The following is a 288358-nucleotide window of genomic DNA, read 5'->3' on the forward strand; positions in this document are numbered from 1 at the left end:
CAAGCAATCCAAAATTGGCCGGTACCCTTAACCCTCAAAGGGGTCCAGAGGTTCTTAGGGTTCGCCAACTATTACCGAAAGTTTATACGAGACTTTTCCACCATTGTGGCGCCTATTACTGCTTTCACTAAGAAGGGTGCTAACCCGTCCAAGTGGTCTGAAGAAGCCATGCAAGCATTTCATCTTTTAAAACAAAGGTTCATCTCTGCGCCTGTTCTGAAACAGCCTGACATCGACTCTCCTTTCATCTTAGAGGTGGATGCCTCCTCCGTTGAAGTAGGAGCGGTGTTATCTCAGAGGGCTAAAGATGGCCATTTACACCCTTGCAGTTTCTTCTCCCGGAAGTTCTCCCCAGCTGAGCGCAACTATGCCATTGGCGACCAGGAGTTGCTAGCCATCAAGCTCGCTCTAGAAGAGTGGAGGTATCTGTTGGAGGGAGCTTCTCATTCAATCACCATACTTACAGACCACAAGAACCTTTTATACCTGAAGGGCGCACAATGTCTCAACCCTCGTCAGGCCAGATGGGCACTTTTCTTTTCCAGGTTCGACTTTAAACTCCAGTTCTGTCCGGGCTCTCAGAATCGCAAGGCCGATGCCCTTTCCCGCTCATGGGAGCAAGAAAATGAGTCAGAGTCTTCAGACAAGCATCCTATTATAAATCCGTTGGCATTCTCCACGGTAGGGATGGACTCTACGCCCCCATCAGGGAAAAGTTTTGTGAAGCCGATGCTAAGGAAGAAGCTCATGCATTGGGCCCATGCTTCCCGTTTTGCCGGACATACAGGTATCCAAAAAACCCTGGAGTTTATCTCTAGGTCCTATTGGTGGCCAACTCTGAAAAAGGACGTCTTGGAGTTTATTGCATCTTGCCCAAAGTGTGCCCAACATAAAGTATCCCGCCAGTCGCCTGCGGGGCAACTGGTTCCACTATCCGTTCCCCGTCGACCATGGACCCACTTGTCGATGGATTTCATTACAGACTTACCCATGTGCAACAAGTTCAATACCATCTGGGTGGTAGTTGACCGGTTCACCAAGATGGCACACTTCATTCCTCTCACCGGTCTTCCGTCAGCTTCCAAGTTGGCTCAAGTATTCATACAAGAGATCTTCCGACTCCACGGTCTTCCTGAAGAAATTATCTCAGATCGAGGAGTTCAATTCACAGCCAAATTCTGGCGAAGTTTATGTCAAGTCCTCCAAGTCAAGCTAAAGTTTTTCACGGCTTACCATCCTCAGACCAATGGTCAAACCGAGAGGGTGAATCAGGACTTGGAGGCCTTCCTCCGCATCTATGTGTCCTCCTCTCAAGATGACTGGGTTCAATTACTTCCCTGGGCCGAGTTCTGTCATAACAACCAGTATCATTCTTCATCTGCTTCAACACCATTCTTCACTAACTTTGGATTCCACCCTAAAGTCCCTGAGTTCCAACCGCTTCCAGCAACTTCTGTTCCCGCAGTGGATATCACCTTGCATCAGTTTGCCAATATCTGGAAGAGCGTACGATCAGCTCTGCTCAAGGCATCGTTCAGGTACAAGAAGTTTGCGGATAAGAAGCGTCGAGCAGTTCCTGCTCTCAAGGTGGGTGATCGGGTATGGTTATCCACGAAGAATTTGAGGTTAAGAGTTCCCAGTATGAAGTTTGCACCTCGCTATATCGGTCCTTTCAAGATTGAACAAGTCATCAATCCTGTTGCTTACAGACTCCAGTTGCCTCCCTTCTTAAAAATACCCAGGACATTCCATGTTTCCCTGTTGAAACCGCTGATCTTGAATCGGTTTCATTCCTCACTTCCTCCAACTCCGAAAGTCCAAACTCAACGAGGCGTTGAGTATGAAGTGGCCAAGATCCTGGACTCACGTCACCGTTACGGTCAACTACAATATCTTATTGACTGGAAGGGTTATGGTCCTGAGGAACGTTCATGGACCAATGCTTCTGATGTCCATGCTCCTGCCTTGGTCCGGAGATTCCATTCCAAGTTTCCTCAAAAGCCAAAGAAGTGTCCTGGGGCCACTCCTAAAGGGGGGGGTGCTGTCACGATCCGGGTATCTGGACGCCATTTCTTACCCATCAGATGCCTCCTAAGGCTGGCTCAGCGCTCCAGGACCGGATCCCATCTGTTATCCTGATGTGTACATTCCTGTATCCTCTCCTGTCACTCTGGGACGCTGTCACAGTAAACGCCATATTACACCTGGCATGGCGTCTCCCGCGGCCTCCGCCGCCGTCCCTGAACTTCTGCATGCAGAGTGTCTGAGTGGCGATTACGTCAGCCGCGGCCTCCGCTGTGTCCGCGTGGTTGGATGTGCATCTGTCAGCCTGGCGCCTCCTGTCTCCGGTGGCCGGCGCCGCCATTACAGTTTTCATTACCACATGGATTACAAACCAAACTTCCCTCCAAGTGTCTGCATGGGCGCAGCCATCTTGGATTCTGTCAGCTGATCATTTCCACCAATCTGTTCTCAGTATTGATAATCTGCATAATTGCCTAGCCAATCCCTTCCTTGCTGCAGGTATAAATACACTGTGCCTGAGCAAGGAAGGCGTCAGTGCTTTGGTTGTCAAACCTAGTTCCTGTTTGTCTCTCTCCTGTGATTGTCTTCCAGGTTCCAGCTCCTGTCTCAAGACTTCCACCATAGAGACCCGCACCAGCATTCCACCTGCGGTGTAGCCTGACTCTCCAATCCATTGTGGATTCATCTGTTTCCAGCTACAACATTACCTGCTTCCAGCTCAGCTTCCAGCAGAGTACAGCTTCCCTTAAAGGGCCGGTGTCCTTTCTACACTTTACCACTCTCCACCGGTATTATTATTTCTCCGCTCTCAAGTTCTACATTTCAGTTCATATTTCATCGCTCCCAAGTTCATTTATTATTTAACTGGTTCCAGCCAGTATCCACTCCGTGCTAACAACAGTCTGGTTCCAGCCAGTATCCACAGCAGCTGTTTTATCTTCAGCAACCCAGCTTTTCCTGGAACACCAGCTGGCACAATCCTGGGTTATCTCCATTGCTACAGTCGGGCCTGGTAAGGACTTTCCATCTAGAAGATCATAAGAACTATCTCACACTACCAGTGCCCTGTGGCTCCTGCCATCCTGTAGTACCCAGGAACTGTATTTATTCTTTGCTGACTTTTACGTTTTCTTTTACTGCTGCTGTGTTGCGGAGTTGTCATAATAAACATCATTGACTTTTATCTAAGTTGTCGTGGTCACGCCTTCGGGCAGTTATTATTCATGTTACTTACATGTCCAGGGGTCTGATACAACCTCTCAGGTTCCGGTACATCTCAGCCCCTACAACTGAGGCTGCCTCCCGTCAGCTCAGGCCCTCAGTTGTGACAACCCCTTTTAAAAAGTCTTCAGGGGATGCAACTGGGGACCCAGAGCAAGTGCCGGTAATTTTTCCTAAAACTAACGATTTTAGTAAAAAAACATACGTGCTCTGGGGGTGCATGAAAAAAGATGTGATGATTTCTATATTTCTATAGAAATCACTATGTCCCATTTTCTGTGTTTTTTTTTTTAAATTGCCCAACCGCAATTGAATTCCCCCCATTGTGACTAAACAATGAAATAATGTTATGAAGTGTTGGTAGTAGGAGTAGAAGAGTAAATTCCATGTACTGTACATAAATGTGGCTATAGTGAAAAAGTATATTGTTTCAAAAGTACTAAATGTTCTGTAATAAAAAAACATATATATAGATAAGGCATAGGTACCCAGCTCTGAATGTAAAGGTTAGTTGATATAGAGGCTTATTCAGGCACGGTCGCAAAGCATCTATTGTATGATGTTTTCTTACTGCGAATGCATCTGAGCCCCAGACGCACATGCAGCGAGGGAATTACAATGGCGTCACACTGGGGTATTAGTTGCAGAGCGAGTGACAGGAAGATGGCGTTTGGTGGTGGGAATGAGGAGTGGTCAGGAAAACACAGGCGTTTCATGGCCATTCTGACAGCGTTTTCTGGGCGTGCATAAATTAGCAGCTGCGATCTTACTTGCTACAGGAGAACCCTCAGTGTCCCGGGAGAGCAGCTCAGCCTGTGTGTCTACAGAGGCACTCCGACTCTGCGATATGACCTGATTTGCGATGATGGCACCGATGTATCAGCAATTTTACTCTTCTGCCTATATTAGCACATAATCGTAATTGCAAACGGTAAAAAATAGCAATGGCAACAGCAAGGGGTTCACTACGACATGCCGGCGGCCGGGCTCCCGGCGACCAGCTTACCGGCGCCGGGAGCCCGACCACCGGCTTACCGACAGTGTGGCGAGCGCAAAATGAGCCCCTTGCGGGCTCGCTGCGCTCGTCACGCTACGCGCGCCACACTATTTTATTCTCCCTCCAGGGGGGTCGTGGACCCCCACGAGGGAGAATAAGTGTCGGTATGCCGGCTGTCGGGCTCCCGGCGCCGGTATACTGAGCGCCGGGAGCCCGACCGCCGGCATACTGAAGACCACCCACAGCAAGAACAACCGCACCTGTATGAGCCTCATACAGAGGTAGCCATGCTCATCTTACCTGCGGCGCTGCCACATGGGCACACGTCCTGCACCAAGCCGCGTGTGCGACTTAGTACATTGAGCTGCGACTAGGTACACATATGCACGCAGAGGCGTCATAGTCGCGGGCACACTAGCCATGCCAGCTTTGCGGCATATAAGACGCTTGGCGGTAAAGCTGATCATGGCTACATCTGTAGTGCAGCTGAGAAAACTCTGCTGGATCGGAAATTGTTATCTGGATGCTCTGTGTGACGAGGCGGAGCGGTTTATAGAGGTAATAAACGGTTGTCAGCAACAACAAATGCCTCGCATAACTAATCTGCTAATTTAAAAAAAAATATGTCCAAATAATATGGCCTGTAGCCAAGAGGTGACAGCGTAAAAACATAAGTTCAGGGAAAAACATGAATCCAAAATTGTGGTTAAACAGGTCTGTAAAGTTCTGCAAATGTATGTCCAGCTTTGCTGTAAAAAAGAAAAAGAGAAAAACTTAGCGGGTAATTCAGACCTGATCGCTAGGCTGCGTTTTCTCATACCCTGCGATCAGGTCCAAACTGCGCATGCGTATGCACCGCAATGCGCAGGCGCGTCGGACGACCGCACCGGGCATCGGTACATAGCGACAGGATGGTGCACCCATTCAGACTGAACAAAATATCACTGTGGTGGTGTCTAAAAAATCACCTTTTACTTATAGAACTAGATGAACATATGGCATTATTTAACCTCATCATCTCCGAACATCACTGATTATATTTTCTCACTTACTGTATATTACATTGTATAAAAGTTTTGCTAAGAATGACCCTTCACCTCAGGTTGCTCTGTCAGGTGGCTTCTTTATTCCTCACAAACGTTGTCACATCACATTTGTTCAACAAACACAGCTTCCCTGACCACTAGCTAAGCCCAAACTGGCCCTCTCTGTCATCCGGCCACTGTCTGGCGTCAGAAGCCCTGCCCACTGGTTCCCACAACCGATTATACCTTCACACAACTTATTAGCCACGCCCACATAGTGCAGCTGTGCGTATTACCTTTACTGTAGCAAAGAGCAGGATTCTTAACCCTACCTGCTGCTTATCCTAGCGAGTGTGTCCTGTTCTGAGCATCACAACGTGGCAAAGAACCCCCTTTGCACCCTAGCATCGACAGTTCCAGTGATACGGCCCTTGCGAGAAGTGCAAACTTCCGGGACAGGGCATCTCCATTCTTGTACAGGATCCTAGGCCTACTGTATGTTCCACCATAAACCGAAAAGGTTGTAATGCCTGGAACCACATGGGAACCTTGGCATTCACCTCTTGGTTTCTCTGCTTCCATGGTAATAGAGTATATAGTCCGTGATTAAGGAGAACTCTCTCCACATCAAATATGACCGAAGTGCCTCTATGGCCCACTTTATAGCCAGGCACTCCTTCTCTACTGTAGCTTACTGTTGTTTCCTTGGCAAAAAAAAATATATGGAAACATACTGTAGAATTTTACGGCAGATAAGAACCACCAATCAGCCCAAATCTCATGTACACGTAAACACATTAGGGACTCCACCAAAATGTCTCTGAGTTACCCACATTTGAAACATGTTTGCTTAGCCAGATTCGGGGTCACCTCCTTTCCCATAGGGTTTTCTCAGCCAGGGTCCGGCGTTTCCCTGAAAACCCCAGGTTTTGTCTTGGCATAGGCGTTTTAGCACAAAGCTAGGAGGCATGGCTTATGGAAACGCTAAGCCTGGCCTGGTATCAATGACATGAGCCAGTATCTCAGTATTTACGATCAAGTATACCAACGCCTCCTTCTCATCGAGGTCCAATATCAATCTGCTGTGCCTCACCGGTCAAGTGTGGCATCAGCTTTACCACCCAAGCTTCCGGTGGCCATTTTGCCCTATTCGCCATTCTCTCACAGGTGGAAAGATGGAAAGATAGGCTTCTATGTCATCGTCAGCTCCTTAGGACCCGGTTGCTGTTGCTGTCATTGTTGCAGCAACCATTGATGAATGGATTTATGTCTGTCAGTAAAATATCTAAGTAATATAATTAGTGGTTTTCTAAAGAAGTCTTTATACTTCATACGTGCACCTGCATGTGTCATGTCACATTCCTTTTTGTTTTGCCCAAATATGTAATAATACCTGTGCATTCTAATTCTAACAGGTAAAGTTAGCTTGTTAACAATACAATTCATAGAATTTTTTAGCTTGAATTCTTCTGAATTTGGAGAATTCATAAAGGTTGTCTTTACTGTAATTGCATATTTACACGAAACAACATCCACACTTATGGAAACCTGATGTATTAAAAATAAAAATATTGATTTTGGACTTAATTGAAGGTAGTAAGCTGGGGACTTACATGTTCTTAAAGACTCCTATTTTTTCTTAAAAACAAATTGGGTTTCAGAGGGAGAATGTCCTTAAGTATGGGATCTAATATAAGGACATGCCATTGTTTAGATAAGCTGAAGGCTGCATAAGCCTGAAGCCATATAAGAGTCCAATGTTTTGTGATTGGTTGGTGGTGACTAAGCAGTTGCTAGGCAGATCAGTGTGTTCTTGGGTATTTTTCCTATAGGATTATAGGGCTGTCCATCAAGAGAGTAGGGGTTGGTCTTGGAATAATATAAAAGCCATGGTCATATGACTCAGACTTCCTCTTGCCATTTTGGAATGCTAAGGAAGGCTGAGTACAGATTGCACTTGTTCTGATTTTATGGTTTAAGTAATTCCTTTTGCGTATCCTTGTGGCCCGGTTTGCACCCCCCCCCCTCCCCCTCCCTTGCTCTCCCTGCGTGTCTTCCTGCAGGTGGACAGGGCCCTTGAGTCCCTGTCCCCCTCGCTCCTCTGCCCTCATGCCTGCTTGTCCTCTCCCCCGCCCTCCTCGTTTGGCTGCAGCCACGGGCTTCCGGCTCGGTCGTCCCCGGTGCGGGGCCACCCCTGTCCCTTTCCCGTCATCCGACCGTGCGCAGCGGGTTCGTGTCGCTTCGGCCCCCTGCTGCTCCGTCGTGCGGGGTGGTGTGGCGCCCCTACAGCGGCGGGCTCTAGCGTTGTGCGGCCGCGGTCGCGCACTGCAACCCCGGCGGCTGTTTGGCGCCTGGCGGCTCTCCTCCGGTACCATCGCCCTGCGTACATTCCCAGCTCCCTCCCCGTTTTCCGGCCTGAGTGCCCACGTGGTGCCCGCCGTTCGGCCGGCGGGCGGTCGGGCGGGGGTGGGGGATGGGGCAGCTGCGTTTTTTCAGCACGCCGGGTATTATGGCCGGGGAGAGTAAGGGGCTGCGGCGGCTCCAGCATTACATGTTTTTCTGATGCACTAGGTGCATCTGGGTACATGCCACCAGGCTGGGAAGTTGGTTGCAAGGTCCCTCAGCGGGGGTGGCTGGGTTATCGGGGCCCGGGCGCCTGGTTTTGAGTACGGGTTTACTGTATGGGGTGCCGTTACGCGGTTGGCCCCCTTTAGCTTAGGATGCCTGCCACTGGGCTCACGGCGGGGGTCCCGCCCGCGTGCCCCCCCCCCCCCTTCCAACACGGGCCTGTTTGGTCCTGCGCCCCCGCCCCCCACCTCTCCCCCGTGTCGCGGCTTGCCAGTTCCCCCGTAGTTCCAGGCTGCGGTGGTGCGGAGGGTGCCGGCGCAGTCGCCGGTAGTGGCGTCTGTCCACCTGCCTAGCCCTGTCCCTTGTTGCTCCAGCGGCTGGGTTTGCCGGGGGGCGGTTCCGGTAGTTGTTACCCGGAGCTCGTCCCTGCCCCATTCCGCAGGCCGTTACCACATCTATCGCGCCGCGCCATCCAGGTCCGCGGGCTCCTACTCCTGCGAATTATTACCCCATTGGCTCAGCTTTTACCCCCGGGGGTCAGCCCACGTGGCCGGTCACCTGCCCTCGGGGCGACCCCTCTTCCTCCCCCCCCCCCCTTCCTGTGTGCCTCCTGTTTCGTCATCAAGGCGCTGGCGCTTCCGGTGCTTGTTGTCCCCTCTATGTTTGTCTGCGCAGGTGTCTGCGGGTCTGGAGGAGTCGGGCGTCCGCACGAAGGAACCGGAGGCCGAGGAGGGATGCAATGGCAGCGGAAGACGCACCGCCAAGACCGGTGGCGGTGGCGACAGCTGATGGCGTTCCAAGACCTTCAGACATCGGTGAGCATGCTGTTGTTTCTCTTTATCGTTACAGTATTCCTTAAACTCTGTAGTGTCCTCTGGCTATCCTTGGCGCCCACGTTGGTGGGCTAGGCCCATTGCGCGGCGTGGGAGGTTAGGCATCTCGGAACGGGACGGAGGCGACGGCTTCGGTCCTCTCCGCCGCCCCCTCTTTTTTCCCTCTGAGGTTCGCGGTAAGGGCAGGCGGGGGCTTTGTGTTTTTGCGGATGGTTGCACCGGGAGCGACCTGCCTACAATCCTACCTGGGCGCAGTAGTTGGGTTAGCGTTTTAAATCCGAGGTTTACGCGCGGGTTGATTATGAGGTGAAGACCATCGGGCCCGGGGGTTAACGTCAATTTCTTGGGGTTGTGTTTAGGGGTCACCCGACAGGCCGGACCTCACAGTGGGGTCCCAGATTGCGGGGCCCTCGCGGTTGGTGTTCTGTTTAACGCGCCTCGGTAGGGAGGGGGGTTCTGCTTATGGCAAGGGCTAGTACATCATAGGTCCACTCCCGTGTCCGGCACTCCTGCAAATTTGCTAAGCCGGTCTCCCTTCCAATGAAGGTGCCCCGGCCGCGAGCGGTGTTGTAAGTCCGCGCACGCTTTACGGCTTCAGGTCCGGCGGAGGGTGGTCGCCAAATCGGTTTGGGGCGCGTGCGGGCCCTATGCCGTTTTTTCCCTCTTCCCGGGTTGTGCTTCTTCCCTGTGGGGTTGTTGCTAGGGACCCCGGGCTAGTGCCGCCTAGCCTACATTTATCGTATCTTCAGGGGGTTTTTCTTTTATGCTCCATTTTCTAGACCACGTGCGGGGTGAGTGTTAGTCTTTTAGGGACTCTGCGTGTTGATCCGTGAATATGGGCCGGGTACCTCCCCCTTTTGTTTAAATTATACGTGGGTCTGGTATGTGCCGCTTCTCCGGCGTCCCTATCACTTCCAATTTTTAGGGTCTCGATTAGGGGCCTGGTTTCTCTGCTGACAGGTTAGTATCCCTGAATTTTTCGGTCTCATGGTTTTTTCTGAGATATCCGGCACTTCATGGCGCTGGCGCGACGGTCCGGATCCGGTCCCCCTTTTGGTTTCTCGCTACAGAAAATAGTTTCTCTTTAGGGGTATGGAAAGCAATGTGGTTTACAGCCGTCCTTCGGTAGGGGGCCAGGTTTTTGCCAGGGTCATGGGGGATCCTGTTGCCCCGGTACGTGGCTGCGGCCCTATCGGTTGCCTGAGGTTCTGGGGGTTGGCGCTGGGCACAATTGCGGCTTGCTGTCGCCTCCTTGCTGACAAGGTACCGACACTGTGGTGTTTTGTTAGCGACGGCTGGGGTTAACGGGAAGTCGGTTTAAGCGGGTGCAGTTGTTGGCTCCTCCCCTTTGGCGAGCAGGTTGATCCCCATGGGTGGCATAGTTTTTTCAGGAATCCTAAGGACCCCTGCAGGGTCGACCAGGTAGCGTACCGCGATTCCCCTTCCCGCGGGATCAGAGATATTTGGGGGGGATTTGGTCTTCATTACTATAGTTTTTACGTGGAGGTTGTTGCGGCCTCCTCCCCCTTGTTCCCTATGGTCCCCCCAGGCTTTGCGGCTGTTGCGACAACTGCGTGGCTGATGGCGGTGCAGTTTTACCATCCCGCTCCGGAGTCGCAATGGGTTGGCGGATGTTTTGTCTCTTTGCAATGTGATGAGTGCCGCGAGTGGGCTCCGGGGTGGCGTCATAAGGTTTTCTCATGCCTGTCTTCTGGCGGGTGGATTGTCCAGGTGGGTTGGCTACTCGGACAGGTCATGCGCTGGCTCCTTCCTCGTTGGGGGCATCTGCTGCATCCCGGGGTTCTTTCAGTAGGTTGGGTACAGCGGGTGGGTCCCTGGTAGACGGTTTGCTGGAGGGGGGTCCTAGGCGGCCATGTATCCTGCCTTTGGGGCATTTCCTTCCGTTCTAGACTGCGCAGGCCGGTGGACCCCTCATGGTCTTTCGTTAGCACTTTGGGGTGGGGGCTAGGGTGCGCCCCGCGCCTGCGGACATACGTAGGCCTGCTGCGTGGAAAATGTTGGCAGAGTTGCTGGGTGTGCTGCCTCCTGTCGCCAAGTTGGTGTGGGAGGTGGCCCCGGTTTAGATTAGCCTTTGCTTTGGCTTTCTTCTGGTTTTGCGGGTGAACGAAGGGTGGCGAGCAGCAGGCAGTCAGGATGCCGGGACCTTTAGCTGTAACGCGGGTTGCAGGGTGGTCGGTTGCGCGGCAAGACGGTTTGATCCAAATCGGATCAAGCAGCGGAAGGTCGCTGGTTGTCCTTGGAGGCCCAGGAGGTTGTGGGTGTCGGCCCGCTGCGCCTGGCGCAGGAATATGGATGGGCCTCCGAGGGGGCGACCAGTTGCTGATACAGGCGCTCGATGGTTACATCGCTAAGGTACAGTGTTGCTGCTGAGTTTGGGTTCGGTACCCATTCCTTGCGGAATAGGGCCGCTGGCCATGCGGCAACCACAGGGTCCGCCACGGCGGCTGTTCAGGTGCTGGCCCGTTGGCGGTATACTGCTCAGGTCCTATTCCTTGCGGTCTGGGGTGGCTACCTTGCGGCAGCCTCAGGGTCATCCTCGGCAAATCTTGAAGAACAGAGCTTTTTGGGGTGTGCTTATTATAGGGCCTATCCCCGGCGGACTGGGGAGGCTGACCATGCGGCAGCCACAGGGTTCTAAGGTATCACTAAGGTACAGGGTTGCTGCTGTGTTTGGGTTCAGTACCCATTCCTTGCGGAATGGGACCGCTGGCCATGCGGCAGCCACAGGGTCCGCCACGGCGGCTGTTCAGGTGCTGGCCCGTTGGCAGTATACTGCTTGGATCCTATTCCTTAAGGATGAGGGAGGCTGCAATTTGGCAGCAACAGGGGCCTCCACAGCAGCTATTCAGGAGCTGAGCCATTGGGGGTATACGCTTAGGTCCTATTACTTGCGGTGTTGGGGTGCTGCCTTGCGGTAGCCTCAGGGTCATCCTCGGCAAACGTTGAGGAGCAGAGCTTTTGGGTGCGTTTTCATTATAAGGCCTATCCCCAGCAAACTGGAGGCTGACCATGCGGCAGCACAGGGTTCTCCACGGCAGCGGTTTCAGGAGCAGGGTCGCTGGGGGATGCTTGTCGCAGGTCCCATTTCCTGGCCGATTGGGGTGACTGCTATGCGGCGGCCGCGGGGTCCCCCTCGGCAGCGGTTCCAGTGCTGGGATGTTTGGAGGTATACTTTTTAGGTCCTGTTCCTTGCAGAGGGGGGAGTCTGCCAGGCGGCAACCACAGGGTCCTCCCCGACGGTTGTTCAGGAGCTAGGGAGTTGGAGGTTTACTCCTTATAGGTCCGGTTCCGTGGATTGGGGTGGCTGCTGGGCGGCAGTCACAGGGTCTCCAGTGGCAGCGGTACAGGACCTGGGGCATTGGGGGTGTTACTTCTTAGGCCTATTCCTTGCGGATGGGTGTGGCGTCCATGCGGCAGCCACGGGGTCCACCGCGGCAGCTATTCAGGAGGGTGTCTGCTGGAGGTATATTGTTTTTAGATCCATTCCTTGTGGAGGGGGGGGGGGTGACTGCCGTGCGGCAGACATAGGGTCCCCCTCGGCAACTATTCAAGGGGGTGGTTCATTGGGGATATACTTCTTAGGTCCTATTCCATATGGATGGGGGTGGCTACCATGCGGAAGCCACAGGTTCCTCCGTGGCGGCGATGCAGGACGTGGTCCTTTAGACGTATACTTTTAGGTCCTATTCCTTGCGGATGGGTTTGGCTACCGTGCGGCAGCCATAGGGTCCTCCACGGCAGCTTTTCAGGAGGTGCTCCGTGGAGGGAGGCTTACTATAAGCCTTCTGCATGTGGATAATGTTTAGTGGTGCCTGTTGTGCTAACCCAAAAACTTGTTTACCCGTCGGTTTTTGAACAAGTAGTGTTCAGGAATCGAGGGTGTGAAGTGAATTTTTAAATTTTCCTCCGAGGGGACCTAATTACAATTGGCTCATCAAAGGTCCACGGGAGGTTTTTTGAGTTTTCTCCTTCACTTGGGTTAGTTCTGCTATCTGTCACTTGGTTTTCTATGTGATGTCTGTCAGTGATGATTTCAGGGTGTTTTTCTGTTGCAGCCGTCAAAGGTTGAATGGGAAGGGCTGGTTTGGCCACTCTTACAATTTTGGGCGGCAGGGCATTACTTGGCGCATAGGACAGCTGATGTTTTGGGTTACGGCTTTTAGGTGGTCAGGCATCCTCTGCTGGTACTGCGTCAGCCGCAGTTTCGATAAGGGGGGAAGGCGTTTCGTCTTCTCCGGCTGAAATTTTGCAGGTGTTGTCTTACATGGGGTTCTGGTCCTTTTAGTTAGCTTTCTCCTTTCCTGGTTTCTATTGGTTTGGATGGCGGGGCGGTTTGTTAAACCTCTGTGGCGGGAAGTCGCTACCAACCAGCGGTCAGATGGGCATAAGTGGTCATTGTGGGGCACCCTCTTTTAGAAGGACGGCTGGTGTGTCCTTATCTTGCGGTTGGACATTTAGACGTTCCCCTGCGGGAACCGAACGTTTGCCAGAGAAAAGAGGGGTGAGGCCTGCACAATGCGGGTTATGCAGGGAGGAGGCGGGGTTTGGTGTACTCCCCTCCTTGGTGGTTGGATTTCATCCAAGGGACTGGAGCTGGTGTCTGGTAGCGACTGGTCCTGTTGCCATCCTCCAATATAAAATCAATTCAATTACAATTATAGTTTAAAGAACAGGTCAGCGATCAATAAATATCGTCTGGCCTTTAACTACAGCTAACCGTGTCCGTGTCGTTATTTTAGTGTGTCGTTATTTTAGTGATAAGCTAGCTTAAAGAAGTGTTTATGTCAATCGCAATAAAATTATGGACGCCTTAGATAAGCTGAAGGCTGCATAAGCCTGAAGCCATATAAGAGTCCAATGTTTTGTGATTGGTTGGTGGTGACTAAGCAGTTGCTAGGCAGATCAGTGTGTTCTTGGGTATTTTTCCTATAGGATTATAGGGCTGTCCATCAAGAGGGTAGGGGTTGGTCTTGGAATAATATAAAAGCCATGGTCATATGACTCAGACTTCCTCTTGCCATTTTGGAATGCCCTCCCGCCCGCCCTGACCATAATCTTATGTTCTTTTAATTTTCCTACATCTTGTTTTTCTCTGTGGGCTATTGACAGCCAGACTGGCGGGAAGTCGCTACCAACCAGCGGTCAGATGGGCATAAGTGGTCATTGTGGGGCACCCTCTTTTAGAAGGACGGCTGGTGTGTCCTTATCTTGCGGTTGGACATTTAGACGTTCCCCTGCGGGAACCGAACGTTTGCCAGAGAAAAGAGTGGTAAGTCCTGCACAATGCGGGTTATGCAGGGAGGAGGCGGGGTTTGGTGTACTCCCCTCCTTGGTGGTTGGATTTCATCCAAGGGACTGGAGCTGGTGTCTGGTAGCGACTGGTCCTTTGCCATCCTCCAATATAAAATCAATTCAATTACAATTATAGTTTAAAGAACAGGTCAGCGATCAATAAATATCGTCTGACCTTTAACTACAGCTAACCGTGTCCGTGTCGTTATTTTAGTGTGTCGTTATTTTAGTGATAAGCTAGCTTAAAGAAGTGTTTATGTCAATCGCAATAAAATTATGGACGCCTTATTAAAACAGCCTTGATATGTTTACCTTGTCAGTTATATCTGATAATTAAAATAATGAAGCTGTCACACATATCGGAGTGTCAGACCCACTTATAATGTCCGGCAGTGCTATCACATGATTGTCCACGCGTTCCCTGGCCATTTACTGCATTCCTGAGCACTCTATCACTGTATACAAACAATCTGGCTGCATGGACGTGGATTCTGTCAGGTGATCAATCCAATCCAATCTCTCAAGCTGTGCTCACATGATCAGTTCAGCCAATAGGCATTGTGAACCTTCTGTTTAAACCAGCTCCTGAGTCCAGTTCTTTGCCAGAACAGCTCACAACCTTTTTTATGATAGTACCCTGGCTCCAGGCATTAGTTGCTCCCAGCATATTTCCGGTGTTATCTGCAAGAATCCTACACTCTCCTAGTGCCTGTTTTACCAATGAAAAATTGTATTCTCTTAGTACAGTACATACGTCATCTACAATAATCCTGAATTTTCCTAGTACTGTACCTGTGTTATCTGCAAGAAACCTGCATTCCCCTAGTGACTGTGTTACCTACATGAATCATGTAATCTCCTAGTTTGGTGTTATCTATAAGGACTCCAGGTTATATAAATCAGTATTCCAGTCTTGTACTCTGATCCAATTCCTGGCCTAAGTCACCTTCCCTGTTCTCTGAGCTACTCCAGTCCTGTTCTGTTCTAGATGAGCAGAAGTTTCAGAAATGCATCCAGTTTCAGATTCAGTCCAGCTTCTACTAGACCCAAGTTGAATCGGCAAAAACAGATATCCATGACAGAAGTCTTTCATCTTTGTCCTGTCTTTATAACTCAGTAATTGATTTCAGTCTACTTTTCTGGTTTTGTGATTAAGCTCAGTGGGTAGCATATTTCTTAGAACCTATCACAATTCTCATATAATCGTCACTCGCAAACAGAAGGTTTATTACCATTTAATTTTCTCTGCATAATTGTAAGGTATGTTGTCTTTCTAACCTTTTTTAAAGCTGATTTTATAATGAAGTTTGGCTTTTGCTATCTACCTTTTTAATAAAGGTTTTGTAGGTAATATTAAGACAATCATTTGAATTTAAAACCAGATCTAGAAATTCTATTTCTTGGTTGTTAATTGTATGTGTGAACTTATGATAAAACTATTATTAGTAATGTATTCAACTGTCCCTAATTATAAGTGTGTCACCAATACATCTTTTGAAGAATACTATATTATCCTAAACACTGGCATGTCTTTAAATTAGACCCCAAACTTAAGGACATTTTATCTCTGAAACCCAATGTTATTTTTCCGAATCTTCATTTCTACGAATCGAGGCCTTTTGCAGCCGAGTTGAAGGTAATTCTGACCACATTCATAAATATGAATCCTTGGTAAATTACCGTGTTCTATTAAATAACAACCGTATTTGACCGATGGTCTATTCATTCGTATTTGTGTAGACTGCCATGAAAAAAAATACGAATGCCCCAAACACTGCAGAGTTTAATGTTTAGTAAATAACCGAGATGCCACTTAAAAAAAAAAAAAAAATTTGAATGGATTCGAATGAATTTGGGATCGTAGTAAATATACCCCCATTGTGAACATTCTATTTAAACCAGCTCCTGAGTCCAGTTCTTTGCTAGAACAGCTGGCAAAACTTAAGGACATTCTACCTCTGAAACCCAATATTATTTCTACGAATCTTCATTTCTACGAATCTAGGCCTTTTTGAAACCCAAAGTTATTTTTAGAAAAAAATTAGATGTTGTACAAGTATGTTAGCCCCCCCAGTTTACTACCTTTAATTAAGTCCAAAACCAAATCTTTTTATTTTAATAATTACATTTTCCATATGTGTAGGAGTGTAAATATACACGTAATGTAAAGACAACCTTAAAGAATTCAACAAATTCAAAAGAAAACAAGATAAAAAGTTATATGAACTTATGAAGTGTATATCAATCAACAAACATTATTTACCGGCAGGAGCATGTATAAAGTATAAAGAATAACATAAACAATCATAACATATATAAATATTTTTTTGACACGCATACTGTAAATCCAACCCAAAACACTTTCATTTCAAAGCTATTAAACTAGTGAAACTCGGTGAAAGTGGAGGTGCTGTAAAAAGGCTTTTATCCTAGAAAGAGATGTACTGGATTTTGACTCTTAATATTCTGTTGCCTAAGGGTCTTAATGATCACTTTGAGATTAAACCCTCTCTCAATCTTGTTTTGTCTAGTGATGTTTTTTTTTTATATCGTTTTTTGTTTATTATTATTCATTATTTGTTTATTTATTTATTTATTATTTTTTCATTTATTTTTCTTCATCAGGTCAGTTTTTTCCTTTAAATATATATTATTTTAAATATTTTTGTATACATTCTTTTCATATTAAAAAAAAAAATATTTGTACAATGTTATGTTTTGATGCATTCCCGGTCTTCTTATGTATTTATTTATGTATTATGTATTAGTATTTATGTAGCTGACAGAGTATTTAATACAAGCACATTTTTTACTGTTCCGTGATTCAAATACAGTATTACCATTCTAAACTGGCAGATTACTTATACATTTAAGACTTCATTACGGCCGCCATGTGTGCTCCATATGTATTATATTTCTATCCATCCTAATATCACAGCAGGGCGTTTGAAAAAAATGACACTCATTTTATGCCCATAATATGCCTGCCACGTGTGCACAATTTATATCACTTTGTGATTTTACCAGTATGGCTGTGGTGCTTAGGCGCCATGTATTTCCACCTGTAATGTGGCCTCCACGTGCATGCGCCATTTGGCTGTTTTTTGTATCTTTAGCAATATAGCTGCCACACATGCGCCAACTACAGGGGCTTGTTTTACCAGCCCCCCTGCACCACATGTATAACTGTTACTGTGGATTAAAGGTCCTGTTTTAGCCGATGGCATGAGCGCCACTGTACCACCAATGTTCAATATTGTTTTTTCCTATTATTAACAAATGTATACAAACAGACATTCCTGTGTATCCTATTCATATAGTTTTGCGACACATTTTAATGGAGGAAGTTGCATGAAAAGACGCTCGGCGCTACCAAGTCACACCGCGGCATGCCGTGACTGACTACAAGGGCTGTGCAATGTGCAAGGAATAAAAGAAAACCAGGCACTTTCAAAACATATGTAAGTATTCAATCAGAGTTGCTGCTCCTTTTCCGTTAGGGTTGCAAAGCCCAAAAAAGAATGATAGTAAGGGGGGGGGGGGGGGGGGCGGTATATGTGTTTATTGTCTAACTATGGACCATATTCAGTATTAGTAGCAGATTTTGCTAAAATGCAGAATATGCTACTGCTGACGATCGCATGCTGGGGACCACCCAGCACAGGGCAAGTCTGCCCAGCATAGCCTTGTAAATTACTGCCCCTTTAAAAAAGAGTCAGAGTTCCGCCGGCATCCCACACGGCTGACCGAACTTGGAGTTTATTACATCCACAACCATTGGATTGCATGTGCTTGTAATAAGAGCCTGTTTGTTACTGGGGTCTACTGTATGTACTAAGTCTTGGAGAGAGATAAAGTTGAGAAAGATAACGTGCCAGCCAATCGCTCCTAACTGCCATGTTACACACTGTGGGATCTATGTACTAAGCCTTGGAGAGAGATAAAGTTGAGAAAGAAAGTACCAGCCAATCTGCTCCTAACTGCCGTGTCACAGGCTGTGTTTGCAAAAATGACAGTTAGGAGCTGATCGGCTGATACTTTATCCCTCTCCAGGGCTAAGTGTATCTGCCGCTATGTCTTTACCTGTGACCGGTGTATCTAACCTGCACTGTCTTTGTGAGGTCACTCCTGTATTATGTGCTATGTATAAATTGGGGAGGCAATCATTTTGCCAGCTGACGCGATCCCAGCGGTCAGGATGCCAACGCCGGAACCCTGACAGCCGACAATGCCGACAGCCCGCCCGTCGGTAAATAGTATGTAACCCATAAACTGAACTGTACAGTCCTTGGAAAACATTGCATTGTCAGAAGCGTATGCTGATTCTAGTAATGGGCGCAGTTTATTGGTGCCACTTTTAAATGACTTTTTTTTTTTGCAAATAAATCTTTTGTGCTTTGGAACCTCATCAACATGAGCGGATAGCCTTTTATCTACCTCTAATCATCTCCTCTGCACAGGACTAAAACCATTCGTCGTCTGCATTCAGTGTCCAAGGTACAATGTTATTTTTCTAGTATTTACAATGATTCGTAACACATACAGTGCTGGAAGTGGAAAAGCCAATATCTCCTGCAAGTACAACACCACCAGTCTCTGCCTCAGGTCACGAAACGTTCCCACATCCAGAACATGTAAGGTGTTTGTATTAGCTGACGGGCGTGATCAGGTAGAGTGGCCAAGTGCAGCATATTACACAGCGAATGCTGATTAGTTACATCCCTCATATCCGCACGAGGATCGTTCCTGGATCTCCACTATCTGCTGCCCTAACCAATGTTTCCCTTGCTCCGCAATCATGGCATCTCGCCACGGTACAGGCCCCTACGCCATACTGTCATTACTAATTCATAAGTGGAAACTAATTGTAGTTGAAACTAGAGATGTGCAGTTTAGTGCGAACACTTAAAAAGTGCACCCCCATGCACATTATGAAAACCAAACAAGCGGAAAAAAGGGGTGTGACCCCACTGAAATGACCATGGTCTTCCAGGAAAGACCACCTTACACCCCAGGTTTGCACCCTGAACCCCCAGACATTGGACAACACAGGAAGAAAAAAAATTCCTGATTCATGCTCCTTACATTATTTGTCATTTTTCCTCCTTATAGTAATGCCCCACATTATACACCACACCATAATGCCCCTTACACATTATGCCACACACCATAATGCCCCTTACACATTATGCCACACACCATAATGCCCCTTACACATTATGCCACACACCATAATGCCCCTTACTCATTATGCTACACACCATAATGCCCCTTACACTTTATGCCACACACCATAATGCCCCTTACGCTTTATGCCACACACCATAATGACCCTTTCACATTATGCCACACACCATAATTACCCGTACACATTATGCCACACACCATAATACCCCTCACACATTATGACACACACTATAATGCCCCTTACACATCATGCCACACACCGTAATGCCCCTTACACACCATGCCACACACCATATCGCCCCTTACACATTATGCCACACACCATAATGACACTTAAACATTATGCCACACACCATAATGCCCTTTATGACATCAAGTTCCCCTAACACCTTAGTATGGACCACACAATAGTGCCCTTTACACCATATTAATTGTGCCCAACTCATTGGTCAGGGGTTAAATGCAGCATGCCAGCATCTTGTTTGCGCACCCACCACCCCGCTAGTCAAGGGTCCCAGCACTTCTGGGGGAGCCCTTTTCACGCATGCATTCATTTCTCCTAGGAAATGTCCTTTCCAGAACTATTTTTTAACATTTTCTTGTAGTGGAACAAAGACAACTTAAACAACTTTAAAATACACATAGCCAAATAAAAGTTATCTTGTCACATGCAAGAATAGCATCAGCTTCTGTACTACTTACACACTGGGACAGGACTCAGGAGGACTGTGTGTGTGTCTCTATCTCTAGACACAAATGTTTAGTTGCATAAAAGTTTACACAGGTCTCAGACACCCAGGCGGCTCTCTCCACCCTCCTATCTCTCCTCTGGTCAGAAAGCTCCATAGGTAGCTCATGAAACATGATATTCCTGTGTCTCTGCCTGCACTGCATACTGTCATACATGCATTCTGGCTCTTGCATTAACAGGGCAAGCTAGTGAGATCAGTGTGCTTTGGCCGGGGGGCCCCTGACACAGGGGGGCCCGGGGTACAGTATGCCTTGCATCCCCCCCCCCCCCCTTAATCTGGCTATGATTCCCAGATCTTCTGTAATTCATCTGGGGGTGGAGCTTTTAGTCATGCGGCTCCGCCTCTATGGAACTCACTTCCCCGCACAGTGCGAGAGGCCTCAACTCTAGAATCCTTCAAAAGTAGACTCAAGACTTTCCTGCTAACTCAGCATTTCCATAATGTCCCTCTAGTACCTACATGTGTCTGTATTTTATGAAAATGTACTTCATTATTTTCTGTACTATATTATGCTATGTATCTGTTAAGCACCTTGAGTCCTATTGGAGAAAGAGCGCTATATAAATAAAAAATATTATTAATTATTATTATTATTATTATTATTATTTTATCCTAGAAAGAGATGTACTTTATTTCTACTGTTAATACTCTGTTGCCTAAGGGTCTTAAAGATCACTGTGAGATTAAACCCTTTCTCTATCTTGTTTTAGTTTGTCTAGTTGTTGTTTTTTTTTTCTTTACTGTGGCGCTCATGCCACCGGCTAAAACAGGACGTTAAATCCACTGTAACAGTTATTAGTCATATAAATTTGGTGCAGGGGGGCTGGTAAAACAAGCCCCTGTAGTTGGCGCATGTATGGTAGCTATATTGCTAAAGATACAAAAACCAGCCAAATGGCGCATGCACGTGGAGGCCACATTACAGGTGGAAATACATGGCGCCTAAGCACCACCGCCATATTGATAAAATCACAAAGTGATATAAACAACGCACATGTGGCAGGCATATTATGGGCATAAAAGTTTTTTCTTTATTATTCATTATTTCTTTAGTTTATTATATTTTCATTTATTTTTTTATTCATCAGGTCAGTTTCTTCCTCTAAATATATATTATTTAAAATATTTTTGTATACATTATTTTCATATTTTTTTAAACATTTTTGTACAATGTTATGTTTTGATGTATTCCAGGTTTTCTTGAACGTTATGTATGTATTTATGTATTAGTATTTATGTAGCTGACAGAGTATTTCATGCTAGCTGCATTTGCTACCGTTCCATGATTCAAATACAGGATTACCATTCTAAGATGGCAGATTACTGACACATTTAAGACTTCATTACGGCTGCCATGTGTGCGCCATATGTATTGTATTTCTATCCATCCTAATATTGCATTGGGGCGTGTGAAAAAATTACACTGATTTTATGCCCATAATATGCCTGCCACATGTGCGTTGTTTATATCACTTTGTGATTTTATCAATATGGCGGTGGTGCTTAGGCGCCATGTATTTCCACCTGTAATGTGGCCTCCACGTGCATGCGCCATTTGGCTGGTTTTTGTATCTTTAGCAATATAGCTACCATACATGCGCCAACTACAGGGGCTTGTTTTACCAGCCCCCCTGCACCAAATTTATATGACTAATAACTGTTACAGTGGATTTAACGTCCTGTTTTAGCCGGTGGCATGAGCGCCACAGTACCACCAATGTTGAATATTGTTTTTTCCTATTATTAACAAATGTATACAAACAGACATTCCTGTGCATCCTAATTCCTATTCATATAGTTTTGCGAATAAGACACATTTTAATGGAGGAAGTTGCATGAAAAGACGGTCGGCGCTACCAAGTCACACCACGGCATGCCGTGACTGACTACAAGGGCTGTGCAAGGAAAAAAAGAAGACCAGGCGCTTTCAAAACATGTAAGTATTCAATCAGTTGCTGCTCCTTTTCCACTAGGGTTGTGAAGCCCAAAAAAGAATGATAGTAAAAGGGAGGACCGGTATATGTGTCTATTGTCTAACTACGGACCATGGGGGTCATTCCGAGTTGATCGCTAGCTGAAAATGTTCGCTGCGCAGCGATGATGCAAAAAAACTGCACTTCTGCGCTTGCGGCGCAGTGCGCACGTGCAACGTACTTTCACAACGGCCAATGTAGTTTCACAGAAGGTCTAGCGAAGCTTTTCAGTCGCACTGCTGACCACAGAGTGATTGACATGAAGAGGGCATTTCTGGGTGTCAACTGACCGTTTTCAGGGAGTGTTCGAAAAAAACGCAGGCGTGCCAGGAAAAATGCAGGCGTGGCTGAGCGAACGCAGGTCGTGTTTGTGACGTCAAAACAGGAACAGAACAGTCTGAAGTCTTCGCAAGCGCTGAGTACTGTAGGTCTGGAGCTGCTCTACACCGGCACAATTTTTTTTGTAGCCGCTCTGCGATCCTTTCGTTCACACTTCTGCTAAGCTAAAATACACCCCCAGTGGGATGCGGCTTAGCGTTTGCACGGCTGCTAAAAACTGCTAGCGAGCGATCAACTCGGAATGATCCCCCATATTCAGTATTAGTAGCAGATTTTGCTAAAATCACATGCTGGGGACCACCCAGCATAGGGCATAGCCTTGTAAATAGCTGCCCCTTTAAAAAAAACGTCAGAGTTCCGCTGGCATCCCACACGGCTGACCGGACTTGGAATTATTACATCCACGACCATTGGATTGCATGTGCTTGTAATAAGAGCCTGTTTCTTACTGTGGGGTCTACTGTACGTACTAAGTCTTGGAGCGAGATAAAGTAGATGAAGACAAAGTTTCTGATTTATCAACACGTTTTATCAAACGCAATGAGTTTTAACTGGTGCTCCAGCCAATCAGCTCCTGTCATGTGTTTGAAAAATGACAGACGAGAGCAGATTGACTGGAGCATGCATTGCGCATGATAAAACTCATTGATAAGCCAGCCCCAAACTACCATGTTACATGCTGTGGGGTCTATGTACTAAGCCTTGGAGAGAGATAAAGTTGAGAAAGATAAAGTACCAGCAAATCAGCTCCTAACTGCCATGTCACAGGCTGTGTTTGCAAAAATGACAGTAAGGAGCTGATTGGTTGGTACTTTATCCCTCTCCAGGGCTAAGTGTATCTGCCGCTATGTCTTTACCTGTGACCGGTGTATCTAAACTGCACTGTCTTTGTGAGGTCACTCCTGTATTATGTGCTATGTATAAATTGGGATGAAATCATTTTGCCATCTGACGCGATCCCAGCAGTCAGGATATCAATGCCGGAAAGCCGACAGCCGATAATGCCGACAGCCCGCCCGCCGGTAAATAGTATGTAACCCATAAACTGAACTTGGAGAACATTGCATTGTCATTAGAAGTGTATGCTGATGCTAGTAATGGGCATAGATTAGTGGTGCCACTTTTAAATTACTTTTTTTTTGCAAATAAATCTTTTGTGCTTTGGAACCTCATCAACATGAGCGGATAGCCTTTTATCTACCTCTAATCATCTCCTCTGCACAGGACTGAAACCATTCGTCGTCTGCATTCAGTGTCCAAGGTACAATGTTATTTTTCTAGTATTTACAATGATTCGTAACACATACAGTGCTGGAAGTGGAAAAGCCAATATCTCCTGCAAGTACAACAACACCAGTCTCTGCCTCAGGTCACGAAACGTTCCCACATCCAGAACATGTAAGGTGTTTGTATTAGCTGACGGGCGTCATCAGGTAGAGTGGCCCAAGTGCAGCATAGTACACAGTGCATCCTGATTAGTTACATCCCTCATATCCGCACGAGGATCGTTCCTGGATCTCCACTGTCTGCTGACCTAACCAGCTTTTCCCTTGCTCCGCAATCATGGCATCTCGCCACGGTACAGGCCCCGCCCTACGCCATACTTCCATTACTAATTAATAAGTGGAAACTAATTGAAGTTGAAACTAGAGATGTGCAGTTTAGTGCGAACACTTAAAACGTGCCCCCCCCCATGCACATTATGAAAACCAAACAAGCGTAAAAAAGGGGTGTGGCCCCACTGCAATGGCCATGGTCTTGCAGGAAAGACCACCTTACACCCCAGGTTTGCACCCTGAACTCCCAGACATTGGCCAACACAGGGAAAAAAAATCCTGATTCATGCTCCTTACATTATTTTACATTTTACCTCCTTATAGTAATGCCCCACATTATACACCACACCATAATGCCCCTTACACATTATGCCACACACCATAATGCCCCTTACACATTATGCCACACACCAAAATGCCCCTTACTCATTATGCCACACACCAAAATGCCCTTTACACATTATGCCACACACCATAATGCCCCTTACACATTATGCCACACACCACAATGTCTCTTACACATTAAACAACACACCGTAATGCCCCTCATACATTATGTCACACACCAAAATGCCCCTTACTCATTATGCCACACACCAAAATGCCATTTACTCATTATGCCACACACCATAATGCCACACACCGTAATGTCCCTTACACATTAAACCACACACCGTAATGCCCCTCACACATTATACCACACACCGTAATGCCCCTCACACATTATACCACACACCATAATGCCCTTTACACATTATGCCACACACCATAATGCCCTTTATACATTATGCCACACACCATAATGCACCTTACACATTATTCCACACACCATAATTCCCCTTACACATTATGCCACACACCATAATGCCCCTTACACATTATGCCACACACCATAATGCCACACACCGTAATGTCCCTTACACATTAAACCACACACCGTAATGCCCCTCACACATTATACCACACACCATAATGCCCCTCACACATTATACCACACACCATAATGCCCTTTACACATTATGCCACACACCATAATGCCCTTTACACATTATGCCACACCATAATGCCCCTCACACATTATGTCACACACCATAATGCCCTTTATACATTATGCCACACACCATAATGCACCTTATACATTATTCCACACACCAAAATGCCCCTTACACATTATGCCACACACCATAATGCCCCTTACACATTATGCCACACACCATAATGCCACACACCGTAATGTCCCTTACACATTAAACCACACACCGTAATGCCCCTCACACATTATACCACACACTATAATGCCCCTCACACATTATACCACACACCATAATGCCCTTTACACATTATGCCACACACCATAATGTCCTTTATGACATTAAGTGCCCCTTACACCTTATTATGGACCACACAATAGTGCCCTTTACACCATATTAATTGTGCCCCACTCGTTGTCAGGGGATAAATGCAGCATGCCTGCATCTTGTTTGCGCACCCACCACCCCGCTTGTCAGGGGTCCCAGCACTTCAGGGTTGCCCTTTTCACGCATGCATTCCTTTCTCCTAGTAAATGTCCTTTCCAAAATGGCCGCCGCCTACTCTAGCATCCTTTACAACTGTCTTCTCTCAGTCAACGGACATTCTGGGAGGGACATATTCACAGTATTCTATGGGGCCAGCCAGACCGCATAGAATAATAAAGTGTAATAAAGTTTAGAGGCTTTTTCAGAAATCTGGAGTCTATGGCCCTCATCCCGAGTTGTTCGCTCACTAGCTACTTTTAGCAGCCGTGCAAACACATAGTCGCCGCCCACAGAGGAGTGTATTTTAGCATAGCAGGAGTGCGAACGCTTGTGCAGCAGAGCGACTGCAAACACATTTTGTGCAAAACAAGAACAGCCCTGTAGTTACTTACTCTGTGCATTGATTGCTGCGATGAGTGACGCGGTAATGACATTAAATACCTGCCCTGCAAACGCCTGACCAGGCCTGCGTTTTTCCAAACACTCCCAGAAATGGTCAGCTGACACCCAGAAACTCCCACTTCCTGTCAATCTTCTTACGTTCGGCACAGCGACTGAAAGCGTCGCTAGATCCTGTGCAAAAGCACGTCGGCCGTAGTACCCGTACGATGTGCGTGCGCATTGCGGTGCAATGCAGATTAGCCCCGTTTTCCCATGATCGCTGTGCTGCGAAAATCCGTAGCGAGCGATCAACTCGGAATGACCCCCTATGTACCCATTCCACCAAACTGAAAAAAATATTTTTCACACTTGCAGGAGTATAAATGTCCTTAGAAAAGACAGCTCCACTGGAATTCCTGTCACCATCTGTCTGAATCCGCATCAACTGTAAATTACCGCACATCTTTGTCACTCTTTCTAGAACTTGCAAAAGACAGGGAAGACCAATAAAATCTTACTAGCCGTCCTCATTGCTTTGTTACAGTACATTGCTTACCTGCCTTTAAGTCACATTAATATTACCGCACAAGCACCGCTGGAGGCAGAGGGGGTCATTCCGAGTTGATCGCTAGCTGCTTTCGTACGCAGCGCAGCGATCAGGCAAAAAAATGGCACTTCTGCGCATGCGTAGCAATGCACACGCGCGTCGTACTATTACAACGAACTATGTATTTTCACACAAGGTCTAGCAAAGCTTTTCAGTCGCACTGCTGGCCGCAGAGAGATTGACAGGAAGTGGGTGTTTCTGGGTGTCAACTGACCGTTTTCAGGGAGTGTTTGAAAAAACGCTGGCGTGCCAGGAAAAACGCAGGCGTGGCTGGGTGAATGCAGGGCGTGTTTGTGATGTCAAATCAGGAACTGAACAGTCTGAAGTGATCGCAAGCGCTGAGTAGGTCTGATGCTACTCTGAAACTGCACAAAAATAGTTTGTAGCCTCTCTGCGATCCTTTCGTTCGCACTTCTGCTAAGCTAAAATACACTCCAAGTGTGCGGCGGCATAGCGTTTGCACGGCTGCTAAAAACTGCTAGCGAGCGAACAACTCGGAATGACCCCCAGAGTCCCTTGAAGGAATTCCTTAAGATGGTAATTGGTACCGGGGTCCTGAATCCTTACTAAGGTGTTGATGTTCAAATACCTATAGCTGACTGCATGCTGCCCACTTTGTGCCTGGACCATACCGGACTCCAATTCAACCTTTGCAGTACCATTGTTGGTGAACGGATTCGCTTCTTGGCACCATTACCATCTTAAGGAATTCCTTCAAGGGACTCAGCCTCCAGCGGTGCTTGTGCGGTAATGTTAACATTGGACTGTGCCGTCAGCCCTTATTACAGATTCCTGCACCTATCTGCAGTCCAGTAACTTGATAAAGGGACGGACACTTAAAATCGAGCAGCTTATGTCGGTGTTATTACTGATTTTTTAACCTTTAATACATGAATTGTTTTTATTACATTTTGTACTCTTCATCCCATCCATCTGTTTTTTAGACTATTACTATTAATATTAGCGCTGCTTTTTGTGTTGTATGTTATTTGTGGTTTACAGGACTGACTGATCCTGATTATATAGCAGCAGCATTAGAACAGCGACCCAATTGCGCCCGATCCTAACCCTGGTTACCTTTTTCTTGTTTCCTCCATGGCGGCTGGAGAGTGATGATATGATCACTGTGTTGCACACACCCATTGCTAGACTCTCTCCGCTGCGCCAGGCAGTGTGGTTGGCATGGAGGGAGAGGCGCGAGTGTGAATGAATACTGTTATAAGCTTTTATTTATAGCAGCGGCCTGTTATAATATTGCAGAAGGTACAATCACAACGTTATAACGTGTTAATGCTGTGACAAGTATTACAGTCTATGATGTACTGACATTTGCCCCCCGCACACCCATACAGGTCACTCTCTGTAATACTCCAGTATCATATTATCCTTTACTCTCTGTCACACAGGCTCACCGCGGACACATAGCGTGGCGCCCCCCATCTACAGGAATGGTCACTCCTGTGATATAGGATGCAGCGTCTGAAGCCAAAAAAGCGATCATTCGGGCCACTTCATCCACAGTTCCGGGTCGCCCCAGGGCGTGTGTGTTTTGGGTGTTCTTCAGATACTGAGAGGGTGAGAAGAAAGATCACAGTGAAGCGACGGATGTAAATTCAGATTGCTAGGACATTTCATATATTATCAGTTAATATTAATCATTGAGGGGTTAATTCCTAGATCTACCACCGAGGGTAGGACTGGCCCACAAGTGTACAGGGGAAATCGCCAGTGCGCCCCACTGCCTGACGGCCTCACTCCCTCCTCTAGGGGTCAGTAACTTGGTGGAGCAGTATTATGAATGAACGCAAGTGCTTGCTTTGTTTCTGTGGAAACTACATGAAGATAGGCCCCCTGACAATTAAAGTGGGTGGGCCTGACACATACATGTCTCCGTCTATATAAAGAGGCCCTCCTTTACTGTTCATGTCCTCTCTAATGGCTAATTCCATCTATTGCGACTGGCTACACCATTCCCTGGTGGGCCCATGACGACCCAGTCCAAAACTGCTACCACATAATGGCCCTCATTCCGAGTTGTTCGCTCGTTAGCTGCTTTTAGCAGCATTGCACACGCTAAGCCGCCGCCCTCTGGGAGTGAATCTTAGCTTAGCAGAATAGCGAACGAAAGATTAGCAAAATAGTGAAAAGAAAATTCTTAGCAGTTTCTGAGTAGCTCGAGACTTACTCCTACACTGCGATCAGTTCAGTCCTTTTCGTTCCTGGTTTGACGTCACAAACACACCCAGCGTTCGCCCAGCCACTCCCCCGTTTCTCCAGCCACTCCCACGTTTTTCCCCGAAACGTCAGCGTTTATCCAAACACTCCCATAAAACGTCCAGTTTCTGCCCAGAAACACCTACTTCCTGTTAATCACATTACGATCAGCAGAACGATGAAAAAACCTCGTAATGCCGTGAGTAAAATACCAAACTTTTTAGCAAATTTACTTGGCGCAGCCACAGTGCGAACATTGTGCATGCGCAGTTTGCGGAAAATCGCACCGAAGCGAAGTAAAATAACGAGCGAACAACTCGGAATGAGGGCCAATATCTCCATCTACAGGTACACCAAGAGATACTGTACCTCAGATTCAGTCTGCGCGGTTTATCTCAATGTAACATTAAGGAGGCCGATTCAATGTAACGCAAATTTCCATAAAATTGCTTAAAGACGGTTAAAGACCCAGAGGCACAACGTTTTCCTATTCAATTAGAAATCTGCCTTAATGTGACACGGGTCTCAATCAGAGTTGACACAGATTGTTGTTTGCATCTCCAGGTTAGGTAAAAAGTAAAAATGATGGAACACGGTTCCCTGGGTCTCTCCTAGCAACGAATAATGACGAGGTTTTTATATACAGTAGTAAATATGGTCAATACACACGTCATTTTTCAGGTGACATGTATGTTGGGTGTTGTATTGATGGAAAACGGGTTAATAATCTAGGACATACATATGTATTACTGCAAAAAGGGATTTTTGAGCTTGCAGATGGGAGTTGCAGGTGTTTTTTTTTTTTTTTTTGCCATACCTGTATATATATATATATATATATATATACACACACTTAAAAATCACTATAGAGACACTCTACTGTACCACAAAACACTCTAAACACATTTTATTTGCAGAACCACTTTGCTGGCTTTAATTATTGCAAGCGTTTTGAAATGTTGCAAAAACCAACACCATGTAACCACTTCCAGTACATGACATATAGCCACCAGCAGCCTCCTACACTGTCCTGCTGATTTCTGACTTTTAGGGATAATTACCCCACGCACATTACATAGGTCGCACACTGCAGAATTAACTTGCAAGATCTTCATCTTGCAGTTCCCAGCTGAATTGGATGCTGGTCATTTGCCGTTACTAGCAAAGGCGCAGATTCCGTGGGTACTCCCGTGCCCGAGCACCCACGGAACCAGCCGTTGCCACAGTAGTTATCGCTAGCCGCCGCCCGCAGCCCCCGCAGTGAATTGAGACACGCTGGGGGCAGCGGAAGCGCTTCCGTACAGTGCACAGGGCAGAGCGAGAGCTGGGCTGGGCCTAGGTACTTTTCAAGGGGTGTGGCCTAATCACAGGAGGTGTGGTCATTTACCCTTAGAAAAAAAATACTGAAATAAATAGTATTTTAAGTACCTCCATGGCCACACTGCACCCCAGAACACAGCAGAGTGTGCTGGGATGAGGAGAAGAGCTGCTGCTGCCCGGTAAGGGGGAGGAGGCCCTCACTGGGCCCCTCCATCAGAGCTGGGCCCGGGTAATTTGTACCCCCCCCCCCTCTCGGCACCACTAACAGTGCAGTGTGAGAAACCCCACCAATAATGGCCGCCACCAAGATGGAGACAGACGCTAGAGATCACATTTGACCTGTAGCGCCTGTCTCCCCGGCGGCGGACATTTTAAGGTATTATTTTACACTGCAGTGTACGGAAGCGTTTCCACAGCCCCCAGTGCGCCTCAATCCACTGCTGGGGCTGCACAGGCTAGCAGTATATTTAGTGATGCCAGAAGCCACCCTCCCATACTTTGCTGGACCGCTGGCAACGCGCAGGAAATCACTGGTAACACAAAGGAGACCCCTTGCAATGCATAGAAGACCCCTGGCAAGACGCATGACATACCTGGCAACGTGCATGAAACCCTTGGCAATAAGCATGAGACCCCTGACAACAGGCAGGTAATTTAAAAGTAATTAGAAGCCTTACTGTGTGGCATCATTTGTAAGAGGCATTATTGTGTGTGGGGCATAAAATGGTGTCAGGGTCATAACTGTGTGTGGCATAATATGTAATTGATGTTACAGTGTGTGGCATAATGCATAAAGGGGCATTATGGTGTGTGGCATAATGTGTCATGGGCATTACGGTGTGGCATAATGTGTAATGGGCATTACGGTGTGTGGCATAATGTGTAATGGGCATTATGGTGTGTGGCATAATGTGTAATGGGCATTACGGTGTGTGGCATAATGTGTAATGGGCATTAGTCACTGCTGCGGCCGCCCGTTCATTCCCGCTGCCGCCTCCCGCCGAGCATCCACCAACAAAAACACAAATCGGCACCTATGGCTACTATTGTGCATACAGCAGTGCACTGCCTACGCACGCACGGTCTATAGGATTGCATGGGTGCATACGCTCCTGCGAATGGGTCTCACGCAGGTGTGGCTAGTCACAGTCGCTATGCGGCCACAAGTATGGGAAGGTGGCGGCAGCCGCCTCTGTACACTGCTAAAGATTAAGATTTATCAGTAGACAACTTATTACAGGATTAGGTGGTATGCAAAACTTAGTAATCCAATAAAGGGATGGCCATACCGGTGTATAAATAATTTACTATACCTGCGCATATTGCTCCTCATTCAGACCGGCTCGTCTGTGGATGTCGGTTATAATCACCCCCGGACTGCGAGATACAGACAGAATCACAACATGACAGGTAAGTAGGCCGGAGATATAACATAAGTACTGTATATATTGTCTGGACAAATACTATAATACAGCAGCCATATGCGGTTATGTGCCGGCGCTCAGGAGACCGCCAGGTACAATACAGACACTGGGATTCCGACCCTTGAATATCCTGCCAGTCGGCATGCCGACCAACAGGGACTATTCCCACTCGTGGGTGTCCACCACACTCATAGAGTGGGAACAGAACCTGTGGCAAGCGCAGTGAGCCCGCAAGGGGTTTCATTGCACTCCCCCATCCCCCACCCTCGGCCATCTAACTGCCGGGATCCCGGCGTCGGTATTGTGAGAGTCGGTCTCCTGACAATCAGCTATGTGACCACATGTGATAACTGACTGTATCAGGGTTTATGTATGGGGTATGAATATATATGCAGTCATTTATGGTCCGCTTTTTTTTTTTTTTTTTTTTTTATTTAATTAAGAGCTCACAAATAAATCAGTTTTGATTTAATGATGTAAATAGTAATAAGGAAAAGGGAAATTATCCTGTAGGGAATGATCCTGCCAGTTGCAGAGGTGACAGGGTACAGGGAAGGGCACTGCGCCATTCCACCCTTTGCTGGTAACAGAGGAGAATGTGGCAACGCTTGCTGGTTACAGATTTCTGTCACTCCCCCACGTTGGTTCAGGATACCCCCTCTTCCTTCCATAGGGCTAGAACCCTAACCTTACAGTGCTGGGGGGGGGCACTTTGCAGAGGAGAGGAACCCTTTCTTTTTCCTGATGTTGTCTAGTTAATATAATGAGCCTCAATCAGACCATCCTGGGGTCTGCTCCCTTTGATTCGGGGACACCCCATATTTCAGGACCCCACAGCATTTTGTCAGTCAACACAACATCTCTGAGGTTTTAATATAAATTTTTATAACCACGCTGGGAAATACCTATGTCTTCAAAGATTGGTGCGTTAGGCTTTTCAACTGCGCATGCGTCTAAGCTGCTAAAAAGTTGCACGTCACAAGATTCCCGCAGCATGCACCCGCAGAGACACAGTTGTGATAGAGACGCATGGGAAACAAAGCATCTTGGAAACGTGCTGGACATTCCTGTGCAGTGACTATTCAGACACGCATAGACGGCACATTTTATGGGTGTATTATATGAACGTCGCAGACGTATTGCAGAACTGGTTACGATCCCCTCCACCTTATCGCTCACACTGGACGCCATACTCTGACGGAGAGTCTGCACATAGCATGGGGCAGTTGTAAGTTTACACAGTGTGATCGATGGTTGTGCTTGAAGATGCATCAAGAGGTGTTTCCGCATCTGAAGTTGCACAAAGTGTCTGGGCTCTGGCACAAGCACAACCGTAGACTGGTGAAGGGATTATTCTATCATTAGCACAAAGTTGCAGATGGGACTATGACAAAGGACACGAGCAGTTGCAGCTGCGGCGTGTGGCTCCGAATCATTTCTGTCCCCTCCTGTTAATAGCACTCACTGAGTAGACTGACAGAGTTCCCTGCGACTGCTCATGTGCAAATATACAAAGTGCGTTTCTGGCTGACACATGGCAGTCCTGACTGCGGAGCGTGTCCCCGATCCCCGGTCACTCTCCCCCATTCCTGCACACTGACCCTGAGCACTGAATGAAATGGCACCTGGAATCACCAGGGAGGGACTTAAAACCAAAAGCCGACGGTTCGGTACTTAAATCTGAGTTCCGACGCACGGGAAGCTCCAAATCAGAACTTGGTTCGATGCGGATCCCCTAAATTTGGGTGAGTTTGGACTTTTAAAAAAACAAATCGATCATCCCTATCTGAATCTAATTGAGCGTATACACATGACACTCTGGAACAATGCCGGAGAAAGCGCTTTCCCCCACAATCACCCAGGCGACAGTGACTTGGTTATGGAAAATGGTGCTATATCCCTACTGTACATTCCCTAGCATGGACTGACTGAATGACCACTGTCTATAGGCCACACCGGCTGCACAAAAGTCATTTATATATAAGTATTGCCGTTTCTGGGAGTGCAGCATGTACGGGCGTGGAGGTGGGGGGGTTGGTGCAGAGGCCTTTCCTGCATTCACCATAATCTAAGAGCAGGGTATTGGTTATGAACCAGGGCTTCACTGTCCAGGTGCAGACCCCCAGAGATGGTCAGAAGGGTGTAACATGGGTCCACAGACTGGATCACCATACCCTCTATATTATACTAGGGAACCCACTTCCTATATTGCGACTTTCTAGGAATAAATCAATGCAACCAACGTTCTTAATGTTACTGACCAGACAGCGTTGACGCGGACCTGCTTACTCGCCAGCTCTAAGAAGAAACAAAGACACATTGTGTAAGTGGAGTGTAGCACGTCACCATCATGGACCTATAGTACACTGAGGCCGACATACCGAGAGCTGCACATCTGGTCAGCTGGTCCACCGCAGACTTGGACATGCAATAGGCCAGGACCCCGGGGAACTGAAAGACAAAGATAGAACCTTACATCTAGGACAGTGGTTCCCATCCGCAGTCTTCAAGTACCCCCAACAGTTCATGTTTTCCAGGTCTCCTCACAGGACTGCAAGTGAAATAATTTGCTCCACCTGTGGGTCTTTTAAAATGTGTCAGTGAGTAATGACTACACCTGTTCCACTGCTAGGTGACCTGGAAAACATGAACTGTTGGGGTTACTTGAGGACCGAGGATGGAAACCACTGATCTAGGAGAAGAACATCAGATGGAAGGAGACATCAGGATAAGAGATCGCTACAGCTAGGAGATGCCGCTGTGATTGCAGAGCGGAGAACAGAGCGACCTACTGAGTAGCAGCTGCAATGCAGAGAACGTGATAAATGCAAACAATGCACAGAAAATAAAATTCAACCTTGACCCTCATTGTACTAATATGTACTAATTAAGAAAACCCACATTGGATTAACGAATTGTCCGCAATATACGGTTTCCATATCTGATGTCTGTATTTTTATTATGTCAGCCATTTGTTATTCACTGTGATTGTGGAATACTTTTATATAAATAAATGTAAAAAAATATTTTAAGTGAATTGTGGTCAAATCCTGGAAGATATCATTGGGTCTAGCTCCCTTAGACAGTTATATATATATATATATATATATATACACACACATATATATATACACACACACACACACACACACACACACACACACAGTGTGCATATATATATATATATATATATATATACACACACACACATATACATATAGATAGATAGATAGATAGATAGATAGATAGATAGATAGATAGATAGATAGATAGATAGATAGATAGATAGATAGATAGATATGATAGATAGATATGATATGGTATGGGTATTTCCACGTCTGCAACGTAATTGCTCATGGTGATCCTTTAGATCCCTCACAAAGGTTTTTATTGAAGCTCATGAGTTAAAAAATGTGGGTGTAAAAATGTTCCGCTAAGACGAGGACGTGCTGCGGGGCTGGGAAGAGGGATGATGGTGCCTGCTCTATCCGTAGAGTGTTTGTTTAGGCTGCACCTCTAATTACTGCATGGTTGTACAATTCTGTAAACAGGAGACCATTAACGAAATCATTATAATTGCTATATAAATAAAGAACGAGACAGTGTCTCCTTTCATTCTGCGCTACGTGTACTCTAAGATATATAATATATTATAATTGTCAAATAACTTGTCGCTCTCAAACTGAGGTAGAACTGCAAGCCCCAGCATGACCTTCACTGGTTGAGCATTGGGAAGAAGAGATGTCGCTCTCTGCCCTGTGAGGGCCTCAGTCAGAGGCAGACGTATTATTGGATGCCTAGGCGTCTTTTTGTCATGTGTTTCCTTTTTCAGGGCAAATTGCACTTGAGGCTCCCAATGAAAGGCAACTGCGGCGGGGGGGGCGCAGATATATTAAGCCTGGATAAGTGATTAAGCAGTGATAAGTGCAAGGTGATAACACACCAGCCAATCAGCTCCTAACTGTCAATTTACATATTGGAGCTGACTGGCTGGTGCGTTATCACCTTGCACTTATCACTGGTTTATCACTTCTCCAGGCTTATTACATCTGCCACAGGTTTTGAAGCGGTTGTACAGACGCACAGTGCAGTAAAGTCGTGTTCCGGGTGTTCTGATGCGCGGCATACAGGTGCTTGTGCATCTTTACAGAGAGACATGATTGCTGCAATGCATCTTAGTCAGATCCCCTATGCGGCAATAGGAGAATGCCAGGGTCCTACAGGCGCTGACGTTTCATATACGCCTGTGTCAGTCGCTGTCCTGGTACAGAAGGAGGGTTCCCATATGAGTGACTGCTCCGTGCCTCGCTGCTCATATCATAAGGCGGAATCTGACGCTTTATGCCAATTCATTTGCAGCAAAATTACTAATCTAGTTTCCCTTTGTATGCACCAACAATATGAATATGATGTAATATTATAAGTCATCATTGTAAAGACTTCCTTGAAAATAATTAGGATACAGGGCCTGGTTCAGCATGGATCGCAAAAGCAAAATCTCTCTCTAATGGGCAAAACCATGTGTGCTGCAGTTGGGGCAGATGTAACATGTGCAGAGAGAGTTAGATTTGGGTGGGTTATATTGTTTCTGTGCAGGGTAAATACTGGCTGCTTTATTTTTACACTGCAATTTAGATTTCAGTTTGAACACACCCCACCCAAATCTACTCTCTCTGCACATGTTACATCTGCCCCACCAGCAGTGCACATGGTTTTGCCCAACTGCTAACAAATCTGCTGCTGTGATCAGGTCTGAAAGAGGCTCATTGTGCCTCCCCTGTACAAAACCCTTTGTTATTATTACCTTTCTTTTGTTACCTGAATGACGCTGTGTGGAGTCTCAATAATATTTATTCCAGGTTATCCATAGCAGAGGAAATGTTCCCCACTAGCGTCTACTCAGCTGCTAACCGTAAAGGAGCATACACACTTGCTGAGCAAGTGAACGGCGTCGCTCATTTTCACCCTTCCTAAGCGACGTTGTTTACTTTCTCGGCAAGTGTGCCGGTGGCGGCGACGAGTGATCGACGGTCCCGCTGGTCGTTAATGTCCCTCGCTGTCGGCCGTGCATGCAGCTCAATTTGGACGGTCGGCTGAGAGCTGCCTGCACGGCCTGGCGTAATGTCACTGAGCTATATGGTCATCATATCGCTCAGTGTGTACGCACTGCCGCCGACCGCCCGGCCCGGGAGGGGAAACACTAGGAAACATCGCTCAGAGAGCACATCGCCTAGTGTGTACCCACCGTAAGTTTCTAGAATGTTCTAGATAAATGATAGTTAAAAGCTGATTGGGTGCTATGGGCAACTTATCCACGTGTCCACTTCTCCACTCCTTAGAGGTATCGAAACATCTCCCCCTTCATAGTTATACCCCTTAAAGTACCTAGGCTTGCTGTACTGTCCCCTTACTCTGAGTTACACAGGTTCTCTGTACTCCAGGAGTGTCCCGGTTTAACGGGATATTATGTCAAGCCTACTCTTACCCAACAGTGAGGTGAGATGACCCGGCACTGGGTCACTTCAAATATAGAAAAAAGACATGGCGCAACGGGGTGGGCGCACAGTGAGCAAGCGGTAGTCAGCAGAGTGAGGTAACCCGGCATCTGCAGGGTCCAGGAACCTCCCGAGATAAAACAATGGGTTAAAAAGATCTATCACAACTTTGGTACGCATTGCTTAAATGTGCTCACTGTATTACGGACACTGGGCCTAATTCAGACCTGATCGCACGCTAGCTACTTTTTGCAGCGCTGCGATCAGATATTCGCCGCCTACAGGGGAGTGTATTGTAGCTGTGCAAGTGTGCGATCACCTGTGCAGCCGAGCGGTACAAAAAAGTTTTGTGCAGTTTCTGAGTAGCTCTGACCTTACTGAGCCGCTGCGATCACTTCAGCCTGTCCGGTCCCGGAATTGACGTCAGACACCCGCCCTGCAAACGCTTGGACACGCCTGCGTTTTTCCAGACACTCCCAGAAAACGGTCAGTTGCCACCCACAAACGCCCTCTTCCTGTCACTCTCCTTGCGATCAGCCGTGCAAAAGGATTCTTCGTAAAACCCATCGCACAGCAGTGATCTGCTTTGTACCCGTGCGACGCGCCTGCGCACTCCGCTGCATGCGCAGTTCTGAGCTGATCGCAGCGCAGCGAATAAACCTAGCGTGCGATCAGGTCTGAATAACTCCCACTGAAAAGAGGACGAAACCACTGGTGAGGAGGCAGATGATTGGCCGGTGTCAGTAATGGGGATGTCTAGAGAGACTGCAGCCTCCTCTGCTCTTCTCCATTCTGGAATGGACCAAACAGAGCCAGCATGTTACTGGAGAGGAAAGTATCATTGTACCCCATTTATATCTTTCCAGCATGTGACTAAAATGTGTTTACTGTATTTCCCCGAAGCAATTTCAACAGCTCGTTACGGAGATGAAATTTACTCACAGATCTCTGCCCGGCAACGCTGGACACATTCACGATGCTCCCTCTGGTCTGGATGAGATGAGGCACGGCCAGGTGAGTGAGGTGGAACAGGGCCCTGGAAGGCAACAGACTGATGAGGCACTTCACAGGCAGCGATAGATAGATAGATAGATAGATAGATAGATAGATAGATAGATAGATAGATAGATAGATAGATAGATAGATAGATAGATAGATAATGAGACAGAGAAGGAAAAGTTTCACGCTTACAAAATGATACATACACTAATAGGAGGTATTTGGCACAATATATTTATAAAAAAAATTACGGTATGTGTATATGGAAATATAATAAATAAGACCAATAAAATAATACACATACTGTATGCTTAAAACAACCTGATGACATGACAGAAGAAAGCATATAAACAGGGTCGGACTGGCCCACAGGGGTACCAGGGAAACCACCGGTAGGCCCCACTGCCTGAGGGCCCACTCCTTCCTCTAGGGATCAGGTTCCAGACTGTGCACTTGTATTATAGATGGTAGATATGTTGCATTACACTGCACTAGACTATTGTGTATTTCAAGCCTGTGTGGAGGCTGGCCACACCCCCTTTGTAGACTAGCCACACCCCTAAGTATGGGCCCCTATAACTGCATCCCCCCGGTGGGCCCTTCATGCCCCAGTCTGACACTGCATATAAAGATGTCATATTTATGTGCGAGCAAATAGAAAAACGCAATACAGCATATATAGGTCACACAGGAAGAATCCGGCAGCCTCAGTGTTTGGGACTGCTGGAACATACAGAATAACAGAGGTCTCTTCCACAAGGTCTCTATACAGTTCTCCAGCTTCTTCTCCATCACTGGCATCAGTATATGATTCACAGACACTCTCACCCTATCTGCCAGAAGAGAATGGCACCCCGACTCCCTGCTTCCGCACAAGCACCAGATACAGTGCAGATAACCGATTATTTTGTGCATAGTAGAGGGTGCTAAAATAGCAGATAGTAATATAGACGCCCCATATTTTAGATCATCCTCTTGCGGGGGAAGTTATGACAAGTTATGTGAATGTGACTTATACATTTTAAGAGCAAGTTATGGGAGGTCCCCGGATTACTTTGCCAATCAACCAATCAGCAGGGCCTCAGATGACCTCACCAAACGTGTGATACTCTGCTAATAAAAAGTATGGACACCTATTGCTGTTGGTTGAACGGAGGGATCCCTGTCGAATGGGAGTTCTAACCTGTAGACTCTACATTTCCTTACCGTCCCCTCTGGACAGAATTAGCTGCGTGTTAAGGCTGTACATTTAATCCTAATTTTATGTTCAATTTGCTTAAATATATATATATATATATATATATATATATCCACAGATTGTCCTGCACTCTCATCAATTCAAAGTTATTAGTATGCGGGTGCTCCTAATGACCGTATATGGCCACTAATATACCGCAACAACCACCGAAATGGAAGGTGCACTCTCGCCAAAATCAGTCTCTGGAATCATCGATTGTGTCAACTTTGTTTAATCAGGTTCAAGGGTGATGCCGATAACATTCGACGTTTCAGTCCATGTGTGGACCTTTATCAAGATAGGCACTTCACAACATCTAAATTATAAACAATTAAAAACAATAAAAATCAATGGGCCTAATTCCAAGTTGATCGCAAGCAGGATTTTTGTTAGCAATTGGGCAAAACCATGTGCACTGCATGGGAGGCAGATGTAACATGTGCAGAGAGAGTTAGATTTGGGTGGGGTGTGTTCAATCTGCAATCTAATTTGCAGTGTAAAAATAAAGCAGCCAGTATTTACCCTGCACAGAAACAAAATAACCCACCCAAATCTAACTCTCTCTGCACATGTTATATCTGCCCCCCTGCAGTGCACATGGTTTTGCCCAATTGCTATCAAAAAACCTGCTGCGATCAACTTGGAATTACACCCTATATCACATAATTAACCAAATCACCTACTCCAACACCACCAGTGCCTCCCAGGCCCTTGTGACAGACGGTAATGGCTAAGAAATACAAAAGTGAAATGCTATAACATTGATTATACATAAGGTCCACCTGCTAGTGTAATCAGGGAAACATCCACCTCACCGCTCACCTCAGAGAAAGATAATTATACCAATAATGGCAGTACGCCTAATTAATTACCTGTATATAACACTACATCAAAAAAGTGGCCCGGTTAGATACTCCAAAAATGTATTTATTTAAGGGATTAGAACAGGAAGTGCCAATTAAGGTTGCACACAGGCACTAAAAAAACTAGTAAAACAACTAAGAAGGGTAATCTCAAACTCTAAATGTCACATGGGGCTGTATAGACAGAGGCGCATAAGTATGGACTAAAAGAGAAGCGCTACGATCGTGTATGAGGTGAGTAATGGAAACAAAGTAAAAAATACCTTAAGGGGAATTAAAGTAAGCGAAGTCCACTACAAATAAATGTGGAGATGTAATAATGACACTGGTTAGTGCCATATAATCCCGCTATACCGGAAATGACGTCATACCTCAATAGGCGCACAAGAGGTGAATAAAGCTGTCAATCATAAAGGGAATCCCAATAGGAGAAAGATTTATACTGTAAACAAATTGTAAAAAAGAACATTACCTAGGAGGGCAGTATAACCAAAAACCACTCCAGCCTAGTTAATAATTAATCAAAATGCTCAGGTCAACTGCCATAAAAATAAATGCAAATAACAATGTAAATGTTAATACAGGACATTTAGTGCTAATAGAACAACAGTGAATCTGATATATAGGCTGGAGGGGTGATTGGCCAGTTGCCCTCCTTACGTTCTGTCAAGGACCTGGGTTGACTCCGGGATTACAAACAAAACATATATACAAACAAAAATCAAACATAAAGTACTAGGTCTATATAAGAAATTTGAGAATACAGTAATGCCATACATTAAACCTTAAAGTCAGTAAAGAATACTAGCATTTGTACATTAAGGCTATTCGATACAGGTGTATCGAATATAGGGTACCATCCAAAAACAGTGGAAAGTACCATCACACACAGTTGTAAAGAGAATGTACACCTGTCCAAGACACTAATGAATGCCCTTATAAAAAGATATTAAGAGGATTGGCCTCATTGAGGCCCCTAGGGCTACCGTATTAAGTTTATGTATCCAGAAACTTTCCCTTTGCTTAAGGAGTAATGTACGGTCTCCACCAGCTTGGGGTGGAGGAACCCAATCAATGAGCTGGCATTTCAGAGCAGCTACTTGATGTCTTGCCGACACAAAGTGTCGTGCCACCGGTTTGTCTGAAAGGCCAGAAAGTAAAGCCGTGTGGATGGACGACCGGTGGTTGGCCATCCGATCACAGAATGGACGTGTTGTCAGTCCGACGTAACAGAGTCCACATGGACATTTTAAAAGATAAATGACATAATCCAAACGACAATGACGATGAAACTTGATGGGGATTTTTCTCCCTGTGTGAGGGTGATATAGAACAGGGCCAGTTATCATTGATCTGCATGTAGTGCATCCCCCACAAGAAAAGCTCCCAGGTTTAGCCTGCATCAGATGAATATTAGACTTTGTCTGTCCGGGGAATAAAGTTGGCCTCATCAGAAGTTGTTTAAGATTAGCTCCCCGTTTGTACGCCACCATTGGGGCTGGTACCCTAGTAAAGGGCAAGTTATTGTCAGATGCTAGTATTGGCCAATGTTTCCGAAGCGCCTTTCTAGTTACATCAGAGGAACCATCAAATTGGGTAGAAAAAAATCATCAGTTTCTCACGCGTAGTACTTTTGGCCTGCTGTCCATTAAAGATACTATTTGCTTTATGTAGACACCGGGCGAGTACCTGTTTAGAGTACCCTCGTTCCAAAAAACGGGTGGTTATTACAGAACATTGTTGGTCTCTGAGTGTTGAGGTGGAATTAATCCTCATTGCTCTCAGATACTGGTAAACCTTCTTTGAGTGCCGGAGGATGGTGACTACTCGCATGTAAAGTCAAGTTGCGATCTGTCAACTTACGAAACAGGGTGGTGTCTAAACGGTTTCCCGTTTTAATGATACTTACATCCAGAAAATTAATGGTAGTAGCTGACACAGAGTAGGTAAATCTAATGAGACTATCCAGTGAGTTGAGCTGATCCACCATATCGGTAAATTCAAGTTCAGTACCCTCCCAAAGCAGAAAAATGTCATCTATGAATTGTTTAAAAAAAAGAAAATTTTATGCCCGTATCTGGGCAACAAGTATGTATTCTCGTAATGTGTCATAAACAGGTTATATATATATATATATATATATATATATATATATAGGCATCACCGGGGGAGGTTTGATTTAGGCACTAAGGGGGAGGGTTAGGCAGCAGGGAAGGAGAGGTTAAGTTCAGGCCCCACCTGGGCAATGTTAGGCTGCAGTAATTTAGGGTTCGGGGGTAGGGGAGAGGGGGTAACATACTAAACTCGCTCCTGTCGGGATTTCAAACATTGCGATGCCTTCATAGGTATTGTGACCTCTGGCGTCTAATCCGTCAGTCAATCATACTACACCCGCTGAAACAGTAGGCATACAACGATACTGTGTGGATGTCTGTATTGCTGAGCCCATGCAATTGGGGGATATTAATAATACATTATTATAGATTGCCGAAGCAGAGAGTGTTATCCCAGACTTCATGGATGCGGATATGGCTAAGCCATGTGCGCTTCGTATATACAGGTGTGTTGGGCCCGTGACTCCCCATTTCTTTATTATTTACGGTAGACACAGGTGGTGGCAGTCGAATGTGTTAAATTACTGCGCCCTGATTACTGCGCCCTGCAGTGCCCATCCGAAAAAGTCAGAGATAACGTGAGGTCACCCCCCTCTAACCTCCACCTCTTTCATATTTAATGATCTCCCCCCCCACCAATTATATCTTTAATGATCTTATCTTTCCCTCACCCTTTATAAAGTACATTTAATTATTTAACGCCCTGATACCTTTACCGCTGACTGACGTATGCTGACTGGCAGGGGGCTGCGTTCAGCTCAGTCCTCCCAGAGGGTGTGGTATGCGTGACCGGCAGTCAGGAGAACGCCGAGCAGCATACCTCCGCTGGGATCCCGGCAGCGTAATGCCAGCAGGGGGGGGGGGGGGGCACTCACGGGCTCGGTGGCGACAGAGTTCTATTCCCACTCTGAGTGTAGTGGACACCCACAAGTGGAAATAGTCCATGTTGGTTGGCATGCTGACCCTTGGGATTGTGAGGGGGCAGGATGAAGGGGGAGGTCATGTGACAGTCGGTCTCCTGATCCTCTTGGGGGATTGGACGACATGACATCTCATCCGCCCGTGTCAGTTACACAGCGCCATCTACTGGCCACCACAGGTGGAGGAGTGGTGCGAGCAAGTGGGTACAGAGAAACAGGTGGAGGCATAGGGGACGATTCTACTTCTCTCCAGGCCCCACTACTGCTGCTGGCGAACAAACCTGGAAGCAAGCAGAATTGTTATTGGATAGCATCGCCGGAGCTGGATCAGAGCAGCTGCTGCTGGGAGGGGCCCCCTGAAAGAGGGGGGGCCTGGGGGTACTCCCCATTAATCCGGCATTTGGGGAGTAATTGAACAAAATGCATACTATACACCAAACAAATTCTATAATCAAATAGGAGGGAGTTCCTGATGAAGGTGTTGATTGTTCCACACTGAAACGCGTTGAGTCACCACCTGGGTCAACAAAGCCCATTTTGGAAACCACATATTGGACGCTCTGGGGAGGTGATTCAGATCTGATTGTAGATGTGCTAAATTAAGCACACCTATGATCATCTTCCCTGACATGCGGAGGGACGCCCAGCACAGGCCTAGTCAGCCTCGCATGTCAGGGTCGACCCCCCACCCCCACCACCATGCACAAGTACAAAAGCATCGCACGACGGCGATGCTTTTGTACTTTAGGAGTAACTCCCAGCCAGCGCAGCACCTGCTCATAGCTGCCTGGGCCACAGCAGCTGCATCTTACGTCACGCAGCCGCCGCGGCCCACCCACCCCCCCAACGGTCCAGCCATGCCTGTGTTGCCCAGCCCGGAGGCAATCGCAATGCTAAGACAGCCGTCGGCTGTCTGGCATGCGCCGGTGCACTGCAGCGCCGGCGCAGTTCAGACCCGATTGCTTCTGTGCGAAAACGCACAGCAGCAATCGGGTCTGAATGACCCCCTGGATCCAGACCAGCTTTAAAACTTGGTAGAAAAACATCAGAATCCCAGGATACACCATTTTGCCTGCTCATATGAGGAGCTCTCAAAAGCGGGAACATACGGACCGCAGACACCTGACTGGGTGATATCATCCCCAATTGCTGGGCGATATACCGGACCTATACACATTGCTAATTCTCTATCTCCATCTAATCTTCTATCATACATCAGAATATGTGTGAAGCACTAAGGGCCTAATCCAGACCTGATCACTCCTCTGTGAATTTGCTTATGTTTGCGATCAGATAGTCACCGCCAGCCAAAGTGAAAATCCGCCCCGTGCAAGTCTGCGTACACTGTGCGAAAATCTGTGCAAACGCCGGTCAGCTGCAAATCCATTCACAACTCACTCACCATCCAATGATTTTCCAGTCTGTGCGCAGCCCAGGACTTACTCCTACAGTGCGATAGAATCAGGGTGATCGGGGCCGGAGCTGACGTCACACACCCGCCCTGAAAACACTTGGGAACGCCTGCGTTGTTCCTGACACTCCCAGAAATGTCCAGTTACCCCCCCCCCCCTAAATGCTATCAATCAGCCTGCGTTCACCTAGCGATCAAAAAATTCACTGGATTCTTTTGCAGTTTGGCCTCGCGCCTGCGCATTGCGATCCGTACACATGCACAGTCGGTCGATAATCGGCCGCCTTGCGATCAGGTGTGAATTATCCCCTAAGTTTGTTTTGCCTAAGACTCAGACCGGTCTCTTCTAATATCAGAGCTTGCCAATAATATATTATACATCTGTGTCCTTTATATACCTGCCAATGAATACAGCAACTATAATGCATGCATTGACCCCTAAACCAGTATCTCTGTGTCTTTTACCCAAGACGTCCTCTGATGGCGGCTTGTGAGGGAAAACACAGATTCTTCTGTGAAGCTGCAATATAAGCAGTTACCAGCAGTGGGGAGGTAAATACAGGATATGCATTGCTAGTGCTACACATTGAGACCTGATGGATATTTCTACGTTGACCTCTCAGAACGTTGAAACAAAGTATTATTTCTACACTACGTGTTCTGTACAAAGGGGGTAATTCCAAGTTGATCGCAGCAGGATTTTTGATAGCAATTGGGCAAAACCATGTGCACTGCAGGGGAGGCAGATATAACATGTGCAGAGAGAGTTAGATTTGGGTGGGGTGTGTTCAATCTGCAATCTAATTTGCAGTGTAAAAATAAAGCAGCCAGTATTTACCCTGCACAGAAACAAAATAACCCACCCAAATCTTACTCTCTCTACACGTTATATCTGCCTCCCCTGCAGTGCACATGGTTTTGCCCAATTGCTATCAAAAATCCTGCTGCGATCAACTTGGAATTACCCCCAAAGTTAAGAATTAACGATTTGGATTTCTTAACATAAGACTTTGGGGTTTAACAGTATGGAGAATATACTAAAAATAAATAATACTAACAAGGTTTTCTTATACTGTTTTTTGCCTTATGCATGAGAATTAAATGTTTTAATATTATATTAAAGATATTCTGCTATGAGCCAATATTTTATACTAGTTTAGTTATATGTCTATATACACTGGCCCGTGTGTTATTGTAACTTTTTATATATATTGAATTCATAAATTCCGACAACCAGCACATTTTTATAAAAGGCGTCACAAGGGGGCAAACATACAATTTCCATATAACAGGAGATAAATCAGAGGTATTCAGCAGCTCAGTCCTCCATAATGGAAAAGACAAAGGATCGTGATAAACTTCGTAACGTAGAAAACAGGGGTGAATGCCAGACACAAGTTCATTGCTGAAAACCATTACACATGGTCTCCGGCTGTAGGGAAAGCTATGAAACGTGCGAGCCTCGGGCACTGTCAGGGCCACTCAGCATGCCTGAGATACTGCAGATTCCTGTCTGATGTCAGACATGGGGACAGAGTTACCTGGCGGCTGTGTACATGACAACCCCCATAGATCAGCCAGGGGAAACCACATCACTTATATATTAGTTCAGTTCAACTCAATTATCACACTGCACAGCGACCCGTGTCGCCCCGGCAATATACCAGGCTGGTACCAATGCGGTGTGGAAGGGCTATTACTAAGGTATGTCAGCCGCAGCATCTTACAATGGGGGTGATTCCGAGTTGTTCGCTCGCTAGCTGCTTTTAGCAGCATTGCACACGCTAAGCCGCCGCCCTCTGGGAGTGTATCTTAGCTTAGCAGAATTGCGAATGAAAGATTAGCAGAATTGCCAATAGAAATTTCTTAGCAGTTTCTGAGTAGCTCGAGACTTACTCCTACACTGCGATCAGCTCAGCCCGTTTAGTTCCTGGTTTGACGTCACAAACACACCCAGCGTTCGCCCAGCCACTCCCCCGTTTCTCCAGACACTCCCGCGTTTTTCCCTGACACGCCTGCATTTTTCCGCACACTCCCAGGAAACGGCCAGTTTCCGCCCAGAAACACCCACTTCCTGTCAATCACACTCCGATCACTTCAACGATGAAAATTCTTCGTTCTGCCGTGAGTAAATTTACTAAGTTTTGAGCTAAAATACTTAGCGCATGCGCACTGCGTACCATGCGCATTTTTGCATTAATCGCTCCGTTGCGAAAATCGGCAACGAGCGAACAACTCGGAATGACCCCTAATATTCAGATTAAGGAGATACAATGTACAAATAGGAGAAATATTAAAAAGGTAGAAGAATAAAACAAAGTAATGGTGAATTAAAATAAATAGGTGGTGGTGGGTGGTGGGGGAGTGAAGTTTAAGATCCCCGGAGAGAGTGCGCAGAGAGTCAGCGATAGCCAGCGGCCCGCGTTACTTGGGTTCACATTTTTATTCAAATGTATTTTGTTTCATGATGATGCAAGCTTCTAGTATAGGGGGTCATTCTTACCAGTTCGCTCGCTGACATACGGAGCGGACTAGTCCTGTGCTGGGCGTTCCCCCGCATGTCAGGGAACATGATCGTAGCTGTGCTAAATTTAGCACAGCTACGATCAACTCGGAATAACCCCCATAGATCCTTTTATATAATCTCTGCATCAGCGGTTTTCAGACGCATCTGCCCTCTAGAAATCACAGCCAGATTCCAGCGGCAATCACCCTAATAAGCACCTTTTTGATAAATTTTTTGGAGAAAAAAAAATCGGAAATGAAGTAAATTGTGCCGGTCACCCAGTTACTTGCAGCTGCGCTCCGATTGTCTACATGTGTTATGACTGGCAGACACCAGCTCTGTATTTGCCTATCACTTTGACCATAAATAATTTAGTTTGAAGCCTAGGCCACCAACCCGAGTCACCCCTGGAAGAGCCTCACGTCACCCCAGGGAGCCTAGGCACACAGTGTGAGAAGAACTGCTTTAGTAACATTGTCGCTGTTATGATGTCATCCCTTATAAGTTAATGAGGATATCGGAGATACCTGCTGTGATTCCGTCTTATTAGTAGGATACATTACTCAATTACAATAGCGGATCTTGCTATGGGCACACAGAATTTTTGCCCGGGGCCCCACCTTCTGGAGGGTGCCACCGCCATCCAGAGGGTGCCCCCGCATGGCAAGATCCGCTACTGTTGGTCAGTGCCCCCTGGTCCCCCCCACTGCGAAGAAAACTAGACGCTACCCGTCTAGTTTCCCTTCATGGAGAGGACCTTTGCTGTGAGTGATGATGTCATCGCGCACCGCACGGCATTGTGGGACCGGCACATAGAAGCTAGGGGTCATAACTGACCTCTAGTGTCTATGCTGTGCTATGGGAGAGACGTCATGACGTCTCTCCCATAGATCCGAGGAGCGGCGCCAGCGGAGGTCAGCAGCGGTCGGGAATCAGGAGCGGGGATGGCGAGTATTCATTTATTTTTTTTGTAAGCGGCACTTCTCAACTGGGGGTACAACTCTCCTGGGGGCACAACTCTACAGGGGGCACAAATGGAGGCACAACTCTACAGGGGGCATAACTGACCATGCCCCTGTATGAAGCCACGCCCCTATTTTCGCCCGGTGCGCCACAAGGGGTAGAACTGGCACTGCTTAATTACTTAAGCCAGTGACTAGAGCTTTCGGTGGATATTCTGCATAAATACGCCCCTGTATGTGTCCAATTCTTACACTTGTAAAACGGGTTCAGCTGTTCTGTGGTAGAATCAGATTTACAGCGGATTCTATAACGTGTGTGGTCTGTGTGACAGGAAGCTACAGTATACAGATACAGTATAGGTGCTAGATTGTCTGAGAGGAACCCAGCTTACTGCCTGATGTATCTCCCGTAGCAACGTGCTTGGTATGTTATACTGCGGAGGCAGCTTTATCACGTGACATGCCAGAAGTGGAACGTTACATTGTTGTATACAGGGACGGTTTTAGGTGCGGGCTAGCAAGGCCTCTGCCAGGGGGCCCTGTGGCAGCCCTTGCCATCTGATTTGCCTGCGGCCCCCTGCTGCCAAGCACAGCGCTGTCCCGGCCCTGAGACTCCGTGTATTCAGACATCGGCATACACAGCAGGGGAGCGGGAGGGTACCACTGCACTGACCAGCGGGCGCACGGAGAATGGCTGCCAGGCTCCATACCACTACAAAGCACATGGAGAAACGCCGCCCGGCTATATACCAACTATTGGGGCAGATGTATTAAGTATGGAGAAGTGATAAAGCAGTGATAAGTGGAAGGTGATAACGCACCAGCCAATCTGTCATTTTTCAAACCTGTAATGATTGGCTCCTGCGTTATCACCTTCCACGGGTTCAGTAGACTTCCTGATGGATGCGCTGCCGGCGGTCATTATACCGACAACGCCGGTATCCCGTCCATCAGAATCCAAACAGTCCCGTCTAAAGTAGCCCAACCCTCCTCTGCCCTCTACCTTAACCCTTACTTACAGTTGCCTAAACCTAACCCTCCCCAAGGGAGCCTAACCCTCCCTTCCCCGCTGCCTAAACCTAACCCTTTCCAAGGGTGCCTAACCCTCCCTTCCCCGCTGCCTAAACCTAACCCTCCCCAAGGGTGCCTAACCCTCCCTTCCCCACTGCCTAAACCTAACCCTCCCCAAGGGTGCCTAACCCTCCCTTCCCCGCTGCCTAAACCTAACCCTCCCCAAGGGTGCCTAACCCTCCCTTCCCCGCTGCCTAAACCTAACCCTCCCCATGGGTGCCTAACCCTCCCTTCCCCGCTGCCTAAACCTAACCCTCCCCAAGGGTGCCTAACCCTCCCTTCCCCGCTGCCTAAACCTAACCCTTCCCAAGGATGCCTAACCCTCCCTTCCCCGCTGCCTAAACCTAACCCTCCCCAAGGGTGCCTAACCCTCCCTTCCCCGCTGCCTAAACCTAACCCTCCCCAAGGGTGCCTAACCCTCCCTTCCCCGCTGCCTAAACCTAACCCTCCCCAAGGGTGGCTAACCCTCCCTTCCCCGCTGCCTAAACCTAACCCTTCCCAAGGATGCCTAACCCTCCCTTCCCCGCTGCCTAAACCTAACCCTCCCCAAGGGTGCCTAACCCTCCCTTCCCCGCTGCCTAAACCTAACCCTTCCCAAGGATGCCTAACCCTCCCTTCCCCGCTGCCTAAACCTAACCCTCCCCAAGGGTGCCTAACCCTCCCTTCCCCGCTGCCTAAACCTAACCCTCCCCAAGGGTGCCTAACCCTCCCTTCCGCGCTGCCTAAACCTAACCCTCCCCAAGGGTGCCTAACCCTCCCTTCCCCGCTGCCTAAGCCTAACCCTCCCCAAGGGTGCCTAAACCTCCCTTCCCCGCTGCCTAAACCTAACCCTCCCCAAGGGTGCCTAACCCTCCCTTCCCCGCTGCCTAAACCTAACCCTCCCAAGGGTGCCTAACCCTCCCTTCCCCACTGCCTAAACCTAACCCTCCCCAAGGGTGCCTAACCCTCCCTTCCCCACTGCCTAAACCTAACCCTCCCCAAGGATGCCTAACCCTCCCTTCCCCGCTGCCTAAACCTAACCCTCCCCAAGGGTGCCTAATCCTCCCTTCCCCGCTGCCTAAACCCAACCCTCCCCAAGGGTGCCTAACCCTCCCTTCCCCGCTACCTAAACCTAACCCTCCCCAAGGGTGCCTAACCCTCCCTTCCCCGCTGCCTAAACCTAACCCTCCCCAAGGGTGCCTAACCCTCCCTTCCCCGCTGCCTAAACCTAACCCTCCCCAAGGGTGCCTAACCCTCCCTTCCCCGCTGCCTAAACCTAACCCTCCCCAAGGGTGCCTAACCCTCCCTTCCCCACTGCCTAAACCTAACCCTCCCCAAGGGTGTCTAACCCTCCCTTCCCCGCTGCTGTATTCAGTACCTGCTGCTAGATGACACAGATTAGGGAGTGAGAGGAGAGGGATACAGGTTCTGCCTACTGCTGCCTGTAGATGACACAGATTGAGGTGTGAGAGGTGAGGGATACAGGTTCTGCCTAATGCTGTCGCTAGAGGGCACAGATTAGGGAGTGAGAGGAGAGGGATACAGGTTCTGCCTACTTCTGCCGCTAGATGACACAGATTAGGGAGTGAGAGGGAAGGGATACAGGTTCTGCCTACTGCTGCCGCTAGATGACACAGATTAGGGAGTGAGAGGGGAGGGATACAGGTTCTGCCTACTGCTGCCGCTAGATGACACAGATTAGGGAGTGAGAGGAGAGGGATACAGGTTCTGCCTAATGCTGTCGCTAGAGGGCACAGATTAGGGAGTGAGAGGAGAGGGATACAGGTTCTGCCTACTTCTGCCGCTAGATGACACAGATTAGGGAGTGAGAGGAGAGGGATACAGGTTCTGCCTACTGCTGCCGCTAGATGACACCGATTAGGGAGTGAGAGGGGAGGGATACAGGTTCTGCCTACTGCTGCCGCTAGATGACACAGATTAGGGAGTGAGAGGGGAGGGATACAGGTTCTGCCTACTGCTGCCGCTAGATGACACAGATTAGGGAGTGAGAGGAGAGGGATACAGGTTCTGCCTAATGCTGTCGCTAGAGGGCACAGATTAGGGAGTGAGAGGAGAGGGATACAGGTTCTGCCTACTTCTGCCGCTAGATGACACAGATTAGGGAGTGAGAGGAGAGGGATACAGGTTCTGCCTACTGCTGCCGCTAGATGACACCGATTAGGGAGTGAGAGGGGAGGGATACAGGTTCTGCCTACTGCTGCCGCTAGATGACACAGATTAGGGAGTGAGAGGGGAGGGATACAGGTTCTGCCTTATGCTGCCGCTAGATGACACAAATTAGGGAGTGAGAGGGGAGGGATACAGGTTCTGCCTACTGCTGCCGCTAGATGACACAGATTAGGGAGTGAGAGGGGAGGGAAACAGGTTCTGCCTAATGCTTGCGCTAGATGACACCGATTAGGGAGTGAGAGGGGGGGGGCTACAGGTTCTGCCTACTTCTGCCACTAGAGGACACAGATTAGGGAGTGAGAGGGGAGGGATACAGGTTCTGCCTAATGCTTCCGCTAGATGACACAGATTAGGGAGTGAGAGGGGAGGGAAACAGGTTCTGCCTAATGCTGCCGCTAGATGACACAGATTAGGGAGTGAGAGGGGAGGGATACAGGCTCTGCCTACTGCCGACGCTAGATGACACAGATTAGGGAGTGAGAGGGGAGGGAAACAGGTTCTGCCTACTGATGCTGCTGCTAGATGACACAGATTAGGGAGTGAGAGGGGAGGGACACAGGTTCTGCCTAATGCTGGCACTAGAGGACACAGATTAGGGAGTGAGAGGGGAGGGATACAGGCTCTGCCTACTGCCGACGCTAGATGACACAGATTAGGGAGTGAGAGGGGAGGGATACAGGTTCTGCCTACTGATGCTGCTAGATGACACAGATTAGGGAGTGAGAGGGGAGGGATACAGGTTCTGCCTAATGCTGGCACTAGAGGACACAGATTAGGGAGTGAGAGGGGAGGGATACAGGCTCTGCCTACTGCTGCCGCTAGAAGACACAGATTAGGGAGTGAGAAGGGAGGGATACAGTTTCTGCCTACTGCTGCCACTAGATGACACAGATTAGGGAGTGAGAGGAGAGGGATACAGGTTCTGTCTACTGCTGCCACTAGATGACACAGATTAGGGAGTGAGAGGGGAGGGATACAGGTTCTGTCTACTGCTGCCACTAGATGACACAGATTAGGGAGTGAGAGGGGAGGGATACAGGTTCTGCCTACTGCTGCCGCTAGAGGACACAGATTAGGGAGTGAGAGGGGAGGGATACAGGTTCTGCCTAATGCTGGCACTAGAGGACACAGATTAGGGAGTGAGAGGGGAGGGATACAGGCTCTGCCTACTGCTGCCGCTAGAGGACACAGATTAGGGAGTGAGAGGGGAGGGATACAGGTTCTGCCTAGTGCTGCCGCTAGAGGACACAGATTAGGGAGTGAGAGGGGAGGGATACAGGTTCTGCCTACTGCTGCCGCTAGAGGACACAGATTAGGGAGTGAGAGGAGAGGGATACAGGCTCTGCCTACTGCTGCCGCTAGAGGACACAGATTAGGGAGTGAGAGGGGAGGGATACAGGTTCTGCCTAGTGCTGCCGCTAGATGACACAGATTAGGGAGTGAGAGGAGAGGGATACAGGTTCTGCCTACTGCTGCTGCTAGATGACACAGATTAGGGAGTGAGAGGAGAGGGATACAGGTTCTGCCTACTGCTGCCGCTAGATGACACAGATTAGGGAGTGAGAGGGGAGGGATACAGGTTCTGCCTACTGCTGCCGCTAGATGACACAGATTAGGGAGTGAGAGGGGAGGGATACAGGTTCTGCCTACTGCTGCCACTAGATGACACAGATTAGGGAGTGAGAGGGGAGGGATACAGGTTCTGCCTAATGCTGCCGCTAGATGACACAGATTAGGGAGTGAGAGGGGAGGGATACAGGTTCTGCCTAATGCTGGCGCAAGATGACACAGATTAGGGAGTGAGAGGGGAGGGATACAGGTTCTGCCTAATGCTGGCGCAAGATGACACAGATTAGGGAGTGAGAGGGGAGGGATACAGGTTCTGCCTAATGATTCCGCTAGATGACACCGATTAGGGAGTGAGAGGGGAGGGATACAGGTTCTGCCTACTGATGCTGCTAGATGACACAGATTAGGGAGTGAGAAGGGAGGGATACAGGTTCTGCCTAATGATTCCGCTAGATGACACAGATTAGGGAGTGAGAGGGGAGGGACACAGGTTCTGCCTACTGATGCTGCTAGATGACACAGATTAGGGAGTGAGAAGGGAGGGATACAGGTTCTGCCTAATGATTCCGCTAGATGACACAGATTAGGGAGTGAGAGGGGTGGAATACAGGTTCTGCCTACTGATGCCGCTAGATGACACCGATTAGGGAGTGAGAGGGGAGGGACACAGGTTCTGCCTAATGCTGGCGCTAGATGACACAGATTAGGGAGTGAGAGGGGAGGGATACAGGTTCTGCCTAATGCTGGCGCAAGATGACACAGATTAGGGAGTGAGAGGGGAGGGATACAGGTTCTGCCTAATGATTCCGCTAGATGACACCGATTAGGGAGTGAGAGGAGAGGGACACAGGTTCTGCCTACTGCTGCCGCTAGATGACACAGATTAGGGAGTGAGAGGGGAGGAATACAGGTTCTGCCTACTGATGCTGCTAGATGACACAGATTAGGGAGTGAGAAGGGAGGGATACAGGTTCTGCCTAATGATTCCGCTAGATGACACAGATTAGGGAGTGAGAGGGGAGGGACACAGGTTCTGCCTACTGATGCTGCTAGATGACACAGATTAGGGAGTGAGAAGGGAGGGATACAGGTTCTGCCTAATGATTCCGCTAGATGACACAGATTAGGGAGTGAGAGGGGTGGAATACAGGTTCTGCCTACTGATGCCGCTAGATGACACCGATTAGGGAGTGAGAGGGGAGGGATACAGGTTCTGCCTACTGCTGCCGCTAGATGACACCGATTAGGGAGTGAGAGGGGAGGGATACAGGTTCTGCCTAATGCTGCCGCTAGATGACACCGATTAGGGAGTGAGAGGGGAGGGATACAGGTTCTGCCTAATGCTGCCGCTAGATGACACAGATTAGGGAGTGAGAGGGGAGGGAAACAGGTTCTGCCTAGTGCTGCCGCTAGATGACACAGATTAGGGAGTGAGAGGGGAGGGATACAGGTTCTGCCTACTGCTGCCGCTAGATGACACAGATTAGGGAGTGAGAGGGGAGGGATACAGGTTCTGCCTAATGCTTCCGCTAGATGACACAGATTAGGGAGTGAGAGGGGAGGGAAACAGGTTCTGCCTAATGCTGGCACTAGAGGACACAGATTAGGGAGTGAGAGGGGAGGGATACAGGCTCTGCCTACTGCCGACGCTAGATGACACAGATTAGGGAGTGAGAGGGGAGGGAAACAGGTTCTGCCTACTGATGCTGCTAGATGACACAGATTAGGGAGTGAGAGGGGAGGGACACAGGTTCTGCCTAATGCTGGCACTAGAGGACACAGATTAGGGAGTGAGAGGGGAGGGATACAGGTTCTGCCTACTGCCGACGCTAGATGACACAGATTAGGGAGTGAGAGGGGAGGGATACAGGTTCTGCCTACTGATGCTGCTAGATGACACAGATTAGGGAGTGAGAGGGGAGGGATACAGGTTCTGCCTAATGCTGCCGCTAGATGACACAGATTAGGGAGTGAGAGGGGAGGGATACAGGCTCTGCCTACTGCTGCCGCTAGAAGACACAGATTAGGGAGTGAGAAGGGAGGGATACAGTTTCTGCCTACTGCTGCCACTAGATGACACAGATTAGGGAGTGAGAGGAGAGGGATACAGGTTCTGCATACTGCTGCCGCTAGAGGACACAGATTAGGGAGTGAGAGGGGAGGGATACAGGTTCTGCCTAGTGCTGCCGCTAGATGACACAGATTAGGGAGTGAGAGGAGAGGGATACAGGTTCTGCCTACTGCTGCCGCTAGATGACACAGATTAGGGAGTGAGAGGGGAGGGATACAGGTTCTGCCTACTGCTGCCGCTAGAGGACACAGATTAGGGAGTGAGAGGGGAGGGATACAGGTTCTGCCTACTGCTGCCGCTAGATGACACAGATTAGGGAGTGAGAGGGGAGGGATACAGGTTCTGCCTAATGCTGCCGCTAGATGACACAGATTAGGGAGTGAGAGGGGAGGGATACAGGTTCTGCCTAATGCTGGCGCAAGATGACACAGATTAGGGAGTGAGAGGGGAGGGATACAGGTTCTGCCTAATGCTGGCGCAAGATGACACCGATTAGGGAGTGAGAGGGGAGGGACACAGGTTCTGCCTAATGCTGCCGCTAGATGACACAAATTGGGGAGTGAGAGGGGAGGGAAACAGGTTCTGCCTAATGCTGGCGCTAGATGACACAGATTAGGGAGTGAGAGGGGAGGGATACAGGTTCTGCCTACTGATGCTGCTAGATGACACAGATTAGGGAGTGAGAAGGGAGGGATACAGGTTCTGCCTAATGATTCCGCTAGATGACACAGATTAGGGAGTGAGAGGGGAGGGACACAGGTTCTGCCTACTGATGCTGCTAGATGACACAGATTAGGGAGTGAGAGGGGAGGAATACAGGTTCTGCCTAATGATTCCGCTAGATGACACCGATTAGGGAGTGAGAGGGGAGGGACACAGGTTCTGCCTACTGCTGCCGCTAGATGACACAGATTAGGGAGTGAGAGGGGAGGAATACAGGTTCTGCCTACTGATGCTGCTAGATGACACAGATTAGGGAGTGAGAAGGGAGGGATACAGGTTCTGCCTAATGATTCCGCTAGATGACACAGATTAGGGAGTGAGAGGGGAGGGACACAGGTTCTGCCTACTGATGCTGCTAGATGACACAGATTAGGGAGTGAGAAGGGAGGGATACAGGTTCTGCCTAATGATTCCGCTAGATGACACAGATTAGGGAGTGAGAGGGGTGGAATACAGGTTCTGCCTACTGATGCCGCTAGATGACACCGATTAGGGAGTGAGAGGGGAGGGATACAGGTTCTGCCTACTGCTGCCGCTAGATGACACCGATTAGGGAGTGAGAGGGGAGGGATACAGGTTCTGCCTAATGCTGCCGCTAGATGACACAGATTAGGGAGTGAGAGGGGAGGGAAACAGGTTCTGCCTAGTGCTGCCGCTAGATGACACAGATTAGGGAGTGAGAGGAGAGGGATACAGGTTCTGCCTAATGCTGTCGCTAGAGGGCACAGATTAGGGAGTGAGAGGAGAGGGATACAGGTTCTGCCTACTTCTGCCGCTAGATGACACAGATTAGGGAGTGAGAGGAGAGGGATACAGGTTCTGCCTACTGCTGCCGCTAGATGACACCGATTAGGGAGTGAGAGGGGAGGGATACAGGTTCTGCCTACTGCTGCCGCTAGATGACACAGATTAGGGATTGAGAGTGGAGGGATACAGGTTCTGCCTACTGCTGCCGCTAGATGACACAGATTAGGGAGTGAGAGGGGAGGGATACAGGTTCTGCCTTATGCTGCCGCTAGATGACACAGATTAGGGAGTGAGAGGGGAGGGAAACAGGTTCTGCCTAATGCTTGCGCTAGATGACACCGATTAGGGAGTGAGAGGGGGGGGGCTACAGGTTCTGCCTACTGCTGCCGCTAGATGACACAGATTAGGGAGTGAGAGGGGAGGGAAACAGGTTCTGCCTAATGCTTCCGCTAGATGACACAGATTAGGGAGTGAGAGGGGAGGGAAACAGGTTCTGCCTACTGATGCTGCTAGATGACACCGATTAGGGAGTGAGAGGGGAGGGACACAGGTTCTGCCTACTGATGCTGCTAGATGACACAGATTAGGGAGTGAGAGGGGAGGGACACAGGTTCTGCCTAATGCTGGCACTAGAGGACACAGATTAGGGAGTGAGAGGGGAGGGATACAGGCTCTGCCTACTGCCGACGCTAGATGACACAGATTAGGGAGTGAGAGGGGAGGGAAACAGGTTCTGCCTACTGATGCTGCTAGATGACACAGATTAGGGAGTGAGAGGGGAGGGACACAGGTTCTGCCTAATGCTGGCACTAGAGGACACAGATTAGGGAGTGAGAGGGGAGGGATACAGGCTCTGCCTACTGCCGACGCTAGATGACACAGATTAGGGAGTGAGAGGGGAGGGATACAGGTTCTGCCTACTGCTGCCGCTAGATGACACAGATTAGGGAGTGAGAGGGGAGGGATACAGGTTCTGCCTACTGCTGGTGCTAGATGACACAGATTAGGGAGTGAGAGGTGAGGGACACAGGTTCTGCCTACTGCTGCCGCTAGAAGACACAGATTAGGGAGTGAGAAGGGAGGGATACAGTTTCTGCCTACTGATGCTGCTAGATGACACCGATTAGGGAGTGAGAGGGGAGGGACACAGGTTCTGCCTACTGATGCTGCTAGATGACACAGATTAGGGAGTGAGAGGGGAGGGACACAGGTTCTGCCTAATGCTGGCACTAGAGGACACAGATTAGGGAGTGAGAGGGGAGGGATACAGGCTCTGCCTACTGCCGACGCTAGATGACACAGATTAGGGAGTGAGAGGGGAGGGAAACAGGTTCTGCCTAATGCTTCCGCTAGATGACACAGATTAGGGAGTGAGAGGGGAGGGAAACAGGTTCTGCCTACTGATGCTGCTAGATGACACCGATTAGGGAGTGAGAGGGGAGGGACACAGGTTCTGCCTACTGATGCTGCTAGATGACACAGATTAGGGAGTGAGAGGGGAGGGACACAGGTTCTGCCTAATGCTGGCACTAGAGGACACAGATTAGGGAGTGAGAGGGGAGGGATACAGGCTCTGCCTACTGCCGACGCTAGATGACACAGATTAGGGAGTGAGAGGGGAGGGAAACAGGTTCTGCCTACTGATGCTGCTAGATGACACAGATTAGGGAGTGAGAGGGGAGGGACACAGGTTCTGCCTAATGCTGGCACTAGAGGACACAGATTAGGGAGTGAGAGGGGAGGGATACAGGCTCTGCCTACTGCCGACGCTAGATGACACAGATTAGGGAGTGAGAGGGGAGGGATACAGGTTCTGCCTACTGCTGCCGCTAGATGACACAGATTAGGGAGTGAGAGGGGAGGGATACAGGTTCTGCCTACTGCTGGTGCTAGATGACACAGATTAGGGAGTGAGAGGTGAGGGACACAGGTTCTGCCTACTGCTGCCGCTAGAAGACACAGATTAGGGAGTGAGAAGGGAGGGATACAGTTTCTGCCTACTGCTGCCGCTAGATGACACAGATTAGGGAGTGAGAGGAGAGGGATACAGGTTCTGCATACTGCTGCCGCTAGAGGACACAGATTAGGGAGTGAGAGGGGAGGGATACAGTTTCTGCCTACTGCTGCCGCTAGAGGACACAGATTAGGGAGTGAGAGGGGAGGGATACAGGTTCTGCCTAGTGCTGCCGCTAGATGACACAGATTAGGGAGTGAGAGGAGAGGGATACAGGTTCTGCATACTGCTGCCGCTAGAGGACACAGATTAGGGAGTGAGAGGGGAGGGATACAGGTTCTGCCTACTGCTGCCGCTAGATGACACAGATTAGGGAGTGAGAGGGGAGGGATACAGGTTCTGCCTAATGCTGCCGCTAGATGACACAGATTAGGGAGTGAGAGGGGAGGGATACAGGTTCTGCCTAATGCTGGCGCAAGATGACACAGATTAGGGAGTGAGAGGGGAGGGATACAGGTTCTGCCTAATGCTGGCGCAAGATGACACAGATTAGGGAGTGAGAGGGGAGGGACACAGGTTCTGCCTAATGCTGCCGCTAGATGACACAAATTGGGGAGTGAGAGGAGAGGGATACAGTTTCTGCCTAATGCTGGCGCAAGATGACACAGATTAGGGAGTGAGAGGGGAGGGATACAGGTTCTGCCTAATGCTGGCGCAAGATGACACAGATTAGGGAGTGAGAGGGGAGGGATACAGGTTCTGCCTAATGATTCCGCTAGAGGACACAGATTAGGGAGTGAGAGGGGAGGGAAACAGGTTCTGCCTAATGCTGGCGCTAGATGACACAGATTAGGGAGTGAGAGGGGAGGGATACAGGTTCTGCCTAATGCTGGCGCAAGATGACACAGATTAGGGAGTGAGAGGGGAGGGATACAGGTTCTGCCTAATGATTCCGCTAGATGACACCGATTAGGGAGTGAGAGGGGAGGGACACAGGTTCTGCCTACTGCTGCCGCTAGATGACACCGATTAGGGAGTGAGAGGGGAGGGACACAGGTTCTGCCTAATGCTGGCACTAGAGGACACAGATTAGGGAGTGAGAGGGGAGGAATACAGGTTCTGCCTACTGATGCTGCTAGATGACACAGATTAGGGAGTGAGAAGGGAGGGATACAGGTTCTGCCTAATGATTCCGCTAGATGACACAGATTAGGGAGTGAGAGGGGAGGGACACAGGTTCTGCCTACTGATGCTGCTAGATGACACAGATTAGGGAGTGAGAAGGGAGGGATACAGGTTCTGCCTAATGATTCCGCTAGATGACACAGATTAGGGAGTGAGAGGGGTGGAATACAGGTTCTGCCTACTGATGCCGCTAGATGACACCGATTAGGGAGTGAGAGGGGAGGGATACAGGTTCTGCCTACTGCTGCCGCTAGATGACACCGATTAGGGAGTGAGAGGGGAGGGATACAGGTTCTGCCTAATGCTGCCGCTAGATGACACAGATTAGGGAGTGAGAGGGGAGGGAAACAGGTTCTGCCTAGTGCTGCCGCTAGATGACACAGATTAGGGAGTGAGAGGGGGGGGGGCTACAGGTTCTGCCTACTGCTGCCGCTAGAGGACACAGATTAGGGAGTGAGAGGGGAGGGACACAGGTTCTGCCTAGTGCTGCCGCTAGATGACACAGATTAGGGAGTGAGAGGGGGGGGGGCTACAGGTTCTGCCTACTGCTGCCGCTAGATGACACAGATTAGGGAGTGAGAGGGGAGGGATACAGGTTCTGCCTAATGCTGCCGCTAGATGACACAGATTAGGGAGTGAGAGGGGAGGGATACAGGTTCTGCCTACTGCTGCCGCTAGATGACACAAATTAGGGAGTGAGAGGGGAGGGAAACAGGTTCTGCCTACTGCTGCCGCTAGAGGACACAGATTAGGGAGTGAGAGGGGAGGGACACAGGTTCTGCCTACTGCTGCCGCTAGATGACACAAATTAGGGAGTGAGAGGGGAGGGAAACAGGTTCTGCCTACTGCTGCCGCTAGAGGACACAGATTAGGGAGTGAGAGGAGAGGGATACAGGTTCTGCCTAGTGCTGCCGCTAGAGGACACAGATTAGGGAGTGAGAGGAGAGGGATACAGGTTCTGCCTACTGCTGCCGCTAGATGACACAGATTAGGGAGTGAGAGGGGAAGGATACAGTTTCTGCCTACTGCTGCCGCTAGATGACACAGATTAGGGAGTGAGAGGGGAGGGAAACAGGTTCTGCCTACTGCTGCCGCTAGAGGACACAGATTAGGGAGTGAGAGGAGAGGGATACAGGTTCTGCCTAGTGCTGCCGCTAGAGGACACAGATTAGGGAGTGAGAGGAGAGGGATACAGGTTCTGCCTACTGCTGCCACTAGATGACACAGATTAGGGAGTGAGAGGGGAGGGATACAGGTTCTGCCTACTGCTGCCGCTAGAGGACACAGATTAGGGAGTGAGAGGGGAGGGAAACAGGTTCTGCCTAGTGCTGCCGCTAGATGACACAGATTAGGGAGTGAGAGGGGAGGGATACAGGTTCTGCCTAATGCTGCCGCTAGATGACACAGATTAGGGAGTGAGAGGGGAGGGATACAGGTTCTGCCTACTGCTGCCGCTAGATGACACCGATTAGGGAGTGAGAGGGGAGGGATACAGGTTCTGCCTACTGCTGCCGCTAGATGACACAGATTAGGGAGTGAGAGGGGAGGGATACAGGTTCTGCCTAATGCTGCCGCTAGAGGACACAGATTAGGGAGTGAGAGGGGAGGGAAACAGGTTCTGCCTAGTGCTGCCACTAGATGACACAGATTAGGGAGTGAGAGGGGAGGGATACAGGTTCTGCCTACTGCTGCCGCTAGATGACACAGATTAGGGAGTGAGAGGGGAGGGATACAGGTTCTGCCTAATGCTGCCGCTAGATGACACAGATTGGGGAGTGAGAGGGGAGGGAAACAGGTTCTGCCTACTGCTGGCGCTAGATGACACAAATTGGGGAGTGAGAGGGGGGGGGCTACAGGTTCTGCCTACTGCTGCCGCTAGAGGACACAGATTAGGGAGTGAGAGGGGAGGGAAACAGGTTCTGCCTAATGCTGGCGCTAGATGACACAGATTAGGGAGTGAGAGGGGAGGGATACAGGTTCTGCCTACTGCTGCCACTAGATGACACAGATTAGGGAGTGAGAGGGGAGGGATACAGGTTCTGCCTAATGCTGGCGCTAGATGACACAGATTAGGGAGTGAGAGGGGAGGGATACAGGTTCTGCCTAATGATTCCGCTAGATGACACCGATTAGGGAGTGAGAGGGGAGGGACACAGGTTCTGCCTAATGATTCCGCTAGATGACACAGATTAGGGAGTGAGAGGGGAGGGATACAGTTTCTGCCTACTGCTGCCGCTAGATGACACAGATTAGGGAGTGAGAGGGGGGGGGCTACAGGTTCTGCCTAATGCTGCCGCTAGATGACACAGATTAGGGAGTGAGAGGGGAGGGATACAGGTTCTGCCTAATGCTGCCGCTAGATGACACAAATTGGGGAGTGAGAGGGGAGGGAAACAGGTTCTGCCTAATGCTGGCGCTAGATGACACAGATTAGGGAGTGAGAGGGGAGGGATACAGGTTCTGCCTAATGCTGGCGCTAGATGACACAGATTAGGGAGTGAGAGGGGAGGGATACAGGTTCTGCCTAATGATTCCGCTAGATGACACCGATTAGGGAGTGAGAGGGGAGGGACACAGGTTCTGCCTACTGCTGCCGCTAGATGACACCGATTAGGGAGTGAGAGGGGAGGGACACAGGTTCTGCCTAATGCTGGCACTAGAGGACACAGATTAGGGAGTGAGAGGGGAGGAATACAGGTTCTGCCTAATGCTTCCGCTAGATGACACCGATTAGGGAGTGAGAGGGGAGGGACACAGGTTCTGCCTACTGATGCTGCTAGATGACACAGATTAGGGAGTGAGAAGGGAGGGATACAGGTTCTGCCTAATGATTCCGCTAGATGACACAGATTAGGGAGTGAGAGGGGTGGAATACAGGTTCTGCCTACTGATGCCGCTAGATGACACCGATTAGGGAGTGAGAGGGGAGGGACACAGGTTCTGCCTAATGCTGCCGCTAGATGACACAAATTGGGGAGTGAGAGGGGAGGGAAACAGGTTCTGCCTAATGCTGGCGCTAGATGACACAGATTAGGGAGTGAGAGGGGAGGGATACAGGTTCTGCCTAATGCTGCCGCTAGATGACACAAATTGGGGAGTGAGAGGGGAGGGAAACAGGTTCTGCCTAATGCTGGCGCTAGATGACACAGATTAGGGAGTGAGAGGGGAGGGATACAGGTTCTGCCTAATGCTGGCGCTAGATGACACAGATTAGGGAGTGAGAGGGGAGGGATACAGGTTCTGCCTAATGCTGCCGCTAGATGACACAAATTGGGGAGTGAGAGGGGAGGGAAACAGGTTCTGCCTAATGCTGGCGCTAGATGACACAGATTAGGGAGTGAGAGGGGAGGGATACAGGTTCTGCCTAATGCTGGCGCTAGATGACACAGATTAGGGAGTGAGAGGGGAGGGATACAGGTTCTGCCTAATGATTCCGCTAGATGACACCGATTAGGGAGTGAGAGGGGAGGGACACAGGTTCTGCCTACTGCTGCCGCTAGATGACACCGATTAGGGAGTGAGAGGGGAGGGACACAGGTTCTGCCTAATGCTGGCACTAGAGGACACAGATTAGGGAGTGAGAGGGGAGGAATACAGGTTCTGCCTAATGCTTCCGCTAGATGACACCGATTAGGGAGTGAGAGGGGAGGGACACAGGTTCTGCCTACTGATGCTGCTAGATGACACAGATTAGGGAGTGAGAAGGGAGGGATACAGGTTCTGCCTAATGATTCCGCTAGATGACACAGATTAGGGAGTGAGAGGGGTGGAATACAGGTTCTGCCTACTGATGCCGCTAGATGACACCGATTAGGGAGTGAGAGGGGAGGGACACAGGTTCTGCCTACTGCTGCCGCTAGATGACACAGATTAGGGAGTGAGAGGGGAGGGAAACAGGTTCTGCCTAGTGCTGCCGCTAGAGGACACAGATTAGGGAGTGAGAGGGGAGGGATACAGGTTCTGCCTAATGCTGCCGCTAGATGACACAGATTAGGGAGTGAGAGGGGAGGGAAACAGGTTCTGCCTAGTGCTGCCGCTAGATGACACAGATTAGGGAGTGAGAGGGGGGGGGCTACAGGTTCTGCCTACTGCTGCCGCTAGAGGACACAGATTAGGGAGTGAGAGGGGAGGGATACAGGTTCTGCCTAATGCTGCCGCTAGATGACACAGATTAGGGAGTGAGAGGGGAGGGATACAGGTTCTGCCTAATGCTGCCGCTAGATGACACAGATTAGGGAGTGAGAGGGGAGGGAAACAGGTTCTGCCTAATGCTGCCGCTAGATGACACAGATTAGGGAGTGAGAGGGGAGGGATACAGGTTCTGCCTAATGCTGCCGCTAGATGACACAGATTAGGGAGTGAGAGGGGAGGGAAACAGGTTCTGCCTAATGCTGCCGCTAGATGACACAGATTAGGGAGTGAGAGGGGAGGGATACAGGTTCTGCCTACTGCTGCCGCTAGATGACACAGATTAGGGAGTGAGAGGGGAGGGATACAGGTTCTGCCTACTGCTGCCGCTAGATGACACAGATTAGGGAGTGAGAGGGGAGGGATAAAGGTTCTGCCTACTGCTGCCGCTAGATGACACAGATTAGGGAGTGAGAAGGGAGGGATACAGGTTCTGCCTAATGCTGGCGCTAGATGACACAGATTAGGGAGTGAGAGGGGAGGGAAACAGGTTCTGCCTACTGCTGCTGCTAGATGACACAGATTAGGGAGTGAGAGGGGAGGGATACAGGTTCTGCCTAATGCTGCCGCTAGATGACACAAATTGGGGAGTGAGAGGGGAGGGACACAGGTTCTGCCTAATGCTGCCGCTAGATGACACAGATTAGGGAGTGAGAGGGGAGGGATACAGGTTCTGCCTAATGCTGCCGCTAGATGACACAGATTAGGGAGTGAGAGGGGAGGGATACAGGTTCTGCCTAATGATTCCGCTAGATGACACCGATTAGGGAGTGAGAGGGGAGGGAAACAGGTTCTGCCTACTGCTGCCGCTAGATGACACAGATTAGGGAGTGAGAGGAGAGGGATACAGGTTCTGCCTACTGCTGCCGCTAGATGACACAGATTAGGGAGTGAGAGGGGAGGAATACAGGTTCTGCCTAATGCTTCCGCTAGATGACACCGATTAGGGAGTGAGAGGGGAGGGAAACAGGTTCTGCCTAGTGCTGCCGCTAGATGACACAGATTAGGGAGTGAGAGGGGGGGGGCTACAGGTTCTGCCTAATGCTTCCGCTAGATGACACCGATTAGGGAGTGAGAGGGGAGGGAAACAGGTTCTGCCTAATGCTGCCGCTAGATGACACAAATTGGGGAGTGAGAGGGGAGGGACACAGGTTCTGCCTAATGCTGCCGCTAGATGACACAGATTAGGGAGTGAGAGGGGAGGGATACAGGTTCTGCCTAATGCTGCCGCTAGATGACACAGATTAGGGAGTGAGAGGGGAGGGATACAGGTTCTGCCTAATGATTCCGCTAGATGACACCGATTAGGGAGTGAGAGGGGAGGGACACAGGTTCTGCCTACTGCTGCCGCTAGATGACACCGATTAGGGAGTGAGAGGGGAGGGATACAGGTTCTGCCTACTGCTGCCGCTAGATGACACAGATTAGGGAGTGAGAGGAGAGGGATACAGGTTCTGCCTACTGCTGCCGCTAGATGACACAGATTAGGGAGTGAGAGGGGAGGAATACAGGTTCTGCCTAATGCTTCCGCTAGATGACACCGATTAGGGAGTGAGAGGGGAGGGAAACAGGTTCTGCCTAGTGCTGCCGCTAGATGACACAGATTAGGGAGTGAGAGGGGGGGGCTACAGGTTCTGCCTACTGCTGCCGCTAGATGACACAAATTGGGGAGTGAGAGGGGAGGGATACAGGTTCTGCCTAATGCTGGCACTAGAGGACACAGATTAGGGAGTGAGAGGGGAGGGACACAGGTTCTGCCTAATGCTGGCACTAGAGGACACAGATTAGGGAGTGAGAGGGGAGGAATACAGGTTCTGCCTACTGCTGCCGCTAGAGGACACAGATTAGGGAGTGAGAGGAGAGGGATACAGGTTCTGCATACTGATGCTGCTAGATGACACAGATTAGGGAGTGAGAAGGGAGGGATACAGGTTCTGCCTAATGATTCCGCTAGATGACACAGATTAGGGAGTGAGAGGGGTGGAATACAGGTTCTGCCTACTGCTGCCGCTAGATGACACAGATTAGGGAGTGAGAGGGGAGGGACACAGGTTCTGCCTAATGATTCCGCTAGATGACACAGATTAGGGAGTGAGAGGGGAGGGATACAGTTTCTGCCTACTGCTGCCGCTAGAGGACACAGATTAGGGAGTGAGAGGGGAGGGATACAGGTTCTGCCTACTGCTGCCGCTAGATGACACAGATTAGGGAGTGAGAGGGGAGGGAAACAGGTTCTGCCTAGTGCTGCCGCTAGATGACACAGATTAGGGAGTGAGAGGGGGGGGGGCTACAGGTTCTGCCTACTGCTGCCGCTAGAGGACACAGATTAGGGAGTGAGAGGGGAGGGATACAGGTTCTGCCTAATGCTGCCGCTAGATGACACAAATTGGGGAGTGAGAGGGGAGGGAAACAGGTTCTGCCTAATGCTGGCGCTAGATGACACAGATTAGGGAGTGAGAGGGGAGGGAAACAGGTTCTGCCTAGTGCTGCCGCTAGATGACACAGATTAGGGAGTGAGAGGGGGGGGGCTACAGGTTCTGCCTAATGATTCCGCTAGATGACACCGATTAGGGAGTGAGAGGGGAGGGACACAGGTTCTGCCTACTGCTGCCGCTAGATGACACAGATTAGGGAGTGAGAGGGGAGGGATACAGGTTCTGCCTAATGCTGGCGCTAGATGACACAGATTAGGGAGTGAGAGGGGAGGGACACAGGTTCTGCCTAATGCTTCCGCTAGATGACACAGATTAGGGAGTGAGAGGGGAGGGAAACAGGTTCTGCCTAGTGCTGCCGCTAGATGACACAGATTAGGGAGTGAGAGGGGGGGGGCTACAGGTTCTGCCTACTGCTGCCGCTAGAGGACACAGATTAGGGAGTGAGAGGGGAGGGATACAGGTTCTGCCTACTGATGCCGCTAGATGACACCGATTAGGGAGTGAGAGGGGAGGGACACAGGTTCTGCCTACTGCTGCTGCTAGATGACACAGATTAGGGAGTGAGAGGGGAGGGAAACAGGTTCTGCCTACTGCTGCCGCTAGATGACACAGATTAGGGAGTGAGAGGGGAGGGAAACAGGTTCTGCCTACTGCTGCCGCTAGATGACACAGATTAGGGAGTGAGAGGGGAGGGAAACAGGTTCTGCCTACTGCTGCCGCTAGATGACACAGATTAGGGAGTGAGAGGGGAGGGAAACAGGTTCTGCCTAGTGCTGCCGCTAGAGGACACAGATTAGGGAGTGAGAGGGGAGGGATACAGGTTCTGCCTAATGCTGCCGCTAGATGACACAAATTGGGGAGTGAGAGGGGAGGGAAACAGGTTCTGCCTAATGCTGGCGCTAGATGACACAGATTAGGGAGTGAGAGGGGAGGGATACAGGTTCTGCCTAATGATTCCGCTAGATGACACAGATTAGGGAGTGAGAGGGGAGGGATACAGGTTCTGCCTACTGATGCTGCTAGATGACACAGATTAGGGAGTGAGAGGGGAGGGACACAGGTTCTGCCTAATGCTGGCACTAGATGACACAGATTAGGGAGTGAGAGGGGAGGGATACAGGTTCTGCCTAATGCTTCCGCTAGATGACACAGATTAGGGAGTGAGAGGGGAGGAATACAGGTTCTGCCTAATGCTTCCGCTAGATGACACAGATTAGGGAGTGAGAGGGGAGGGACACAGGTTCTGCCTAATGATTCCGCTAGATGACACAGATTAGGGAGTGAGAGGGGTGGAATACAGGTTCTGCCTACTGATGCTGCTAGATGACACAGATTAGGGAGTGAGAGGGGAGGATACAGGTTCTGCCTACTGATGCCGCTAGATGACACCGATTAGGGAGTGAGAGGGGAGGGACACAGGTTCTGCCTAATGCTGGCACTAGATGACACAGATTAGGGAGTGAGAGGGGAGGAATACAGGTTCTGCCTAATGCTTCCGCTAGATGACACAGATTAGGGAGTGAGAGGGGAGGGACACAGGTTCTGCCTAATGATTCCGCTAGATGACACAGATTAGGGAGTGAGAGGGGTGGAATACAGGTTCTGCCTACTGATGCCGCTAGATGACACCGATTAGGGAGTGAGAGGGGAGGGACACAGGTTCTGCCTAATGCTGGCACTAGAGGACACAGATTAGGGAGTGAGAGGGGAGGGATACAGATTCTGCCTACTGCTGCCGCTAAATGACACAGATTAAGGAGTGAGAGGGTTAGGGATACAGGTTCTGCCAAATGCTGCCAATAGATGACAAAGATGATGGATTCTGAACCAAGGGATACAAGTTCTGCCTAATGGTGGCGCTAGATGACACAGATTAAGGAGTGAGAGGAGGGATACAGGGTCTGCCTACTGCTGCCGCTAAATGACAGATTAGGGAGTGAGAGGGGAGGGATACAGGTTCTGCCTACTGATGCTGCTAGATGACACAGATTAGGGAGTGAGAGGGGAGGGATACAGTTTCTGCCTACTGCTGCCGCTAGATGACACAGATTAGGGAGTGAGAGGAGAGGGATACAGGTTCTGCCTACTGCTGCCGCTAGATGACACAGATTAGGGAGAGAGATGAGAGGGATACAGGTTCTGCCTACTGCTGGTGCTAGATGACACAGATTAGGGAGTGAGAGGGGAGGGATACAGTTTCTGCCTACTGCTGCCGCTAGATGACACAGATTAGGGAGTGAGAGGAGAGGGATACAGGTTCTGCCTACTGCTGGTGCTAGATGACACAGATTAGGGAGTGAGAGGGGAGGGATACAGTTTCTGCCTACTGCTGCCGCTAGATGACACAGATTAGGGAGAGAGATGAGAGGGATACAGGTTCTGCCTACTGCTGGTGCTAGATGACACAGATTAGGGAGAGAGATGAGAGGGATACAGGTTCTGCTTATTGCTGCCACTAGATGACACAGATTAGGAAGTGAGAGGGGAGGGATACGGGTTCTGCCTAATGCTGCCACTAGATGACACAGATTAGGGAGAGAGATGAGAGGGATACAGGTTCTGCCTACTGCTGCCGCTAGATGACAAAAATGATGGATTGTGAGGAGAGCTATACAAGTTCTGCCTAATGCTGCCACTAAATAAAATATTTTAGGGAGTGTGAGAGGGGAGGGATACAGGTTCTGCCTACTGCTGCCGCTAGATGACACAGATTAAGGAGTGAGAGGGGATGAATACAAGTTCTGCCTACTGCTGCCGCTAAATGACACAGATTAGGGAGTGATAGGAGAGGGATACAGGTTCTGCCAAATGCTGCCGATAGATGACAAAGATGATGGATTCTGAGCCACGGTATACAAGTTCTGCCTAACGCTGGTGCTAGATGACACAGATTAAGGAGTGAGAGGGGAGGGATACGGGTTCTGCCTAATGCTGCCGCTAGATGACACAGATTAGGGAGTGAGAGGAGAGGGATACAGGTTCTGCCTAATGCTGCCGCTAGATGACACAGATTAGGGAGTGAGAGGAGAGGGATACAGGTTCTGCCTAATACTGCCGCTAGATGACACAGATTAGGGAGTGAGAGGAAAGGGATACAGGTTCTGCCTACTGCTGCCGCTAGATGACACAGATTAGGGAGTGAGAGGAGAGGGATACAGGTTCTGCCTAATACTGTAGCTTGATCTCATCTGTTACCTCGTCTGTCTGGGGTTTGTAGAACTGTATATGTAGTTACAATGTACATATTAGCCTTATGTAAATAGGAAAGTAGACAATCTATCAAGTTTGTTACAGCTTAATACATTTGAATACACTGTAACTATACTGAACCCCTGACAGAGAAGCAAACAGATGATATGTAGCAGAAGCACTTGAGTGAATTTATATATTTTGCTTAATAATAATTTTGTGGCTCCAAATAAGGGAAAAAATACTTGTAAAGAATTTACTAACAAAAATAAAAAAGTATACATTTAAACCAAATAATCAATACAAGTGGATTCCCACTGCCACATAGAAAACGTAGTGCTTTCATTTATACCAACGAGATTTTGCAATAAATTAATACAAGAAGTTTATTGTGGTCTCGTTTGCTCAGGCGTAGTGATATATATTTGCATGGGAAAAACTACAGAGGGTACAAGGGGTATAGTATCATTGCTGTTGGGGTCCAGAGGTTTAGGGTGGCCTGGACCTAGGGTATAAAGTTGCACACCAATTTCCCAGAATTGCCTGCTAAGCAATTAGGTCTCATCCATTACCCAGCCTGATTGTGTGACAATAAATTGGTGGGCAATGTAACATAACACAATATGAAATAGAGGGCATTGTAATGTGTCAAAATAGAATCTGCTCATTGTAACGTGTAGGACACTACGATGTTACATAATAAGAACTGGGGCACTTTAATGTGGCATAATTTGAAATGGAGGCACTGTAATGTGGCACAGTATGAACCGGGCAATGTAAATTGTGGATACGATGTGGCATAATGTGTACTGGCAGACCTACAATGTGGCATCATGTAAACTAGGGAACTACGATGGTTCATAAAATAAATTAGGGCACTATTATGGGGCATAATATTAATTGGGGCACTACTATGGTTAAAAAAATGAACTAGAGCATTATTACAGTATGGGTCATATTATATAATAAAAGGCTAACGCTGCTCCTAACCTCTGTGGGGGGAATTCAAGTGATTTGCACGCCGGCAGCCACGAGATGGTGCCCGACGAAGCAATTGAATTGTTGCTCCATTCGGGAGCGCACCGCCACCTGTGCTGACATTGCTGTCATGTTGTTCTGTCATTTTGTTGGGCTGGTAACTAGTAATATTAATAAGTGCTGCAGAGAGGTGTTTCATTAAGCATTGGGAACGGGGCCCCTTCAATATGTTGTTATGGGGCCCACAGGTTATGCCCCTGTGTCTTTGGTTAGTTAAATATGGGTTGGTGGGCAGATGGTATTAATGGTTTAAGTTGCTTTTCCCATCCTGCCTTAGTGTCAATCATTATTGCATCTCTTCCATCTTGAAATTGTATCTGCTGGGTCTTGGAACCTCCAAGCCCCATGTGCACCTAATTATAGTAAACGCTTGGACTTCATCTTATCATTGATGTGACCATGCTCAAGCAGGATGGACCAAGCCCTCTTGCCACAATTTGGACAGTGACAATCTATCACCTTCCCCCCACTTTAGTACGAAGTCATCAACATACCCTCACCTGACATTGACATTCATCACACGGTCAAAGTCCTGCAGAGATGTGTTCTCCACAGACCCCATAGACAAGATCCCACCACTATTCACCAGCACGTCCAGCTGTCCAAAGTGGGCCACAGTCTGCTCAACGATTCTCGGCACAACCGTCTCATCGGTCAGGTCTCCGGGAACCAGGAAGGGCTACGGGACAGACATTGCAGGTATAAGTATATTTCTATATGATATCAGGTAACAGATCGGTGGGCACGGGGGGTGCACTTACTGCGGAAGGCTAGAAACAGATATTGCAGGCACATAAGCAGGAATAGTTAGAGACAGACAGGCCATAGAGATATAGCTTCTGTCAGATAAGACTTCAGGCAATGTCTCAACTACAACAAGTCCCAAGATTGCTACAGTGGGCTGCTGGAAATGGTAACGTGCCCTGTACAGGAGCAGAGCTATATGGGGCCAGCAGGTGGCAGTGCCCTGTACAGGAGCAGAACTATATGGGGCAGGAGGTGGCAGTGTCCTGTACAGGAGCAGAGCTATACAGGGCAGGAGGTGGCAGTGCCCTGTATAGGAGCAGAGCTATATGGGGCCAGCAGGTGGCAGTGCCCTGTACAGGAGCAGAACTATATGGGGCAGGAGGTGGCAGTGTCCTGTACAGGAGCAGAGCTATATGGGGCTAGGAGGTGGCAGTGCCCTGTACAGGAGCAGAACTATATGGGGCTAGGAGGTGGAGGTGCCATGTACAGCAGCAGAGCTATATGGGACAGGAGGTGGCAGTGCCCTGTACAGGAGCAGAGCTATATGGGACAGGAGGTGGCAGTGCCCTGTACAGGAGCAGAGCTATACGGGGCAGGAGGTGGCAGTGCCCTGTACATGAGCGAGCTGTATGGGGCTATGAGATGGCAGTGCCCTGTACAGGAACAACGCCATATGGGGCTAGGGGGTTGCAGTGCCCCGTACAGGAGCAGAACTATATGGAGCCAGGAGGTTGCAGTGCCCCATAAAGGAGCAGAGCCATAAGGGGCTAGGAGGTGGCAGTGCCCTGTACAGGAACAGAGCCATATGGGGCTAGGAGGTGGCAGTGGCATGTACAGGAGCAGAACTATATGGAGCCAGGAGGTTGCAGTGCCCCATAAAGGAGCAGAGCCATACGGGGCTAGGAGGTGGCAGTGCACTGTACAGGAGCAGAGCCATATGGGGCTAGGAGGTGGCAGCGCCCTGTACAGGAGCAGAACTATATGGGGCTAGGAGGTGGCAGCGCCCTGTACAGGAGCAGAACTATATGGGGCTAGGAGGTGGCAGCGCCCTGTACAGGAGCAGAACTATATGGGGCTAGGAGGTGGCAGTGCCCTGTACAGGAGCAGAGCTATATGGTGCTAGGAGGTGTCAGTGCCCTGTACAGGAGCAGAGATATATGGGGCTAGAAGGGGGCAGTGCCCTGTACAGGAGCAGAGCTATATGGGGCTAGGAGGTGTCAGTGCCCTGTACAGGAGCAGAGCTATATGGGGCTAGGAGGTGGCAGTGCAATGTACAGGAGCAGAGATATATGGGGCTAGAAGGGGGCAGTGCCCTGTACAGGAGCAGAGTTATATGGGGCTAGGAGGTCGCAGTGCCCTGTACAGGAGCAGAGCTATATGGGGCTAGGAGGTGGCAGTGCCCTGTACAGGAGCAGAGCTATATGGGGCTATGAGGGGGCAGTGCCCTGTACAGGAGCAGAGCTATATGGGGCTAGGAGGTGGTAGTGCCATGTACAGGAGCAGAGCTATATGGAGCTAGGAGGTGGTAGTGCCATGTACAGGAGCAGAGCTATATGGGGCTAGGAGGTGGTAGTGCCATGTACAGGAGCAGAGCTATATGGAGCTAGGAGGTGGCAGTGCCATGTACAGTAGCAGAGCTATATGGGGCTAGGAGGTGGCAGTGCCCTGTAGAGGAGCAGAGCTATATGGAGCTAGGAGGTGGCAGTGCCCTGTACAGGAGCAGAGCTATATGGGGCTAGGAGGTGGTAGTGCCATGTACAGGAGAAGAGCTATATGGAGCTAGGAGGTGGCAGTGCCATGTACAGTAGCAGAGTTATATGGGGCTAGGAGGTGGCAGTGCCATGTACCGGAGCAGAGGTTTATGGGGCCACATACATAGTGAGGCGGATAGCCAGCAGCAAGCGTCACCTTGTGATCACACAGCTCCTCGCAGCCGTGAGCCGTCTCCTGTAGTTTCTCCTCATTTCTACCATTCAGGGCCAACCGGGCCCCTAGGCGGGCAAAGAGCAGCGCAGTGCCAGCGCCAATCCCTGAGCTGGCTCCCGTCACCAGGCACACCTTCCCCCGCAGGGACACCACCTAGAGTGGAAGAGAGAAACGGTGACTGACTGTGCTACAAAGCAGCTTCTGTACCAATGGCCTTCTGTGAGGAGGGGAATGGAGGCAGGAGAAAGCCACAGACTGACGGTATCCGGACTTCAGGTCGACAACAAAAAGGTCGACACAACTTAGGTTGACATGGACAAAAGGTCGACATGGACAAAAGGTCGACAGGAACAAGGTCGACATGGAAAATGGTCGACATGAGTTTTTCACGATTTTTTTCTTTTTTGGAACCTTTTCGTACTTAACGATCCACGTGGACTACGATTGGAATGGTAATCTGTGCCAAGCGAAGCGGTAGCGGAGCGAAGGCACCATGCCCGAAGCATGGCGAGCGAAGCGAGGGGACGCGGTGCACTAATTGGGGTTCCCGGTCACTCTACGAAGAAAACGACATCAAAAAAACATAAAAAAACTCATGTCGACCTTTTTCCATGTCGACCTTGTTCCTGTCGACCTTTTGTCCATGGCGGCCTTTTGTCCATGTCGACCTTTTGTCCATGTCGACATAAGGTGTGTCGACCAATTGGCGTCGACCTAAGGTGCGTCGACCTTTTTACTGTCGACCCTGAGTCCCAAACCCCAGACTGACAGGTATATTCAATTTGGGCCGAAGCTGGTGGGTGATAAATCTCGCCGGCAGGGGCTATTTAATTGGCCCCGATAAGCCGGCGTGTGTTGCGGCTTACCAGGGGTTTTGCTTCACCTGCATCCAGCAAGCGAATAAAATGCCTGATTGCCCCGTTTTCTCCTGAAAACACACAGGTTTCACTGTACCTGTGTGTTTACAGGTGTAAAAGGACTTGTTACCGACCGCAGCACCCGAAGAAACATCGGGGGTTTATACTCCAGATGTCTCTTCTGGCCAAATTGAATATCCCGGTGAAAGTTATATAGAGGGAGGAGCAGGGTCCCCAGCAGCACAGAGTATATCAGGAGATGAGGGATGTGTCAGTGAGGACAGGGCTGCATGTGACAGGGGCAGTTACATGATGTGAGGAGGAGAATGGAGGCAGCAGGAAGCCACAGACTGAGAGTTATATAGTGGGAGGAGCAGGGTCCCCAGCAGCACAGAGTATATCAGGAGATGAGTGATGTGTCAGTGAGGACAGGGCTGCATGTGACAGGAGCAGTGACATGATGTGAGGAGGGTAATGGAGGCAGCAGGAAGCCACAGACTGAGAGTTATATAGTGGGAGGAGCAGGGTCCCCAGCAGCACAGAGTATATCAGGACATGAGTGATGTGTCAGTGAGGACAGAGTTGCATGTGACAGGGGCAGTGACATGATGTGAGGAGGGGAATGGAGGTAGCAGGAAGCCACAGACTGAGAGTTATATAGTGGGAGGAGCAGGGTGCCTATCAGCACAGAGTATAGTATATGAGGAGCATAGGCGTGCACAGCACATTTTATTAAGGGGTGCACCATCGGAGGGGTGTGTCTAGCACCGCCTTATGGGCGTGTCTAGCACCATCTATTGGCAGTCAACGCAATATAAAATATCCACCCTTGTACCAATCCTAATAAAGCAGATACATTGTCAGGTGTTGTGGTGTGCACCAAACAAACACCCCTGATGGCACTTACTGCAATTACAGTGTTCCTCCTCAGCCTGGTCTGGCTCCCCCTCTCTTTCCCCTGCAAGCTGACGCAGCTTACTTACAAGTTAGTCACTCACTGACACTGACAGTCGCAGACTAGTACTGCTGCTGCTGGAAAAACGAGTGACGTGTCAATGCTGCTGCTGACCGCCTGCCAGTATTGAATTTGTCTTCCTAGGAGGAATGCTGGCTGCATGCTGATCCTCATCAGTGGCTGGCGTTGGAATAGCATAGAAGGAGAGAGGTGGGCATGTGGCGGGTGTGGCAGGTGGTCGTGCGAGCATGTTTTTGTACATGGAGTTTCAAAGCCGGTGGCAGTGATACCCTTGATTAACCCAGGTGTCCGGTCAGTAATACAATCCTGACATGGTGCAGCGCAGAGGGGACAGTAACCAGCCTGCTCGGCGATCACTACATCAGGCATGTGAGATTGGGGTGCCAGACATTAGGGGGTGCCTGTGCGCACCAGGAACCCCCCCTGCGCACACCTATGATCAGGAGATGAGTGATGCGTCAGTGAGGACAGAGCTTCATGTGACAGGGGCAGTGACATGATGTGAGGAGGGGAATGGAGGCAGCAGGAAGCCACAGACTGAGAGTTATATAGTGGGAGGAGCAGGGTCCCCAGCAGCACAGAGTATATCAGGAGATGAATGATGTGTCAGTGAGGACAGGGCTGCATGTGACAGGTGCAGTGACATGATGTGAGGAGGGGAATGGAGGCAGCAGGAAGTCACAGACTGAGAGTTATATAGTGGGAGGAGCAGGGTCCCCAGCAGCACAGAGTATATCAGGAGATGAGTGATGTGTCAGTGAGGACAGGGCTGCATGTGACAGGGGCAGTGACATGATCTGAGGAGGGGAATGGAGGCAGCAGGAAGTCACAGACTGAGAGTTATATAGTGGGAGGAGCAGGGTCCCCAGCAGCACAGAGTATATCAGGAGATGAGTGATGCGTCAGTGAGGACAGAGCTTCATGTGACAGGGGCAGTGACATTATGTGAGGAGGGGAATGGAGGCAGCAGGAAGCCACAGACTGAGAGTTATATAGTGGGAGGAGCAGGGTCCCCAGCAGCACAGAGTATATCAGGAGATGAGTGATGTGTCAGTGAGGACAGGGCTGCATGTGACAGGGGCAGTGACATGATGTGAGGAGGGCAATGGAGGCAGCAGGAAGCCACAGACTGAGAGTTATATAGTGGGAGGAGCAGGGTCCCCAGCAGCACAGAGTATATCAGGAGATGAGTGATGTGTCAGTGAGGACAGGGCTGCATGTGACAGGAGCAGTGACATGATGTGAGGAGGGGAATGGAGGCAGCAGGAAGCCACAGAGAGTTATATAGTGAGAGGAGCCGGGTCCCCAGCAGCACAGAGTATATCAGGAGATGAGTGATGTGTCAGTGAGGACAGGGCTGCATGGGAAAGGAGCAGTGACATGATGTGAGGAGGGGAATGGAGGCAGCAGGAAGCCACAGAGAGTTATATAGTGAGAGGAGCCGGGTCCCCAGCAGCACAGAGTATATCAGGAGATGAGTGATGTGTCAGTGAGGACAGGGCTGCATGGGAAAGGAGCAGTGACATGGTGTGAGGGGGGAATGGAGGCAGCAGGAAGTCACAGACTGAGAGTTATATAGTGGGAGGAGCAGGGTCCCCAGCAGCACAGAGTATATCAGGAGATGAGTGATGTGTCAGTGAGGACAGGGCTGCATGTGACAGGGGTAGTGACATGATGTGAGGGGGGGAATGGAGGCATCAGGAAGTCACAGACTGAGAGTTATATAGTGAGAGGAGCAGTGTTCCCAGCAGCACAGAGTATATCAGGAGATGAGTGATGTGTCAGTGAGGACAGGGCTGCATGTGACAGGGGCAGTAACATGATGTGAGGAGGGGAATGGAGGCAGCAGGAAGTCACAGACTGAGAGTTATATAGTGGGAGGAGCAGGGTCCCCAGCAGCACAGAGTATATCAGGAGATAAGTGATGCGTCAGTGAGGACAGAGCTTCATGTGACAGGGGCAGTGACATTATGTGAGGAGGGGAATGGAGGCAGCAGGAAGCCACAGACTGAGTTATATAGTGGAAGGAGCAGGGCCCCAGCAGCACAGAGTATATCAGGAGATGAGTGATGTGTCATTGAGGACAGGGCTCCATGTGACAGGGGCAGTGACATGATGTGAGGAGGGGGATGGAGGCAGCAGGAAGCCACAGTCTGAGTGAATGGGGGCAGCAGGACGTCACAGGGAGTGGAAAGAGCAAGCTCCTACAGAAGCACAGAGTACCAAATACAGAATATCAGGAGATGTGTGATGCGTTAGTGCAGAAGTTCCCAAACCTTTTTTGAATCACAGCGCCCTAAAGTATCAGAATTTATTTCATGGCGCCCCCAGGCCAAATATTTCTTATTGAGAAAAATAGAAAGAAATTTGAAATTAAGTAAATTGTGCTTATATGTCATCCTTTCCATTGTGTGGTGAGGGACAGGATTTACTTCTGTTTCTTCACTTATTGTATGATTGGCAGCCACCAGCTCTGGATTTGTCTATTGCATTGACAATAAATAGTTTGAATTGGTCCTGTACCACCAACCCAGGGCCCCCCTGCCAGTGTCCGGAGGTAGCCCAGGGAGCCACGGCACACAGCGTGAGAACCACTGCATTAGTGAATAAAGGGAACACACACTCACGTAACTAAGCACTGCTTTAATTCACACAATTATAATTGCACACCTGCACACACATACACAGTTAAACCCTGCACACTAATTTACACAACTACATTTTGCACACTCACTAACACAATTAAATTTATTAAATATTGCAGTAAGAAAATGTAAACACTGCAATGTGACATAATTAAGCACACACAGAAACTGCACACTCACTGACACACGCAGACACACACACACTGCACGCTCACAGACACACACACACACTGCACGCTCACAGACACACAGAAACTGCACACTCATACCCCTTTTACACTCGCAGAAAAATCCCGGGATATTGCACGTGAACACGCATCATCCCGGGATTCTTCTCAGTGTAAATGGGTACAGGGACAATTTCCCGGGACGAGCATCCCGGGATTTCATCCCAGGTCAAAAGCAGGGTTGAACCCGGGACCGTCCCGGGAAGCTGGGTAGTGTGAAAGGGTCCGTCCCGGGATTCACTATCCCGGGACTGTTAAAAGGACTTGGATTGGAGCTTTCTTGGGCTCAGAAAAGCTGATGTCATCTTTTCTGAGCCCAAGGCCATTTCTAATGACATACTAATGCATTTGCAGGGATATCCCGGGATCAGTGTAAATGGGGCTGTTCCGGGTCGATCCCAGGTCTTAGTGCAGTGTGAAAGGGGTCAGTCCCGGGAATGCATCCCGGGAGTGACCCGGGAGTGCGAGTGTAAAAGGGATATCACTGACACACACAGACACACACACTGCACGCTCACAGTTTCCTCACTTGCTCCGGATCTCCAGCAGCTGCTGCCATGTCAGACCACAGTCTCAGAGAGAGAGAGAGGGAGGTTCTTTTTTTTACTTTATTAACAATGAGCAGAGACTCTGCTTGTGCAACACTTCCACCTGCTGGTGCGTTGCACGCTTCCTCCAGCCCTGCCTGTGTGCACTATGGACTGTAGGCCTCAGAGACCACACACGTTACACATGACAGAGCACGCCTGTGCAGACACAGAACATTTACTGTACTGTACATTAATAGCATCTATACTTCAATGCCTATTTCCCTATAGAGCAGAGGTTCTCAAACTCGGTCCTCAGGACCCCACACGGTGCATGTTTTGCAGGTCTCCTCACAGAATCGTAAGTGAAATAATTAGCTCCACCTGTGGACCTTTTAAAATGTGTCCGTGAGTAATTAATACACCTGTGCACCTGCTGAGTTACCTGCAAAACATGCACTGTGTGGGGTACTGAGGACCGAGTTTGAGAATCTCTGCTATAGAGTATAAGTTGCGAGCAGGGCCTTCCTACCTCTATGTCTGTCTGTTTTAACCAAGTTTTGTTCGATAACTGTTGGTCTAATTGTAAAGTGCAACGGAATATGCTGCGCTATATAAGCAACTGCTAATAATAATAGTAAAAAAATTAATTTAGAACAAAATGCCAGTACTTGCCAATTGTCCCTAATTTCCAGAAACTGCCCCTGGTTTATACATGGAAATATCCCATGCTGACAGTGCTAAATAATTGCACAATACAATCCTAAGAATGGCGAATACACTGCGATCAGATAGTCGCCACCTACAGTACAGGGGAGTGTATTTTAGTTGTGCAAGTGTGCATATGCAGCAAAAAAAACTTTGTGCAGTTTCTGAGTTGCCCAGGACTTACTCAGCCGCTGCGATCACTTCAGCCTGTCTGGTCCCGGAATTGACGTCAGACATCCGCCTTGCGAACACTTTGACACGCCTGAGTTTCCCCAACCACTCCCTGAAAACTGTAATTTGCCACCCACAAACGCCTTCTTCCTGTCAATCTCCTTGCGATTGCTTGTGCAAATGGTTTCTTCGTTAAATCCATCGCACGGCAACGATCCGCTTTGTACCCGTGCAACGCACCTGCACATTGCTTTGCATACGCATGCGCAGTTCAGATCCGATCGCAGTGCTGCAAAAAAAGCTAGCGTGCGATCGGGTCTGAATTAGGCCCTGTGCCTCCTACCTCTGCTGTGTGCCTCAGTCTGGGCACTTGGCTCACCCTGTATCGCGTGGATGAAGGCGGGGGAGGTCTGTAGTTATATAAATAAGTGCAGTGTGTGCAAATCAATCGCTGCGTGTGCGCAGTGCGGCTTTAGCGCATGCGCAGCGGATAGCAATGGCTATAATTGACTCAGGCCCAGTGTTAGCAGAAATTCTATCTGCAAAGTTAAAGAAATAGCAGCTTATTTATCAATATTTATTCTACTACAATTATATGAAAACAGGTATGAAAGGGACGGGGATCATCTGATGTTTCCTTGGAACCATTGGTTCATACGGTCATATAGGGCCCGATTCAGACCTGATCACTATTGTACGAATTCGCAAGGGGGGCGATTATTGATTAGCTGCGCATGCGTACAGATCACAGAGCACATGAGCGAGGCCAAACTGCGAAAGAATCCATCAAATTATTTGATCGCTAGGCGTACACAAGCTGATTGACAGAAAGCGGACGTTTGTGGGTGGTAACTGACCAGAGTGTCAGGAAAAACACAGGCATGCCCAAGCGTTCCCAGGACGGGTGTGTGACGTCAGCTCCGGCCCCGATCAGCCTGTTTGTACCGCACTGTAGGAGTAAGTCCTGGGCTGCGCATACACTGCACAGACTGGAAAAATCATTCCATGGTGAGTGAGTTGTGAACAGATTTGCACGTGACCGGCGTATGTAAAGATTCTCACACTGTGTACGCAGAATTGCACAGGGCGGGTTTTCACTCTGTCTGGGCAACTATCCGATCGCAAACCTTTGCAAATTCATAGAGGAGCGATCAGGTCTGGATTAGGCTCAGGACCGCTGGAGTGGTAAGTTATGATTTTTTAAAAATGCATTCCAATAAATGTTTGGATAGGAGCCCAAATTCATTGCTTTGTCTAGGGCTTGCAATGCTGGTAATTCCCAGGGCAAAGCTGGAATAATGTTGGCTGCAGGGTGGGGAACTTGCTATCAGCAGCAGCTGGAGGTGAAGGGGGAGCAGCCCGTGACATGGTGCAGAGGAAGCTGCAGGCACAGGAAGCAGCCGAGGCCCCGTACATACTTGCCTACCCTCCCGGAATGGCCGGGAGGCTCCCGAAAATCGGGTGGCCCTCCCGGCCCCCGGAAAGATGGGCAAGCATTCCGCTTAACCTGCAGCCCCTTTACGACCCTCCTCGGCCGCCCACAGCAGAGAACAAGTGGGCGGTCCGATGACGCGATTTGCGCTGAATCACGTCATCGTAGCTCCGCCCCCCGCTATACAGCGCCTCTTTTCTCGGCACTGCACAGCGGGGGCGAAGCCATGATCACGCGACCCTGATGCCACGCCTCCGGACTGTCCACTTCCCTGGTGGCCACGCCCCCTGCCAACCACGCCCCCATGCACCTACAACGCTGCCTCCTCCCGGAGGAGGGGGCAGCAAAGTAGGTAAGTATGGCTCCATAGCATCTGCACCCACCGGGTATCCCTAAGCTCAGGTAATATGGGTTTCTGCCTATATTAGCATATAATCGTCATTGCATACAGCAAATGATAGTAATGGCAGCAGTAAGAACAACCGCACCTGAATGAGGCTCATTATCAAGAACAAGGGAACAGTAGCTGCTCCAGCGCATCATCACCTGATAAAAGAGGCCATCATCCAAAAAGACCTCCTGCAGTAAAAGACAATGTAAGACGTATAGAAAAGCAGATTTGAACATTTCCTGTGTTTTCACCTTATTATTCAGTTTAGGTTCCGCTCCCCCATAGAGCGACACTGGCTGTGTCTGTGTTTCCTGTCTATCTACAGAAGACCAGAGAGAGATGAACAAGATGAGCAGCTTACCAGCATCTACGATCAGATGTCAGAGGGGCTCGTACTGACCAAAACGTGTCATATTTACCGACGGACCTTCAGCAGACGGTGCCTCTGCCATTTACTTATGGCAATCGTGGGACTGAAAATGTGGGGAATACGCACAGTGGGGTAAATTTACTAAGATGGGAGTTTCTATTTAAGATGGGATGTTGCCCATAGCAACCAATCACATTCCAGGTATTATCATCTAGGAGGTGCTAGATAAATGACAAGTAGAATCTGATTGGTTGCTAAGGGCAACATCCCATCTTAAATAGAACTCCCATCTTAGTAAATGTACCCCAGTAAATTCAGATGGGTACCAGCCTTATTGGGCGGAAGATATTGCTAGCCGAGGTAGTGAGGAAATGACAAGCTCATTAAAGTTAATCGGTGAAGATATAGATGGAGCCACGGTCATCTTGGCTTCTCTGCTGCAACTAGGAATACCATTGTTTATTAGCATAGGGGGTAATTCCAAGTTGATCGCAGCAGGAAATTTTTTAGCAGTTGGGTAAAACCATGTGCACTGCAGGGGAGGCAGATGTAACATGTGCAGAGAGAGTTAGATTTGGGTGGGGTATTTTATTTCTGTGCAGGGTAAATACTGGCTGCTTTATTTTTACACTGCAATTTAGATTGCAGATTGAACTCACCACACCCAAATCTAACTCTCTCTGCACATGTTATATCTGCCTCCCCTGCAGTGCACATGGTTTTGCCCAACTGCTAAAAAATTTCCTGCTGCAATCAATTTGGAATTAACCCCATAAATCTTTCATCTATTGTTCTCAGCTGCAATACAATACAGAGAGAACAATACATCAGGGAATTAAGTCATTACATCAGGGGATTATGTCTGACTGCCCTGGCTCAATGAATCCTATTAAAGGCAAAGATAAAGATGGCTCCATCTGTAGTGCAGGGATCAAAGCAAAGAGAAGAGAAAATGTCATGCTTGTTCATTTGCATTTAATGTTAAAGTCTTTTTACCGATCCCTATTACAAAGTATAGTAGTTACACTACCTAACAAACCTGGCCCTTTTTTCATTTAATTTGCCTACAGTATGTGGAACAAGGTGTTATGTACAAGAGAAACCATGAAACGCTAAACTTAATGAAATAATAATAATTAAAAAAAAACATGCGGATTTTCGCAGTGCAGCGATCAGGTAAAAAAACGGCAAAACTGCGCATGTGCACACATGTTGTACGGGTACAAAGAGCATCGCTGCTGTGCAATGGATCTAGCGAACAATCCATTCACACAGCCGAACGCAAGGAGATTTACAGAAAGAGGGCGTTTATGGGTGTCAACTGACCGTTTTCTGGGAGTGGTAGGGAAAAAGCAGGCGTGTCCGGGCGTTTGCAGGGCGGGTGTCTGACGCCAATTCCGGCACAAAAAAGACTGAAGTGATCGCAGCGGCTGCGTAAGTCCAGAGCTACTCAGAAACTGCACAAAATGTTTTTCCAGAGCTCTGCTGCACAGGCGTTCGCACTCTTGCAAAGATAAAATACACTCCCCCGTGGGCGGCGACACAGCGTTTGCACGGCTGCTAAAAGTAGCTAGCGAGCGATCAACTCAGAATGACCCCCATAGTGTAATGGTGCCCATACACTTGTGCAATTGAGCGGGATGCGATATCGGGCTTCGATTTCCCTTGAAGCTCCCCGTACGATAAATTGCATCAAAAGTGCTTTTTTGGGGGGGGCATTCCATGCGCATACAATCATGCGATTTATCGCATGCCCCTTGCGACCAGAAATCGGGTGGAGGGGAGTGTCCAGGAAGTGAGCTAAATACCTCACAGATCGCACATCGCAGTGCGACAAATAGAATGTGGTAAAAACAGCATGCGATCGCAAGTGCGATCCGATCAATATTAAGTGCAGCACACAATATCTTGAGATACGAGTTTCGACCAGCGTGTCCGCGCATCGCATCGGGGGACACATTCGATGTGCTTACAATTCTGCGATTTATCGCACCGATGCGGTCGAGATCGAAGGGTTGTACCAGATATCTCACAAGTCCACCGGGAGAGCAGGGAGCTGGCAGTTGGTGGTGATGGAGGGGGTGCTCTCAGCTCCTGCCGGCCTTGTGCGACAGGCGCCCCCTTATCTAATGATGGTTAATATCGGTGAGATGGATCTCAGTCCGGCAACATCTATTATCAAAGTATTCCACCCATACGTGTTATTAGTCACATGCTAGACGTCATTGTAATAGTTTAAGAAAGTAACGTCAGTCGCGCTGAGGACTGCGAGCGATCACATGGGACCCATTACGTATATGCACGGAATGTGTCCTCCGCATCTGCCTTTCCCCAACCATCGGATCTGTACAACGAATTTACATTTAAATTCAAATTTGTTAGGATGGGAATCGGTGGGTTAATCATCGATGGTACCATTAGTGATTAACCTTGATGGTATGAAACCATTGGAAGGGGAACCATTGATGGTTTCATTCATCGATGGTCATTCCTACTCTGTTACTCATCGTTCAGCGGGCTAATCAGGGATTGGGGCTGGACTTCATGGGTTACATCAGGGGGCAGGAAAATGCTTCATACTCTGGTGCCAAGGAGAAAAAATAAAAACTTTGTGGGGCTTTGTGCCATCTGTAACAGTGAACCATTGGATCTCTGTCATCGATGGCAAAACATCTTCCGCTGTTATCTAACAATCGATGGTTGATGACCATCCTTAGATATTTGGGGCAAACTGTACAAATCTGGGGCCTGATTCATGTCCTGACGCTCCTGAGGGGCATGCCGCAAAGTACCGAAGTGTGGAACTTTACCCATGTGCCCGATCCATACTGCGCATGTGTAATACGGCTCTGCGATGTCAGTTGCAGTACAGCATCAGATTCAGAGGCGTAACTGTGGGAGGCAACGGAGGCGGCTGCCGCCAGGCTCCTGCTCTGTAAGGGGGCACCTCTCCCCTCCGTTCCATGTGTTCAGCAACACCATTCACTTAAGTTAATTGATATCAGCCACTATCTCTTCCTCCCTGCACCTTACAAGTAAAGGCCCATACACACTTGCCGATAAAATGAGCGACGTGGCTCATTTTCCTCCTCCCTGAGCGACGTCGCTCATTTTATCGGCAAGTGTGTATGCCGCCAGCGACGACCGATGCACGCCACCGTGGGTCGGCAACGGTCGTCGCTGTCGGCAGTGCATGCATGCAGAATCTGGACTGTTGTCCGGGACCTGCATGCACAGCTGGCGGAGGCATGACATCACTGAACGATATGAGCGGTCATATCGCTCAGTGTGTACAGTCGGCCGCCGACCGGCCGGCTCGGGATGGGAAACATTAGATGACTGTGCTCACAAAGCGACATCGTCTAATGTGTACGGACCTTTAGTCACACCCTCTTTATTATAGATACACATTTTATAAGTATCATTCCCAGGATAAGAACCCACGATTTGCTCCTATATAGAAAGCATGAGAATATTAACTATATGAAGTAACTTCAAATACAGTAGTTAGAATTCTCACACTTACTATACAGGAGCAAATAGCTCCATCAGGTTCCTGTTTCCAGTGTAATAGGTTGTGGGTTCATATAGTTAGAATTCTCATACTTCCTATGCAGGAGCAAATAGCTTTATCAGTAAGGTGCCTGACTTCAGTGTAACATGTCATGGGCGCTAATCCTGGGTATGAATGCTAAGAAAGGTGTTATTTAAAATAAGTGACAAATGAAATATATATACTGTATATAACTATTATTTTTATATCCAGAACATTCCATACACACACACACACACACACACACACACACACACACACACACACACACTTTATCTATATATATTCTATCTATCTATCTATCTATCTATCCATCCATCCATCCATCCATAGCGAGGTGGGGCACCAATATTTATCTTGCCTCCGGGCATCTGGAACGAACTTACGCCACTGATCAGATTGTCATTGTTTGACAATCTGATGCCGTTTGAGGACACGGAGGCAGGCTTGGACAAGCCCACAGGGGTAACCACCGATGGGCCCTACCACCTGGGGCCCCACCTCCTGCTCTAAGGATCAGGTTCCAGACTGTGCACTTGAATTATACATTATACATATGTTACCTTATACAGGACTATGGTGTATTCTCTACAGTGCATTGCTGTTATTACTCTGTTATTAATCTGGTACATTATCATACATGCAGCAGCTGCATTTACTGTATATATTTATGAAGGGGCCCAGACGTTGCACTCTCTAATGGTTAGTCAAACCAATGAGGTGGCAGGCCACACCCCCTCTGCAGACTGGCCACACCCCTAACATGGGCCCCTACCACTGCATTCCCCCTGTGGGCCCTACATGCCCCAGTCCGACACTGCTCGGAGGCATGTCACCGCTGTTGTTGGGGAGACTCTATGTTGTAGCTGCGGGGACCGGCCGATGGTGTTGCAGATGATACGATTCTGCGTCCTCGGAGGCAGCTGGGAACAGTAATGCACACAATAGGCGTGACGCCCCCTGCTGCATTACCATATCAGTGCTATCGCCGCTGCTTCCGTGTAATCTGAAGCGATATCTCCTCCGTCCACATCTGTATCGGTTCCCTGAGAGTCTGCAGTTACAGCACGTCAGGCAGCTTGTGCCAGACACACCCATGTGAGCATTTCTATCCCTGCGTTCTTTCACTTTCACTCTGACTGATCTCTGCACACAGTCCAGGGGCCAAGAGCACACAGAACAGACAGCAGGGCCGAGCAAGCGGGGCTATCGGGTGGGCAGGAAGGGGTTAACGTGGGAGATCTGTAGATAGGAATCCAAATAGTTTCTGGACTCTGAGAGAATCTGAAAGTGAAAGAGAGAGAGAGAGAGAGACTGCGACAAGTGACAGCAGAATAGAGAAGAAAGGGGAGACAGACCTGCCAGAGAGACTCTGCCGGACAGGCGGGACAGTGGGTAAGTGATGTATATAATGTATATATTATTACGCAGTAAATGTGTTTCTATGTCTCTATCTCCTGTACCCTGTATTGCTGCACATTCACTTATTACAGAGATAAATCCTTCATTAGCTACTGTATGTGTATTATCATACAAGGTGTAATCAGCCCCAGGACGCGGGATGGAGCAGCCAGTTTGGTCACAAGGGGGTCATTCAGTCCCGACCGCTAATGCTACCCGCAGCACAATTTGACAAAATCGGTAAACTGCGCGCTGCGCGGCACAACTTGCGGTCGCATCCCCAATGGACTGTCGTGGGGCAGGCCGAATGGGGGCGGGCCGGGAACCATTTTCAGGGTTACTGCGTGACGTCACATGCAGCCGCTCTGATTAAAAAAATGGCGGCCAACCGCCTGACAGTGGCCAGGGGTCAACCTAAGTTCCGATGTGTCCGCAAACTAATTACAGACGCATTGGGAAGCGGCCTCACACATGCTGTGCGTCCCTGACCTGTGCTGGGCGGCCTTCAGCATGTGCGGAAATGGACGCAGATCTGGCTGCGTATGAAGCAATCCTGCCTCCATCTCTGGATAAGGCGCACAGTGCTCAGTAGGCAGCGTAGTCACATCAGTGTCTTGAGCAATTTGTGTTTTGCACTGCGCATGCGCGATGATCTGGTTCAGCCCGTGCGTTATTCTGTGTGTATGCCCGACGCCAGAGCTGTATCTGGAAATGTTCCTGGGCGGTGAGCGAGAGGTGGCTACTGAGACACACAGAGATGACCTCTGCTGCGGGAGTGACGCGGGCGTGTCGCTGAACTGGTGGAGAACTCAGACGCTTAATCACTTACATTGTGGGCAGGGCCGGTTCTTGCCCATTTGGCGCCCCGGGCGGGAAATAGGGATGTGGCTTCATACAGGGGGCGTGGACAGTCACGCCCCATGTACAGTAGAGTAGCGCCACTGAAAAAGAAAAAAAATAATAATAATACTTACTATCCCCGCTCCCGACCGATGCAGACCTCCGCCGACGCCGCTCCTCTCCTCGGATCTGGCATAGACAGACACTAGAGGTCAATTATGACCTCTAGCGTCTGTCAGTCCCACAATGCTGTGCGGTGCGCGATGACGTCATCGCGCACCGCACAGCAAAGGTCCTCTCCACGAAGGGAAACTAGACGCGTAGCGTCTAGTTCCCTTCACAGCGGGGAACCAGTGGGACCAGCAGGGGTCACAGCAGTAGCGGATCTTGCCATGGTGCAGCGCCCTCCGGAAGGCGGCGCTCGGGCAAAAGTCCTGCAAGATTCGCTACTGATTGTGGGCCGTAGTCAGATGGCGGATCTGCACCTAGCTTGGGGCAGGTGAAAGTGTCAATGATTGGTGATACCGATGGGTTGCACATCTGAAGGCACTCGCAGTGGGCGTCCCGGCCCTCGCACAGTCAGACGTGACTGCAGCATGACTCAGTCTCAGGCCAGTGTCTTATAGGCAGAGCGCTAATTATACTGATAAAAACCCGGCACCTTAATCTGAAGAAAATCTCCTATATCTCCCACCCACCCAACTTCTTCCTAGAGCATTTGCTACTCCGCTGTGTGAGCTGCAGAGCTTGCAATTCATTATGTTTCCCAGCTAAAATGATGTATTGTGTTATTCTGCTGTTCCTGCAGATCAGAGACTCCGGCATCTGAGCGATACAGAATAACCAGAGTAACATGGAGTATTCAGTGAATAAGATCGTTACAGGTATGTTCAGCCACCTCATTTCTGTCCTCACACCTGTCATTTTCCCAATATATATATATATTCATTTCCATCACTGTATTGTGTCATGTCATTCCATCACGGTGTGAATCCGGCACTACTGTGCAAGCATTGCCGATTGCTGCCAACCAAACTTCCCAATAGAGGAACGAGACATACAGTATCAGTAACCTATTTATCAACCTGTTTCTTTCATGAGATCAAGTGAAAGTGGAAGATTTAAGAATAGCCTAGCGTAGGTGATATTAGAGAAATACCCCCATAAAGGATGACTAATGCTGCAGAACACAGTCCCCATTATTCTCCACGACTTCTGTGGTCTGGCCCAGTTTACCAGACGTCAGCCACTTTGGGGGTCATTCCGAGTTGATCGCTTGCTAGCTATTTTTTGCAGCGCTGCGAACTGATAGTCGCCGCCTATAGGGGAGTGTATTTTTGCTGTGCAATCGCATGTGCAGCCGAGCGGTACAAAAAAGTTTAGTGCAGTTTCTGAGTTGCCCAGAACTTACTCAGCCGCTGCGATGACTTCAGCCTGTCCGGAGATTGACAGGAAGAAGGCGTTTGTGGGTGGCAACTGACCGTTTTCTGGGAGTGTTTGGAAAAACGCAGGCGTGTCCAAGCGTTTGCAGGGAGGGTTCCTGACGTCAATTCCGGTCCCGGACAGGCTGAAGTGATCGCAGCGGCTGAGTAAGTCCTGGGCTACTCAGAAACTGAACACAGTTTATTTGTACCGCTCGGCTGCACATGCGATCGCACACTTGCACAGCTAAAATACACTCCCCTGTAGGCGGAGACTATCTGATCGCAGCGCTGCAAAAAAACCCTAGCGAGCGATCAGGTCTGAATTACCCCCGTAGTGAAAAGTAACAAAACTTCAGACATAGTCCCCTCTAAATGAGGAGGATGTTCAGACCACATCCTCCTTCCCTCCCGTACTCGCATCTTGCATACACAACATGGCTGTGCAGCATCCTGGCCGTACAGAGACGGCGATATCACTAAGATGAGACAGCCTGATCGCTTACAGGAATTATCTGCAGACAATGATGAATAGGGACCATAAGAACAGCAGCCAAAGCGAACGATTGATATTTACCTTTTTACATTTCTTTTGCAGCAAAACTTGGTCCCGTTCCTGTCCCTTATGTAAGTACCTGTGAGATTTCCTCATTTTCCCTGCGCACAAGCGGCAACCGTACCCGTTCGCCAAGGCTTTAGCCTGTTATAATGCGGGTGATACTAGTTGTCACTGTGCTTTTGATTTATTTTTATTTTAGAGTGTATTAGCGACTTTTTACCTAAGAGCTGACATTTCTGTCATAAATAAATCGTTTTTTCACTTTTCATTATGTCATGGCGCGTGTTGCATCACTGCAGGGGCAGAGGCGTCATGATCTGCACCACTCTGTATAAACTGCATCCCCCCCCCCCCCCAGGATATGATCTACGCCCCCCGTCCCTGGTCTCCTGGCAGAGCCGACCTTAGGCATAGGTAAACTAGGCAAATGCCTAGGGCATTTGGTATGCTTAGGGGCACCAGCAGCTTCTGCTGATTAAAATGATATGTGACATGCCTATATTCTGTGGGTGACTGCGGCTGTATCTGCATACGAAATGCTACGTTGCTTGTATTCCTGGAAATCACTGTAATGTAGCATTTCGTATGCAGATACAGCCGCAGTCACACACAGAATATAGGCATGCTGCATATCATTTTAATCAGCAGAAGCTGCTTGTGCATCCTAGCCACATAGTAATGCAAATAAGATGCATTTTCATAAAGAAAAGGCGCCCAACGTTAGCAGAGCTGCCAGCTGACTCGTGCCAGGCATGTCCTGCAGAACTAGCGGCGGTGCTAGGGGACACCAGCCAAAACCTTGCCTAGGACATCATATTGGTTAGGGCCGGCTGTCTCCTGGTATATACTGTAGTTGTGTCAGTGACCCTATAGCAGGGTAATTGGGAAGATCCCGGAAACATTTTTCATTGTGAGATTGTAGTCATATCCTGAAGATATCGGGTCATAGGTGGACCACGGAGTATTAGAGTACTGGTATAGGGGGCATCTAGGATTATTATAATACATGATGATGACGATTACTGTATATGGGAGAGGTATCTGTAATTATACTGAGTGTAGGACATTATAACCATCCCTTTTGTTCTTTATATGACAGCTGATCCTTGTATTTATTATCCCATCCTGGACCTTTTTCTCAAGTGATGAGAGATCCTTGATATTTTCTGTAAGTATTGTCCATGGTGTCTGGGGGTAAGTGGCAACCTACAAGACAAAGTCCTTACATGATCTGATGTACGGGATACACAGTCAGAGGCGGAGGTGAGGTGTGCAGAGCTCCCTTGAGCAGTCCCCCGCCATACGCGCTACCAGTGGCGCCATCTTTCCATGAAGTTGTCGCGTAGATGACGCACACTCAGAAGATGGTATACCTCTGTCTCCTTCTCTGGTGCCAACTTCCCAAAGATATTGCAGAGAGATGGCACCGCCACCAGCAGCTATGGAGGGGGACCGCTGAATGGCATAGAGGTGCAGGATGTGCGGCGCGAGTCCCCCTTCACTCATAGCCCTGTGCGCACCCTGCACCCATTACAGATATGCCACTGAATTCATGGGTCTATTTACTAAGCCTTGGACAGAGATAAAGTACCAGTCAACCAGCTCCTAGCTGTCATTTTTTAAACCCAGCTTGTAACATGGCAGCTAGGAGCCGGTTGGCTGGTACTTCGTACTCCGGGGGTCATTCCGAGTTGATCGCTCGCTAGCAGTTTTTAGCAGCCGTGCAAACGCTATGCCGCCGCCCACTGGGAGTGTATTTTAGCTTAGCAGAAGTGCGAACGAAAGGATCGCAGAGCGGCTACAAAGTTTTTTTGTGTAGTTTCAGAGTAGTTCAAAACCTACTCAGCGCTTGCGATCACTTCAGACTGTTCAGTTCCGGATTTGACGTCACAAACACACCCTGCGTTCTTCCAGCCACGCCTGCATTTTTCCTGGCACACCTGCGTTTTTCCTGGCACGCTAGCGTTTTTCCGAACACTCCAAGAAAACGGTCAGTTGACACCCAGAAACTCCCACTTCCTGTCAATCACTCTGCGGCCACCAATGCGACTGAAATGCTTCACTAGACCCTGTGTGAAACTACATTGTTCGTTGTGAAAGTACGTTGCGCCGCATACGCATGCGCAGAAGTGCCACTTTTTTGCCTGATCGCTGCGCAGCGACCGAAAACAGCTAGTGATCAACTCGGAATGACCACCACTGTTCTGTTGTGCCCGTGCACCTTTGCCACATAGTGCCCTCTTTGGGGTATATTTACTAAGATGGGAGTTCTATTTAAGATGGGATGTTGCCCATAGCAACCAATCAGATTCCAGGTATTATCTTCTAGAAGGTGCTAGATAAATGAGAATTAGAATCTGATTGGTTGCTATGGGCAACATCCCATCTTAAATAGAACTCCTATCTTAGTATCCTTTGTATGAAAAAACAAAAATGCGGCGGGCACTTTTCGTGTTTTGCATTTTGGTTTTGCTTCTAATTCCCTGCTTGTGTTTTGGTTTTGGATCTGGATGATATATATATATATATATATATATATATAGTGTAAACAATGTATCAGTAAGTATACAACATGTGGACTCTCTCTTCCATTGTAGATGTTTATAATAGCCACCACTATCCTGAAGGGATCGCTCTTCTTGTACTGGACTCAGGACAAAGTTGTAAGTAGTACCTGTTGTGGAACTCACCTGGGCGAGATCCCCCATCCTATTCCTCCGCGTGATACCTTCTGATAAATACCCCATTACCCTCCTCCTTCAGCATTTGCCCTATAATTTGCCCATAGTAGAACTATATAACGATTATTGCATAGCCACTCTCATACCCCAATGCACCAGTCTTCCCAGCCCATATTGCCCGCTGTGTCCTTTGCACGCCAGGGTGGGTGTCAGACAGAGTGCAGTGCCGCTCCCTCAGATGTAATAACGCAGCTTGTTTTCCTGGTTCCAGAGCCTTCTTCTGCTGTGGATAGTTCTCCGGCCTGGTGTATATATACTGCAAGCAGCCATACTGCATTACAGCCTCCAAGCCTCCGTCATACCCGCGGTAAGTATTAGCCGTGCCAGCCAGTTGCCCTTTCTGTACCCCTCACGTGTATTATCCCACACAATGGCCGCGTCCTCTCCTGTGTTTCATTCTGTAGGTCATTGTTCTCCTTCCATCTACTGAGACGGTCATCCTCATCGTCAGGTTCCATCGAGACGACCTGGGTGTGGGTGATGAGAAGTACAAGTACAGCGTGAGTATCCTCTAGGCAGATATAACGTACAGTATGACTGCTCTGTGATTAATAATCAGATCTGCTAGACAGGGGTGTGTTATTGCTCAGCTCTCTGTATTAGGTTATTTACTACTATAGAACATTACTTAGTGAATTATATTGTATATAATGGAACATGGTCTGATGAGCCTGCAGGGTCACTACTGCAATCGCTGTCTGACAGACGTAATGTGATATAAACAGTGACACCTGCAGACTGCCAAGTGCGAAACGCGTTGATAATGTGTTACCCGTATATCATACGGCATCGTTCACATTCAGAACCATTGTTTTACTCAGTCGCAAAGCTCTATAGATGTCTGTGTTTCAGATATTACTAGATGATGTGACCGGTTTCATATGAGCAAAGGTTTGCTGGGTGGAACGTTTTACCCCTTTTCACCCCAATAGGAGTGGAATCTGGGGAAAAAAACAGCTTAGTTGGTGGCTACAAATAACTGTCACAGTTTCCAGACCACCCAGCAGGTCACATGTTCCAGGTCACCTGGCAGGTGTACGGGGAGAGTTCACCAGCTGTCACATTTTCCAGAGCACAATGGTGATGCTTTGTAAATGTCAGGCTGACGTTTTACCACATAACTCTGAAACAAAGCAACAAATTACAACATTGATATTTATATGCAAATCTGCAGACCAAGAACTTTTTTTTTTTTTTTATTTAATGTGCCCTGATCAGACATCATAGAAACATGTCACTCATAAAAGTCGTCCTTCTGCTTTAAATATATAGATAACTATCCTAAAACGTGTATATTGAACGTTCTATTTCTATTATTGCTATTACGCTGTGTTTGATGTTAAACGTTGATCCGTAGTCTTTTTATCAGGACTCGTAGTTTAACCATGTTTTATTTGCCCTCAGAAGCCGGCGCCACGTAGCACTGTGCCCGTCAGAAGCAGACAGGTTGTAGTGATATTCTCCCGGAGCTCGGAGGAGAATTATAGATGGCTGTCTGCGTTGCTGAGGGACGCTGCCAAGGTCGTTCATTTTCAGATCACAAACCGCAACTATGGGGGTTTCACCCAGCAGGTCTCTCAGTGCAGCTTCGCCATACTGTACCACACGAAGACGCATGGGAGGGTCAATATCACCAACGTGACTGACTCGCTGTATGACGAAGAGCTGGACTACCTGCACAAGCACCTGGGTGAGAAGCTCTCTTTAGGCCTATGTACAGCTAATTGCTTATTTATACCCCTGGAGGAGACTATTTATTAAGCGAGACCCTCATACATCTCTAGCAATGTGCACACGGTAGGAGGAACCTGCTTATGTAAGAAGAATCTAGTGCAGGATTATCAGAAATAACCCACGCACTGCATTTAGGGCCTAAATCAGACCTGATCGCAGCAGCAAATTTGTTAGCAGTTGGACAAAACCATGTGCAGTGCAGGGGGGACAGATGTAACGTGTGCAGAGAGAGTTAGATTTGGGTGGGGTGTGTTCAAACTGAAATCTAAATTGCAGTGTAAAAATAAAGCAGCCAGTATTTACCCTGCACAGAAACAAAACAACCCACCCAAATCTAACTCTCTCTGCACATGTTACATCTGCCCCCTGCAGTGCACATGGGCCCTCATTCCGAGTTGATCGCTCGCAAGGCGATTTTAGCAGAGTTGCACACGCTAAGCCGCCGCCTACTGGGAGTGTATCTTAGCTTCTTAAAATTGCGAACGATGTATTCGCAATATTGCGATTACAAACTACTAAGCAGTTTCAGAGTAGCTCCACACTTACTCGGCATCTGCGATCAGTTCAGTGCTTGTCGTTCCTGGTTTGACGTCACAAACACACCCAGCGTTCGCCCAGACACTCCCCCGTTTCTCCGGCCACTCCTGCGTTTTTTCCGGAAATGGTAGCGTTTTCATCCACACGCCCATAAAACGTCGTGTTTCCGCCCAGTAACACCCATTTCCTGTCAATCACACTACGATCGCCGGAGCGAAGAAAAAGCCGTGAGTAAAAATCCTATCTTCATAGCAAAATTACTTGGCGCAGTCGCATTGCGAACATTGCGCATGCGTACTAAGCAGAAAAACGCTGCGATGCGAAGAAATTTACCGAGCGAACAACTCGGAATGAGGGCCATGGTTTTGCCCAACTGCTAACAAATTTGCTGCTGCGATCAGGTCTGAATTACCCCCTTAGTATTTATTAACAGGCAGAACTGATAGGAGAGCTGGTTGTTACATAGAAACATAGAATTTGTCGGCAGATAAGAACCAGTTGGCCCCTTTGTTTATCCTTTAGGTAATCTCAACCCTTTGTTCACTAACCCTCGCAGCACACACCCACACGTTTGCAGCAGAATGTATGCTGGGTGTGTATAGATGGAAGTGTGGTTACATTACATCCTGTGCCGGAGCTGTGCGATTTGGTCTACACATCATTATGCTGCACTGTAACAAAGCAAGATCCGACAATAGTGCTCCAGCCAATCAGCTCCTGTCATGTGTTTGAAAAATGACAGTTGGGAGCTGATTGGCTGGAGCACCATGTATCATACGCCACAAGTTTTAAATAGCTACAACTGATTGATAAACGGGCCCTGATGTACTGTATGTAAATACCCGTTCTGCTGCTGCTGAGTAGTGAAGCCTCCAAGGGCCTAATTCAGACCTGATCACAGCAGCAAATTTGTTAGCTAATGGGCAAAACCACGGGGGTAATTCCAAGTTGAATGCAGCAGGAATTCTGTTAGCAATTGGGCAAAACCATGGTGGTCATTCCGAGTTGTTCGCTCGCAAGCTGCTTTTAGCAGCTTTGCACACGCTAAGCCGCCGCCTACTGGGAGTGAATCTTAGCATAGTAAAATTGCGAACGAAAGATTAGCAAAATTGCGAATAGACACCTCTTAGCAGTTTCTGAGTAGCTCGAGACTTACTCGGCATCTGCGATCAGTTCAGTGCTTGTCGTTCCTGGTTTGACGTCACAAACACACCCAGCGTTCGCCCAGACACTCCCCCGTTTCTTCAGCCACTCCCGCGTTTTTCCCAGGAACGGCAGCGTTTTTTCGCACACACCCATAAAACGGCCAGTTTCCGCCCATAAACACCCACTTCCTGTCAATCACATTACGATCACCAGAACGAAGAAAAAACCTTGTAATGCCGTGAGTAAAATACCTAACTGCATAGCAAATTTACTTGGCGCAGTCGCACTGCGGACATTACACATGCGCATTAGCGACTAATCGCTCCGTTGCGAAAGAAAAATAACGAGCGAACAACTCGGAATGATCACCCATGTGCACTGCAGGGCAGGCAGATATAACATGAGCAGAGAGAGTTAGATTTGGGTGGGGTGTGTTCAATCTGCAATCTAATTTGCAGTGTAAAAATAAAGCAGCTAGTATTTACCCTGCACAGAAACAAAATAACCCACCCAAATCTAACTCTCTCTGCACATGTTACATCTGCCCCCCCCTGCAGTGCACATGGTTTTGCCCAACTGCTAAAAAATGTCCTGCTGTGATCAACTTGGAACTACCCCCCATGTGCACCGCAGGTGTGGTGGATGTAACATGTGCAGAGAGAGTTAGATTTGGATGGGGTGTGTTCGAACTGAAATCTAAATTGCAATGTAAAAATAAAGCAGCCAGTATTTACCCTGCACAGAAACAAAATATCCCACCCAAATCTAACTCTCTCTGCACATGTTACATCTGCCCCCCTGCAGTGCACATGGTTTTGCCCATTAGGCAACAAATTTGCTGCTGCGATCAGGTCCGACTTACCCCCATACATGGCCACCTATAGATAAAACACTTTGCAGCCCAGGTTTGCAGACGGCACAACGCTACTGATGAGAGGACGTATTGGCATCCGCAGCCGAGCGGCGCCTGTAAATACGCCCTGGACTGAGAACATAACGTCATACAGTAATGCATGCGCCTCGTAACATAACTTACTGTACACAATAGTGTTTTATTCTCTACATTTTCCAGTCATACATTATATGATACTTTCCATGTAACCGTGTTCCCCTCTTGCTCATACTGGTGTTGGTGCACTGGGATTATACATACTGTATGTGGTGATGTTGGGCTGGACGTATCATATATCACAGTTACATTGCGATACATTCTGCCCCTATTCACATGTTACCGCTGTTCTTTATAGCCCGTGTGTATGATTACTTGCCAGGACAGATCTTCCTATGTACAGCTGTCCCGGCGAAGTACTGACTACTGGGTTCATGACCTGGAAGTCCTGTTGTGAGTGCGCAGCCCTCAGACAGCACATGCGCAAGTCACGGGAGTACGGAGACGGATTCTTCTATAAACATCTTTAGATAGTGTTGCCTATTGGGCACAAGCTCCGGAAAGTTACACTAGCATGGCAACTCCATATAATTCTATGGCGACTGAGGTATCGGCGGTCCGCAGCTGGATATCTGCGTTATCTGCTGGGGACCTTATGGATATCCATATGTATTGCAGTACTGAGGGTACTGTTAGAAGAGCTGACACTTCACACACTGCAATAGCTCCCAAAAACAACAATAGTTACAGATGTGTCCTCTTGGCGTGCTAGATCGCGTGAGAATCTTCTAGCGTCAGGCGTTTTGGTTTTTTTTTTGCTTCTTTTTTTGCCAAAAATGCATCTTAGTTGCAACGTGATGTAACTAGGACGCACCAGGAGACTGTGCTGATTAATGTGACACATGACACATGTGTGTGACTGAGTCTCTGAATCTGTACACGATGTGCTAAAATGCAGCAGCCGCAGTTTTTTTTCACGCCAAATTCTGTTCCGCTCCGTATACAGCCTCAGTCACACACAGTATACAGGTGTTATATATCACATTACTCAGCGCAGTCTCTGCATGCATCCTAGTCACATCATGTTGCGATTAAGATGCATTTTTGTTAAGAAAAGACGCCCGACATTAGCAGATCTGCACTTGACCTGGTGGCTCACCCACGCCAGGTGTCTCTCGCTGCATGGCGTGTTGAGGCTGGATGTATGAGGACACATCTGTACTTGTTTCATCCTTCACTTCATCATGGGCACATAGAGAATATCCCGTGTACTGTACAGTATCGCTAAGTCCTGAGTGTTTGCTCCGCAGGTCAGAAAAATGTCGCAGTCGTGGCAGATGATCTGGACGACAGCAGCTCTCTGACAAAGAACAACATCCTGAAGAACCAAACCTCCATCCGGGACAAGACCTGTGACCTCTTTCTGTTCACCCCGCAAGACAAAGTGGACCCACAATTCATAAGGAATAAGATAAAGCCCCTAATTGACATGCTTGGGAAAGGTACGGTACGCCTGGAGGTGGAGTAGCGAGGTGGTGGGGCTACGGCACTTGTACAGCTGACTGCAGGAGGGGATGGCACATGATGCTGGCATTACCCCCCATGGGCGTGCATGGTGGTCTGCCCAGCACGGTGCCCGATTACACAGCCTAACAGGGGGAACGTCCAGACGTCACACTCTCCTATTGCTTCATTAATAAAGCGACATTTCCGTATTCTACTAACACTGCTTCAGTCTCATTTATAGCTTAGAGCAATCATCATGGGGACAGGGTTTATTGTGTGTGTGTGTGTGTGTGTGTGTGTGTGTGTGTGTGTGTGTGTGTGTGTAGCATTTATTACACTGGGGGACATGCATCAAGCCTTGGAGAGAGATACAGTGGGGAAGTTGCACATTTATCTAGCACCGTTTATGAAATGACAGTTAGGAACTGATTGGTTTGTAATAGGCACTTTATCTCTCTCCAAAGCTTGATACATCTCCCCCAGTATGTGCGGAAGAACAAAACGGGTGACATCAAAACTCTATAACGACACCCAAAGACAGAGCGCTCCCGTGTAGAAATGTTTGTGTGTCCTTCTGCACAACAAGGAACCCAGCTAACATGCGCCCGTGTATCTCATACCCATAAACTGACCAGAAGGAGATCGCATTGGTGCCCTGGTGCGCCAACTGCTAGGTACGCCCTCATTCAGCAGAACGCCTCTCCTTTGTGGAAGCGTGCTGCGCGCCACCTTCTCACTCCATAAACCCCTTCCCATTGGTGGACATCTAGGTGTGCAGTGTCCCAGAGCTGGCCAATCACTGAATAGCGAACGTCTGCGCAGTGCACGTTACCTCCACAGTGTTCCCCATGTAGCTGCGCACACAAAGCAACTTTATGACCAGTGCTTCGTGAATTAACATCCACACCATGTTGTTACCAACACTAGATTATCACTCTGTGACTAATTACCAAGCACAAAACAAATGTATATAAACGTATTCTCACTTGTTGCACTCCGAGGGACACATATTACTGATCCCCAATGATTACTAGGGAAACAGTTGTGTTCCTGCTCCAATGCCTCACCCAGATAGGCGGGACAGTTACTCTTATGGTTCCCACACTTATGCCCTTATTTATTAATGAGTGATACATTTCACTGTGAGTGATAAATTGCACCAGCCAATCCGCTCCTAACTGCCATTTTTCAAAATCAGCCTGTGACATGACAGTTAGGAGCGGATTGGCTGGTGCAATTTATCACTCACAGTGAAATGTATCACTAATTGATAAATAAGGGCATTAGTTTTGTCTGTTCTCGGAATTGTGTCCTATTATTTGGATATACAGCACATAGGAGTGCTCCTGTTGACCCCAATTTAACTCGTAGAGAAAAAGGAGGATGCTGAGTTTCGTTGTGCGTCATATACAGACTCAGTCGTACACAGATATACAAGTGTCATATATGACATTAATCAGCGCAGTCTCCTGGTGCTTTGTGCCTAAGACGCCTGACGCTGGCGGAGTTCCCCTGGAACCTGTCAGCTCGGTCCGGCCTGGCATCTCCCGCTGCATGGCGTATTGAGGCAGGATGTGTGAGGACGCATCTGTATAGCGAAATACTGAAAGGAGAGAAAGTGAATTTATAAAGAGGTGAATCTGAAACAAAATTAAATGAATAGTTCACGTATGACACTTTGGGGGTGATTCAAGTTTGTACGGAAAAGCCTCCGCAATTGTGATTTATCAGTATTAAATTTGTATCTATTTTCTTTTATTTACCTTGTAACCAGGGGCGGATTGGGAACTAAAAGTGGCCCTGGAAAAATTTCTAGAAGTGGCCCCATGTGGGCGTCACCAAATCAATGGTAGGTGGAACCAGTAGCGGATCTTGCCACGGGCAAGCAGGACTTTTGCCAGGGGTGCCGCCTTCCGGAGGGTGTTGGCACCATCCGGAGGGCGCCGCACCATGGCAAGATCCGCTACTGCTGTGCCCCTCGCTGCCCGCTGTGTCCCCCGGCTGTGTCCCCCTGTGAAGGGAACTAGACACAACGATTCTAGTTTTCCTTCGTGGAGAGGACCTTTGCTGTGCGGTGCGCGATGACGTCATCGCGCACCGCTCAGCATTTCAGCGGCGCTACTCTACTGTACAGGGGGCGTGACTGACCACGCCCCCTGTACAAAGCCACGCCCCTATTTCCCGCCCGGGTCACAAATAGGGCTGGAACCTGCCCTGGGTGGAACCAACACTAAAGTAGGCGGGATCAGTACACAGGACCATAAATATGGGTTGCGAGCAGTGCCATCACGAAAGGGCCCTGGGGGCAGCACTGCTACTGTGCCTTAGAATTTAAACTTTTTTTTCATGTGCCTCCAGACCTGCACCTGTAAGTGTACCTATTATACCTGTAAGTGTATGTATTATACAATCTAAGATCCTATGCAGGAAATTCAAATTGTGTCCTCATTTGTGATTTGCTTTAAGTAAACTAGAAGAATCCCATTAAGTTTATACTAAAATACTCTTCTAATGGCCATATATTAGTACGACTCGCATTAGATGCGTGTTGTCCGACGACCTCCTCCGCCAGCTCCCTGACGTACGATAGATCGGAAGTTGCTTATGCACCTTACGATCTGTCGTATGATCCGCAATTGACCCCCACCCAGATCGACTGATCATATGTGCAGCATACATGATCAGTTGATGCGATGTGTGACCCACGAGGACACGCATCGCATCGTAATCGCACCCAAAATATGCAATGGGTCGATCCACGCGTCAATATTGTGTATTCGTACCTAGTGTATGGCCAGCATTCTTCTGCACCGATGACCTGTAATTCACTGTGCTGTAATGAATAGGATATCTTATCCTGTAACGCATATGTTGCAGCCTCAGGGTAACCACATAACCAAAATATTGACAGGGCGCACCAAAGGTGCGTGGCAAAAAAAATGGGGTTGTGGTCACAGAATAGTTCCAATTCACAATACACCGCACAGCAGCTTCTGTTATTCACATTACACCGTACAGCGGCATCACATTACACCACCCAGCAGCATCCGTTACTCACATTACAATGCCCAGCGACGTCTATTACTCATATTACAGTGCACAGTGGCGTCACATTACAGTGCACAGTGGCAGCACATTATAGCGCACAGCGGTGTTACATTACAGCACACAGCGGTGTCACATTACACGTACAGCGGCATCACATTACACCGCCCAGCAGCATCCGTTACTCACATTACAATGCCCAGCGACGTCCATTACTCATATTGCAGTGCACAGTGGCGTCACATTACAGTGCACAGTGGCGTCACATTACAGTGCACAGTAGCGTCACATTACAGCACACAGCGGTGTCACATTACAGCACACTGCGACGTCCATTACTCACATTACAGCACACAGCGGCATCACATTACAGCACACAGCGGCATCACATTACAGCACACAGCGGCATCACATTACAGCACACTGTGATGTCTGTTACTCACATTACAATGCCCAGCGACGTCCTTTACTCATATTACAGTGCACAGTGGCATCACATTATAGCGCACAGCGGTGTCACATTACAGTGCACAGTGGCGTCACATTACAGCACACTGCGACGTCCATAACTCATATTACAGCGCACAGCGGCATCACATTACAGCACACAGCGGCATCACATTACAGCACACAGCGGCATCACATTACAGCACACAGCGATGTCCGTTGTTCACATTACAGAACACAGTGCATCACATTAAAGCGCACAGCGACAACCGTTACTCACATTACAGCGCAAAGCTGCGTCACATTACAGCACACAGCGGTGTCATATTACAGCGCACAGTGGCGTCACATTACAGCGTACAGCGACAACCGTTACTCACATTACAGCGCACAGTGGCATCACATTACAGTGCACAGTGGCGTCACATTACAGCACACTGCAACGTCCGCTAATCACATTACGGCACACAGCGGCATCACATTACAGCGCACAGCAGCATCACATTACAGCACACAGCGGCATCACATTACAGCACGCAGCGGCATCACATTACAGCACACTGTGACGTCTGTTACTCACATTACAGCACGCAGCGGCATCACATTACAACACCCAGTGACGTCTGTTACTCACATTACAGCGCACAGCGGCATCACATTACAGCACACAGCGATGTCCGTTGTTCACATTACAGAACACAGCTCATCACATTAAAGCGCACAGCGACAAACTTTACTCACATTACAGCGCACAGCGGGTGTCACATTAAAGCGCACAGCGACAAATGTTACTCACATTACAGCGCACAGCGACAAATGTTACTCACATTACAGCGCACAGCAGGCTTCACATTACAGCGCACAGCAACAACTGTTACTCACATTACAGAGCACAGCGGCATCACATTACAGCGCACAGCAGGCTTCACATTACAGTGCACAGCAACAACTGTTACTCACATTACAGAGCACAGCGGCATCACATTACAGTGCAAAGCGACAACCGTCACATTACAGCACACAGCGGTGTCATATTACAGCGCACAGTGGCGTCACATTACAGCGCACAGCGACAACCATTACTCACATTACAGTGCACAGTGGCGTCACATTACAGCACACAGCGGTGTCACATTACAGCACACAACGGTGTCATATTAAAGCACACAGCAGCGTCACGTTACAGTGCACAGCGACAACCGTTACTCACATTACAGCACACAACGGTGTCATATTAAAGCACACAGCAGCGTCACGTTACAGTGCACAGCGACAACCGTTACTCACATTACAGCACACAGCGGTGTCATATTACAGCACACAGCAGCGTCACGTTACAGTGCACAGTAGCATCACATTACAGCGCACAGTGTCGGCACATTACAGCGCACAGTGGCGTCACATTACAGCGCACAGCAGCACCACATTACAGCGCACAGTGTCGGCACATTACAGCGCACAGTGACAACCGTTACTCACATTACAGCACACAGCGGTGACACGTTACAGCGCATATCGACATACGTTACTCATATTATACTGCAGGTTGGGGAGGGGGTGCCACGAGTGGGGGGTGCTGCGGGTGGGGGAGGGAACAGATGGGGGGAGTGTGTGTGAGAAGGTGTCAGGAGTGTAGCAGAGAGAGCAGGAGAGGAGAAAGACTCACCCTGTGTGCACTGCTGTGACTGAGGCTGCTGGGAACTGTTACTGGTGACTGGAGGAGTTCTGTCACGTGAGATGACAGACTATCCAGTGACAGAGCTCCTCCAAGCTGCGGGCGGCCTCTGATTCTGGTTCTGGCAGCTGCCAGATATAGTGCTGAGGGATGCGCTATGCGGGGGGCGGAGCCACGTGCGCCAATCAGCCCCGCAGTACGGTCGCCCTCCCGGGATCCTTCCCGGTAACCTCATAGTCCAATCCGTCCCTGCTTGTAACAATATAGATGTCTACTATGGTCGCTCGCGTGTTATTTTTATATGGTTACAATGTGAAAGTTATTCCCCATATAATAACATGGGGGTCATTCCAAGTTGTTCGCTCGTTATTTTTTTCTCGCAACGGAGCGATTAGTCGCTAATGCGCATGCGCAATGTCCGAAGTGCGACTGCGCCAAGTAAATTTGCTATGCAGTTAGGTATTTTACTCACGGCATTATGAGGTTTTTTCTTCGTTCTGGTGATTGTAATGTGATTGACAGGAAGTGGGTGTTTCTGGGTGGAAACTGGCCGTTTTACGGTTGTGTGTGAAAAAACGCTACCGTTTCTGGGAAAAACGCGGGAGTGGCTGGAGAAACGGAGGAGTGTCTGGACGAACGCTGGGTGTGTTTGTGACGTCAAACCAGGAAAGACAAGCACTGAACTGATCGCACTGGAAGAGTAAGTCTGAAGCTACTCAGAAACTGCAAAGAAATTTCTATTCGCAAATTTGAGAACCTTTCGTTCACAATTTTACTATGCTAAGATTTACTCCCAGTAGTCGGCGGCTTAGCGTGTGCAATGCTGCTAAAAGCAGCTTGCGAGCAAACAACTCGGAATGAGGGCCAACGAGCGAACAACTCGGAATGAGGGCCATAGTGTGGTTTCATGTTCTATTTGTAGCCAGTTACTCTCCGTGGATTCGGATTTGTATACAAACCTGATGGTTTAAGTAGAAATCCGATGGTTTGTGGTCTGTGACTGTGATATCGCTCCCAGCCCCCTGTTAGCATTTGGTGGGTGGCGGAACATGGGCTGTGATTATGTGCATTTTAAAAACGGGAGGAAGGTGTCATGCCCCATTTGTAGGCATGCCGGGCCCTGCGTTGTTAGATGCACACTTCCTAGACCCGGATGTCCGGATCTTATATGTGGAATAAACCGTATAATATTCTTAATATTGTAACCATATTTATTTATTAGCAGTTTCTTATATAGCGCAGCATATTCCGTTGCGCTTTACAATTAGAACAACAGTAATAGAACAAAACTGGGCAAAACATACAGACATCGAGGTAGGAAGGCCCTGCTCGCAAGCTTACACTCTATAGGAAAATAGGCATTGATACACAAGGCTAGATGCTACCTATTACATAATGGTCCACCAGATTGCTAGGTTCTTAATGGGTTGTATGATATGATCACCCCACATTGTTGGCCAAGGGTCAAGGAGGGTGAAAATAACAAGTGAGAGCTTGTTTTAGCAACCCCTAAAATGCAAGGAGAGAACAGCCTGAAAACAGCCCAAGGTGCAGAGGTTACACAGTAACAGGCTTCCTGTACTGAGAATACTGTGCAAGTAACTTTCTCCCCCTTCCCGGCTCTCAGCCCCCCGTCACACGGCTGGTCTCTGCGTTGATATCCCACTGAGCAGGGCCGGATTAAGCCTTGGGGGTGCTTGGGGCACTTAACACAGGGGACCCCTGGTGGAAGGTGGGGTGTGTGTATTAAACTGTGCATACCGCTTAACATGACCCATTTCAGGAGGGACAAAATGCTCTCTACATGGACTTCCCACTTAATGTATGATGACATCACCTGTGTTGACCTATGTTATTGATAATAAAGGTTCAGCACAGGTAATTGCAATCATAACTTAAGAAGAAAGTCCAGGTAGAGAGCATGTTGTCCCTCCTGGAATGGATCATGGTGGGAGGAATGGATTGTCCATATTAAATGTAAATCAATAGTGTATATTAGTTTTAACTAATAGTTTAATAATACCTGGGTAATGTTTATATCTCTACCTAACTGAAAGACAACTATTATATAAACTTTTATTGTGGTGGAACAAAGGAAACTTAACATTAAAATACACATAGAAAAATAAAATAATTTATAGTGTCACATGTAGAAAAGTAGCAGCCTCTGTACTACTTACACACTGGGACAGGACTCAGGAGGACTCTGTGTGTGTCTATCTCTAGACCCCAATGGTTTAGTTGCATAACAGTTTACACAAGACACAGACACCCCAGGAGGGAAGAGGAGAAGCTGGGATCCCTGTGTCAGTTACATCTCTCTCCACCTTCCTATCTCTCCTCTGGTCAGAAAGCTCTGTCGGTAGCTCATGAAACATGATATAACTGTGTCTCTGACTTCACTGCATACTGTCCTGCTCTCATTCTGGCTGCTGGTTCTGCTGCTGCTTAAGAGGGAAAGCTAGTGATGTCAGTGTGCTCTGGCCGGGGGGCCCCCTGACAAAGGTGGGCCCAGGATACAGTATTCCCTGCACCCCCCCCCCCCCCCCCCCCCCCTAAATCTGGCTATGCCTTTCCATCTTTTCTGTCATCCTTAGAGATTACGGATGTTGGATCAGGAACGGTTGCACCTAACGTATATTAAAGTAAACTGAATATCGTGAGAATGTGTATGATACAAGTTAATGTCAAATAACGAGTCTTGTTTTTTTCTCCCGTCAGGGTCGTGTAGCTATTGTCTAGCTGATCTAGTGAGTATACACTGTATGTGATTAAATATAAAGTAATAAGGAATCTGCCTGGTTCAGAATAATAAGAAACAGACATGGTAATAAGTGGGAGAAATGTTTTCAGCAGCTGATATACTCAGCGATAAGCTGTACAGTTAGCCGGCTATAGTCGCCAACACGGATGGTGTAGTGGTTAGCATTGCTGCCTCACAGCAATGAGGTCATGGGTTCTATTCCCACCATGGCCCTAACTGTGCTGAGTTTGTATATTCTCCCCGTGCTTGCGTGGGTTTTCTCCGGGTACTCCAGTTTCCTCCCACAATCCAAAAATATACTGGTAGGTTTATTGGCTCCTGACAAAAAACATAACGCTAGCGTGTAAGTGTGTGTGTAGATGAGAAGACTAGATGGGCCAAGTGGTTATTATGTGCCGTCACATCCTGTGTTTCTAAACCGCACACTTAGATTGTTGCTACATTGCAATCCAGAAAGTTACTATCCAGGAGACACCGCTGTGCTCTCACGTGTATTACCTTGTCCAGGCACTGGATACAGAGTAAGATGTTCTGTCAGTAGGTCAGTGGTAAGGATGGAGAAATGGAGGGTGTATCAGACCGCAGTTCTGGCGATAAGTATAGGTGTAGCCTATGTGGAGTGTGGTCACACTAGGTGCACAGCAGACATGAAAGTGACTGTTAGGCCGCACAGAGAGTCCTTCACCAGGTGGCCAGTGTATTGGTAACAGCAGGTACACAGGTAACAGCAGTAATGGAGGGGTTAATAGCGGTATCCGGCGGTGGCTATAACAGCGGCATATGGACTCACCTGTGGGAGCTAAGTACTGTGTGTCTGCGGGGTGCACGTGCTCAGTAGCTGGCTAAGATGTCATCAGGTTGGAGGTCGCACCTCCCAATACCTCTGGGTCCTAATGCCCCACTTGTATGCAGTGTAGCAGACAGTGCTGGAGAGCAATAGGGGTTGCTCCCTTTCATAAATTGACCACTTGATGCATTAATGCAGGGACTGTGGCTGCTGTTTGCAATATATATCACTTTACATTACTCGTCGGCCAGGCAGTGACGCTCTACAGATAAATCAACCCAACATTTCTTGGGCACAACTAGAATTGGAACATGCCACAATTGAAGGTTCATAGAAAGCCATTAAAGCAATAAACACACATAATATAACGTACAAGCAAATGTCTGTCTAAATTTGTTTTGCCGTCACCGACCATCACGCATCTCGCTGCAGAGCATCTGCCCTTGTGTCATGTGACAAATTTATCATATAGAGAAACAGTTTAGATGAGCGCAATAGGGGCTCAGTATCACCGTCCAGCCTCCCAATGTCTAGTACATACATTCTAGGAATATGTCAGTGTTCCGGTGTATTGTCTAATATTACTCTTTTTCTTTGCAGGTTGTGGCCCTTCTCATACTAGCGCCTTGGTTTTATTTTGCTGTCACCGTTTATAACGTGAGTAGATAAAGTAACCAGAGAGAGAGACGGAGCCGGCTCCCAGCACCCACACAGTTACATAAGAAAAGGAACAAATATATGTCATAATGATTGTTTTTTTCTTTTTTCCATTTTATTTTTTCAGTATTAAATAAGGATGATTTAGGTACCATTTAAATAAAACCTCTTTTATTTCTCCTTCACACAAACTGAATGGAAGGAGATAATTCAAAGACTGGTGTGTAATACACAGACACATTTGGTAATGCGCAGACAAAGAACACACTGTTTGTATATAATGACACACGTGCAATACACATACATACATACATACATACATACAGTACATACCATACCCTCCAACTGTACCTTTGTTTATGGTCTGTACCTGCCAAATAGGGCCTTGTACCAATTTTTTACACTCCAGATTTACATTGAAAGTAAAGTAAAGGGGGCGTGGCCATGCCGCGTTTACCCGTGGCCACGCCTCCTTTCCTAATTTGTACCTGTTTTTATGTGTAAAGTGTTGGAGGGTATGACATACTGTACATATCATACCACAACGCAGAGGAACACACAGGAATGTTATCAGTGTAACCGTTACACACAATACTGTTGTCATCATAATCACTTGCACGGCAGAAATGGATTTAGGGGTCTGGCTGCCCCTAGACAAAACATTATTAGCTGCCCCCCCCCCCCTGCCCCTCCCCCCAATAAATAATAATAATAATAATAATTTGTTTGTGCCTTTTCACCCTCTCCATAGTATAGAATATAATGCACCTCCTTATAGTATCGAATATTATATGTGCCTCCCCTCCAGGGCCGGTTCTTGGCCTTGTGGCGCCCCGGGCAAAGTATAGGGGCGTGGTTTCAAATGGGGGCGTGGTCAGTTACGCACCCATTAGTGCCCCCTGTAGCGCCGCTGAAAGAAAAAATAAAATAAATAAAAGTATACTTACTATCCCCGTCCCTGATCCAGACCGCTGCAGACCTCCTCCGCCGGCGCCGCTCTTCTCCTCTCCTCTCCTCGATCTATGGGAGAGACAACAGCATAGACACTAGAGGTCAATTATGACCCCTAGTGTCTGTGCCACTATGCTGTGCGATGCGCGATGACGTCATCGCGCACCGCACAGCAAAGGTCCACTCCATGAAGGGAAACTAGACGCTACGCGGATCTTGCCATGGTGCGGCGCCCTCCGGAAATAGTCCTGCTTGCCCGTGGCAAGATCCGCCACTGCTCCCCTCCTTATAGTATAGAGCATGGGTCTCCAACCAGCAGCCCTCCAGCTGCTGTGGAGCTGCTGTGGAACTACATATCCCAGCATGCCGTGCCACAGTCTTGCTATTTAGGGGACACTTCTCGCGCGGCAAAGCCCAGCCTGCACCAAAAGGGGCATGGTTTAAGAAAATGGGCGTGGCTTTATGGGTATGCTGTGATCGTGAGCCACGTCTCCAATTTTCGTAGCTGTGGGGGCATGGCCATCCCCCAGTCCCTCTGTCTCGTGTGAATAAACGCTGTGCGCATACGCACAGCGTCTATTCACCGCTGCTCTGCAAAGCAGGGCAGCGAGTGCAGGAGCCTCCCAACTGCCCCCCACCACCACCACCACCACCACCACGTGACACTACTGCTGTGGGTGGGACAGCTGGACAGTCCCAAATGAATGGGACTGTCCCACGAAAATCGGGACAGTTGGGAGGTATGCTTAAACTGAGGCAGAGCATACTGGGCATCCGGTCTGACCCCTGAGCAGGACCAATGACGGAGGGGAGATCTTCTCTTCCATCTCTGGGAGCAGCGGGTAGCTGGACTTTACCTGCAGCCCAGCTTTCCAGGGCAGGAGGTTCTCCGGCATAGAGAATGAGGGCCCACTATGGGCACAGGAACCCCACACTGCTTTTAGATCCCAGTCACCCTTTCCAGATACACTTCTCTCTGCATCATGTGGGGCAGGGGGGGGGGGGGGGGACCTGCCGTGCCGCTCCCAGCAGGTTCCGCCCCTAGGCACATTCCTAGCGGGAAATACAGCGCTGTCGTACAGGGAACCGAAATCACAACTGTGACCAGTCACATCCCTGTAGTCTGGTTTACACAGTAATGGCCCCCCTGGGGGAGGCGGAGTACAGTGTAGGGAGCGCAGATCTCTCTGTGACACATTCATGAAAACACATTAGGTGGGATGTATTAAAATATATCGCCGCCCCTCGCCGCCCACTGTAGCAATGCTAATCTCATATGTGCTTACATATACAATCAGCATTGTGGAGAACAGCTCTTCTGACGAGAGCTGTCCTCCGCCATCCCCAGCGTCTCCTTGACTTCCGGGATTCGGCCCTGGGAGTCAGTCTGCGCATGCACAGGGTGACGGGGGGCAGGGTGAGGCATGCTGGGAGGGATCTGATCGGATCCCTCACGCAGTGCTGCAGAGAGACGCCACTAGGCTTCAAAGGGGTATCGCCAGCAAAAGCTGGCGGACCACGTCGCGGCGCTGACCTGCCGGCCGGGGGATAGTACAGTAGGAAAAGACAGTAAATGGAAGTTTACCGCATTTTCCGTTTAGTACATCCCGCCCATTGCAAATTATTTATTTACTCACAGGGGCAGAGAGAGAGAGAAACACGATGAAGCAAATAATACAATAGGTTTACGTTGTAACAAAGTGTAACTAATGAGTATTCCCTTCTCCATCTCTGTGCAGGCGGGTTATCTTATCTCCACAAACTGCAGCGGATCAGCCCTCCTGTACTACGCCCTGTTTCCCCTACATCCTGTGAGTATGAGACCTGTATGTGGGAGTGACTCTGGCCTGGCTGTGGATGAGGACAGTCGGGGCAGATTCTACAGCCAACCCCCCTATTGCATGTGTAATATACCTGATGACCCCTCATTGTATTATCTGACAATCCCCTCACCCCTGTAATTAGTGATTGCCCCACACAGATATTTCATTATAAACCACAGGAACATCTCCCAGAGGTCAGGACACACCGCTGAACGCTTCATTTACTTATCTAACAGGTCACACCCCTGCCTAATCACCACTACTATAAACCACCCCTGCCTAATCACTGTTATAACCCACCCCTGCTTAATTACCACTATTATAATCCCCCAGCCTAATCACTGCTATTATAACCCAACCCCTGTCTTATCCCATCTGTTATAACCCACCCCTGCCTAATCACCACTATTATAATCCCCCCTGCCTAATCACAGTTATTATAATCCGCTCTGCCTAATCACCACTATAATAATCCACCCCTGCCTAATCGCCACTATTGTAATCCACCCCTGCCTAATCACCACTATTATAACTCACCCCTGCCTAATTGCCAGTATTATAATCCATCCCTGCCTAATCACCACTATTATAACTCACCCTTGCCTAATTGCCACTATTATAATCCACCCCTGCCTAATCACCACTATTATAATCCACAGAGGCCTAATTACTGCTGTTATAATTCACCCCTGCCTAATCACTGTTATAATCCACCCCTGCCTAAATACTGCCGTTATAATTCAACCCTGCCTTATCACCACTATTATAATCCCCCATGCCTAATCACCAGTATTATAACCCACCCTGCCTAATCACCACTATAGTAATCCCCCCTGCCCAATCACCATTATTATAACCCAACCCCTGCCTAATCACCACTATTATAAACACACCCCTGTATAATCACAGCTATTATTACCCACCCCTGCCTAATCACCACTATTATAACACACCCCTCCCTAATCACAGCTATTATTACCCACCCTGCCTAATCACCACTATTATAACCCACCCCTGCCTAATCATAGCTATTATAACATACCCCTCCCTAATAACAGCTATTATAACCCACCCCTGCCTAATTACAGCTATTGTAATCCACCCTGCCTAATCACCACTATTATAACCCACCCCTGCCTAATCATAGCTATTATAACATACCCCTCCCTAATAACAGCTATTATAACCCACCCCTGCCTAATTACAGCTATTGTAATCCACCCCTGCCTAATCACCACTATTACAACCCACCCCTCTTCCTAATCACCACTATTACAACCCACCCCTGCCTAATCACCACTATTACAACCCACCCCTGCCTAATCACCACTATTACAACCCACCCCTGCCTAATCACCACTATTATAATCCATCCTGCCTAATCATCACTATTATAACCCAACCCCTACTTTATCCCCTCTGTTATAACTCACCCCTGCCTAATTGCCAGTATTATAATCCACCCCTCCCTAATCTTCAGTATTATAATCCACAGTGGCCTAATTAGTGCTGTTATAATCCACCCCTGCCTAATCACTGTTATAATCTGCCCCTGCCTAATCACCACTATTATAACCCACCCCTGCCTAATCACAGCTAATATAACCCACTCTGCCTAATCACCTCTATTATAACCCCCCCCCTGCCTAATCACAGCCATTACACACCCCTGCTTAATCACAGCTATTGTAATACACCCCTGCCTAATCACCACTATTATAATACACCCCTGCCTAATCACCACTATTATAATCCACCCCTGCCTAATCACCACTATTACAATCCACCCCTGCGTAACATGTTGGACGGCTGTGATTGGTTACACACTCTGAGGGATACACAGTAACAAGTTGTACGGCTGTGATTGGTTACACACTCTGAGCGAACACATTTTCTTTTCTTTTTTTCACACTTGGTCTCATTTTGACTCCCAGCCCGGCTCTGTCCTTCCATCTACGCACCCCATATGTCGGCAGAAAGCCCAAACCCAATTATGGGGTAAAAAGAAGGTAGGTAGTCACCTAAGTGTGACAAGTATATGGGTTTGTACAGAACGGAAATGCCTCAGTAGGTTAATGTATGTCCTGTGTAATGTCAGGTATAAGCCTACATACCACAGAGATAGGTGTCTGATAGTGACTCAGTAACCAGTGCTCGGAGCAATACAGTAACAGGATTACATCTCTCAGTCACAGAGGTCAGTATTTGCCGACACTGTAAAACATCTCAGCGATCAGACTGATAATGACATTATAAATGTGTATGAATCAGATTTGTCTCCTTACAGATTATTGTTCCTACACATTATACTCTATATTGTGTATTTATTCCATTTACATTGGTTTCACTTAAATTTTGAAGACAAATGCAGAATAATACACTAATTATAGGACTTTTCCTAGTTTGTGCAGGATGTACTGGAGAGCGAAACTTTCCAGAGCGTACAGTATACGCGACAGGCGACGCCACCTATAGCTGCCTACTGAAGCCTATGAGTTTCTTTCTGTATAAATTCCTGGTAGGGATCTGATATAATTCCTCTCAGTGTCCCCCGCAGATTGCACATACGCTAGCGCAGGAAGTGGTCTGGCATAACTTCCTGCAGCTGCTTTTTGACATTTTGGTAGCGACCCTGATGAGTTTTGTCTTTGTCCTGTTGTCCACTATGGCAGGACATCCTGATTTTGGCATTGTCCTTGTTGTGCCGCATTTTCTCTGTTATAGTCTTACAGTGAGCCTAGTTCGTGTTTGCTTATGCAAGTGCGATTTTCTAGCCTTCGGAACGGCTGATGTTAGCAAATGCTGCTGCTGCCCGGAAATGAAAAGAGACGCAAGCTCGATCGCAACTGCGTACACATTAGCAGACTACACGCAAAAATGAGGAACATCGAGGCAAAGGGACGGTCTGTGGCTATGCAGAATGAACACTGCAGTAGCGGCTCAGGCACCATGTTTTTGCAAGTACGATGTCAATCACTTTGCAATGAAATCCTCAATGTGAGCGGGATCATAGCGGCACCTTCACACATACACGTTGCAAACGCAGCACATGCGCAGTTTACCGATGATGGCTCCATTGCATGAAAATCGCCCGTTGCATACAAACATGGATTAGGCCCAGTGGTCCTTGGTGCATGCAGTGATGTTATGATCATTTTATACCTCCGAAAAATGATCATTTGCTTTGTGAACTCCTTGCAGGAAGTGGTTATCCCAGTAACATACCAGGAAATCCTTCTGGAAGAGCTGGTCTTTACTATGGGTCAGTGCAGTGGTTCCCCAACGTGGTCCTCAAGGTACCCCAACGGCGCAGGTTTTAGGGATATCCCTGCTTGTGCATAGATGGTATAATCACTAGAGATGAGCGGGTTCGGTTTCTTTGAATCCGAACCCGCACGAACTTCACTTTTTTTTTCACGGGTCCGAGCGACTCGGATCTTCCCGCCTTGCTCGGTTAACCCGAGCGCGCCCGAACGTCATCATGACGCTGTCGGATTCTCGCGAGACTCGGATTCTATATAAGGAGCCGCGCGTCGCCGCCATTTTCACACGTGCATTGAGATTGATAGGGAGAGGACGTGGCTGGCGTCCTCTCCATTAGAATAGATTAGAAGAGAGAGAGAGAGAGAGAGATTGTGCAGACAGAGTTTACCACAGTGACCAGTGCAGTTGTTGTTAAGTTAACTTTTATTTAATATATCCGTTCTCTGCTATATCCGTTCTCTGCCTGAAAAAAACGATACACAGCAGTCACACAGTGTGACTCAGTCTGTGTGCACTCAGCTCAGCCCAGTGTGCTGCACATCAATGTATAAAAGCTTATAATAATTGTGGGGGAGACTGGGGAGCACTGCAGGTTGTTATAGCAGGAGCCAGGAGTACATAATATTATATTAATTTAAAATTAAACAGTGCACACTTTTGCTGCAGGAGTGCCACTGCCAGTGTGACTAGTGGTGACCAGTGCCTGACCACCAGTATAGTAGTATATTGTTGTATACTATCTCTTTATCAACCAGTCTATATTAGCAGCAGACACAGTACAGTGCGGTAGTTCACGGCTGTGGCTACCTCTGTGTCGGCAGTCGGCACTCGGCAGGCAGTCCGTCCATCCATAATTGTATAATTATATACCACCTAACCGTGGTATTTTTTTTTCTTTCTTTATACCGTCGTCATAGTCATACTAGTTGTTACGAGTATACTACTATCTCTTTATCAACCAGTGTACAGTGCGGTAGTTCACGGCTGTGGCTACCTCTGTGTCGGCAGTCGGCAGGCAGTCCGTCCATCCATAATTGTATTATTATAATATATACCACCTAACCGTGGTTTTTTTTTCATTCTTTATACCGTCATAGTGTCATACTAGTTGTTACGAGTATACTACTATCTCTTTATCAACCAGTGTACAGTGCGGTAGTTCACGGCTGTGGCTACCTCTGTGTCGGCAGTCGGCAGGCAGTCCGTCCATCCATAATTGTATTATAATATATACCACCTAACCGTGGTTTTTTTTTCATTCTTTATACCGTCATAGTGTCATACTAGTTGTTACGAGTATACTACTATCTCTTTATCAACCAGTGTACAGTGCGGTAGTTCACGGCTGTGGATACCTCTGTGTCGGCAGTCGGCAGGCAGTCCGTCCATCCATAATTGTATTATAATATATACCACCTAACCGTGGTTTTTTTTTCATTCTTTATACCGTCATAGTCAGTCATACTAGTTGTTACGAGTATACTACTATCTCTTTATCAACCAGTGTACAGTGCGGTAGTTCACGGCTGTGGCTACCTCTGTGTCGGCACTCGGCAGGCAGTCCGTCCATCCATAATTGTATTATAATATATACCACCTAACCGTGGTTTTTTTTTCATTCTTTATACCGTCATAGTGTCATACTAGTTGTTACGAGTATACTACTATCTCTTTATCAACCAGTGTACAGTGCGGTAGTTCACGGCTGTGGCTACCTCTGTGTCGGCAGTCGGCAGGCAGTCCGTCCATCCATAATTGTATTATAATATATACCACCTAACCGTGGTTTTTTTTTCATTCTTTATACCGTCATAGTGTCATACTAGTTGTTACGAGTATACTACTATCTCTTTATCAACCAGTGTACAGTGCGGTAGTTCACGGCTGTGGCTACCTCTGTGTCGGCAGTCGGCAGGCAGTCCGTCCATCCATAATTGTATTATAATATATACCACCTAACCGTGGTTTTTTTTTTCATTCTTTATACCGTCATAGTCAGTCATACTAGTTGTTACGAGTATACTACTATCTCTTTATCAACCAGTGTACAGTGCGGTAGTTCACGGCTGTGGCTACCTCTGTGTCGGAACTCGGCAGGCAGTCCGTCCATCCATAATTGTATTACAATATATACCACCTAACCGTGGTTTTTTTTTCATTCTTTATACCGTCATAGTCAGTCATACTAGTTGTTACGAGTATACTACTATCTCTTTATCAACCAGTGTACAGTGCGGTAGTTCACGGCTGTGGCTACCTCTGTGTCGGCAGTCGGCAGGCAGTCCGTCCATCCATAATTGTATTATAATATATACCACCTAACCGTGGTTTTTTTTTCATTCTTTATACCGTCATAGTGTCATACTAGTTGTTACGAGTATACTACTATCTCTTTATCAACCAGTGTACAGTGCGGTAGTTCACGGCTGTGGCTACCTCTGTGTCGGCAGTCGGCAGGCAGTCCGTCCATCCATAATTGTATTATAATATATACCACCTAACCGTGGTTTTTTTTTCATTCTTTATACCGTCATAGTCAGTCATACTAGTTGTTACGAGTATACTACTATCTCTTTATCAACCAGTGTACAGTGCGGTAGTTCACGGCTGTGGCTACCTCTGTGTCGGAACTCGGCAGGCAGTCCGTCCATCCATAATTGTATTACAATATATACCACCTAACCGTGGTTTTTTTTTAATTCTTTATACCGTCATAGTCAGTCATACTAGTTGTTACGAGTATACTACTATCTCTTTATCAACCAGTGTACAGTGCGGTAGTTCACGGCTGTGGCTACCTCTGTGTCGGAACTCGGCAGGCAGTCCGTCCATCCATAATTGTATTACAATATATACCACCTAACCGTGGTTTTTTTTTCATTCTTTATACCGTCATAGTCAGTCATACTAGTTGTTACGAGTATACTACTATCTCTTTATCAACCAGTGTACAGTGCGGTAGTTCACGGCTGTGGCTACCTCTGTGTCGGAACTCGGCAGGCAGTCCGTCCATCCATAATTGTATTATTATAATATATACCACCTAACCGTGGTTTTTTTTTCATTCTTTATACCGTCATAGTGTCATACTAGTTGTTACGAGTATACTACTATCTCTTTATCAACCAGTGTACAGTGCGGTAGTTCACGGCTGTGGCTACCTCTGTGTCGGCAGTCGGCAGGCAGTCCGTCCATCCATAATTGTATTATAATATATACCACCTAACCGTGGTTTTTTTTTCATTCTTTATACCGTCATAGTCAGTCATACTAGTTGTTACGAGTATACTACTATCTCTTTATCAACCAGTGTACAGTGCGGTAGTTCACGGCTGTGGCTACCTCTGTGTCGGAACTCGGCAGGCAGTCCGTCCATCCATAATTGTATTACAATATATACCACCTAACCGTGGTTTTTTTTTCATTCTTTATACCGTCATAGTCAGTCATACTAGTTGTTACGAGTATACTACTATCTCTTTATCAACCAGTGTACAGTGCGGTAGTTCACGGCTGTGGCTACCTCTGTGTCGGCACTCGGCAGGCAGTCCGTCCATCCATAATTGTATTACAATATATACCACCTAACCGTGGTTTTTTTATACCACCTAACCGTGGCAGTCCGTCCATAATTGTATACTAGTATCCAATCCATCCATCTCCATTGTTTACCTGAGGTGCCTTTTAGTTCTGCCTATAAAATATGGAGAACAAAAAAGTTGAGGTTCCAAAATTAGGGAAAGATCAAGATCCACTTCCACCTCGTGCTGAAGCTGCTGCCACTAGTCATGGCCGAGACGATGAAATGCCAGCAACGTCGTCTGCCAAGGCCGATGCCCAATGTCATAGTACAGAGCATGTCAAATCCAAAACACCAAATATCAGAAAAAAAAGGACTCCAAAACCTAAAATAAAATTGTCGGAGGAGAAGCGTAAACTTGCCAATATGCCATTTACCACACGGAGTGGCAAGGAACGGCTGAGGCCCTGGCCTATGTTCATGGCTAGTGGTTCAGCTTCACATGAGGATGGAAGCACTCAGCCTCTCGCTAGAAAAATGAAACGACTCAAGCTGGCAAAAGCACAGCAAAGAACTGTGCGTTCTTCGAAATCCCAAATCCACAAGGAGAGTCCAATTGTGTCGGTTGCGATGCCTGACCTTCCCAACACTGGATGTGAAGAGCATGCGCCTTCCACCATTTGCACGCCCCCTGCAAGTGCTGGAAGGAGCACCCGCAGTCCAGTTCCTGATAGTGAGATTGAAGATGTCAGTGTTGAAGTCCACCAGGATGCGGAGGATATGGGTGTTGCTGGCGCTGGGGAGGAAATTGACCAGGAGGATTCTGATGGTGAGGTGGTTTGTTTAAGTCAGGCACCCGGGGAGACACCTGTTGTCCGTGGGAGGAATATGGCCGTTGACATGCCAGGTGAAAATACCAAAAAAATCAGCTCTTCGGTGTGGAGGTATTTCACCAGAAATGCGGACAACAGGTGTCAAGCCGTGTGTTCCCTTTGTCAAGCTGTAATAAGTAGGGGTAAGGACGTTAACCACCTCGGAACATCCTCCCTTATACGTCACCTGCAGCGCATTCATAATAAGTCAGTGACAAGTTCAAAAACTTTGGGTGACAGCGGAAGCACTCCACTGACCAGTAAATCCCTTCCTCTTGTAACCAAGCTCACGCAAACCACCCCACCAACTCCCTCAGTGTCAATTTCCTCCTTCCCCAGGAATGCCAATAGTCCTGCAGGCCATGTCACTGGCAATTCTGACGATTCCTCTCCTGCCTGGGATTCCTCCGATGCATCCTTGCGTGTAACGCCTACTGCTGCTGGCGCTGCTGTTGTTGCTGCTGGGAGTCGATGGTCATCCCAGAGGGGAAGTCGTAAGACCACTTTTACTACTTCCACCAAGCAATTGACTGTCCAACAGTCATTTGCGAGGAAGATTAAATATCACAGCAGTCATCCTACTGCAAAGCGGATAACTGAGGCCTTGACATCCTGGGTGGTGAGAAACGTGGTTCCGGTATCCATCATTACTGCAGAGCCAACTAGAGACTTGTTGGAGGTACTGTGTCCCCGGTACCAAATACCATCTAGGTTCCATTTCTCTAGGGTTGCGATACCGAAAATGTACACAGACCTCAGAAAAAGAGTCACCAGTGTCCTAAAAAATGCAGCTGTACCCAATGTCCACTTAACCACGGACATGTGGACAAGTGGAGCAGGGCAGGGTCAGGACTATATGACTGTGACAGCCCACTGGGTAGATGTATGGACTCCCGCCGCAAGAACAGCAGCGGCGGCACCAGTAGCAGCATCTCGCAAACGCCAACTCGTTCCTAGGCAGGCTACGCTTTGTATCACCGGTTTCCAGAATACGCACACAGCTGAAAACCTCTTACGGCAACTGAGGAAGATCATTGCGGAATGGCTTACCCCAATTGGACTCTCCTGTGGATTTGTGGCATCGGACAACGCCAGCAATATTGTGCGTGCATTACATCTGGGCAAATTCCAGCACGTCCCATGTTTTGCACATACCTTGAATTTGGTGGTGCAGAATTTTTTAAAAAACGACAGGGGCGTGCAAGAGATGCTGGCGGTGGCCAGAAAAATTGCGGGACACTTTCGGCGTACAGGCAGCACGTACAGAAGACTGGAGCACCACCAAAAACGCCTGAACCTGCCCTGCCATCATCTGAAGCAGGAGGTGGTAACGAGGTGGAATTCAACCCTCTATATGCTTCAGAGGTTGGAGGAGCAGCAAAAGGCCATTCAAGCCTATACAACTGACCACGATATAGGAGGTGGAATGCACCTGTCTCAAGCGCAGTGGAGAATGATTTCAACGTTGTGCAAGGTTCTGCAACCTTTTGAACTTGCCACACGTGAAGTCAGTTCAGACACTGCCAGCCTGAGTCAGGTCATTCCCCTCATCAGGCTTTTGCAGAAGAAGCTGGAGACATTGAAGGAGGAGCTAAGACAGAGCGATTCCGCTAGGCATGTGGGACTTGTGGATGGAGCCCTTAATTCGCTTAACAAGGATTCACGGGTGGTCAATCTGTTGAAATCAGAGCACTACATTTTGGCCACCGTGCTCGATCCTAGATTTAAAACCTACCTTGGATCTCTCTTTCCGGCGCACACAAGTCTGCTGGGTTTCAAAGACCTGCTGGTGAGAAAATTGTCAAGTCAAGCGGAACGCGACCTGTCAACATCTCCTCCTTCACATTCTCCCGCAACTGGGGGTGCGAGGAAAAGGCTCAGAATTCCGAGCCCACCCGCTGGCGGTGATGCAGGGCAGTCTGGAGCGACTGCTGATGCTGACATCTGGTCCGGACTGAAGGACCTGACAACCATTACGGACATGTCGTCTACTGTCACTGCATATGATTCTATCACCATTGATAGAATGGTGGAGGATTATATGAGTGACCGCATCCAAGTAGGCACGTCACACAGTCCGTACTTATACTGGCAGGAAAAAGAGGCAATTTGGAGGCCCTTGCACAAACTGGCTTTATTCTACCTAAGTTGCCCTCCCACAAGTGTGTACTCCGAAAGAGTGTTTAGTGCCGCCGCTCACCTTGTCAGCAATCGGCGTACGAGGTTACATCCAGAAAATGTGGAGAAGATGATGTTCATTAAAATGAATTATAATCAATTCCTCCGCGGAGACATTGAACAGCAGCAATTGCCTCCACAAAGTACACAGGGAGCTGACATGGTGGATTCCAGTGGGGACGAATTGATAATCTGTGAGGAGGGGGATGTACACGGTGATATATCGGAGGATGATGATGAGGTGGACATCTTGCCTCTGTAGAGCCAGTTTGTGCAAGGAGAGATTAATTGCTTCTTTTTTGGTGGGGGTCCAAACCAACCCGTCATTTCAGTCACAGTCGTGTGGCAGACCCTGTCACTGAAATGATGGGTTGGTTAAAGTGTGCATGTCCTGTTTTGTTTATACAACATAAGGGTGGGTGGGAAGGGCCCAAGGACAATTCCATCTTGCACCTCTTTTTTCTTTTATTTTTCTTTGCGTCATGTGCTGTTTGGGGAGGGTTTTTTGGAAGGGACATCCTGCGTGACACTGCAGTGCCACTCCTAGATGGGCCCGGTGTTTGTGTCGGCCACTAGGGTCGCTTATCTTTCTCACACAGTCAGCTACCTCATTGCGCCTCTTTTTTTCTTTGCGTCATGTGCTGTTTGGGGAGGGTTTTTTGGAAGGGACATCCTGCGTGACACTGCAGTGCCACTCCTAGATGGGCCCGGTGTTTGTGTCGGCCACTAGGGTCGCTTATCTTTCTCACACAGTCAGCTACCTCATTGCGCCTCTTTTTTTCTTTGCGTCATGTGCTGTTTGGGGAGGGTTTTTTGGAAGGGACATCCTGCGTGACACTGCAGTGCCACTCCTAGATGGGCCAGGTGTTTGTGTCGGCCACTAGGGTCGCTAATCTTACTCACACAGCTACCTCATTGCGCCTCTTTTTTTCTTTGCGTCATGTGCTGTTTGGGGAGGGTTTTTTGGAAGGGACATCCTGCGTGACACTGCAGTGCCACTCCTAGATGGGCCCGGTGTTTGTGTCGGCCACTAGGGTCGCTGAGCTTAGTCATCCAGCGACCTCGGTGCAAATTTTAGGACTAAAAATAATATTGTGAGGTGTAAGGTGTTCAGAATAGACTGAAAATGAGTGTTAATTATGGTTATTGAGGTTAATAATACTATGGGATCAAAATGACCCCCAAATTCAATGTTTTAAGCTGTTTTTTAGGGTTTTTTGAAAAAACCACCCGAATCCAAAACACACCCGAATCCGACAAAAAAAATTCGGTGAGGTTTTGCCAAAACGCGGTCGAACCCAAAACACGTCCGCGGAACCGAACCCAAAACCAAAACACAAAACCCGAAAAATTTCAGGCGCTCATCTCTAATAATCACTAACTGAGGTAAAATTAAGTCACCTGTGCCTAAGCATGGATAGCCTGGACTGTTGAGGTGCCATGAGGACCGCGCCTGGGAACCGCATTAACGTTAATTGCTGCAAGGTGTGTGCTAATTGCCGATTAACTTGATTATGAGAGCGAGTGCACATTTATGGAAAGGTATTTTAGGCTTTGGGGTATATTTACAAAGATTCGTGTTTTTGCCGTTTTTAAGGGTGTTTGATCTCGAATGGTATCGGGTGCATTTTACTGCAACTTTTTGAATCCTGATACGGTTATTTACTAAGCTGCCGAGTTTTCCAAATTCGTATTTTCCGATGTCGATGTGATTCGTAATGTCAGGCAGTGTTTTACGGGAGTGATGAGTAAAACACTGCCTGACAAAACACAAGGAATCCCGACCGGATCTGTGAGATCCGTGCAGGGCTTCATTGTGTACCTTAAAAAGGTGTTTAAAGTGTTTTTAAATCTGAAAAAAAAATTGCGTGGGGTCACCCCTCCTAAGCATTACCAGCCTCGGGCTCTTTGAGCCGGTCCTGGTTGAAAAAATATGGGGAAAAAAATGACAGGGGTTCCCCCATATTTGATCAACCAGCACCGGGCTCTGCGCCTGGGCCTGGTGCCAAAAATACGGGGGACAAAAAGCGCAGGGGTCCCCTGTATTTTTGGAACCAGCACCGGGCTCCACTAGTCAGAGAGATAATGTCACAGCCGGGGGACACTTTTATCTTGGTCCCTGCGGCCCTGGCATTAAATCACTAACTAGTCACCTCTGGCCGGGTTACCCTGGAGGAGTGGGAACCTCTAACATCAAGGGGTCCCTCCCTCCAGCCACCCAAGGGCCAGGGGTGAAGCCCAAGGCTGTCCCCCCCATCCAAGGGTGGCGGATGGGGGGCTGATAGCCTTGTGAAAAAAATTGAATATTGTTTTTTGTAGCAGTACTACAAGTCCCAGCAAGCCTTCCCCGCAAGCTGGTACTTGGAGAACCACAAGTACCAGCATGTGGGGGAAAAATGGATTCGCTGGTACCTGTAGTACTAATACAAAAAAAATACCCAACAAAAAACAGGACACACACACCGTGACAGTAAAACTTTATTACATACATGCACACCTACATACACACATACTTACCTATGTTCACACGAGGCTCGGTCCACTTCTCCATGTAGAATCCTCGGGGTACCTGAGAAAAAAATTATACTCACATAATCCAGTGTAGCTTGTGTCCTGTTTGTAATCCACGTTCTTGGCAAAAAAACAAACTGAAAAACCCGATCCACGCACTGAAAGGGGTCCCATGTTTACACATGGGACCCCTTTCCCCGACTGGCGGGACCCCACGTGACTCTTGTCAAAGAGGGTCCCTTCAGCCAATCAGGGAGTGCTGCGTCATGGCACTCTCCTGATTGGCTGTGCGCTCCTGAGCTGACAGTCAGGCTGCGCACTGAAGATACTATGCGCTACATTGTATCCAATGGTGGGAACTTTGCGGTCAGCGGTTGAGGTTACTCGCGGTCAACCGCTGACTGCAAAGTTCCCACCATTGGATACAATGGAGCGCCTATGCGCTACATTGTATCTTAGTGCGCAGCCTGACTGTCAGCTCAGGAGCGCACAGCCAATCAGGAGAGTGCCATGACGTGGCGCTCCCTGATTGGCTGAAGGGACCCTCTTTGACAGGAGTCACGGGGAGTCCCGCCAGTCAGGGAAAGGGGTCCCATGTGTAAAACATGGGACCCCTTTCAGTGCGTGGATCGGATTTTTCGGTTTGTTTTTTTGCCAAGTACGTGGATTACAAACAGGACACAAGCTACACTGGATTATGTGAGTATAATTTTTTTCACAGGTACCCCGAGGATTCTACATGGAGAAGTGGACTGAGCCTCGTGTGGACATAGGTAAGTATGTGTGTATGTAGGTGTGCATGTATGTAATAAAGTTTTACTGTCACGGTGTGTGTGTCCTGTTTTTTGTTGGGTATTTTTTTTGTATTAGTACTACAGGTACCAGCGAACCCGTTTCCCCCCCACATGCTGGTACTTGTGGTTCTCCAAGTACCAGCTTGCGGGGGAGGCTTGCTGGGACTTGTAGTACTGCTACAAAAAACAATATTCTATTTTTTTCACAAGGCTCTTAGCCCCCCATTCGCCGCTCTTGGATGGGGGGACAGCCTCGGGCTTCACCCCTGGCCCTTGGGTGGCTGGAGGGGGGGACCCCTTGATTTAAGGGGTCCCCACTCCTCCAGGGTACCCCGGCCAGGGGTGACTAGTTAGTGATTTAATGCCAGGGCCGCAGGGACCTATATAAAAGTGTCCCCTGGCTGTGGCATTATCTCACTGACTAGTGGAGCCCGGTGCTGGTTCCAAAAATACGGGGGACCCTTATGCTTTTTGTCCCCCGTATTTTTGGCACCAGGACCAGGCGCAGAGCCCGGTGTTGGTTGTTCAAATATGAGGGAACCCCTGTAAATTTTTTCTGCATATTTTTTCAACCAGGACCGGCTCAAAGAGCCCGAGGCTGGTTATGCTTAGGAGGGGGGACCCCACGCAATTTTTTTTCCAGTTTTTACAATAAACAGACCCTTTCCCATAGATAACCATGCACAGATCTCACTGATCCGTGCATGGTTATCCAAACTCGCCTGGAAAAAGCAGGTCTATTTTTTTGCTGCTTTTATTAACGAATCGCAAAAAAATACACCCGCACTTGAGCATTCAGAGACTAACACCCAAATACGAATGAATAGTGAATACCCGTGTATGAAATAACAGCCGCGTTTGACCGATGGTCTATTCATTCGTATTTCTCGACTTTGCCATTCAAACCATTACGAATAGCCCAAACACTGCCAAGATTTGTGCTTAGTGAATTCCCAGATTGGGACTTTGAAAAAAAACACAAATCGGACAAAATTGAAATATTAGTAAATACTGGCCTTTGTCTTTACTACTTTTTTTTTTTAAATGATTGTTTTCTATCTGAATTTTCCTTTGGTACTTTCAAGGCTACAATAACTGTGGAAAAGGTCAGACTTGATTTTGGTTTCAAACTTTCACATATGTAATATAAAAAAGGGTCTGTAAATATTTTAGTCATATCACAATCAGCAACGCAAGGAGACAGATCTGCTGCAAGCCTGTACGTCTGCCAGGGAATTGGACCATTCTCCACCCGCTGAGATCCGTAGTAAAGCGATTAGCGAACAAATTATTTACATATGTATTTTTAGAAAGTTGCTCTGGGGAGAAGGGGGTGGTGGGGGGGGGGGTTATGCAGAAGGTTGGGGGATGTCCTAGCAGCTGTTTTGAATGTTTGCAGTCTCTCTGGGTGTCAGCTGCACAAGACCATATTCCGGCTTTATCAGGGACCATCCTTCCCCAAGTTCAAACAGGGCCAGAGGAGGAATTACCACAAGGCAACCAGAGCAGCTGCTTAGGGCCCTGTTGGTCTTAGGGGGCCCTGCTGGTCTCAGGGGGCCCGCCGATGTGGCTGTATAAAGGGCATTTCTGGCAGACCACAAGCTTCACCGAAATTGTCCGAGAGCTGGTCTTGCTGAATACTCCCGGCAGGCTGTCAGTAAGTAGACAGCTGTTGGGTGCCGGCTCCAGCACACGCCTGTGTCTCCAGTCCTGCAGTATTGTGTGTGTGACTAGTCATGACACACGCAGAGCCGGCCTTAGGCATAGGCAAACTAGGAAAATGCCTAGGGCATTTGGTATGCTTAGGGGCACCAGCAGCTTCTGCTGATTACAATGATATGCGGCATGCCTATATTCTGTGTGTGACTGCGTCTGTATCTGCATACGAAATGCTATGTTACAGTGTATTCCTGGAAATCACTGTAATGTATGCAGATGCAGCCGCAGTTGCACACAGAATATAGGCATGCTGCATATCATTTTAATCAGCAGAAGCTGCTTGTGCATCCTAGCCACATAGTAATGCAAATAAGTTGCATTTTCATAAACAAAAGGCGCCCGACGTTAGCAGAGCTACCAGCTGACTCATGCCAGGCATCTCCGGCAGAACCAGCGGTGGTGCTAGGGGGCACCAGTCAAAATCTTGCCTAGGGCATCATATTGGTTGGGGCCGGCTCTGGACACACGTGTGTATGACGTCAGATCCGTAGAGAGAGGAGTCGGGATGTGCACAGAAAAAAACACGAGTCCAGTGTCCAGTGCACATTATTACAGGATTATTTTACATTTTATATAACATCCACCTACTTCACATTCCAATCAGTCATGAGTGGGGATGATGGGAAAAAGGAGGTGTGTGTGTGTGTGTGTGTGTGTGTGTGTGGGGGGGGGGGGGTAGAAAGTGAGGATTGTTTGAGGAAGGGGGGCCCCAAATCTGTGTCTTGCATAGGGCCCCATGAGGGCAGCTTTGAAAGTATCCTGTGGATGTACAGGAACATGTCAACCATGGACCATATTTTCAGGATATCATAAGGATCGTCTCCGTCCCCACCCTCCCATGGTACCTGCTCGTTGTCAGGGGTTCTGCTCATTGTCAGGGGATTCCCCCCACCCCAAACCTGGCCATCACGGGTCTGCGGTTTGCACCTGTCCCCTTCATGCTATTGAAAATGTCCCTCCCAAAATGGCTGCTGCCTCCTCTAGCATCCTTAACAACTGTCTCCTCTTAGGCAACGGCCATTTTGGGAATGATATCTCTCCCACAGTGCTGCACCTCAGGCTGGTGGCTCCTCCCTGCTGCACTGTCAGCGGCGTGGCGGCCCGGGACAGTTGTCCCCACAGTACCCCCAGCACCCACAAGCCACCTTTGCCTCCAAGCCACTATATGGTCTGCGGGGACTGTTGCTCTCCAGATGAATCTCTTTACAGCTGCAGTACCGCCTAGCTGCCTGGGAGGACCCAGCAAAAGGGGTGAGCATCTGTGTATAGGATAACTTTTACTTTGCTCCTTCCACGTGTGCCCTCTTGCCAACCAGCTTGGGGAGAAGCAGAGCCATAATTATGAGTATGGGAGCAGTGCCGTCACCCAGGACGGAGGGCCCTGCAGCACAGCACCAGCACTTGGCTTGCAGGGCTCCTGGAATGGCACTAAACAACCTGTAGTGATGCTGCAGAGCCTGCTGGAGCATCAAGTGGTTGGAGGGTAGAGCCGGCACAGAGCGGCACAGATTCCTTTCCCAGCACTGGGGAGATGATCTGCACCTTTCTGACCTAACCCGACCAGAACCGCGAATCCAGTTGGTGTTGTTCCTAGATTTCTCGCCCTATCACATAGAATAAACCACAAAGGGTGATTTGGGGCCTCTGTTACTTTGTAAGCGATAAACTAAAGTGAAAATCATTTCTCCTCAGAGCGCCTACACTTTGGGTATAGCAGTCGTCCTCGTACTATTGGCGGCTGAGCTGGTTACAGTTGTCTGGATACCTTCGGTCTGTGACATGGTGAGTGTGTGTGTGTCCTAGCCGTGTGTCCTCCATGACCTCCTGCTTCCCATGTAACCGTGTCTCCTCCTCTCTGTATAAGGTGTTACTCATCCTGCAGTCAGTCGCCACCGGAATCCTTGTGATCGCACAGGCTTTATATTAGCCTGGAATCTCTGCAGTAAGTACATGTGTAATATTCTGCACATATTCAGCATCTTCCTATTATCTGTCCACAAATCATTAATAAGAAGCAATAGCAACATATTATACCGCTCCTTATACTGGCCTGATTCAGAGATGTACACAAACCGAATGGATTACATACATCTCTAGTGTCTGACGGTCTGCGCTGACGGTCACAATGCCAACTAAGCTGCAGCATATCAATAATGGGGAGCGGGGAAGACTGGCATTTCAGAAAATGGATAATCATGTTGCGGCTGACAGGGGGCCGCGAGCGACATCGCAAGACCCCGCTTTCCACATGTGCAGACCCCCACCCATCGTCTGTGTATACTAATATCAATTAATCCCCCTTGTGCATTGTTACTACAGGATTTCACAAATACCCATTGTTCTAATGAATCGTGCGCGTGTATCCGCATCTACAGATCAGTGGTGTAGGTACTAGTGGGAACTGGAAGTACAGTACAGTTGTACAATAGAAACAACGCTAAACATACTGTACATGTATGTAACATTATATAAACATATGATACATGAAACATGCTATAGTTGCATAGACTCTTTTACATGTTTTTCTGAAATTCAGTGACTGGAGTCAGATTCCTGCCAGACAATAAATATTCATGAGAATCCCTGAAAGTGTTAAGCTGGGTACACACTGGCGCGATGTCGGCTCCGATTCCAGCCGGTTCGGACCAACATATTGAACTGATAGCTCTGCGTGTACTGGCAATTTGTGGGAGCCTGCAGTCGCTAGTGACGTCTCTAGGTTGTTGTGCTGCACACCAAACCCAGCGATAACGCCAGCGACCGTGGCATGTGTAATGACGGAAGGAGGAGTATGTCGCTCCGACCTTCATTTCATCGATCATTGTGTACCCAGGTTCCAATATGTCGGCCCGTCGGACAGCAGTTATTAGTTAGATGTCTGCACCCTGCACAGGGGAGTGTTACCACCTTGCACTCTGTACTGATTGTAAAGTAAATGAGTCTGTTACTATAGTGTACTGCACATTGCATAACCTACACTATAATTATCACTGCAGTACAAGAGCTGTCAATCAGTAAGTTACCATAAGTTACTTCTCCAGGTAGGTTAAATGCTATGCCACAGAGATCTATTGTTTAAACATTTGCATTTTTAACTGTGAATAATTAGGGCCATTTAGAATTAGAGGTTTAGCATCTAATGGAGCAAATTTGCCCCCCGGACAAAATCAAGGTGCACTGCACGGGGAAGGGTGCGGGATTTAAAATATGTGACCAGATTTAGAGTTGGGAGGGGGAGGGGGGGGGTGATCTTATGTTCCAAATCAGCCAGTAATTTCCCTACATGCAAAACAATAAAATGTATAATGTATCTGCATCATTTACATTGCAACATGGATAATATATATATATATATATATATATATATATATATATATATATATATATATATATATTTTTTTTTTTATTATTTTTTTTTTTTTAATTATTTTTTTTTTTTTACTGTGATCCTAGCCCTTAATGGCCTAAAAAGCAAACACTGTATAACCTTTTTCTTCTCCAGAAAAACATCTTCAGGAAACTATTATAAAACCTGGTCTTCTCCTCCAACATCCCAAAGTCCTGCTCCTGTATCACCATGTGTATTCTGTATTGCTGGATGACTGACGGAGCCCTTTCTGCTAGATGGAATTGTCTGTTATGTACGTGTCCTCTCAGACCTTACTGTTACCACCGTGGCCTCCTCCTCAGCGTCATCCATTGATACTCTGTGACCATTCCTCAGCCTTATCTCCTGATACCTTGTGACCATTCGTCTTCCTTATCCTCATCTCCTGATACCCTGTGACCATTCCTCTTCCTCGTCCTCATCTCATGATACCCTGTGACCATTCCTCTTCCTCATCCTCATCTCCTGATACCCTGTGACCATTCCTCTTCCTCATCTTCATCTCCTGATACCCTGTGACCATTCCTCTTCCTCATCTTCATCTCCTGATACCCCGTGACCATCCCTCTTCCTTATCCTCCTCTTCTGATACCCTGTGTCCATTCGTCTTCCTCATCCTCATCTCCTGATACCCTGTGACCATTCCTCTTCCTCATCCTCATCTCCTGATACCCTGTGACCATTCCTCTTCCTCATCTTCATCTCCTGATACCCTGTGACCATTCCTCTTCCTCATCTTCATCTCCTGATACCCTGTGACCATTCCTCTTCCTCATCTTCATCTCTTGATACCCTGTGACCATTCCTCGTCCTTGTCCTCATCTCATGATACCCTGTGACCATTCCTCTTCCTCATCCTCATCTCCTGATACCCTGTGACCATTCCTCTTCCTCATCTTCATCTCCTGATACCCTGTGACCATTCCTCTTCCTCATCTTCATCTCCTGATACCCCGTGACCATCCCTCTTCCTTATCCTCCTCTTCTGATACCCTGTGTCCATTCGTCTTCCTCATCCTCATCTCCTGATACCCTGTGACCATTCCTCTTCCTCATCCTCATCTCCTGATACCCTGTGACCATTCCTCTTCCTCATCTTCATCTCCCGATACCCTGTGACCATTCCTCTTCCTCATCTTCATCTCCCGATACCCTGTGACCATTCCTCTTCCTCATCTTCATCTCCTGATACCCTGTGACCATTCCTCTTCCTCATATTCATCTCCTGATACCCTGTAGCCATCCCTCTTCCTTATCCTCCTCTTCTGATACCCTGTGACCATTCGTCTTCCTCGTCCTCATCTCCTGATACCCTGTGACCATTCCTCATCTTCATCTCCTGATACCCTGTGACCATCCCTCTTCCTTATCCTCCTCTTCTGATACCCCGTGACCATTCATCTTCCTCCTCCTCATCTCCTGATACCCTATGACCATTCCTCTTCCTCATCTTCATCTCCTGATACCCTGTGACCATTTCTCTTCCTTATCCTCCTCTTCTGATACCCTGTGACCATTCCTCTTCCTTATCCTCCTCTTCTGATACCCTGTGACCATTCCTCTTCCTCATCCTCATCTTCTGATACCCTGTGACCATTCCTCTTCCTCATCCTCATCTTCTGATACCCTGTGACCATTCCTCTTCCTCATCTTCTGAAACCCTGTGACCATTCCTCTTCCTCATCCTCATCTTCTGATACCCTGTGACCATTCCTCTTCCTCATCTTCATCTTCTGATACCCTGTGACCATTCTTCTTCCTTATCCTCCTCTTCTGATACCCTGTGACCATTCCTCTTTCTCGTCCTCATCTCCTGATTCCTCTTCCTCATCTTCATCTCCTGATACCCTGTGACCATTCCTCTTCCTCATCCTCATCTTCTGATACCCTGTGACCATTCCTCTTCCTCATCCTCATCTTCTGATACCCTGTGACCATTCCTCTTCCTCATCTTCATCTTCTGATACCCTGTGACCATTCCTCTTTCTCATCCTCATCTTCTGATACCCTGTGACCATTCCTCGTCCTCATCTCCTGATACCCTGTGACCATTCCTCTTCCTCATCCTCATCTTCTGATACCCTGTGACCATTCCTCTTCCTCATCTTCTGAAACCCTGTGACCATTCCTCTTCCTCATCCTCATCTTCTGATACCCTGTGACCATTCCTCTTCCTCATCTTCATCTTCTGATACCCTGTGACCATTCTTCTTCCTCCTCCTCATCTTCTGATACCCTGTGACCATTCCTCTTTCTCGTCCTCATCTCCTGATACCTTGTGACCATTCCTCTTCCTCATCTTCATCTCCTGATACCCTGTGACCATTCCTCTTCCTCATCCTCATCTTCTGATACCCTGTGAACATTCCTCTTCCTCATCTTCATCTTCTGATACCCTGTGACCATTCCTCTTCCTCATCCTCATCTTCTGATACTCTGTGACCATTCCTCTTCCTCATCCTCATCTTCTGATACCCTGTGACCATTCCTCTTCCTCGGCATCATGTCCTGATATCTGCTTTGATAGTTTTCCTTTATTTTGCTGGTTGTAACTTATATTTTATTTACTGATTTGATATCTTGGATAACATGGTTCATTCTTCAGTCTGTTGCCCTCAATAAAATGTCTCTTTTACAATGTTGTATGAAATACAATGATATATGCACCCAGGTCCAGATACTGGGGGAGATGTACTAAGCCTGAAAAGTGATACATTTCACGGTGATAAACTGCCAGCAAATCAATTCCTAACTACCATGTCACTGTCTGTGTTTGAAAAATGACAGTTAGGAGCTGATTGGCTGGTACTTTATCACTGTGATATTTATCACTTTTCAAGGCTTAGTACATCTGGCCCACTGTAGCCGGCTTCCCAAAGCATTTGCCTGGAGATAAAGGAAATATTTTTTTCTGCATGAATCTCTGAAGTGAGTGGTAAGATGCCAGAGCCTGACGTGGAGATAATTTCACTCACAGGTGTGGTCGGGATTTACGTTCTAGATAAATCACAGCCACCAATAATAGCGCATAGCTGCACAGATGTTATGTAAGAGGGGAACAGGGATTGCAAAAGCACATCCAGCAGAACTTTGACCCAGGGAGCCTGTTCTGCGCCTTCCACTGGATAGATTTAGAAGAAAACTGAATCGAGTTGTAACATTGGATCCCAGCGAGACCTTCTGTTGGTGTATCCTGGCCAGAACTGTGACCCAGGGAGCCTGTTCTGGGACTTCCACTGGATGGATTTGGATGAAAACTTCAATGATCTGTAGTAACTGACAGAAATGACCAGAATTCATTGAACAAAAATAACTAATAGAAATGGAGGTGGGAAGACCAAAAATGCTGCCTACCCAAAAGCATTGGGATAGAGCAACACTGATAACAGAAGGAAAACTTTAAACCCATCTTGCAATAGAAAAGTGATTATAAAACTGAACAGAAATACATGCTGGGGATCAGGACTACTGGGCAGCCACCTCATTGGGGTTTTGGAAGAGCTACAGTACCAAGCTACTAATTATTTTTAATATGTTGACACTTACATCCAACTAATTGGTAACTTAATAACTGGAAAATGTAAAACCAGGCAACGCCAGGTACTTCAGCTAGTATATAAATATGTATCACCTTGACAAAGGGGCGTTAGCGCCCCGAAACGTTGGTCACCTTTGTGCTGCTGTTTTCATGGATTAAATAATCTATTTTTGCACTTGAAATTTTTGGAATCAGTCTCTGAGTGCCGCTGCATGCTTCCACTGTTTACTTATATATATATATATATATATATATATATATATATATTGTTTATTTTTATTTTTTTTTAATTCGAAGTGTGGTACTCAAACAGACTTTTCATTAGCTATTATTCAGCCCATCCTCATGCAGCACATACAACGCCTGAGGAAACGTTGCAGAGCTAATGGCTGAGGTTTGAATCATTTAAGCGTCCATAGAGTGCAACACCTCGATTGTATGCATTGATTTTAGTGAGCACAGCGTCATACTGTCATAGGAGGGAAAGTGCATGCCTGTTCATTGTGTGTGTATATATATATATATATATATACACACTACTGCTAGCAAAAAGTCTCTTGAGTGCCGCCGTGATTCCTGTTTATATATTATATATATTTGTAACAACAGTTCCCATTCATGCTGACCATGCTGTGTTGATGTCTGCTGTCACTATGCTGTAACTCCTTGACAAAGGTCCTGGTGTGGACCGAAACGTCGGAATTGGACTTTACAACTGGAGCTGTGAGATTACCTTTATTAAATTTTCTTTGCTGAATAATTGATATTAAAGTCTGGAGAGTGCTATCTGTTCCACTAGGTGGATAACCTTGTACTGTACTATGGGTCCCACCTCTAAGTGGGTTGGACTCTGATTGGCACCCCAGCTGTTGGCAGAGTTTATGTGAGAGTGCAGGGAACTGTATGTATATTTAGATACAACCCAGGATAAACACCTGAGCTGTTTTCTTCTCCTGCACCCACCCCGCATTGCATTATTTATACAGGCACTGTTGTTGATTTGGGATTCATCAATATATTGGGTATGTACTGATGTATAGCATAACTGCACGGGTATCTGAGCAGGTGAGTATTTTCTAGCCAATCATATTTACTGTCATACCGCACTGGGCAAGCCCGAACCCACCCGAACTTGGAAGCTAATCAGTGCTGTGCCTGGTCAGTACACGCTTGGGTGACCACGTGGAATACTAGGTACAGTAAGTATATCGTTACAATACGTGGTTGAGAAATACCTCTATTTGGCATGGCGCAAAGCCAGTTGGGATTCCTCGATGATAACCTGCTTGCACATGCTGAACACGGTATAATATCCCTCACGGACGATGATGCGGATAAGGTCTTATTTGACCAACTAGATTTTGACACTTTGCCTGCAGAAACACCTACAGACCTATACCACCAACTTCTTAGACTCAAAAGGAGGGAAATAGACCTTACCCTACATGGTCAGTTCCTGTCCGAATACTATCGGAAAAAGCACATACCACGGGGATTTAGAATTAACAATATCCCGACATTAGGCAGGAACAACCCCACATTCTGCAGCCGCTGGTGTGGGGTTCTGAATAAATGCTCCCTCGACCTTATGCTCTTGGTAGTGGAGGAAGTGGGCATAGAACTAAATAAAGTTAAGGTCCAAATTGATACCTTCAGCAGTGCACATCTTGGCACCATCAAGAAGGATAAAACCACCAATTTATTTGAAAAATTACAAACACAGATAGACACCTATAAGAGAGAAATCACTGCATTTAAACATAGTAAACTAGTAACGGTCACAGCAGATTACCAAAATCACACTGTCTATCGGTTGTTGATCGGTGATTCTAGACCAAATAGACCACAACGGCCCTTTAGAGCCCGCCGCCAAGGACGTAGACAATTCTACACCAACGAAACAGGATCTTCTGCCTCCGACACAGATCTGTCTGACGGTAGACCAACTCCCAGGTCTTTTTTAGTGCATACAACAAACCCCAACCTCCCCCCAGTGGCAAACCAAGGAGACCGCACCCAAGGAAGGGCCGATACATGGCGCAGGTGCAGAGACAAACCCAGGACCTAGTATTTAATTTATCAAGTAAGACACTGGATGAGGCAACCATACGCCTTCTCTCGAGAGGCCTTTCTTTTGTACCTACAGCACCCCATCGGCGGTTTGATACCGTAGTCGATATATATAAGTTCGGTAGGAAGCTCAGGTTACGTGAGCATTTCCCTATAGAAATCAACAAAGAAAACACGCAATTTCGGAAACCCTCCACATTTGACCCAGTATCTTCCAACCCTAGCATTAAAACATTTACTCGCTCCTGGAACACGATATACATGTACAATCTCCAACTAAGCGTTTTGATAACCTGCCCATGGCAGAATGCAAAGCCCTGTCAGCACTTAAGCAAGACACTAGCCTGGTGGTTAGGCCTGCGGACAAAGGGGGCGCAGTAGTAGTACAGGATTGGGTCGACTACAATAGCGAAATAATGAGGCAGCTAGATGATGAGTCCACCTACACTAGTTTGCAGCACAATCCAATACCTGAGATCAAATTGGAAATTGATCGCATATTAGAACAGGGCTACAAAACACATCAGATCGACAAAAACACACTGGAATTTCTCACTGTTGAACACCCTGTTTGCCCCATAATATACACTCTTCCCAAAATCCACAAAACCCTGTCACATCCACCAGGGAGGCCCATCATCTCAGCTAGGAAATCTCTGCTACAACCGCTTGCCATCTTTGTCGATACGTACCTGCAACCCATAGTACAGCAGGGAGATAGTTATGTGCGAGACACATCTGACTTTCTGCAGAAGCTGAAGACTTTTCCATACGAGCTTGATGATATATTGCTGGCTACCATGGATGTGTGTTCCCTGTACACCATCATACCACATGAACAAGGTCTACAAGCACTAGCAAATGCCTGGCAACAACACCCACCGACAGGTCCGGCAATTGAATTTCTCCTGGAATTGGCTACCGCAGGTCTTAAACATAATCATTTTCTTTACCAAGGAAAATACTATCTACAACGTGAAGGGACCGCGATGGGCTCTAATTTGGCGCCGGCATACGCCAATATATACATGACTAAATATGAACAAGAGCAGATCTTCCCGAGATTTGGATCCCGGATCCTCTTTTACAGAAGATTTATAGATGACATTTTCCTACTCTGGAAGGGGTCAGTAGACTCATTCAACGGCATGGTCAGTTGGCTCAACGGCATAGACAGCCCGGTAAGATTTACCCATCAAGTGGATCCCGCCAGTATCAATTTTCTTGATATTACCATCACATTGGAGGAGGGTCGCATCAATACAAGCTTGTATAGAAAACCTACGGACCGCAATACCTTGCTACTTGCAACCAGCCAACACCCACCAGCTCTCAAGGACAATCTCCCAATCTCTCAGTTCTTGAGAGTGATGCGCAATAATACCAATAGGGATACCATGGAGACACAAATATCGGAGATGACATCACGCTTCCTAGAGCGAGGGTATGATAAGAAAACAGTGACAAATTGTCTGAAGAAAGCTAGGAAGAAATTTGTCATGTCTACATCCCCGACTGAAGCCACCTCAGCATCAGAACGTATGGTTTTTACGACTACTTATGATCAGCTATCAAATAAAATCAGAGGAGCCGTCCGCAAGAATTGGCTCATCCTAACCTCAGACGACCATCTCAAACTGAAAAGGACACCACCCCTCATCATGGCCTACCGCAGGGCGGCCAACCTAAAACAATTATTGCTAAGGCCTATGGCTGGACAAGAACTTCCCACAACCACTACATGGCTACATGAGAAAAGACCTGGGTGCTTCAAATGCACCGGGTGCACCACATGTAGGGGGATGCTAACAGGACCGACTTTTCCCCATCCTCACTCGGGGAAAGCAATACCCATCAAATACAGATTGCATTGTAATATGGACCATTTGATTTACATCCTCACATGCCCCTGTGGACTGTACTATGTGGGAATGATGACTAGAAGGTTCCGGGATAGGATGGCGAATCATAGAACGTCAATACACCAGGCGATTAACACCGGGACAGCGACCTTACCAGTAGCCAGACATTTTTTAAGTCTAAGACACCAAGTATCTGATCTGAGGACAAAACTGATAGACTGGATACCCCCGTTACTAAGAGGCGGTGACCGTGCTCTTCTGCTCAGAAAACGTGAAAGCCTGTGGATACACAGATTGGACACTATTGCCCCGAAAGGAATGAATGAGAACAATCCCCTGTCTGAAATAAATTTATGATCCCCCAGGTGTTATCAACTAGCTGCGCCCGTATTTGCAGTTATAATTATGATTTATTAGTTAAGATTATAATTCTATAATTCTGTATTGGATTTTGATTTTAAGTACAAGTCTTATGTGGTCAGAATGGTGTGAAGAAAACACCGTTCAGACATTGGAATATGGAATGAAGAGTATTTGCATACAGTATAATAATCTAATGCTTAGGCATTTATTAATTTTTGTTTATGTTTTGCCATGTTCACTATGTTTGCAGAACCCAATATGATGACCTCTCCGGCCTCCAATATACCCAATAATGAACAAAACTGGCAGGGGTAAGCCACCTACAGCCTGAAAACTCATTAATAATAGTATTAATTGCGGCTCTCTAGCCCCGGACGTCCCCATAATATGCTCTAATACCTGCTCCAATAGATACCCTTTGTTGTCTAAAAACTGAGCCAATTTGATACATGTATAACAGACACCAGTGCGGTCAGTAGCGGCTTCTCCGCTACTATGGAAACTAAAGCTCGAGTAATAACCGGAAGTGACGTGTGCGTTCCAACACGCACTTCCGGTTTGCGTTCCATATCGCGCCCGCTACTCGGAGATGCACACCTCCTGGATAGCATGAGGTGTTGTAAATGGCCCTGTAGAAGCCTGTGCATATATGGCAAACAGTGGTGCGGCCATTAGCGGCTTCCCCGCTACTATGGCAACTATAGCTCGCACAAAAACCGGAAGTGACGCGTGTGTCCCAATACGCACTTCCGGTTTGCGTTCTACGGCGCGCCCGCTGTTCAGGCCGGACTACATGGATAATACACACCTCCTGGATAGCAGGAAGTGATGTAAATGGCCCTGCACTGCGTTCCAGCTGACTCCCAGGAAATGGAGAGGTTTGACTAGCACTTAAGGGTGGGGTATATAATGGGGGCCGGTGAGGCTATCCCTTTGTAACATCAGTTCCCATTCATGCTGACCATGCTGTGCTGATGTCTGCTGTCACTATGCTGTAACTCCTTGACAAAGGTCCTGGTGTGGACCGAAACGTCGGAATTGGACTTTACAACTGGAGCTGTGAGATTACCTTTATTAAATTTTCTTTGCTGAATAATTGATATTAAAGTCTGGAGAGTGCTATCTGTTCCACTAGGTGGATAAACTTGTACTGTACTATGGGTCCCACCTCTAAGTGGGTTGGACTCTGATTGGCACCCCAGCTGTTGGCAGAGTTTATGTGAGAGTGCAGGGATCTGTATATATATATATATATATATATACCACAACAACCACCTAGGTGGAAGGTGCACTCACGCCCAGAAATTAGTCTCTGAAGTCACTTGTAAATTCAGTATATTTTTATTCGGGTTCACTGTTGATGCCGTATTTCATCGACGTTTCGGTCCTTATGCGGACCTTTATCAAGATTGGCACTTAAATCACCTATACAATCAGAAACAGTTACAATTAATATGTATAAGAACCCAGATTTATTCAACACCAACACCACCAGTGCCTCCCAGGCCCTGAAGACTGTCACAAAAACCAGAAAACGTATTAAAAAGCTGTTTTTTTATATATGTAAAAAAGAGATACTTGGAAATAATCCACGTGTGATGAAAGAGACACCTCCACCATTAGGACTATCTGTTTAGATAGGCAAATGATTACCTGGACGGCAAGCCAGATCACTCAGATGTGTGGAATGGCCTTCAAAGTTGGCAACATGCCTGATCACATAATGAAGTTAAAAAGCCTATAACGTAGGGGAAGCTGCAAGGCGTAGTCACCTATTAGATAAATAACAGAGTAACTACACCATAAGAAAATACACTAACAACGTCATTTTGGAAAAGATCATACCTAGTTACATGTAGAAATAGCTCATGGCAGCTTGTGGGCTCTGTACATGTGTCAGACACTCAGTCTGTAAGGAGGCACAACAGGAAAAAATAATCACCAACCGTAATCATGTGTCAGAAGGGAGCTGCAGGAGAACCATACTCACTGCTCAAGTGTCCAGAGCCAAATGGAAGCTGCATAAAGTTCAGCCTCAGCTGAGCACTATTTAAGGATCAACCACAGGAAGTGCCAATTAGGGAGATTAGTATAAACCCAGTCTCTCATTAACTGATCACCTCTCAGATAACTAACTCAGACCAACTGGGAAAAAAGTTACAGGGTTCACAGGACAGGCAGTGGCTATCGCTAACGCACGGCTACTTAAATGAGTGTATTTTAACGATTTGGAAGGGCAACTGCCGGAGACGCGTCTTTTGCGTTCCACCGACCGGAACACCATGCGTTCCATTCCGCGGAAGTGGCGCTGGCCGGAAGTCTCTGCGTTCCACTCGCGGAAAGAACCGTAATTAGGCTTATCCACTGGCTAATGTTTAAAGGAGGTGTACAACCTAGAGGGGGGTGTTCTCAGAGAATGAACACTCCCCCAGGTGGAATCATCAATGTACAGGTTCACTCATAGCTCACAGGGACTCGGAGGTATACCGGAGGTCTCCTCACGTATAATCCTGGATTAACCTATGTGTAGCCTGTCAATCACCACAGAAGAAAAAGAGTGCAAATGTAAATAATGATCCATAATATGAAATGTCAAAAAATGTCAAAAATGACATAAGAGGGCACCAGATCAAATGACCACAACTCACCCTACGCATACAAACTAACATATATCTGATCAACAAAGGCAAATTGAATACTGATGTGAGTGTAATATCTTTATAGTAATACATTGGTATAATGTAGTAAAAGATTTTAAATAATAAAAGGGAATAGTGGGTGGTGTGGTCATTGAAATTGGTGGACCCTCGTGACTAGTATAGGACCTGGGAAGGCTCCGGGAAACAACAGAAAAATATATATAAAAAACATAAGCAAGGACGTATAAATAACTGTCCTTACTTTCTTAATCTATATACATAAAAAGAACATACAAAAATGAAAAAAATAAAACATAGAACATAGAACATATAAAACATATAAAACACAAATCGAAACCCAGCCTGTATGTGCTGATTGTATCACAGTGCCCTATGTCCCTGAAACATACAAAGTGTGTTCCAAGGTATCCAATCAACTATGGCAAAATAAAATTCTAAAGAAAAATATTAAGGGGGTTGGCCTCATTGAGGCCCTTTGGTGACACTGTATTGAGTTTGTGTATCCAAAAGCTTTCCTTCTGTTTAAGTAACAAGGTGCGATCGCCTCCACTAACAGGTGGCGGCACCCAGTCAATCAGCTGACACTTCAGGGCAGATACTTGATGTTTAACTGACAAAAAGTGCCGTGCTACCGGTTTGTCAGAAAAGCCCACATTGAGGGCCGTGTGTATGGATGACCGATGGTTTGCCATCCTGTCGCGAAAGGGACGCGCGGTTAGTCCGACATAACATAACCCACATGGGCACTTTAGAAGGTAGACGACATGATCCAGTCGACAGTGGAGATGATATCTGATAAAGATTTTTTTCCCTGTGTGTGGGTGATACAAAAAAGGACCAGTGATCATAGATCTGCACGTTGTGCATCCCCCGCAGGAAAAACTGCCAGGTTTGGCTTGCATAAGCTGGATTTGAGATGTGTTCTGTTCAGGGAAAATCGTGGGTCTCATTAGTAATTGCTTTAGGTTGGCCCCTCGTTTGTCTGCAACCATAGGAGCAGGTGTTTTAAGAAAAGGCAAACTGTTGTCGGTGGCTATTATTGGCCAATGTTTCCGTAGGGCCTTTCTGGTTGCACTTGTGGAACCATCATACTGAGTGGAACAAATCATCCGATTGTTACGAATGGGGTTTTTAACCTGTTGTCCATGAAAAATGCTGTTCGCTTTATTGAGACAGCGAGTAAGTACACTGCTAGTGTACCCTCGCTCCAGAAAGCGAGAGGTGATCTCGTTACATTGTTGATCTTTGAGTGCTGCGTTGGAATTGATCCTCATGGCTCTGAGGTACTGGGATATGGGCAATCCTTCTTTGAGGGCTGGGGGATGATGGCTGCTAGCATGCAAGGTCAGATTGCGGTCAGTGGGTTTACGGTACAACGAGGTGTCCAGTCGGTCACCATTTCTGGTGATACTGACATCCAGGAAAGTGATGTTAGTGGCCGATACTGTGTATGTGAACTTGATAGGATTATCCAAAGCATTCAATTGGTTCACCATGTCAAGAAACTCAGACTCGGTGCCCTCCCACAGCAAGAAGACGTCATCAATGTACCGTTTAAAGAAGGCAATCTTGTGCCCATACCTAGGTAACAGGTACGTATGTTCATAGTGCGCCATGAACAGATTAGCGTAGGCGGGGGCCAAATTCGACCCCATCGCGGTTCCGGCGATTTGAAGAAAATAATCATTTTTATACATAAAGTGGTTGCACGTAAGAACCAATGAGGTCAGTTCCAACACAAACTCAGTGGGGTAATCTTTGCAGGGGCTGTTGGAAAGAAATTGACGTATAACATCCAAACCTAAGTGGTGTGGTATAACGGTATAAAGGGACCCCACATCCATAGTGGCCAGAAGAGTGCCTTCACTAAGATGGGTAAATGTCCGTAGATGTGTGAGGAAATCCCCAGTGTCCTTTAAATAGCTATCAGTTTTTAATACCAAAGGCTGTAGGATACTGTCAATAAAGACAGCAATTGGCTGTAACAGAGAGCCTTCCGCGGCAATAATGGGTCTGCCGGGAGGGTGAACTAATGTCTTATGAATTTTGGGCAGAGTGTATAGGATGGGACACCTGGGTGAATTGATGGTCAAATATTTTAATGTGTCTTCACTTATGTAGCCCTGCTCAAAACCTAACTTCAGAAATTGATCGATTTTAGATTTAATTTTAGGAACCGGATTGGTGGTTAATTTCTGATAGGTCATGTCATCTGCTAATTGTCGGTTGATCTCCATGTCATAGTCAGTCCAATCTTGGACGACTATTGCTCCTCCCTTATCCGCCGGGCGGATGACTATATGGGGAGAATCCTTTAAAGTTTTTAATGCTTTCCTCTCGGCTATGGACAGGTTATCAAACATCCTTTTGGGGGGTGAGCTCTCAGAGTCTCTTTGGACTAACCGTAAATAAGTTTTGATGCTGGGATTGGAGGATGGAGGATCGAATGTCGATTTGGGTCTGAATTGAGGTATCTCTTTGTTAGTGGATTTGTTAGCAAAGAACTCCCGCAGACGGAGGGAGCGGCCAAATTTATACTGATCTATAGTTTGTTGGAATGAATTAATTCTGCATGTGGGGACGAAAGATAAACCTCGGGCAAGAAGTTTAGTTTCCGCTGGACTCAGTTCTACGCTAGATAGATTAAAGACATTGTCACCTACTGTCTCCTCCTCCCTCTTCTCTTGGTACCCCCCTCTCCTCGGGTGCGGTCTGTGCCGCTTCTGAGAACCCTGGAACGGGTAGAGGAGGCCTCTCCTCCTCGATCTAAAAAACGAGTGGAGTCGTTGTTCCCTTCGTAATAATCGGTGTCTGAGGTAGAGGCGGAGGAAACAAATTCATGGGCAAAAGGTTGGGCCCTTCGCCTAGTGTATTGTCTATTCTGACGTTCACTAGTATTGTTTCCAAGTAACCAGCGGTATACAGTATGCGTTTGGTAGTCGTTAGTTACAGTGGACAATTTTTTTCGTTTAAAAGAAATTAGATCACGTTTATAAGTGTCCACCTGTGTCTGTAGACGTTCGATCCAATTTTGGGTTTTGTCATTCTGCAGCACGGTGGTGTGAGATTTGATGGTAATATCCACTTCAGTAGATAATTTCTTTAACTCAATGCCAACTTCCTCCACTACCAGGGTCATGAGGTCAAGCGAACATTTGTTCAATACTCCACACCACCGGCTGCAGAAGACAGGGTTGTTTCTACCCAATGTTGGAACGTTAGAGATACGGAAACCCCGGGGGATTTGTTTTCTCCTGAGGTATTCCGACAAAAATTGACCATGTAAAGTCAAATCAACCTCTTTTTGTCTGTGTTTAAGCACTTTGTAAAACAAATCCACAGGGGTTTCGGCTGGTAAGGCCTCAAACTCTAATTTATCGAATAGTAATTTTTCAGTGTCCTCATCCGTAAATGAAACTATACCAGTTTCAGCTTTGGCCAGTAGGCCATCATCCAACAAATATACCCCGCTCTGAGTCATAACACTCTTTAGACTGGAAAACTCAAACAGGTATAGCAATTAGATTAATAACATACTAAACATGACAAACAAAACATGTAAGGTTCCCGGAAATAAAGGTGGTGATCGGTGAGGAAGTCCAATCCGGTATGTTGGATGGGTGTCAGGAAGTAGGAACTGCGTATAGTAGTTCGAACAAATGTAGTCTTGGAAGATCCTGCACTCTCATCAAAAGTAATAATGACGGCGGGTGCTCCTAATGACCAGAGAGGCCACCAATATACCACAACAACCACCTAGGTGGAAGGTGCACTCACGCCCAGAAATTAGTCTCTGAAGTCACTTGTAAATTCAGTATATTTTTATTCGGGTTCACTGTTGATGCCGTATTTCATCGACGTTTCGGTCCTTATGCGGACCTTTATCAAGATTGGCACTTAAATCACCTATACAATCAGAAACAGTTACAATTAATATGTATAAGAACCCAGATTTATTCAACACCAACACCACCAGTGCCTCCCAGGCCCTGAAGACTGTCACAAAAACCAGAAAACGTATTAAAAAGCTGTTTTTTTATATATGTAAAAAAGAGATACTTGGAAATAATCCACGTGTGATGAAAGAGACACCTCCACCATTAGGACTATCTGTTTAGATAGGCAAATGATTACCTGGACGGCAAGCCAGATCACTCAGATGTGTGGAATGGCCTTCAAAGTTGGCAACATGCCTGATCACATAATGAAGTTAAAAAGCCTATAACGTAGGGGAAGCTGCAAGGCGTAGTCACCTATTAGATAAATAACAGAGTAACTACACCATAAGAAAATACACTAACAACGTCATTTTGGAAAAGATCATACCTAGTTACATGTAGAAATAGCTCATGGCAGCTTGTGGGCTCTGTACATGTGTCAGACACTCAGTCTGTAAGGAGGCACAACAGGAAAAAATAATCACCAACCGTAATCATGTGTCAGAAGGGAGCTGCAGGAGAACCATACTCACTGCTCAAGTGTCCAGAGCCAAATGGAAGCTGCATAAAGTTCAGCCTCAGCTGAGCACTATTTAAGGATCAACCACAGGAAGTGCCAATTAAGGAGATTAGTATAAACCCAGTCTCTCATTAACTGATCACCTCTCAGATAACTAACTCAGACCAACTGGGAAAAACGTTACAGGGTTCACAGGACAGGCAGTGGCTATCGCTAACGCACGGCTACTTAAATGAGTGTATTTTAACGATTTGGAAGGGCAACTGCCGGAGACGCGTCTTTTGCGTTCCACCGACCGGAACACCATGCGTTCCATTCCGCGGAAGTGGCGCTGGCCGGAAGTCTCTGCGTTCCACTCGCGGAAAGAACCGTAATTAGGCTTATCCACTGGCTAATGTTTAAAGGAGGTGTACAACCTAGAGGGGGGTGTTCACAGAGAATGAACACTCCCCCAGGTGGAATCATCAATGTACAGGTCCACTCATAGCTCACAGGGACTCGGAGGTATACCGGAGGTCTCCTCACGTATAATCCTGGATTAACCTATGTGTAGCCTGTCAATCACCACAGAAGAAAAAGAGTGCAAATGTAAATAATGATCCATAATATGAAATGTCAAAAAATGTCAAAAATGACATAAGAGGGCACCAGATCAAATGACCACAACTCACCCTACGCATACAAACTAACATATATCTGATCAACAAAGGCAAATTGAATACTGATGTGAGTGTAATATCTTTATAGTAATACATTGGTATAATGTAGTAAAAGATTTTAAATAATAAAAGGGAATAGTGGGTGGTGTGGTCATTGAAATTGGTGGACCCTCGTGACTAGTATAGGACCTGGGAAGGCTCCGGGAAACAACAGAAAAATATATATAAAAAACATAAGCAAGGACGTATAAATAACTGTCCTTACTTTCTTAATCTATATACATAAAAAGAACATACAAAAATGAAAAAAATAAAACATAGAACATAGAACATATAAAACATATAAAACACAAATCGAAACCCAGCCTGTATGTGCTGATTGTATCACAGTGCCCTATGTCCCTGAAACATACAAAGTGTGTTCCAAGGTATCCAATCAACTATGGCAAAATAAAATTCTAAAGAAAAATATTAAGGGGGTTGGCCTCATTGAGGCCCTTTGGTGACACTGTATTGAGTTTGTGTATCCAAAAGCTTTCCTTCTGTTTAAGTAACAAGGTGCGATCGCCTCCACTAACAGGTGGCGGCACCCAGTCAATCAGCTGACACTTCAGGGCAGATACTTGATGTTTAACTGACAAAAAGTGCCGTGCTACCGGTTTGTCAGAAAAGCCCACATTGAGGGCCGTGTGTATGGATGACCGATGGTTTGCCATCCTGTCGCGAAAGGGACGCGCGGTTAGTCCGACATAACATAACCCACATGGGCACTTTAGAAGGTAGACGACATGATCCAGTCGACAGTGGAGATGATATCTGATAAAGATTTTTTTCCCTGTGTGTGGGTGATACAAAAAAGGACCAGTGATCATAGATCTGCACGTTGTGCATCCCCCGCAGGAAAAACTGCCAGGTTTGGCTTGCATAAGCTGGATTTGAGATGTGTTCTGTTCAGGGAAAATCGTGGGTCTCATTAGTAATTGCTTTAGGTTGGCCCCTCGTTTGTCTGCAACCATAGGAGCAGGTGTTTTAAGAAAAGGCAAACTGTTGTCGGTGGCTATTATTGGCCAATGTTTCCGTAGGGCCTTTCTGGTTGCACTTGTGGAACCATCATACTGAGTGGAACAAATCATCCGATTGTTACGAATGGGGTTTTTAACCTGTTGTCCATGAAAAATGCTGTTCGCTTTATTGAGACAGCGAGTAAGTACACTGCTAGTGTACCCTCGCTCCAGAAAGCGAGAGGTGATCTCGTTACATTGTTGATCTTTGAGTGCTGCGTTGGAATTGATCCTCATGGCTCTGAGGTACTGGGATATGGGCAATCCTTCTTTGAGGGCTGGGGGATGATGGCTGCTAGCATGCAAGGTCAGATTGCGGTCAGTGGGTTTACGGTACAACGAGGTGTCCAGTCGGTCACCATTTCTGGTGATACTGACATCCAGGAAAGTGATGTTAGTGGCCGATACTGTGTATGTGAACTTGATAGGATTATCCAAAGCATTCAATTGGTTCACCATGTCAAGAAACTCAGACTCGGTGCCCTCCCACAGCAAGAAGACGTCATCAATGTACCGTTTAAAGAAGGCAATCTTGTGCCCATACCTAGGTAACAGGTACGTATGTTCATAGTGCGCCATGAACAGATTAGCGTAGGCGGGGGCCAAATTCGACCCCATCGCGGTTCCGGCGATTTGAAGAAAATAATCATTTTTATACATAAAGTGGTTGCACGTAAGAACCAATGAGGTCAGTTCCAACACAAACTCAGTGGGGTAATCTTTGCAGGGGCTGTTGGAAAGAAATTGACGTATAACATCCAAACCTAAGTGGTGTGGTATAACGGTATAAAGGGACCCCACATCCATAGTGGCCAGAAGAGTGCCTTCACTAAGATGGGTAAATGTCCGTAGATGTGTGAGGAAATCCCCAGTGTCCTTTAAATAGCTATCAGTTTTTAATACCAAAGGCTGTAGGATACTGTCAATAAAGACAGCAATTGGCTGTAACAGAGAGCCTTCCGCGGCAATAATGGGTCTGCCGGGAGGGTGAACTAATGTCTTATGAATTTTGGGCAGAGTGTATAGGATGGGACACCTGGGTGAATTGATGGTCAAATATTTTAATGTGTCTTCACTTATGTAGCCCTGCTCAAAACCTAACTTCAGAAATTGATCGATTTTAGATTTAATTTTAGGAACCGGATTGGTGGTTAATTTCTGATAGGTCATGTCATCTGCTAATTGTCGGTTGATCTCCATGTCATAGTCAGTCCAATCTTGGACGACTATTGCTCCTCCCTTATCCGCCGGGCGGATGACTATATGGGGAGAATCCTTTAAAGTTTTTAATGCTTTCCTCTCGGCTATGGACAGGTTATCAAACATCCTTTTGGGGGGTGAGCTCTCAGAGTCTCTTTGGACTAACCGTAAATAAGTTTTGATGCTGGGATTGGAGGATGGAGGATCGAATGTCGATTTGGGTCTGAATTGAGGTATCTCTTTGTTAGTGGATTTGTTAGCAAAGAACTCCCGCAGACGGAGGGAGCGGCCAAATTTATACTGATCTATAGTTTGTTGGAATGAATTAATTCTGCATGTGGGGACGAAAGATAAACCTCGGGCAAGAAGTTTAGTTTCCGCTGGACTCAGTTCTACGCTAGATAGATTAAAGACATTGTCACCTACTGTCTCCTCCTCCCTCTTCTCTTGGTACCCCCCTCTCCTCGGGTGCGGTCTGTGCCGCTTCTGAGAACCCTGGAACGGGTAGAGGAGGCCTCTCCTCCTCGATCTAAAAAACGAGTGGAGTCGTTGTTCCCTTCGTAATAATCGGTGTCTGAGGTAGAGGCGGAGGAAACAAATTCATGGGCAAAAGGTTGGGCCCTTCGCCTAGTGTATTGTCTATTCTGACGTTCACTAGTATTGTTTCCAAGTAACCAGCGGTATACAGTATGCGTTTGGTAGTCGTTAGTTACAGTGGACAATTTTTTTCGTTTAAAAGAAATTAGATCACGTTTATAAGTGTCCACCTGTGTCTGTAGACGTTCGATCCAATTTTGGGTTTTGTCATTCTGCAGCACGGTGGTGTGAGATTTGATGGTAATATCCACTTCAGTAGATAATTTCTTTAACTCAATGCCAACTTCCTCCACTACCAGGGTCATGAGGTCAAGCGAACATTTGTTCAATACTCCACACCACCGGCTGCAGAAGACAGGGTTGTTTCTACCCAATGTTGGAACGTTAGAGATACGGAAACCCCGGGGGATTTGTTTTCTCCTGAGGTATTCCGACAAAAATTGACCATGTAAAGTCAAATCAACCTCTTTTTGTCTGTGTTTAAGCACTTTGTAAAACAAATCCACAGGGGTTTCGGCTGGTAAGGCCTCAAACTCTAATTTATCGAATAGTAATTTTTCAGTGTCCTCATCCGTAAATGAAACTATACCAGTTTCAGCTTTGGCCAGTAGGCCATCATCCAACAAATATACCCCGCTCTGAGTCATAACACTCTTTAGACTGGAAAACTCAAACAGGTATAGCAATTAGATTAATAACATACTAAACATGACAAACAAAACATGTAAGGTTCCCGGAAATAAAGGTGGTGATCGGTGAGGAAGTCCAATCCGGTATGTTGGATGGGTGTCAGGAAGTAGGAACTGCGTATAGTAGTTCGAACAAATGTAGTCTTGGAAGATCCTGCACTCTCATCAAAAGTAATAATGACGGCGGGTGCTCCTAATGACCAGAGAGGCCACCAATATACCACAACAACCACCTAGGTGGAAGGTGCACTCACGCCCAGAAATTAGTCTCTGAAGTCACTTGTAAATTCAGTATATTTTTATTCGGGTTCACTGTTGATGCCGTATTTCATCGACGTTTCGGTCCTTATGCGGACCTTTATCAAGATTGGCACTTAAATCACCTATACAATCAGAAACAGTTACAATTAATATGTATAAGAACCCAGATTTATTCAACACCAACACCACCAGTGCCTCCCAGGCCCTGAAGACTGTCACAAAAACCAGAAAACGTATTAAAAAGCTGTTTTTTTATATATGTAAAAAAGAGATACTTGGAAATAATCCACGTGTGATGAAAGAGACACCTCCACCATTAGGACTATCTGTTTAGATAGGCAAATGATTACCTGGACGGCAAGCCAGATCACTCAGATGTGTGGAATGGCCTTCAAAGTTGGCAACATGCCTGATCACATAATGAAGTTAAAAAGCCTATAACGTAGGGGAAGCTGCAAGGCGTAGTCACCTATTAGATAAATAACAGAGTAACTACACCATAAGAAAATACACTAACAACGTCATTTTGGAAAAGATCATACCTAGTTACATGTAGAAATAGCTCATGGCAGCTTGTGGGCTCTGTACATGTGTCAGACACTCAGTCTGTAAGGAGGCACAACAGGAAAAAATAATCACCAACCGTAATCATGTGTCAGAAGGGAGCTGCAGGAGAACCATACTCACTGCTCAAGTGTCCAGAGCCAAATGGAAGCTGCATAAAGTTCAGCCTCAGCTGAGCACTATTTAAGGATCAACCACAGGAAGTGCCAATTAAGGAGATTAGTATAAACCCAGTCTCTCATTAACTGATCACCTCTCAGATAACTAACTCAGACCAACTGGGAAAAACGTTACAGGGTTCACAGGACAGGCAGTGGCTATCGCTAACGCACGGCTACTTAAATGAGTGTATTTTAACGATTTAGAAGGGCAACTGCCGGAGACGCGTCTTTTGCGTTCCACCGACCGGAACACCATGCGTTCCATTCCGCGGAAGTGGCGCTGGCCGGAAGTCTCTGCGTTCCACTCGCGGAAAGAACCGTAATTAGGCTTATCCACTGGCTAATGTTTAAAGGAGGTGTACAACCTAGAGGGGGGTGTTCTCAGAGAATGAACACTCCCCCAGGTGGAATCATCAATGTACAGGTTCACTCATAGCTCACAGGGACTCGGAGGTATACCGGAGGTCTCCTCACGTATAATCCTGGATTAACCTATGTGTAGCCTGTCAATCACCACAGAAGAAAAAGAGTGCAAATGTAAATAATGATCCATAATATGAAATGTCAAAAAATGTCAAAAATGACATAAGAGGGCACCAGATCAAATGACCACAACTCACCCTACGCATACAAACTAACATATATCTGATCAACAAAGGCAAATTGAATACTGATGTGAGTGTAATATCTTTATAGTAATACATTGGTATAATGTAGTAAAAGATTTTAAATAATAAAAGGGAATAGTGGGTGGTGTGGTCATTGAAATTGGTGGACCCTCGTGACTAGTATAGGACCTGGGAAGGCTCCGGGAAACAACAGAAAAATATATATAAAAAACATAAGCAAGGACGTATAAATAACTGTCCTTACTTTCTTAATCTATATACATAAAAAGAACATACAAAAATGAAAAAAATAAAACATAGAACATAGAACATATAAAACATATAAAACACAAATCGAAACCCAGCCTGTATGTGCTGATTGTATCACAGTGCCCTATGTCCCTGAAACATACAAAGTGTGTTCCAAGGTATCCAATCAACTATGGCAAAATAAAATTCTAAAGAAAAATATTAAGGGGGTTGGCCTCATTGAGGCCCTTTGGTGACACTGTATTGAGTTTGTGTATCCAAAAGCTTTCCTTCTGTTTAAGTAACAAGGTGCGATCGCCTCCACTAACAGGTGGCGGCACCCAGTCAATCAGCTGACACTTCAGGGCAGATACTTGATGTTTAACTGACAAAAAGTGCCGTGCTACCGGTTTGTCAGAAAAGCCCACATTGAGGGCCGTGTGTATGGATGACCGATGGTTTGCCATCCTGTCGCGAAAGGGACGCGCGGTTAGTCCGACATAACATAACCCACATGGGCACTTTAGAAGGTAGACGACATGATCCAGTCGACAGTGGAGATGATATCTGATAAAGATTTTTTTCCCTGTGTGTGGGTGATACAAAAAAGGACCAGTGATCATAGATCTGCACGTTGTGCATCCCCCGCAGGAAAAACTGCCAGGTTTGGCTTGCATAAGCTGGATTTGAGATGTGTTCTGTTCAGGGAAAATCGTGGGTCTCATTAGTAATTGCTTTAGGTTGGCCCCTCGTTTGTCTGCAACCATAGGAGCAGGTGTTTTAAGAAAAGGCAAACTGTTGTCGGTGGCTATTATTGGCCAATGTTTCCGTAGGGCCTTTCTGGTTGCACTTGTGGAACCATCATACTGAGTGGAACAAATCATCCGATTGTTACGAATGGGGTTTTTAACCTGTTGTCCATGAAAAATGCTGTTCGCTTTATTGAGACAGCGAGTAAGTACACTGCTAGTGTACCCTCGCTCCAGAAAGCGAGAGGTGATCTCGTTACATTGTTGATCTTTGAGTGCTGCGTTGGAATTGATCCTCATGGCTCTGAGGTACTGGGATATGGGCAATCCTTCTTTGAGGGCTGGGGGATGATGGCTGCTAGCATGCAAGGTCAGATTGCGGTCAGTGGGTTTACGGTACAACGAGGTGTCCAGTCGGTCACCATTTCTGGTGATACTGACATCCAGGAAAGTGATGTTAGTGGCCGATACTGTGTATGTGAACTTGATAGGATTATCCAAAGCATTCAATTGGTTCACCATGTCAAGAAACTCAGACTCGGTGCCCTCCCACAGCAAGAAGACGTCATCAATGTACCGTTTAAAGAAGGCAATCTTGTGCCCATACCTAGGTAACAGGTACGTATGTTCATAGTGCGCCATGAACAGATTAGCGTAGGCGGGGGCCAAATTCGACCCCATCGCGGTTCCGGCGATTTGAAGAAAATAATCATTTTTATACATAAAGTGGTTGCACGTAAGAACCAATGAGGTCAGTTCCAACACAAACTCAGTGGGGTAATCTTTGCAGGGGCTGTTGGAAAGAAATTGACGTATAACATCCAAACCTAAGTGGTGTGGTATAACGGTATAAAGGGACCCCACATCCATAGTGGCCAGAAGAGTGCCTTCACTAAGATGGGTAAATGTCCGTAGATGTGTGAGGAAATCCCCAGTGTCCTTTAAATAGCTATCAGTTTTTAATACCAAAGGCTGTAGGATACTGTCAATAAAGACAGCAATTGGCTGTAACAGAGAGCCTTCCGCGGCAATAATGGGTCTGCCGGGAGGGTGAACTAATGTCTTATGAATTTTGGGCAGAGTGTATAGGATGGGACACCTGGGTGAATTGATGGTCAAATATTTTAATGTGTCTTCACTTATGTAGCCCTGCTCAAAACCTAACTTCAGAAATTGATCGATTTTAGATTTAATTTTAGGAACCGGATTGGTGGTTAATTTCTGATAGGTCATGTCATCTGCTAATTGTCGGTTGATCTCCATGTCATAGTCAGTCCAATCTTGGACGACTATTGCTCCTCCCTTATCCGCCGGGCGGATGACTATATGGGGAGAATCCTTTAAAGTTTTTAATGCTTTCCTCTCGGCTATGGACAGGTTATCAAACATCCTTTTGGGGGGTGAGCTCTCAGAGTCTCTTTGGACTAACCGTAAATAAGTTTTGATGCTGGGATTGGAGGATGGAGGATCGAATGTCGATTTGGGTCTGAATTGAGGTATCTCTTTGTTAGTGGATTTGTTAGCAAAGAACTCCCGCAGACGGAGGGAGCGGCCAAATTTATACTGATCTATAGTTTGTTGGAATGAATTAATTCTGCATGTGGGGACGAAAGATAAACCTCGGGCAAGAAGTTTAGTTTCCGCTGGACTCAGTTCTACGCTAGATAGATTAAAGACATTGTCACCTACTGTCTCCTCCTCCCTCTTCTCTTGGTACCCCCCTCTCCTCGGGTGCGGTCTGTGCCGCTTCTGAGAACCCTGGAACGGGTAGAGGAGGCCTCTCCTCCTCGATCTAAAAAACGAGTGGAGTCGTTGTTCCCTTCGTAATAATCGGTGTCTGAGGTAGAGGCGGAGGAAACAAATTCATGGGCAAAAGGTTGGGCCCTTCGCCTAGTGTATTGTCTATTCTGACGTTCACTAGTATTGTTTCCAAGTAACCAGCGGTATACAGTATGCGTTTGGTAGTCGTTAGTTACAGTGGACAATTTTTTTCGTTTAAAAGAAATTAGATCACGTTTATAAGTGTCCACCTGTGTCTGTAGACGTTCGATCCAATTTTGGGTTTTGTCATTCTGCAGCACGGTGGTGTGAGATTTGATGGTAATATCCACTTCAGTAGATAATTTCTTTAACTCAATGCCAACTTCCTCCACTACCAGGGTCATGAGGTCAAGCGAACATTTGTTCAATACTCCACACCACCGGCTGCAGAAGACAGGGTTGTTTCTACCCAATGTTGGAACGTTAGAGATACGGAAACCCCGGGGGATTTGTTTTCTCCTGAGGTATTCCGACAAAAATTGACCATGTAAAGTCAAATCAACCTCTTTTTGTCTGTGTTTAAGCACTTTGTAAAACAAATCCACAGGGGTTTCGGCTGGTAAGGCCTCAAACTCTAATTTATCGAATAGTAATTTTTCAGTGTCCTCATCCGTAAATGAAACTATACCAGTTTCAGCTTTGGCCAGTAGGCCATCATCCAACAAATATACCCCGCTCTGAGTCATAACACTCTTTAGACTGGAAAACTCAAACAGGTATAGCAATTAGATTAATAACATACTAAACATGACAAACAAAACATGTAAGGTTCCCGGAAATAAAGGTGGTGATCGGTGAGGAAGTCCAATCCGGTATGTTGGATGGGTGTCAGGAAGTAGGAACTGCGTATAGTAGTTCGAACAAATGTAGTCTTGGAAGATCCTGCACTCTCATCAAAAGTAATAATGACGGCGGGTGCTCCTAATGACCAGAGAGGCCACCAATATACCACAACAACCACCTAGGTGGAAGGTGCACTCACGCCCAGAAATTAGTCTCTGAAGTCACTTGTAAATTCAGTATATTTTTATTCGGGTTCACTGTTGATGCCGTATTTCATCGACGTTTCGGTCCTTATGCGGACCTTTATCAAGATTGGCACTTAAATCACCTATACAATCAGAAACAGTTACAATTAATATGTATAAGAACCCAGATTTATTCAACACCAACACCACCAGTGCCTCCCAGGCCCTGAAGACTGTCACAAAAACCAGAAAACGTATTAAAAAGCTGTTTTTTTATATATGTAAAAAAGAGATACTTGGAAATAATCCACGTGTGATGAAAGAGACACCTCCACCATTAGGACTATCTGTTTAGATAGGCAAATGATTACCTGGACGGCAAGCCAGATCACTCAGATGTGTGGAATGGCCTTCAAAGTTGGCAACATGCCTGATCACATAATGAAGTTAAAAAGCCTATAACGTAGGGGAAGCTGCAAGGCGTAGTCACCTATTAGATAAATAACAGAGTAACTACACCATAAGAAAATACACTAACAACGTCATTTTGGAAAAGATCATACCTAGTTACATGTAGAAATAGCTCATGGCAGCTTGTGGGCTCTGTACATGTGTCAGACACTCAGTCTGTAAGGAGGCACAACAGGAAAAAATAATCACCAACCGTAATCATGTGTCAGAAGGGAGCTGCAGGAGAACCATACTCACTGCTCAAGTGTCCAGAGCCAAATGGAAGCTGCATAAAGTTCAGCCTCAGCTGAGCACTATTTAAGGATCAACCACAGGAAGTGCCAATTAAGGAGATTAGTATAAACCCAGTCTCTCATTAACTGATCACCTCTCAGATAACTAACTCAGACCAACTGGGAAAAACGTTACAGGGTTCACAGGACAGGCAGTGGCTATCGCTAACGCACGGCTACTTAAATGAGTGTATTTTAACGATTTGGAAGGGCAACTGCCGGAGACGCGTCTTTTGCGTTCCACCGACCGGAACACCATGCGTTCCATTCCGCGGAAGTGGCGCTGGCCGGAAGTCTCTGCGTTCCACTCGCGGAAAGAACCGTAATTAGGCTTATCCACTGGCTAATGTTTAAAGGAGGTGTACAACCTAGAGGGGGGTGTTCTCAGAGAATGAACACTCCCCCAGGTGGAATCATCAATGTACAGGTTCACTCATAGCTCACAGGGACTCGGAGGTATACCGGAGGTCTCCTCACGTATAATCCTGGATTAACCTATGTGTAGCCTGTCAATCACCACAGAAGAAAAAGAGTGCAAATGTAAATAATGATCCATAATATGAAATGTCAAAAAATGTCAAAAAACCCGAATAAAAATATACTGAATTTACAAGTGACTTCAGAGACTAATTTCTGGGCGTGAGTGCACCTTCCACCTAGGTGGTTGTTGTGGTATATTGGTGGCCTCTCTGGTCATTAGGAGCACCCGCCGTCGTTATTACTTTTGATGAGAGTGCAGGATCTTCCAAGACTATATATATATATATATATATATATATATATATATATATATATATATATTAGAGATGAGCGGATTCGGTTTTACTCGGTTTTACTCGGTTCTCAAAACGACATCTTATTGGCTCACGGATGTCACGTGTTTTGGATAGCCAATAAGATTCGGTTTTGAGAACCGAGTAAAACCGAGTAAAACCGAATCCGCTCATCTCTAATATATATATATATATATATATATATATATATATATATATATATATATATATATAGCAGCATAGGGCCGGCACGCCTCAGTATCTGTAATTACTGCGCTGGTGCCCTCACACGTACAGCTGTACACAGTGTCGGACTGGGGCATGAAGGGCCCACCGGGAGAATGCAGTGATAGGGGCCCATACTCAGGGGTGGGGCCAGCCTACAAATGGGTGTGGCCAGCCTCCACAGATGCTTGAAATACACAATAGTTTAGTGCAGTGTAATGCAACATTTCTACCATGTATAATACAAGTGCACAGTCTGGACTGATCCCTAGAGGAAGGAGTGGGCCCTCAGGTAGTGTGGCCTACCAGTGGTTTCCATGGTATCCCTGTGGGCCAGTCCAACCCTGTTCTGGAGCTGAGGGCGGTGTTCAATGCGCTCTCTCTCTCGCCCTGCCTTTGGTACAGGACAGGCCTGTTCAAGTACGGTCAGACAATGACAACATGGTGGCATACATAAACCACAAAGGAGGTACTCAAAGCCGCATGGCAATGATGGAAGTGTCAAAAATCCTTTGTTGGGCGGAACGCCATCTGCAAGCAATATCGGCAGTGTTCATTCCGAGCGTCCTGAACTGGAAAGCAGACTTCCTCAGTCGCCAGGACATGTACTCCGGAGAATGGAGTCTTCATCTAGAAGTCTTTTAACTCCTAGTGGACAGGTGGGACCTACCAGATGTAGACCTGATGGCGTCTCGACACAATTACAAGGATCTGGTCTTCGGATCTCGGACCAGGGATCCTCAGGCAGCGTTCGTGGATGCACTGGTATTTCCATGGAACTTTAGGCTGCCCTACGAGTTACCTCCAGTTTCATTTCTGCCCAGTGTCCTTCGGAAGCTCAAACAAGAAGGAGGATCACTAATTCTAATCGCTCCAGCATGGACCAGATGGTATTGGTTCGCAGACCTGCAGGGTCTGTCAATGGGGCATACCATTCTACTTTCTCAGCCACTAGACCTCCTCATACAGGGCCCTTGTGTCTACCCAGACCTGGCCAGACTGGCTTTGACGGCATGGCTCTTGAAGCATCACTCCTGAGGACCAAAGGTTTTTCTGAGGCCACAAACTGGCCTCTGCCCAGATTTATTATAGGGTTTGTAATTTTTACTTCACCTGGAGTGCTGATAAGAATTATGATGTCTCTAGGTTCAGAACTTCCAGAATTCTGGCTTTCCTGCAATGAGGCCTTGACTTAGGTCTTCGTCTGGCCTCCCTCAAGGTTCACATATCTGCCTTGATGGTATGGTTTCAGAAGAAAACTGCGTCTATACCGGACGTTCATACTTTCACTCAGGGTGTCCTTTGGAATCAGCCTCCCTATGTCCCTCCTGTGGCTCCATGGGATTTGAATGTACTGAATACCCTTCAAGAGTCTCCATTTGAACCTATTGAATCGACGGACACTAAATGGCTCACGGCCAAAGTCCTGTTCTTGCTGTCTATCGCCTCAGCAAGACGGATGTTGGACTTAGGCGCTTTATCCTGTCGCCCACCCTTTCTGATATTTCACTGTGACCGGGCCGCTCTACGAACCCGACCAGGTTATTTACCTAAGGTGGTATCATCTTTTCACCTTAACCAAGAGATTGTGGTTTCGGCCTTTATCTCTTCAGAGTTGTCTTCCAAAGAGCACACTTTGGATGTGGTAAGGGCTCTCCGTATATATGTGGAGAGGACTGCCTCTATCAGGAGGTCAGATACCCTTTATGTCCTGTTTGATTTCTACAAACATGGCTGGCCTGCAAATAAGCAAACCTTGGTCAGATGGATTAGAATGGTGATTGCACAAGCTTATGCACAGGCTGGGCTCCCAGCTCCTGCTGCTATTAAAGCCCATTCTACTCGGTCTGTTGGACTTTCTTGGGTGTCCCGCCGTGGCGCATCCATAGAACAATTGTGCAAGGCAGCTATGTGGTCCTCAGTGAACATGTTTATTAGGTTCTATGCCTTTGATACTTCCATCTCCCAGGATGCTTCCTTTGGACGCCGGGTTCTCATGCCTGCTACGGTGTGTACCTTCACTTAAGCAACTGCTTTAGGACACCCCTGATGTTTCTCTGTGGAAACCAATGTACTCTGCTGCAGAAAAGGAGAGTTATGGTAGACTTACCATTGTTAACCCTTTTTCTGCAAGGTACATTGGGATCCACAGGGCACACACTCTGACGCACCTTGCTTCTTTGGGTTTGTTTGGCATTAGCCGCTAGTCCCTTCTGTCTATCATCTGCCTTCTCTCTTACCTGCTACTGCATTGAGCTGGTTAACAAAACTGAGCTCACAGTGCCTGGAGGTGGGGTTATAGAGGAGGCCCAAATGCATCCTGGGACAGTCTAAAGCTTTAGCTTGTTGCTGCATCTGGATCAAGACAGGGCCGGCTCCAGGCATACTAGCACCCTGAGCGAGAAAATGTAAAAGCGCCCCCCAACCCCTATGCGCGCGCCGAAGGCGCGCGCGCTTCGGGAAAAGTGGGCGTGGCCTCCTGGGAAAGTGGGTGTGGCCTCGTAACTTCATATTATTAAACTATAAATAAATATATTTTTTCACACCCCCTCTATGCACACAATTAGCAGCCTTATGCAGAACAGCCACAGTAGTGTTCCTTACACACAATGTCTCCAGTGTAGTGCCAGCTACACATGACATGCCCCGCAGCAGTGCCAGCAACACATGACATGCCCCGCAGCAGTGCCAGCTACACATGACATGCCCCGCAGCAGTGCCAGCTACACACAATAGAACCCCAGCAGTGCCAGCTACACATGATAGTGTTCACGTTTTAGGGCAGGGTGCTGATCACAAGGAGGGCACATTTTTAAGTAAGGAGGGCAAAATGATGTACATACTGTAATGCTTGGTGCTCCTCCACCCACATGCTGAAGCAGGGACAGTGCGCGCCGAAGGCGCGCAGCAAAAATTTAGGGGCGTTGCTTCGTGGGGAAGGTGCATGACCACAGAATAGTGGCAATTCGCATTACACCACATAGTAGTGCAGCTAATACACTTTGCACCAGGTAGAACCTCCTATACACTTTGCGCCAGGCAGAGCACGTTAGACACTTTGCGCCAGGCAGAGCACGATAGACACTTTGCGCCAGGCAGCGCACGATAGACACTTTGCACCGGGCAGCGCACGATAGACACATTGCCTAGCCACAGACGCCTAGTAGATACACTACATGATATGCCCCCCAGCAGTGCCAGCTACACGTGACATGCCCGCCAGCAGTGCCAGCTACACGTGACATACCCCCCAGCAGTGCCAGCTACACGTGACATGCCCCCCAGCAGTGCCAGATACATAAATGGCCACACAGTGCAGATATGCCCCCAGTGCCAGATACATAAATGCCCCCACAATGCCAGATACATAAATGACCACACAATGCCAGATGCATCAATGACCCCACAGTGACAGATACATAAGTGCCAGATACATTAATGCCCCCAGTGCCACAAAACATAAATGCCCCCACAGTGCCAGATAAATAAATGCCCGCCGTGCCACAAAACATAAAAGCCCCCACAGTGCAGATATGCCCCCACAGTGCCAGATACATAAATGCCCCCAGTGCCAGAAACATAAATGCCCCCACAGTGCCAGAAACATAAATGCCCCCACAGTGCAGATATGCCCCCACAGTGCCAGAAACATAATGCCCCCACAGTGCCAGAAACATAATGCCCCCACAGTGCAGATATGCCCCCACAGTACCAGAAAAATAATGCCCCCACAGTGCAGATATGCCCCCACAGTGCCAGAAAAATAATGCCCCCACAGTGCCAGAAAAATAATGCCCCCACAGTGCAGATATGCCCCCACAGTGCCAGAAAAATAATGCCCCCACAGTGCAGATATGCCCCCACAGTGCCAGAAAAATAATGCCCCCACAGTGCAGATATGCCCCCACAGTGCCAGAAAAATAATGCCCCCACAGTGCCAGAAAAATAATGCCCCCACAGTGCCAGAAAAATAATGCCCCCACAGTGCCAGAAAAATAATGCCCCCACAGTGCAGATATGCCCCCACAGTGCCAGAAAAATAATGCCCCCACAGTGCCAGAAAAATAATGCCCCCACAGTGCCAGACAAATAATGCCCCCACAGTGCCAGACAAATAATGCCCCCACAGTGCAGATATGCCCCCACAGTGCCAGAAAAATAATGCCCCCACAGTGCCAGAAAAATAATGCCCCCACAGTGCCAGACAAATAATGCCCCCACAGTGCCAGAAACATAAACGGCCCCACACAGTGCCAGACAGATTTTAACTTACCTGTCACTGACACTGCGGTGCTGCTGGGAGCCGGGAATACTGCTGTGGGCGCGGGCGGGCCGCGGACGGAGGATCGAAACTGTCTGCACGCTATGCACGCTGCGCGGCGCCGGCGTCCAACGTCAGACGCCGGCGCCGCACAGCGCGCTGCATAACGCGCACACAAGCGGCCGGGAATGGGACAAACAGAGGCTGGCTCCAGGCAGGAATATGGCGGCCGCAGCGTGCGGCGCCCTGTAAGAGTGGCGCCCCGCGCGGCCACTCTAGTCGAACATGCCTGGAGCCGGCCCTGGATCAAGATCCACTCTACACTAGTGATGTGCACCGGAAATTTTTCAGGTTTTGAGTTTTGGTATTGGATTCGGTTCCGCAGCCATGTTTTGGATTCGGACGCGTTTTGGCAAAACCTCCCTGAAACTTTTTTGTCGGATTCGGGTGTGTTTTAGATTCGGGTGTTTTTTTACAAAAACCCCTCAAAAACAGATTAAATCATAGAATTTGGGGGTCATTTTGATCCCATAGTATTATTAACCTCAATATCCATAATTTACACTCATTTTCAGTCTATTCTGAACACCTCACACTTCACAATATTATTTTTAGTCCTAAAATTTGCACCAAGGTCGCTGAATGGCTAAGCTAAGCGACACAAGTGGCCGACAACCTGGCCCATCTAGGAGTGGCACTGTAGTGTCAGGCAGGATGGCACTTCAAAAAAATAGTTCCCAAACAGCACATGATGCAAAGAAAAAAAGAGGCGCAATGAGGTAGCTGTGTGACTAAGATAAGCGACCCTAGTGGCCGACACAAACACCTGGCCCATCTAGGAGTGGCACTGCAGTGTCAGGCAGGATGGCACTTCAAAAAAATAGTCCCCAAACAGCACATGATGCAAAGAAAAAAAGAGGCACAACAAGGTCGCTGTGTGAGTAAGCTAAGCGACACAAGTGGCCGACACAAACACCTGGCCCATCTAGGAGTGGCACCGGAGTGTCAGGCAGGATGGCACTTCAAAAAAATAGTCCCCAAACAGCACATAATGCAAAGAAAAAAAGAGGCGCACCAAGGTCGCTGTGTGACTAAGCTTAGCGACCCAAGTGGCCGACACAAACTTCTGGCCCATCTAGGAGTGGCACTGCAGTGTCAGGCAGGATGGCACTTCAAAAAATAGTCCCCAAACAGCACATGATGCAAAGAAAAAAAGAGGCGCACCAAGGTCGCTGTGTGACTAAGCTAAGCGACCCAAGTGGCCGACACAAACACCTGGCCCATCTAGGAGTGGCACCGGAGTGTCAGGCAGGATGGCACTTCAAAAAAATAGTCCCCAAACAGCACATAATGCAAAGAAAAAAAGAGGCGCACCAAGGTCGCTGTGTGACTAAGCTAAGCGACCCAAGTGGCCGACACAAACATCTGGCCCATCTAGGAGTGGCACTGCAGTGTCAGGCAGGATGGCACTTCAAAAAATAGTCCCCAAACAGCACATGATGCAAAGAAAAAAAGAGGCGCACCAAGGTCGCTGTGTGACTAAGCTAAGCGACCCAAGTGGCCGACACAAACACCTGGCCCATCTAGGAGTGGCACTGCAGTGTCAGGCAGGATGGCACTTCAAAAAAATAGTCCCCAAACAGCACATGATGCAAAGAAAAAAAGAGGCACAACAAGGTCGCTGTGTGACTAAGCTAAGCGACACAAATGGCCGACACAAACACCTGGTTCATCTAGGAGTGGCACTGCATTTTTCTAGCTAGAGGATGTGAATCTGAACCACTAGTCATGAACATAGGCCAGGGCCTCAGCTGCTCCTTGCCAATCTGTGTCGTAAATGGCATATTGGCAAGTTTACGCTCTCATCAGACGCTTTCAATTTTGATTTTTGGGTCATTTTACTGAACTTTTGATTTTTGGATTTTACATGCTCTCTACTATGACATTGGGCATCGGCCTTGGCAGACGACGTTGATGGCATTTCATCGTCTCGGCCATGACTAGTGGCAGCAGCTTCAGCACGAGGTGGAAATGGATCTTGATCTTTCCCTATTTTAACCTCCACATTTTTGTTCTCCATTTTTTAATTTGTGGAATTATATGCCATTATCAATAGCAATGGCCTACGACTATATATACTGCGCACAACTGAAATGCACCACAGGTATGGATGGATAGTATACTTGACGACACAGAGGTAGGTAGACCACTGGCCTTCCGTACCATACTGCTATATATACTGGTGGTCACAGTCAGCAAAACTCTGCACTTTACTCCTCCTATATAATACTGCTGGTCCCCAGCCCCACAATAAAGCAGTGTGAGCACAGATATATGCAGCACACTGAGCACAGATATGGAGTGTTTTTCAGGCAGACAACGTATAATACTGGTGGTCACTGGTCAGCAAAACTCTGCACTGTACTCCTCCTATATAATACTGCTGGTCCCCAGTCCCCACAATAAAGCAGTGTGAGCACAGATATATGCAGCACACTGAGCACAGATATGGAGCGTTTTTCAGGCAGAGAACGTATAATACTGGTGGTCACTGGTCACTGGTCAGCAAAACTCTGCACTGTACTCCTCCTATATAATACTGGTGGTCCCCAGTCCCCACAATAAAGCAGTGTGAGCACAGATATATGCAGCACACTGAGCACAGATATGGAGCGTTTTTCAGGCAGACAACGTATAATACTGGTGGTCACTGGTCACTGGTCAGCAAAACTCTGCACTGTACTCCTCCTATATAATACTGGTGGTCCCCAGTCCCCACAATAAAGCAGTGTGAGCACAGATATATGCAGCACACTGAGCACAGATATGGAGCGTTTTTCAGGCAGAGAACGTATAATACTGGTGGTCACTGGTCAGCAAAACTCTGCACTGTACTCCTCCTATATAATACTGGTGGTCCCCAGTCCCCACAATAAAGCAGTGTGAGCACAGATATATGCAGCACACTGAGCACAGATAAGGTGCGTTTTTCAGGCAGACAACGTATAATACTGGTGGTCACTGGTCAGCAAAACTCTGCACTGTACTCCTTTTATATAATACTGCTGGTCAGTGCCGTAACTAGCCATTTTAGCGCTGTGTGCAAGAAACGACAGTGGCGCCCCCCCATGCAAGATAGGGGCAGTGCGCGCCGCAAGCGCGCGGAAAATTTATAGGGGTGTGGCTTCACGGGGAAGGGGCGTGGCCACAAAATAACAGCAATTCATACTACGGTGCACAGTAGTCTGCACAGTAGCGCCACTACACCAGGTAGAGCCCCTTTTATACATTACAGCAGACAGCGTCCCCTTTTTACACATTGCGGCAGCCAGGACCCCTTTTTACACATTGCGGCAGCCAGTCCCCCTTTTTACACATTACGGCAGCCAGTCCCCCTTTTTACACATTGCGGCAGCCAGTCCCCATTTTACACATTGCGGCAGCCAGTCCCCCTTTTTACACATTGCGGCAGCCAGTCCCCCTTTTTACACATTACGGCAGCCAGTCCCCCTTTTTACACATTGCGGCAGCCAGTCCCCATTTTACACATTGCGGCAGCCAGGACCCCTTTTTACACATTGCGGCAGCCAGACCCCCTTTTTACACATTGCGGCAGCCAGGCCCCCTTTTTACACATTGCGGCAGCCAGGACCCCTCTTTACACATTGCGGCAGCCAGGCCCCCTCTTTACACATTGCGGCAGCCAGGCCCCCTTTTTACACATTGCGGCAGCCAGGACCCCTCTTTACACATTGCGGCAGCCAGGCCCCCTTTTTACACATTGCGGCAGCCAGGACCCCTCTTTACACATTGCGGCAGCCAGGCCCCCTCTTTACACATTGCGGCAGCCAGGCCCCCTTTTTACACATTGCGGCAGCCAGGACCCCTCTTTACACATTGCGGCAGCCAGACCCCCTTTTTACACATTGCGGCAGCCAGGCCCCCTTTTTACACATTGCGGCAGCCAGGACCCCTCTTTACACATTGCGGCAGCCAGGCCCCCTCTTTACACATTGCGGCAGCCAGGCCCCCTTTTTACACATTGCGGCAGCCAGGACCCCTTTTTACACATTGCGGCAGCCAGGCCCCCTTTTTACACATTGCGGCAGCCAGGACCCCTCTTTACACATTGCGGCAGCCAGGCCCCCTCTTTACACATTGCGGCAGCCAGGCCCCCTTTTTACACATTGCGGCAGCCAGGACCCCTCTTTACACATTGCGGCAGCCAGGCCCCCTCTTTACACATTGCGGCAGCCAGGACCCCATTTTACACATTGCGGCAGCCAGGACTCCTTTTTATACATTGCGGCAGCCAGGACCCCTTTTTACACATTGCGGCAGCCAGGCCCCCTCTTTACACTTTGCGGCAGCCAGGTCCCCTTTTTACACATTGCGGCAGCCAGGCCCCCTTTTTACACATTGCGGCAGCCAGGACCCCTTTTTACACATTGCGGCAGCCAGGACCCCTCTTTACACATTGCGGCAGCCAGGCCCCCTCTTTACACATTGCGGCAGCCAGGCCCCCTCTTTACACATTGCGGCAGCCAGGACCCCTCTTTACACATTGCGGCAGCCAGGCCCCCTTTTTACACATTGCGGCAGCCAGGACCCCCCGTTTTTACACATTGCGGCAGCCATGCCCCTTTTTTATACATTGGGGCAGCCAGGTCCCCATTTTACACATTGCGGCAGCCAGGACCTCATTTTACACATTGCGGCAGCCAGGACCCCCCCCCCCCCTTTTTACACATTGCGGCAGCCAGGACCCCCCCTTTTTACACATTGCGGCAGCCAGGACCCCATTTTACACATTGCGGCATCCAGGCCCAGAGAGAGAGAGAGAGAGAGAGAGAGAAAAAAAGAAAGAAAGAGAGAGACATACTTACCTTCTCCCCGCTGACAGGCTCCTCGTGCTTGGATCTCCCTCGGTGCAGGCACAGGCAGTGAGATGAGATGGAGGGAGGGGGAGCAGAGAGCCGCAGCAGCGCTATTTGATTGGTAGTAAGCGCCGCTGCAACATCCCCCTCTCCTCCTGTATTGGCTGTCCGGCGCTGCTATGCATGCTGGGATGCGGTTCCTCCATCCCAGCATCCATAGCAGCGCCGGGCAGCCAATACAGAAGGAGAGGGGGATGCTGCAGCGGCGCTTACTACCAATCAAATAGCGCTGCTGCAGCTCTCTGCTCCCCCTCCCTCCTCCTCCTTGAACCCGGCGCTGGTCTCCTCTCCCTCCAGCCGCGCACGGCGCGCACAGAGGCGGCATGTAATGAGTCAATTTGACTCATTACATGCCGCTAGCCGTTGCGCCCCCAGGGCAACTGCGCTGTGTGCCAAGCCCCCTTGGCACACAAGTAGTTACGGCCCTGCTGCTGGTCCCCAGACCCCACAATAAAGCAGTGTGAGCACAGATATATGCAGCACACTGAGCACAGATATTTGAGTGTTTTTTAGGCAGACAACATATACTGGTGGTCACTGTCAGCAAAACTCTGCACTGTACTCCTCCTATATAATACAGCTGCTCCCCAGTCCCCACAATTAAGCAATAAGCACAAATATTTGCATCAACATTAATAAACGGAGAGGACGCCAGCCACGTCCTCTCCCTAACATTTCCAATGCATGAGTGAAAATGGTGGCGACGCGCGGCTGCTTATATAGAATCCGAATCTCGCGAGAATCCGACAGCGGGATGATGACGTTCGGGCGCGCTTGGGTTAACCGAGCCATACGGGAGAATCCGAGTATGCCTCGGGCCCGTGTAAAATGGTTGAAGTTCGGGGGGGTTCGGTTTCCGAGGAACCGAACCCGCTCATCACTACTCTACACCCCGATGTTTCTCTGTGGAAACCAATGTACCTCGCAGAAAGAGATTTAACAATGGTAAGTCTACCATAACTCTCCTTTTTAAACTACACAAAAGATAAATATATACTTATTTGATTATATCAAATAGACTTTATTCACATAGAACACACACACACGCACACACACACGCACACACACACACACACACACACACACACACACACACACACACATATGTGTGTAAAGCATGTACATAATTTAAGAGTCTACTTATGAAAAATGATCTGTTGAAAAATGATATGTACTGTCATAATGTCTGGATAATGTGCTGCAATGTTTATGTTTCAATAATTTTAAGCCTTGTAAGGGGGAGGCTGATGGTTTTTTAATGTTTGTCATGTCATGTTTCATCATGTTGTCTAATGCTTGTTTATTGTTTAAACAAACAAACAAACAAACAAATTAACAAAAGAAAAATAATACAAAATAAAATAATACAGTCTTACATTTCCATTTTCCATTAGCCTGCCTGCACGGCAGGTGCTGCGATATCATGTTTTCTTTGTGTCTCCACCGCGCTCTGGTAGGCGAAATTTAGGAGAATATCTTTCCTGTTTCTCTTTTCAGCTGCAGGATTCCATCTCTTTTTCAGCTGAAACTTAACATACAGACACTTTGCAATATCCTCATGTTTTCCCTGAGTCTTCATTTGATCTTCTGCAGTGTAATTCTCTATAGAGAACATGTTCTCCACTCCCAGCTTTCTGAATGTATCCTGCACCTTCAGTAGATTTCCGCTGAGGTTCCTGGTGAGGACAACCGTGGGGAAGAGTCCTGTAATAAAATGGAAATAAAACACTATTTACACTGCGGGTAATTCCAAGTTGATCACAGGAGGAATTTTGTTAGGAGTTGGACAAAACCATGTGCACTGCTAGGGATGCAGATGTAACATGTGCAGAGAGAGTTAGATTTGGGTGGGTTATTTTGTGTCTGTGCAGGGTAAATACTGGCTGCTTTATTTTTACACTGCAAATTAGATTGCAGATTGAACACACCACAACTCTCTCTGCACATGTTACATCTGCCTCCCCTGCAGTGCACATGGTTTTGCCCAACTGCTAACAAAATTCCTGCTGCGATCAACTTGGAATTACCCACCTTGTGCGGCCATATACAAATGGAACACGCAGGGCCCCTGGCCACATGCTCCTTTACATGCTCTGGTTGTAAGTGCCCACTGGTGCCCAGAGCTGGATTAAGTCTTTGGTGGCCTGGTGCACTAAACGCAGTTTGGTTCTATGATCTATAAAAATGCAGCCAAGTAGGATATAGACTGGAGACTGAGACTAACTCCCAGTATGCAGTTATAGGGCTCTATCATTAATTACATAACAGATAAGGGCCCTCATTCCGAGTTGTTCGCAGCGGATCATCGCATCGCAAATGGCGAGAAAACGAGCAACCGCGCATGTGCAAAAGCAAAAATACGCATGCGCAAGCATAGCGATACGACACTTGTGCAGAAATACTACAAAGAAAACTGTTCGTAATACAGAAACGAAAACGGGGAGTGACGGAGGCGTGGCAGAGGCACGGCTTCGCAAACCTACGAAATGGGCGTGAAAGTGGGCGGCTAGTGTGGGAGTATGCATCCAGCAGTAGTCGTGTTTTTGGCAAAAATGGGTATCCTCTGTTAAAAGTACATAACAAATGTTCGCTATCTTCACGCAGCAGAAGAGTGAGTCTGCAGCTACTCAGCACTTGTGAAGTACTGTTACAAGTGTGTGTCTGCTCTAATTAGCAATTGATTAGCAACTGAATTCACCTGTTGAGCATTTACTTGCAAAACACTGCTCTTACAAAATAATACAAGCAGCAATTATATGGCCACTTCATATTGTATTGTAAGAACAAACAAATCTGACACACTCACAAATAATGCACTGTATTTTTAGTACCAATGAAAATTAACTGATGTTAAATGCATGTTTTAATTATTTGTTTAATAATCTCAAATGTAACTAAACTAACTTATAAACTACATCAGCTAAATCTTCTCAACATAGACATATTCCTTTGTACATAGCAAATAACATGACCACAATAATAAAGCATACATTTAATGAGACTTTTTTATTTTTATTTTTTTAAATAATATGTGTCTATATCTAATACTATGGCATGTTGCCCCTAGTAACCCAAGTTTTTTTTTTTTTGTATATTTTAAATTAAGTGTTGTGCAAGGCATACAGATTTAAAAATACACTATGCAATGTTTGTCTTAATATTCTGATTGTTCCCTTGTTCCACAAATGTCAATATGCCATGTTCAAGTTTACAGGGCACAGTTTTCATGAGTGCATAACCTTTAATAAAACACACAAACAATTGTAAAGTTTTTTTTTTACTTCAATTAAAGTTCAAAATAACAACATGTTCAACAACATGTAAGTTCAAAAAAACAACATGGCTACAAATGAGCATCACATACAGAGATGGACATAGCAGCAAGCAGATGGCAGTGACAAATGCACATAGCAGAACCCAGTACTATGGTAACCCCTTATTCTGCCAGAATATGATATTTTAAATTAAGTAAGTGAACCCCCAGCCAGACTAAACTTTTAGGGGAACTGAGGTAGATTCCGGAACAAACACACAAACACAAACATACACAGCACGCTAGGAAGAGGAAGATGGCTCAGGGGTAGGCACAAATAACTCACAGGCTACAATTAAAAGAAAACCTTTCACTTTGAGGGAGTTCTACATTTTGGCCACACAAGCCAAAAATAAAAAAATACATCGAGGCAACATGTAAAACATGGGTGCTGCTCATCTGGAGAGACATCACTTTCTCTTTTTTTTTCCCAGCCTGATGATGTTCTTCTTGGCTTGGTCTGCGGAGCGACCTTCGAGGGCCCTGCCCAGTGGGATGTTCTTCCTGGGCAGGGGGAGGGGAGGGAGCCGATGTGGCTGGCTGTCTGCCACTGTGGGCAAGAGAGACAGCGATGTCCTGGAGCCCTTGCAGAATGGAATTGGCAACTTCATGGAAGGAGGAGGCGAGTTGATGTTGTCCCTGCCTGATCTCTGCCAGACCTTGGCAGAGTTGAGCTACACCTTGCTCCACACTGGTTCTGTGCTCAGTGAGCCGGACAGGTATCTGGCTTACCTCCCGGAGCATCCTGTCCTGAAAAGCATTTAGGCTCTCACCATACCTGGCTATTTCAGTCAGTATTTCCGGGATAGCAGAGGGTTGGGTGAGGGGGGGCCAGTTGGAATCTGGATGGGTGGGATTTGTGGTCCCACACTGCCAGACACACTAGGTCCCTCCACCTCAGCCTCAGCCACATAACCCTCCTGTGACTCTACCTGCTCACCCCCCTGTGCTGTGTTATGTGCAAAGCAAATAGAAGAATGAGTGAAAAAAGAGTAGATAAAAACAATATGAGAGTTTTGTTTAAAAAAAAAAAATATGTGTGTAAAAAGAGGATTTTGGTACTTACCGATAAATCCATTTCTCTGAATCCTCTAGGGGACACTGGAGTCCTATACAGTAGGGGTGTGAAGCTTGCAACCGGAGGTGTGGCACAATCTAAAATTAGCATTGTCTGCACAGCCGGCTCCTCCCCCTTCACATCCCTCCTCCCTCAGTTTGGAAAATTTGACTGAGAGAATAGGACATGATACTGGAGCACCTGGCGAGGAACCGAACCATACAACATAGCAAACAGCATCCAAGAAACTCTTAACCGAAAAACCAACACGGTTTGCACAAGAACTTTGAACACAGCAGGTTGACAGCACTGAGGCGGGCGTCCACTAGGGGACACTGGACACTGGACACTGGCGGGCGTCCAGTGTCCCCTAGAGGATTCAGAGAAATGGATTTATCGGTAAGTACCAAAATCCTCTTTTCTCTTTCATTCACTAGGGGACACTGGAGTCTATACAGTAGGGGACGTCCCAAAGTTATCCCCCAGGGAGGGAGTGCTGTCAGTGGTCTGCAAAACTAAACGTCCGAACTTAGAGTCACCGGACGCAAAGGTATCAAACTTGTAAAATTTTGCGAACGTGCGGGTTGAAGACCACGTCGCCGCCCTGCAAAATTGAGCAGTGGAAGCACCTCTGGCCGCCGCCCATGAGGCACCCACTGATCGGGTGGTATGAGCACCCGTCTGAACCGGAACCTGTTTGCCACAGGAAATATAAGCTTGCCGAATGGCAAGTCGAATCCATCTGGACAAAGACTGCTTAGATGCTGGCCAACCCTTCTTAGGCCCATCATAAAGAAAAAACAAATGGTCAGACTTTCTGAAGGACGACATAACTTGTACGTATACCCGTAAAGCTCAGACAACATCCAAGAACACGTCCCCATCTGCGAGACCCCGGAAAGATGGGACCACAAATGGCTGGTTTACGTGAAACCCCGAAACAACTTTAGGCAGGAAATCCGCTCTTGTACGGAGTTCAGCCCTATCCTCATGAAAAGTTAAAAAGGGGCTCATACACGATAAGGCTCCCAACTCAGAAACCCGCCTGGCCGAAGCCAAGGCAAGCAATAACGTGACCTTCCAAGAGAGATATCACAGGTCTGTTCTTGCTAACGGCTCAAAAGTAGGAGATTTCAAAAATTCCAACACCAAATTTAAGTACCATGGTGCAATAGGGGGACGAAAAGAGGGCTGCATTCTCAGAACCCCCTGTAAAAAGGTTTGAACCTCTGGCAAGGACGCTTACCGCTGTTGAATAGGATAGAGAGAGACAAAATTTGAACCTTCAGAGAGCCCAGCCACAGTTCTAAAACTAGACCGGTCTGAAGGAAGAGTAGAAGTCTGGATAAATGGAAGTTCACCGAATTCCACTCATGTTCTTGACACCAGTCCATGTACCTCTTCCAAATCCTGTAGTAGTGCATGGCTGTGACCGGCTTCCTAGCGGCAATCATCATAGGAATGGCCGTTCTTGGTATTCCTCTGTTCCTTAAGATCCGGGTTTCAATAGCCACGCCGTTAAACGCAGCCTGTTCAGGTCTGGGTGGTGGAACGGACCCAGAGACAGTAGGTACCTCTCTCTGAGATAACCGCCAAGGATCTTCCGCAAGTAACCTTCGTAGGTCTGGATACCAACTCCTGCGGGGCTAATCTGGTGCGATTAGAATCGCCCACACTCCCTCTTGTTTCATCCTTATCAGAACCCTGGGTATGAGGGGGAAGAGTGGAAAAATGTAAACCCTCCTGTAACACCAAGGAAATGTTAATGCGTCCACTCCTTCTGCTGCTGGATCTCTTGTCCTGGACATATATCTGGGCAGCTAATGGTTTTGCCGAGACACCATGAGGTCCACCTGAGGTAGGGCCCATCTCCTCTCCACCATGTCGAAAATCTGTGGATGTAGGCACCACTCTCCTAGATGCATGTCCTGGCGACTGAGATAATCCGCTTCCCAGTTCTCCACACCTGGAATGAACACAGCCGAGAGGATGACGTTTCACCTTTCTGCCCACAACAAGATCTTTGTGGCTTCCTTTAACGCCATCCTGCTCTTTGGTCCTCCCTGACAGTTTATGTAAGCCGCCGTCGTGACATTGTCCGTCTGTATCTCTAAGTGTTGACCCATGACTAGGTCTTCGGCTAAGAGAAGCGCATTGTAAACTGCTCTCAGTTCTAGAATGTTTATGGGTAGACTGCTCTCCTGTAACGTCCATCTGCCTTGAAACTGATGTTCCTCTAGGACGGCACCCCAACCTCTGAGACTGGCGTCCGTTGTCCGGATCCTCCAATCCCAAATGTCAAATCTCTTGCCTGCTGCGAGATTCTTGTGCAACGACCACCAAATCAAGGAGGTTCGTATGCGCGGTAGAAGTCGGATTCTTCGATGTGGAAGCCAGTGTGAACCTGCTCCCTGACCAATGAGGGTCATCTGGAATGGTCAGGAATAAAGTCTGCCATACTGGAGAGCTTCGAACGACGCCACCATCTTCCCGAGAAGTTGCCCACAGAGGTATAGAGAAACCGTCTGTGTCCGTAGTACCTGAGCCACTAACCTCTGTAGGTTCTGGTTCTTGTGCTCTGGTAGGAAGACTCTCAATTTTACCATGTCCAAGATGAGACATTGGCGAGATGTCCGAGCATCCTTTATCAGCTGTTCCTGAGAGGGGGCCTTGATCAATAGATCGTCTAGATAAGGTATTATCGTGACCCCCAACAGTCTCAATCCTGCAACCATTATCGCCATGATCTTCGTAAAGATTCTCTGGGCTGACGATAGACAGAATGGTAAGGCTCTGAACTGGTAGTGATCCTTCACCAGTGCAAACCTTAAGTAAGCTTGGTGAGGAGACCAAATCGGGACATGAAGGTATGCATCCTTTATGTCCATGGATACCATGAACTCGTCTCGTTCCAAACCTGCAATGACCGACTGCATTGATTTCATCTTGAATTTGTAGACCCATAGAAAATCGGTTTAAAGCTGTTAAATTGAGTATCGGTCTGACCGTCCCGTCCGGGTTTGGTACGACAAAAAGATTGGAATAGAACCCAGTTCCTCTTTGAGAGGCGGGAACTGGAGTAATTACTTCTGACTGTAGCAATTTTTGGATCGCTATCAGTAAGGCTTTTGCTTTCTGTGGGCACCGAGGCAACCCCGTTGGATTCTGTTGAATCCCCTTATTTGGCAAAGTCTCGGCCCAGGTGTCCCGAAACCTTTCAAAACCTGCGCCTATCATAGGACGCCCAAAGTGAGCTTGTCTTAGAGACCTGTTTCTGGACTGTGTACTGAGAATGGTCTTTGTTTTCACGCGCCTGAATGCTAAAACCTCTTCTCTAGCAAGAAAGGACCTAAATACTGGACCAGAGTCATTTCTGCCTATTTGCGTAGCTTTATGAAACGTGGTACGCAGAAAAGAGGATTTTTTCCTGTTTGTGAAATCCACTTGTCTAATTATAGACCCCTTAAAACGTCCCCTCCTTGGGAGACCTCCTCATGCCTGTTATGCCCGAACCATTTTTCCAAAGCACAGACCTCATAGGTCTGTGCGATGCCCTTGCAGCTATAAAGATTTTCCGGTCTCTGAGCCACAGAATCCTTATTTCTGATATGGCTGACGTAGAGAAGTATGATGCAATTCTGGTAGCATCCCTTTGCGGCCTGGCAATTGTGAGTAGTCGACTCACCGATGTGCTCCGCTAGTCTAACTATTTACTCCTGCTGTATCTTTCTCTACAGCCTGAACAATACAACCAGACCATGCTAGAATAGCCTTGGTGACCCAGGCATTAACAATAGTAGGTCTGTGTGTCGTAGCAGCTACAAAAAATAGATTCTGGTCTACCTTGCAATCGGACGCCACCTTTAACATAGTTACGTTTGGTATCGGCAAGATTGTCTTTCTACTTGACAGTCTTGCCAGGGAGGCAACCACCATCTGCGGAACCTCCCACCTATACATGTAGTGGGTAATCGGCCTCGAACTTCTTTGGAATTTTTTGGAAGCACTTATCAGGCTGCTTCCAAGCTTCTCCCTTTGAACATGGAGGGACTGAGGAATTGGAAAATCCGCTCCTCGTGGTTCTTGACTGAAATAAATCAAAACCTTCCAGTTTCTTAACTTCTTCCTCATTGAAGTTAAGGACCTTTTACAGCTTAATAAGAGAATCTAATCCCTTAACCTCAGAATCCTCCTCTTACGGACTGGTGTTCAGTATCGCCTCTACTGCCTCACCTTCTTCATCATCAATTATAAGACCCCCTTCCACTTCATGTAGGGTTGGGAGTGGTCTCTTTGCTGTCCAACACAGTCTTTTCTGCATGTGCGGGCAGAGTCATTCTACTGAAATATTAGTCCATATTTTTGGTAAACCCTGCTGCCCATTCTAAATGTGCTGGAGTATTCCGCCAACTTGATGCCGACTGACCACTACTCCCAGGTTGAGCGTCCATTCCTAAACATAAATCGCTCACCTCCTTGCCATTATTGCTTCTTTGTGGTCTTGGTTGGTGCTTTTGACCTGTTTAACATATACTTCATCAACAGTCAGCAGTGCTTTCACCCTATATAAGTAGGAAGAGAAAGACTGCTGGGATATAGCGAGCAAGTGAAACTGGTTTAGACACACAGCTGGAACTAAGCCTACATTATAGGAGAAATAATTTTTTTTTTTTATATATATATATATTTTATTTTTTTATTTTTTTAAACCAGCCTGGTGTCCGCAATCCTCACAGCACCAACTGTTAGAACAGCTTGGCTTGACTGGATTATACTTCTGTTGCTCCTCTTCCTCAGGATATTTTTCAGTAGAATCCTTTGGAGGGAAAAGAAAACCCACATAATTCTTTATACAAAGATTTAGCAGCAGCAGCAGCAAAGCCTTTCTGTAGGCAGCACCAGCCATATGTAAATTAATCTCAGGCTGTACTGAATTTAATACAATGTTTCAATCTGCTTGACAGTGATTGGTAGCTGAAGAATCTCCTCAGAGATTTTCTAACTACAGGTTGGCGCCTATTTCTAAAAGCCAAAATGGCCACAACTGAAAAAATGAAGACACATCTCTAAAAAATACTGTCTGTGCTCAGACTGCAATACAGCCTTCCATGTAGCTGCCCCCTCATAGTGCTCACTCTCCTTATAGGCAGTGTCTGTACTGACTGTCTCTGTCTAACAGTGTCTATTTAAAAATGCTGCCTGTAAATCAACTCACTGTGCTGCTTAGGAGAGATGCCGACCCTTTCAATCAGGGTCCTTATCTCTCCACTTAATGGAAACCTTTACCCCCCTTTTTAACAGGTTGGCTCGGCTCCAGCTACTCTTATCTAATAAGGATATTCTTTTTCTCGGCTCAGCCGTCTACTCACTGTTAGAAGAGAATCTTCAGATAGAGATACCGAACCCTTTCACTGGGATCTTCGTCTCTATTCAGTTGGAATCCTTGTATCCACTCCTGAACTTTGTCCCCCTTTTATTAGGGGGACGCAGCCTTTTCATCTGGTAAAGCCTGCACCCCCTTTCATTTAGGTGGGATCGGGCATTTACCATCTTTTCTTTTGAAACCTGCACCCTCCCTTTAGTTAGGAGGGATTGGGTCAGTATAAAGGAAAAAATAAAATAAAAAAATGTTCAAGGAGCACGAGCTCCATTTCTGTGCTTGTACCTCTTTAGCACAATTTTCCAAACTGAGGGAGGAGGGATGTGAAGGGGGAGGAGCCGGCTGTGCAGACAATGCTAATTTTAGATTGTGCCACACCTCCGGTTGCAAGCTTCACACCCCTACTGTATAGACTCCAGTGTCCCCTAGTGGATGAAAGAGAAATAACCTGGCAAGTCGTGTTCATGGAGTATTTCAGGCAGGTCCGTGTCCATATAAGACACCCCAACCCCCTCCTCGTAGCTCACACAGTCCATAGCCATCTCCTCCAGATCTGTGTATTCCATAGTGGCAGCTGGTCCTCCCCCTGTTGCCCCCGAGGCATTCCACTCCACAGACCTCTTGCCCTTCAGGTGGGATTTGAAGTTGGCCCAACTACATATGTGGTGAAAAACAGGGACAAGTTAGTGTTACATTTTTGAAACCTGCTTTAATATATAGTACACATGCTATGCATTTGGTTGCTATAGGCAACATCACATCTAAGTTACATTTTTAGAATACTTAGCACAGAAAATGGACTGGCAATATACACTTACCATCTTCGAACTTCCTGCGAGGTGCGGACTATTGAGCCGACTTCATTAATAGAATTAATGATGTCCCTCCAAATTCTGTCTTTGGTTGTAGCACCCATGTTTTTGGGTCCTCGATGTATTTTTTGCATGGCCTGTGTGACCAAAATCCGTAACTCCCTCTTAGTGAAGGCGGGCTGTCTTTTCTTTTTCCTGAAAGTAGCCTGTGAGCTATCATCCTGACCTTCATCACCATCTTCCTCTTCACTAGCTGCTTGTGTAGTTTGTGTTTGAGCTGCTAGTCCAGAATCACCCTCAGTTTCCCCACTAGCTATGTCTGGCAGGGGATTCACTCCTAACTCCTGGGTAGCAGAAGGAGTTTGTATAGTACTGGGTCCTGGTATTTCAGAGTCTGCATTTGCAAAATCAAGCATCTGCCTCCGCAGTGCTAATCTTCTCTGTGTTAGTGCTGCCATCTGCTTCTGCACCTCGTCCATCTCTGCTGCCATCTGCTCACGAGTAGCCATGTTGTTGGTAGCATGTGTGTATGCATGAGTGATCAGTTATTTATAGCTGGTTGCGTTTTCCGGTGCGGAATTCCGCGCAGGTGTATATTATGCTAATTGGGCCAGTAATTGCTACACTGGCTATATGAACGCCTTGCATGCAGCCTGTGTGGGTTTATGCAGAAAATTACTGGAGCACGTTGGACATTTCTGAGTGAGCACATTTCATTTGTGTGATTTTTAGCTTGTTTCTGTAGATGTTTTAAGATAATATTCCCTTTTCATGTATGTTGTGTAAGATTGTTGTATCCATTAGTTTTTATTAGTTGAAAAAGTATTTATTTTATAGATATGTGAAGAATAATATGTTTATGATGTGAAGTCATAATTGAATGATGTGTGTGTATGTGTGTGTGTCCTTATGTGCGAATTTTCGCACATGAGAACTATACAAACTGACCTGCACATTAATGTACACATATCAATAAAGTTGATTAAGGATGACACTATACATTTCGAACCAATCACATGCAATCATAAACTATAAATATAAGCCCATATATGGGAAACGCCATTGCCATGATGCGCGCAGCAGCATTTACACGGCGCGAGCTGCGCATCCTGATGGCAGTGATGGACTACCGCGTAGGACGCGCAGGGCCCTTTGTCCCGAATAGGGTCAAGCGCAAGGCCTACACGGAGGTCCGTTGCTTATTGCGTACCCGCGTCCGCAGCCGCAGGACTGTCATCCAGCTGGAAAGGAGATGGAGTGATCTCCGCCGGCGTACGCCGGACCTGTTGGCGGAGCTCCTCCAACAAATCCGCACCTTACGAAGTCGCAGTAAGTAAAATATTACAGTAAAGAACAGGGTTTCGCATAAACTTTGCATACTTACACTAAGTGAGGGTGAGAAAATTAGCACACTAACAATAAACTTGTAGAATAAACATGAGTGTGTGTGGGTAGGCCAAGCAGTACTGACTGTGTAGCAAGGTGATTCAGAAAAAGTGCATGTTGTTGTACAGAGTTGCAACACAGGCTGTCAACTGAATCCAATAACTTGCTCAGTGGGGTAATTTTAATGAGGTGGGTTTTTTTTTAGAACTGGTGATGTTGCCTATAGCAACCAATCAGATTCAAATTATTATATTGTAGAAGCAGCTTAATAAATGTTAAATAAAATCTGTTTGATTGCTATGGGAAACATCACCAGTTTAAATTTTTTTAAAACCTAGTAATTTATCCCTGTGTCTTTAACATGGGACAGAACAGAGTAATAGAAAAATGCTGTTGTAATAAATTTTCATGCTACAACCAAAATATTACATATGCCATTCTAGGGCGAGCACAACGGCAAGCTGCTGCTGCTGGGAGCCCCGACCAGTCCCCTTCTCACACCCATTCCCCCTCTCCTTCCCAGTCCCCTTCTCAGCCCCCCTCCCCATCTCACACCCATTCCCCCTCTCCTTCCCAGTCCCCTTCTCAGCCCCCCTCCCCTTCTCACACCCATTCCCCCTCTCCTTCTCAGTCCCCTTCTCAGCCTCCCTCCCCTTCTCACACCCATTCCCCATCTCCTTCCCAGTCCCCTTCTCAGCCCCTCTCCCCTTCTCACACCCATTCCCCCTCTCATTCCCAGTCCCCTTCTTATCCCCGCTCCCCTTCTGTTGCACAATCCCCCTCTCCTTTCCAGTCCCCTTCTCAGCCCCCCTCCCCCTCTCTTTACCAATACCCCTCTCTGTCCCCCTCCACTTCTGTTTGACAAAACAGCACTCCACCCACCTCACCCTCTCTTTCCCATTCCCCCTCTCTGGCCCCCTCCCTCTCTGTGACCCAACCCACCTCTCCACCACCCTCCCCCTCTCAATCTGACCCACCCTCTGTAAAAAGCTCCCCCATCCAGCCTCCATCCCCCATCCAGCCTTCATCCTCCATCCAGCCTCCTCCTTCCCCTTCAGAATGGACAGCAGAGACCCCGGAGGCACTTCTGGAAGGAGATCAAGTGCCACAGGACAGTAAGTTGACACTCATAGACATTTAATTTTTAACCAAATTTAAAAACACATTCTATTAAATGCAGGTTTGTACTGGGTAAAATCTTTTGCCAAGTTAAAATGTTTGTCTTCTTCATGATGGTATGGATGTTGCAATTACATTTGTGTGAGGGACATTAGATGTACAGTGTCTACGTCTGCAATGTTGAGGATGACCCCTCTAGGTCGACACTCATTATGTCAACAGGGTTGCCCAGGACAACAGGGTTTGTATGTGCAACATTATCTGCTAAACAGTTAGACGTGAGTGGAGTGTAGTATGTTGTTGGACTTTTACACTTGTGGTTGGGTATTATAAAATTTGCACATTGAATTTGCGTGCTTCACTTTGTTAGGCTGGCTAAGGACACAGTGATTTTTGTTTGGAAATTTACACTCAAAATAAATAAAAAATTATTTAAAAACATGTTGGACCTTATGTAGTAAGTAAGGCAGGCTTTCAGGGAGTGTGGGCATGCTAGGATATGTTGTCCTTCTGAAGATGTTGATATGCAGTGTGATGATGCAGGGCCAACCCCAAAAAATATAAGTTGGCTTCACTCCAGATGTGAATGAATGCCAACATGATGTTACATTTACTAAGATGGTAGTTCTCTTTAAGATGGGATGTTGCCCATAGCAACCAATAAGATTATACTTGTCATTTTTGTGGGGCCTTCTACAAGATAATATGTTGAATTTGATTGGTTGCTATGGTCAACGTCCCATCTTAAATAGAACTCCCATATTAGTAAATGTACCCCATGGTGTGGTACACCTAAAAAAAAAAAAATAGTAAAAAACAAACATTGCTGAACAGGCTTCTGTGTTGTTCTGCTACTGATTTATCCTTAAAACAGACATGATGTAATCACTTAGGCATTAAAGCAGGACTGTCCAAACTGCGGCCCTCCAGCTGCTGATAAACTACACATCCCAGCATGCCCTGACACAGTTTTGAATGATCTGACCCCAAAACTGGGTCAAGACATGCTGGTATATGTAGTTTCACAACAGCTGGAGGGCCTCAGTTTGTACATGCCTACATTAAAGTGTGCTTTGTGCCTTGCTTGTATAATAGATAATGTGAGTAAGTTAGTAATGTTTATGTTGCCTCTTAATTTCAGATGTTGCAGTTGGAGATCCCACTAGTTTTAGGGGCATTATTGCCACCATGCGCCAACACCTGCATGGATTGTTGAGGAGTGTGGATCAGCTGGAGACGTTTGCTTAGTTTTTTATTTTAAACATTTTATTTTTGTTAAAAAAAAAAAACACCAAAAAAAAAAAAAAGTTATTTTCAACTTAAGTGGGTGTTGTGTTTATTAATGCAATAAATGAACAGCAGATTGGCTAGCAGAAATTGATTACCTTAAAAAATTCACACATCTTACGTAAGTTTATAAAAAAAAAAAACAGTTAGGAGGTTATTGTGTACAAAACATGTAAACACCTTCATCCACAAACTACACCTCTACAGAAAAAAAAAAAATTAGACCAGGCACATTTAAAACATCTATATTTTTATTTTAAACATTTAAATATTGATGGCCAATTATGCCTACAAAGTGTTTTTCAGGTATTTTTTGAAAACTTAATTGGTCATGACCATTAACATTCATTACACTAATTGGAATCGTAATTGAGGAGGGCTTGTGGACTTGAAACTAAAAGGTGTCATTTCACTTAATAGAAAAAAACCCCCATTGTTGTGAGTTTTTCCACAAAAATGTGCACTTTTAAGAAGAATGTGTAAATCTACGAAAACTTAGTATTTTTACGTTGGGGTTTGTGATAATGCGATGCCTTCGCATTGTTGCGCTGTTATTTGGTGTACGCCCACATTGTGTAATATTGCGAACGAACTAGCAAAACACCGGTTGGGGCGGATATTCGCAATTTTGCAACATGTTCGCAATTTTGCACATACCTTGTGCGAATGAAAAAAATAGCGAACAATTCGGAATGACCACCAATATGTGTGCACAAGCATATATATTACTTAAAGAAAAAACACAAGGTGCACGCCATATACTGGTACTGTATCAATGCTACTTCAGCAATTAGATCAGCATACTAAAATATGAACACAATGTAATTTACTATATACAATAGGATACGCTCTGACACATATTTGTGGATCTTCAGGTGAGTCAGAGTCAGCGGCATCTTGTGCTTGGATACTTTGGAGCAGGTGCTTGCTTTCCAATGTTCCACGTGGCTCAGTCTGTACGGACTTAGTGGCCATTCATGGTGATGTATGGAGATCCTGCGCCTGTAATACTTTATGTCCGCTGCCGTCGTGAGGAAATATAGTGTCCCAAAGTGTTCCGAGGAATTGGCAATGACAGGTCCTCCCTAACCGGTTTCGCTCCTATGGTGAGATTTTTCCTCACTACAGCAGCAGACGGGGAGATTTACAGGTGCAGGATCTCCATACATCGAATGGCTACCAAGTCTGGACAGGCTGAGTCCCGTGGAACACTGGAAAGCAAGTACCTGATCCCCTTCCAACCACAGTCAGGAACCGCAAAGGAACTGCGACAATTATTAGCGGTATTCCCCAATTGTGAGAGTAAGAGTACTGCACATGTAACAGCCGTGTGCTAAATTCTCTCAGACAAACATTAAACTATATGACTAAAATATCTGGATCGGCGGCACTAAATCCTCTGCTGTGTGTAAACACTTTAATAATAAGTAATATGTCTAACAGATGTAGGGAACCAGGGCCTTCCTACCTCTGTGTCTGTCTGTTTTTACCCAGTTATGTTAGATTATTGTTGTTCTAATTGTAAAGCGCAACGAAATATGCTGCGCTATATAAGAAACTGCTTATAAATAATTAATATATCAGAGCTTTTTTTTAATGAATCTTTTTGGGCTGTTTTTTAACTGTCAGGTGTGCCTTCATAAAGCAGATATTTTATAATAAATGAATGTGATGGTGTACATTTAATAATATCCATTTATTTTATCCCTTATAAATACTTGTGTGTGGTGGTTACTGCGGCCATATCGGTATAGAAGCGCAGGTCACATGTAGAGATCCATCTATTTATAATGCAAAATTATTTACAAGATATAGGCATTGGTAATTCTATAATTGGTGAGATGTGTGCAGTGCACAGGGGCCCCTGGATCTAGGGGGCCCACACCACACACACTGCACCCATGTTTTAATACTTTCCTTTCTGGATTCCCGCATACGGCGCTGCAGCCACGGCAATAATCACAGCCAAAATGGCTGCCTCTCATGCACAGTAGTGAAATTAGTCTCTGGAACATGGCTGGCGCCATGTTTCGGGAGACCTGTGCAAGCGCAGTAGACTCCGACACTATGTGACATGAAAAAATTGGTGTTCTTTTCTTGCTTGTGATGTTTCAACCCTACATACTAATATTCCCCATCAAAAAGGTGTTAAATCTGTGAATTACTTTCTCTCTAGAGAAAATGGGGTCTCAGACAAACAACTGAAATTTTTGACAGATTCTATTTCTTTTACTTTTGAGCACAACAATTTTTTGTTTGATTGCACTTATTAATGACAGCTCACCAGGACGTCCATAGGGAACCAGTTTGCCCTTAGTGACCCTCTATTTTTGTCATGATGGAGGAGAAGCTCATATAGGGTTTGGAACTTGGGATGGGCCTGGTCCTCTATGGCCTTTATATAGATGACATTTTCTTTATCTGGAATGGGGATGAGGATTTGATCAGTCATTTTATCAGCCATATGAACAATTATATCCATAGCCCATCGGTGAGTTCCCTTGTGGAAAAGAGCCGCCCTCGCCACTGCTTGATGGCACGGGATTGTGCAGCAAGAACTGCCGCTTGAGGAGTAGAGAGCAACGCAGAGACAAAGAGACAGCAAGAAGACCAGGAGACCACAGACGACCTCAGCCTGACGGGAAACAAAGGAGGAGCGGTATTTGGCCAGTGATGGGTAGCCACAGGCAGAGGCGTATCTACCCACTGGCCAGGATGGCACCCACCAGGGGCGCCAGGCAAGTAGGGGTGCCACCCATTTTCAGGGAGTGTTCGGAAAAACACAGGCATGCTACCAAAAATTCAGGCGTGGCTGGGAGAACGCAGGGCCTGTTCGTGACATCAATTCCGGAACTGAATTGTCTGAAGTGATCGCAAGCGCTGAGTAGGTCTGCAGCTGCTCTAAAACGGCACAATTGTTTTTTGTAGCTGTTCTACGATGGAAGCGATCACACTATTGCAAAGCTTATATACACTCCCAGTGGGCGGCGGCTTAGCGTTTGCATGGCAGCGAAAATCTGCTAGCGAGCGATCAACTCGGAAAGTCCCCCATTATTCCTCCAGCAGTGGAAGCGATACCTATGGCCTGGGACTGCGCTGTCAGCCCTAAGAAAACAGAACTGTCCATTTCCAACCATTTACAGGTCATTTGTGAACTATCAGGAACAGGCGAGATGTGGTATGGCACAACATATGGTGACTGTCACGAATCGGCGCTCTGCTACGTCTCACCTACCAGCGCGCTGGTGTGCAGGCCTCCGGAGGTCATGGCCCCAGTCGCGGTTGCATGTGTTTGTGGACCGCAAGCGTCACCTTCCGCATTGCTGAGTACCTCTGAGTCCGGTCCTGTGTGCTTTCTGCTGTATGCCGGAGTCCTGCCTGTGTGGTCGTTGCCATGTCTCCTGTACTCAGCTGATCCCGGTGTGCAATCCAGCACTGTGTCTCCACCCAGAGTTCAGTGACCAATCACTGCAGAGCCATGGGTATAACTCCCAGTCCGTGGCTCACTCACATTGCCTCAGACAACGAGTCACATTCAGTGTGCCTTGTTCTCCGGACTCCTGCGTTCCTGTTTCCAGTGATTCCTCGTGGTTACCTCCTGTCATCTCATCTCACTTCAGCTCTCCTGTTTTCTGCAGACTTCCTTCACAGTCAGTTACCAGCTCATCAAGCAGTAGAGACTCTCCTCAGGTGATTCATTCATTACTACCTGTGCACTGCTAATTGCATACCATCTGTGCATCTCTGCAAATCATATAATCTCATTGCATAGAGACTGTCTCCTGCTTGGGCCTAGTGTGGCCATACGGACTTTGTTATACAGAGACTGTGTGCTTTTCAAGTTTTACCGGAGTTCTGTTTATTTCATTTGCATTCAGCATCAAGTCACTTTATATTTCTGTTGAAAGAGACTTTTCAGTTGTTTTGGATTCAATTACCAATCACTGTTACTTTATTGCCTGGTTTCAGTTTGTCATTCACTGCTATACCATCTACTCTGTGATCCCTGTGTAATAAACATCAGCGCTTATGCGCCGGACTTTCATATTGCCTCCCCACTTTGTTTATCACACCAACACTGACCCACTAGTGCTCCCGCCGAGGACAGACAAAACCCAGAGACCTGACAGTTTGTCTGAGGCCTATGGACCCGGACGGTGGTCAGAGTGTGGGGTCAGGGACACTCCAAGGCGTAGTGTCACGACTAGATGGTCAAGAGGCTGCGCAGCAGCAGATTCTACAATTTCTGCAAGAAATGTCTTCTCGCTTGGATACTCTGCAACAGTCATTTCCAACTTCAGTTTCATCAGTGTCTGCTCCTGTTCCTAGTTCCACAGTTTCTAACTCTCCAGTTGCTCCTGTTCCAATGTCTCGCATCCATCTACCTACTCCAAGTAAATTTGATGGTAATGCTAAGATGTGTCGTGGATTTTTGAATCAATGTGAGGTTCATTTTGAATTGCAACCACAGAACTTTCCAACACCTAGAACAAAGGTTGCTTATATTGTTTCTCTTTTAGCCGGCTCTGCCCTGGACTGGGTCTCTCCGCTGTGGGAGCGAGCAGATGCTTTGTTGTACAACTATACAGAGTTTGTTGCCACATTCCGACGCATCTTTGACGAACCTGGGCGTACGGCCTCTGCTTCTTCAGACCTCCTTCAGATCCGCCAGGGAACACGTACTGTGGGTCAGTACGTTATCCAGTTCCAGACATTGGCATCAGAGGTGAAGTGGAACAACCAGGCATTGGTTGCCGCCTTCTGGCATGGTCTCTCTGACCGCATAAAGGATGAGTTGACTACCCGAGACTTACCAGAGCAACTGGAAGCTCTAATTTCCCTATGCGTCAAGTTGGATCTACGTTTACGCGAGCGAGCCTGTGAACGCTCTCGAGGTGATCTTCGCAAGCACCGAGCTATGCCTCCTGTACAGTCTCTACCTATTATTGCTGATGAACCCATGCAGGTAAACAAGTTTCGTTTAACACCTGAGGAGCGGTCCAGAAGATTAAGGGAAAGACTGTGGTTCCTGTCCTGCTCGGTCGGGTAAACGCCAGGTCCTAACTTGTAGAGGAGGAGTCAAGTTAGGGACCTTGAATAAAGCTCCTTCTTTTCAAGACCTTACATTACCTGTCACTCTGGAGATGCCAGATGGACTCCAGTCTCTGTCCGCCTTAGTGGATTGTGGTGCTGCTGGTAATTTTATCACACAAGCTGCAGTGGATAGACTTCATCTCCCAGTGTCTAAACTGTGTCGTCCAGTATATCTCACTGCCGTGGACGGAAGCCGCATTCCTGAAGGTTCCATCTTTCAGCAAACCAAGCCAGTGGTTCTGGGAGTAGGCTTCCTGCATTCCGAGCTTATTGAGTTCCTGGTTATACCTAAAGCTGGCTATGAGATCGTACTGGGTATGCCTTGGCTTCAATTGCACAATCCGCAATTTGACTGGTCTACATTACAGTTAACAGCATGGAGTTCCTCTTGTCTTCAGTCATGTCTGGCTCAAGTACTTCCAATCAAGTCTTCAAGTGTAAAGTCTCAGTCTGGCCTTCCGGAGGCCTATCAGGAATTCACTGACGTCTTCAGTGAGAAAGCAGCGGATGTCTTGCCTCCCCACCGAGAGTGGGATTGTCCCATTGATTTGATTCCAGGGAGCAAGCCGCCTAGAGGGCGTACATACCCTCTTTCTGTTCCAGAGACCCAAGCAATGAGTCTATACATTAAAGAAAATGTACAAAAAGGGTTCATCCGTCCATCCACTTCCCCAGCTGGTGCTGGATTCTTCTTCGTCAAGAAGAAAGATGGAGGACTTCGTCCCTGTATCGATTATCGGGGTTTAAATGACATCACGATTAAAAATAGCTACCCGTTACCTCTCATCACAGAGTTGTTCGACAGAGTTAGAGGTGCGTCCATCTTCACGAAACTGGATCTTCGCGGGGCTTATAATCTTATCAGGATTCGAAGTGGTGATGAGTGGAAAACCGCCTTCAATACTCGTGACGGCCACTATGAATATCTAGTGATGCCCTTCGGCTTGAGTAACGCCCCGGCTGTGTTTCAAAACTTTGTCAACGAAGTATTCAGAGATCTCCTGTATAAATGTGTGGTAGTTTACCTCGATGACATATTGATCTTCTCTCGTGATTTAGTTTCTCATCGCCAACAAGTAAAAGAGGTTCTTCGACGTCTTTGACAGAATCATCTGTATGGCAAGCTGTCCAAATGCACATTTGAAGCTTCTTCAATATCTTTCTTGGGATATATTATTTTCAGCTAAACTGGAAGCTATAGAGAGCTGGGCTCTTCCAACAACACTCAAGTCAGTTCAACGTTTCATAGGCTTTGCTAATTACTACAGAAAGTTTATTAAAGGCTTCTCTACGCTAATAGCTCCAATCACCTGCCTTACCCGGAAAGGGGGGAATCCTTCCCAATGGTCTGACGCTGCACTGTCTGCTTTTCATAAAATAAAACAAGCTTTTATTTCAGCTCCTGTGTTACAACAGCCGGATGTCAACAAGGCCTTCATCTTGGAAGTAGATGCCTCAACGGTTGGCGTGGGCGCAGTCCTGTCCCAGGTGGGCGTTGATGGTAAGACTCACCCCTGTGGGTTTTTCTCTCGTAGGTTCTTACCCGCTGAAATTAACTATACCATCGGTGACCAGGAGCTGTTGGCAATCAAATTGGCCCTTGAAGAATGGAGGTATCTACTGGAGGGCACGAGATTCCCTATTACCATCTACACGGATCACAAGAACCTTCTTTACCTGAAAGCTGCGCAGTGCCTGAATCCTCGGCAAGCAAGGTGGGCCCTATTCTTTTCCCGTTTTGACTTTAAGTTAATGTTTAGGCCTGGCTCACAAAATGTTAAAGCAGATGCCTTGTCTCGCTCTATGAGCTCTAATGAGGAATCTTCAGAACAAGCTGCTCGACCAGTATTAAATCCTGTGGTTTTCGCAGCTACAGGGGTTTCGCAAGTTCCACCTCCAGGCAAGATGTTTGTCTCTCCAGAGCTTCGTTTAAATCTCCTGTCCTGGGCTCATACGTCCAAATTTAATGGTCACCCTGGGGTTTTCAAGACTTTTAAATTCCTGTCCCAAACGTATTGGTGGCCTCAAATGAAACAAGATATTCAAGAATTTATAGCTTCATGTCCCAAATGTGCTCAGCATAAAGTTTCTCGTCAGGCTCCCGCAGGCCAATTGTTACCCAATTCCATTCCCAGGCGCCCTTGGTCTCACTTATCGATGGACTTTATTTCTGATCTCCCTCCATCCAAAGGGTATGACACCATCTGGGTAGTAGTCGATAGGTTCTCAAAAATGGCGCACTTCATTCCACTCATGGGGTTACCCTCTGCTCCAAAATTGGCACAGTTGTTTTGTCACAAAATATTTAGGTTACATGGACTTCCAACAGAAATTATATCTGACCGAGGTGTACAGTTTGTGGCCAAGTTCTGGAGGGCTCTGTGTTCTGCGCTACAAGTAAAACTGAAATTCTCTACGGCCTATCACCCTCAAACAAATAGGCAGACAGAGAGGGTAAATCAAGAGCTTGAGACCTATTTGAGACTGTATATCTCTTCTTCACAGGATGACTGGGTAGAATTATTGCCTTGGGCAGAGTTTGCTCATAATTTTCGTTATCATACTTCTACAGATACAACTCCTTTTTTCGCAGTTTATGGACAGCATCCTAAAGTACCTGATTTCCAAGAGTTACCCGTCATAGATGTGCCTGCGGCTGCTTCTGCTCTTCAGCGGTTCGCTCAAATTTGGAAGAAGATCCATTTATCTCTTAAAAAAGTTTCTCAGCGGTATAAAATGTTTGCTGATCGAAAGAGGCGAGCGGTTCCTAGTTTAAAACCGGGCGACAAAGTCTGGTTATCTCCCCGAAATCTCCGTCTCAGAGTTCCATCTATGAAATTTGCTCCACGGTTTATTGGGCCATTCCCGGTGGAAAGTGTTATTAATCCGGTAGATTATAAGTTAAAACTGCCTGCTTTTTTGAAAGTTCCCAACTCATTCCATATTTCTCTCCTCAGACCACTAATTCTCAATCGTTTCCAGAGAACGCTTCCAGCAGCCCCAAAGGTACAAACTCATCGGGGCGTGGAATACGAGGTGGAAAAGATCTTAGACTCTCGACATCGTTATGGTCGTTTGCAATACCTGATTGACTGGTCTGGATATGGTCCTGAAGAGAGGAGTTGGGTAAACGCCACGGATGTCCACGCTCCACGGTTGGTTCAAGCCTTCCACAGACTCTTCCCTGCCAAGCCTCGTGGGTGTTTGGTGCCCACCCATAAAGGAGGGGGTACTGTCACGAATCGGCGCTCTGCTACGTCTCACCTACCAGCGCGCTGGTGTGCAGGCCTCCGGAGGTCATGGCCCCAGTCGCGGTTGCATGTGTGTGTGGACCGCAAGCGTCACCTTCCGCATTGCTGAGTACCTCTGAGTCCGGTCCTGTGTGCTTTCTGCTGTATGCCGGAGTCCTGCCTGTGTGGTCGTTGCCATGACTCCTGTACTCAGCTGATCCCGGTGTGCAATCCAGCACTGTGTCTCCACCCAGAGTTCAGTGACCAATCACTGCAGAGCCATGGGTATAACTCCCAGTCCGTGGCTCACTCACATTGCCTCAGACAACGAGTCACATTCAGTGTGCCTTGTTCTCCGGACTCCTGTGTTCCTGTTTCCAGCGATTCCCCGTGGTTTTCCTCCTGTCATCTCATCTCACTTCAGCTCTCCTGTTTTCTGCAGACTTCATCCACAGCCGGTTACCAGCTCATCAAGCAGTAAGAGACTCTCCTCAGGTGTTGCATTCATTATTACCTGTGCACTGCTAATTGCATACCATCTGTGCATCTCTGCAAATCATATCATCTCATTGCATAGAGACTGTCTCCTGCTTGGGCCTAGTGTGGCCATAAGGACTTTGTTATACAGAGACTGTGTGCTTTTCAAGTTTTACCGGAGTTCTGTTTATTTCATTCACATTCAGCATCAAGTCACTTTATATTTCTGTTGAAAGAGACTTTTCAGTTGTTTTGGATTCAATTACCAATCACTGTTACTTTATTGCCTGGATTCAGTTTGTCATTCACTGCTATACCATCTACTCTGTGATACCTGTGTAATAAACATCAGCGCTTATGCGCCGGACTTTCATATTGCCTCCCCACTTTGTTTATCACACCAACACTGACCAACTAGTGCTCCCGCCGGGGACAGACAAAACCCAGAGACCTGACAGTGACTAAGAAGTGCATTTATGTGTATCAATTATTATTGTTCACAAATATTTGTAATCATTTTATTAAATTGTGTGATTATTTAACAATTTATTCCCTCTTTTCTATTGTATATTCTCATATAGGCTTGACTAACCTATTCTAGGCAGCAGCTCACACTTTAGAAAAGCAGCATCCAACCTAGGTTGGTTTGTTTCTTCTCAGATTGTAGTTCCGGCCTTTATCTCTTCAGAGTTGTCTTCCAAAGAGTGCTCTTTGGATGTGGTAAGGGCTCTCCATATATATGTGGAGAGGGCTGCCTCTATCAGGAGGTCAGATACCCTTTTTGTCCTGTTTGGTTTCCACAAATGTGGCAGGCCTGCGAGTAAGCAAACCTTGGTCAGATGGATTAGAATGGTGATTGCACAAGCTTATGCGCAGGCAGGACTTCCAGCTCCATAGAACAATTGTGCAAGGCGGCTACGTGGTCCTCAGTGAACACGTTCATTAGGTTCTATACCTTCGATACTTCCACCTCCCAGGATGCTTCCTTTGGACGTCTGGTTCTCATGCCCGCTATGATACGTCCCCTCGATTAACTGCTTTAGGACATCCCCGATGTTTCCCTGTGGAAACCAATGTACCCTGCTGCAGAAAAGGAGAGTTATGGTAGACTTACCATTGTTAACTCTCTTTCTGCGAGGTACATTGAGTTCCACAGGGCGCCCACCCTGACGCACCTTGCTTCTTTGGGTTTGTTTGGCATTAGCCGCTAGTCCCTTCTCCTATCATGAGAATGTGTTGTATGTGACTAATATCTACCTTCTCTCTTACCTGCTACTGAATTGGACTGGTTAACGAAACTGAGCTCACAGTGCCTGGACCCGGGGTTATAGAGGAGGCCCCAATGCATCCTGGGACAGCCTAAAGCTTTAGCTTGTTGGTGCCTCTGGATCAAGATCCACTCTACACCCCGCTGTTTCTCTGTGGAAACCAATGTACCTCGCAGAAAGAGATTTAACAAAGGTAAGCCTACCATAACTCTCCTTTTTCCACTACACAAAAGATAAATATATACTTATTTGATTATATCAAATAGACTTTATTCACATAGAACACACACACATATATATATGTGTGTGTGTGTGTGTGTGTGTGTGTGTGTGTGTGTGTGTGTGTGTGTGTGTGTGTGTGTGTAAAGCATGTACATAATTTAAGAGTCTACTTGTGAAAAATGATCTGTTGAAAAATGATATGTACTGTCATAATGTCTGGATAATGTGCTGCAATGTTTATGTTTCAATTATTTTAAGCCTTGTAAGGGGGAGGCTGATGGTTTGTTAATGTTTGTCATGTCATGTTTCATGTTGTCTTATGCTTGTTTTTTGTTTAAACAAAAAAAATATATATACATATAAGAATATAAAATAAAATAATAATACAGACGTCCATGTCCATTTTCCATTTGCCTGCCTGCACGGCAGGTGCTGCGACATCATGTTTTCTTTGTGTCTCCACCGCTCTCTGGTTGGCGAAACGCAGGAGAATATATTTCCTGTTTCTCTTTTCAGCTGCTGGATTCCTTCTCTCTCTCAGCCGAAACTTCACATCTTTAATAATCTCATACAGACACTTTGCAATATCCTCATGTTTTCCCCGAGTCTTCCTGTGATCTTCTGCAGTGTAATTCTCTATAGAGAACATGTTCTCCACTCCCAGCTTTCTGAATTTATTCTGCACCTTCAGTAGATTTCCGCTGCGCTTCCTGGTGAGGACAACCGTGGGGAAGAGTCCTGTAATAAAATGGAAATAAAACACTATTTACACTGCGGGTAATTCCAAGTTGATCACAGGAGGAATTTTGTTAGGAGTTGGGCAAAACCATGTGCACTGCTAGGGATGCAGATGTAACATGTGCAGAGAGAGTTAGATTTGGGTGGGTTATTTTGTGTCTGTGCAGGGTAAATACTGGCTGCTTTATTTTTACACTGCAAATTAGATTGCAAATTGAACACAACACAACTCTCTCTGCACATGTTACATCTGCCTCCCCTGCAGTGCACATGGTTTTGCCCAACTGCTAACAAAATTCCTGCTGCGATCAACTTGGAATTACCCACCTTGTGCGGCCATATACAAATGGAACACGCAGGGCTCCTGGCCACATGCTCCTTTACATGCTCTGGTTGTAAGTGCCCACTGGTGCCCAGAGCTGGATTAAGTCTTTGGTGGCCTGGTGCACTTAATGCTGGTTGGTTCTATGATCTATAAAATGCAGCCAAGTAGGATATAGACTGGAGACTGAGACTAACTCCCAGTATGCAGTTATAGGGCTCTATCATTAATTACATAACAGATAATATGTGTGCACAAGCATATATATTACTTACAGAAAAAACACAACAAGGTGCACGCCATATACTGGTACTGTATCAATGCTACTTCAGCAATTAGATCAGCATGCTAAACTATGAACACAATGTCATTTACTATGGAGGTCATTCCGAGTAGTTCGCTCTGTACATTTTTTCGCATCGCAGCGATTTTCCGCTTAGTGCGCATGCGCAGTGTCCGCAGTGCGACTGCGCCAAGTAAATTTTCTATGCAGTTAGGTATTTTACTCACGTTTTTTTCTTCGTTCTGGTGATCGTAATGTTATTGACAGGAAGTGGGTGTTTCTGGGCGGAAACAGGCCGTTTTATGGACGTGTGGGAAAAAACGCTACAGTTTCTGGGAAAAACGCGGGAGTGGCCGGAGAAACGGAAGAGTGTCTGGGCGAACGCTGGGTGTGTTTGTGACGTCAAACCAGGAACGAAAAGCACTGAACTGATCGCAGATGCCGAGTAAGTCTGGAGCTACTCTGAAACTGCACAGAGATGTCTTTTCGCAATATTGCAAATCTTTCGTTCGCAATTTTAATATGCTAAGATTCACTCCCAGTAGGCGGCGGTTTAGCGTGTGCAATGCTGCTAAAAGCAGCTTGCGAGCGAACAACTCGGAATGAGGGCCTATATACAATAAGATACGCTCTGACCAGAGGTTTATCTAGGGGCCCGGACGCCCCTGGCAAAGTAAGGGACTGGCGCCCACCATATTTGAAATAGGGAAGGTGCATGTGCAAAAAAAGGACATGATCTGGTGGGAAGGGGGCATGACCATACAATAGTTCCCCAATTCAAATTACGATACACAGTAACCCTTATACACATCATGTCCACACAGTAGCTGTTCCCTTTACACATTATGCCCACACAGTAATTCTTATAACACTGAGGAGACATCAGCAGTACCTGGCCTGGCTGAGGGGGCAATGCCACCCAAGGCCAGGTAGTATAATCAAATAGTAGTGTAAAGAAGTGCAGTGCAGCGCACTACCCAGTGGTGCAAGTAGAAAAAAATTCTTGGTGGCACTGTGTGCGCGTGCCTTCAGTGCGCTCATGCAAAAAAACTGGGTTTGTCCACATGCCACATGGGGCAGGGCCAGTGAAAATGGGGACATGATACACATATGACCCCAATAGTGCAATGCCAGATACACATATGCCCCCACAGTGCCAGATACACACATGCCCCCACAGTGCCAGATACACACATGCCCCCACAGTGCTAAATATGCCCCCACAGTGCTAAATATGCCCCCACAGTGCCAGATATACATATGCCCTCACAGTGCCAGATATGCCCACACAGTGCCAGATACACATGCCCACACAGTCCTAGATATGCCCCCACAGTGCCAGATACACATGCCCACACAGTGCCAGATATGCACTGTGGGGCATATCTCGCACCGTGAGGGCATGTGTATCTGGCACGTGCCTCTCCTGCCCTCAGTCCAGTCTCCTCCTGCGGCGGCCGCCTGTAGCTCAGATTCTGGTGCTGGTCTGCACGCCAATCAGAGCTTGTGGTCCGGCAGCGGCGGTTCTTGATTGGCAGCTGGTCCGCGAGCTCTGATTGGCTTACGAACTTAGCCATAGTCCCCTCCCAGTAAATAGCCATAGCCTCCACCTCCCCAAACAATAGCCGTAGCCCCCCCAGCACATAGCCATAGACCCCACCAGAACACAGCACGTAGTTATTTCCCCCTTCCCAGCACAGTCATAGTCCCCATCCCCCAGCACATACCCATAGTCCCCTCCAAGTAAACAGCCATAGCCTCCCCACATCTCCAAGCAATAGCCGTAGTCCGCCCAGCACATAGCCGTAGTCTCCACCTTTCCCAACACAGTCATACAGTAGTCCCCACCCCCCTCCCATCACATAACAATAGTTCCCTGCCAGCATAGATAGCCATAGTCCCCCTCCATGCACATAGCCCCTCACCTCCCCAAACACATAGCCATAGTCCCCATCCCCCTCTCAGTAGATAGCTGTAGTCCGCCCTTAGCACATAGTAGTAGTCTCCCCCACTCCCAGCACATACATATCCTCCCCACACAGCACATAGCCCTAGTCCCCACCCCACTACATCCGAGCAGATAGCCGTATAGTCTGGCAATACCTGCTGTGCCGAGCTGCCTGGGACGGAGGGCAGAGGATCTCTCAGCAGGCACCGCACCAAACTACGCGAAGAAACTGAAAATAAACTACAACTCCCAGCAGCCCTTGACGCTGGGAGCTCCCGACAGCAAGGATTGCTGGGAGTTGTAGTTTATTTTCAGTTTCATCCCTGTAGTGCATTGTGGTGACGGATACCGGCGCCAGCTCCTGCCTGCTGAGCGATACTCCGCCCCCCCTCCCAGGCAGCTCGGCACAGCAGGTATTGCCAGACACTACGGCTTAAGGGATTCCACCCATTGGCCAAGGGTGGCACTATCGGGCGGCGCCCCCTGCTCGGCTGGCGCCCCTGGCGAGTGCCATCCTGGCCAATGGGTAGATACACCCCTGGCTCTGACTTCGGATCTTCAGGTGAGTCAGAGTCAGCGGCATCTTGTGCTTGGATACTTTGGAGCAGGTGCTTGCTTTCCAATGTTCCACGTGGCTCAGTCTGTACGGACTTAGTGGCCATTCATGGTGATGTATGGAGATCCTTCGCCTGAAATACTCCATGTGCGCTGCCGTCGTGAGGAAATATAGTGTCCCAAAGTGTTCCGAGGAATTGGCAATGACAGGTCCTCCCTAACCGGTTTCGCTCCTATGGTGAGATTTTTCCTCAGTACAGCAGGAGAGTTACAGGTGCAGGATCTCCATACATCGAACAGCCGCCAAGTCTGGACAGGCTGAGCCCCGTGGAACACTGGAAAGCAAGCACCTGATCCCCTTCCAACCACAGTCAGGAACCGCAAAGGAACTGCGTCAATTATTAGCGGTATTCCCCAATTGTGAGAGTAAGAGTACTGCACATGTAACAGCCGTGTGCTAAATTCTCTCAGACAAACATTACACTATATGACTAAAATATCTGGATCGGCGGCACTAAATCCTCTGCTGTGTGTAAACACTTTAATAATAAGTAATATGTCTAACAGATGTAGGGAACCAGGGCCTTCCTACCTCTGTGTCTGTCTGTTTTTACCCAGTTATGTTAGATTATTGTTGTTCTAATTGTAAAGCGCAACGGAATATGCTGCGCTATATAAGAAACTGCTAATAAATAATTAATATATCAGAGCTTTTTTTTAATGAATCTTTTTGGGCTGTTTTTTAACTGTCAGGTGTGCCTTCATAAAGCAGATATTTTATAATAAATGAATGTGAGGGTGTACATTTAATAATATCCATTTATTTTATCCCTTATAAATACTTGTGTGTGGTGGTTACTGCAGCCATATCGGTATAGAAGCGCAGGTCACATCTAGAGATCCATCTTTTTATAATGCAAAATTAATTACAAGATATAGGCATTGACAATTCTATAATGGGTGAGATGTGTGCAGTGCACAGGGGCCCCTGGATCTAGGGGGCCCACACCATACACACTGCACCCATGTTTTAATACTTACCTTTCCGGATTCCCGCATACGGCGCTGCAGCCACGGCAATAATCACAGCCAAAATGGCTGCCTCTCATGCACAGTAGTGAAATTAGTCTCTGGAACATGGCTGGCACCATGTTTTGGGAGACCTGTGCAAGCGCAGTAGACTCCGACACTATGTGACATGAAAAAATTGGTGCTCTTTTCTTGCTTGTGATGTTTCAGCCCTACTTACTAATATTCCCCATCAAAAAGGTCTTGAAGCTGTGAGTTACTTTCTCTCTAGAGAAAATGGGGTCTCAGAGAGACAACTGAAATTTTTGACAGATTCTATTTCTTTTACTTTTGAGCACAACTATTTTTTGTTTGATTGCACTTATTAATGACAGCTCACCAGGACGTCCATAGGGAACCAGTCTGCCCTTAGTGACCCTCTATTTTTGTCATGATGGAGGAGAAGCTCATATAGGGTTTGGAACGTTGGATGGGCCTGGTCCTCTATGGCCTTTATATAGATGACATTTTCTTTATCTGGGAGGGGGATGAGGATTCGATCAGTCATGTTATCACCCATATGAACAATAATATCAATAGCCCATCGGTGAGTTCCCTTGTGGAAAAGAGCCGCCCACGCCACTGCTTGATGGCACGGGATTGTGCAGCAAGAACTGCCGCTGGAGGAGTAGAGAGCAGCGCAGAGACAAAGAGACAACCAGAAGACCAGGAGACCACAGATGACCTCAGCCTGATGGGAAACAAAGGAGGAGCGGTATTTGGCTAGTGATGGGTAGCCACAGGCAGAGGCGTATCTACCCACTGGCCAGGATGGCACCCACCAGGGGCGCCAGGCAAGTAGGGGTGCCACCCATTTTCAGGGAGTGTTCGGAAAAATACAGGCATGCTAGGAAAAACTCAGGCGTGGCTGGGAGAACACAGGGCCTGTTCGTGACATCAATTCCAGAACTGAATTGTCTGAAGTGATCGCAAGCGCTGAGTAGGTCTGCAGCTGCTCTGTCTAAACGGCACAATTGTTTTTTGTAGCTGTTCTACGATGGAAGCGATCACACTATTGCAAAGCTTATATACACTCCCAGTGGGCGGCGGCTTAGCGTTTGCATGGCAGCGAAAATCTGCTAGTGAGCGATCAACTCGGAAAGACCCCCATTATTCCTCCAGCAGTGGAAGCGATACCTACTGTCCTGGGACTGCGCTGTCAGCCCTAAGAAAACAGAACTGTCCACTTCCAACCATTTACAGGTCATTTGTGAACTATCAGGAACAGGCGAGATGTGGTATGGCACAACATATGGTGACTAAGAGTTAAAATTTAGAAGTGCACTCATGTGTATCAATTTTTATTGTTCACAAATATTTGTAATCATTTTATTAAATTGTGTGATTATTTGACAGTTCATTCCCTCTTTTCTATTGTATATTCTCATATAGGCTTGACTAACCTATTCTAGGCAGCAGCTCACACTTTAGAAAAGCAACATAATAGCGCCATTCCAACCTAGGTTGGTTTGTTTCTTCTCAGATTGTGGTTCCAGCCTTTATCTCTTCAGAGTTGTCTTCCAAAGAGCACTCTTTGGATGTGGTAAGGGATCACCATATATACGTGGAGAGGACTGCCTCTATCAGGAGGTCAGATACCCTTTTTGTCCTGTTTGGTTTCCACAAACGTGGCTGGCCTGCGAGTAAGCAAACCTTGGTCAGATGGATTAGAATCAGAGGTTCTCAAACTCGGTCCTCAGGACCCCACACAGTGCATGTTTTGCAGGTAACCCAGCAGGTGCACAGGTGTATTAATTACTCACTGACACATTTTAAAAGGTCCACAAGTGGAGCTAATTATTTCACTTGTGATTCTGTGAGGAGACCTGCAAAACATGCACCGTGTGGGCCCACGAGGACCAAGTTTGAGAACCTCTGATTAGAATGGTGATTGCACAAGCTTATGTGCAGGCAGGACTTCCAGCTCCATAGAACAATTGTGCAAGGCGGCTACGTGGTCCTCTGTGAACACGTTCATTAGGTTCTATGCCTTTGATACTTCCACCTCCCAGGATGCTTCCTTTGGACGCCGGGTACTCATGCCCGCTATGGTACGTCCCCTCGATGAACTGCTTTAGGACATCCCCGATGTTTCCCTGTGGAAACCAATGTACCCTGCTGCAGAAAAGGAGAGTTATGGTAGACTTACCATTGTTAACTCTCTTTCTGCGAGGTACATTGGGTTCCACAGGGCGCCCACCCTGACGCACCTTGCTTCTTTGGGTTTGTTTGGCATGAGCCGCTAGTCCCTTCTCCTATCATGAGAATGTGTTGTATGTGACTAATATCTACCTTCTCTCTTACCTGTTACTGAATTGGACTGGTTAACGAAACTGAGCTCACAGTGCCTGGACCCGGGGTTATAGAGGAGGCCCCAATGCATCCTGGGACAGCCTAAAGCTTTAGCCTGTTGGTGCCTCTGGATCAAGATCCACTCTACACCCTGATGTTTCTCTGTGGAAACCAATGTACCTCGCAGAAAGAGATTTAACAAAGGTAAGCCTACCATAACTCTCCTTTTTCCACTACACAAAAGATAAATATATACTTATTTGATTATATCAAATAGACTTTATTCACATAGAACACACACATATATATATATATATATATATATATATATGTGTGTGTAAAGCATGTACATAATTTAAGAGTCTACTTATGAAAAATGATGTGTTGAAAAATGATATGTACTGTCATAATGTCTGGATAATGTGCTGCAATGTTTATGTTTCAATTATTTTAAGCCTTGTAAGGGGGAGGCTGATGGTTTGTTAATGTTTGTCATGTCATCTTTCATGTTGTCTTATCCTTGTTTTTGTTTAAACAATAAAATAGAAAAACATAAAATGAAAATACTAAATAAAATAATAATACAGACGTCCATGTCCATTTTCCATTTGCCTGCCTGCACGGCAGGTGCTGCGACATCATGTTTTCTTTGTGTCTCCACCGCTCTCTGGTTGGCGAAACGCAGGAGAATATCTTTCCTGTTTCTCTTTTCAGCTGCAGGATTCCTTCTCTCTCTCAGCCGAAACTTCACATCTTTAATAATCTCATACAGACACTTTGCAATATCCTCATGTTTTCCCCGGGTCTTCCTGTGGTCTTCTGCAGTGTAATTCTCTACAGAGAACATGTTCTCCACTCCCAGCTTTCTGAATTTATCCTGCATCTTTAGTAGATTTCCGCTGCGCTTCCTGGTGAGGACAACCGGGGGGAAGAGTCCTGTAATAAAACAGAAATAAAACACTAGTTATACTATACGCATGGCTGCAGCCAGACATTGTGCGGCCCTATACAAATGGAACATGCAGGGCCCCTGGCCACATGCTCCTTTACATGCTCTGGTTGTAAGTGCCCACTGGTGCCCAGAGCTGGATTAAGTCTTTGGTGGCCTGGTGCACTTAATGCTGGTTGGTTCTATGATCTATAAAATGCAGCCAAGTAGGATATAGACTGGAGACTGAGACTAACTCCCAGTAAGCAGTTATAGGGCTCTATCATTAATTACATAACAGATAATATGTGTGCACAAGCATATATATTACTTACAGAAAAAACACAACAAGGTGCACGCCATATACTGGTACTGTATCAATGCTACTTCAGCAATTAGATCAGCATGCTAAACTATGAACACAATGTCATTTACTATGGGGGTCATTCCGAGTTGTTCGCTCTGTAAATTTTTTTGCATAGCAGCGATTTTCCGCTTAGTGCGTGTCAAAGTCAGAAAAATATCACGCTGCACATTGCCATATATGCACCTCATGCGTGTGCCCGCTGCACGTGCACAGGCCCTCCCGTGTGTGCGCATATTCGCAGTCGCATGCACGCTCAGGCGCACGGTATGTGCATTTACGGTAGAGTTTGTGCGTGTCTAGCATGCGACTCGATCGCTACATATTTAATCAAAATAATGTATTTTAGAAGTTAATATTCCCCTCAATAATGTCAATAAATCAGTTTAATCTGTCGAATGCCAGATTATTGTCAATACAGGGGGATATGTTACAGAGTCTTTTTCTTGTGGTATTGGCTTCTGTAACCTGAAGCCTAATTAACATCACTATACTGTAGCCTTGGCTAGTTAGCATTTGAATAACCAAGATCACATGGCCAGCTCAGCTCACTGATACAGCTAGCCCACATGCTGTGAAAGACACACACTTCCTGTGGATCACCCCCCCCCCACAGCTGGAACGCAGGTATGAGAATCCACTGGAAATCACAGGGCTCACTCACTCAGAACCAACCTAGCATCCAGAAGCATGGCTTGCTCATCACCAGGACTGATCTCCTTACTAAGGCTAAGTATTGTATACACATGGCTTAATGGCATAGAATAGTTAAATATGTGTTTGTGGTAAAGTAGTTGTGAAATGATTGGCATAGAATAGTTAGTTTGGAGATACAAATGGCTTAAGGTTAATGATGCTTGTGCAGTTATGTGATTGTTGGGTGTTTGTGATGATACTCTATGAAATCTGTAATGAATTGGAACAGTAGACAATATGTAGCATAGCATCTCTGGTATACATTTATGGATGGTGATTTATAACAGATTATAGTAGTTTTACATGATGCATCTTGCTGAAGGTTAGAAGTCAAAACATACTTCCTTTTGTTACTGTAGTCATGTGCTTGTAGCAATAGCAGGCTGATACTTGTGGGTACCTGGTAATCTGGTCTTGTGATGGCTCATATGGACAGCATGAGATATGTGGTGCTGATTCTGGAAGGATAGCATAGTCAGCATACCATATGCTCTGGTTATTGAGATACTGTGTTGGCTTGAAATTGTGAAAGGTGATTTAGATGGTTTGGAATTGTAAAATCAGCACATATGCATTATATTGAAGCTTAGACATTTTGGAATATAGTGGAGTCTTATGTCTTCTGCTATGTGATTATGGTGTGGCAAAGAATGCCATGTGTTTGGACTTGCAAATCTAAAATGGCTGCTGGCATTCCCTTTTGAACCATGTGTTACAGACTTTGGAATCATGGGAGTTTTTCCCAAAATGGAGTCTAGCTTCTGTCCCATGCGGTATTGTAGGGACCATTGTGTTGTTGCTGTGTGTTGTGTATATAGGGACAGCCAGCCTGGGTGAGTTCATTTTCTCTCCACAAAGGTTCTCAGCATTGACTAACTGCGCAGCGATCATTCCCACATGTGTAAGTTCTCTGCAGACTTTTTTACCTCCTAATAATGTTGTAAGCCATCTCTCTCTCTCCTTCCCCTTAAATGTAATTGTGCCACTATTGTATTTTAACGTGCAGTAATTTCTGTTAGGTATTTTATGTTAGTTTGGTAGTGTATATATTGTACTGTGTATTCTTTTGCAATTGAACGTTCATTCTCTCCCTTAAAGGTGTTAGAACCTTAGACCAGTATTTGAGTGTTTATTACATTGCTAAGTGTTCTCAAAGCGTCACAGACGCTCATACAGCTTTTAAACTAACAAGGTTACACTGCATTACATCTACACATTATCACTGATACAAAGGTTTACAGTATAAGTACATTCCTTAAGGTTTAGTTATTAAAGTTTAATTCTGTAAGTGTCTGCGACGCCTGTGTTCACACCCTGTGCACAGCGTCTGCTACGCTAAGGGCGTACCCTTGCGGTACTTTGTGCGCCAATTGCGTACTGTGTCTCTTAACCTTTTAGAGTGTCTAATATAGGATATATATTAGGCTTGGTCAATTGGGGGCTCCTCCGCTCTTCACATATCTGCACTAGGTAATTTTAGCAGATATTATCGGTCAGCAAAGGCGGGAAGGTGGTATCCCTCGTAGTGCTGACCAGATAAGCGTCTGCTTCGCTTAGTAAGGAGTGCTGAGGGAATCCGGAACCAGAGGTATGAACATTAAGCTATTGTCTTTGTAAATCTGGTTTTTATTTCTATTTGGTGCCAACTACACACGCAGATTGGATGGTTTGTCTGTTTAAATAGGTTTAAAATTATTTGTAATCGCTCTGCATAGCGTGATAACTAAAAGGAGCTGGCATGATGATTTTCTTTGTGACAAAAGGTCTGTCCCCCATTTTGTGTAAACCTCATGGAGGTGGAAGGGGGAGGAGCAGCGGCCATTTTGGGAAGGTAAACATTTTTTTTCCCCTAAGCGGCTGATTTTCAGTTGACTCAGGAAATAATCAGCCATCCATTGTCAAAAAGAAATCATCATTTAATGAGGGTTTTTTTTTATGCATTTATTTAATCTATATCATAGTCAATCATAAGTGGTTCAGATAGAGTTTAATAAAAGTTAAAAAATAAATTAAATATTTGATTTAGGAAATATACAAATAAAACGTAGTGTTTTTTATTTTTTATTTTTTTGTCACTGTCTCTCTTCAAGAGCTTTAACTCTGCTTGGTGTAGGATAACCATTGAAGTGCAAATTAACCTTTGGGGTTTTTTTTTTTCTCTCCCAGCAGTGAAAGAAATCGCCTTTACAGAGTTAGTTTAAAAAAAAAAAGCACATTCATATGCAAATTAGAAGCACTGAATAAGGTCTCACATAAGTAATAGTGATTGGTACATATATGTAATATCTATATGCGTGTGCTTACATCAATGTATGTTATAAGATTAAATTTAGAATTGCATTTTCATCTGTGTATTTTCACATATCATTCTCCTGATTGCCACATACAAGTGATAACGTGCTGAGACATTTGTTGTTATTAATAGTTAAAAGATAAAAAGTAATATTTAAGGGAATAATTGTAAAAGGCACGCACACAGTCTCGCCTAGAAATACAAGGGAGATTTGGGTGGTGTCCAGTGAATGATTACTGTTAAAAATCATTCACATTGATAAACGTGTAGTGTGTTACTGTGGACGTACTTGGTCTGCGTACACGTGTCCTTACAAGGGCAGGGCGTACGCAACGCAAGGGTCGACGCACGGAGCGTATATTACACAACGGAGCGTACGGATACGCCCACATAATACAAACCGCACGATAGTATTGTTTAGTAGGCGATAAGGAAGTAACGCGAAAATAACACAAATCTATCTCAAATCCAAAAGTTTAAAGTTAAAAGAAAAAAAACCTTCTCTGTTGCAATTCTTCTGGGTTAGGCTAATACCGAATGAAAGGAATTCTGTACAGAAATAAGAGTGTTCGAATGTAAGAGTGTGTATATATAAGATTTCTCTTTTATTACGGACGTGGGAACCATAGGCCAGTAGGAAGAGGTACACCAGCGAGAGTGATAGCGCGGGGTGGCTTGGGAGGCGTCCCTTGTTAGTCTCGACATATTAATGAGCAGTAGAGTCTGCTGTACATAACAGACCAGGAGGTCACGGAACAGGAGGTTCAGGTACAGCAGACTGGAAGTAGAGAGCACAACCGAAGAGGGTTGGTGCGAGACCCATATAGGCCAACGAAGCTCATTGCTGAAGGAATTTGCAGCCGAAATTTTAAATTCCGCTGATCGTTCCGTACATAAGATTAGTTGCTTGTGTGCAGATACGATTTTACCGCATGTGATTGTGTGCATTAGCGTGTCTTGAATGTTCATAAGAACGCTACTTGCACATTGTTAACATGATTTGTGTAATTTTTTTTATTTTAAGGGAAGTAGCCTGATCACTCAGGGACATTCCAGCGACTGATACTTGCTGGGGAGGGTAAGACACTCCCACACGCCCGAGCAAGTAGACGTACTTAGGTGCCCTAGGTTGGGTACGGAACCTCTGGGAACTTTGGTCGCCGTATTGGCCAGCGTGCGCGGGAGTTAAGTGGGCGGACCTCGTTGCAAAACCCCCACCGCAGCCTTACCCCGGACATCTTGGTTTTTGTAAGGGTTGCCGAAGACCCTGATTTGAAGTCAGAGGTAGTGAAAGCAGCACCTGCAGAGATGGGGGCCAGTTGTTCAGGTAAGGGGCGATCAACCGAGGTTCAGGTTGATTTGGTAAACCGACCAATCGGGTCGACAAGGTATATCATGTGTGAGAAATATGGTCATCACACAGAGATGTTGTGCAATGAATGGGAAAGGATGACTGTGCATGACGGGGAGAAGTTTCCCCGGGTAGGTACTTTTAACACAGAAGTGTTACAGAATTTAAGGAGAAGAGTTTGCCTGATTAAATCTTCAAAAAGGCGTATTAGGCATTATGACTATTTACAATTGTGGCAACAGGAAAGTGAAATGCAAAGAAATTTAACTTACATATCTGACTCTCATCTTGGGAAGAGAGACATGGCAATGGAGAGGATTATGGCTACAGAGAATGGCGCGATGGTGTACGATAAAAATGCACTTAGTAACTGTATTAAGAATGAAAGTAACAAATGTAATAATGTTTATAGAAATGAAAGTGTCAAAATTACAAATGTTAACCTGTGCAAGTCGCACCCCATGTTAAACTCCCCTCAGGATTACCAGCGAGAAGGTGAAACCAACACGATGTCAACACTCTACCCAGCAGTCATCATACGAGACACCCAGAGGGACACGGCCAAGTTGGTAAAGGCAATAGCAGAACCCCCTAATGGAGGGTCAGGTGAGGTCGTGTCAACAGGTAAGTACGGTATTGTATGTTACTCACAGACAAATGCATCTTACACCAAAGAGTTAACACAAAATAGCATAATGGAACAAAATCCTGTCAGGGTGAACACAATATATTAAAACAAATGTACACTACAGGAAAGTAGCAGTTTATGTGTTAATATATGGTTTAAAGGAAGTATTAAGAACGAGTATACAAGCCTCTCAACCTAACTGGAGAAATAACTCAGTAACTGCATTAAGGAACTCCTCTGTTGGGCATGAGCAAAACATCATTAAGCACAGGGAAACAAAGAAGCCCCAGATCCCTGTGGGTAAGTCAAAGGTGAAAAGGTGTTATAATTGCCAGAAGGAAGGTCATTTTGCAAGAGATTGTAGATCAAGAAGTAGACCAAATGCATATAAACCCCCTAGACAAAGATATGAGCAAAGTTATGACACACCAAATTGTAATCAGAGATCACATAGGAAGGAGTTTGGGCCGCACCTGTAACATGCAATCAGGAAAGGTAATCAAATCAAGGTGATCATTAGGACTGATAGTAAGCCTGAGGTTACAGTTAATGAAATGGGAGGTCAGTTCCTTGCAGGCACAAGGACGGCCGGGTAGACGTTGTAATGTATCTGTAAAATGTTCTTTTCTCCATCTCTGACGTTCATCGGCAGGACCCAAATATCACATAGCTATTTGGTCCTTGCAGAAAACCCCAGTATGACCTACCAGCATCGATGTATCCTGGCCAGATACAAAGGATGGAGTATGGAAATACTGGTGGGAGAGACTATGCAAAGATACCATTGGACATGTAGATGTGACAGCCTGATGGTGAACGGAAGATCTGGGCTATCTATGATTAAGGGCAGTGCGCCTGAAACGCGTCGGAGAAAAGACTGGGAAGCGGACTTATCACAAAAAATCCAGCTATTCACTTGCTTTTCTTGTCAGCGTGTAGCTGACTCTCTGGGAGCCGTAGCTACAGCCGCTTGATAGATCGGGACTGTGATCATTCACTCAGCGCCGCACAGCGCAAGTGAGCGGTGGCCGGAGAAGAGAACAAGTTAGAGCGGGGGAACCAGCCGGAGGAAGACGGACGTCACCAGTAACAAGGTTGGTAGTATAGGGAGAGTCAGGTGTCGGGACGATCCACACACAGACCTGCCTACACGGCAAATTACGGAACCCCTGCAATCAATTAAGCACCGCTTGGAGATCCCAGTCAAATTTACAAAAGGGCTGTAAACATCAGAACCATTTGTTTTTATTCACAGGTATTGCACAATTTGTTACACTGTTCAATTTGGCTACATTACAGCCATTCATTGCAGTCATTTACATTTTACAAGCGCTTTGGTTTATTCTTTTACAAATGTTTTTCTCTCTCCTGAAAAATGTTTGAAAAATGTTTTTTTTTCTGTTGTTTATTGTTGATTTATGTGATGCATATATATATGAACGGTTCTCTCTCTCTTGTTGTTTTTTTCTCTCTCTCTCTTCTTTCTCATGTTCTCATAACGTTACAGATAGTATGTCACACATTAGTTGGACAAATGGTAATGCAAGATTTATTCTCCTTACAGAAAGAGCGCTGAGCTAGAAGAAATATTGTATCACCAGAATGTTTAGAAGACTGAGAGACAGCACCTTTGAGATGACAACAGAACAAGAAGAACAACAAGACTAGAGAGCTAATTATCGTAACAAGTTTCTCTCCCCCTCAAACTGTTTTTCTGTACCCCCATTACAAATTTCTCCTTTCTCCTCCTGTAAGATGGACTCGCCTCAAGAGACTGTGATCCGTATTTTCCTGTTAACCATGATGTTGACCAGAGCAGCCTGTTTCGGTGAGAGTACCAGTGAGGTCGAGAAAGGATCCAGAAAGATTCTGATGACAGAGATGGAGGCGTAGATTTCCAAGAACAACATAATCACCAAGCAAAGGCGAGTATCAGAAAACGATCTGGTAGCATTGACCATAGAAGGAATTGTGAAGGATTGTTAGCTGAAGAAAATTGCATCTGTAGGCATTGTGATAACTTAGTTGAGGATGGGTGCATCAAGAAATGTCAGTCCAGTTTTAACATTAACATGGACCGGCATCCATTGGGTGACTATCACTCATTAGTGGGTAAGGTGTTAAACCAAACAGACTGTTGGGTATGCTCTCAAGTACCTCAAGGTCACAGCAAGTCAGGACTAGTACCATTTCCTTTAACGATAGGGGAGGTACTTGAGTTAAGTGATGGGAGACCGGTGGACAAGAGGTTTAATATCTCTAGTCCTCCTAGTTTGAAGCTCCACCAATATCATGTGGATAGGTCCTTAGTGTGTTTTAACATTTCCAATCCCCGAAAGCCGGGAAATTGGGAAGTGTCATGGAATAACAAAACCATGACCTTTTCATATAGAGCCGATAGAATGCCTACAGATACAGAGCTCATACGCCACATAGCCGATAGTGGAAAATATTTCCAATATAGGTATACCCTAGGAAGTAGGACCATGAGAGTTGGAGAAGTATCACCAGGATACTGTGCACATATCATACAACCGGATACGTGTACTAGACAGATGGTAGAATTAGGGTTAGGAGAGTCCACATGGAAAATGTGTAACATGGTAATGACATATTCAGTCCCATATGTTCTCCCCGATGATGCATATTTCATATGCGGGAGAAAGGCTGACAATGCCAAATACTTTTGTCGTAATTATAACCCTTTATGAAGTCTAAGAACACTGTACGCTGTTTACTTAAGAAGTACCGTGAAGGTACGCTATTTGCGTAACGATCGCTCAGCCGTAGGCGAGACGCTCAAGCGTCACGTTCGCTCGCGGCCCAGTGATCACAGGACACGTTATTGGTTATGACTAGGGGAATGATTCGCTGTAGCGTAGCGTACGCTCGAGACCACGAGGAGGTCACCAGCGATGCAGACGCTCACAACACTATACCTTTATGTTAAAACCTAATACCAATGAAATACACTGAATACCTTAATGTGAGTACAGGGTGTAAGTGCAACCTTGTGTAACCTGACTAACTACAAAGCTGCTTGAGCGTCACCGACGCTCAAGTGAACACTTAATACTATAGAAAATACACAGATACTGGTTTAGGGTCCAAAGCCTATTAACTGTATTATATCTAATATACTTGTAAAAAGGGGATAACAGTACAAATGATACACTACAGAATAACAGAGACTTCCTAACCAAAATACAATACTATCTAATACAATACAATACTAGCCTAGTCTAGGGGAGATATGAGAGAAAAGAAGAGGGAGAGAGAGAGGGAGAGAGAGACGGAGAGAGATGAGAGAAATTGGCTCACAGAAAGACAATGATTACGGAGAGAAACTTACGCACAAAGGGTATGATCGCCTGCGCCTCGATATCCAGCTCCCGGCTATCAGCAGATAACCGTTGATGAGAGTGAGTGAAGTTGGATATGGTCGGCCTGCCTATTTATGCCCCACACACAATGCAATCTCATAGTCCCTACAATCCCATTGTCCATTGGCCGAAGGAATTCGGCCCTGCATCATAACAAAAGGTCATAGGGTGATTCATACAGGTGGGCTGTGACGATTTCCAACAGCTCAGGTGGGTGGGAAACTGGGTTTCCCGCCGCATACCTGAGTATGAGTAAATAATAGAAATGGACATAAACTTCTTATGTCCATAACTATTCGCACGAGCGATTAATACACTCCAAACCAACACCGGAATATTGCTGATTAAATGCTCTTCCGATGGGTACCAAACACTGCTGTATGATTCCTGTTAGACCCTTAGTACGACGCAAAGAGGGATTCCTCAGCTCAGGGACATTATATTTTAACCAAACTTTCAGAATCTATCAAAGGGATCATGATCTACAAACTACATTAATTGTGAACATTTGTAACGAATGAGTCGCACGCTACGACTACATACTCTTTACCGTAAATACGCATACAGGGCGAGCGGGTGCACGCAATAGCGGGTATGCGCAGTCACGGGAAAGCGCACGCATGCGCAGCATGGACCAGTGTGCGGTGCAAATATGGCAACGTGCATAGAGACATTTTTCTGACTTTGACAGTCCACCCTTTGGCAGTCAATAATAACTGCCACCTTCTAAAATATTTAAGGAGAAAAATGTAAGTCAGGGGTTAATTGATTTCCATGGTGGGGAAAGGAAGAAGAGTGGAGTAGGTGTGAAGAGGGTATGACCTAGTGAGAAAGCAGAAGCATGTGTGTATGAGTCCATGTTTGGAGGGTCATGTATCATCGTGCCGTACGTGTGGTAAATCAAGCTTCGAGGTATTGCGAAGTATACATTTGAATTCCTTCTTATCCCGTACTAAGGGTCTGTGGATGGGCTGTCAAACTCTACCGAGCTCATTTCGGCTTTCAGTTGTAACAAAATGGGGATGCACATTTTAGTTGATGATACATGAATGGGGGAGGTATGTGGTTGCTGATATCTGTGCCTGTATTCCCTATCGACTATGTGTGTCGTTACCTGAGGGTTGTAGAGATGAAGATAAAGAACACTTATGGAAAATGCAATGATATTCTATGTCAGGGAAATGTACATCTGTCGTTGAAGTTGTGTTCGGTATCTGTTGAGAGTCGTCTTCTTTGCGCTGTATTGCTCCTTGGGCATGAGCAAATAGCTTTGTCTGAGCCATCAGATTTACAAAAAAATGTTGGGCTAGCGTGAGTTTAAAAGTACTAGGGAAACTGGGGATCCATGGCAAAGTTCATCAAGTGTCCATTTCTCAAGTGGTCAAAAGCTTCATCTTTGGTCTTGTCTGTTGTCTTGTCTGTATACCGTCTCGTCAACTTCCTTGTCCAAGGGGTCTTTGTATCTTGGAGAAAAGCAGAAAAACAGGTGAAAGAAACGGACCGTATAATCGCATTTTCATCACATTCTGGTTTCTATCATTGGGTCATAAATCAAATCCAGGTTAATTACGGTTTCCTCACTCCTCAAGCTCATCACTCTTGTACTTTGTTTGCACCTCATTAATGCCTGCCCGCATCTAAATATCAATCCAATCGATATAATGACGCCCAAGATACAAAGTAGAAACTTTCCAACATCCATTATGACTCCTTGAGCCCATTCTCCCAAACCGGAGAACCAATTTCGCGGGTTCAACCATGACACCCAACCAGTCAGCTCATTACCTACAGCTGCAAGGGTGAGATTGTGTTTTCGACGAAATTCCCACTTCAATTGGAGAATATCATCCATCTTTTGGTCTATGACCTCTACCGGATCCTCGGTGCTATTTGTGATATACGTGCAACACTTTATGCCGTACTGTGTTGCCAATGTAACACAATATCCGCCTGTTACTGCTGTAAGATAATTAAGAACCATCCTATGCTGAACCAGTTCTGTTTTGTAGGCCTGAAGTTCTCTTCCAGCGTATCTAAATGTGTCATCATACATTTCAGTGATATTATCTAACAAATTGGCGAGTGCGGAAATGTATCTATAATTCATCACTCCTCGAGCGGTACGAGTGAAATCTAACGCTACCAGAACCTGAATCCCGGTGGATTCATGGATAAGATCAGAGGCCGGATGCTCTAACCTTTCTGACAGTTGTCTTTTAACTCGGTGCTCGTAATGAGTGTGAGTATAAGGAGCTTGGGCACCACGGTGTATGTCCTTCATTTTGTCATGTGTAACAGTCATCACTTCAGGCAATACTTTTCCAATATAACACAATCCTTCAGAGTTTGGGGCAAGCCATTTGTACGCCTTTCTCCCGCATATGAAATATGCATCATCGGGGAGAACATAAGGGACGGAGAAGGACATGACCATGTTACAAACCTTCCAGGTGAAATCTCCTGACCCTAATTCTTCCATCTGCTTAATGCACGTATCAGTTTGTACGATATGTGCACAGTATCCTGGTGATACCTCTCCAACTCTAGTAATCCTATTTCCTAAGGTATATTGATACCGGAAAGATTTTCCTCTACTAGCTATGTGGCGTACCAGCTCTGTATCTGTAGGCATTCTATCTGCTCTGTGTGAAAAGGTCATGGTGTGGTTACTCCATGACACTTCCCAATTTCCCGGTTTTCTTGGATTGGAGATGTTAAAACATATGAGGGACCTATCCACATGGTATTGGTGGAGCTTCAAACTAGGAGGGCTGGAGATATTAAACCTCCGGTCCACCGGTCTCCCACCACTTAGCCCAAGTACCTCCCCTAACGTTAAAGGAAATGGTACTAGCCCTGATTTGCTGTGACCCTGAGGTACTTGAGAGCATACCCAACAATCTGTTTGGTTCAACACGTTACCCACTAGAGAGTGATAGTCACTCAATGGATGCCGGTCCATATGGATATTAAAACTGGATTGGCATTTCTTTATGCATCCATCTTCAACCAGATTATCACAGAGCCTACAGATACAATTTTCTTCAGCTAACAATCCATCACAATTTCTTCTATCGGATCGTTTTCTGATACTCGCCTTTGCTCGTTGGTTTGGTTGATCTTGGAAAACTACGCCTCCATCATCATAATCGGAACCCATCCCAGAACCTCTCTCGACCTCTATGGTACTCTCGCCGGAACAGACTGCTCTGGTCAACATCATGGTTAACATCAAACATCAAAATCCGGATTACAGTCTCTTGGGGCAAGTCCATCTTTGAGGAGGAAATGGAGAAAAATGAGAAGGGGGAAAAAGAAATTTTAAGGGAGAGGGGATGGGAAGTGGAGAAAAACAATAAAAAGGGAGAGGGGAGTCGACAACTGCTTTCGGTCTTCAAGGCTCAGGTGCCGCCTCAGTCCTCCTGGAACAGACACTCCAGTGATACAACCTCTACCGTCTGTTCCTTATCACGGGACTTCTCTGGATCAGCAACCTTCTTGCAGTGGGATGAATGGACCCAACTCCCTCTCTCAGCAACCTTCAATGCTGTGGTGCTAGTCAATAAGACCTGGTATGGTCCTTCCCATCTATCAATAAGACAACCTGAGCGTAGAAAATTTCGTATCATTACATAATCCCCAGGTTCAATGTCATGACAATTACTATCTGGTAAATCAGGAATCACCAACTTCAGATTATCATTTTGATTCCTCAACTGCTTACTCATGTTAATCAAGTATTTTACAGTTACTTCATTGTTGCATTTCAGATCATCCTGAGGGTTAATCATGACATGCGGTTGTCGACCAAACAGAATTTCAAAAGGAGACAGATTAAGAGGGGACCTGGGAGTGGTTCTGATGCTATACAAAACAACGGGTAAAGCTTCTGGCCACGTCAATCCTGTCTCTGCCATTACTTTACTCAATTTATTTTTAATAGTGCTGTTCACTCTTTCGACCTTCGCGCTCGCCTGTGGACGGTACGGAGTGTGCAGCTTGCTATCAATTCCCATCAACTTACACATTCCTTGAAAGACATCACCTGTAAAATGGGTACCCCTATCACTTTCAATAATTCTAGGGATACCATATCTACATACAAATTCCTGCACAATTTTCTTAGCTGTAAACATAGCAGTATTTGTAGCTGCTGGAAATGCTTCGACCCAATTCGAGAAAACATCTATACAGACAAGTACATATTTCAAATTTCGACATGGGGGTAATTGAATGAAGTCAATTTGTATTACCTGGAAAGGGCCGCCAGCAGGTGGGATATGGGATGGTTCTGTAGGTATTGCTTTTCCAATATTCTTTCTCAGACAGGTAAGGCATGACATTGCTCTTTTACCCGCATGAGAGGAGAATCCAGTATGCTCTTACCAATTTGCACATCCCCTCCTTGCCTAGATGAGTCAGCCCGTGAGCTGCTTCAGCCAGACATGGAAGGTATGCCCTGGGGGCCACTGGTTTACCATGTCCATCCGTCCAGAGCCCTGAGGACTCCTGGCCATATCCCTTTGCCTTCCAGACTGCTCTTTCCTGTGTGGAACACAAATTCTGCATCTCACACAACTTTTGTGTGTTGATGGTATTAAATACCATCAGTTGTGTGGTGTCTGTCCGTATGGGGGTAGCAGCTGCAAGCTTTGCGGCTTCGTCTGCTCGGCTGTTACCAAGGGATACTGGGTCTTGGCTATATGTATGTGCTTTACATTTGATAACAGCCACTCTGTCGGGTTCCTGTATCGCTGTTAGAAGCCTTTTTATATAAGCTGCATGCGCTATCGGTGTGCCAGCTGCCGTCATGAAATTTCTGAGCCGCCATAGGGCTCCGAAATCATGGACTACCCCGAACGCGTATCTGGAATCGGTGTAGATATTGGCAGACTTACCCTTAGCCAATTCACATGCTCTGGTTAGGGCGACCAGTTCAGCAACCTGGGCTGAGTGAGGTGGGCCTAGCGGTTCCGCTTCTATGGTGTCTTGGTCATCTACGACTGCGTATCCAGTACACAAGTCTCCCGAGTCTGACTGTCTGTGACAACTACCGTCCGTGTAGAACGTGAGTTCTGCATCTTCCAGTGGATTGTCACTGATGTCAGGCCTTGCGGTAAAATTTTGGGTCAAATATTCCATACAATCATGTGTATCTTCCTTTGCATTAAATCCTCCTTCCCCATCACTCTCACCTTCCACCCTTTGTGCCTGACCAGGCACACCTGGGAGAAATGTTGCAGGGTTTAATGCACTGCATCTCCTTATGGTGATGTTTACTGGGGCCATTAATGCCAATTCCCATCTCGTAAACCTTGCTGATGAGACGTGTCTGGTTTGGGCAGAATTCAATAAGGCAGATACCGCATGTGGTGTATGGATTGTGAGGTTGTGGCCTAGCACGACATCTTCGCTTTTTGTCACTAGCAATGCTATCGCCGCAACGCTACGCAAGCATGTGGGGAGGGACCGCGCTACCGTATCTAGCTGAGCGCTGTAATATGCAACTGGCCTGCTGGCATCACCGTGTTTTTGTGTTAGTACACCTGCTGCGCACCCAGCACTTTCTGTTCCGTATAGTTCAAAGGGTTTCCCATAGTCTGGCATACCTAGTGCTGGTGCCTGCGTTAGGCATTGCTTGAGTCTCTCAAATGCTGTTTCAGATTCGTCTGTATGCGAAATCCGATCAGGTTTGTTTGAAGAGACCATTTCCTGCAAAGGTAATGCCAATATGGAAAACCCTGGGATCCAATTACGGCAATACCCACACATTCCTAAAAACGTTCTGATCTGTTGCTGGGTTTGTGGCAGTGTCATGTCTCTAATGGCTTGGATTCTATCAGCGGTCAGGTGTCTCAGTCCTTGTGTTAGACAGTGTCCCAAATATTTTACCTTAGTCTGGCATAATTGTAACTTGTCTTTGGAAACCTTGTGACCTGTGTCTGAAAGATGAAACAGGAGCTGTTTCGTATCCTTCAGGGAAGCTTCCAGTGAATCTGAACACAGTAGTAAATCATCCACATACTGTATCAATACTGATCCACTCTCTGGTTGGAAAGACTGTAAACAATCATGCAAAGCCTGAGAAAATATACTTGGACTATCTATGAAACCTTGGGGTAACCGAGTCCACGTGTATTGGACTCCTCTGTATGTGAATGCAAACAAATATTGGCTGTTAGGGTGCAGGGGTACCGAAAAGAAAGCGGAGCAGAGGTCAATAACAGTGAAAAATTTGGCAGTGGGAGGAATTTGCATTAGGATGACAGCTGGATTAGGCACTACGGGGAACTGGCTCTCGACTATTTTGTTAATCCCCCTTAGATCCTGCACTAGTCTGTAACCCCTCCCCCCACTCTTTTTAACAGGGAAGATGGGACTATTTGCTGTGCTGGACGTTCTTACTAGAATGCCCTGTTGTAGCAAGCCCTCTATTACTGGGAAAACTCCTAACTCCACCTCTGGCTTCAGAGGATACTGTGGGATTTTTGGAGCTATCCTACCATCTTTTACTTGTACTACTACTGGAGCTACGTTTGCCATTAATCCAGTGTCCTGTCCATCTTTTGTCCAAAGCGACTCTGGTATCTGAGATGTCATCTCTTCTACTTGGGATGGATTCCTATTTGTCATAATGGTGTGTGACATTAATTTTGATGGGGAGTCTAACATGTCTCGTACCTCCTGAGCGTGATTCTCAGGGATGTCCAAGAATACACCTTCAGGAGTACAATAAATGACGCACCCCATTTTACATAGTAAGTCTCTTCCCAGGAGATTGGTTGGTGCCGATGCAGCCAGCAAAAAGGAATGCTTGGTATGCAAAGGCCCTATTGTAATCTCGGCTGGTTTGCTAACAGGGTAGTGCTGGACTACTCCTGTTACTCCCATGGCTGGAATTGTCCTACCAGTGGTTCTCATGCCCACTGTCGAATTTATCACTGACTTGGCCGCCCCTGTGTCTACAAGAAAGTTTAAAGTTTTACCGGCTACATTGATTGCAATCTCTGGTTCGTTTCCAAGACTGGCAATCAACTTAACTGGCTGCAGATTACAGGTATGGCCACACCCCTATTGGGTATGCTGACCTCCCTGAATCCCGCTGGCAGCAACTACTTGTGAGGGAGTTAGTTGGGAACTACCAGAGGCATGCCAGTCTCTGTTCGGGGGATATCTTTTTGTTTCCCCTGTATGTGGCTCAAAACTCCGCCTCTGTGGACCCTGCTCCCAATGTCGTGTGTTGTGTTGTTGTCTAGGGGGTTGAAAAGATCTTTGTACATTCTTTGTTCTACATTCTCGTGCAAAGTGTCCCGGTCTGTTACAAGAAAAACATGTTATTACACTTGCCTTACCCACAGGATTCGGTGGTACATACGCAGGCTGCCTTGTGGTCAGCGCCTGTATACTTACGGACATCAACTTATCACTTTGCGACTCCCTGTGCCTAGTGATATTTCTGTCGTGATCAATAGCAGCCTCTCTCAATGTGGATACTGACAGACCTCGCCAGCATGGTTGCGTGGTCTGTACCCTAGCTTTTAATGTTTCTTTCAAACCATCCATCAGTACAGATACTGCTACTTCTCGATGGTTTGGGTTGGTCTTTATGTCTTCTATACCAGTGTACTTTGCCATTTCTAATAGTGCCCGGTGAAAATATTCTATTGCCGTTTCGGACTCCTTTTGCTTAATGGAGAATATCTTGTTCCATTTAACAACGGCTGGGAAATACTCCTTTAGCTGTAAATTTATCCTTTTTACATTATCCTTGTTGTACACGTCTGTAAGCGGTACATCTTTATCCAATGCACAGTCAGCTAAAAATTGAGTTGCGTCAACATTGGAAGGTAAACAAGCTCTTAGCAGTATCTGCCAATCCTTGTTGTTGGGTTCTACAGTGTTACCTAGATCCCTGATGTATTTTTGGCTAGCAAATAAGTCCTTCCTGGGGTCAGGAAATTCGGACACTATTGTTCTTAACTCCATTCGGGAAAATGGAGTGTACATGGCAATGTTCCTTATGGGAGTGGCTCCAGACACATCTGTTTTTCCATTGGGAACGGCTATTACCCTTACAGGAGCAATTCTAACAGCCTCTTCCTGTGTAGATTCTACAGCTTGTTGTGGTACAATTGTTTCAGTGTAGTGCATGGTGCCGTACTTACCCGTTGACACGACCTCACCTATCCCTCCGCTAGGGGCTTTCGCTAATCTCGTGGGTGTCGCTGTGCCTACTGTGGTCTCTGCTATGGTGGCCGCAAGAGAGAGAGCTGAAATTGTTGCCGAATCGTCTTCTTGTTCACACTCCTGAGGAAGGTTCAAAACAGGGTACATCTTGCACGGGTTAATACTTGCATGAGTTATTTGGTTAACATCATTAACATTTACAAGGTTACTAAGAGTTTTTGTTTTATAACCCAGTGCGTCTTTCTCCGTAATCAACTTCTCTCCTGGTATATATGGTGGGGGCGGGGCTGTGGCTATCAGCTTCCTGACTGCCCCAGATCCCGCCGCCAGAGCCAAACCTCTCTGTATCTCACCTTCCTGGTGCCATAACTGTAAGTAATCATGATGCTGAATTCGTCTCTTTGTCGATTTTACGAGACATATCCTCCTCCTTAAATTTTGTAACACTTCTGGGCTGAAGCTACCTATTCTTGGGAATTTGTCCCTGTCTTGTACAGTCATTCTCTCCCATTCATCACATAAAGATTCGGTGTGACTTCCATATTTTTCACACATTACATATCGTGCCGACCCAACTGGTCGGTTCACAGAATCAACCTGAACCAGGGTTGATCGCCCCCTACCTGAGCAACTGGCCCCCATAGTCTGCAGGTGTTGCTTACTACTCCTTGGATTTCTGTATCAAGGTTTTCAGCAAGCCTTTACAGACAACCAAATTACTCCACAGTAGGCCGGCGGTGGCGGTTTACCGAGTACCCCACTCACTCGCCCACCTCGACCAATACGACCTGTAAACACCGTTATGATGCCAGCGTACTCGATACAGGGCCCCTATGGAACCTTCAGTTTACTGGAACATATGAGGGTTACCCGCAGGACACTTACTCTTTCCAGTAAAGTTGGGGTTGTTAGATAGTTCCTGAGTGACCAGCGAACTTCCCTTCCAAAAATAAAAAATTACACAAATCACGTCAGAATGTACAAATAGCGTTTGTGACCACTTTACTCTAATGGTATTAGGTCAGATTACTAACTACTGCACACAATTACGTGTGGTCCAATCGTTCAGTACATAAGCACTACTTGTCATGTACTGAAAGATCAATGGAATCGATGTTTCCGGCCGCGATTCCTTCAGCAAGAGCTTGTATGGCCTATATGGGTTCTGCACCAACGCCCCCAGGGGTTGTGCCACTGGACTTTTATAGCGGACCTTTTACCTTACGACCTCCTGGTCTTGTTACCTTATGACCTCCTGGTCTTATTACCTTATGGTCCGCTATACTCTAATGCTCAAATATTATTTAACCAGGGATGCCTCCCTAGCCACCGTATATGTCACTTACACGTATGTCCCTTGACGAGTACCCGGCTTTCCTTTTGGTTCCACCTTAAAGTTGTATAAACTTATGTATACAAAACCACACTCACTCAACACATGTACACTTTTGCTTCTATATCTATTTCTGCGCAGAAATTTGTCTTTAGCCCAATTGTGTTACTAATTAGGAGCAGGATCTATTAAACTAAATTTCAGATTTTCCAAAAATAGATTTGCGTTATTTACCGCTTCGCGTTATCTACCGCTGTGCGTTACTTATCGCCTTTGCGCTAATTATCGCTTTGCGCTAATTCAACTTTTCGTGACTTGAGCTACGTGGGCGTAACCGGACGCTACGTTGCGTAATGTACGCTGCGTGCGTCTGCCTTTTGGATTGCGTACGCTAGTCTTTGTTAGCGACACGTGTACGCAATGCAAAGATCCACCGTAACACAATATATACTTTTATCAATGTAAATGATCCCTGATCATCTACCGCAATCCACACTGACTGCCTTATCTCCCAGGCAAACCGTGTGTTGTTCTATACTTTAACTATTACCTCTACTATGAAATAACAGCAAATCTCTTTTAGCACTTTCTATCAACTATAAAATTGGCAAACAGGAATAGTGATATACGAAAATGAAACAGAAAATGCAGATAAATGTATGCGTGCGTGTATACGCAAGACAGAAGAGAAATAAAATAGTTTAAAAGACACAAGCGTTTTGTTCTTACTTCCGGTTCCCGGATTCCTTCAGCACTCTTTATCTAAGCGAAGCAGACGCTTATCCCGTCAGCACTGCGAGACAACCTCCCACCCTTTGCTGGAGGGATAATGTCTGCTGATCTACCTAGTGCAGATATGAGAAGGATCGGACGAGTCCCCAATTGACAATGCCAAATACTTTTGTCGTAATTATAACCCTTTATGAAGTCTAAGAACACTGTACGCTGTTTACTTAAGAAGTACCGTGAAGGTACGCTATTTGCGTAACGATCGCTCAGCCGTAGGCGAGACGCTCAAGCGTCACGTTCGCTCGCGGCCCAGTGATCACAGGACACGTTATTGGTTATGACTAGGGGAATGATTCGCTGTAGCGTAGCGTACGCTCGAGACCACGAGGAGGTCACCAGCGATGCAGACGCTCACAACACTATACCTTTATGTTAAAACCTTATACCAATGAAATACACTGAATACCTTAATGTGAGTACAGGGTGTAAGTGCAACCTTGTGTAACCTGACTAACTACAAAGCTGCTTGAGCGTCACCGACGCTCAAGTGAACACTTAATACTATAGAAAATACACAGATACTGGTTTAGGGTCCAAAGCCTATTAACTGTATTATATCTAATATACTTGTAAAAAGGGGATAACAGTACAAATGATACACTACAGAATAACAGAGACTTCCTAACCAAAATACAATACTATCTAATACAATACAATACTAGCCTAGTCTAGGGGAGATATGAGAGAAAAGAAGAGGGAGAGAGAGAGGGAGAGAGAGACGGAGAGAGATGAGAGAAATTGGCTCACAGAAAGACAATGATTACGGAGAGAAACTTACGCACAAAGGGTATGATCGCCTGCGCCTCGATATCCAGCTCCCGGCTATCAGCAGATAACCGTTGATGAGAGTGAGTGAAGTTGGATATGGTCGGCCTGCCTATTTATGCCCCACACACAATGCAATCTCATAGTCCCTACAATCCCATTGTCCATTGGCCGAAGGAATTCGGCCCTGCATCATAACAAAAGGTCATAGGGTGATTCATACAGGTGGGCTGTGACGATTTCCAACAGCTCAGGTGGGTGGGAAACTGGGTTTCCCGCCGCATACCTGAGTATGAGTAAATAATAGAAATGGACATAAACTTCTTATGTCCATAACTATTCGCACGAGCGATTAATACACTCCAAACCAACACCGGAATATTGCTGATTAAATGCTCTTCCGATGGGTACCAAACACTGCTGTATGATTCCTGTTAGACCCTTAGTACGACGCAAAGAGGGATTCCTCAGCTCAGGGACATTCTATTTTAACCAAACTTTCAGAATCTATCAAAGGGATCATGATCTACAAACTACATTAATTGTGAACATTTGTAACGAATGAGTCGCACGCTACGACTACATACTCTTTACCGTAAATACGCATACAGGGCGAGCGGGTGCACGCAATAGCGGGTATGCGCAGTCACGGGAAAGCGCACGCATGCGCAGCATGGACCAGTGTGCGGTGCAAATATGGCAACGTGCATAGAGACATTTTTCTGACTTTGACAAGGCGTATGAGCGGCTTGCCCCAAACTCAGAGGGATTATGTTATATTGAAAAAGTACCGCCTGAAGTAATGACTGTATCGCATGACAAAATTGATTTGATTTACGACCCAACCATTGAAACCACACTGTGATAAAAGGTGATTCCACGACCTGTTTCTTTCACCCGTTTCTCCTTTGTTTTCCTCCAAGGTACAAGGACTCGCTTGGAAGAAGAATTTGAGGACCACATTTATACAAAGATTTTCTTTTATGGACAATGCCATAGACCCCTCATATCCCTAGTAACTTTAACTTTACGCTAGCCCAACACTTTTAAAAAAAATTGTAAGTCTATGGACATTGAGAAAGCTTTTTGCTCGCATTTTGGCAAAAGCCCAAAGAGACTACAGTCAACATGTACATCAAGACAAGACACCAGACAAGACTTCAATCAACAAATGTATATTAAACTCACATAGTTTATGACTGCATTTACCATAATTGCTCCTTATCTTCATTTCTACAACCTTCAGGTAATGACACACATAGTCGATAGGGAATACAGGCACAGATATCAGCACTCACATATCCCCCCATTCATGTATCATCAACTAAAATGTGCTCCCCCATTTTGTTGCAACCAAAAGCCGAAAAGAGCTCGGTAAAGTTTGACAGCCCATCCACAGACCCTTAATACAGGATAAGAAGGAATTCAAATGTATACTTCGCAATACCTCAAAGCTTGATTTAAAACACGTACGGCACGATGATACATGACCCCCCAAACATGGATTCATACACACATGCTTCTGCTATCTCACTAGGTCATAACTTTTCCCACCTTCTTCTCTCCTCCCTTACCCAATCATAGAAATGTATTTACATATGACATATATTTTTCTCTTTTTGAACTGTTTTAGGAAGTGGCAGTTATTGGTGACTGCCAAAGGGTGGACTGTCAAAGTCAGAAAAATATCACGCTGCACATTGCCATATATGCACCTCATGCGTGTGCCCGCTGCACGGGCACAGGCCCTCCCGTGTGTGCGCATATTCGCAGTCGCATGCACGCTCAGGCGCACGGTATGTGCATTTACGGTAGAGTTTGTGCGCGTCTAGCATGCGACTCGATCGCTACATATTTAATCAAAATAATGTATTTTAGAAGTTAATATTCCCCTCAATAATGTCAGTAAATCAGTTTAATCTGTCGAAAGCCAGATTATTGTCAATACAGGGGGATATGTTACAGAGTCTTTTTCTTGTGGTATTGGCTTCTGTAACCTGAAGCCTAATTAACATCCCTATACTGTAGCCTTGGCTAATTAGCATTTGAATAACCAAGATCACATGGCCAGCTCAGCTCACTGATACAGCTAGCCCACATGCTGTGAAAGACACACACTTCCTGTGGATCACACACCCCCACAGCTGGAACGCAGGTATGAGATATCCACTGGAAATCACAGGGCTCACTCACTCAGAACCAACCTAGCATCCAGAAGCATGGCTTGCTCATCACCAGGACTGATCTCCTTACTAAGGCTAAGTATTGTATACACATGGCTTAATGGCATAGAATAGTTAAATATGTGTTTGTGGTAAAGTAGTTGTGAAATGATTGGCATAGAATAGTTAGTTTGGAGATACAAATGGCTTAAGGTTGATGATGCTTGTGCAGTTATGTGATTGTTGGGTGTTTGTGATGATACTCTATGAAATCTGTAATGAATTGGAACAGTAGACAATCTGTAGCATAGCATCTCTGGTATACATTTATGGATGGTGATTTATAACAGATTATAGTAGTTTTACATGATGCATCTTGCTGAAGGTTAGAAGTCAAAACATACTTCCTTTTGTTACTGTAGTCATGTGCTTGTAGCAATAGCAGGCTGATACTTGTGGGTACCTGGTAATCTGGTCTTGTGATGGCTCATATGGACAGCATGAGATATGTGGTGCTGATTCTGGAAGGATAGCATAGTCAGCATACCATATGCTCTGGTTATTGAGATACTGTGTTGGCTTGAAATTGTGAAAGGTGATTTAGATGGTTTGGAATTGTAAAATCAGCACATATGCATTATATTGAAGCTTAGACATTTTGGAATATAGTGGAGTCTTATGTCTTCTGCTATGTGATTATGGTGTAGCAAAGAATGCCATGTGTTTGGACTTGCAAATCTAAAATGGCTGCTGGCATTCCCTTTTGAACCATGTGTTACAGACTTTGGAATCATGGGAGTTTTTCCCAAAATGGAGTCTAGCTTCTGTCCCATGCGGTATTGTAGGGACCATTGTGTTGTTGCTGTGTGTTGTGTATATAGGGACAGCCAGCCTGGGTGAGTTCATTTTCTCTCCACAAAGGTTCTCAGCATTGACTAACTGCGCAGCGATCATTCCCACATGTGTAAGTTCTCTGCAGACTTTTTTACCTCCTAATAATGTTGTAAGCCATCTCTCTCTCTCCTTCCCCTTAAATGTAATTGTGCCACTATTGTATTTTAACGTGTAGTAATTTCTGTTAGGTATTTTATGTTAGTTTGGTAGTGTATATATTGTACTGTGTATTCTTTTGCAATTGAACGTTCATTCTCTCCCTTAAAGGTGTTAGAACCTTAGACCGGTATTTGAGTGTTTATTACATTGCTAAGTGTTCTCAGAGCGTCACAGACGCTCATACAGCTTTTAAACTAACAAGGTTACACTGCATTACATCTACACATTATCACTGATACAAAGGTTTACATTATAAGCACATTCCTTAAGGTATAGTTATTAAAGTTTAATTCTGTAAGTGTCTGCGACGCCTGTGTTCACACCCTGTGCACAGCGTCTGCTACGCTAAGGGCGTACCCTTGCAGTACTTTGTGCGCCAATTGCGTACTGTGTCTCTTAACCTTTTAGAGTGTTTAATATAGGATATATATTAGGCTTGGTCATGCGCATGCGTAGTGTCCGCTGTGCGACTGCGCCAAGTAAATTTGCTATGCAGTTAGGTATTTTACTCACGGTTTTTTCTTCGTTCTGGTGATCGTAATGTGATTGACAGGAAATGGGTGTTTCTGGGCGGAAACAGGCCGTTTTATGGACGTGTGGGAAAAAACGCTACCGTTTCTGGGAAAAACGCGGGAGTGGCTGGAGAAACGGGGGAGTGTCTGGGCGAACGCTGGGTGTGTTTGTGACGTCAAACCAGGAACGACAAGCACTGAACTGATCGCAGATGCCGAGTAAGTGTGGAGCTACTCAGAAACTGCTAAGAGAGGTCTATTCGCAATATTGCAAATCTTTCGTTCGCAATTTTAATATGCTAAGATTCACTCCCAGTAGGCGGTGGCTTAGCGTGTGCAAAGCTGCTAGAAGCAGCTTGCGAGCGAACAACTCGGAATGAGGGCCTATATACAATAAGATACGCTCTGACTCGGATCTTCAGGTGAGTCAGAGTCAGCGGCATCGGGCCTGCATCTTGTGCTTGGATACTTTGGAGCAGGTGCTTGCTTTCCAATGTTCCATGCGGCTCAGTCTGTACGGACTTGGTGGCCATTCATGGTGATGTATGGAGATCCTGCGCCTGTAATACTCCATGTCCGCTGTCGTCGTGAGGAAATATAGTGTTCCAAAGTGTTCCAAGGAATTGGCAATGACAGGTCCTCCCTAACCGGTTTCACTCCTATGGTGAGATTTTTCCTCACTACAGCAGGAGAGTTACAGGTGCAGGATCTCCACACATCGAACGGCCGCCAAGTCTGGACAGGCTGAGCCCCGTGGAACACTGGAAAGCAAGCACCTGATCCCCTTCCAACCACAGTCAGGACCTGCAAAGGGACTGCGACAATTATTAGCGGTATTCCCCAATTGTGAGAGTAAGAGTACTGCACTTGTAACAGCCGTGTGCTAAATTCTCTCAGACAAACATTACACTATATGACTAAAATATCTGGATCAGCGGCACTAAATCCTCTGCTGTGTGGAAACTCTTTAATAATAAGTAATATGTCTAACTGATGTAGGGAACCAGGGCCTTCCTACCTCTGTGTCTGTCTGTTTTTACCCAGTTATGTTAGATTATTGTTGTTCTAATTGTAAAGCGCAACGAAATATGCTGCGCTATATAAGAAACTGCTAATAAATAATAAATATATCAGAGCTTTTTTTTATGAATCTTTTTGGGCTGTTTTTTAATTGTCAGATGTGCCTTCATAAAGCAGATATTTTATAATAAATGAATGTGATGGTGTACATTTAATAATATCCATTTATTTTATCCCTTATAAATACTTGTGTGTGGTGGTTACTGCAGCCATATTGGTATATAAGCGCAGGTCACATGTAGAGATCCATCTTTTTTTAATGCAAAATTAATTACAAGATATAGGCATTGGCAATTCTATAATGGGTTAGATGTGTGCAGTGCACAGGGGCCCCTGGATCTTGGGGCCCACACCACACACTGCACCCATGTTTTAATACTTACCTTTCCGGATTCCCGCATACGGCGCTGCAGCCACGGCAATAATCACAGCCAAAATGGCTGCCTCTCATGCACAGTAGTGAAATTAGTCTCTGGAACATGGCTGGCGCCATGTTTCGGGAGACCTGTGCAAGTGCAGTAGACTCCGACACTATGTGACATGAAAACATTGGTGTTCTTTTCATGCTTGTGATGTTTCAGCCCTACATACTAATATTCCCCATCAAAAGGGTCTTGAAGCTGTGAGTTACTTTCTCTCTAGAGAAAATGGGGTCTCAGAGAGACAACTGAAATTTTTGACAGATTCTATTTCTTTTACTTTTGAGCACAACTATTTTTTGTTTGATTGCACTTATTAATGACAGCTCACCAGGACGTCCATAGGGAACCAGTTTGCCCTTAGTGACCCTCTATTTTTGTCATGATGGAGGAGAAGCTCATATAGGGTTTGGAACTTGGGATGGGCCTGGTCCTCTATGGCCTTTATATAGATGACATTTTCTTTATCTGGGAGGGGGATGAGGATTCGATCAGTCATGTTATCACCCATATGAACAATAATATCAATAGCCCATCGGTGAGTTCCCTTGTGGAAAAGAGCCGCCCACGCCACTGCTTGATGGCACGGGATTGTTCAGCAAGAAACTGAATTGTCTGAAGTGATCGCAAGCGCTGAGTAGGTCTGCAGCTGCTCTTTAAAACGGCACAATTGTTTTTTGTAGCTGTTCTACGATGGAAGCGATCACACTATTGCAAAGCTTATATACACTCCCAGTGGGTGGCGGCTTAGCGTTTGCATGGCAGCGAAAATCTGCTAGCGAACGATCAACTCGGAAAGACCCCCATTATTCCTCCAGCAGTGGAAGCGGTACCTACTGTCCTGGGACTGCGCTGTCAGCCCTAAGAAAACAGAACTGTCCACTTCCAACCATTTACAGGTCATTTGTGAACTGTCAGGAACAGGCGAGATGCGGTATGGCACAATATATGGTGACTAAGAGTTAAAATTTAGAAGTGCATTCATGTGTATCAATTTTTATTGTTCACAAATATTTCTAATCATTTTATTAAATTGTGTGATTATTTGACAGTTCATTGCCTCTTTTCTATTGTATATTCTCATATAGGCTTGTCTAACCTATTCTAGGCAACAGCTCACACTTTAGAAAAGCAACATAATAGCGCCATTCCAACCTAGGTTGGTTTGTTTCTTCTCAGATTGTGGTTCCAGCCTTTATCTCTTCAGAGTTGTCTTCCAAAGAGCACTCTTTGGATGTGGTAAGGGCTCACCATATATATGTGGAGAGGAATGCCTCTATCAGGAAGTCAGATACCCTTTTTGTCCTGTTTGGTTTCCACAAACGTGGCTGGCCTGCGATTAAGCAAACCTTGGTCAGATGGATTAGAATCAGAGGTTCTCAAACTCGGTCCTCAGGACCCCACACAGTGCATGTTTTGCAGGTAACCCAGCAGGTGCACAGGTGTATTAATTACTCACTGACACATTTTAAAAGGTCCACAAGTGGAGCTAATTATTTCACTTGTGATTCTGTGAGGAGACCTGCAAAACATGCACTGTGTGGGCCCACGAGGACCAAGTTTGAGAACCTCTGATTAGAATGGTGATTGCACAAGCTTATGTGCAGGCAGGACTTCCAGCTCCATAGAACAATTGTGCAAGGCGGCTACGTGGTCCTCTGTGAACACGTTCATTAGGTTCTATGCCTTTAGTACTTCCACCTCCCAGGATGCTTCCTTTGGACGCCGGGTACTCATGCCCGCTATGGTACGTCCCCTCGATGAACTGCTTTAGGACATCCCCGATGTTTCCCTGTGGAAACTAATGTACCCTGCTGCAGAAAAGGAGAGTTATGGTAGACTTACCATTGTTAACTCTCTTTCTGCAAGGTACATTGGGTTCCACAGGGCGCCCTCCCTGACTCACCTTGCTTCTTTGGGTTTGTTTGGCATGAGCTGCTAGTCCCTTCTCCTATCATGAGAATGTGTTGTATGTGACTAATATCTACCTTCTCTCTTACCTGTTACTGAATTGGACTGGTTAACGAAACTGAGCTCACAGTGCCTGGACCCGGGGTTATAGAGGAGGCCCCAATGCATCCTGGGACAGCCTAAAGCTTTAGCCTGTTGGTGCCTCTGGATCAAGATCCACTCTACACCCCGCTGTTTCTCTGTGGAAAGCAATGTACCTCGCAGAAAGAGATTTAACAAAGGTAAGCCTACCATAACTCTCCTTTTTCCACTACACAAAAGATAAATATATACTTATTTGATTATATCAAATAGACTTTATTCACATAGAACACACACACACATATATATATATATATATATATATATATATATATGTGTGTGTGTAAAGCATGTACATAATTTAAGAGTCTACTTATGAAAAATGATGTGTTGAAAAATGATATGTACTGTCATAATGTCTGGATAATGTGCTGCAATGTTTATGTTTCAATTATTTTAAGCCTTGTAAGGGGGAGGCTGATGGTTTGTTAATGTTTGTCATGTCATGTTTCATGTTGTCTTATCCTTGTTTTTGTTTAAACAAAAAAATAGAAAAACATAAAATTAAAATACTAAATAAAATAATAATACAGACGTCCATGTCCATTTTCCATTTGCCTGCCTGCACGGCAGGTGCTGCGACATCATGTTTTCTTTGTGTCTCCACCGCTCTCTGGTTGACGAAACGCAGGAGAATATATTTCCTGTTTCTCTTTTCAGCTGCAGGGTTCCTTCTCTCTCTCAGCCGAAACTTCACATCTTTAATAATCTCATACAGACACTTTGCAATATCCTCATGTTTTCCCCGGGTCTTCCTGTGGTCTTCTGCAGTGTAATTCTCTACAGAGAACATGTTCTCCACTCCCAGCTTTCTGAATTTATCCTGCATCTTTAGTAGATTTCCGCTGCGCTTCCTGGTGAGGACAACCGTGGGGAAGAGTCCTGTAATAAAACAGAAATAAAACACTAGTTACACTTAGAGATGAGCGGGTTCGGTTTCTCTGAATCCGAACCCGCCCGAACGTCATGGTTTTTTTCACGGGTCCGAGCAGACTCGGATCCTCCCGCCTTGCTCGGTTAACCCGAGCGCGCCCGAACGTCATCATGACGCTGTCGAATTCTCGCGAGACTCGGATTCTGTATAAGGAGCCGCGCGTCGCCGCCATTTTCACACGTGCATTGAGATTGATAGGGAGAGGACGTGGCTGGCGTCCTCTCCATTTAGATTAGGAGAGAGAGAGAGAGATTGACCTGAGGCTGATACTGTAGAAGAGAGTGCAGAGTTTAGTGACTGACCACAGTGACCACCAGACAGTGCAGTTGTTTTATTTAATATATCCGTTCTCTGCCTGAAAAAAACGGTACACACAGTGACTCAGTCACATACCATATCTGTGTGCACTGCTCAGCCCAGTGTGCTGCATCATCTATGTATATATTATATATCTGACTGTGCTCAGCTCACACAGCTTATAATTGTGGGGGAGACTGGGGAGCACTGCAGTGCCAGTTATAGGTTATAGCAGGAGCCAGGAGTACAAGACAGTCACATACCATATCTGTGTGCACTGCTCAGCCCAGTGTGCTGCATCATCTATGTATATATTATATATCTGACTGTGCTCAGCTCACACAGCTTATAATTGTGGGGGAGACTGGGGAGCACTGCAGTGCCAGTTATAGGTTATAGCAGGAGCCAGGAGTACATATTATATTAAAATTAAACAGTGCACACTTTTGTTGCAGGAGTGCCACTGCCAGTGTGACTGACCAGTGACCTGACCACACTGACCACCAGTATAGTTAGTAGTATACTATATTGTGATTGCCTGAAAAAGTTAAACACTCGTCGTGTGACTTCACTTGTGTGGTGTTTTTTTTTTATTCTATAAAAAACTCATTCTGCTAACAGACAGTGTCCAGCAGGTCCGTCATTATATAATATATATACCTGTCCGGCTGCAGTAGTGATATATATATATTTTTTATATCATTATTTATCATCCAGTCGCAGCAGACACAGTACGGTAGTTCACGGCTGTAGCTACCTCTGTGTCGGCACTCGGCAGTCCGTCCATAATTGTATACCACCTACCCGTGGTTTTTTTTTCTTTCTTCTTCATACATACATACTACGACATCTCTTTATCAACCAGTCTATATTAGCAGCAGACACAGTACAGTACGGTAGTTCACGGCTGTAGCTACCTCTGTGTCGGCACTCGGCAATCCGTCCATAATTGTATACCACCTAACCGTGGTTTTTTTTTCTTTCTTATTTATACATACATACTACGACATCTCTTTATCAACCAGTCTATATTAGCAGCAGACACAGTACAGTACGGTAGTTCACGGCTGTGGCTACCTCTGTGTCGGCACTCGGCAGTCCGTCCATAATTGTATACCACCTAACCGTGGTTTTTTTTTCTTTCTTCTTTATACATACATACTACGACATCTCTTTATCAACCAGTCTATATTAGCAGCAGACACAGTACAGTACGGTAGTTCACGGCTGTGGCTACCTCTGTGTCGGCACTCGGCAGTCCGTCCATAATTGTATACCACCTAACCGTGGTTTTTTTTTCTTTCTTCTTCATACATACATACTACGACATCTCTTTATCAACCAGTCTATATTAGCAGCAGACACAGTACAGTACGGTAGTTCACGGCTGTGGCTACCTCTGTGTCGGCACTCGGCAGTCCGTCCATAATTGTATACCACCTAACCGTGGTTTTTTTTTCTTTCTTCTTCATACATACATACTACGACATCTCTTTATCAACCAGTCTACATTAGCAGCAGACACAGTACAGTACGGTAGTTCACGGCTGTGGCTACCTCTGTGTCGGCACTCGGCAGTCCGTCCATAATTGTATACCACCTAACCGTGGTTTTTTTTTCTTTCTTCTTCATACATACATACTACGACATCTCTTTATCAACCAGTCTATATTAGCAGCAGACACAGTACAGTACGGTAGTTCACGGCTGTGGCTACCTCTGTGTCGGCACTCGGCAGTCCGTCCATAATTGTATACTAGTATCCATCCATCTCCATTGTTTACCTGAGGTGCCTTTTAGTTGTGCCTATTAAAATATGGAGAACAAAAATGTTGAGGTTCCAAAATTAGGGAAAGATCAAGATCCACTTCCACCTCGTGCTGAAGCTGCTGCCACTAGTCATGGCCGAGACGATGAAATGCCAGCAACGTCGTCTGCCAAGGCCGATGCCCAATGTCATAGTACAGAGCATGTCAAATCCAAAACACCAAATATCAGTAAAAAAAGGACTCCAAAACCTAAAATAAAATTGTCGGAGGAGAAGCGTAAACTTGCCAATATGCCATTTACCACACGGAGTGGCAAGGAACGGCTGAGGCCCTGGCCTATGTTCATGGCTAGTGGTTCAGCTTCACATGAGGATGGAAGCACTCAGCCTCTCGCTAGAAAAATGAAAAGACTCAAGCTGGCAAAAGCACAGCAAAGAACTGTGCGTTCTTCGAAATCCCAAATCCACAAGGAGAGTCCAATTGTGTCGGTTGCGATGCCTGACCTTCCCAACACTGGACGTGAAGAGCATGCGCCTTCCACCATTTGCACGCCCCCTGCAAGTGCTGGAAGGAGCACCCGCAGTCCAGTTCCTGATAGTCAGATTGAAGATGTCAGTGTTGAAGTACACCAGGATGAGGAGGATATGGGTGTTGCTGGCGCTGGGGAGGAAATTGACCAGGAGGATTCTGATGGTGAGGTGGTTTGTTTAAGTCAGGCACCCGGGGAGACACCTGTTGTCGGTGGGAGGAATATGGCCGTTGACATGCCAGGTGAAAATACCAAAAAAATCAGCTCTTCGGTGTGGAGGTATTTCAACAGAAATGCGGACAACAGGTGTCAAGCCGTGTGTTCCCTTTGTCAAGCTGTAATAAGTAGGGGTAAGGACGTTAACCACCTCGGAACATCCTCCCTTATACGTCACCTGCAGCGCATTCATAATAAGACAGTGACAAGTTGAAAAACTTTGGGTGACAGCGGAAGCAGTCCACTGACCAGTAAATCCCTTCCTCTTGTAACCAAGCTCACGCAAACCACCCCACCAACTCCCTCAGTGTCAATTTCCTCCTTCCCCAGGAATGCCAATAGTCCTGCAGGCCATGTCACTGGCAATTCTGACGATTCCTCTCCTGCCTGGGATTCCTCCGATGCATCCTTGCGTGTAACGCCTACTGCTGCTGGCGCTGCTGTTGTTGCTGCTGGGAGTCGATGGTCATCCCAGAGGGGAAGTCGTAAGACCACTTTTACTACTTCCACCAAGCAATTGACTGTCCAACAGTCCTTTGCGAGGAAGATGAAATATCACAGCAGTCATCCTACTGCAAAGCGGATAACTGAGGCCTTGGCATCCTGGGTGGTGAGAACCGTGGTTCCGGTATCCATCATTACTGCAGAGCCAACTAGAGACTTGTTGGATGTACTGTGTCCCCGGTACCAAATACCATCTAGGTTCCATTTCTCTAGGCAGGCGATACCGAAAATTTACACAGACCTCAGAAAAAGAGTCACCAGTGTCCTAAAAAATGCAGCTGTACCCAATGTCCACTTAACCACGGACATGTGGACAAGTGGAGCAGGGCAAGTAGATGTATGGACTCCCGCCGCAAGAACAGCAGCGGCGGCACCAGTAGCAGCATCTCGCAAACGCCAACTCTTTCCTAGGCAGGCTACGCTTTGTATCACCGCTTTCCAGAATACGCACACAGCTGAAAACCTCTTACGGCAACTGAGGAAGATCATCGCGGAATGGCTTACCCCAATTGGACTCTCCTGTGGATTTGTGGCATCGGACAACGCCAGCAATATTGTGTGTGCATTAAATCTGGGCAAATTCCAGCACGTCCCATGTTTTGCACATACCTTGAATTTGGTGGTGCAGAATTATTTAAAAAACGACAGGGGCGTGCAAGAGATGCTGTCGGTGGCCAGAAGAATTGCGGGACACTTTCGGCGTACAGGCACCACGTACAGAAGACTGGAGCACCACCAAAAACTACTGAACCTGCCCTGCCATCATCTGAAGCAAGAAGTGGTAACGAGGTGGAATTCAACCCTCTATATGCTTCAGAGGTTGGAGGAGCAGCAAAAGGCCATTCAAGCCTATACAATTGAGCACGATATAGGAGGTGGAATGCACCTGTCTCAAGCGCAGTGGAGAATGATTTCAACGTTGTGCAAGGTTCTGCTGCCCTTTGAACTTGCCACACGTGAAGTCAGTTCAGACACTGCCAGCCTGAGTCAGGTCATTCCCCTCATCAGGCTTTTGCAGAAGAAGCTGGAGACATTGAAGGAGGAGCTAACACGGAGCGATTCCGCTAGGCATGTGGGACTTGTGGATGGAGCCCTTAATTCGCTTAACAAGGATTCACGGGTGGTCAATCTGTTGAAATCAGAGCACTACATTTTGGCCACCGTGCTCGATCCTAGATTTAAAGCCTACCTTGGATCTCTCTTTCCGGCAGACACAAGTCTGCTGGGGTTGAAAGACCTGCTGGTGAGAAAATTGTCAAGTCAAGCGGAACGCGACCTGTCAACATCTCCTCCTTCACATTCTCCCGCAACTGGGGGTGCGAGGAAAAGGCTCAGAATTCCGAGCCCACCCGCTGGCGGTGATGCAGGGCAGTCTGGAGCGACTGCTGATGCTGACATCTGGTCCGGACTGAAGGACCTGACAACGATTACGGACATGTCGTCTACTGTCACTGCATATGATTCTCTCACCATTGAAAGAATGGTGGAGGATTATATGAGTGACCGCATCCAAGTAGGCACGTCACACAGTCCATACTTATACTGGCAGGAAAAAGAGGCAATTTGGAGGCCATTGCACAAACTGGCTTTATTCTACCTAAGTTGCCCTCCCACAAGTGTGTACTCCGAAAGAGTGTTTAGTGCCGCCGCTCACCTTGTCAGCAATCGGCGTACGAGGTTACATCCAGAAAATGTGGAGAAGATGATGTTCATTAAAATGAATTATAATCAATTCCTCCGCGGAGACATTGACCAGCAGCAATTGCCTCCACAAAGTACACAGGGAGCTGAGATGGTGGATTCCAGTGGGGACGAATTGATAATCTGTGAGGAGGGGGATGTACACGGGGATATATCGGAGGGTGATGATGAGGTGGACATCTTGCCTCTGTAGAGCCAGTTTGTGCAAGGAGAGATTAATTGCTTCTTTTTTGGGGGGTGTCCAAACCAACCCGTCATATCAGTCACAGTCGTGTGGCAGACCCTGTCACTGAAATGATGGGTTGGTTAAAGTGTGCATGTCCTGTTTTGTTTATACAACATAAGGGTGGGTGGGAGGGCCCAAGGACAATTCCATCTTGCACCTCTTTTTTCTTTTATTTTTCTTTGCGTCATGTGCTGTTTGGGGAGGGTTTTTTGGAAGGGACATCCTGCGTGACACTGCAGTGCCACTCCTAAATGGGCCCGGTGTTTGTGTCGGCCACTAGGGTCGCTAATCTTACTCACACAGTCAGCTACCTCATTGCGCCTCTTTTTTTCTTTGCGTCATGTGCTGATTGGGGAGTGTTTTTTGGAAGGGACATCCTGCGTGACACTGCAGTGCCACTCCTAGATGGGCCCGGTGTTTGTGTCGGCCACTAGGGTCGCTTATCTTACTCACACAGTCAGCTACCTCATTGCGCCTCTTTTTTTCTTTGCGTCATGTGCTGATTGGGGAGGGTTTTTTGGAAGGGACATCCTGCGTGACACTGCAGTGCCACTCCTAAATGGGCCCGGTGTTTGTGTCGGCCACTAGGGTCGCTAATCTAACTCACACAGTCAGCTACCTCATTGCGCCTCTTTTTTTCTTTGCGTCATGTGCTGATTGGGGAGGGTTTTTTGGAAGGGACATCCTGCGTGACACTGCAGTGCCACTCCTAGATGGGCCCGGTGTTTGTGTCGGCCACTAGGGTCGCTTATCTTACTCACACAGTCAGCTACCTCATTGCGCCTCTTTTTTTCTTTGCGTCATGTGCTGATTGGGGAGGGTTTTTTGGAAGGGACATCCTGCGTGACACTGCAGTGCCACTCCTAAATGGGCCCGGTGTTTGTGTCGGCCACTAGGGTCGCTTATCTTACTCACACAGTCAGCTACCTCATTGCGCCTCTTTTTTTCTTTGCGTCATGTGCTGTTTGGGGAGGGTTTTTTGGAAGGGACATCCTGCGTGACACTGCAGTGCCACTCCTAAATGGGCCCGGTGTTTGTGTCGGCCACTAGGGTCGCTAATCTTACTCACACAGTCAGCTACCTCATTGCGCCTCTTTTTTTCTTTGCGTCATGTGCTGATTGGGGAGGGTTTTTTGGAAGGGACATCCTGCGTGACACTGCAGTGCCACTCCTAAATGGGCCCGGTGTTTGTGTCGGCCACTAGGGTCGCTTATCTTACTCACACAGTCAGCTACCTCATTGCGCCTCTTTTTTTCTTTGCGTCATGTGCTGTTTGGGGAGGGTTTTTTGGAAGGGACATCCTGCGTGACACTGCAGTGCCACTCCTAGATGGGCCAGGTGTTTGTGTCGGCCACTAGGGTCGCTTAGCTTAGTCATCCAGCGACCTCGGTGCAAATTTTAGGACTAAAAATAATATTGTGAGGTGTGAGGTATTCAGAATAGACTGAAAATGAGTGGAAATTATGGTTTTTGAGGTTAATAATAATATGGGATCAAAATGACCCCCAAATTCTATGATTTAAGCTGTTTTTTAGGGTTTTTTGAAAAAAACACCCGAATCCAAAACACACCCGAATCCGACAAAAAAAATTCGGTGAGGTTTTGCCAAAACGCGGTCGAACCCAAAACACGGACGCGGAACCGAACCCAAAACCAAAACACAAAACCCGAAAAATTTCAGGCGCTCATCTCTAGTTACACTATACGCATGGCTGCAGCCAGACATTGTGCGGCCCTATACAAATGGAACATGCAGGGCCCCTGGCCACATGCTCCTTTACATGCTCTGGTTGTAAGTGCCCACTGGTGCCCAGAGCTGGATTACGTCTTTGGTGGCCTGGTGCACTTAATGCTGGTTGGTTCTATGATCTATAAAATGCAGCCAAGTAGGATATAGACTGGAGACTAACTCCCAGTATGCAATTATAGGGCTCTATCATTAATTACATAACAGATATTATGTGTGCACAAGCATATATATTACTTACAGAAAAAACACAACAAGGTGCACGCCATATACTGGTACTGTATCAATGCTACTTCAGCAATTAGGTCAGCATGCTAGACTATGAACACAATGTCATTTACTATGGGGGTCATTCCGAGTTGTTCGCTCTGTAAATTTTTTCGCATCGCAGCGATTTTCCGCTTAGTGCGTGTCAAAGTCAGAAAAATATCACGCTGCACATTGCCATATATGCACCTCATGCGTGTGCCCGCTGCACGTGCACAGGCCCTCCCGTGTGTGCGCATATTCGCAGTCGCATGCACGCTCAGGCGCACGGTATGTGCATTTACGGTAGAGTTTGTGCGCGTCTAGCATGCGACTCGATCGCTACATATTTAATCAAAATAATGTATTTTAGAAGTTAATATTCCCCTCAATAATGTCAGTAAATCAGTTTAATCTGTCGAATGCCAGATTATTGTCAATACAGGGGGATATGTTACAGAGTCTTTTTCTTGTGGTATTGGCTTCTGTAACCTGAAGCCTAATTAACATCCCTATACTGTAGCCTTGGCTAATTAGCATTTGAATAACCAAGATCACATGGCCAGCTCAGCTCACTGATACAGCTAGCCCACATGCTGTGAAAGACACACACTTCCTGTGGATCACACCCCCCCACAGCTGGAACGCAGGTATGAGATATCCACTGGAAATCACAGGGCTCACTCACTCAGAACCAACCTAGCATCCAGAAGCATGGCTTGCTCATCACCAGGACTGATCTTCTTACTAAGGCTAAGTATTGTATACACATGGCTTAATGGCATAGAATAGTTAAATATGTGTTTGTGGTAAAGTAGTTGTGAAATGATTGGCATAGAAAAGTTAGTTTGGAGATACAAATGGCTTAAGGTTAATGATGCTTGTGCAGTTATGTGATTGTTGGGTGTTTGTGATGATACTCTATGAAATCTGTAATGAATTGGAACAGTAGACAATCTGTAGCATAGCATCTCTGGTATACATTTATGGATGGTGATTTATAACAGATTATAGTAGTTTTACATGATGCATCTTGCTAAAGGTTAGAAGTCAAAACATACTTCCTTTTGTTACTGTAGTCATGTGCTTGTAGCAATAGCAGGCTGATACTTGTGGGTACCTGGTAATCTGGTCTTGTGATGGCTCATATGGACAGCATGAGATATGTGGTGCTGATTCTGGAAGGATAGCATAGTCAGCATACCATATGCTCTGGTTATTGAGATACTGTGTTGGCTTGAAATTGTGAAAGGTGATTTAGATGGTTTGGAATTGTAAAATCAGCACATATGCATTATATTGAAGCTTAGACATTTTGGAATATAGTGGAGTCTTATGTCTTCTGCTATGTGATTATGGTGTAGCAAAGAATGCCATGTGTTTGGACTTGCAAATCTAAAATGGCTGCTGGCATTCCCTGTTGAACCATGTGTTACAGACTTTGGAATCATGGGAGTTTTTCCCAAAATGGAGTCTAGCTTCTGTCCCATGCGGTATTGTAGGGACCATTGTGTTGTTGCTGTGTGTTGTGTATATAGGGACAGCCAGCCTGGGTGAGTTCATTTTCTCTCCACAAAGGTTCTCAGCATTGACTAACTGCGCAGCGATCATTCCCACATGTGTAAGTTCTCTGCAGACATTTTACCTCCTAATAATGTTGTAAGCCATCTCTCTCTCTCCTTCCCCTTAAATGTAATTGTGCCACTATTGTATTTTAACGTGTAGTAATTTCTGTTAGGTATTTTATGTTAGTTTGGTAGTGTATATATTGTACTGTGTATTCTTTTGCAATTGAACATTCATTCTCTCCCTTAAAGGTGTTAGAACCTTAGACCGGTATTTGAGTGTTTATTACATTGCTAAGTGTTCTCAGAGCGTCACAGACGCTCATACTGCTTTTAAACTAACAAGGTTACACTGCATTACATCTACACATTATCACTGATACAAATGTTTACAGTATAAGTACATTCCTTAAGGTATAGTTATTAAAGTTTAATTCTGTAAGTGTCTGCGACGCCTGTGTTCACACCCTGTGCACAGCGTCTGCAACGCTAAGGGCGTACCCTTGCGGTACTTTGTGCGCCAATTGCGTACTGTGTCTCTTAACCTTTTAGAGTGTTTAATATAGGATATATATTAGGCTTGGTCAATTGGGGGCTCCTCCGCTCTTCACATATCTGCACTAGGTAATTTTAGCAGATATTATCGGTCAGCAAAGGCGGGAAGGTGGTATCCCTCGTAGTGCTGACCAGATAAGCGTCTGCTTCGCTTAGTAAGGAGTGCTGAGGGAATCCGGAACCAGAGGTATGAACATTAAGCTATTGTCTTTGTAAATCTGGTTTTTATTTCTATTTGGTGCCAACTACACACGCAGATTGGATGGTTTGTCTGTTTAAATAGGTGTAAAATTATTTGTAATCGCTCTGCATAGCGTGATAACTAAAAGGAGCTGGCATGATGATTTTCTTTGTGACAAAAGGTCTGTCCCCCATTTTGTGTAAACCTCATGGAGGTGGAAGGGGGAGGAGCAGCGGCCATTTTGGGAAGGTAAACATTTTTTTTCCCCTAAGCGGCTGATTTTCAGTTGACTCAGGAAATAATCAGCCATTCATTGTCAAAAAGAAATCATCATTTAATGAGGGTTTTTTTTAATGCATTTATTTAATCTATATCATAGTCAATCGTAAGTGGTTCAGATAGAGTTTAATAAAAGTTAAAAAATAAATTAAATATTTGATTTAGGAAATATACAAATAAAACGTAGTGTTTTTTATTTTTTATTTTTTTTGTCACTGTCTCTCTTCAAGAGCTTTAACTCTGCTTGGTGTAGGATAACCATTGAAGTGCAAATTAACCTTTGGGTTTTTTTTTTTTCTCTCCCAGCAGTGAAAGAAATTGCCTTTACAGAGTTACTTTAAAAAAAAAAAGCACATTCATATGCAAATTAGAAGCACTGAATAAGGTCTCACATAAGTAATAGTGATTGGTACATATATGTAATATCTATATGCGTGTGCTTACATCAATGTATGTTATTAGATTAAATTTAGAATTGCATTTTCATCTGTGTATTTTCACATATCATTCTCCTGATTGCCACATACAAGTGATAACGTGCTGAGACATTTGTTGTTATTAATAGTTAAAAGATAAAAAGTAATATTTAAGGGAATAATTGTAAAAGGCACGCACACAGTCTCGCCTAGAAATACAAGGGAGATTTAGGTGGTGTCCAGTGAATGATTACTGTTAAAAATCATTCACATTGATAAACGTGTAGTGTGTTACTGTGGACGTACTTGGTCTGCGTACACGTGTCCTTACAAAGGCAGGGCGTACGCAACGCAAGGGTCGACGCACGGAGCGTATATTACACAACGGAGCGAACGGATATGCCCACATAATACAAACCGCACGATAGTATTGTTTAGTAGGCGATAAGGAAGTAATGCGAAAATAACACAAATCTATCTCAAATCCAAAAGTTTAAAGTTAAAAGAAAAAAAACCTTCTCTGTTGCAATTCTTCTGGGTTAGGCTAATACCGAATGAAAGGAATTCTGTACAGAAATAAGAGTGTTCGAATGTAAGAGTGTGTATATATAAGATTTCTCTTTTATTACGGACGTGGGAACCATAGGCCAGTAGGAAGAGGTACACCAGCGAGAGTGATAGCGCGGGGTGGCTTGGGAGGCGTCCCTTGTTAGTCTCGATATATTAATGAGCAGTAGAGTCTGCTGTACATAACAGACCAGGAGGTCACGGAACAGGAGGTTCAGGTACAGCAGACTAGAAGTAGAGAGCACAACCGAAGAGGGTTGGTGCGAGACCCATATAGGCCAACGAAGCTCATTGCTGAAGGAATTTGCAGCCGAAATTTTCAATTCCGCTGATCGTTCCGCACATAAGATTAGTTGCTTGTGTGCAGATACGATTTTACCGCATGTGATTGTGTGCATTAGCGTGTCTTGAATGTTCATAAGAACGCTACTTGCACATTGTTAACGTGATTTGTGTAATTTTTTTTATTTTAAGGGAAGTAGCCTGATCACTCAGGGACATTCCAGCGACTGATACTTGCTGGGGAGGGTAAGACACTCCCACACGCCCAAGCAAGTAGACGTACTTAGGTGCCCTAGGTTGGGTACGGAACCTCTGGGAACTTTGGTCGCCGTATTGGCCAGCGTGCGCAGGTGTTAAGTGGGCGGACCTCGTTGCAAAACCCCCACCGCAGCCTTACCCCGGACATCTTGGTTTTTGTAAGGGTTGCCGAAGACCCTGATTTGAAGTCAGAGGTAGTGAAAGCAGCACCTGCAGAGATGGGGGCCAGTTGTTCAGGTAAGGGGCGATCAACCGAGGTTCAGGTAGATTTGGTAAACCGACCAATCGGGTCGGCAAGGTATATCATGTGTGAGAAATATGGTCATCACACAGAGATGTTGTGCAATGAATGGGAAAGGATGACTGTGCATGACGGGGAGAAGTTTCCCCGGGTAGGTACTTTTAACACAGAAGTGTTACAGAATTTAAGGAGAAGAGTTTGCCTGATTAAATCTTCAAAAAGGCGTATTAGGCATTATGACTATTTACAATTGTGGCAACAGGAAAGTGAAATGCAAAGAAATTTAACTTACATATCTGACTCTCATCTCGGGAAGAGAGACATGGCAATGGAGAGGATTATGGCTGCAGAGAATGGCGTGATGGTGTACGATAAAAATGCACTTAGTAACTGTATTAAGAATGAAAGTAACAAATGTAATAATGTTTATAGAAATGAAAGTGTCAAAATTACAAATGTTAACCTGTGCAAGTCGCACCCCATGTTAAACTCCCCTCAGGATTACCAGCGAGAAGGTGAAACCAACACGATGTCAACACTCTACCCAGCAGTCATCATACGAGACACCCAGAGGGACACGGCCAAGTTGGTAAAGGCAATAGCAGAACCCCCTAACGGAGGGTCAGGTGAGGTCGTGTCAACAGGTAAGTACGGTATTGTATGTTACTCACAGACAAATGCATCTTACACCAAAGAGTTAACACAAAATAGCATAATGGAACAAAATCCTGTCAGGGTGAACACAATATATTAAAACAAATGTACACTACAGGAAAGTAGCAGTTTATGTGTTAATAAATGGTTTAAAGGAAGTATTAAGAACGAGTATACAAGCCTCTCTACCTAACTGGAGAAATAACTCAGTAACTGCATTAAGGAACTCCGCTGTTGGGCATGAGCAAAACATCATCAAGCACAGGGAAACAAAGAAGCCCCAGATCCCTGTGGGTAAGTCAAAGGTGAAAAGGTGTTATAATTGCCAGAAGGAAGGTCATTTTGCAAGAGATTGTAGATCAAGAAGTAGACCAAATTCATATAAACCCCCTAGACAAAGATATGAGCAAAGTTATGACACACCAAATTGTAATCAGAGATCACATAGGAAGGAGTTTGGGCCGCACCTGTAACATGCAATCAGGAAAGGTAATCAAATCAAGGTGATCATTAGGACTGATAGTAAGCCTGAGGTTACAGTTAATGAAATGGGAGGTCAGTTCCTTGCAGGCACAAGGACGGCCGGGTAGACGTTGTAATGTATCTGTAAAATGTTCTTTTCCCCATCTCTGACGTTCATCGGAAGGACCCAAATATCACATAGCTATTTGGTCCTTGCAGAAAACCCCAGTATGACCTACCAGCATCGATGTATCCTGGCCAGATACAAAGGATGGAGTATGGAAATACTGGTGGGAGAGACTATGCAAAGATACCATTGGACATGTAGATGTGACAGCCTGATGGTGAACGGAAGATCTGAGCTATCCATGATTAAGGGCAGTGCGCCTGAAACGCGCCGGAGAAAAGACTGGGAAGCGGACTTATCACAAAAAATCCAGCTTTTCACTTGCTTTTCATGTCAGCGTGTAGCTGACTCTCTGGGAGCCGTAGCTACAGCCGCTTGATAGATCGGGACTGTGATCATTCACTCAGCGCCGCACAGCGCAAGTGAGCGGTGGCCGGAGAAGAGAACAAGTTAGAGCGGGGGAACCAGCCGGAGGAAGACGGACGTCACCAGTAACAAGGTTGGTAGTATAGGGAGAGTCAGGTGTCGGGACGATCCACACACAGACCTGCCTACACGGCAAATTACGGAACCCCTGCAATCAATTAAGCACCGCTTGGAGATCCCAGTCAAATTTACAAAAGGGCTGTAAACATCAGAACCATTTGTTTTTATTCACAGGTATTGCACAATTTGTTACACTGTTCAATTTGGCTACATTACAGCCATTCATTGCAGTCATTTACATTTTACAAGCGCTTTGGTTTATTCTTTTACAAATGTTTTTTTCTCTCCTGAAAAATGTTTGAAAAATGTTTTTTTTTCTGTTGTTTATTGTTGATTTATGTGATGCATATATATATGAACGGTTCTCTCTCTCTTGTTGTTTTTTTCTCTCTCTCTCTTCTTTCTCATGTTCTCATAACGTTACAGATAGTATGTCACACATTAGTTGGACAAATGGTAATGCAAGATTTATTCTCCTTACAGAAAGAGCGCTGAGCTAGAAGAAATATTGTATCACCAGAATGTTTAGAAGACTGAGAGACAGCACCTTTGAGATGACAACAGAACAAGAAGAACAACAAGACTAGAGAGCTAATTATCGTAACAAGTTTCTCTCCCCCTCAAACTGTTTTTCTGTACCCCCATTACAAATTTCTCCTTTCTCCTCCTGTAAGATGGACTCGCCTCAAGAGACTGTGATCCGTATTTTCCTGTTAACTATGATGTTGACCAGAGCAGTCTGTTTCGGTGAGAGTACCAGTGAGGTCGAGAAAGGATCCAGAAAGGTTCTGATGACAGAAATGGAGGCGTAGATTTCCAAGAACAACATAATCACCAAGCAAAGGCGAGTATCAGAAAACGATCTGGTAGCATTGACCATAGAAGGAATTGTGAAGGATTGTTAGCTGAAGAAAATTGCATCTGTAGGCATTGTGATAACTTAGTTGAGGATGGGTGCATCAAGAAATGTCAGTCCAGTTTTAACATTAACATGGACCGGCATCCATTGGGTGACTATCACTCATTAGTGGGTAAGGTGTTAAACCAAACAGACTGTTGGGTATGCTCTCAAGTACCTCAAGGTCACAGCAAGTCAGGACTAGTACCATTTCCTTTAACGATAGGGGAGGTACTTGAGTTAAGTGGTGGGAGACCGGTGGACAAGAGGTTTAATATCTCTAGTCCTCCTAGTTTGAAGCTCCACCAATATCATGTGGATAGGTCCTTAGTGTGTTTTAACATTTCCAATCCCCGAAAGCCGGGAAATTGGGAAGTGTCATGGAATAACAAAACCATGACCTTTTCATATAGAGCCGATAGAATGCCTACAGATACAGAGCTCATACGCCACATAGCCGATAGTGGAAAATATTTCCAATATAGGTATACCCTAGGAAGTAGGACCATGAGAGTTGGAGAAGTATCACCAGGATACTGTGCACATATCATACAACCGGATACGTGTACTAGACAGATGGGAGAATTAGGGTTAGGAGAGTCCACATGGAAAATGTGTAACATGGTAATGACATATTCAGTCCCATATGTTCTCCCCGATGATGCATATTTCATATGCGGGAGAAAGGCGTATGAGCGGCTTGCCCCAAACTCAGAGGGATTATGTTATATTGAAAAAGTACCGCCTGAAGTAATGACTGTATCGCATGACAAAATTGATTTGATTTACGACCCAACCATTGAAACCACACTGTGATAAAAGGTGATTCCACGACCTGTTTCTTTCACCCGTTTCTCCTTTGTTTTCCTCCAAGGTACAAGGACTCGCTTGGAAGAAGAATTTGAGGACGACATTTATACAAAGATTTTCTTTTATGGACAATGCCATAGACCCCTCATATCCCTAGTAACTTTAACTTTACGCTAGCCCAACACTTTTAAAAAAATTGTAAGTCTATGGACATTGAGAAAGCTTTTTGCTCGCATTTTGGCAAAAGCCCAAAGAGACTACAGTCAACATGTACATCAAGACAAGACACCAGACAAGACTTCAATCAACAAATGTATATTAAACTCACATAGTTTATGACTGCATTTACCATAATTGCTCCTTATCTTAATTTCTACAACCTTCAGGTAATGACACACATAGTCGATAGGGAATACAGGCACAGATATCAGCACTCGCATATCCCCCCATTCATGTATCATCAACTAAAATGTGCTCCCCCATTTTGTTGCAACCAAAAGCCGAAAAGAGCTCGGTAAAGTTTGACAGCCCATCCACAGACCCTTAATACGGGATAAGAAGGAATTCAAATGTATACTTCGCAATACCTCGAAGCTTGATTTAAAACACGTACGGCACGATGATACATGACCCCCCAAACATGGATTCATACACACATGCTTCTGCTATCTCACTAGGTCATAACTTTTCCCACCTTCTTCTCTCCTCCCTTACCCAATCATAGAAATGTATTTACATATGACATATATTTTTCTCTTTTTGAACTGTTTTAGGAAGTGGCAGTTATTGGTGACTGCCAAAGGGTGGACTGTCAAAGTCAGAAAAATATCACGCTGCACATTGCCATATATGCACCTCATGCGTGTGCCCGCTGCACGTGCACAGGCCCTCCCGTGTGCATATTCGCAGTCGCATGCACGCTCAGGCGCACGGTATGTGCATTTACGGTAGAGTTTGTGCGCGTCTAGCATGCGACTCGATCGCTACATATTTAATCAAAATAATGTATTTTAGAAGTTAATATTCCCCTCAATAATGTCAGTAAATCAGTTTAATCTGTCGAATGCCAGATTATTGTCAATACAGGGGGATATGTTACAGAGTCTTTTTCTTGTGGTATTGGCTTCTGTAACCTGAAGCCTAATTAACATCCCTATACTGTAGCCATGGCTAATTAGCATTTGAATAACCAAGATCACATGGCCAGCTCAGCTCACTGATACAGCTAGCCCACATGCTGTGAAAGACACACACTTCCTGTGGATCACACACCCCCACAGCTGGAACGCAGGTATGAGATATCCACTGGAAATCACAGGGCTCACTCACTCAGAACCAACCTAGCATCCAGAAGCATGGCTTGCTCATCACCAGGACTGATCTCCTTACTAAGGCTAAGTATTGTATACACATGGCTTAATGGCATAGAATAGTTAAATATGTGTTTGTGGTAAAGTAGTTGTGAAATGATTGGCATAGAATAGTTAGTTTGGAGATACAAATGGCTTAAGGTTGATGATGCTTGTGCAGTTATGTGATTGTTGGGTGTTTGTGATGATACTCTATGAAATCTGTAATGAATTGGAACAGTAGACAATCTGTAGCATAGCATCTCTGGTATACATTTATGGATGGTGATTTATAACAGATTATAGTAGTTTTACATGATGCATCTTGCTGAAGGTTAGAAGTCAAAACATACTTCCTTTTGTTACTGTAGTCATGTGCTTGTAGCAATAGCAGGCTGATACTTGTGGGTACCTGGTAATCTGGTCTTGTGATGGCTCATATGGACAGCATGAGATATGTGGTGCTGATTCTGGAAGGATAGCATAGTCAGCATACCATATGCTCTGGTTATTGAGATACTGTGTTGGCTTGAAACTGTGAAAGGTGATTTAGATGGTTTGGAATTGTAAAATCAGCACATATGCATTATATTGAAGCTTAGACATTTTGGAATATAGTGGAGTCTTATGTCTTCTGCTATGTGATTATGGTGTAGCAAAGAATGCCATGTGTTTGGACTTGCAAATCTAAAATGGCTGCTGGCATTCCCTTTTGAACCATGTGTTACAGACTTTGGAATCATGGGAGTTTTTCCCAAAATGGAGTCTAGCTTCTGTCCCATGCGGTATTGTAGGGACCATTGTGTTGTTGCTGTGTGTTGTGTATATAGGGACAGCCAGCCTGGGTGAGTTCATTTTCTCTCCACAAAGGTTCTCAGCATTGACTAACTGCGCAGCGATCATTCCCACATGTGTAAGTTCTCTGCAGACATTTTACCTCCTAATAATGTTGTAAGCCATCTCTCTCTCTCCTTCCCCTTAAATGTAATTGTGCCACTATTGTATTTTAACGTGTAGTAATTTCTGTTAGGTATTTTATGTTAGTTTGGTAGTGTATATATTGTACTGTGTATTCTTTTGCAATTGAACATTCATTCTCTCCCTTAAAGGTGTTAGAACCTTAGACCGGTATTTGAGTGTTTATTACATTGCTAAGTGTTCTCAGAGCGTCACAGACGCTCATACTGCTTTTAAACTAACAAGGTTACACTGCATTACATCTACACATTATCACTGATACAAATGTTTACAGTATAAGTACATTCCTTAAGGTATAGTTATTAAAGTTTAATTCTGTAAGTGTCTGCGACGCCTGTGTTCACACCCTGTGCACAGCGTCTGCTACGCTAAGGGCGTACCCTAGCGGTACTTTGTGCGCCAATTGCGTACTGTGTCTCTTAACCTTTTAGAGTGTTTAATATAGGATATATATTAGGCTTGGTCATGCGCATGCGTAGTGTCCGCTGTGCGACTGCGCCAAGTAAATTTGCTATGCAGTTAGGTATTTTACTCACGGTTTTTTCTTCGTTCTGGTGATCGTAATGTGATTGACAGGAAATGGGTGTTTCTGGGCGGAAACAGGCCGTTTTATGGACGTGTGAGAAAAAACGCTACTGTTTCTGGGAAAAACGCGGGAGTGGCTGGAGAAACGGGGGAGTGTCTGGGCGAACGCTGGGTGTGTTTGTGACGTCAAACCAGGAACGACAAGCACTGAACTGATCGCAGATGCCGAGTAAGTGTGGAGCTACTCAGAAACTGCTAAGAGAGGTCTATTCGCAATATTGCAAATCTTTCGTTCGCAATTTTAATATGCTAAGATTCACTCCCAGTAGGCGGCGGCTTAGCGTGTGGAAAGCTGCTAAAAGCAGCTTGCGAGCGAACAACTCGGAATGAGGGCCTATATACAATAAGATACGCTCTGACTCGGATCTTCAGGTGAGTCAGCGGCATTGGGCCTGCATCTTGTGCTTGGATACTTTGGAGCAGGTGCTTGCTTTCCAATGTTCCATGTGGCTCAGTCTGTACGGACTTAGTGGCCATTCATGGTGATGTATGGAGATCCTTCGCCTGAAATACTCCATGTGCGCTGCCGTCGTGAGGAAATATAGTGTCCCAAAGTGTTCCGAGGAATTGCCAATGACAGGTCCTCCCTAACCGGTTTCGCTCCTATGGTGAGATTTTTCCTCATTACAGCAGCAGACGGGGAGATATACAGGTGCAGGATCCCCATACATCGAATGGCTACCAAGTCTGGACAGGCTGAGCCCCGTGGAACATTGGAAAGCAAGCACCTGATCCCCTTCCAACCACAGTCAGGAACCGCAAAGGGACTGCACCAATTATTAGCGGTATTCCCCAATTGTGAGAGTAAGAGTACTGCACTTGTAACAGCCGTGTGCTAAATTCTCTCAGACAAACATTAAACTATATGACTAAAATATCTGGATCGGCGGCACTAAATCCTCTGCTGTGTGGAAACTCTTTAATAATCAGTAATATGTGTAACAGATGTAGGGAACCAGGGCCTTCCTACCTCTGTGTCTGTCTGTTTTTACCCAGTTATGTTAGATTATTGTTGTTCTAATTGTAAAGCGCAACGAAATATGCTGCGCTATATAAGAAACTGCTAATAAATAATAAATATATCAGAGCTTTTTTTAATTAATCTTTTTTGGCTCTTTTGTTTGCCTTCATAAAGCAGATATTTTATAATAAATGAATGTGAGGGTGTACATTTAATAATATCCATTTATTTTATCCCTTATAAATACTTGTGTGTGGTGGTTACTGCAGCCATATCGGTATATAAGCGCAGGTCACATGCAGAGATCCATCTTTTTATAATGCAAAATTAATTACAAGATATAGGCATTGGCAATTCTATAATGGGTGAGATGTGTGCAGTGCACAGGGGCCCCTGGATCTAGGGGGCCCACACCACACACACTGCACCCATGTTTTAATAATTACCTTTCCGGATTCCCGCATACGGCGCTGCAGCCACGGCAATAATCACAGCCAAAATGGCTGCCTCTCATGCACAGTAGTGAAATTAGTCTCTAGAACATGGCTGGCGCCATGTTTCGGGAGACCTGTGCAAGCGCAGTAGACTCCGACACTATGTGACATGAAAAATTAGTGTTCTTTTCTTGCTTGTGATGTTTCAGCCCTACATACTAATACTCCCCATCAAAAAGGTCTTGAAGCTGTGAGTTACTTTCTCTCTAGAGAAAATGGGGTCTCAGAGAGACAACTGAAATTTTTGACAGATTCTATTTCTTTTACTTTTGAGCACAACTATTTTTTGTTTGATTGCACTTATTAATGACAGCTCACCAGGACGTCCATAGGGAACCAGTTTGCCCTTAGTGACCCTCTATTTTTGTCATGATGGAGGGGAAGCTCATATAGGGTTTGGAACGTTGGATGGGCCTGGTCCTCAATGGCCTTTATATAGATGACCTTTTCTTTATCTGGGATGAGGATGAGCGTTCGGTCAGTCATTTTATCACCCATATGAACAATAATATCCATAGCCCATCGGTGAGTTCCCTTGTGGAAAAGAGTCGCCCACTCCACTGCTTGATGGCACGGGATTGTTCAGCAAGAACTGTCGCTGGCGGAGTAGAGAGCAGCGCAGAGACAAAGAGACAGCCAGAAGACCAGGAGACCATAGACAACCTCAGCCTGACGGGAAACAAAGGAGGAGCGGTATTTGGCCAGTCATGGGTAGCCACAGGCAGAGGCGTGTCTACCCACTTGCCAGGATCGCACCCACTAGGGGTGCCAGGCAAGTAGGGGTGCCACCCATTTTCAGGGCATGTTCGGAAAAACACAGGCATGCCAGGAAAAACGCAGGCGTGGCTGGGAGAACGCAGGGCCTGTTCGTGACATCAATTCCGGAACTGAATTGTCTGAAGTGATCGCAAGCGCTGAGTAGGTCTGCAGCTGCTCTAAAACGACACAATTGTTTTTTGTAGCTGTTCTACGATGGAAGCGATCACACTATTGCAAAGCTTATATACACTCCCAGTGGGTGGCGGCTTAGCGTTTGCATGGCAGCGAAAATCTGCTAGCGAGCGATCAACTCGGAAAGACCCCCATTATTCCTCCAGCAGTAGAAGCGATACCTACTGTCCTGGGACTGCGCTGTCAGCCCTAAGAAAACAGAACTGTCCACTTCCAACCATTTACAGGTCATTTGTGAACTATCAGGAACAGGCGAGATGCGGTATGGCACAACATATGGTGACTAAGAAGTGCATTTATGTGTATCAATTATTATTGTTCACAAATATTTGTAATCATTTTATTAAATTGTGTGATTATTTGACAGTTCATTCCCTCTTTTCTATTGTATATTCTCATATAGGCTTGTCTAACCTATTCTAGGCAGCAGCTCACACTTTAGAAAAGCAACATAATAGCGCCATTCCAACCTAGGTTGGTTTGTTTCTTCTCAGATTGTGGTTCCAGCCTTTATCTCTTCAGGCTTGTCTTCCAAAGAGCGTTCCTTGGATGTGGTAAGGGCTCTCCATATTTATGTAGAGAGGACTGCCTCTATCAGGAGGTCAGATCCCCTTTTTGTACTGTTTGGTTTCCACAATTATGGCTGGCCTGCGAATAAGCAAACCTTGGTCAGATGGATTAGAATGGTGATTGCACAAGCTTATGCGCCGGCTGGGCTCCCAGCTCCATAGAACAATTGTGCAAGGCGGCTATGTGGTCCTCAGTGAACACGTTCATTAGGTTCTATGCCTTTGATACTTCCACCTCCCAGGATGCTTTCTTTGGACGCCGGGTTCTCATGCCCGCTATGGTACGTCCCCTCGATGAACTGCTTTAGGACATCCCCGATATTTCCCTGTGGAAACCAATGTACCCTGCTGCAGAAAAGGAGAGTTATGGTAGACTTACCATTGTTAACTCTCTTTCTGCGAGGTACATTGAGTTCCACAGGGCGCCCACCCTGACTCACCTTGCTTCTTTTGGATTTGTTTGGCATGAGCCGCTAGTCCCTTCTCCTATCATGAGAATGTGTTGTATGTGACTAATATCTACCTTCTCTCTTACCTGCTACTGAATTGGACTGGTTAACAAAACTGAGCTCACAGTGCCTGGACCCGGGGTTATAGAGGAGGCCCCAATGCATCCTGGGACAGCCTAAAGCTTTAGCCTGTTGGTGCCTCTGGATCAAGATCCACTCTACACCCCGCTGTTTCTGTGTGGAAACCAATGTACCTCGCAGAAAGAGATTTAACAAAGGTAAGCCTACCATAACTCTCCTTTTTCCACTACACAAAAGATAAATATATACTTATTTGATTATATCAAATAGACTTTATTCAAATAGAACACACACACACATATATATATATATAGCAAACGGACGGGCGGCACTCAGAAATGATGACAGGCAACGAGCAGGGTATAGCAACGTTTCGAAGTGTATTACTTCTTCATCAGGACAATAAATGTAATACAAAACATACCTTAAATAGGCTCACCACAGCGTGTCAAACAGCCCCGGCGCGGGACGCGAATGCCGACGCCCACAGATGACGTCATCACCGCTCGCCGCGTAACCGGGGTAACTATAAACAAACAACTTCACAGTTTACAGTGTGATCGGTGAGAACACCGATCCGTGGACATAATAAACAAAGCACCAAAATACATGTACAATTAAAAACAGACTGAAACAAATGGAAACATAGCAGCTGCAACCAGGCAATTCCTAATAATTTAAATGGAAAACAGCATATGCAAGAACAGCGCAGCGTGGACGATCAGGCATAAATGGCACACTGATGTTAGTTTACTAAGATACCTATAGAAAGCTATTATAAAAAGCTATTATAAAAAGCAATGTAAACCCAAGGATTCATTGAGGCCGCGAGGCACAAGGGTTTGTAGTTCATGAATCCACCTAGACTCTTTTTGTAATAATCTGCGGGATCTGTCACCTCCACGAATTCTAAAGGGTTCATGATCGATGATCATGTATTTTAAACAGGCAACATTATGTTTCGCCTGATAGAAGTGACGAGCAACTGGTTGGTCACTATGACCAGTTGTAACCGCATTCCTAATGGCCAATCTATGATTAGCAATCCTTTCTCGTAATGTGCGGTCGGTCTTGCCGACATAATTATATCCACATGGACATGTAATCATGTAAATAATGAATTTGGTGGTGCATGTAACCCTATGCTGGATATAATACTTCCTACCACTAAATGGATTACAAAAGAATTTACCAGTGGTGAGGGCTCTACAAGTGGTGCAATTGAGGCACCGAAAACACCCTTTTTGGAGTGTTAAGAAAGTGTTTTGTTCACTTTGAGCATTATCTAGGCCAGTAATATCGGTTTTAACCACCCAGTCCCTGATGTTCCTACCTCTAGAGTATGCCGACATAATGGAGGTGTCATGTAGTTGTAGACTGGTGTCAGTACTGACAATAGGCCATAGTTTCTTTGCAGTGTGTGAAATGTTATTACTCATGGTGTTAAAATGATTAATCCAGGGAAGCTTCTTCTTTTTAGACAAAGACTGTCTCGAAGTTAGGAGTGTTTCCCTGGTGCAACACAATGCCTTGGATTTTGCCTGTAGAAGAGATTTGTGCTCATAGCCCCTTTGAATGAATTTATCAATCATCCGATCATGCTGTATGTGGAATTCTTGGTCTGCAGGGACTAAGATTCTTGGCTTTAGCACCCTGTTTTATTCAAGTGGGAGCTTCATCAGTGTGTCTGTCAGCTTATTGTATGGCTGTAATGAATACTGCAGCAACAATGGAATCTGTGGAGACTGTGAACCTTGCATTGCTGACACAGGGAACTATGCTTAATTTCTCTGAGTTAGAGGCTGAATCTATTCTTCTCGACCAAGCTTTGAATGATGAGGCTGATGCACAATCTACTGAATCTCTATATAAAGATTGGCTCAGGTTAAAACAAAAGGAAGTCGACTACCGTTATCATGCTATTACACTTAGTGACTATTATAAGGAGAAACGGATACCGCGTGGTTTTCGTATTCGTAATACACCCACGATCGGTAGATTTAATACCACGTTTTGCAAGCGCTGGATAGCGATTTTAAATAAATGTAGTTTTGATTTGCTACTTTTGGTGATCGAAGAATCATCTAGAGAATTATCCATTGCACAGGATAAGATCACTACCTTTGAAGCCAAATTTAAAGCCACACTTGCTGCTGATACCAAAACTAATTGGTTAGAAAAATTGGAGGGACAGATTACCAGCTACAGAAGAGATCTGATTCAATTCAAACGTCAAAAATTAGCAAAAGTTAATGCAGACTATGAGCAGAACCGTGTGTACCTTTGGGCGTCTGGCACCCGGAATGAAAGACAACAGAGATTTCGTCAAAGAAACTACAAACAATTATGGCAATCAGATTCATCTGGTGATAGAAACACTAACAGTGACTCTGATACTAGATCTGATATCCAGGCTTCAGGATCTAATTCCCCTTTAGGGGCTCGTACCCGCCGGGTGGCCGGCGGAAAAGGAGGTGGACGCGGCGAGGGGGCCAGTGTAAAAGAGCGAGGCAGAGGACGGGTGGGCAGACCCCCTCTGGCCAGGAGGAAATAATCTTTAATCTCTCCGATCATGCCCTGACCCCTCCTGAGGTGCGCGTTTTGAATAGAGGCTTGTCATTCGTACCGACAGTACAGTTCTCATCTCATCAATGGGAAATTGAAAAATACAAGCTGAATCGTCAGCTCAAACTTCATGAACATTTCAATGGGACTAAAAACACTTCTACACATACTCCTGTTGAATCTTTACCACCTCAATTGGCTCGATTACAGAGACGCAGCCACTTCGATCCTGTTTCTTATAATCCTTCCATTAAGACTTATGGTAGAATGCTAAGTGATTCTGTTTCTAAACATGTGTTGTCTGGGTTGCCTAATATGGTTAGAAATAACTTGAGTAGAGAGGAATATCAAGCTCTCAGGGATTTGTCCAGCTATACTGATATCACGATACGCCCCGCAGATAAGGGTGGGGGTATCGTGATTCAGAATGCTTCTGATTATAAAGTTGAACTAGAACGTCAATTAAGTGATACCAGTGTTTACAAGGCACTAGCGGGAGATCCCACTCGTGAATTCTCCAAGCTACTGCATAATAAATTATTGTCGGCATTTCATTCTGGTGTGATTTCTGAGACCCTTATGAAAGCATTAACCATTGATTCACCTATTGTACCAGTACTTTATGCTCTGCCCAAAGTGCATAAATCGCTGGTACATCCACCTGGGCGTCCAATAATTTCAGCCCGTGATGGATTGTTTCAGAGAGTCTCTACATTTCTTGATGCGATGTTACAGCCATGTATCACTGTTAATGATAGGTACTTGTTAGATACTACTTTTTTTTTGAACAAGCTTAAATTGGTGGGTGATTTACCTCCTTGGTGCTTTTTGTGCAGCATTGATATTTCAAGCTTATATACGGTAATTCCTAACAGTGATGGCTTAAATGCAGTGAGGAGATTGATTACCAACAACCCCTTATATCAGGGTCCAGATGTGGATTTTTTTCTTGATCTTTTGCAGATGGTACTTACACTTAATTATTTTATGTTCAATGGGAAATTTTATCTGCAGACATCTGGCTGTGCGATGGGGTCCCCTGTGGCCCCATCGTACGCTAATTCCTACATGTTCTTGGCTGAACAAGAGATTTTCTTTGACAATCCTCAGTTTTCAGAGTCTATAATATTTTTTTGTAGGTATATAGACGACCTTTTCATTATATGGAATAATACCAAGGAGTCTTTCATTGAGGGCATTGAGGCACATAATTCTTCTGGACACCCTATACAATTTACATACAACATCAGCCCTGATAGTGTGTGTTATTTAGATGTCCTTGTCCGTTCAATCCAAGGACATCTAGTGACTGAATTGTATTATAAGCCGACGGACAGAAACACGATTCTTCACTTAGATAGCTGTCATCCAAAACCACTGAAGTTCGGCTTGCCGTACTCTCAGTTCCTTAGGGCAGTACGAATCTGCAGTGACTCTGACACTGCCAGTGCCCAGATTGATCGGATGATTGATAAATTCATTCAAAGGGGCTATGAGCACAAATCTCTTCTACAGGCAAAATCCAAGGCATTGTGTTGCACCAGGGAAACACTCCTAACTTCGAGACAGTCTTTGTCTAAAAAGAAGAAGCTTCCCTGGATTAATAATTTTAACACCATGAGTAATAACATTTCACACACTGCAAAGAAACTATGGCCTATCGTCAGTACTGACACCAGTCTACAACTACATGACACCTCCATTATGTCGGCATACACTAGAGGTAGGAACATCAGGGACTGGGTGGTTAAAACCGATATTACTGGCCTAGATAATGCTCAAAGTGAACAAAACACTTTCTTAACATTCCAAAAAGGGTGTTTTCGGTGCCTCAATTGCACCACTTGTAGAGCCCTCACCACTGGTAAATTCTTTTGTAATCCATTTAGTGGTAGGAAGTATTATATCCAGCATAGGGTTACATGCACCACCAAATTCATTATTTACATGATTACATGTCCATGTGGATATAATTATGTCGGCAAGACCGACCGCACATTACGAGAAAGGATTGCTAATCATAGATTGGCCATTAGGAATGCGGTTACAACTGGTCATAGTGACCAACCAGTTGCTCGTCACTTCTATCAGGCGAAACATAATGTTGCCTGTTTAAAATACATGATCATCGATCATTTAGAATTCGTGGAGGTGACAGATCCCGCAGATTATTACAAAAAGAGTCTAGGTGGATTCATGAACTACAAACCCTTGTGCCTCGCGGCCTCAATGAATCCTTGGGTTTACATTGCTTTTTATAATAGCTTTTTATAATAGCTTTCTATAGGTATCTTAGTAAACTAACATCAGTGTGCCATTTATGCCTGATCGTCCACGCTGCGCTGTTCTTGCATATGCTGTTTTCCATTTAAATTATTAGGAATTGCCTGGTTGCAGCTGCTATGTTTCCATTTGTTTCAGTCTGTTTTTAATTGTACATGTATTTTGGTGCTTTGTTTATTATGTCCACGGATCGGTGTTCTCACCGATCACACTGTAAACTGTGAAGTTGTTTGTTTATAGTTACCCCGGTTACGCGGCGAGCGGTGATGACGTCATCTGTGGGCGTCGGCATTCGCGTCCCGCGCCGGAGCTGTTTGACACGCTGTGGTGAGCCTATTTAAGGTATGTTTTGTATTACATTTATTGTCCTGATGAAGAAGTAATACACTTCGAAACGTTGCTATACCCTGCTCGTTGCCTGTCATCATTTCTGAGTGCCGCCCGTCCGTTTGCTATATTGGACCTTACAGCTATTGAAGTACCTAGGAGGGCACCAGGCAAGTAATCAATGTGTGTGAGGAGTGCTGCCACAATCATGCTATATATATATATATATATATATATATATATATATATATATGTGTGTGTGTAAAGCATGTACATAATTTAAGAGTCTACTTATGAGAAATGATCTGTTGAAAAATGATATGTACTGTCATAATGTCTGGATAATGTGCTGCAATGTTTATGTTTCAATTATTTTAAGCCTTGTAAGGGGGAGGCTGATGGTTTGTTAATGTTTGTCATGTCATGTTTCATGTTGTCTTATCCTTGTTTTTGTTTAAACAAAAAAATAGAAAAACATAAAATTAAAATACTAAATAAAATAATAATACAGACGTCCATGTCCATTTTCCATTTGCCTGCCTGCACGGCAGGTGCTGCGACATCATGTTTTCTTTGTGTCTCCACCGCTCTCTGGTTGACGAAACGCAGGAGAATATATTTCCTGTTTCTCTTTTCAGCTGCAGGATTCCTTCTCTCTCTCAGCCGAAACTTCACATCTTTAATAATCTCATACAGACACTTTGCAATATCCTCATGTTTTCCCCGGGTCTTCAAGTGATCTTCTGCAGTGTAATTCTCTACAGAGAACATGTTCTCCACTCCCAGCTTTCTGAATTTATCCTGCATCTTTAGTAGATTTCCGCTGCGCTTCCTGGTGAGGACAACCGTGGGGAAGAGTCCTGTAATAAAACAAAAATAAAACACTAGTTACACTATACGCATGGCTGCAGCCAGACATTGTGCGGCCCTATACAAATGGAACATGCAGGGCCCCTGGCCACATGCTCCTTTACATGCTCTGGTTGTAAGTGCCCACTGGTGCCCAGAGCTGGATTAAGTCTTTGGTGGCCTGGTGCACTTAATGCTGGTTGGTTCTATGATCTATAAAATGCAACCAAGTAGGATATAGACTGGAGACTGAGACTAACTCCCAGTATGCAGTTATAGGGCTCTATCATTAATTACATAACAGATATTATGTGTGCACAAGCATATATATTACTTACAGAAAAAACACAACAAGGTGCACGCCATATACTGGTTCTGTATCAATGCTACTTAGATCAGCATGCTAAACTATGAACACAATGTCATTTACTATGGGGGTCATTCCGAGTTGTTCGCTCTGTAAATTTTTTCGCATCGCAGCGATTTTCCGTTTAGTGCGTGTCAAAGTCAGAAAAATATCACGCTGCACATTGCCATATATGCACCTCATGCGTGTGCCCGCTGCACGTGCACAGGCCCTCCCGTGTGTGCGCATATTCGCAGTCGCATGCACGCTCAGGCGCACGGTATGTGCATTTACGGTAGAGTTTGTGCGAGTCTAGCATGCGACTCGATCGCTACATATTTAATCAAAATAATGTATTTTAGAAGTTAATATTCCCCTCAATAATGTCAGTAAATCAGTTTAATCTGTCGAATGCCAGATTATTGTCAATACAGGGGGATATGTTACAGAGTCTTTTTCTTGTGGTATTGGCTTCTGTAACCTGAAGCATAATTAACATCCCTATACTGTAGCCTTGGCTAATTAGCATTTGAATAACCAAGATCACATGGCCAGCTCAGCTCACTGATACAGCTAGCCCACATGCTGTGAAAGACACACACTTCCTGTGGATCACCCCCCCCCCCCCACAGCTGGAACGCAGGTACGAGATATCCACTGGAAATCACAGGGCTCACTCACTCAGAACCAACCTAGCATCCAGAAGCATGGCTTGCTCATCACCAGGACTGATCTCCTTACTAAGGCTAAGTATTGTATACACATGGCTTAATGGCATAGAATAGTTAAATATGTGTTTGTGGTAAAGTAGTTGTGAAATGATTGGCATAGAATAGTTAGTTTGGAGATACAAATGGCTTAAGGTTAATGATGCTTGTGCAGTTATGTGATTGTTGGGTGTTTGTGATGATACTCTATGAAATCTGTAATGAATTGGAACAGTAGACAATCTGTAGCATAGCATCTCTGGTATACATTTATGGATGGTGATTTATAACAGATTATAGTAGTTTTACATGATGCATCTTGCTGAAGGTTAGAAGTCAAAACATACTTCCTTTTGTTACTGTAGTCATGTGCTTGTAGCAATAGCAGGCTGATACTTGTGGGTACCTGGTAATCTGGTCTTGTGATGGCTCATATGGACAGCATGAGATATGTGGTGCTGATTCTGGAAGGATAGCATAGTCAGCATACCATATGCTCTGGTTATTGAGATACTGTGTTGGCTTGAAATTGTGAAAGGTGATTTAGATGGTTTGGAATTGTAAAATCAGCACATATACATTATATTGAAGCTTAGACATTTTGGAATATAGTGGAGTCTTATGTCTTCTGCTATGTGATTATGGTGTAGCAAAGAATGCCATGTGTTTGGACTTGCAAATCTAAAATGGCTGCTGGCATTCCCTGTTGAACCATGTGTTACAGACTTTGGAATCATGGGAGTTTTTCCCAAAATGGAGTCTAGCTTCTGTCCCATGCGGTATTGTAGGGACCATTGTGTTGTTGCTGTGTGTTGTGTATATAGGGACAGCCAGCCTGGGTGAGTTCATTTTCTCTCCACAAAGGTTCTCAGCATTGACTAACTGCGCAGCGATCATTCCCACATGTGTAAGTTCTCTGCAGACATTTTACCTCCTAATAATGTTGTAAGCCATCTCTCTCTCTCCTTCCCCTTAAATGTAATTGTGCCACTATTGTATTTTAACGTGTAGTAATTTCTGTTAGGTATTTTATGTTAGTTTGGTAGTGTATATATTGTACTGTGTATTCTTTTGCAATTGAACGTTCATTCTCTCCCTTAAAGGTGTTAGAACCTTAGACCGGTATTTGAGTGTTTATTACATTGCTAAGTGTTCTCAGAGCGTCACAGACGCTCATACTGCTTTTAAACTAACAAGGTTACACTGCATTACATCTACACATTATCACTGATACAAAGGTTTACAGTATAAGTACATTCCTTAAGGTATAGTTATTAAAGTTTAATTCTGTAAGTGTCTGCGACGCCTGTGTTCACACCCTGTGCACAGCGTCTGCTACGCTAAGGGCGTACCCTTGCGGTACTTTGTGCGCCAATTGCGTACTGTGTCTCTTAACCTTTTAGAGTGTTTAATATAGGATATATATTAGGCTTGGTCAATTAGGGGCTCCTCCGCTCTTCACATATCTGCACTAGGTAATTTTAGCAGATATTATCGGTCATGCAAAGGCGGGAAGGTGGTATCCCTCGTAGTGCTGACCAGATAAGCGTCTGCTTCGCTTAGTAAGGAGTGCTGAGGGAATCCGGAACCAGAGGTATGAACATTAAGCTATTGTCTTTGTAAATCTGGTTTTTATTTCTATTTGGTGCCAACTACACACGCAGATTGGATGGTTTGTCTGTTTAAATAGGTTTAAAATTATTTGTAATCGCTCTGCATAGCGTGATAACTAAAAGGAGCTGGCATGATGATTTTCTTTGTGACAAAAGGTCTGTCCCGCATTTTGTGTAAACCTCATGGAGGTGGAAGGGGGAGGAGCAGCGGCCATTTTGGGAAGGTAAACATTTTTTTCCCCCTAAGCGGCTGATTTTCAGTTGACTCAGGAAATAATCAGCCATCCATTGTCAAAAAGAAATCATCATTTAATGAGGTTTTTTTTTTAATGCATTTATTTAATCTATATCATAGTCAATCATAAGTGGTTCAGATAGAGTTTAATAAAAGTTAAAAAATAAATTAAATATTTGATTTAGGAAATATACAAATAAAACGTAGTGTTTTTATTTTTTATTTTTTTGTCACTGTCTCTCTTCAAGAGCTTTAACTCTGCTTGGTGTAGGATAACCATTGAAGTGCAAATTAACCTTTGGGGGTTTTTTTTTCTCTCCCAGCAGTGAAAGAAATCGCCTTTACAGAGTTAGTTTAAAAAAAAAAGCACATTCATATGCAAATTAGAAGCACTGAATAAGGTCTCACATAAGTAATAATGATTGGTACATATATGTAATTTCTATATGCGTGTGCTTACATCAATGTATGTTATTAGATTAAATTTAGAATTGCATTTTCATCTGTGTATTTTCACATATCATTCTCTTGATTGCCACATACAAGTGATAACGTGCTGAGACATTTGTTGTTATTAATAGTTAAAAGATAAAAAGTAATATTTAAGGGAATAATTGTAAAAGGCACGCACACAGTCTCGCCTAGAAATACAAGGGAGATTTGGGTGGTGTCCAGTGAATGATTACTGTTAAAAATCATTCACATTGATAAACGTGTAGTGTGTTACTGTGGACGTACTTGGTCTGCGTACACGTGTCCTTACAAGGGCAGGGCGTACGCAACGCAAGAGTCGAAGCACGGAGCGTATATTACACAACGGAGCGTACGGATACGCCCACATAATACAAACCGCATGATAGTATTGTTTAGTAGGCGATAAGGTAGTAACGCGAAAATAACACAAATCTATCTCAAATCCAAAAGTTTAAAGTTAAAAGAAAAAAAACCTTCTCTGTTGCAATTCTTCTGGGTTAGGCTAATACCGAATGAAAGGAATTCTGTACAGAAATAAGAGTGTTCGAATGTAAGAGTGTGTATATATAAGATTTCTCTTTTATTACGGACGTGGGAACCATAGGCCAGTAGGAAGAGGTACACCAGCGAGAGTGATAGCGCGGGGTGGCTTGGGAGGCGTCCCTTGTTAGTCTCGACATATTAATGAGCAGTAGAGTCTGCTGTACATAACAGACCAGGAGGTCACGGAACAGGAGGTTCAGGTACAGCAGACTAGAAGTAGAGAGCACAACCGAAGAGGGTTGGTGCGAGACCCATATAGGCCAACGAAGCTCATTGCTGAAGGAATTTGCAGCCGAAATTTTCAATTTCGCTGATCGTTCCGCACATAAGATTAGTTGCTTGTGTGCAGATACGATTTTACCGCATGTGATTGTGTGCATTAGCGTGTCTTGAATGTTCATAAGAACGCTACTTGCACATTGTTAACGTGATTTGTGTAATTTTTTTTATTTTAAGGGAAGTAGCCTGAGCACTCAGGGACATTCCAGCGACTGATACTTGCTGGGGAGGGTAAGAAACTCCCACACGCCCGAGCAAGTAGACGTACTTAGGTGCCCTAGGTTGGGTACGGAACCTCTGGGAACTTTGGTCGCCGTATTGGCCAGCGCGCGCGGGTGTTAAGTGGGCGGACCTCGTTGCAAAACCCCCACCGCAGCCTTACCCCGGACATCTTGGTTTTTGTAAGGGTTGCCGAAGACCCTGATTTGAAGTCAGAGGTAGTGAAAGCAGCACCTGCAGAGATGGGGGCCAGTTGTTCAGGTAAGGGGCGATCAACCGAGGTTCAGGTTGATTTGGTAAACCGACCAATCGGGTCGGCAAGGTATATCATGTGTGAGAAATATGGTCATCACATAGAGATGTTGTGCAATGAATGGGAAAGGATGACTGTGCATGACAGGGAGAAGTTTCCCCGGGTAGGTACTTTTAACACAGAAGTGTTACAGAATTTAAGGAGAAGAGTTTGCCTGATTAAATCTTCAAAAAGGCGTATTAGGCATTATGACTATTTACAATTGTGGCAACAGGAAAGTGAAATGCAAAGAAATTTAACTTACATATCTGACTCTCATCTTGGGAAGAGAGACATGGCAATGGAGAGGATTATGGCTGCAGAGAATGGCGCGATGGTGTACGATAAAAATGCACTTAGTAACTGTATTAAGAATGAAAGTAACAAATGTAATAATGTTTATAGAAATGAAAGTGTCAAAATTACAAATGTTAACCTGTGCAAGTCGCACCCCATGTTAAACTCCCCTCAGGATTACCAGCGAGAAGGTGAAACCAACACGATGTCAACACTCTACCCAGCAGTCATCATACGAGACACCCAGAGGGACACGGCCAAGTTGGTAAAGGCAATAGCAGAACCCTATAACGGAGGGTCAGGTGAGGTCGTGTCAACAGGTAAGTACGGTATTGTATGTTACTCACAGACAAATGCATCTTACACCAAAGAGTTAACACAAAATAGCATAATGGAACAAAATCCTGTAAGGGTGAACACAATATATTAAAACAAATGTACACTACAGGAAAGTAGCAGTTTATGTGTTAATAAATGGTTTAAAGGAAGTATTAAGAACGAGTATACAAGCCTCTCTACCTAACTGGAGAAATAACTCAGTCACTGCATTAAGGAACTCCGCTGTTGGGCATGAGCAAAACATCTGTTAGGGTCTCCTGCCCTGTGCTGCCATGTCGTCATGGCAACCGGGAGACGAGTGCTAGCGGAGTAACCTGAGCGCAGCTGATACTCCGGTTCGGGTCTTTTGCTGTGCAGTGGTTACAAGCAGGGGATCCGGTGCTGGTTTTTGTGCTCACAGTCTGTGAGGTCTGAGTGGGGCGTGGACAGCACCTGCTTTGTAAGGCCTCTTCTCAGATTAAGCAGATGCTGCTGAATCTTTGTTGGTTAGTCAGTTCCTGAAAATTAGCCAGTACTGTGTAGCTTTGTATTTGTTATTGCTTACTGCAAATAGGCCTGGGGATTTGGTACTACACTCTGCCAATCCAGACCTAGCAGTAAGACTGGAGTCAGTCGTTTAGCCTGCTGAGGTGACTTTTGCTATTCTGTGAACCCAGCAGGTTTGTGGCTGTACTTTCAGACCTGCATGCTTAATCCTCTCTCACTGTGCAGGGCGTCCATGTGTCAGTTTAGTCAGTAAGCTGAACCTGGGCCCTGCAAGGGAGAATTAGGATTGTGGAGACTCTCCTTGTGTCTACTATTCCATCTCTGACCAAGGAGTTTGCTGCCACACCCGTTGGTAACCCTTTAGGGTTTTGCTGTTGCCCTTAGCAACAGCATTTCGGGTTCTCTACGTATTAAAACACAACATCTTGCTTTTTCCATCTGAGCATTTGTAATACTAGGGAGACACCCAGTTTCTTAGCCTCTGGGCTTCTCTGTTCACTTTGTGTTTTTTTTGTTACCCTATCACTTTCTGTGTACGTGATGTCATATTTCCCAGTCTGTCTGTTAGTTCATTTGTTTTGCATCCCTCTCTGTTCAGACACCAGTACATTCCTGCAGGCACTGGTGTGCATAACATATTCAGCAGCCCAATACTCCTGTTGAAATTTTGTGGGAATATGGAGCATACCCCTCAAAATACGTTGCAACAGGTGGTCGATCAGGTGCAGGTCCTGACTCGTCAATTTAGTGATTTGTCCATTAAAATGCACACCTCCCAGGCCGCTGGCGGAGCTCCCGCAGCAGCAGCACCTTCAGGGGTTAAGGAGCCGAAAGTAAATCTTCCGGATCGTTTTTCTGGAGATCGCTCGCAGTTCTTTTGTTTCAAGGAGAGCTGCAAGCTATATTTCCTGCTTAGGCCTCAGTCTTCTGGGTCAGAGATTCAGCGGGTGGGCATAGTGATTTCCTTGCTACAAGGAGACCCACAGGTCTGGGCATATGGGTTGCAGCCTGACTGTCCGTCTCTTAAAAGTGTTGATGCTTTTTTTACGGCACTGGGCATGTTGTATGATGACCCTGAAAAGCGGCCTCAGCCGAGGCTCAGATTTCGATCCTTAAGCAAGGGCGAAGGCCAGTTGAGGTTTACTGTACGGAGTTTCGGAGGTTGGCCCATGATACCCAGTGGAATGACCCAGCCCTGAGACACCAGTACCGAAGAGGTCTTTCTAACCAGATAAAAGACCAACTGGTACAATATCCCTTGCCTGATAGCTTGGATCAGCTCATGCAGTTATCCATCCGGGTGGATAGACGGCTGAGAGAGCGTATGCTTGAAAGGGAGACCGAGGTTTCCTTCTTTCCCAAGGGAACCTCAGACTCTGAGGAATTTTCCGAGGAGCCTATGCAGATTGGGGCTACCCACCTCTCCTCGCGTGAGAAGACGCGGAGGAGACAGCAGGGGTTGTGTTTGTACTGTGGGAATAAGGGTCATGTGGTAGTATCATGCCCAGAAAAGCCGGAAAACTTCAGGGCCTGAGGGTGATGGGAAATATCCTGTCAGGCCAGAAGTCAGAATTTCCGAAGAAGACTTTTATCATTCCGGTGACCTTGAAGATCCTCGGTCAAACTGTCATGACTGAGGCCTTTGTGGACAGTGGGGCCAACGGGGTTTTTATGGACCGCCAATTCGCCCTGAAACACTCTGTTTCCTTAGTACCCTTGGCGTCGGAAATTGAAATTTGTGGGTTAAACGGGGAACCATTATCCCAGGGTAAAATTACCTCTTGCACTAGCCAGATTTCTTTGTTTATTGGAGCCACACACTCTGAAAAATTGTCCTTTTATGTGACTGTCTGTACTTTTGCCCCATTGGTGTTGGGGTTACCCTGGTTAAGGGCCCACAATCCTCAATTTGACTGGGTCTCTGGGGAGATTCTTAGTTGGGGTACTGATTGTTTCAGGAGTTGCTTGAGCCTTCCAGTCAGGCTCTCGCAGCTAAGTTTGCCAGGATTGCCAGGGTGTTATGCAGATTTTGCGGACGTGTTCTCCAAAAAAGTTGCAGAGGTACTACCTCCCCATCGCCCTTATGACTGTGCCATTAATTTGTTGCCGAATGCTAAGCTTCCCAAGAGCAGGTTGTACTCCCTGTCACATCCTGAGACTCAGGCTATGGCAGAGTACATTCAGGAGAACTTGGCTAAAGGATTTATCAGACCTTCACAGTCTCCAGTTGGGTCGGGGTTCTTCTTCGTGGGTAAAAAGGACGGTTCATTGCGACCCTGCATCGACTTCAGGGAATTGAACCGTATCACGATTAAAAACTCATACCCACTGCCTCTCATTTCGGTCTTGTTTGACCAGCTTCGTACTGCCACCATCTTTTCTAAGATTGACCTACGCGGTGCGTACAATCTAATCCGAATAAGAGAGGGGGATGAATGGAAGACTGCCTTTAATACCCACTCAGGGCATTATGAATATTTGGTGATGCCTTTTGGGCTCTGTAATGCCCCGGCAGTCTTCCAGGATTTCATGAACGATGTGCTCAGGGAATATTTGGATAGATTCTTAGTCGTATACTTAGATGACATCCTAATCTTCTCCCATTCCCTGGAGGAACATCGGAAGCATGTACGCTTAGTCCTCCAGAAACTCAGAGACCACCGGCTTGGGGCGAAGCTGGAGAAGTGCGAATTTGAAGTTCAGCAAATCGCATTTCTAGGATATATTATCTCCCCAGAAGGTTTCCAAATGGAGGGTTCCAAGGTACAGGCAGTCCTGGATTGGGTGCAGCCCACTAGTTTGAAGGCGCTTCAGCGTTTCCTGGGCTTTGCAAATTTTTATAGACGATTTATCGCTGGATTTTCGTCTATAGTGGCGCCCTTGGTGGCACTCACTAAGAAAGGGGCGGATGTTGCTCACTGGTCTCGTGAGGCCAAATCGGCTTTTGCCCGTCTCAAAAGGGCATTTGTCTCGGCCAAAGTGCTGCGACACCCAGATCCAGAGCGTCCTTTTGTGGTGGAGGTGGATGCCTCTGAGATGGGTATTGGGGCAGTGCTCTCTCAGATGGGAGTGTCTGATAATCGCCTTCATCCCTGTGCTTACTTTTCCCGTAAATTTTCGCCTGCAGAGATGAATTATGACGTGGGTAACCGGGAATTGTTGGCTATTAAGGATGCACTCGAGGAGTGGAGACACTGGCTTGAGGGGGCTAAGTTTGTGGTCTCAATTCTCACCGACCATAAGAATTTGGCATATTTAGAGTCAGCGAAGCGTCTCAATGCCAGGCAGGCACGATGGGCTTTGTTTTTTGCTCGCTTTAATTTTTTGATAACATATCGCCCTGGGTCAAAAAACATTAAGGCTGATGCGCTCTCGCGGAGTTTTGCTCCAATCCAAGAGACCACCGAGGAGCCGTTGCCCATTGTGTCCCCATCATGTATTAAAGTGGGCATTACCCAGGACCTCTTGTCATTAGTCCTTAGAGCACAGGAGCAGGCTCCTCCAGACCTTCCGGTAGGTCTTTTGTTTGTGCCTCCTAGGTTAAGACAGCGAGTGTTCTTGGAATTCCATGCCAAGAAGTCGGCAGGTCACCCGGGTATTGCCAGAACTCGGGAGTTGCTTTCTAGGGCGGTGTGGTGGCCCTCGGTGGCTAAGGATGTGGATCAGTGGGTTCGGGCATGTGACATCTGTGCCCGAAATAAGACTCCTAGAGGGGTTCCTGTTGGCCCATTACATCCACTCTCTATTCCATCTAAGCCATGGACCCACATTTCAATGGATTTTGTGGTGGACTTGCCCAAATCCTCGGGGATGACAGCCATCTGGGTTGTCGTTGACAGGTTTTCGAAGATGGCGCACTTCGTTCCACTGGTTGGGCTGCCATCGGCCAGACGCCTGTCTGAATTATTTATGCTGCATGTTGTGCGTCTCCACGGGTTGCCACTTGATGTGGTCTCTGACCGCGGATCCCAGTTTGTGGCCAAATTCTGGAGGGCATTTTGTTCCGATCTCCAGATTTCTGTCAGCTTGTCATCAGGCTACCATCCGCAGTCTAATGGGCAGACTGAAAGGGTGAACCAGTCCTTGGAGCAGTTCCTCAGGTGTTATGTCTCCAAGTGTCAGACTGACTGGGTTGCTCATCTGTCCATGGCGGAGTTTGCCTATAACAACGCGGCTCACTCTGCTACAGGGATATCTCCCTTCCTTTGTGTGTATGGGCATCATCCTAAGGCCAATTCTTTTGACCCCCTGGACTCCACGCCTGGTGGTTCCTCTGTCGTTTCGGTCCTTAGAGGTATTTGGAGGAAAGTGAAGAAAGCCCTTGTGTCTGTGTCATTAGTGACCAAAAGGGTTTTTGATAAGCGGAAAAGACCCTGCAGCTTCAAATTAGGAGACTTCGTCTGGTTGTCTACCAAGAATTTGAAGTTGAGACAGCCATCTCATAAGTTAGGCCCCCAAATCATCGGCCCTTATAGGATCACCAGGGTTATCAATCCAGTGGCATTTCAGTTAGATCTGCCCCGTTCTTTGGGTATCAATAAAACATTTCATTGTTCCCTTTTAAAACGGGCGATTAGTAATCCTTCTTCCAGAGGAAGACCTTCCCCTCTTCTGATACGTGGCCAGAGGGAGTTTGTTGTTGAAAGGATTCTTGACTCCAAGATGGTTCGGGGTCGGCTGTCATTTTTGGTGCACTGGAAGGGGTATGGCCCAGAGGAGCGGTCGTGGGTGCGCAGTTGTGATCTTCATGCCCCCAGACTGATACGCTCTTTCTTCTCGCAGTTCCCCGATAAACCCGGTGGTAGGGGTTCTTTGACCCCTCGTCAGATGGGGGGTACTGTTAGGGTCTCCTGCCCTGTGCTGCCACGTCGTCATGGCAACCGGGAGACGAATGCTAGCGGAGTAACCTGAGCGCAGCTGATACTCCGGTTCGGGTCTTTTGCTGTGCAGTGGTTACAAGCAGGGGATCCGGTGCTGGTTTTTGTGCTCACAGTCTGTGAGGTCTGAGTGGGGCGTGGACAGCACCTGCTTTGTAAGGCCTTTTCTCAGATTAAGCAGATGCTGCTGAATCTTTGTTGGTTAGTCAACAGCATTTCGGGTTCTCTACGTATTAAAACACAACATCTTGCTTTTTCCATCTGAGCATTTGTAATACTAGGGAGACACCCAGTTTCTTAGCCTCTGGGCTTCTCTGTTCACTTTGTGTTGGTTTTGTTACCCTATCACTTTCTGTGTACGTGATGTCATATTTCCCAGTCTGTCTGTTAGTTCATTTGTTTTGCATCCCTCTCTGTTCAGACACCAGTACATTCCTGCAGGCACTGGTGTGCATAACAACATCATCAAGCACAGGGAAACAAAGAAGCCCCAGATCCCTGTGGGTAAGTCAAAGGGGAAAAGGTGTTATAATTGCCAGAAGGAAGGTCATTTTGCAAGAGATTGTAGATCAAGAAGTAGACCAAATTTATATAAACCCCCTAGACAAAGATATGAGCAAAGTTATGACACACCAAATTGTAATCAGAGATCACATAGGAAGGAGTTTGGGCCGCACCTGTAACATGCAATCAGGAAAGGTAATCAAATCAAGGTGATCATTAGGACTGATAGTAAGCCTGAGGTTACAGTTAAGGAAATGGGAGGTCAGTTCCTTGCAGGCACAAGGACGGCCGGGTAGACGTTGTAATGTATCTGTAAAATGTTCTTTTCCCCATCTCTGACGTTCATCGGCAGGACCCAAATATCACATAGCTATTTGGTCCTTGCAGAAAACCCCAGTATGACCTACCAGCATCGATGTATCCTGGCCAGATACAAAGGATAGAGTATGGAAATACTGGTGGGAGAGACTATGCAAAGATACCATTGGACATGTAGATGTGACAGCCTGATGGTGAACGGAAGATCTGAGCTATCCATGATTAAGGGCAGTGCGCCTGAAACGCGTCGGTGAAAAGACTGGGAAGCGGACTTATCACAAAAAATCCAGCTTTTCACTTGCTTTTCATGTCAGCGTGTAGCTGACTCTCTGGGAGCCGTAGCTACAGCCGCTTGATAGATCGGGACTGTGATCATTCACTCAGCGCCGCACAGCGCAAGTGAGCGGTGGCCGGAGAAGAGAACAAGTTAGAGCGGGGGAACCAGCCGGAGGAAGACGGACGTCACCAGTAACAAGGTTGGTAGTATAGGGAGAGTCAGGTGTCGGGACGATCCACACACAGACCTGCCTACACGGCAAATTACGGAACCCCTGCAATCAATTAAGCACCGCTTGGAGATCCCAGTCAAATTTACAAAAGGGCTGTAAACATCAGAACCATTTGTTTTTATTCACAGGTATTGCACAATTTGTTACACTGTTCAATTTGGCTACATTACAGCCATTCATTGCAGTCATTTACATTTTACAAGCGCTTTGGTTTATTCTTTTACAAATGTTTTTCTCTCTCCTGAAAAATGTTTGAAAAATGTTTTTTTTTCTGTTGTTTATTGTTGATTTATGTGATGCATATATATATGAACGGTTCTCTCTCTCTTGTTGTTTTTTTCTCTCTCTCTCTTCTTTCTCATGTTCTCATAACGTTACAGATGGTATGTCACACATTAGTTGGACAAATGGTAATGCAAGATTTATTCTCCTTACAGAAAGAGCGCTGAGCTAGAAGAAATATTGTATCACCAGAATGTTTAGAAGACTGAGAGACAGCACCTTTGAGATGACAGCAGAACAAGAAGAACAACAAGACTAGAGAGCTAATTATCGTAACAAGTTTCTCTCCCCCTCAAACTGTTTTTCTGTACCCCCATTACAAATTTCTCCTTTCTCCTCCTGTAAGATGGACTCGCCTCAAGAGACTGTGATCCGTATTTTCCTGTTAACCATGATGTTGACCAGAGCAGTCTGTTTCGGTGAGAGTACCAGTGAGGTCGAGAAAGGATCCAGAAAGATTCTGATGACAGAGATGGAGGCGTAGATTTCCAAGAACAACATAATCACCAAGCAAAGGCGAGTATCAGAAAACGATCTGGTAGCATTGACCATAGAAGGAATTGTGAAGGATTGTTAGCTGATGAAAATTGCATCTGTAGGCATTGTGATAACTTAGTTGAGGATGGGTGCATCAAGAAATGTTAGTCCAGTTTTAACATTAACATGGACCGGCATCCATTGGGTGACTATCACTCATTAGTGGGTAAGGTGTTAAACCAAACAGACTGTTGGGTATGCTCTCAAGTAACTCAAGGTCACAGCAAGTCAGGACTAGTACCATTTCCTTTAACGATAGGGGAGGTACTTGAGTTAAGTGATGGGAGACCGGTGGACAAGAGGTTTAATATCTCTAGTCCTCCTAGTTTGAAGCTCCACCAATATCATGTGGATAGGTCCTTAGTGTGTTTTAACATTTCCAATCCCCGAAAGCCGGGAAATTGGGAAGTGTCATGGAATAACAAAACCATGACCTTTTCATATAGAGCCGATAGAATGCCTACAGATACAGAGCTCATACGCCACATAGCCGATAGTGGAAAATATTTCCAATATAGGTATACCCTAGGAAGTAGGACCATGAGAGTTGGAGAAGTATCACCAGGATACTGTGCACATATCATACAACCGGATACGTGTACTAGACAGATGGGAGAATTAGGGTTAGGAGAGTCCACATGGAAAATGTGTAACATGGTAATGACATATTCAGTCCCATATGTTCTCCCCGATGATGCATATTTCATATGCGGGAGAAAGGCGTATGAGCGGCTTGCCCCAAACTCAGAGGGATTATGTTATATTGAAAAAGTACCGCCTGAAGTAATGACTGTATCGCATGACAAAATTGATTTGATTTACGACCCAACCATTGAAACCACACTGTGATAAAAGGTGATTCCACGACCTGTTTCTTTCACCCGTTTCTCCTTTGTTTTCCTCCAAGGTACAAGGACTCGCTTGGAAGAAGAATTTGAGGACCACATTTATACAAAGATTTTCTTTTATGGACAATGCCATAGACCCCTCATATCCCTAGTAACTTTAACTTTACGCTAGCCCAACACTTTTAAAAAAAATTGTAAGTCTATGGACATTGAGAAAGCTTTTTGCTCGCATTTTGGCAAAAGCCCAAAGAGACTACAGTCAACATGTACATCAAGACAAGACACCAGACAAGACTTCAATCAACAAATGTATATTAAACTCACATAGTTTATGACTGCATTTACCATAATTGCTCCTTATCTTAATTTCTACAACCTTCAGGTAATGACACACATAGTCGATAGGGAATACAGGCACAGATATCAGCACTCACATATCCCCCCATTCATGTATCATCAACTAAAATGTGCTCCCCCATTTTGTTGCAACCAAAAGCCGAAAAGAGCTCGGTAAAGTTTGACAGCCCATCCACAGACCCTTAATACGGGATAAGAAGGAATTCAAATGTATACTTTGCAATACCTCAAAGCTTGATTTAAAACACGTATGGCACGATGATACATGACCCCCCAAACATGGATTCATACACACATGCTTCTGCTATCTCACTAGGTCATAACTTTTCCCACCTTATTCTCTCCTCCCTTACCCAATTATAGAAATGTATTTACATATGACATATATTTTTCTCTTTTTGAACTGTTTTAGGAAGTGGCAGTTATTGGTGACTGCCAAAGGGTGGACTGTCAAAGTCAGAAAAATATCACGCTGCACATTGCCATATATGCACCTCATGCGTGTGCCCGCTGCACGTGCACAGGCCCTCCCGTGTGTGCGCATATTCGCAGTCGCATGCACGCTCAGACGCACGGTATGTGCATTTACGGTAGAGTTTGTGCGCGTCTAGCATGCGACTCGATCGCTACATATTTAATCAAAATAATGTATTTTAGAAGTTAATATTCCCCTCAATAAAGTCAGTAAATCAGTTTAATCTGTCGAATGCCAGATTATTGTCAATACAGGGGGATATGTTACAGAGTCTTTTTCTTGTGGTATTGGCTTCTGTAACCTGAAGCCTAATTAACATCCCTATACTGTAGCCTTGGCTAATTAGCATTTGAATAACCAAGATCACATGGCCAGCTCAGCTCACTGATACAGCTAGCCCACATGCTGTGAAAGACACACACTTCCTGTGGATCACACACCCCCACAGCTGGAACGCAGGTATGAGATATCCACTGGAAATCACAGGGCTCACTCACTCAGAACCAACCTAGCATCCAGAAGCATGGCTTGCTCATCACCAGGACTGATCTCCTTACTAAGGCTAAGTATTGTATACACATGACTTAATGGCATAGAATAGTTAAATATGTGTTTGTGGTAAAGTAGTTGTGAAATGATTGGCATAGAATCAGTTAGTTTGGAGATACAAATGGCTTAAGGTTAATGATGCTTGTGCAGTTGTGTGATTGTTGGGTGTTTGTGATGATACTCTATGAAATCTGTAATGAATTGGAACAGTAGACAATCTGTAGCATAGCATCTCTGGTATAAATTTATGGATGGTGATTTATAACAGATTATAGTAGTTTTACATGATGCATCTTGCTGAAGGTTAGAAGTCAAAACATACTTCCTTTTGTTACTGTAGTCATGTGCTTGTAGCAATAGCAGGCTGATACTTGTGGGTACCTGGTAATCTGGTCTTGTGATGGCTCATATGGACAGCATGAGATATGTGGTGCTGATTCTGGAAGGATAGCATAGTCAGCATACCATATGCTCTGGTTATTGAGATACTGTGTTGGCTTGAAATTGTGAAAGGTGATTTAGATGGTTTGGAATTGTAAAATCAGCACATATGCATTATATTGAAGCTTAGACATTTTGGAATATAGTGGAGTCTTATGTCTTCTGCTATGTGATTATGGTGTAGCAAAGAATGCCATGTGTTTGGACATGCAAATCTAAAATGGCTGCTGGCATTACCTTTTGAACCATGTGTTACAGACTTTGGAATCATGGGAGTTTTTCCCAAAATGGAGTCTAGCTTCTGTCCCATGCGGTATTGTAGGGACCATTGTGTTGTTGCTGTGTGTTGTGTATATAGGGACAGCCAGCCTGGGTGAGTTCATTTTCTCTCCACAAAGGTTCTCAGCATTGACTAACTGTGCAGCGATCATTCCCACATGTGTAAGTTCTCTGCAGACTTTTTTACCTCCTAATAATGTTGTAAGCCATCTCTCTCTCTCCTTCCCCTTAAATGTAATTGTGCCACTATTGTATTTTAACGTGTAGTAATTTCTGTTAGGTATTTTATGTTAGTTTGGTAGTGTATATATTGTACTGTGTATTCTTTTGCAATTGAACGTTCATTCTCTCCCTTAAAGGTGTTAGAACCTTAGACCGGTATTTGAGTGTTTATTACATTGCTAAGTGTTCTCAGAGCGTCACAGACGCTCATACAGCTTTTAAACTAACAAGGTTACACTGCATTACATCTACACATTATCACTGATACAAAGGTTTACAGTATAAGTACATTCTTTAAGGTATAGTTATTAAAGTTTAATTCTGTAAGTGTCTGCGACGCCTGTGTTCACACCCTGTTCACAGCGTCTGCTACGCTAAGGGCGTACCCTTGCGGTACTTTGTGCGCCAATTGCGTACTGTGTCTCTTAACCTTTTAGAGTGTTTAATATAGGATATATATTAGGCTTGGTCATGCGCATGCGTAGTGTCCGCTGTGCGACTGCGCCAAGTAAATTTGCTATGCAGTTAGGTATTTTACTCACGGTTTTTTCTTCGTTCTGGTGATCGTAATGTGATTGACAGGAAATGGGTGTTTCTGGGCGGAAACAGGCCGTTTTATGGACGTGTGGGAAAAAACGCTACAGTTTCTGGGAAAAACGCGGGAGTGGCTGGAGAAACGGGGGAGTGTCTGGACGAACGCTGGGTGTGTTTGTGACGTCAAACCAGGAACGACAAGCACTGAACTGATCGCAGATGCCGAGTAAGTGTGGAGCTACTCAGAAACTGCTAAGAGAGGTCTATTCGCAATATTGCAAATCTTTCGTTCGCAATTTTAATACGCTAAGATTCACTCCCATTAGGCGGCGGCTTAGCGTGTGCAAAGCTGCTAAAAGCAGCTTGCGAGCGAACAACTCGGAATGAGGGCCTATATACAATAAGATACGCTCTGATTCGGATCTTCAGGTGAGTCAGAGTCAGCGGCATCTTGTGCTTGGATACTTTGGATCAGGTGCTTGCTTTCCAATGTTCCATGTGGCTCAGTCTGTACGGACTTGGTGGCCATTCATGGTGATGTATGGAGATCCTGCGCCTGTAATACTCCATGTCCGCTGCCGTCGTGAGGAAATATAGTGTTCCAAAGTGTTCCAAGGAATTGGCAATGACAGGTCCTCCCTAACCGGTTTCGCTCCTATGGTGAGATTTTTCCTCACTACGGCAGCAGACGGGGAGATTTACAGGTGCAGGATCTCCACACATCGAATGGCTACCAAGTCTGGACAGGCTGAGCCACGTGGAACATTGGAAAGCAAGCACCTGATCCCCTTCCAACCACAGTCAGGACCTGCAAAGGGACTGCGCCAATTATTAGCGGTATTCCCCAATTGTGAGAGTAAGAGTACTGCACTTGTAACAGCCGTGTGCTAAATTCTCTCAGACAAACATTACACTATATGACTAAAATATCTGGATCAGCGGCACTAAATCCTCTGCTGTGTGGAAACTCTTTAATAATAAGTAATATGTCTAACAGATGTAGGGAACCAGGGCCTTCCTACCTCTGTGTCTGTCTGTTTTTACCCAGTTATGTTAGATTATTGTTGTTCTAATTGTAAAGCGCAACGAAATATGCTGCGCTATATAAGAAACTGCTAATAAATAATAAATATATCAGAGCTTTTTTTTAATTAATCTTTTTGGGCTCTTTTTTTAATTGTCAGATGTGCCTTCATAAAGCAGATATTTTATAATAAATGAATGTGATGGTGTACATTTAATAATATCCATTTATTTTATCCCTTATAAATACTTGTGTGTGGTGGTTACTGCAGCCATATTGGTATATAAGCGCAGTGCACATGTAGAGATCCATCTTTTTTTAATGCAAAATTAATTACAAGATATAGGCATTGGTAATTCTATAATGGGTTAGATGTGTGCAGTGCACAGGGGCCCCTGGATCTATGGGGCCCACACCACACACTGCACCCATGTTTTAATACTTACCTTTCCGGATTCCCGCATACGGCGCTGCAGCCACGGCAATAATCACAGCCAAAATGGCTGCCTCTCATGCACAGTAGTGAAATTAGTCTCTGGAACATGGCTGGCGCCATATTTCGGGAGACCTGTGCAAGCGCAGTAGACTCCGACACTATGTGACATGAAAAAATTGGTGTTCTTTTCTTGCTTGTGATGTTTCAGCCCTACATACTAATATTCCCCATCAAAAGGGTCTTGAAGCTGTGAGTTACTTTCTCTCTAGAGAAAATGGGGTCTCAGAGAGACAACTGAAATTTTTGACAGATTCTATTTCTTTTACTTTTGAGCACAACTATTTTTTTGTTTGATTGCACTTATTAATGACAGCTCACCAGGACGTCCATAGGGAACCAGTTTGCCCTTAGTGACCCTCTATTTTTGTCATGATGGAGGAGAAGCTCATATAGGGTTTGGAACGTTGGATGGGCCTGGTCCTCTATGCAGAGCCGGCCCTAACCAATATGATGCCCTAGGCAAGATTTTGGCTGGTGCCCCCTAGCACCACTGCTGGTTCTGCCTCTGATTTTGCACTTCTTTCCCAGAACCATCACCCCTCAGCCATAGCAGTCCTACCACCTATATTTTAAATAGGAACAGTTCGCACATTTGGCGCACAACCTAAAAAGGGGTGTGTTTTTGCTGGCAAGTGGCATGGCCACACAATAGTAACCCCAATTCCCATTACGCCATACAGTACTGCACTTTATTCACATTTGATCATGCGATAGTTTCCATAATTCATATTACATCCCACAGTAGTATCACTTTACCTTATAAACGTTACTCCTCACAGTAGAGCCCCTTATTCACATTACATCACACTAAATTGCTCCTTATTCACATCGCACTACACCCTATTGCTCTTTATTCACATTAGACGACAAAGTAGTGCCCTTTCTATATGCAACACCACATAGAAGAGCACCTTAAACACATAATTCCACACAGTAATGCCCCTAAAACATATGAGACACTTTATTAATGTCCTTATAAACATAATGTGCCTTACACATTATGACAACCTTTATTAATGCCCTTTTACACATAATGTCCCTTACACATATGCCACACATTATTAATGCCCTTATACACATAATGACACACATAGTGCCCCCTACACATTTTCTGCACATTATTAGTGCCCCTATACACATAATGACACATATAGTGCCCCCTACACATTTTCTGCACATTATTAGTGCCCCTATACACATAATGACACATATAGTAGTACCCTGTTACACATATGCCGCAAATTATTAATGCCCTTATACACATAATGACACACATAGTGCCACTTATACATATGTTGCACATTATTAATGCATTTTTACATGACACACATAATGCTCCTTACACATATTCCGAACACTACTGCACAACAAACCCACTCACATGCACCCACTCACATGCACACAGCACTTACACTAACACTGTGACCTCTGCCTCTGCTTGGATACAGATGTGTCCTCATAAATCTTGCCTCAATGCTAATGTCAGGCAAATGTTTTAATGAAAATGCATCTTATTTGCATTGCTATATGGCTAGGATGTACAAGCAGCTTCTGCTGATTAAAATGATATACAGCATGCCTATATACTGTGTGAGACTGTGGCTGTATCTGCATATGAAATGCTACACACAGAATATAGGCATGCCACATATCATTTTAATCAGCAGAAGCTGCTGATGCCCCTGGGCATATCAAATGCCCTAGGCAATTGCCTAGTTTGCCTATAGCTATGGCCGGCTCTGCCTCTATGGCCTTTATATAGATGACATTTTCTTTATCTGGGATGGGGATGAGGGTTCGGTCAGTCATTTTATCAGCCATATGAACAATTATATCCATAGCCCATCGGTGAGTTCCCTTGTGGAAAAGAGCCGCCCACGTCAGTGCTTGATGGCACGGGATTGTGAAGCAAGAACTGCCGCTTGAGGAGTAGAGAGCAGCGCAGATACAAAGAGACAGCCAGAAGGTCAGGAGACCACAGACAACCTCAGCCTGACGGGAAACAAAGGAGGAACAGTATTTGGCCAGTGATGGGTAGCCACAGGTAAGTGAAGAATAGAGGTAAGTGCCAGTTGACAGAAGGAGTGAAGAGTTTGGCAGCACCTGAGAGGACTCAAGCAGTGGTCTGAAGGCAATCCCGGACAGCCTGGTGTGGTGCCCACCATCCCGGGCAGCGCTGAAGACTCCGGTCGTAGCTGGCAGAAGAGCCGCAGTGAGAGGTGAAACACTTTGGCTCAACTCTAAGCCCTTCTGCTGCCTACTCCGCTTGTGCAGGCTCAGTTATATAGGTGGTAGGACCCCTACTTTTTTTTGCCATTGTAAAGTTACAGGCGACACTTTTATAATTTGCTGCCCGATTATTGAAAGCTACATAGGGGGAAAGCTCCACTCCTTCTCCATCTGCTCCATTGCTTCTAGTATACAGGGGGTAGGCTTCTTTCCATATTTATTGTTGCTCCATTATCAAAAGTTACATAGGGGTAGTCTCCCCTCTTTCCCTAAGGCTGCAAATGGTACCTGCTGATGCCTCAGTGTTACTCTAGATTAATGTCATTGTGATATGATATATGCAAATGTCCATGATCTTCGATGCTGCCAATAACATATGTTAATGTTATTGAGTTTACTGCTGCAATGTGATATATTCATGTTATTTGGGGTATATGCCAAGGTGCTAATTTCATGCTATTGATCTTCAAAGCTGTAAGTGTTTAATGCCAATGTTAGTGATCTTATATGCTACCAATGATACAGGCTACTGTTATTGATTGCAATTGTTACCTGCTGATTCTGTTTGGGTAGCTGCCTACGTGCTAGTGTATGCTATTGATTTTAAATTCCAAGAGTGTGTTCTGCAAATGAGTTTAACACTGGCGAATGATTTGTGCTGAAGTTATTGATATTTTAGGCTCAGTTTCCTCTGAGTCAACCTCAGCTAGTGGAATAGGGTTGTTTAGGTTTTGTAAACCTATTTTGCCTTGCTTAACCGCAAAAGACCTGTTACTTAGAGACCACTCCTGTGTACCTACCCTGTGCAGCACAGCCATTTCTCCACTACCACCTGTGGAAACCTGACTGGGCACCCCATCCTTCTAGAACACCTGGAATAGCAATACTCAGTGGTAAACGCAGGATTTCTGGATGGAGGTTTTCAAATGCAATCCACAGTCTCCCACCCTGCAAAACATTGGAGCAGTGGCGGAACTAGCGAGCGGTGGGCCCAGGTGCAACAAAATGCTTTGCCCCCCCCCCCCCCCCTTGTCCCATCCAAGTCCACCCTTTCACCCCTGGAGAGGATCTGGTGAGGAGGACCTGCTCAGGGCCAGAGAAATGGATACCTAGCAACAGTGCCATAACTAGACATTTTCGCACCGTGTACAAGAAACAGCATCGGAGCCCCACCCCTGCATGCATAACAGGGGCAGTGCGCGCCGTAGGCACGCGCAAAAATACATAGGGGCGTGGCTTCATGGGGAAGGGGTGTGGCCACAAAATAATACCAAGTCATAAAGCGGTGCACAGTAGTCTCCATTATTCAAATTACGCCGCACAGTAGCACCACTACACCAGGTAGAGACCCTTTTACACCTTACGGTGGACAGATTCCTCTTTTTATACATTACAGCAGACAGCGTCCCCTTTTTACACATTACGGCAGACAGCATCCCCCTTTTTACACATAACGGCAGACAGCGTGCCTTTTTACACATTACGGCAGACAGCATGCCCTTGTTACACATTACGGCAGACAGCGTGCCCTTGTTACACATTACGGCAGACAGCGTCCCCTTTTTACACATTACGGCAGACAGCGTGCCCTTGTTACACATAATGGCAGACAGCGTGCCTTTTTACACATTACGGCAGACAGTGTGCCCTTATTACACATAACGGCAGACAGCGTGCCCTTTTTACACATTACGGCAGACAGCGTGCCCTTATTACACATAATGGCAGACAGCGTGCCCTTTTTACACATTACGGCAGACAGCGTGCCCTTGTTACACATAATGGCAGACAGTGTGCCTTTTTACACATTACGGCAGACAGCGTGCCTTTTTACACATTACGGCAGACAGCGTGCCCTTATTACACATAACGGCAGACAGCGTGCCCTTTTTACACATTTACGGCAGACAGCGTGCCCTTGTTACACATAATGGCAGACAGCGTGCCTTTTTACACATTACGGCAGACAGCGTGCCCTTGTTACACATTACGGCAGACAGCGTGCCCTTTTTACACATAACGGCAGACAGCATCCCTCTTTTTACACAGTACGGCAGAAAGCGTGCCCTTGTTACACTTTACGGCAGGCAGCCCCCCCCCCCCCCCCCCCAGCCACAACACGCGCCCCCTGCAAATAATCGATCATATATTGAGGTGTCATGAAATAACCATTTCAGGGCCCATGTGACAAGCTCTAGGACAAATAGGCTGATTTGAGCATAATGAACATCTGTGCACATGTGCATATTCTGGGTGTATAACTGAACTATACCATAATGCAAAGACCTATTTTACCCCCCCCCCCCTGCCCGCTCCCCCCCACACACACAAGTGTACACTGTTGCTTTGATGGATTAATTCACCTGCTATTATGGCTCTTATTGGCAGGACTAGGAAGCCCGTTGAATCTTCTCTCCAGCACGAGGGATCCTGGCTGGAATGATGACATCCCTTCCCCACAGGCCCGCGAATCGCAGGTAAAATGCTGCGAGTGGGCGGAGCTACGATCGTGACCAGCGATCCGAAAAAAATCTTTTAAGTTAATCAGGGGGGGTTTCTGTGTACGCGTGCGCCAGTGAGAGGGAGAGCAGCAGCAGCGCCTCAACCTATAACACAGCGCTGCTGCGGCTCCCTCCTCCACCTCCCTCCTCCTCCTACCCCCATGTCTGCTGCCTGCGCTGCTCTCCTCTCCTGTCCGGGCGGCTGTGTGCTGCGGGCAGCGGTTGCCTGCAGCACACAGCGGCATGTAATGAGTCAGTTTGACTCATTACATGCTTTGGGCCCCTGGACAGTTGCGGGCCCCAGTGCAACGCACTGGTTGCACAGGCGGTAGTTCCGCCTCTGCATTGGAGTAAGTGCGTGAGTCTGCAGGAGCAGTAGAAGAACCTAGTAATGACCCTGGGCATAAATGTAAAGATTGGTCTTTTTAAACACTGGATACTGTATGGAATACAATATTGATATTTACAGTAACACTATAAGTAGTCTACAGTATAGGCTATAACAAACATATTTAAATAATATTAAGCGGTCAGGAAAAGGTTAATCATACAATAATAAATAAACACACAAACATAATAGAATCTGTACTGTGCTTTCTAAGCACACATTCTCCCACCTCATGGTAAGGCTCCTGTCTTTTCCTCCTGGTAGCTATTGTCTGGTCCAGTGCACTGATTGAGAACTCAGATTTACACTCACAACAAACTTGGTAGAAAAAGCTGCTACCACTGGGCATGTGCAGCAGCTCTACTCTGTCTCATACACTGTGGTAGCAGCTCCAGTAATTATATATATATATATATATATATATATATATATATATATATATATACAGTGGGGATTGAAAGTTTGGGCACCCCAGGCAAAAATTAATTGTAATGTGCAAAAAGAAGCCAAGGAAAGATGGAAAAATCTCCAAAAGGCATCAAATTACAGATTAGACATTCTTATAACATGTCAAAAAAAGTTTGATTTTATTTCCATCATTTACACTTTCAAAGGAACAGGAAACAAAGAATGGCGTCTGCTAAAGTTTGGGCACCCTGCAGAGTTAATACCTTGTACTGCCCCCTTTGGCAAGTATCACAGCTTGTAAACACTTTTTGTAGCCAGCCAAGATTCTTTCAATTCTTGTTTGAGGTATCTTCGCCCATTCTTCCTTACAAAAGTCTTCCAGTTCTTTGATATTCCAGGGCTGTCTGTGATGCACTGCTCTTTTAAGGTCTATCCATAGATTTTCAATTATGTTGTGGTCAGGAGATTGTGAAGGCCATGGCAAAACCTTCAGTTTACGCCTCTTGATGTAATCCACTGTGGATTTTGAGGTGTGTTTAGGATCATTATCCATTTGTAGAAGCCAGCCTCTCTTTAACTTCAGCTTTTTCACAGATGGCATCAAGTTAGCGTCCAAAATTTGCTGGAATCTTATTGAATCTATTTTTCCTACTACTCGTGAAATGTTCCCTGTGCCACTGGCTGCAATAAAACCCCAAAGCATGACTGATCCACCCCCATGCTTAACTTTTGGACAGAGGTTCTTTTCATTATATTCTGTGCCCTTCCTTCTCCAAACGTACCTTTGCTCATTCCGGCAAAAAAGTTTGATTTTAACCTCATCGGTCCACAGAACTTTATTACAAAATGCATCAGGCTTGCCTATATGTTAATTTGCAAACTTCAAACGCTGATTTTTGTGGTGAGGACGTAGAATAGGTTTTCTTCTGATGACTCTTCCATGAAGACCATATTTGTACAAGTATCTCTTTATAGTGGAATAGTGTACCACAACTCCAGTGTCTGCCAGATCTTCCAGGAGGGATCGTGCAGTCAAACATGGATTTTGACTTGCTTTTCTCACAATCCTGTGACCTGTTCTGTCTGATATTTTTCTTGGTCTTCCAGATCTTGCTTTAACTTCCACTGTTCGTGATGACTGCCATTTCTTAATTACATTCCGAACAGAGGCTATGGGCATCTGATAACGCTTTGCTATCTTCTTATAGCCTTCTCCTGCTTTGTGAGCGTCAACTATTCTCAGTTTCAGTGTTCTACACAACTGCTTAGATGAACCCATGGTGCTAATTGTTGGAGCAAGGTCAGATGAGTCTGAGCTTTTAAAACTTTTGAGATTGACATCACCTGGTCTTTCCAGACGATGATTGAGAACAATTCATGACACTGCCAGGTCTCAGCTGTCCAAAGGGGGCAGTACAAGGTATTAACTCTGCAGGGTGTCCAAACTTTTGCAGACGCCATTTTTTGTTTTCTGTTCTTTTGAAAGTGTAAATGATGGAAATAAAATCAAACTTTTTTTTGACATGTTATAAGAATGTCTAATCTGTAATTTGATGCCTTTTGGAGATTTTTCCATCTTTCCTTGGCTTCTTTTTGCACATTAAAATAAATTTTTGCATGGGGTGCCCAAACTTTCAATCCCCACTGTATATATATATATATATATATATATATATGTATATATATATATATATATATATATATACACTGCTCAAATAAATAAAGGGAACACTAAAATAACACATCCTATATCTGAATGAATTAAATATTCTTATTAAATACTTTGTTCTTTACATAGTTGAATGTGCAGACAACAAAATCACACAAAAATTATCAATGGAAATCAAATTTATTAACCCATGGAGGTCTGGATTTGGAGTCACACTCAAAATTAAAGTGGAAAAACACACTACAGGCTGATCCAACTTTGATGTAATGTCCTTAAAACAAGTCAAAATGAGGCTCAGTAGTGTGTGTGGCCTCCACGTGCCTGTATGACCTCCCTACAATGCCTGGGCATGCTCCTGATGAGGTGGCGGATGGTCTCCTGAGGGATCTCCTCCCAGACCTGGACTAAAGCATCCACCAACTCCTGGACAGTCTGTGGTGCACCGCGGCGTTGGTGGATGGAGCGAGACATGATGTCCCAGATGTGCTCAATTGGATTCAGGTCTGGGGAACGGGCGGGCCAGTCCATAGCATCAATGCCTTCGTCTTGCAGGAACTGCTGACACACTCCAGCCACATGAGGTCTAGCATTGTCTTGCATTAGGAGGAACCCAGGGCCAACCGCACCAGCATATGGTCTCACAAGGGGTCCGAGGATCTCATCTCGGTACCTAATGGCAGTCAGGCTACCTCTGGCGAGCACATGGAGGGCTGTGCAGCCCCCAAAGAAATGCCACCCCACACCATTACTGACCCACTGCCAAACCGGTCATGCTGGAGGATGTTGCAGGCAGCAGAACGTTCTCCTTGGCGTCTCCAGACTCTGTCACATGTGCTCAGTGAGAACCTGCTTTCATCTGTGAAGAGCACAGGGCACCAGTGGCGAATTTGCCAATCTTGGTGTTCTCTGTCAAATGCCAAACGTCCTGCACGGTGTTGGGCTGTAAGCATAACCCCCACCTGTGGACGTCGGGTCCTCATACCACCCTCATGGAGTCTGTTTCTGATCGTTTGAGTAGACACATGCACATTTGTGGCTTGCTGGAGGTTATTTTGCAGGGCTCTGGCAGTGCTCCTCCTGTTCCTCCTTGCACAAAGGCAGAGGTAGCGGTCCTACTGCTGGGTTGTTGCCCTCCTACAGCCTCCTCCACGTCTCCTGATGTACTGGCCTGTCTCCTGGTAGCGCCTCCATGCTCTGGACACTACGCTGACAGACACAGCAAACCTTCTTGCCTCAGCTCACATTGATGTGCCATCCTGGATGAGCTGCACTACCTTATGGTTTGTACACATGGTGAGATTTTTTCTTAAGATTTTGACTATATAGTCAAAATCGTAAGAAAAGTTAGTGCAGATCACAAGGTGAAAGTCACCTTGCGATCCCAATGCGCGGTCCGGCCAGGTCGGCATCGCAAGAAAAGATAGGCTGTGCAGGCAAGTCAATCCTTGCTAGATCGGTGTCCTATCTAGTTCATCTCACATGTCAATGACATCTCACATAAGCCAAAATCTCACATAAGCCAAAATCGTAAGCACACATAGTACAGATCTCAAGAAAAGTTAGTCAAAATCTGTCCTATCTGGCCTCCGGGGAGATCAAGGGAAATCGCAAGTAAAAATAGGACATAGCAAGGATCTCACCGTGTATACACTCCCTTAGCCACTTGTAGGGAGGTCATACAGGCACGTGGAGGCCACACACACTACTGAGCCTCATTCTGACTTGTTTTAAGGACATTACATCAAAGTTGGATCAGCCTGTAGTGTGTTTTTCCACTTTAATATTGAGGGTGACTCAAAATCCAGACCTCCATGGGTTAATAAATTTGATTTCCATTGATAATTTTTGTGTGCTTTTGTTGTCCGCACATTTAACTATGTAAACAACAAAGTATTTAATAAGAATATTTCATTAATTCAGATCTAGGATGTGTTATTTTAGTGTTCCCTTTATTTTTTTGAGCAGTGTATATATATATATATATATATATATATACATTTGCTATTGTCATAAATTGAGCCAACTGCCAAGAGGAGGGGTGTTTTCGGGCAACTGGAAAACCCCCTTGTGTTTACCTATGACTCACTAGCTTGTAATGTCCAAGTGACTAATTCTCTGTTATATCACTTGTTGCACCATCAGTGTTCATCAGAGGTTGACCCGCGTAGTGATCCATGTGTGCTACTGTCTGGTATAATTGTCAAATATACAGTAGTTGTAATATTCAAAGCATTCAGTACTGTATTCGTATTTGTGCCAATTTGTTTTCATCTCTGAACAAATAAAATAACGTCGTAGCTTCACAACTAGTGCTTATTGTATCTGCAAAAGGAGCGTTCCATCTACACTTGCCTCACTCTCACGGTGTGCCTTTGCTGGTGGCTGTGCTGCAGAAGGCCATGACCACAACAGCAAGCACATCTGAGGGGTTTTACACATACAAAAAGGAAGTGAACACCAATATACAGTATATATTGAATACACTAGTTATCATAGAAATTATTTACACTATCCTATTGGGTCAAATGCGTAGATTGAAATGCAGCTGCTCCCCCCTGACAAAATTTGAGGAACAAGCAGAGGAATTGTTTGAGGCATTTGAAAAAAGGGTTATGGGGGTCATTCCGAGTTGTTCACTCGTTGCCGATTTTCGCTATGCTGCGATTTGTTGCAAAATGCGCATGTGCAAGGCACGCAGGGCGCATGCACTTAGATATTTAACTAAAAACTTAGTAGATTTGCTGTTGATCCTGCAGCGCTTTTCAGTCGCTCTGCTGATTGGTGAGTGATTGACTGGAAAGGGGCGTTTCTGGGTGGTAACTGAGCGTTTTCAGGGAGTGTGCTAAAAAACGCAGGCGTGTCAGGGAAAAACGCTGGAGAAACGGGGGAGTGGCTGGCCTAACGCAGGGCGTGTTTGGGACTGAGCTGATCGCAATCTAGGAGTAGGTCTGGAGCTACTCAGAAACTACAAGAAAATATTTAGTAGCAATTCTGCTAATCTTTCGTTCGCTATTCTGCTAAACTAAGATACACTCCCAGAGAGGGGCGGCCTAGCGTGTGCAATGCTGCTAAAAGCAGCTAGCAAGCGGACAACTCGGAATGACCCCCTATATCTAGTGGCACTTATTTCGATTGCTAGAAGTACAATCATGAATGTAGACAGAGGTACTATCATTTCAGGATCACATTCTCAAAGTAAAAAAAAAAAAAAACAAATGCAAAAAAGAAAATAAGAAGTATGAATCATTTTGACCATTCAGCTGTTTTGTAGATAAAATATAAATACAAAAAATTCTGCAGGTGGAATAAGGATCCTAAGAACAATTACCGTATTTTTCGGACCATAAGACGCACTTTTTCTCCCCAAAAATGTGGGGGGAAAAGTACATGCGTCTTATGGTCCGAATAATACATATGCAGAGCAATAAAAACCTTATGGAGCGCTCTCAATGCGCTGGGTGGGAGTGCACTGGGTGGGAGAGGCAGCAGTTATCGAGTGCGGGTAGCGGCGGGTCCTGTCTGCTGCTTTGCCGTCATCTAAGAGCGCGGCAGCAGAGCGCCGGCATCACGTGACTCCCCCGCTCCCTCCCCTCACCTCCTCCGAGTCCTCGGGCAGCGTAAACTGACAGGCTGTATGCGGGGAACCTTGTATACACAGTACAGTTGTGAGGTAAAAAGGTTCTCATCTGCCTTAAAAAGCTGCTCTGTACTGTGACTATGGCTGTGCTTGTGTGGCTGCCTCTGTCATACACTGTCCCAGAAAAATCTTATATTACACTATTTGGTACAGAATTTTTTTTCCTGTTTTCATCCTCTAAAAACTATGTGCGTCTTATGGTCAGGTGCGTTTTATGGTCCGAAAAATACGGTACCAATTACTGTTATATGATCCACATTTGAGAGAAAATCTCAAAGATAAACCTTCTGTCATTTTTAAAAATCTAAAAACCTGCAGAATTATTTAGCCCCTAATGCATATTGCCCAGAGGCAGTTTTCAGTGCAACCATGCTAGATGTTTAACTTGCCCCTTTCTGCAAAATACAGCAACGATGTGTGTGTCCACAGTCACAAAGGAGACTCTCTATCCCCTCCATACCACCCTGTGCCTCCCTACTACACTGTGCCTCCCTATCCCCTCCCTATCCCTTCCATACCACCCTGTGCGTCCCTACTGCACCTTCCTATCCCCTCCGAGTCCATACCACCCTGTGCCTCCCTACTGCTCTGCACCTCCCTATGCCCTCCCTTTCCCCTCCATACCACCCTACACCTCCCTACTGCACTATGCCTCCCTATCCCCTCCCTATCCCCTCCATACCACCCTGCACCTCCCTACTACACCTTCCTATCCCCTCCATACCACCGTGCACCTTCCTACTGCTCTGCGTCTCCCTATCCCCTCCATACCACCCTGCACCTTCCTACTGCACTATGCCTCCATATCCCCTCCCTATCCCCTCCATACCACCCTGCACATCCCTACTGCACTGTGCCTCCCTATCCCCTCCCTATCCCCTCCATACCACCATGCACCTCCCTACTGCACCTTCTTATCCCCTCCATACCACCCTGTGCCTCCCTACTGCACTGTACCTCCCTATCCCTCTTTACCACCCTGCACCTCCCTAATGTACCTTCCTATCCCCTCCCTACTGCACCTTCATATCCCTTCCATACCACCCTGCGCCTCCCTACTGCTCTGCGCCTCCCTATCCCCTCCATAACACTCTGCACCTCCCTACTGCACTGTGCCTCCTTAATCCCCTCCCTATCCCCTCCATACCACCCTGTGCCTCGCTACTGCACTGTGCCTCCGTATCCCCTCCCTATCCCATCCATACCACCCTGCGCCTCCCTACTGCACTGTGCCTCCATATCCCCTCCATATCACCCTGCACCTCTCTACTGCACTGCACCTCCCTATCCCCTCCATACCACCCTGTGCCTCCCTGCTGCACCTTCCCATCCCCTCCATACCACCCTGCGACTCCCTACTGCACTGTGCCTCCCTATCTCCTCCCTATCCCCTACATACCACCCTGTGCCTCCCTACTGCACTTTGCCTCCATATCCCCTCCCTATCCCATCCATACCACCCTGCGCATCCCTACTGCACTGTGCCTCCCTATCCCCTCCCTATCCCCTCCATACCACCCTGCACCTCCCTACTGCACTGTGCCTCCCTATCCCCTCCATACCACCCTGCACCTCCCTACTGCACCTTCCTATCCCCTCCATACCACCGTGCGCCTCCCTACTGCACTGTGCCATCCTATCCCCTCCATTTCCCCTCCATACCACCCTGCACCTCCCTACTGCACCTCCCTATCCCTCCATACCACCCTGCACCTCCCTACTGCACTGCACCTACCTATCCCCTCCCTACTGCACATCCCTATCCACGCAATACCACACTGCACCTCCCTACTGCACTGTGCCTCCTATCCCCTCCCAATCCCCTCCACACCACCCTGCGCCTTCCTACTGCACTGTGCCTCCCTATCCCCTCCATACTACCCTGCACCTCCCTACTGCACATTCCTATCCCCTCCATACCACTCTGTGCCTCTCTATTGCGACCTCCCTATCCCCTCGATACCACCCTGCGCTTCCCTACTGCACTGCACTGCACCTCTCTATCCCCTCCATACCACCCTGCGACACCCTACTGCTCTGCGTCTCCCTATCCTTTCCCTACTACACCTTCCTATCCCCTCCATACCACTCTGTGCCTCTCTACTGCGACCTCCCTATCCCCTCCATACCACACTGCACCTCCCTACTGCACTGCACCTCCCTGTCCCGTACTACTGCACTGCGCCTCCCTATCCCCACCCGATCCCATCCATACCACCCTGTGCCTCCCTACTGCTCTGCGCCTCCCTATCCCTTCCCTAGTACACCTTACTGTCCCTTCCATACCACCCTGTGCCTCCTTACTGTACTGCGCCTCCCTATCCCCTCCATACCACCCTGCGCCTCCCTACTGCTCTGCGCCTCCTTATCCCCTCCATACCACGCTGTGCCTCTTTATCCCCTCCCTATCCCATCCATACCACCCTGTGCCTCTCTACTGCACTATGCCTCCCTATCCCCTCCATACCACCCTGCACCAACCTACTGCCCTTTCCTATCCTCTCGATACCACCCTGCGCCTCCCTACTGCACTGTGCCTCCCTATCCCCTTTCTATCACCTCCATACCACCCTGCACCTCCCTACTGCACCTTCCTATCCCCTCCATACCACCCTGTGAATCCCTACTGCACTGTGCTCCCTATACCCTCCCTATCCCTCCATACCACCCTGCACCTCACTACTGCACCTTCCTATCCCCTCCCTATCCCCTCCCTACTGCACCTCCCTATCCCCTCCATAACACTCTGGACCTCCCTACTGCACTGTGCCTCCCTAATCCCGTCCCTATCCCCTCCATACCACCCTGTGCCTCCCTACTGCACTGTGCCTCCATATCCCCTCCCTAACCCATCCATACCACCCTGCGCCTCCCTACTGCACTGTGCCTCCCTATCCCCTCCATATCACCCTGCACCTCCCTACTGCACTGCACCTCCCTATGCCCTCCCTGTCCCCTCCATACTACCCTGTGCCTCCCTACTGCACCTTCCTATCCCCTCCATACCACCCTGCACCTTCCTACTGTACTGTGCCTCCCTATCCCCTCCCTTTCCCCTCCATACCACCCTGCACCTCCATACTGCACTGTGCCTCCCAATCTCCTCCCTATCCTCTCCATACCAACCTGTGCCTCCCTACTGTACTTTGCCTCCATATCCCCTCCCTATCCCATCCATACCACCCTGCGCATCCCTACTGCACTGTGCGTCCCTATCCCCTCCCTATCCACTCCATACCACCCTGCACCTCCCTACTGCACTGTGCCTCCCTATCCCCTCCATACCACCCTGCACCTCCATAATGCACCTTCCTATCCCCTCCATACCACCGTGCGCCTCCCTACTGCACTGTGCCTCCCTATCCCTTCCATTTCCCCTCCATACCACCCTGCACCTCCCTACTGCACCTCCCTATCCCCTCCATACCACCCTGCACCTCCCTACTGCACTGCGCCTACCTATCCCCTCCCTACTGCACCTCCCTAACCACTCAATACCACCCTGCACCTCCCTACTGCACTGCGCCTCCCTATCCCCTCCCTATCCCCTCCATACCACCCTGCACCTCCCTACTGCACTGTGCCTCCCTATCCCCTCCCTATCCCCTCTATACTACCCTGCACCTCCCTACTGCACCTTCCTATCCCCTCCATACCACTCTGTGCCTCTCTACTGCGACCTCCCTATCCCCTCCATACCACCCTGCGCCTCCCTACTGCACTGCACCTCTCTATCCCCTCCATACCACCCTGCACCACCCTACTGCTCTGCGTCTCCCTATCCTTTCCCTACTACACCTCGCTATCCCCTCCATACCACACTGTACCTCCCTACTGCACTGCGCCTCTCTGTCCCGTACTACTGCACTGCGCCTCCCTATCCCCACCCGATCCCATCCATACCACCCTGCGCCTCCCTACTGCTCTGCGCCTCCCTATCCCTTCCCAAGTACACCTTACTATCCCCTCCATACCACCCTGTGCCTCCTTACTGTACTGCGCCTCCCTATCCCCTCCATACCACTCTGCGCCTCCCTACTGCTCTGCGCCTCCTTATCCCCTCCCTATCCCCTCCATACCACGCTGTGCCTCTGTATCCCCTCCCTATCCCATCCATACCACCCTGCGCCTCCCTACTGCACGACTCCTCCCTATCCCCTCCATACCACCCTGTGCCTCCCTACTGCACCTCCCTATCCCCTCCATACCACCCTGCACCTCCCTATCCCCTCCATACCACCCTGTGCCTCCCTACTGCACTGTGCCTCCCTATCCCCTCCCTATCCCTCCGTACCACCCTGCACCTCCCTACTGCACCTTCCTATCCCCTCCCTACTGCACCTTCCTATCCCTTCTATACCACCCTGCGCCTCCCCAGGGGCAAACGCAGGATTTCAAGAGGGGGGTTTCCAAATGCAATCCGCAATTTCCCACTGTGCCGAACATCGGGCAACTGTGCCGAACACCGGGCAACTGGATATCCCCCCTGCGTTTACCTATGCTTGTCCCCATATATCATCTGCAGATACATTCATTATGAGTATCTCATCACTCTAGATCCTGCGCACAGGATACCCCCCTCAGGGGTAAACACAGGATTAATGGGGAAGGGTGGGTGTTACTTCTGGGTTCACTACAATATGCCGGCGGTCGGGCTCCCGGCGTCCAGCATACCGGCGCCAGGAGCCCGACCGCCGGCTTACCGATAGTGTAGTGAGCGCAAATGAGCCCCTTGCGGGCTCGCTGCGCTCGCCACGCTACGGGCACGGTGGCGCGCTACGCCACACTATTTTATTCTCCCTCCAGGGGGGAATAAGTGTCGGTATGCCGGCTATCGGGATCCCGGCGCCGGTATACTGTGCGCCGGGATCCCGTCAGTCGGCATACAGAAGACCACCCGTTACTACTATGTGCGTACAAGTGTGTTCGTGTTTGTGCGCACACACACACACACACCATAGTTGCCTACCCTCCCGCATCCTGCGGGAGCCTCCCGTTTCAGCCATAAATCTCCTGATCCCCTGCTTTATAGGTCAATTCTCCCGGATTCTTCAGATTCTGTCAGGGGTGACACTAAGGAGTTTCTTTGCAAGAACAGTGAGTTGCTGAAGTTGCTCAGGAATCACTGCTGACGGCTCTCATTACCCCCCTTGTGTATTCCCTGAGAGAGAGAGAGAGAGAGATAGCAGTACCTGATCACACACTCCTCTTATCTGTGCTGGTGTGCACTGACCCATAGCATGCCTCTGCTGCTGCTGCTGCTGATGGTGTAAGAATTGTTGTTAGTATAATCTTTCTGTAGTTAAAGACATTTGCATACCTCCCAACATGACCCTCTCCAGGAGGGACACAATGCTCTGCTTCTGGACTTTCCTCTTAATTTATGATTGCCGGCACCTGTGCTGAAACACCTTTCTTATCCATTAACCTGTTCACACAGGTGCCGGCAATCATAAATTAAGAGAAAAGTCCAGAAGCAGAGCATTGTGTCCCTCCTGGAGAGGGTCATGTTGGGAGGTATGCATTTGCTTAATTAGAGCAGCTGGTATCTGTAATGATTTGGTGAATGCTGCAATGGAATGGAAAATAGGTTGTGCCTACAAGATGCAGACAATCCAGTGTTCCCAATAAAAATAACATCTACAACACCAAAATCATCATTTACTTATATGTTTATGGATGAATTCACACACGGTCAACTTGCATTTGGAATTTATTGCATACAGTAGGCATCACATTTACCATGCATATTGTGCTGAGTGAGAAGAAAAGAAATATCACAGCGAAAACATATTGCAAATAAGAAACCCTGTATTTCAGGCAGTAATGTTAGTATCAATACTTGCAAAACTTCCCAAAATATATTGGCCCTCATTCCGAGTTGTTCGCTCGCAAGGCGATTTTAGCAGAGTTGCTCATGCTAAGCCTACGCCTACTGGGAGTGTATCTTAGCATCTTAAAATTGCGAACGATGTATTCGCAATATTGCGATTACAAACTACTTAGCAGTTTCAGAGTAGCTTCAGACTTACTCGGCATCTGCGATCAGTTCAGTGCTTGTCGTTCCTGGTTTGACGTCACAAACACACCCAGCGTTCGCCCAGACACTCCCCCGTTTCTCCGGCCACTCCTGCGTTTTTTCCGGAAACGGTAGCGTTTTTTCCCACACGCCCATAAAACGGCCTGTTTCCGCCCAGTAACACCCATTTCCTGTCAATCACACTACGATCGCCAGGAGCGATGAAAAAGCCGTGAGTAAAAATACTATCTTCATAGCAAATTTACTTGGCGCAGTCGCAGTGCGGACATTGCGCATGCGCACTAAGCGGAAAATCGCTGCGATGCGATGAAATTTACCGAGCGAACGACTCGGAATGAGGGCCATTGTTACTAATGTTATATAGAAATATCTTGCAACGACAAGCATTTAAGCATAGGCACGTCTATTTGTGGAACTAGACACGACCTTTGGGTAGAGTTTGACACGCCCCCATGGCGGCACGCCGCACTTTGCACGGCACATGCTACTGTAATCTCCCTGATTTTAGTTTTCAAAAGTAGGCAAGTATGACACACACATGTAGATATATATTAGAGATGAGCGGGTTCGGTTCCTCGGAATCCGAACCCGCCCGAACTTCATGTTTTTTTTCACGGGTCCGAGCGACTCGGATCTTCCCGCCTTGCTCGGTTAACCCGAGCGCGCCCGAACGTCATCATGACGCTGTCGGATTCTCGCGAGGCTCGGATTCTATCGCGAGACTCGGATTCTATATAAGGAGCCGCGCGTCGCCGCCATTTTCACTCGTGCATTGAGATTGATAGGGAGAGGACGTGTCTGGCGTCCTCTCCATTAGAATAGAGATAGATTAGATAGAGAGAGAGAGATTGTGCAGAGTCGCAGACAGAGTTAGTTTACCACAGTCAGTGACCAGTGCAGTTGCTAGTTAACTTTTATTTAATATAATATATCCGTTCACTTCTCTCTGCTATATCCGTTCTCTGCCTGAAAAAAAAAACGATACACAGCACAGTCAGTCACACAGTGTGACTCAGTCTGTGTGCACTCAGCTCAGCCCAGTGTGCTGCACAGTCATCAATGTATAAATTAAAAGCTTATAATTAATTGTGGGGGAGACTGGGGAGCACTGCAGGTTGTTAGCAGGAGCCAGGAGTACAATTATATTAATTAACAGTGCACACTTTTGCTGCAGGAGTGGTGACCAGTGCCTGACCACCAGTATAGTATTGTTGTATACTACTAATATCTCTTTAAATATCAACCAGTCTATATTAGCAGCAGACACAGTACAGTGCGGTAGTTCACGGCTGTGGCTACCTCTGTGTCGGCACACGGCAGGCAGTCCGTCCGACCAGAATTGTATTATTTATTATTATATACCTACCACCTAACCGTGGTTTTTTTTTCATTCTTTATACCGTCATAGTGTCATCCTAATTGTTACGAGTATACTACTATCTCTTTATCAACCAGTGTACAGTGCGGTAGTTCACGGCTGTGGCTACCTCTGTGTCGGCACACGGCAGGCAGTCCGTCCGACCAGAATTGTATTATTTATTATTATATACCTACCACCTAACCGTGGTTTTTTTTTCATTCTTTATACCGTCATAGTGTCATCCTAATTGTTACGAGTATACTACTATCTCTTTATCAACCAGTGTACAGTGCGGTAGTTCACGGCTGTGGCTACCTCTGTGTCGGCACACGGCAGGCAGTCCGTCCGACCAGAATTGTATTATTTATTATTATATACCTACCACCTAACCGTGTTTTTTTTTTTCATTCTTTATACCGTCATAGTGTCATCCTAATTGTTACGAGTATACTACTATCTCTTTATCAACCAGTGTACAGTGCGGTAGTTCACGGCTGTGGCTACCTCTGTGTCGGCACACGGCAGGCAGTCCG

General features: G+C 46.4%; 2 protein-coding genes and 4 long non-coding RNA genes across 14 annotated transcripts; 1 reads left to right on the plus strand and 5 right to left on the minus strand.

Annotated features, from left to right (window-relative positions):
* Window positions 1–27505: 27505 nt before the first annotated feature.
* LOC134945655 (3-oxoacyl-[acyl-carrier-protein] reductase FabG-like) lies at window positions 27506–78055 on the minus strand. Its single transcript, XM_063935093.1, has 8 exons — window positions 78006–78055; window positions 72754–72924; window positions 70599–70777; window positions 37690–37783; window positions 33634–33703; window positions 33514–33550; window positions 31142–31205; window positions 27506–27861 (listed from the first exon to the last, which is right to left on the minus strand). Exons 1-8 carry the CDS (start codon window positions 78033–78035, stop codon window positions 27703–27705), a joined length of 804 nt encoding a protein of 267 aa, XP_063791163.1. The 5' UTR covers window positions 78036–78055; the 3' UTR covers window positions 27506–27702.
* A 7673-nt stretch (window positions 78056–85728) lies between these two features.
* Window positions 85729–177608, plus strand: LOC134945653 (uncharacterized). Of its 6 annotated transcripts, none has more exons than XR_010182141.1 (15): window positions 85729–86023; window positions 87678–87753; window positions 88889–88917; window positions 89949–90017; window positions 91447–91512; window positions 91802–91897; window positions 91995–92090; window positions 92995–93280; window positions 97207–97398; window positions 105291–105319; window positions 106721–106777; window positions 109468–109539; window positions 111486–111560; window positions 175666–176337; window positions 177483–177607. XR_010182141.1 is itself a non-coding variant. In XM_063935091.1 (15 exons), the coding sequence occupies exons 1-14, from the start codon at window positions 87723–87725 to the stop codon at window positions 126334–126336; spliced, it is 1251 nt and encodes a 416-aa protein (XP_063791161.1). In that variant the 5' UTR covers window positions 87183–87722; the 3' UTR covers window positions 126337–126351; window positions 127912–130435. The 6 variants fall into 6 exon arrangements, 2 of the variants coding, with proteins under 2 accessions (XP_063791161.1, XP_063791162.1); XR_010182140.1 differs by lacking the exon at window positions 85729–86023 and adding an exon at window positions 87179–87480; XM_063935091.1 differs by lacking the exons at window positions 85729–86023; window positions 175666–176337; window positions 177483–177607 and adding exons at window positions 126102–126191; window positions 126274–126351; window positions 127912–130435 and having other exon boundaries at window positions 87183–87753.
* LOC134943898 (uncharacterized) lies at window positions 136934–137642 on the minus strand. Its single transcript, XR_010181815.1, has 4 exons — window positions 137621–137642; window positions 137476–137539; window positions 137284–137402; window positions 136934–137055 (listed from the first exon to the last, which is right to left on the minus strand). It is a non-coding gene; the product is annotated as an uncharacterized LOC134943898 (long non-coding RNA).
* LOC134943899 (uncharacterized) lies at window positions 142009–143152 on the minus strand. 2 transcript variants are annotated; one of them, XR_010181817.1, is made up of 4 exons: window positions 142762–143152; window positions 142617–142680; window positions 142425–142543; window positions 142009–142196 (listed from the first exon to the last, which is right to left on the minus strand). It is a non-coding gene; the product is annotated as an uncharacterized LOC134943899 (long non-coding RNA). The 2 variants fall into 2 exon arrangements; XR_010181816.1 differs by having other exon boundaries at window positions 142617–143152.
* Window positions 147150–148124, minus strand: LOC134943900 (uncharacterized). Of its 2 annotated transcripts, XR_010181819.1 has the most exons (4): window positions 147903–148124; window positions 147758–147821; window positions 147566–147684; window positions 147150–147337 (listed from the first exon to the last, which is right to left on the minus strand). It is a non-coding gene; the product is annotated as an uncharacterized LOC134943900 (long non-coding RNA). The 2 variants fall into 2 exon arrangements; XR_010181818.1 differs by having other exon boundaries at window positions 147758–148124.
* Window positions 152291–153511, minus strand: LOC134943901 (uncharacterized). Of its 2 annotated transcripts, XR_010181821.1 has the most exons (4): window positions 153044–153511; window positions 152899–152962; window positions 152707–152825; window positions 152291–152478 (listed from the first exon to the last, which is right to left on the minus strand). It is a non-coding gene; the product is annotated as an uncharacterized LOC134943901 (long non-coding RNA). The 2 variants fall into 2 exon arrangements; XR_010181820.1 differs by having other exon boundaries at window positions 152899–153511.
* Window positions 177609–288358: the final 110750 nt, after the last annotated feature.

Source organism: Pseudophryne corroboree, chromosome 7 (assembly GCF_028390025.1).
Source record: "Pseudophryne corroboree isolate aPseCor3 chromosome 7, aPseCor3.hap2, whole genome shotgun sequence".
NCBI lineage: Eukaryota > Metazoa > Chordata > Amphibia > Anura > Myobatrachidae > Pseudophryne > Pseudophryne corroboree.

Excerpts from the sequence above, each read along its gene's own strand:
- LOC134945655 (XM_063935093.1), bottom strand. The coding sequence starts at position 78,035 with ATGGCAGCAGCTGCTGGAGATCCGGAGCAA. Across the intron at positions 33,704-37,689 it reads GCGTTGCCGGGCAGAGATCT|TTCCCCGGGGTCCTGGCCTA; the intron begins GTGAGTAAATTT and ends TTTGTCTTTCAG. Across the intron at positions 27,862-31,141 it reads ATGAGGAGCAATATGCGCAG|TATCTGAAGAACACCCAAAA; the intron begins GTATAGTAAATT and ends TCACCCTCTCAG.
- LOC134945653 (XM_063935091.1), top strand. The coding sequence starts at position 87,723 with ATGGAGTATTCAGTGAATAAGATCGTTACAG. Across the intron at positions 92,091-92,994 it reads ATGAGAAGTACAAGTACAGC|AAGCCGGCGCCACGTAGCAC; the intron begins GTGAGTATCCTC and ends ATTTGCCCTCAG. Across the intron at positions 93,281-97,206 it reads CTACCTGCACAAGCACCTGG|GTCAGAAAAATGTCGCAGTC; the intron begins GTGAGAAGCTCT and ends TTTGCTCCGCAG.